A 288,358-nucleotide genomic window follows, 5' to 3' on the forward strand; every position below is an offset into this window, starting at 1 on the left:
TGTTGAATGTGTTTGATGATAGAGTGGCAGATATAGGGTGTTTTGGTCGAGGTCGTGTGCAAAGTGAGAGGGTTAGGGAAAATGATTTGATAAACAGAGCAGAGGTAGTAAAAGCTTTGCGGAAGATGAAAGGTTATTAGGTACAGTAGGGTTGAGGAACAAGTCAATTGGGAGGTAAATTTGAATGGAGAAAAACTGGAGGAAGTGAAGTGTTTTAGATATCTGGGAGTGGATTTGGCAGCGTATGGAACCATGGAAGCGGAAGTGAATCATAGGGTGGGGGAGGGGGCGAAAGTCCTGGGAGCATTGAAGAATGTGTGGAAGTTGAGAACGTTATCTTGGAAAGCAAAAATGGGTATGTTTGAAGGAATAGTGGTTCCAACAATATTATATGGTTGCGAAGCATGGGCTATAGATAGAGTTGTGCGGAGGAGGGTGGATGTGGTGGAAATGAGATGTTTGAGGACAACATGTGGTGTGAGGTGGTTTGATCGAGTAATTGAAAGGGTAAGGGAGATGTGTGGTTATGAAAAGAGTGTGGTTGAGAGAGAAGAGGGTGTTTTGAAATGGTTTGGTCTCATGGAGAGAATGAGTGAGGAAAGATTGACAAAGAGGATATATGTGTCAGAGGTGGAGGGAATGAGGAGAAGTGGGAGACCAAATTGGAGGTGGAAAGATGGAGTGAAAAAGATTTTCAGTGATCGGGGCCTGAACATGCAGGAGGGTGAAAGGCGTGCAAGGAATAGAGTGAATTGGAACGATGTGGTGTCAATGGATTGAACCGGGGCATGTGAAGCGTCTGGGGTAAACCATGGAAAGTTCTGTGAGGCCTGGATGTGGAAAGGGAGCTGTGGTTTCAGTGCATTATACATGACAGCTAGAGACTGAGTGTGAACAAATGTGGCCTTTGTTGTCTTTTCCTAGTGCTACCTTGCGCACATGCTGGGAGGGGGTTGTTATTTCATGTGTAGTGGGGTGGCGATGGGAATGAATAAGGGCAGACAGTATGAATTATGTACGTGTGTATATACGTATATGTCTGTGTGTGTATATATGTATACGTTGAGATGTATAGGTATGTATATGTGCGTGTGTAGACATGTATGTATACACATGTGTATATGGGTGGGTTGGACCATTCTTTCGTCTGTTTCCTTGCGCTACCTCGCTAATGCGGGAGACAGCGACAAAGTATAATAATAAAATAAATGTATAGGTATGTATATGTGCGTGTGTGGACTTGTATGTATATAAATGTGTGTGTGGGTTGGTAGGGCCATTCTTTTGTCTGTGTCCTTGTGCTACCTCGCTAACGTGGGAAACAGCGACAAAGTATAATAAATAAATATAAATATATATATATATATATATATATATATATATATATATTTTTCATTTATTATACTTTGTCGCTGTCTCTCGTGTTAGCGAGGTATCGCAAGGATACAGACAAAAGAATGGCCCAACCCACCCACATACACATGTATATACATACACGGCCACACATGCACATATACATACCTATACATTTCAACATATACATACACAGACATATACATATGTACACATGTACATAATTCATACTTGCTGCCTTTATTCATTCCTGTTGCCTCACTGCCACACATGAAATGACAACCCCCTCCCCCGCATGTGCACAAGGTAGCTCTAGGAAAAGACAACAAAGGCCACATTCGTTCACACTCAGTCTCTAGCTGTCATGTATAATGCACTATTTCAATACACCCTTTTCAGCTTTCTTATTATCATACCCCTTTCTTACCCTATCATTTATTATTCAATCAACCTTCTTCAGACCACATTTTGTTCTCATATGTTTCATTCCCAACGTAACTGCCCATGTCTGTACCTTATTATCTACAACCTACACCTGGGATCCATACAACACTATCAGAACTACTAAACCATCAAACATACCTGTCTTTACAATCATCGACAACAACCTGATTCCACACACCCTCAATATGCCAAGGACCTTTGTTCCTTTACCCACACTATGGTTCACTTCAGATTCCATGCTTCTATTAGCTGTCGTGTCAACTCTGAGGTATCTAAAACATCCTAAGTCATCCATGTTCTCTGCATTCAAACTCACTTTCTCCTGCTAAGCCCAATAACCTTGCTTTTATTCATACTTACTCTCAACCTTCTCCTTTCTCACAATTACCCAAACTCAGACACCAGCTTATGCAATATCTCAGTTGAACTTACCACCAGCACTGTGTCATCAGCATACAATAACTAACTCACTTCCCAGGCCCCCCAACCCCAACAGACTACACACCTGCTCCTCTCCCATACCCTTGCATTCATCTCCCTCACCACCCCACACATGAACAAATTAAACATCCATAGTGACATCACACACCTCTGCTGCAATCCCACATTCATCTGAAACCACTCAACTTCCTCTTTTCTTACTCACACAAATGCCCTACTCTCTTAATAAAACTCTTCCTAACTTCTAGCATCTTTCTTTCCACACCACCTAAACAGCATCTGTATTGACCTTATCATATGCTTTTTCCAGATCCATATATGCTACTTACAAATATTTCTGTTTCTGTATTTCACATACAAATTCTTTAAAGAAAAAACCCGATCCATACATCTACCACTCCTGAAGTCACATTGTTCCTCCCTAGGCTGAAGCTCTATGCTTGCCACCTATCTAATCATCTGTCTAAATCTCTGACATCTGTTCAAGCTGCAATTCCCTCAGAGGGGTGGCCATGGCAACAATCTCTATTACTAAAGAACTCCGATGCTACTTCTTAGCCTTTAGTGCCTCAACCTTAGCAGGCCACTGTTAGAGGCCAAGTCTAGCACAGTGTTTGCAGAGGCTTCTACCTAATGTTCTGAATGACTACTTCTATCTAATGCTCCTACCTATTACTTCTACCCAATGTATCTGCCTAATGATCCTGCCTAAATGTTCCTACTTACTACTTCTATCTACTGCTCCTACCATTTTGCCAAGAGGCAGGGCTAGCGCATGGTGCTCACCATAGAAAAAACTAGTTATGAAGAATGAGTAGCATGTTAAGTTTTGTCATGTTACATATGACAAGGAGAGATTGTATGTTTGTTGACAGAATGCCAGTACCCCACATGCTAGTGAGGCAGAAAGAATAGACAGCTACCTGGGTCACAGGAGTGCAATTTGACAACCACTAAAGTGCTGGCTCACTAAGCAAATGTCACTAACCCTCCTGATAACCAGGTGCATAGTGCTAGTAATATACCTCCCTGGTTGTTGGCTGCCTACCACCCTTTCATAACCACCAGTCTACAACTTGCCAAGTACACTCAACAAACTTATACACATAATTTGAAGGGAGAGCACACATTTTGGGGAGAAGGGCATATCTGCAGTCTATCATTGATGAGTTGGCTTGGGAGGAGCATGTTGTTATTTGCTGACAACATGGTGGCAGATCTGAGTGGGAAATTGTAGAAGCTGGTTTTTCAGTTTGAGAGTGTGTGTGAATGGAGAAAGTTGATAGTGTGAATAAAAGCAAGATTATTAGTTTTAGCAGTGCAGAGACAATTTAGTAGGGGTTTGATCTGAATGGAGAAAACTTATAGGAAGTAAACTGTTTTAGATACTTAGGAGAGGATATGGCAGTGAATAGAACCATGGAAGCTGAAGTGAGTCATAAGGTAAGTGAGGAGGCAAAGAGTCCTGGACACAATGAGGAATGTGAAGAAAGAGGTCTCTATTTGGGAGGTCAAAGATGGGCATGTCTGAAGGTAAAGTAGTACTAACTGTGTGGTACAGATGCTTGGTGTGGGCTCTAAATGAGAATATACGGTAGTGGGTGAATGTGCTGGATATGCAGAGTTTGAGGAAAATATGTGTTGTGAGGAGGCTTGATCAAGTTGTAGGAGAGAGAAGAGGCCAATAAGCAAGAACATCACACACTTTTCATCTACACAGCACATAATGATCTTGTTCTAGTTTGCTTCATTTTGTACTAAATTAACTGGAAATAAGTTTAAAATTCATGATACTGTTTTTGGTGTAGATTAGTGACATAGAAACAGAATGGAACAAAGTAAAGTAATAATTCAGAAAAAGGGTAGAGAAAAAAATAGCAGTTACTTTTTTCTTTATATAAAAAACACATAGGTGAACAGCATTGCTAATCAAGCTTTCATATCCCTGAGAATGAGTGGGATAAGGATATCAGTCATCAAGGTTCCTATGAACCAAAAAAAATATATGTAACTCGGATCAGACCAACCATGCTTTGGACAGAGCTTAACAGATAAATTCAGACACCCCTAATGTGGTTCATAAAGCAACATCTTTTCCCCACATTAAAGATTGCTTGTACAGTAAAGCATTTTACTCCTTGGAGAAGAGCTTAAATTGCAACATAAAGAACCCATATAGTGTTTAATATTATGAATGGACTCAGAGTTAATTTCACCTCAATTCTTACATAAGAATTATATGTAAATCAGATCATTTTCATCTTTTTTACTCATTAAAACTCCAACTGTATGTGTGCCACTTAAGTGCAAAAGAACAAAGAAAAAAAAAGGCAATTTTGTTTCATAATACTGAACAATAACATGAGACAATTTTTGGAATAAGTGAATCTATGAACTATCAACAGTCACATATATTATTACTGAAAATATATAAAGAGTTTCAATACCTTAAACCTGAACTTACTATTTCAGTAAACAATAAAAGGAAATTTTTACCAAGGAAGGCAGGATGGGACTGCCTTGGGGGATGCATAATCAAATCCCCTATACACCATTTTGGATTTTGATGACTTGAGTTCATACTATCAGGCAAGAAATTATAATTCATAATACCAATTTCATTAATCTATTTTTTGTTTTCATCTAACTGCAACATCATATACAGTGCTGGCCAGTGACGTTGGTGCGAGGGGGGCTGCGGCAGAACCATCAAGGATACATGTGAAATAAAACCATGAAAACTGCATTCACTACAAACTAGTACTTTATTGGTTTTCCTTTCCTCTTTATACACTCCTTCAAATGTCCAGAAACTGAATCAGCAAGGTTATGAAGCTATGTAGGGTACATCTTTGCCAAAATTTCATGAATGGCCACTTTCAGCTTGGGTGGAGACAAAGTACCCCTGTTAAAAAATTTCATGTTCAAATCCAGTGAATTTTCTGGAGCAGTCACAAAGAAACTCCACTGCACAGTCCTTAAGCCCATTAATTACGAATTTAGCATTGTGGCAGGAAGCCCCATCCAGCATGAAGGCCTCAGCCTTGCACTTTTTGAACGAATCCAGGAGATGGTCATACTGTAGCTTGAGGTATCTATGTCTGTTTTTAGTTTCACTCCTCAGAGGCAAAACTACAAGGTTCTGTCTCCAACACCATAATAACTGAAACAACCCATAAGTAAAGCAGGGAACTTTACAGTGCTTGCAGTGCACTTGGGGTCAAATGAATCAAAGCCTGGTTGTCTGTACACAAGCCTGTCATGGCCACCTGTTAGAAAAAGGTGGACTCATATGGCCACCTGTTAGAAAAAGGTGGACTCATCAACCTACACAATGCTTGATCTTAGACATATCCCACACAACTTATTTCTTGCAAAATATGACTCTTTTCTTATGGTGCCTACAGGTTATGAGCGGTTTACAACGCAGCCTGCAGCTCTGGTCTGAAGGTCCTTGTGTACTCAGCCCTGCACTGTCCTTACCAACACACCACCTGAGCAGTCTGGGTTTTTTCTTTAAATTTTCGCAATCAAGCATGGATTTGCATCCATTCAATGTTCAATAATGACTGAATAGGTGAAGAGGTTTTTCTTGCATTCCCAAGGCATTTCACATGGGTTGGTATAATAGTGCCACAGTACTGATCTCAAGCTCACACTGGTAATATTAAAAATTTCCTTAAGTGGCTTATTTTTCTTGTATAGTGCAACTATAGAAGCTGTTTTGCCACTTGTAAAGTGAGCACTTCCAACCATAGTAGTGGTAGGAGGGTAAAAAAGAAAATCTAGGACATGTAGGGAGCATGTCAAAACACATCCACCTCCTACAACAGCTAAACTGCTAATGAGGTGGGCTCATGTGATATGCCAGCACATCATTTAATTGCCACTGCTTGCTAAAGGGTGCCAACACAATTTTAGGTGGAATAAAGTGATTTGCATCAACGTAATCAGCATGGACCTACTCTCGGCAACTTCATTGGTAGGCACTGTATATGTGGTCTTTAAGATGAGCATCTATTTATCAGGTTTACAACTACGATAATGTGTAAGTATGAGGTTCCCAAGATGTCATGAAGTAACCTCCAAGGTGAGAAGGATAAGATTGATCAAAACCCTCAAAAAAACATAAGAGGTTAGCTCTTAAGAAGAAGCTAAATACCTCCCTACTATAAAGTATAACACCTGAGATAAAACAATTATCTATAAGGCTATTAACACAAAACACTACCAGACATCATTATCCCAATATTTTCAAATCTAATCCCATTAAACTATCTTTTTTTTAAAACACTGATGCAAAATAATTGTTTGCAAAAAGCTCATTGAATACTCTTCATCTCATATTTGTGAAAATATAAAAGAAGCAGACATTTCCTTTGGAAATTAGTTTTGTTGGATGGCCCAGCCAGAATGATTAATATACACACCATATATTATTCACATGGATAACTGAATGAAACAAAGGTAATGCTGCTCTGAAACATGACGTTTTCTCCTGAGTTTTACTTAATTCACAAAGCTATTGTTTTAACCCATTCACTATATTTGGGATGTATAATTCTTTTTCTGTTCAGCATGGCAGAAGCATTGTTTTCATATGTTTGCCATCTCCCATATTAGCAAGGTAGCGGACAGGAACAGACAAAGGAAGGCTGCACTTACATTCATTCTATAAATGTCATGCAATGCATTGAAACGACAGCCCCCTGTCCACTACCAGGCCCCACAAATCTTTTCATGGTTTCCCCTAGCTGCTTCACATGCTCTAGCTCAATCCACTGACAGCACATTTTTCTGTACATATTGTTCCAATCCACTTTATTCTGAGCATGCCTTTTACCCTCCTACATGTTCAGGCCCCAATCACTCAATTTTTTTTTTCACTCCATATTTCCATCTCCAATTTGGTCTTACCCTTACCCCTTCTCTCCTCCACTTACGACATGCTGTTCACCATTTCCATTCACCTTACTGGATACCCAAAGTACCCCAAGTGTATCAACTGCCACATTACTCATCTTTGTATTTAAAATGCCCATCACTAATACCTGGTCTTTGGCATCAAAATTGCTGACACACTCATGCATCTACTTTTAACACAATTGCCTTTCATCATTTTTCTTCTCATAGCCAAATACATAAGCACTAATAATCACCCTTCTCTTGCACTCCACTTTCATTTTCATCCATGTCAGACTGGAGCTCACTTCCACTTTCAAACAATCCCACAACTCCTGGTTCAGCAATAGTGCTGTTTCTTCCTCAAGTTTTGCCCTCACACCCACCATTGACTTTACTCTTAAAACATTCCCAAACCACTATTCCAATTTACCCTTCTTTCACTCACAGCCAGAACATCTGGGTTTCTTTCCTCAAACACACTACCTGTCTCTCCTTTCTTCTCATCTTGGTTACATCCACACACATTAAGACATCCTAGCCTGAGCCTCGGAGGAGGAGGAGGAGCACTCCTCGCTTGGCTCCTTCTTCTGTTCCATCTTTTAAAATTTGAAATACACGAGAGGAGCATTCCAGTCCCCTGCTTGCACCCCTCTTAGTCATGTTCTATGACATGCAGGGAATATGGAAGTAGAATTTTTTTCCCCAACTCAGGGTAGGTGAGCACAAGTTATTAATTCTTGAGTCAGCCCCATTTGCCTTGAGTCAAAACAGGAGGCCATTAATGCTTGTAGTGGTTCATGCAATGTTTTTCAATTTTTTCCCATTTCCATTTACTAATCAGAATAGGTGATGTCCAGGGAGGCTATCTGAGATCTGTGCCATCATATTATGTACTAATTTTTGAAGGTGTCTCATTCTTACAGATATTACACATAAAAATCCTTAGTAATCATATTTGTTTGTGAAAGAAATACTTATAAAAATACCATACATCTCACTAAGTATATGGAAATACTCTTGTAATATCTCATATGCCCGGCAGCAAAACAGTACAAGTTAAAGGGCATGAAGCAGACATAAATGTTATCTCACCAGGTTGAGTAGTATATCATTTTCTTTAGAAAACTACAGTCTAGCTAATGATAATAATAAACTGGAGAGATTTTTTTTATATATCTGAGAATATCCCACATACTATTCCTGGATATTCTGAATGCTGCAGTGAAAGGGTGAAGCAAGCTATATTGGCCAAAAATTATAATGAAACACATTAACCAGATTTTAAGGTCATTCAAGCAAACCACAAGAAAATATGAAAAAATCATATGGCCAATCACAACTTTTAAAGTTTGGAAGGCCTACAATTATTTTTTTTACAAGCACCTTAAAAAGGGGAAAGAAAAAATGTACATACATCAAGAGTATGTGTGATTAACATATTGCAACTACCTTATTGTAGAGTATACATAGAGAGTTTTACTCTCAAGGAGCCCTCAATCTCATAAAATTTACTAATGTACAACTCTAATTTTCTGTATGCTGTCTGCATTCACAGCCTCTTCATGTTGCTTACTGCAGTCATCTATAAATCTACCACGCACTATAAAAGTATTCTTCATATATTTTGTAGTATGTTTCCAGCTTAATTTTTAGCTATCTCTCACTGATCTTTCTTTGTTGGTTTGAAAGAAATATTCACCTGAATATGGTAATCTGATTCAGGAACTTTAAACTTGTCATCAAGTATCTTCCTTCTTCCTTATCTTTTACACTGTGGATAAATTCACATTCACCAACTTCTCATGTAAGTCAGCTCCCTTTTTTCGGGTACCATCTTGGTTGCCCTCTACTGGATGTTCTCTAGATGAAAGTGTTTCTTCTATTGAAATGAAGACTTGAGATTCATACTCTAAGTCAATTATATGCCGCAAACAGTTTACTAAAGATTTCCTTATCTAGGTACTGAAAAGCAGCTTAGCTATTCACCAAGAGATAATATGCCTCTGACCATTCTCCAATGATTGTGGTCTGGTGATAGGTGGGGTACTGTCAACCACCAGGCCCCTTTCACACACACACACACATGTAAATTGTTTCCCAGAAAGCATATACACAAAAATAGCTTTTTTTTTTTTTTTTTTTTTTTTTTTTTTTTTTACATATATACCTAATTGCATCTCCTACCTGAGGGAGGTAGTGTAAAGACAAACCAACAAAGGGCATCATTTGCACACATTTGCTCTCAAGCTGTTGTGTAATGTACCAAAATCAGAGCCTATCATATGCCACTAACCTCCACAAACTACTCGTTGGTTTCCTAAAAACCACTTCATATGCCTTGGCTTGGCCAGCTGATAGCACATCACTCCCATATACCATGTTAATCCAATTAATCATTTCAGTGCATATCCCCCTCTGAGGTATTCAGATTCCAATACAACATAGCCTCTTTCACTATTTTCATCCATCTTCACAATTTCCCCCTCCCCTTTGCTCCCTTCACTTCTGACATGGATTCTCTTAGTCAGGCCAGTCATTCTTTGCTCATTCTCTCAATACACCTGAATCATCTTGGCACATCCAGCTCAGCTTCTTCAATCAGACTGCACTTAATGCAGCACCTCTCTCTTAAAGTAGCATTCTTCACAGGATCACCCCTCCTCACAGACATACTACAATGAATATTCATTGCTCTTCTTGCTTTCAACTTTACCAATATTTTCAAGTACGCATTATATTATTCACAGTGGAAAGGATGGTGTCACTATTGTTTGTACATTCTTCGGATATTTTAATTATAAACAACCGATTTCCTGGCAGTATAAAAGGAACGCAAGAAACATTTGTACTTGGAGTTTAAGGCAGTAAAATATTTAATCATTTCTTTTTGTTCTTATCTTTGATGGTGTACTTTTCATAGTTCTTCTGAGGATCATATGGTTCCCATCGACTTGCAGGAAAAATGTGCTTGTTGCGTTCATACCAACTGCGCATTACAACTTTACCTGAGGAGTAGCAATCATCTTTCAGTCAATCTAAAAAAAGGATAATTTGCATTGTATGTAAAGCTGAAAAAAAAAGTCTACACAGATGTAAAACTGCAAGTTTCTTGTTTACACATTCATATATATATATATGTCAACATGTAAAAACTACATGATTCAGGTGATTCAAGTAACACTGTAATGACTGTGGACATAATGTAAGAGGAATGTTTAGTTACTTTTTGAAGGGATTATCTTAATCAAGAACAGGAAAACTTTTACTGGATTCATAATGTTCAAGAACAGAAGCTTCATTTCAAATCTCACCTGCATGTGATTCTTCCTTTTCTACTGATGCATCACTAACCAGACGTACATCATCACGAACATCAAAATGAAACAATGGTCCACTCTTTCCTCGAGCCTAGGAAAAACAATTTTCTAATAAAAAATTGTTCTAATCTTAAGAGACTTTTCTGAGGTTAGGTCTATGCAATATGGGTATTTCAAGCTTCCAGATACCAATTCATTCTCAGATGGACTGCATGCCAAGACAAATTCTGTTAAAAAAGTAAAATCATGTTTGCATTGAATTAAGACAAGCAGAATATCAAATATCCATAATCTCTGGTACCAAAGAATGTGCAAATCTTAGACTTTTATGGATTTTAAAATCAAGGGCAACAGTTGTGGTCTGAACATGTCGTGACCTTAACTGTTTAGTATACTTTAATGCTAGTTCTGTTTTACCTTTTTGGAGTATATGCAAATACTAGTATGTAATATGTAAAACCTTTGAGAAACATATCCATATAGGTGCGTTAACATCAAAAGACTTACTCAGGTGACACACCAATGCACCCTTATCTAATTTCTGTAAGATTTCCACTTCTAGACAAAGGTAATCACAATGGTAACACAATAATTTTCCCATCAAGAATGCTACACACACCATCACTTGGACACTTTTTGCATGATATCATATAGATGAGAAAAGCATGGGCTTTCTTGCTAAGTGTTCAGACAACAAAAACAAGTGACAAAACAGCATGAGGTACATCAGTGCATAGTAAACAACGCAGCTAACCCTGAAAACCCACACGCCAAGTTGATGGTAATCTGAATTATGTGGATCAACAATATGGCTGAGATTACAGTTTTTAGAAATATGGATTTTAATATTCTACCAGTACTATTATGAATTTGTACTCAAATTTGAATTCAATCTGAACTGATTCCCTGGGACTCTGCAGACACCAAAGTCCTGATAGAAACTTTAAATCAATGGGCAATGCTATGTATTTCATTGTGAATGTAACTCTTATAGGAGGGAAAGAAAACTACAAAGGAAAGACTGCAAAAAGTCAGGAAGGCTATGAGAAAATGAAGGTTATGATATAAATGTATCAGTAAGTCAAATAAAAGACCTGGAAAGGAGTTTGACAATCTAAAGCAAAATAATATAAAAAATAGGATGTAAATACCAAATTGCATACAGGTACCTTGTTAACAATAAAGTCATAAAAAGTGTAATGATGAGGAATGATGAGATCCTCTTTGATGTACATGAGATGGTCTGCAGACACAGACCGCAGCTCATTGAACTCCTTTCGCAAAATTTCTAGTCCTCTCTGGAGAAATTGATACACACTGTTACCTGCCAGCATGAGATACAATGAATGAGACTTACACTGGATAAACAAAGGTTAATCTGTTTTGCATGTCAATCTATAATAAACAACAAGGGCAGCAGAGCATTATGTCTGGATTCATTACCATCAGTAATCCCAAACCAACATGAATTTTAATAATGCCTTTCACAGTTTATGTTACACTAGCTAACACATACTAACATTAAAGAATTTTCCCTTTTCTTGCTAAGTGAGAAATGAATGTAGCAGAAAGAAAAATTAAGACTACCCCAGCAGGTGAAGCCACCATCATAAGAAAAAAAAGTGAAAGGGAAGCAGGAGCACAGCTGTAGTGGCCAAGATCATTTTCCTTACCAAAATGAATTTTAATACTCTCTTATAAGTATATGTTAGGACTAGCTAACAGGTCTTCATACCATTTTCTTTCTCTCTGCTGTGTGTAAAATTAATGTAAATGATGAAATATGAAAATTACACCAAAGGTGAAGCAACCTTCATTAATATAGCAAAGAAGATAGGAGTAGATATGGATGCCTCAAATGACCTACCTATAAGGCATGAAAGTAATATTCTAAGTATTCAAATAAAAGTATCTAAATAATAATTGATTTCCTTTCTTTTTTAAAAGATGTTTTTCTGTGTGAGCATGTGCGTGTAAACAGTACAAGTGCTATATCTCAGTAACTCTTCTCCTAGCCCCATGGGCTATCAGAAAGGGTGTTTTACAGTAGCCATGAAAGCATTAAACTGCCAAAAAATCCTATAATTGTGGAAAATCCAGGATCTTTGCCAACTTCTAATGAAGACAAGTAGGTTTGCTCAAGAAGAAACACCTGAGCAGCTTATCCCAGGTAGTTCTAGACATTCAACCCTACATGTACCACTAAGGTATCCTTTTCAACCCTCAAAATTCATTTTGAGAAATGTATTTAACCTTAAAATTTCAAAGATATTCATAAAATAATACAAAAATATCGCTTCAGAGGTAGTTTTTTTTTCACCATTTTCACCCTAAAATTGTGCAGATGTCCTATGTGTTTCAGCACAATGCACTAAAAAGTGCAACAGTGAGGCCTAAGTGCCTTATCACTATGCATTTTTTCATTTATTTTACCATCATACTGATTACTACTTGCTATTACTGTTTTATCATATATAATATTTCTTTACTTGTTCTAATCAATTCATGCACAGACAATTATTTTCAAAACAGCAAAGATATAAATGCCTGAAAAATCACCAGCCAGCCATACAAGTCGGATGTAATGCTGTCATGGCTTGGCAGGTACTGGCAACATTGCCTCAAACTGTCAGATAATCTTTTTTTTTTCCAACCTTAGCTTGGTCAAATTTTGATTCTAAAAGAGTTAGTGTCCATAAAATCCTGCTCTACATCAAATAGTTCAGAATAATCATCTGCCTATGCCTTAAAATGCAGCTAAAACGTGACAGAATTTCCTTCCAAGAAAACTCACACAATGGTACTCCTACTGGCATTAGGGAGGATGACTGACCATGAAAAGAAATCATCATGCACTGCCACCTTAGCTACCACCCATGCTTAGTGAATGGCATTGAAACTTGGGCATGTCATGATACATAAATATCCATCTAGAGGCACTGCTCAACTCATATAAATACCTATCAGGAGGCATTAAGGGGTTAAACCACAGCCAAAGTGCAATGGTTCCTGAAAGGCACTCTTGTATGAATTTATATTATCAGCAGCTTTTTTTTTCATGAAAATAAGCAAGAAAAGAGAGCTGGATATAGCTTCTGAATTTTCAGAATCTAAATCTTTCAGGATACTGAAAATATAGACTAACTGATACACTAAGAACTGAGAAAAACATGAGTTCACAGAATGTCATTCATTACACATTGTATTTACTTAAACTGTTTTAAGTTCCAAAACCCAGCACAGTATATTGGGCTCCTGACCACAGGATGAAGATGGTCTTTTAAAACAAGCTATCAGCCATGGGAAATTGAGTAGCTGAAGAAATTTCTGACATCAAAATTCTCTCTCCCATTTTGAAGATACAATAGTCACTGTACTCTGAAAACTAACAGTTTGAACTTCCTCCTGATGATTAACAGATGGAGAAAGGTAGAAATTGATTCTAAAGGCTCTAATTCATGATCAGGGCGTCTGTTACTACCACCCTTTGATCAAGAACTAAAGTGACATATGTTGGAAACAGGGCATTCGTTTTGTTGGTGAAGAGATCCACCTGAGGAAGCACCCCTAATAAATGAAACTAAATGAATGCAACTCTACTGATAAACATGGTAACTATCATGGATACTGACCTTGACGGTATGGGACCAAACAAAGCCAGGAGAAACAGGCTTTTATCACTGCTTAGAGTGATTTTGATTTTTCTGTTTTTGTTTATTCTAATGTGGGACAATATCTATATGAGTCTCGTTGCAGAGGTAAGGCACTCCTACCACACTGCCCAAAGAAACAGGAATTTTTGTTACTCTTCCAAATACTATGCAACCAACGCTTTCCTTTTATTATGTTATGCAGGAATTTTTGTTACTCTTCCAAATACACTAAGTAATAGCTGTTTGGTGAAAGGCAACTCCATCTATGATTTGAAGTGTCAGTCCAAACTAATCAAGAAGATGGGGGACCTATCAAAGGTGTAGGCCTTTAAAGTTTTTTCATGTCTATCAAGAAGTTCTTGGGGTACGGCTAACAACAGATCTCTGTTAAAAAATGGAAAATATTTGGCTAATCCAGAAGGTTACCTATCTGTCTGCATCTTTGCCATGTCATTGTGCTAAGCTACAAAACTAATCTTTCCTGAACATGTCCTTTAGCTGAAGATGGGAAATTGCAGCCTATGAACAGACTACTGAAGCAACTCAGGGTAGTGCAAAGACTTTCCACCTGGAAGATACAGGGATCCTATTCGAGTGTGTCAATCTATTCCTGACCAAATAAAATTCTGACTGGGAATCCAGTGAAACTTTTCCTGGCTGATAATGAAATGTGCTTCTTGAAGACCATTTCAGGTTATTAGATGCTTGAGAAATGTGGTGTCTGAGTAGGTGTGTCTTGGGATCTGAAAGCCTATCAATCTTGTAATACAACATGTGGGACAACTGTATGCACAACCGAAAGGCTTCTCTTGATCTGTTACATTTGGTTTCCTATCCTGAATGATAAAAATTTCTCATTCTAGGATTTAGAAAGTGCCACTAAGCATCCTTTAGGTCCAGGTTGATTGCCCAAGAGCTGACAGACTCTCTAATGTATAGCATGTATCATGAATTTGTGCCTGTTGCTACAGGTATCTAGCAAGTGCACATCCAAAATAAATCTCTCTGTTTAAGTCCATTTTAAATGACTGCAAAGGTGTTGATACAACCAAATCCCTTTGCAAGTTCTACTACAACTTTGTTAAACTTTTTCAGCACATTTCTTCAACCCTTGCTTCTATATTTTTTTAAAGTGCTCCAAAAGACATGAACTTTCTCAACTAGAGTTTTGAATCTTTATTAAGATGTTAATTCATAATATATGGCATTTTCAAAAAGGGTGTCATTCTTGTTCCAAGATATCTCTGGCAATATACGAAAATTGTTAAAAATATAATAAACTCGTACTAAAATCTAATAAGAAAAATCAATACTTTACTTTCACATCTTTTACTTTAGCTCATCCTCTTGCATCAGTGGAAGCACTAGTGGAGCTGAAGCTCATATCCTTATCAAACGAAAATTGTTCTCCACTGACGTCACTACCAGATTCTCCAATATCTCCCCAAGATAATCTGTTTCATAGTCATCATCACTTAAAGTTTGGTAGGATAACAAAGTATTGAAACAGTTCAAGAGGGAGCTTTTTATCTTTCTTTTTTTTTTTTTTTTTTTACACTAGAGGCTCCAGTCATAGACAAAAGTCTGCATCAAGGCTGGGCTTAGAAATATATAGAGGTTAATGAACAGGAAAAACAAGATATGGAAATTACCATAATTATTTTTTTCTATCATACTTATCTGCTGTCTCCTGCATTTGCGAGGTAGCACGGGGAAACAGACGAGGAATGGCTCAACCTACCCACATACACATTTATATACATAAATGCCCACACATGCACATATACATATGTATATATATATATATACATTTCAAAGTGTATACACATATATACACATGTACATATCCATACTTACTGCCCTCATCCATTCCTGTCACCACCCTGCCACACACGAAATAGCATTCCCTCCCCTCCAGTGAGGCAGCGCCAGGAACAAACAAAAAAGGCCACAATTGTTCACACTCAGTCTCTATCTGTCATGTGTAATGAACCGAAACCATAGCTCCCTTTCCACATCCAGGCCCCACAGACCTTTCCATGGTTTACCCCAGACGCTTCACATGCCCTGGTTCAATCCAATGACAACACGTCGATCCTGGTATACCACATCATTCCAATTCACTCTATTCCTTGCACACCTTTCACGCTCCTGTATGTTCAGGCCCTAATCGCTCAAAATCTTTTTCACTCCATCCTTCCATCTCCAATTTGGTCTCCCACTTCTCCTTCTTCCCTCAACCTCAGACACATATATCCTTTGTCAATATTTCCTCAGTCATTCTCTCCATGTGTCCTAACCATTTCAACACACCCTCTTCTGCTCTCTCAACCCCATTCTTTTTATTACCACATATCTCTCTTATCCTTTCATTACTTAATCAATCAAACCACCTCACATCACATATTGTCCTTAAACATCTCATTTCTAACACATCCACCCTCCTCTGCACAACCCTATCTATAGCCCATGCCTCACAACCATATAACATTGTTGGAACCACTATTCCTTCAAACATACCCATTTTTGCTCTCTAAGATAACGTTCTCGCCGTTCACACTTTCTTTAATGCTCCTAATCCATCCACTGCTAAGTCCACTCCCAGAAATCTAAAACACTTCACTTCCTCCAGTTTTTCTCCATTCAAACTTACCTCCCAAATAACTTGTCACTCAACCTACTGAACCTAATAACCTTGCTCTTATTCACATTTGTATATACATTTCACATGAAAATTTATATACAAATTTTGAAGTGAAAAATATTTATCAAAATGTGCTGGGTCACAGTCACTGGGAAAGACATAAGAAGGTAGAGAGTTCCAAAGCTTTGAGGTGTTGTGAACTAAACAGTCATCAAAACAGCCCACCCTAGAGTTGCCAACGCTCACACAATAATTATGTGATGCAGCAACTTGCAAAGTATAGCATGATCTTGCTAACGGTGGGGGCAGAAAAACGGCCAGCTTTCAGAAGTTAAAACTAATGTAATACCTATAGAAGAGGGAAAGTGAGACAACACTGCAGCATAGAACAAGCAAGTCAAGTTTTGAAGTTAGCCTAGGAGACTTTATAAGTTGGTCTACCTTTGACTTAACTCTGTTAAGTAAGGATCAGAGTTAGAGCTACCCCAGATGTGAGAGGAAGGATAAATCCTTTGTTTATGAAGCATCTGTTATGGAGAAAAAAATTTTGACTCTAAACAAGACCCCCAGTTTCTTAAGAGGCAGACTTAGTTCTGTAAAAAGGGGTTTCCAAGATATAGTGGAGGTTACAATTATACTAAATATGTTCAGTGAGTCAAGAGAAGGAATTACAGAAGTGTTAAAGGTCAGAGAAAGTTGTGTCAAATTTTTGATACAGAGATAAGAAGTTTTGGAGACATTAAACTTTATCAGATTTTGTCTACCCCACTAATGTATCCTTTAAAAGTCTGAGTTTAGTGAGGAAGTTGTGTCAAGACAAGATACAGAGTGAGCAAGAGAAGAAGGAGCAGAGTTGAAGAATGTAGAGGAATGGAGTACTGAGTCCTCAGTGTATGAGTAAATGAATAAAAAGGAGAAAAAGTGTAGGAGACAGGAAATAGACAAATAGACTTAAACAACACCACTGATGATGGAGAAAGGGGGAGATGCTGATCCATCAACAGCCACTTAGATAGATCAGCCACAAAGGAAGCTAGATATGAGGGAACAAAGAGAGGGAAGCCAAAAGAGGAGGCTTAGAGATAAGAACCCAATGCCATGTGAATCAAAAGCTTTGGATGTGTCAATGGCAACTAAACAGGATTCCCTAAAATCTTTTAGGGAAAATGACCAGACATTTGTAAGATACAATAGAATATTAACACTGGATCTCACCACAAGGAAGCCACATTGGTGACCAAAGAGAAGACACAAGATTCAAGATATCCAAGGATATGGGAGTTGAGGAGGGATTTAAAGACACTGGATATGGTAGATGATAAAGTGACAGGATGATAATTAGAGGGGTTAGAATGGTCTCTCTTAGGGATGTGATGTACCAACACATGCTTTTAAGAAGGATAAGTTCTGGTGTTTAAACAAAAACAACAGATGAGCAAAAACAGGAGCTAATTCTGAGGCACACTCTTTCACCATACAGGAATGAATGCCATCAATACCATAAGCCTTGCTTGTGTCCAGAGATAGAAGCAATTTTCAGACAGTTCAAAAAGAAATTATGGGAAGGGGCACAGAATTATTAACAGGAATCTCTGGGATTGAAGGGATGCTAGAGTCATCTAAGGTAGAGTTTTAGGAGAAATGGGTACCAAAGAGAGTTGCTTTGTCTATGGGAGAGACAGCTACAACTGTACTCTTCTTAGTCTTCTCATATGACTACGTATGGCATTCATCAACTGGGGATTGTTAGCAATGCTTGTGTTGCCATTAATGTAATGAAAACATAACTAAACTCACAACCAAACTCAGACTCATGAAAGTAAGAGCACGAGCAATGAGTATCATCAGAAACTTTTTCTTTATGAGTCACATACTATAACAAATTCTTCTTTAAAAGGGGTGGTTGAGAAGTCCTTGAGAAGTCCAACTCCAATCTAAGGCCTCTCATCACAAAAATAAACCCACTTGTCAAACTTCCAAAAGTCAAAAGTTCTAGAGCTAACCCTTGACTTGAAAGGAGTTACTTGACTGGAATCTAACTGAAGACTTGCTATATTTGCCTTGAACAGGGTGACTAGAAGAGACTTCTTGTATCTGAGTGAATGTTGCTCTTCCAAACTGAAGAACCAGGATAATGGCGAAAACCTAAGCACCGTTCCTGCTGTGGTTAAAAGAAGCAGTCTCCTTAACTTGCTGCTTCTTATAGGTGTTAAAATTTACATTCATGGTTATTAAGAGTATGTTGTGGTCTAACTAATGTGGTTCTAATGACACTGAGTAAGTGGTTCAGGAAAGAAAGATGCACGGAAAAGTGAGGAATGAAGCAGCTCTAACCGCTCTCACTTGAGAGGACAGCCTGTCATCTAAATTCCTTCCTTGTCCTTTCAGAGCACAACAAAATTTCTCTGTATGAGGAAATAATAATTTAATGGCAAAGTTCATTTACTTTCCTATAAAGTTCAAAACTGAAAATTTTCCTATGACAGGAGAAATATTACACTGTTTTGATAAATCAGCAGAGATGTTAAAATAAGCTTTCCTGAATGCTACAAAAAACAGATGAGACTTTAAACAGCACGAGGAATGCACATCTTCATTCCCCATCCAATCTGGCTGGCCCTCAGGCAGATCAAGGCAGTCAAAAGGGTGACCCTGTCTATTCTTTACTTATCATGTTAAGTAGTAGTGAATCATTTTTGGCTGCAGATTTTAAAATGCCGTAAGTCCTTTACTTACTTCCTAAAGTGAGTGACATTTTATTTGTCAAGTTCAGCCATGTCTATGTCAGTTTTAAGATGGCTTTAACAATTTCAAATTTTACACTCACTGCCGTGGTTAGATATAGGCTTACATACACATATGCTGTCATGTGGATAACAGGGATCAGATCTGCCTATATATCAAATGCAACTAGATACTACATAATTTCATTCAAATAACAATTCTAAACTTTCTCTCGCCTACTAATAGGCATGTGCTAAATTTAGATGGACCAGTTTTAACTCTCATCTCCAATTAGACAGTGTATATTTAAGCCTACTAAAATACTTTATGCCAAGTTCTTTGCGTTTCAAATCATAGGAAGCTAATCAGAATCTACATACAGACTTTCAGCTTTCAAAGATCTGAATGGTCCTGTGCATATTCTACAACCAAGATTATGGACAATGTCAGCTAACTGTAAGGGAGACAAACTGTATGCTGGCAATTATTAAGACTGCACATACATAAATAGATAGGGAAATATTCAGCAAACTGTCCACATCTAATAACAGACCAAAGCTAGACTATGCTCCTCAAATATGGTTGCTGCAATTAAAAAAGAACGAAGAACTAATAGCAGAGGTCAAGAGAAGGGCAACAAAGATGGTGAAAGAATTACGAGAGATGACCTGCAGTGAGAGGTGAGAGATGTATAAATATGTCTACCATGAAGGAGAGAAGAGTTAGGGGTGATTTGATCTCAACATTCAGGAGTATGGGGTGATCAGATCACAAACCACAGGTTTTTAAACCAGTTGTCAATGGTGAACACTTCTTTAAAAGATATACCAATGCAACAACCAGAGACCAAAACAATATTAAGCAAGAAACTTGTTAGATATGATATTAAAAGTATGTTAAAAGTTTGAGCGGTGTATGGTTGGAACAGACTACGAAATGAAACTGTGAATGCAGTTGGAACAGAAATGTTTAAAACATTGTATGACAATAGAGAAAGTTCAAGAGAAGGGGCCCCATGAGTGTAGAACTCCCTCCTAACACCACACAAATAAGTAGTTACACAAACTTATGTGCCCACAGGATACTTTACTTCAGTTGCTTAATCCCTATCAAATTATATCTAAGTGTATAGGATTAATTTCACTTACCTTCATAACACTGGCACAAAGACAATTTTCAAATTACCTTTCTTCATACGTACAGATCGCCTGTGGCCTGATCCATCCCAGTAACTGAAGGTGATCTCAATCTCTTCATTTTTCATGGCTTCTTGTTTAGCTACCCATTCCTACCAAATTCAAAATATATATAAATGTTCACAAAAGAGATTTCATTTGTTACGAAGAGAAAACAGCTCAAAAGAATTCTATTCTATGTTGGGGGCGCCACTCAAGGAAAGTCCACAATGATAGTAGGCCATAAGTATATTACAAAAATACACCATAAGAGAATTATGAAAAGGGTTAATGAAAGGAAGAAATGAAACAAGAGGAAATATATCTAAATTATGGTCTTAAAGGTAGCAGAAAATCTGCCTTTTAAAAGGGAACAAGTTGAAACTGTTAGGAGGATGAAATAAATAAATATCACAAAGGCCGACCCTTAACTCCCAGTGGCCATATTGTAATCATGTGAAGCAGTAGCTTCAGAAATGTTATATGGTCTACTTAATGGCACTGACACAAAAGTTCCCAACTCCTGGGTAGCAACCAGAAGAAGACAAACATTCTTCAGAGCACACACCTGATCCACACATTCTCAACCACTTCTGAATCCACACTGCTCCTCCCCAATCTGATGCTCTGTGCATGCCTTCCCCCTCTCAATCAATACCATCCCATACAATTTTCCAGGTATACTCAACAAAATCATTCCTCTGTAGTTTGAACAGTCACATTTATCCCCTTTGCCTTTATTCAATGACACTATACATGCATTCCTCCAACCCTCAACACTTTACCATGATCCATACGTACATTGAATAACCTTACCAACCAATCAACAACACAATCACCCACTTTCTTAATGAATTCAACTGCAGTATCATCCACTCCTGCTACCTTGTGAGATATTATCTTCCATAAGGGTTTCATCACCTCTTCTCTCTTCACCAAACCCATCTCCATGACTCTCTCTCTTTGCATACCACCCCGACCCCGACCCTACAACTACCACTTTATCATCAAATACATTTGACAATCTTTCAAAATACTCACTCCATCACTACCTGCTATCACTTCCCCTTTTGCCCCCTTCACCGATGTTTCCCTTCGTTCTCTTGTCTTTCACACATTATTTACCTTCTTCCAAAACATCTTATTCTTCCTAATGTTAAATACTCTCTCACCCCAACTCTCATTTGCCCTTTTTTTAACCCCTGCATCTTCCCCATGACCTCCAGTTACTTTCTCTTATACATCTCCCACTCATTTTCACTCCTTCCCTATAAGTTCAGCCCAAACATCTCTCTTTTCCTTTTCACTAGCAACAGTACTTCCTCATCCCACCACTCACTATCCTTTCTAATCTGCCTAACTTGCACCTTTCACATGCCACATGCATCTCTTGCACATGCCACGACTGCTTCCCTAAATATCTCCCATTCCTCACCCACTCCTCTCACTTCATTTACTCTTACCTTTTGCCATTCTACACTCACTTACTCTCACCACTCTCTTCTCCCCAACAGTGTCTCTTTTTTGAATACCTCTGCAAATCTTTACCCTCACCTCCACAAGATTGTGATTAGACATCTCACCAGCTGCCCCTCTCAGCATAATTACATCTAAAAGTCTCTCTTTTCCATGCATATCAATTAATACGTTATATAATAATGTCTGTTGACCATCGCTCCTGCTCATGTATGTATACTTGTGCATAGCTCTTTTTTTAAACCAGGTATTCCCGATCACCAGTCTTTCATCAGCACACGACTCTAAAAGTTCTTCACCATTTCCCTTCATAACACTAAATACCCCATGCGCACCAATTATACCCTCAACTGCCACATTACATACCTTCACCTTTAAATCACTCTTTTTTTAAACCAGGTATTCCCGATCACCAGTCTTTCATCAGCACACGACTCTAAAAGTTCTTCACCATTTCCCTTCATAACACTAAATACCCCATGCGCACCAATTATACCCTCAACTGCCACATTACATACCTTCACCTTTAAATCACTCATCACTAATACCCAGTCTCTTGCACCAAAACTGCTGACACTCACTCAGCTGTTCCTAAAACACTTGCCTCTCATGATCTTTCTTCTCATGGCCAGGTGCATAAGCACCAGCAATCATCCATCCCTCGCCAACCACTTTCAGTTTTACCATATCAATCTAGAATTTGCTTCCTAAAACTCTATCACACATTCCTATAACTCCTGCTTCTGAAGCAGTGCTACTCCTTCCTTAGTCCCTGTCCTCTCACCCACACCTGACTTGAATCCTAAGAAGTTCCCAAACCACTCTTCCACTTTACCCTTGAGCTTTGTTTCACTCTGAGCCAGAACATCCAGGTTTCTTTCCGCAAACATACTACCTATCTCTCCTCTCTTCTCATCTTGGTTACATCCACACACATCAAGACACCCCAATCTGAGCCTTTGAGGAGGATGAGCACTCCCTGCTTGACTCTTTCTTGTGTTTCTTGAAATACAAGAAAGGGAGGGTTTCCAGTCCCTCGCTCCTGCCCTTTTTGTCGCCTTCTATGACACATAGGTAATACAGAGGTAGAATTCTTTCTTCCTTACTTCAATGATAATTTGCATAGTATAGTAAATAATTCATAACTTTATTGTTCAAAGTTTATGAACAGAATTCTACTTTCCTAACCTGTCTTAATTCTTCTCTGAGCCTATTTTCTGCATCTTCTCTTTCCCTGTCAGGTAAAAAGCTTGTGTCAACATCAGGATTTTTTACCATCTTGAGTTCTTTACCAACTTCCTTTTCAAAATCATCAGCTTCAGCTACCTCTTCATCATAATCATCTTCATCTTCCTCCTCCTCATCATCAGGACAAAAGCTAAGCTTAGCAATCTGGTAGTAAAAGAAAATAGGGGATATTTTGAAGGTACTGAAATACTTATGATTCTCCAAGAGTATGAGATATTAAGATATAAAAAATTATGCATAAACCATAGTTCAAGTGCAATAGCACCAAATGTGATAAATGTGGGTTTTGCAAACAAAAATTCTTTTTCTCTGCAGTGGTGTTCCACAAGCATGAGATATTGGCTAAGGTCCTGTCCAGCCTTATGTTTGGTGAAGGTGCAGCTGCCTAATCTCACCCTTTGCGAATACCTCAATTAGCTTCAAAGCCAACCCTTGTCTTCTGTGGGTTTGCCCTTGGCCAACCACCAATCACCATCAGGATGAAATCACTGGTCTGCCTCTCACTAATCACTCAGAGTTCATACATTTTGCAGGTCACAGGCACCTACCCAAAACATTCACAAGAATAGACAAAATATTTTTCAAAAAACAAAAAGGGAAGCCTGGTAAGGGCAACAAAATCAAGAAAAATTGCTTGTGGGATGCAACTGGATACAATGGAGAACAGGACAGGAAATTGTAGGTGCACTGTCAGAGTGTAACAGTGGTGATCAGCAACACTGCAAGCTTCAACGAACCTGTGAATGTTTAAACTTAAGTTTCATATGGTATCAATACTAGCAAACATATTGTCAGATGCAGCAACCATGATCAACATCACTGCAAGCGCTGATGAACTTGTAAATGTTTAGACTTAATTTCACATGGTGTCTATATTAACAAAGTCTTTCTTTTATCTATAAACACTAAAATAACATCTGCAGAGCCATTACTCATACCAAAGGAAGCTATTCTATAGCATTTAACAATGCAAGAATTGACACAGTCAGGAACACATCTCCATAGGCACCATATCATAAATACCCATTTTAAAGGATTTTTCACTTAACAGACATTCCTCAAGAATGCACCTAATCTATGAGAGGTTTCTACAAAAGTGTGGTCAGTATGTTGCATATACAGCAACATGCACCTATAGGAAACAATTACTGGGCAAACAGTTATCCATTTCACTTACAATGTAACATTTATGTACAAAATTAAAGAAATACAACTAACCTTCTCTCTTTGCTCCTTTTTTTTAGCCTGTTTAGCTTCTATTTCTTTTTTAAGTAATTTTTCTTGTTCCTTCTTTTTCCTTGCTAATTCTTTTTCTCTCTCTTTAACAACATCTTCTTGTTTGGCTTTCATTTCATTAAGTGTAACTAAACCAATTGTAGAGCTCTGAAAGGCAAGTACAGGTATATAATCAATGACTAGGTCAAAGCAATCCATGGAACACTTTGTGTTGCCTTCAGTGCAGCACTGTTATTGGGAGTGAGATATGGATGGCTGGAAATAGTTCACAAAACATCAAAAATAGTTGCATGAAGTTCAATGGCTTATGGGATTTTTTCAAGCTTTGAGACTTTTGGATGCTGGAAAATAACAATATAAAGTTTCAAGAGTATCCAATCTAACTTTCCAAATTATAAGTAAGGTAACACTGCAGGTTAAATGTGAACTCTGAAAATGAATGCAAAGACAATAACATCAGTTAAACAATCCCTAAATATCTGACTTGCTATGCAAACTGATAATATGTAATCCCTTTCTTACCATGAAACTCCATTTCATTCTATCCCTTGCATGCTTTGCACCCTCCTGCATGTTCAGGCCCTGAACATACAAAGCATCTTTCACTCCATCCTTCTACTTCCTCCTTGATTTCCCTTTGTCCTTGCTCCCCAATTTCTGTCATGTATGCTAACTTAATTAACTTCTCTTCTCTCATATTCTCCATATGTCCAAACATTTAAACATACCCTCTTCAGCTCTTTCAAACATACTCCTCTATATACTACACCTCTCTCTTACCCTATTATATCTTATTCTACCAAACCCTCAACATTTCAGTTCCAACACACATACCCTCTTCTCTACATTTTTCCTTAAGGCCCATGCCTTGCCTCCATACAACACCAGCAAAATTACTATACACCAGCAAAATTACTATACAAGTACACCAATGAATTTCCGGCAACTGATGGTTTGGCACCTCCTTTCGTCCAGACAAAATTACAAGAGGGACCTTGAAATTAACGTGGCCACTAGACTAGTTTACCGGGTGGCCACAGATGGTGTTGTGTGTAGGGCGTGCTTATTTATATTCTTTATACTGCACTTGTTGGTGGTGATACCACAACTCTGTGAGATTCTTAGCTTATTTTGCTTAAATTCAACCCTTGCTATGGCTTCTAAGACATATGAGAGTGTCAGTCAATGATTTCACAGGATTTCACACATCAAAGGAAGAAGTTCATGAGTTGCTTGAGTGTGCTAAAAGTGTTATAGAACCTGTGGCAAAGGATAAGGCAAGTAATCTTAATGAAGAAAATCTAAGCAAGTGGATGAATGTCGATGACAAAACACCGGTTGTGTATCATCTTACAGACTCTGAAGTTATAGACACTGTTCTGAATGCTGATAAAAACACATGAAGTGATGAAGATGAAACAGATGTAGATGAAAGACTTTCCACTGAAAAGTAAATGGAGTTGATGAGTGAATTAATCAAAGGGCTAGAGCAACATACCTTTGTTACAAAACAAGAACTAATGAATTTTCATGTGATGCATGAAAAATTACACAGGGAAAAATCTAGACACGTGAAGCAACTTCACATGGATGAAATGTTTAAGAAGATAGCAAAGAATAATGTCTCACAGCAGTAAGCCTACTGGTACATCTGTAAATCCTGTGGCTTCAACTTCAAGTACCCCAGATGTCTCACCTGCAACATCAGAAATCCAAGATGAAACGATCAACTACAAAACAGACAGTAATTCTGACTGCCCTCAACTTCCAGATCTTTGTGATTAGCTTTACAGTTCCAGTAAAAGTCTAAAATCTGCCACTATGGGAGCAGCAGTGCTGCAGCATTCTTTGTAAGTAAAGAAACTGATAAATTTGCATTCAATTTTTGTTTAATATTGTTTAATCAATACCTGTAATCTTGTTTCACTAATGTACTATTGTACAAGTACCTGTATTTCATTTATTTATTCAATTTACATTTAATATTTGTATACATATATATACATATATGGAGGCTGATTTAGGTGAGAAACTGCAAAAGCTCGTGACTGAGTTTGGTAAAGTGTGTGAAAGAAAAAGCTGAGAGTAAATGTGAATAAGAGCAAGGTAATTAGGTTCAGCAGGGTTGAGGGACAAGTTACTTGCGAGGTAAGTTTGAATGGAGAAAAACTGGAGGAAGTAGAGTGTTTTAGATATCTAGGAGTGGACTTAGGAGTGGATGGAACCATGGAAGTGGAAGTGAGTCACAGGGTGGGGGAGGGAGCTAAGGTTCAGGGAGTGTTGAAGAATATGTGGAAGGCGAGAAAGTTATCTCGGAGAGTAAAAAAGGATATGTTTGAAGGAATAGTGGTTCCAACAATGTTATATGGTTGCGAGGCATGGGCTATGGATAGAGTTGTGCGCAGGAGGGTGGATGTGTTGGAAATGAGATGTTTGAGGACAATATGTGGTGTGTGGTGGTATGTTCAAGTAAGTAATGAAAGGGTAAGAGAGATGTGTGGTAATAAAAAGAGTATGGCTGAGAGAGCAGAAGAGGGTGTTTTGAAATGGTTTGGTCACATGGAGAGAATGAGTGAGGAAAGATTGACCAAGAGGATATATGTGTCAGGGGTGGAGGGAACGAGAAGTGGGAGACCAAATTGGAGGTGGAAAGATGGAGTGAAAAAGATTTTGAGTGATCGAGGCCTGAACATGCAGGAGGGTGAAAGGCGTGCAAGGAATAGAGTGAATTGGAACGATGTGGTATACTGGGGTCGACATGCTGTCAATGGATTGAACCAGGGCATGTGAAACCTGTGGGGTAAACCATGGAAAGTTCTGTGGAGCCTGGATGTAGAAAGGGAGCTGTGGTTTCAGCGCATTACACATGACAGTTAGAGACAAAGTGAATGAATGTGGCATTTTTTGTCTGTTCCTGGGGATGCATTGCTGGAGGTCAGGGTATGCTATTTCGTGTGTGGCAGGGTGACAACGGGAATGGATGAAAGCAGTAAGTATGGATATATACATGTGTATACATGTATATGTCTGTGTATGTATATGTATGAATATGTTGAAATGTATATGTGCATGTGTGTGCATTTATGTAAATACATGTGTACGTGGGTTAATTGGGCCATTCCTCGTCTATATCCTTGAGCTATATTGCTAACGCGGAAGATGGCAGTTAATAATAATAATATATTTATTTATTTTGCTTTGCCGCTGTCTCCCGTGTTAGTGAGGTAGCGCAAGGAAACAGACGAAAGAAATGGCCCAACCCACCCACATACACATGTATATACATACACGTCCACACACGCAAATACACATACCTATACATCTCAATGTACACATATATATACACACACAGACATATACATATATACACATGTACATAATTCATACTGTGTGCCTTTATCTATTCCCATCGCCACCTCGCCACACATGGAATAACATCCCCCTCCCCCCTCATGTGTTCGGGGTAGCGCTAGGAAAAGACAACAAAGGCCCCATTCGTTCACACTCAGTCTCTAGCTGTCATGTAATAATGCACTGAAACCACAGCTCCCTTTCCACATCCAGGCCCCACACAACTTTCCATGGTATATCCAAGACGCTTCACATGCCCTGGTTCAATCCATTGACAGCACGTCGACCCTGGTATACCACATCATTCCAATTCACTCTATTCCTTGCACGCCTTTCACCCTCCTGCATGTTCAGGCCCTGATCACTCAAAATCTTTTTCACTCCATCTTTCCACCTCCAATTTGGTCTCCCACTTCTCCTCGTTCCCTCCACCCCTGACACATATATCCTCTTGGTCAATCTTTCCTCACTCATTCTCTCCATGTGACCAAACCACTTCAAAACACCCTCTTCTGCTCTCTCAACCATACCCTTTTTATTTCCACACATCTCTCTCACCCTTACATTACTTACTCGATCAAACCACCTCACACCACATATTGTCCTCAAACATCTCATTTCCAGCACATCCACCCTCCTGCGCACAACTCTATCCATAGCCCACACCTTGCAACCATACAACATTGTTGGAACCACTATTCCTTCAAACATACCCATTTTTGCTTTCTGAGATAATGTTCTCGACTTCCAAACATTCTTCAAGGCTCCCAGAATTTTCGCCCCCTCCCCCACCCTGTGATTCACTTCCGCTTCCATGGTTCCATCCAATGCCAGATCCACTCCCAGATATCTAAAACACTTCACTTCCTCCAGTTTCTCTCCATTCAAACTTATCTCCCAATTGACTTGACCCTGGGGATAGGGAAGAAAGAATACTTCCCACGTAATCCCTGCATGTCACAGAAGGTGACTAAAAGGGGAGGAAGCAGGGAGCTGGAAATCCTCCCCTCTCATTTTTTAATTTTCCGAAAGAAGGAACAGAGAAGGGGGCCAAGTGAGGATTTCCTTCAAAGGCTCAGTCCTCTGTTCTTAACGCTACCTTACTAATGTGGTAAATGGTGAATAGTATGAAAAATAATAATAATAATAATAATAATAATAATAATATCATAATACTTAATCGCTGTTTCCTGTGTCAGTGAGGGAGCGCCAGGAAAGAGATGAAGAATGGCCCATCCACTCATATACACACATATATATATACATAAATCCCCATACACGCACATATACATACTTATACATCTCAACATATACATATATACACATGTACATACTCATACTTGCTTGCCTTCATCCAATCCTGTTGCTACCCTGCCACACAGGAAATAGCATCCCCCCTCCCTTCAGCAAGGTAGCATTAGGAAAAGGCAAAAAAGGCCATATTCCTTCACACTCAGTCTCTAGCCGTCATGTGTAATGCACCGAAACAACAGCTCCCTATCCACATCCAGGACCCACAGGCCTTTCCATTGTTTACCCTAAATGCTTCACATGCCCTGGTTCAGTCCATCATTACTATTATCATTATTATTATTTTTTTTTTTTTTTTTTTTTTTTGATCGCCATTTCCCACATCAAAGAGGTAGCGGCAAGAAACAGACAGAGAAAGACCCATTCACTCATATACACACATGTTGGAAAGGATCACAATTTTGTATGTGATCAAGATATTACTATGAGTCCACGGGGAAAATGAAACAAGATAAGTTCCCAAGTGCATTTGGGAACTTATTGTGTTTCATTTTCCCCGTGGACTCATAGGAATATACAAACATATATACATACATCCATATATACATACATATACATACGCATCAGCCATATACATATATATACACATGTAAGTATTCATACACTTGCTTGCCTTCATCCTTTCCTGGCACCACCCTACCCCACAGGAAACAGCCCCCTGCATCAGCAAGGCAGCATTCCTCTTCATCACTTAGGTCATCCAAAAATCTTTGCACTTTATGCAAGGTCATATCTATGCATTATCTTACAGGTTGACTGGCATGCATTTAAAGTGGTATGTGTGTGGTAATGACAGACATGAATTTCTTTTCCCAAACCTGCCTGACAACTGAGGACACAATAGGATTCTAGTTGTAAACTGAGTCAGTTGGATGTCTTAGAAGAGCATGAAAAGTTAAAATCATTATATGTTGATGGCCAATATTCCCACAAGGACCATTACACAACAATGGCTATCATTTAAGGTTTAAAGAAAAACACTAGGCATCTAATTTTGTTGATAAAAATGGAATGTTAACTTTGCATCTACTTTTGTTGATAAAAATGAAATATCAATTAAGATTCCAAAACATGCTGGAATCTCTGGAAAGCACCAGTTCTCAAAAACTTGTTTGGTTTTCTGAAACTAAATGGGGGATCTTGGAATGGCAGAAAATATGGCCACTAAAACCCTTTTCTCTCTAAGGAAAGGAACAAAATGCTATTAGACACAACAAAAATTATGGGAAGAGCTACAGTCACTTCAAACATTTAAATTCTTTATTTGGCTGAAAAGTGAGGGCTTCTAGAGCTACTTTGCCTTTCCTGGGACAAAGTATGGATGCTTACAAAAAGAAAAATAGAGGAAATAGATATATGCTGAATCAATGATCTCCAATGACATAAAAAGCAGCCATAGATACAGCTGACTTAAAATTACTATTAAATGTGATAGCATCCACATAAAAAAAGAAGGAAAATGAATTGCATCAAATATGCACCAGTTGGTTTAATCCCAACCTTATGGTTATAAGCATAGACAATCTGCCTCTTCGAATATTCACTCTTCATATGCTCTTGACTCTTCTGATATTTCTAAGACTACTGAGCTACAAGATACAGTGTCCACAAAGAGTCTTGTCCATCCCCCATATATTTTCAAAGGCAATACATGGATAAAGTTTAATGAAGGTACAAGCATATGATGCTCTTGGGGTGAAATCATCATAAATATGGTTTTTATGACAAGTGTTTCGAATGATTCGAACACAAGCAACCTGCCAGTGTACCTCAGGCTATCTTGAAGGGAACAATGTTCTAGTCTTTACTCTTCCAAGCTACCACATCAATTTGGGAATTTCACTTCTGTGTGCCGTATTTCTTCCACCAGTGCTTCAAGATGGTTGGCTATTATCTTTATAAAGAGGAGAAAGCCTAAGTTGCCGCCCAGAAGCAAGAAAATGTGGGTACATATGTGATTTCTAGGCACAATGAGTGCTCAGAACACATGATCAGGTGGTTGCTTCCTGCAACTTCTCATCAGTGCCTCACCTCATTCAAGAGATCAAGACCCAATGGACCCAAAAGATGGACCTAGAATACATCAGGAATCTTGCCACATCCAGACATCTGCAGATGGCAATTAAAGTCAAAGAAGAAATGACAAAGTAATAAAAATAAGTTTGAAATTGCCTTTGAAAATGTATGGGGAAGTGGAAAAGTTTTTTTGCAGACACTATAGTATGAGAAAGGAACAGCCTTCAACTTCAGAGCAAAATGCTACAGACCAAGGAAAATTTCTATAATCTTTAATAAAGTAAGGTGCTGACCCTTCCAAAAGGAATTCTAAACTCAACATTGTAACAAACAAGAAAAGCTCCCAACCTCAGTAAAAATAAAAAGTAAATCTCAAACTACTAAGAGTTAACCTATGTTTTCTGTCATATAACTCCAAGGACCCCTTCTTCATGGGGATTCTGCAGTTTCAAGGCTGCATTACAATCAGTATTGGGTAAAGAATGGACTCCTTTGGAGTGAAAAATTCTTCCATAAGACTACACTCTATCTACATATCTTTCACGCCCATTCCCTTCAAGAACTTCAATCAAGGGCGTGGCAACAGCAAAAGTCTCCACTTTCCCATGCCTTTAAACGCCCCCCTTGCATATATCATTCCACACAGTTTTCTACCATTTCTCTCCATCCAGTATTCTACTCTACATCCCCATGTCACAGGTAGTATTCCTCTCACACTGAGATTGTCTTCTCATGATACAACCTTGTCAAAGGTGACTTTTCACATGAGGCATAAACAAAAGCAGGAACAGTTTAGCAGTAATGTCAAGCTGTATAGAATGGAAAGTAAAGTTCTGTCTATCTGTCTGTCAGATCTTCAGAATATGCAAAACTTGATTATCGTGCAGATATAATCTAACGTGATTAGTTGCAAGTTCAAACCAATTAATGACAATAGTGGGTTTCTTAGAACTCTCTTTATGCTGCTACTTAGAAATTTGACTTGAAGATAAGGCATGACCATGGCTACCCAACTTGGAAGACAATAATTACTACTCTTTAGCACCCACATATAATTGAAGAACTAGGCAGTAATGGTAAAAATTACCAAGAAGCATTCTGTAAAAACGTTATTCAAACATATACCTCCCATCACTACTCCATCCCTCAATATCTTGTAGAGTTTTGAATCACTCTTGCAATCTGATTACACAGTTACAAGCTAGATTTATAAATATCTTATCATTTGACTGATGACCAATTGTATGAGTGACAGTTCATGACATCAATACTCTCAATACATCACCTAATATCAGATTTAAAAATCTTAATTACAAGAAGTTAATTTACACAAGATTTATTCATATATTTGTTAACTATTATTTCTAGGTTATTTCAGATATTCTGATTGTTATCAGATGTTGAATATTAGTTCTACACACCTTAAGCTGCTGTTCTATTGCATCATAATGAACAGCAAATTTATTTTCAATCTTGTTTATCTTTAATGATTCCTCCAATTTTCTCTTCTTCTGCTCCATTTCCTCTTGCTCCCGTTCTCTCCTCTTCTTAATCTGCATTGCCCTACCAGCTTCACTGGCTGCTCCTTTATACTGTGCCATTTTGCTTTGTCTAAGCCCTCTTCTTAACACTGTAACAAAACTGTGTAGATTAAAAAATGTATTTTCAAAAAAAGAATATTAAATCCATTAAGTATTTTCTTAAATTCCAAAAATATTAAAACTATCAACCTATTCATCAACAACTCCATTCATAGTCCCAAGGAGCAGATCCAATACATCCTTTTAAATCACTCAGACTCTAACTTAACCCACACCCAGTGTGTTAATCATGGACTTCCACTCATGAAAGTGCTTCCTACTTTCTTACTGTGAACATGAAGCTGATTCATTGAATGAGACCTCTGGCTTCATCCAAACCACCTTCATACACAAAATCCTTACTATCTATACAGTTGGTACACCATGCTTATACCTCACAATTTCTCTCTACTTCAAAGCCCTGAATGCTTTATTTGGATTTCAAAGTGTATGAGTAGGGAGCAATGCAGGTAAAATCTCACACTGTTTCAACTCTATACAGTCTGAAGAATACATGAGTATAATTTTCGTTTAAATCTACCAACTAAAACACGTGCATCGTAAATTACTGAGGGATTTTGTTAATTTACTAGTGTATTACATAATTTTCCTTTGATTAAACCCCCATATTCCTTGATATACTACTGTCGCCTTAATTTCTATAATTCAATACAATATAACGCTCTATTTACGTGACAACTGCAAATGTGTTTTCACAAAAAAAAAAAAATCTAAAGCTAACAGCAATGTAGAACTACACTAGACACTAGACGTTTACTGTTTGACCCACTGGTGCCGACCACCTGGCAAAATAACGTTTGAGTCACCGGTACTCACCAGTCAGCAAAATACCATCTGATCAACTGATGTCGATCTCTGGGCATCAATGACAAAGGTCAATTTGCCTAATGGCCAGCAAAACAACTCACGTACAATTTGTGTACTAAACCTTAAATGTAAACCTGTAATGTTCTGATAAATCACATCAAATGAAATCACGCCTGTATATATATCCCAAAGCTATCATTCACAAGAGCTTACATAAATCATAAGTACATAATGTATAATGTTTACCGTGATGATGCTTCTTGTTTACGTACGTGGTCAAGAACACGAGATCAGCTGAGCGTCACCGATAGTTCCTCGTGCGGGGAGCCTCACGTGGCACGAGGGTACCTGGCCTAGGTACAATGGAGAGCATCTACGGCCTCCACCTCATGGAAACACTCCTATGGCATTCTTCATAGAAACACTCCTATGGCTTTCACTAAAGTTAATTGTGTCTAGCTTATCAATTCTTTTCATATTAAAGCACTGCATACTCAGGAACAATAGTCTAATAAATATTGCATTTCAAAATCTTACAGACGCACTTCCCCTAGGAGCATAAATTCCAAAATGTGATGATAGCATTGATATAATTAGTTGGCAAGGGGACGGGGATCTGGAAACCTACCCATCCTTCTATTCTAAATTCTATAAGTTGAAACAGAAGAAACCAGGCGAGGAGTGCTCTTCTAAGGCTTGGGCGTCTAAATGTTTATGGGTGTAACTAAGATGAGAGGCAGAGATGAGTGTAGTTGTCTCAGGATAAAAAAAATCTTTATGACCGGTTTATTGGTCTGTGCCTTACAGAGGGGAATCGACGGTTGGCAAAAGTGGTAATTAGCCTTGACAACTGTGTGATTGGTTGTACTGTCGGTACAATGTAACAAAACATGAATGTCCTTAATCTCAAACAAAATTTCATTACATGGCCCCTCCCAATACCTCAACTAACTAAAGGAATATTCCGTTCCCTACCCTTGAGGCAATCCTTCGGATAGTGGGCTTTTGACAGCAGCCGCCCACGTTGATACTTCCAAAACTGACTCAGGAGCGGAACCATTTTATACCATACATATTAGGACTGCTGGTCTTTGCACATCAAAACGGGACTACAGAGCTAGTCCTGCCATCTTCTTAAAAGCACCATACACCACTCAAACCTTAAAGATTTTCTTCGCATAATTTTCTTGCCATCTCCTGGCTGAACAGTCGTTCTTGAATATAATCATGAAAGAGTCTAACAAACCTATGGTCCCCAGGCCCGTATCATGGGGTGCCAAGAATCTCCGAGTTTACGCCTGACTCTACCGTCATTGAGAGGGAAGGCTCTGACAATATTCGTATTGGCCCCTCCACTTGTCCACTCCGACAGAGATGCGTTTTTCTATTTATGGTCCCTGTAGTAACTTAAGTTGAACACCATCTGCCTGGTATCTCTCCTAATATCTTCTCTCTGAGAACCAAGTGTCTGATGATGTTCCCAGTAGCCCCTTTCTCGTATCCAGCTATAATCTCCACTGGCAATTCCGGCCAAAGGTGTCTTTGTCTATTCCAATAGCAACACACATGTTGCACGCCTCGAAAACCTTCAATCCCCAAATTTTGATGTTGTCTGACTTAAGGTTTGTCACCCAACCACTATGTTTTACCTTTTTTCCCGCCTACTGCTCCCCTAATTCTACAAATTTTAAACCTTCCTCGACTGTCTAAACTTCTGTCGTAGGCTGCGACATTCTTTTACCCGCAAGCCGAAATCTTTTACATTAAGGATTTTTCACCATAGGGAATGGATGAATTCTTCGCATACGGATGGTGAGGGGACTGAAGCTCGCACGTCCTCCGTTTTCAATGATCTAGAACACATTATCGTCCACACAACACATATTTTTGAACGTTGTACCCACTTTCCTAATATTCTGGGTCTGTTTTTCAGCATTAATCCTCCGCGGTGTAGCTACATAATCTCGGCCCCAATTGGATCATCTAACCACACTCCCATGAATGTATCTATTTTACAGGCACCTCCCACTTTAGTAGCCCCTCCTGAAAGTACTGGCACCTTAAAAAAAGCTGACTGGAATAACTTACGAAAAGATTTTTCTGACTTCCCTTGAGTGAATTACTCTCTTAATATGGTGATGCTTGTCTCCGCCAAATGCATAGCAGAGGTTACTGTTGTGGAATGGTGGCATATTACAGTCTTGGAAAGAAGGACCACACAACGTATCTAAGCCAGATTTTTTTGGATAATTACTTATTAAAATTAGAAACTCAGTCTCAAAGTATTCCATCAATAAGTTACTGAGGATAGGACTAAGGGAATGCCCTCGGCAAGACCAAATTTTTTTCTATTTCTATATATCCCCTCTTCCTCCAAGACGACTTCTTCCAGTCCTTCGTTCCTCTGTTACTGTTTTGAGGTCATTCAGGCATATATTTATCACTGCCCGTACATATTATTTCAAGCACGTTATCCGTGAGGTACAGCATTCTTTTATTCAAAGGAGTGCGATAACCACTCCTCATCAACTACTGATAAGTCTTTCTGGTCTTTAGCTAAGGGCATCGTTAACAATTTGTCACTCCACTTTTCCTTCACTTTAACATACTGACGGTACCATAGCTGTCTCTCCCTTAGACGAAGCGCCTGTCTCTTATTACTTATTGTGACTCATCTTACTATCAATCCACTCTCATTACTTGGCTTGAAAGCATTATTCTTTCAATATTTTCCTTGATTTCAAATTTTTCACTGATAAGTACTGATGTTTGTTTCACGCTTTACTCATTTTCGTCGAGAACCTCTCTATGTTGGTACTGCAGTAGCGTTATCTGTCTAATGATTATGTTCAAATGCCTCTTCATTGAATTCTATGAAGTACTCAACTGGCCTGCTGTAAATATTATCTAGGTTTCTTTATCTTGGTCTTTCACTCAGTCAGTTGCTTTACCCACTCTCATATGATCTGCGAAACAGCAGCTGACTACACTTTCTTACCAGATTAAGTTACTTTATTTAATTCCCTTATTTACATCCCAGGTCATGATTACTGAACATTTTTCTCATGCTTTCAGTTGCAACTCCTGGAGCTGAGTTTAATTTGATCAATTGCTTTAGTAATTTATGGGTATTCTAATCGTAATCATTAACGTTTCATCATCTGTTTTTCATACTCTCCTACTAAGAAACCTTTGACATACTTCTGGAGTCATTTCCATGTCATTCTTTGTTAATTTTTCTCTGTTCACTATGAAAACAGGAATTTTTATTTTTGTTCCATACACTACATTACTTTTGTTCTTTTAGTCTCTGTTACCCTGTGTGATTCCATAACTTCTTTGTTTGCATTCCTTATTTTGTCTTCAATTGTTCCAATCTGTCTTTGCTTGTTGAATGTCTAAAATCTTGCCGCAATCCCTTCGTTTTTTCATCCAAAGTTTTCTATCCCATGCTATCTTTCTATTCACGTTATACTTTATTTTACTTCCCAGTAATTTTACGATAATTTCATTTTACGTGCTGGTAGAAGACTGCCATTGTTGCTTTTGCACGGTGGAGTGTGTGGAGTGAAAGGTCACTGTCTGCGAGTGTAAAGATGGTTATATTTGAAGGTATGATATCCCCCAGGGAATTGCATGTAAGACGTGGCCCCTAGATATTAAGAAAAGAAAAAGTACGGAAAAAAAATGGATGCGATGTATATGAAATATTTAAGGACAGTGTGAGGAGGGTTGTTCGAGTAAGAAATGTTATGGTAAAGAGATGTGTGGTAGTAAGATCATAGTTCAGAGCTGATGAGGGTGTGCTGTATTAGCTAAGACATATGGACGCGGGAAACATCAAACAAGAGACCAAATTGGAGGTGGAAGGATGGAGTGAAAAAAGTTTCGAGCGATCGGGGCCTGAACATGCAGGAGGGTGAAAGCGTTTACGAAATAGAGTGAATTAGAACGATGTGGTATACTGGGGTCGACGTGCCGTCAATGGACTGAACCAGGGCATGTGAAATGTCTGGTGTAAACCATGGAAAGGTATGTGGGGCTTGGATGTAGATAGGGAGGTGTGCTTTTGGTGCATTATACATGACAGCAAGAGAATGGGTGTGAACGGATGTGGCCTTTCTTCGTATGTTCATGGAGCTACCATGCTGTAGGGTGTGATGGCACCGGGACTGAATGAAGGCGAGGTAAGTTTGAATGGAGAAAAACTGGAGGAATTGAAGTGTTTTAGATATCTGGGAGTGGATTTGGCAGCGGATGGAACCATAAAATCAGAAGTGAGTCACAGGGTGGGGTAGGGGGCGAAGGTTCTGGGAGCGTTGAAGAATGTGTAGAAGGCGAGAACGTTATCTTGGAAAGCAAAAATGGGTATGTTTGAAGGAATAGTGGTTCCAACAATGTTATATGGATGCGAGGTGTGGCCTATAGATAGAGTTGTGCGGAGGAGGGTGGATGTGCTGGAAATGAGATGTTTGAGAACAATATGTGGTGTGAGGTGGTTTGATCGAGTAAGTAATGAAAGGGTAAGAGAGATGTGTGGTAATAAAATGAGTGTGGTTGAGAGAGCAGAAGAGGGTGTATTCAAATGGTTTGGTCATGGAGATGATGAATGAGGAATGATTGACAAAGAGGATATATGTGTCAGAGGTGGAGGGAACGAGAAGTGGGAGACCAAATTGGAGGTGGAAGGATGGAGTGAAAAAGATTTTGTGCGATCGGAGCCTGAACATGCAGGGGGGTGAAAGGCGTGCGAAGAATAGAGTGACTTGGAACGATAAGGTATACCGAGGTCGACGTGCTGTCAATGGATTGGACCAGGGTATGTGAAGCGTCTGAAGTAAACCATGGAAAGTTTTGTGGGGCCTGGATGTGGAAAGGTAGCTGTGGTTTCGGTGCATTATACATGACAGCTGGAGACTGAGTGTGAACGAATGTGGCCTTTGTTGTTTTTCCCAGTGCTACCTCGCGCATATGCTGGGGGAGGGGGGTTGTCATTTCATGTGTGGCGGGGTGGCGACTGGAATGAATAAGGTCAGCCCAGTAAAAATTATTTTACATGTGTATATATTTAAAAGGGTTTTTTTTTTTTTTTTTTTAAATTTTCCCTTTCCCCCCCCGGGGGGGGGAAAAAAGGGGGGCCCCGGGGGGAAAAAAAACCTCCCCCCCCCTTTTTTTTTTTAAAAAAAAAAAAAAAAAAAAAAATTTTTTTTTTTATAAATTTTTTTTTATAAAAAATTTTTTTTATATTTTTTTTATATATATATATAAATTTTTTTAATTTTTTTTTTTTTTTTTTCCCCCCCCCCAAAAACCCGGGTTGGAAAAACCCCCAAAAAGGGGAAAACCCCCCCCCCTTTTTTTTATTTTCCAAAAAAAAAAAAAAACCCCCGCAAACCCAAAATTTTTTTTTTTTAAAACCCCCAAACCCAAAAAAGGAAAAAAAATAAAAAAAAAAAAAAAAACCCAAAAAAATTGAAAAATTTTTTTTTTAAAAACCAAAAAGGGGGGGGCCCCCCCCCAAACCCCCCCTTTTTTTTTTTTTCCCCCCAAAAAAAAAAAAAGGGGGGGCCCCAAAAAACCCTTTTTCCCTTTCCCAAAAAACCCTTTTTTTAAAAAAAAAAAAAAAAAAAATTTAAAAAAAATTTTTTTTAAAAAAATTTTTTTTTAAAAAAATTTTTTTAAAAATTTTTTGGGGGCCCCCAAAAATTTTTTTTTTTTCCCCCCCCCCCCCCTGCGCAAAACCCCCCCCCAAACCCCCAAAAAAAAATTTTAAAAAAATTTTAAAAAAAAAATTTTTTTTAAAAAAATTTTTAAAAAAATTTTAAAAATTTTTTTTTTTCCCCCCCCCCCTTTTTTTTCCCCCCCTTTTTAAAAAAAAAACCCTTTTTTCCCCCCCCCAAAAACCCCCCCCAAAAAAACCCCAAAAAAAAAACCCAAAAAAAATTTTTTCCTTTCCCTTTTTCCCCCCCCTTTAAAAAAAAAAAGGGGGGGGGGGCCCCCCAAAATTTATTTAAAAAAAAAAAAAATTTTAAAATTTAAAAAAAAAAAAAATAATTTTTTTTTAAAATTTTTTTTTCCCCCCCCCCCCCAAAAAAAACCCCCGGGAAAAACCAAAATGGCCCAAACCCCCCAAAAAAAAAACCCCCCCCACAAAAACCCCCTTTAAAACCCCCAAAAAAAAACCTTTTTCCCCCCCCCCAAAAACAAAAAAATTTTTTTCCCCCCCCCCCCGGTTTACCCCAGACGCTTCACATGCCCTGATTCAATCCATTGACAGCACGTCGACCCCGGTATACCATATCGATCCCATTCACTCCGACACATATATCCTCTTGGTCAATCTTTCCTCACTCATTCTCTTCATGTGCCCAAACCATTTCAAAACACCCTCTTCTGCTCTCTCAACCACGCTCTTTTTATTTCCACACATCTCTCTTACCCTTTCACTACTTACTCGATCAAACCACCTCACACCACACATTGTCCTCAAACATCTCATTTCCAGCACATCCATCCTCCTGCGCACAACTCTATCCATAGCCCAAGCCTCGCAACCATACAACATTGTTGGAACCACTATTCCTTCAAACATACCCATTTTTGCTTTCCGAGATAATGTTCTCGACTTCCAAACATTCTTCAAAGCTCCCAGGATTTTCGCCCCCTCCCCCACCCTATGATTCACTTCCGCTTCCAGATCCACTCCAAGATATCTAAAACACTTTACTTCCTCCAGTTTTTCTCCATTCAAACTTATCTCCCAATTGACTTGACCCTCAACCCAACTGTACCTAATAACCTTGCTCTTATTCACATTTACTCTTAACTTTCTTCTTTCACACACTTTACCAAACTCAGTCACCAGCTTCTGCAGTTTCTCACATGAATGAGCCACCAGCGCTGTATCATCATCGAACAACAACTGACTCACTTCCCAAGCTCTCTCATCCACAACAGACTGCAATACTTGCCCCTCTTTCCAAAACTCTTCCATTCACCTCCCTAACAACCCCATCCATAAACAAATTAAACAACCATGGAGACATCACACACCCCTGTCGCAAACCTACATTCACTGAGAACCAGTCACTTTCCTCTCTTCCTACACGAACACATGCCTTACATCCTCGATGTATATATTTTGCTTTGTCGCTGTCTCCCGCGTTAGCGAGGTCGCGCAAGGAAACAGACGAAAGAATGGCCTTACCCACCCACATACACGTGTATATACATACACGTCTGCACACGCAAATATACATACCTATACATCTCAACGTATACATGAATATACACACACAGACATATACATATATACACATGTACATAATTCATACTTGCTGCCTCTATACATTCCCATCGCCACCCCGCCACACATGAAATAACAACCCCCTTCCCCTTCATGTGCGCGAGGTGGCGCTAGGAAAAGACAACAAAGGCCACATTCGCTCACACTCAGACTCTAGCTGCCATGTAATAATGCACCGAAACCACAGCTCCCTTTCCACATCCAGGCCCCACAGAACTTTCCATGGTTTACCCGAGACGCCTCACATGCCCTGGTTCAATCCATTGACAGCACTTCGTTCCAATTCACTCTATTCCTTGCACACCTTTCAACCTCCTGCATGTTCAGGCCCCGATCACTCAAAATCTTTTTCACTCCATCTTTCCACCTCCAATTTGGTCTCCCACTTCTCCTCGTTCTCTCCACCTGTGACACATATATCCCAGGGGATAGGGGAGAAAGAATACTTCCCACATATTCCTTACGCGTCGTAGAAGGTGACTAAAAGAGGAGGGAGCGGGGGGGGGGCTGGAAATGCTCCCCTCCCGTTTTACTTTTCCCAAAAGTAGAAACCGAGAGGGGGGCCATTTGAGGATATTCCCTCCAAGGCTCAGTCCTCTGTTCTTAACGCTATTTCGCTACTGCGGGAAATGGCGAATATGTATGGGGATATATATATATATATATATATATATATATATATACACGAATAAAGTGCATATGAACGCGCACCTTCATAGAACATACAAACCTCCAACAGCCAGGATCGAACCTAGGCTATGGGACTGTATAATAGGAAACGACTATTCGAAATACTGAGTGCTCGAATACCCTTCGTCTCACAATGGTGAGCAACGGGGTCTATACTTGGTTGTTTCCGAACAGACGCACATAGCTAGCTGATAGCGTTTTACCGTACCTAACTGTACAACGCAGAGGTATATGAATACGAATAAAGTGCATATGAACGCGCACCTTCATAGAACATACAAACCTCCAACAGCCAGGATCGAACCTGGGACCCCTGTGCAAGAGGCAGGCATTCTAACCGCTAGGCTATGGCATGCTATCAGCTGGCTATGTGCGTCTGTTCGGAAACAACCAAGTATAGACCCCGTTGCTCACCATTGTGAGACGAAGGGTATTCGAGTACTCAGTATTTCGAATAGTTGTTTCCTATTATACAGTCTCATAGCCTAGCGGTTAGCATGCCTGACTCTTGCACAGGGGTCCCAGGTTCGGTCCTGGCTGTTGGAGATTTGAATGTTTTATGAAGGTGCGCGTTCATATGCACTTTATTCGTATTCATATACCTCCGCGTTGTACAGTTAGGTTCGGTAAAACGCTATCAGCTGGCTGTGTGCGTCTGTTCGGAAACAGCCAAGTATAGACCCCGTTGCTCACCAATGTGAGACGAAGGATATTCGAGTACTCAGTATTTCGAATAGTTGTATCTTATTATACAGTCCCATATCCTAGCGGTTAGCATGCCTGCCTCTTGCACAGGGGTCCCAGGTTCGATCTTGGCTGTTGGAGGTTTGTATGTTCTATGAAGGTGCGCGTTCATATGCACTTTATTCGTATTCATATACCTCCGCGTTGTACATTTAGGTTCGGTAAAACGCTATCAGCTGGCTATGTGCGTCTGTTCGGAAACAACCAAGTATAGACCCCGTTGCTCACCATTGTGTGACGAAGGGTATTCGAGTACTCAGTATGTTGAATAGTTGTTTCCTAATATACAGTCCCATAGCCTAACGGTTAGCATGCCTGCCTCTCGCACAGGGGTTCCAGGTTCGATCTTGGCTGTTGGAGGTTTGTATGTTCGATATATATATATATATATATATATATATATTATATTCATTATACTTTGTCGCTGTTTTCTGCATTAGCGAGGTAGTGCAATCCACCCTCATACACAAGTATATACATAAACGCCTACACACACACATATACATACCTATACATTTCAACGTATACATACATATACATACACAGACATATACATATACATATCCATACTTGCCTCCATCCACATCTGTCGCCACCACGCCACACATGAAATGGCACCCCCTGCCGCCGCCGCGCGAGGTAGCGTTAGGAAGACAACAAAGGGCACATTCGTTCACACTTGTTTACTGTTTCCCTGAATTAGCAAGAGGGACTAGGAAGAGTTGAGGAAAAGGCCTCATTATCTTCTATTCTCTAGCAGTCATGTGAAATGCATCGAAACCACGGCACCTTTTTCACAACCAGGCCTCACGAACCTTTCTGTGGTTTCCCTTGACTGCTATATATCCCCTGGTTCATTCCATTCACATCATGGCCTACCCTATATACCATGTCACTCCAATTCACTTTCATCTCAGGCTTTTCATCCTTTTGAATAATCAGGCCCTGAACAATCAAAATCTTTGTCACTCCATAGTTCCACATCCACATAATTCTCCCCCTTCTTTTTCCTTCCACTTCTGACACATGTATCCTTTTTGTCAACCCCTCCTCACTAATTCTCTCCATGTCTAAATCATTCAGTACAACCTTCTCAGCTCTCTGGAACTTACTCCTTTTGTTACCACACCTCTCTCTTACCCTGTCATTTCGTACGTGATCCACCCTCCTCACACCACAAGGTCCTTAAACATTCATCTCCAATACTGGATGCAAAGGAAGGTGACTCCAAAAGGCTTGTTTGACAGTTTTTTTGCCAACTAAACCAGATTGACAAACATGTGAGAGGAATCTGCAAGTGTTGATCAGGAAAATGCTGCAGAGTTTCTTTATGACCCTAAAGTCATCACGTGTGTGGTGTTAAAGTCACTTATTTTTTCACTTAAGTTCTCTTGCTTTCACTGTCTGCACAAGTGTTTTAAAATGTAATCAAGTTCAGTCCATCAAACCTATGGCTCCTAGTACATGGGTTTTAAGAATCTCTGCTGGGTATTTGCCTAACTCTACTGCCACTAGGAGGAAGGGTTCAGACAGTAGTATTACTGACCCCTCTCATGGCCTTTCCCTTTCTGATAGACCTGCCTCTTTTTCTATTCACTATACCATCATTCATGGTTTCTCCAGTAACCTCTCATCTGTTGAGCACCATCTGTTTAGTACCTCTCCTAATATATTCTAACTTCTCTTTGAGACTCTGTTATCTAATGATGTCCTCACTAGCCCTTTTTTCATATCCAACAATAATCTCCACTCACGATCCTGGTTCAGAGAGTGTCAGTGCTTATTCCAATATTAATGCATCTGTTGCATGCCTCAAGGACCTTGATTCTCCAAACTATGATGTTATCAGGCTCAAAGTTTGTCTCTCAACCACCACACTTTTCCTTTGTTTTGCCGAATGCTTTCTTAATTCCACAAATTATATATCTTTCTTCGACTGCCCAAAGTCTTGCTGTGTGACTGTGGCATCCTCTCACCTGCAAGCTGAGATCCTCTACTTAAGGGATTTCAGTGTTCACCATAGGGAACTCCCATACCCTCAGACATCATGAATCTTACAGTCTTCCCTCTGATCATCGGTATGGCTTCTGTAAGGTGAGATCCACTGGTGATATTCTTTTCTATCTTAATAATGTTTGGTCATCATCCCTGAAAGATTTTGGGGAATAATATGTAGTTACCCTTGACATATCCAAAGCTTTTGACATGGTGTGCCATCAGGGTCTCATCTATAAGCTCCCATCTTCTGGCTTCCTTCCCTCACATCTAGCTTCCTCTCTGTTTATTCTATCTCCGTGGTTGTTGATGAATCAGCCTCTTTTCTTTCTCCATCAATAGCATGTCCCTCAAGTTTCTGTCCTGTCTCCTACATCTTTTCTCCTTTATATATCAACAATTTCCTTTCATCCACAAATACCAAATACACTCATATACTGAAAACTCCACACCCTTCTATATATCAACAATTTCCTTTCTTCCAAAAATAACCAAATACACTCATATACTGAAAACTCCACATCCTTTGATTGTGCTCCCTTTTCTTTCACTTGATATTTTTCTTTCACTTGACATGCATCTCATCTCGGTAACTTCCTCAGTAAACTCAGACGTGGACAGCTCATCTCAGTTGGGTAGACAAAATCTGGTTAAGTTTAATGCCTCCAAGATCCACCTTCTACCAATTTATCTATTGAAAATTCCTCACAGCTTTCCTCTAGCTTTTGACAGTTCTGTAACTCTACTTCTTGATTCAGTGAACATACTTGGTATTATTGTAGCGTCTACTCCATCTTGGAAACCCTATATTACAGAAATAACTAAGTCTTCTAAGAAACTGGGAGTCCTGTTCAGATGTCAAAATTTCTTTTCTTCCAAACAGTTGCTCCATTCATACAAAAGAGTGATTCGTCTTTGTATGGGGTACTGCTCTCACATCTGGGGCTGTTCTAGCTCTGCATCCTTACTTGGCAGAGTTCAGTCATGTAAACGCTCTCAGGTTAACTTCAAACTTACCCACTTTCCTTATGCCACAATGTCGGCTCACTTTCCCTCTTCTACTGGTGTTGCTTTGTGTTTTGCTTCAGACATTGACGTTTGTGTGTCCCAACCACTAGCTAGACCACACAATACTCAGCAAGCTGTTGCCTCACATGATTACTGAGAGGCCATTGTTAACTCAATGGTGGGCCATTTTGATAACTCATTCTTTCCCCACACCTTGAAGCTTTGGAACTCTTTATCGTATGTTTCCCAATATTTATAATTTGGCACATTTTACAAGACAAATTTTTCACTTTCACCAAAATTTGTGAATACTTTCCCTTGTCTCTTCTCTTTCCCTTTTATAATACTCTCTATATTTCAGTTAGGTCCCAATCCTGATATGGGCTTTTGTCTATAACTGGTGCCTAAAAAAAGGAAAAAACGCATATGAGAAAAGCTGTTTTGGAAGAGTATTCCATCTAGAACGTGTATCTTTTTGTTAGAAAAGGTGCCTCTTGAATTTAAAGCAGCAAAAGACAGGCTGCCTACTCTACTTGTGGTGATGGAACAGATTTTAACACAAAGCCACTGGGTGTTCCCCAATACCTCAACTTATGGTCATTCAGGAGACTAAGCAATTTAAACATATTGCCAAGTACTGACCTACAAACAAAATGGCTCAAATGATTGGACAAATTTTGGGAGACTTAATATTTACCCAATTAATTCATAGTGAAGCAATGCTGTTGGAAGGCTGACCTTGTATCACCTTACCTCACTCTCCTGCCTCAGGAGTCCCTTCTAAGGAATGACAGTGATGTGCAATGGAGTGATAAACCTGGGAGGAGTTTGAGCATCTATTAGTGTTCTTTTTGTAATAGGCTTCTGGCAATGTGGGCTGAAGTACTAGTGGTTCAGGTTTAAGGTTAATGTCATCAGTTTGCATGATGATGACCAGACCATCATCTCCCATAAGTAGAAATAAAAAATATGTGAGAATGTGCAAGATGTTTGGATATGACCCATGGATCATATCCCAACAGTTTGAGGTTGTGCTTTACAAGGGAACAGGGGTATATGGAACCCTATGGGGCATGAAGTTTTTGCATGGCATGGCTCCAATCAGTCGCATCCCAGTCTTCTCAAGTATAAGCTGGAGGCTGCTGCTGCTTGTTCCCTCTTCATGCCTGCAGTGACACCACAGACAGGTGGTGATATCAGCATTCAGGGTAAGAATCACTAATCATTCTTGATAACACTCTTGGACATCCAAAGTAACTTAAAAACATCAACACCAAAGTTATTTTGTTTTTGTCCCCTAATGTATTACCACTGATTCAGCCCCTTGTTCAGGCAATTATGGCAGCATTCAAGGCATACTATCTAAAGAGGTCTTACAGCTTCTGAAAACTGACAATGTAACAACTTGCAAATGGTGGAAGGCCTATAATGTGAGGGATGCAGATGACAATTTTAAGGCTTTATGAGACAAAATGATGTCCTTAATAAATTGTGCTCACAAAAATATATAGAAAGAATGCATAAATGACTTTAAAGGGTTTCCTAAAGCATTTACAGCTATACCAGACGTTGCTGGCTTTGTTAGTAAGATGGGTAGGGAGGGCTTTTCACACTCTAATGAAACATGTGTAATGGAGCTCATTGATTATCATTATGAGTTTAGTATGAATGATCAGAAGGATATTGCTGCTGCTGAAAATGAGGATGAGTAAAAAGTGGCCCTAAAGGTCTAAGACAAATTCATGGAGAAGCTGACTCCTCTCTCTCTTCCCCACAAAAAAAAAAAAGGCTGAGACTCCAACTCATATTATCATGGATATAGACCCATATTGAAATCGTGTCCTTGTCCCCTACAGCAAAGTCTGTTCCCAAAAGGGATGAAAAGTACAGCAGTCAGCCATGTTCCAGCTCTTAGTCTCACTCAATCACCTACAGTTCTACTCTGACAGCCCTTCATCATTCACTTATGAACCTGCTGCCTCTCCTACATGATCCTATTGTACTTCTCCACTGCTGCTGTATGGTGATAAGAGCATCCTGCATGTGCATTTCTCTCTGGATGTCACCTTGCCTGTGTCTCTGCAAGTCATGTGGAATCAAACTAAGGCAGTCTTGCACAACCTTCTCCTCACAGCATCTAGACTATCACCAACATCCCTTACCATAATATCTACCTGTTCTTATTTCTCTGCTTTTGTAGGCAAATACTTAAGTGTTACTTTATTTTATCAAAACGCAAGTCAAAATACAGTATTCAATTCAGTAATTGTTTTACAATATTAGTTTGAATATATGAAAATTGTCTTAAAAGGAGTAAAACTGGTTCTGGTGGGCTAGTGTTTAGGTAGTTGAAATATACTTATCATTTACATGTAAAAATGGATTTGTTTTATGAAATTTTGAATAATGCACAGTTTTTGGAACAACTCTCATGTATGATGCTGATTACATGAAAAACTTGGCCCTGTATATTCCTGCCCTTGGAGTGGCTCTGGTCCCCTTCAGCTTTAATGCACAACAATGATCAATGTCTGGGACTGCCAGACTTCATGGGTGAAGTGGGGATGATCTTCATCTGTACATTCCTCCCAGTATTCTTAACCCTGTGAGAAACAATGTCTGTGGAAAAAACTTTCTCCCTGGACTTAGCTATGCAAGAACCTTGTCTACCAAAACACAATTCAAGGTTAATCGGACAGAGCCAAAGAAGTAAAGGCTTGATTGACTGACATCCAACCCTGGGGTATGAGTCAGTGTTGGCATTATAGGAAAACAATGTTCTGATCCTTACTTCTGTGTGTTTTCCCTCTTCAGGAACCCATACCCTGAAAGCCTCCCAGGGAAGAGAAAAACAAACCAGAACCAGGGAACAAAAGATGCTGGAGGGGGTTGAGAAAAAAAGTGTTATCAACCATTCAGAATGGTCAACCCATAACTCAATAAATATACAAGTCACATATATCAATTCGGCTACATGAAAAATTCAGAATAAACAGAAGGCTGAAGAATAACATCCATGCATGGTTGATCCTAGAATTATGAGGGAAGTCAGTGATGTCATTGCTGAGTTGTTTGTGAGACGTCCAGGCCAAGATGGTTGGAGACAGGTGAAAGGTATTTACCTAACCTGAGGGCAGGATGGTAAGGTGTTTCTGACCTCTGGGGATCCTATAGATTCTCTTAAGGTTTATGGGACAAACTGACCCTTGAGAGAGATTAAAATATCTAAAGTTAAAATACACCTTTTAATAGACAAAGCAAAAACTGCCAATTAATTAGAGCTTACCAGAAAAAGTTTTGATTCTAAGACATTCTGCAAGGAGCCTGGCTAAGTTGTGAGTGGTGGAGTTCCCATGACAAATGAGCAGGACTGGATGCTTGCTTCATCTTGGCTGTTCTACGGACATTCAAAATAACTGTCCAAAGACCATTGGACAGCGTTCTTGTACAGCTCCTTAAGTAGCAGATGATGCCAGTTGTTATGGTCTTGTTATGTGTGAAGCTGTATTCCCTGTCAGAATCATCTACACTAATAATGAAAATTGTTTTCTTTAGGTAATCAGAGACCTTTGATAATCTTTTTGATGTTAATGTTGAATGAGGGGGTGTTTTAACAGCTACAATTTCTATTTCAGCTTTCTCTTGTTCCAACTGCATGAAATCTTGATTAAATCAATCCTCTCCATAAAATTTGAATGACTCCACCACATCCACCTCTTATGTATAGTCAAACCAAACCTGTCTGGCCATCCTCATAATACTGAGCTGAATTGCTGCCACAGTCTCCTGGGATCCTTGGAAAAAGAAAACACATTCAACCGATTTTTTTCCTACAAACCATTAATGATAGATGGACTGCATAACTTCATGCCTTGGTTCACCAATGTTGTCAGTGGCCTTCTTGATATTATAGCCATAAGAGAACTCCTATAATGTTGGCTTAGTTTCATTCCCTTTCCCTGATGAAGTGTGAGAATGTGCAACATGAGTAATGTCTTAAATGTAAACATAACTCCTTGATCAATAAGCTGCAACAAAGAAGTTGTATTGGGTGGAAGAAAAATTGCCTGAACATATTCAGATAGCTTCTCCAATGCTGTAAGTGGCATATTTTGACTGGATTTTTCTGCAAACAACATTATAGTGAAATGAAGTTCAACAGGTCAGTGTTAAGCATAGACTACCTATATGTGGCATATTGCTCTTTATTTTACTGATGAGAATGGAAACCTAAACATATCTATGTAATTAATAAATCTGAATCAGATAATATAATTCTAAAGCAAAATATTCCATAAATTCTAATGTATCAGGAGAAAGTCACACTCAAAGCCTGCTGAAAAAAAATATTTTACAAGTAGTGATTTACAGCCAGCATACACAAATTTAAAGAAAAGTAAATGGGTTCAATAAAAGAAATCTATATGGTTTATAAACTTTATAAATCACTATTAGTGCCACCTTAAATATCTTCCAGTATCAGATTTCAGTAAACAATTTCTTACATCTGAGGCAGAGTGACACAGTGTAGGTTTTCAAGGTAACTATCAACTCTAAAATGCTTTTCATTAAATATTGAAGATAACACCCTTCAGCTAACAATGAAATGATTCCAAATCTAGGTGCACAATCTACTTTCTGCACCCAGACAAAGAAGACTTGAAGGACAAATTCAAATTTCTATCAATTTGGGTAAGCTAGACCCTGAAATGAACAGCTGTGTTACTACAACAAGCTATCATGACTCCATAATAATTGTTTTTCATGGACAAAGAAATCTTTTCCATTAGAAGGAATAGCATGGTAAAAGCTCGAAGGCATATGGATAATAAAGAAGGCGTACCATATGAAAGAGTAATAAGATTTGAATATTCCCAACCTGGATCACCTGACTCTAAGCTTAAGCACTAGCTGACTGCCAGAAAAGTTCTGGCTACGGAAAAGCAAGGTCCACCAGCACACATCACCAGGGTGGTTGGGTGATATGCAAATGTGTCCTTCAAGCCTTCTGTCTCTGAGTGCTGAAATCAATATCCTTATGGGCAGTCCAATGATTACTTACTGTGCATTCTGTAAAACATATGGGCATTAGCTTTTTCTATATCGATGTTTCAATATGCAACATTTTAAGGCCCATCTTGATTCCACTAACCCTTGCTTGCTCAAGACAGTGATCTAATATGACTGTGGACGGTATTATTCAAGAAAATGAAGAGCTCAAGCCAAAAATTCAATGACAACTTTCTAATTAGCTGGGATTCTTGTTTTAGTGTCAAGCTTCAAAGCATATGTCTTTTCAGAAAAGCTCACTTATAGAACAGAAGCTCATAAGATGATCAAACAGATGAAATCAGATAAATAAATGATGCAGTACACAAGTTCATGCTAGTATATTTGAAGGTGCTGACAACCCTAGATAACATTATTACCTTAATTCATCAAAATGGACAATTTAATTTTCATGTATGTTTATATAGTAATAAGTCTGGCAAAGCTCCCTGATTTAATGTCAAAGAAACAATACCTCAGCCATTATTCTAAGATTACTGTACCTGAAACAACTTACATTTAGAACAAAACATTTCAATAACTTTGATGAGCTTTGACAAAATATCACTGATTCAAATAGCTGCATAACAAGGGGCAAGTATATATATATATCCCTGGGGATAGGGTAGAAAGAATACTTCCCACATATTCCCTGCATGTCATAGAAGGCGACTGAAAGGGAAGGGAATGGGGGACTGGAAATCCTCCCCTCTCGTTTTTTAATTTTCTAAAAGAAGGAACAGAGAAGGGGGCCAAGTGGGGATATTCCCTAAAAGGCTCAGTCCTCTGCTCTTAACACTACCTCGTTAACATGGGAAATGGGGAATAGTATGAAAATATAAATTCATTTATATAGTATACTTTGTCGCTGTCTCCCGCGTTAGCGAGGTAGTGCAAGGAAACAGACAAAAGAACGGCCTAACCCACCCACATATACATATATATACATAAACACCCACACATGCACATATACATACCTATACATTTCAACGTATACATACATATACATACACAGACATATACATATATACACATGTACATATTCATACGTGCTGCCTTCATCCATTCCCGATGCCTCCCCGCCACACATGAAATGGCACCCCCCCAAGTGTGTGTGGGGTAGCGCTAGGAAAAGACAACAAAGGCCACATTCATTCACACTCAGTCTCTAGCTGTCATGTGTAATGCACCAAAACCACAGCTCCCTTTCCATATCCAGGCCCCACAAAACTTTCCATGGTTTACCCCAGATGCTTCACACGCCCTGGTTCAATCCACTGACAGCAAGTCAACCCCGGTATACCAAAGCATTCCAATTCACTCTATTCCTTGCACATCTTTCACCCTCTTTTTTCACTCCATCCTTCCACCTCCAATTTGGTCTCCCACTTCTCCTTGTTCCCTCCACCTCTGACATATATCCTCTTTGTCAATCTTTCCTCACTCATTCTCTCCATGTGACCAAACTCATTTCAGTACACCCTTTTCTGCTCTCTCAACCACACTCTTTTTATTACCACACATCTCTCTTACCCTTTCATTACTGGATCAAACCACCTTTCACCACATATTGTCCTCAAACATCTCATTTCCAACACATCCACCCTCCTCCGTACAACCCTATCTATACTACAGCCCACGCCTCGCAACCATATAACATTGTTGGAACCACTATTCTTTCAAACATAACCATTTTTGCTTTCCGAGATAATGTTCTCGCCTTCCACACATTTTTCAATGCTCCCAGAACTTTCGCCCCCTTCCCTCTGCTTCCATGGTTCCATCCGCTGCCAAATCCACTCCCAGATATCTAAAACACTTCACTTCCTCCAGTTTTTCTCCATTCAAACTTACCTCCCAATTGACTTGTCCTTCAACCTACTATCTCTAATAACCTTGCTCTTATTCACATTTACTCTCAGCTTTCTTCTTTCGCACACTTTACCAAACTCAGTCACCAGCTTCTGCAGCTTCTCACCCGAAATCAGCTACCAGCGCTGTATCATCAGCGAACAACAACTGATTCACTTCCCAAGTCCTCTCATCCACAACAGGCTGCATACGTGCCCCTCTCCAAAACTCTTGCATTCACCTCCCTAACAACCCCATCCATAAACAAATTAAACAACCATGGAGACATCACGCACCCCTGCCGCAAACCGACATTCACTGAGAACCAATCACTTTCCTCTCTTCCTACTTGTACACATGCCTTACATCCTCGATAATATCTCTTCACTGCTTCTAGCAACTTGCCTCCCACACCATATACTCTTAATACCTTCCACAGACCATCTCTATCAACTCTTATTGTATGCCTCCTCCAGATCCATAAATGCTACATACAAGTCCATTTGTTTTTCTAAGTTTTTCTCACATACATCCTTCAGAGCAAACACCTGATCCACACATCCTCTACCACTTCTGAAACCACACTGCTCTTCCCCAATCTGATGCTCTGTAAATGCCTTCACCCTCTCAATCAGTTCCCTCCCATATAATTTCCCAGGAATACTCAACAAACTTATACCTCTGTAATTTGAACACACCTTTATTCCCTTTGCCTTTGTACAATGGCACTATACATGCATTCTGCCAATCCTCAGGCACTTCACCATGAGCCATACATACATTGAATATCCTCACCAACCAGTCAACAATGCAGTCACCCCCCTTTTTAATAAATTCCACTGCAATACCATCCAATTCCACTGCCTTGCCAGCTTTCATCTTCTGCAAAGCTTTCACTACCTCTTCTCTGTTTACCAAATCATTCTCCCTGACCCTCTCACTTCGCACACCACCTCGACCAGAACACCCTATATCTGCCACTCAAACACATTCAACAAACCTTCAAAATACTCACTCCATCTCCTTCTCACATCACCACTACTTGTCATTACCTCCCCATTAGCCCCCTTCATCGACATTCCCATTCATTCTCTTGTCTTATGCACTTTATTTACCTCCTTCAAACATCCTTTTATTCTCCCTAAAATTCAATGATACTCTGTGACCCCAACTCTCATTTGCCCTCTTTTTCACCTCTTGCACTTTTCTCTTGACCTCCTGCCTCATTCTTTTATACATCTCCCAGTGTAAATGTGTGTGGATGTGACCAAGATGAGAAAAATGGAGAGATAGGTAGTATGTTTGAGGAAAGGAACTTGGATGTTTTGGCTCTGAGTGAAACGAAGCTCAAGGGTAAAGGGGAAGAGTGGTTTGGAAATGTTTTGGGAGTAAAGTCAGGGATTGGTGAGAGGACAAGAGCAAAGGAAGGAGTAGCACTACTCCTGAAATAGGAGCTGTGGGAGTATGTGACAGAGTGTAAGAAAGTAAACTCTTGATTGATATGGATAAAACTGAAAGTGGATGGAGAGAGATGAGTTATTATTGGGGCCTATGCACCTGGGCATGAGAAGAAAGACCATGAGAGCCAAGTGTTTTGGGAGCAGCTGAATGAGCGTGTTAGCGGTTTTAATGCATGAGACCAGGTTATAGTGATGGGTGATTTGAATGCAAAGGTGAGTAAAGTGGCAGTTGAGGGAATAATTGGAGTACATGGGGTATTCAGTGTTGTAAATGGAAATGCTGAAGAGCTTGTAGATTCGTGTGCTGAAAAAGGACTGGTGATTAAGAATACCTGGTTTAAAAAGAGAGAGATACATGAGTAAACATATGTAAGTAGGAGAGACGGCCAGAGAGCATTGTTGGATTACGTGTTAATTGATAGGCACATGAAAGAGAGACTTCTGGATGTTAATGTGCTGAAAGGTGCATCTGGAGGGATGTCTGATCATTATCTTGTGGAGGCGAAGGTGAAGATCTGTAGAGGTTTTCAGAAAAGAAAAGAGAATGTTGGGGTGAAGAGAGTGTTGAGAGTAAGTGAGCTTGGAAAGGAGACTTGTGTGAGGAAGTACAAGGAGAGACTGAATGCAGAATGGAAAAAGGTGAGAGCAAAGAATGTAAGGGGAGTGGGGGAGACAGCAACAAAGTATATGTTTGAAGGAATAATGGTTCCAACAAAGTTATATGGTTGTGAGGTGTGGGCTATAGATAGAGTTGTGTGGAGGAGGGTGGATGTGCTGGAAATGAGATGTCTGAGAACAATATGTGGTGTGAGGTGGTTTGATCGAATAAGTAATGAAAGGGTAAGAGAGATGTATGGTAATAAAATGGAAGTTTATGTATATATACATATATATATATATATATATATATATATATATATATATATATATATATATATATATATATATATATAAACTTCCATACACGCACATATACATACATATTCATAGCAACATATACATACACATACACTGACATATACATACATATACACATGTGCATATTCATACTTACTTGCCTTTATCCATTCCTGTTGCTACCCTTCCCTACAGGAAGCAGGATCGTTACCCTTCACTTCAGTGAGGTAGAACCAAGCAAACAGACAAAAAGGCCACATTCATTTATTACTATCATTATCATATAACCAGAGAGACCCCTTTTCTAAGGGCTCCAGCTTTACAATTAGTGACAGAGAAAGGATGGACTCTTTCGGACTGATGATAGAATGTAGATGAAGGGGACTTTTCAGTTGTAACATAACAACAAGCAAGAGGATTCCAGTAATGTACATACATAATTTTTATACTGTCAGAGTTGTGGATGAATGGAATAAATCAAGTGATGAAACAATGTATGGTACACAGTAGTTTAGAAATTAAGAGTAAGCTATGTGATGAAACTCTGAATGGAGGCACTATATTAAATTCTAAAAAGTTTTGGAGTGATGATAGAATGTAGATGAAAGGGACTTTTCAGGTGTAACATAACGACAAGCAAGAGGATTCCAACAATGTACATACATACTTTTTATACTGTCAGAGTTGTGGATGAATGGAATAAACTAAGTGATGAAACTGAATTTATGGTACACAGTAGTTTAGAACTTAAAGGAGTAAGCTATACGATGAAACTGTGAATGGAGGCATTATATAAAAGTCTAAAAAGTTTTGATAAAGGAAGTGTTATAACTCCCTCTCTGTACTTGTCAAATAGGTAATTTCTGCCAGAAGCAGTAAAAGGTTTCTGTATAGCTGATAAGGATGTGTGTGAATGCAAGGAGGGTTTTAGGATTAAGAAATGGGTGTGAAGGAAGTGCTTTCTGTTTTCTTAGTTTTACAATATCTTTATACATGGAGCTGGAAGGGTATTTCTGTTTGTCAATACCAATACTGGCTGTTGTCTATTGTATATAGTTTTGAGGCTGAGTAGGCATAAGAATTATAGAATACTGAACATGAATTTGCATTAGTATGTAGAGTGGGCAAAGTGACTGGTGTCAGAGGAAATATGTATGGACTGTGAGAGGCTCAAAAAGCTTTGAGGGATAAGAAGAATAAGATACCAGAAAAGAGTTGAATGATATGCAGATGCTGGTGAGGAACCTGCTGATAAAGAAAATGTGCTTTTATGAGTGGTGAGGTCTAGCAGAGATGTTGGTTCAACCTTTTACTGTACTGAAAAACTGCAAATACAATATTGTACTGAAAAACTATAAATACCATATTGTAATGAAGCTGAGTCTTCCTATTATTTCCTTCTTACTATAGATGTAGCACAGAGGTTTGCAACCTTTATGAACTAGTCAGCCACTTTTAACTGAGTAGCTGCAACTGCCACAAGATATGTAAAATTCTAATTCACATGATTTAAACATGATATGAGCAATCAGAGTTTAGAACTATATTTTACATTTATATATACAGATCAAAAACTGAACCAGCACAATAAAAGGCTGTTTAAAACAGGTAACATAAACCTGTTTTTATTATACCAAATAAGATCTGATAAATAAGAGCCAATACAAAGGTTGATATGTTTGACATAATACTGTACTACAATTCTTTTAAAATCATTTTCCTTTCTTCCAAATATTTCCCTGTTTTGCTTAACTTTGTTTCTTGTTTACCCATAATGCAATTAATCAAATCAAACTTGATCAATTTCTCAAGCCACACATCACATATTTTATACATCATTCTACAGGCTACAGGAAAAAAAATCTGACCATATGCAGCAGCAAAATGGAGGGTTGCTGCCCTCCCATGTAGCATATATAAATGTCTCTTTCTCTCTCACCGAAACTCTATGGAGGTTGAACGCCAGACTGTATAGGTACTCTTAGCTTCCATGCGGATGAAGATATACCTAGCTCTCCCTGTCCATTGGGTAAATAGGGGTTGGGTAGGGTCAGGGTGGGGTTGTACCCCTAGGAACTTATGCCACAGGCACACTTTCCCAATTAAGGTAGACTTAGCTGTGCTAGCCCACAGGGCAGGTAAACAGCTTGTGTAAAGTAAGGAGAAAAGACATAGGAAGAAATGAGGCTAAGTGATATATGGTATAGGGAGAGGAGTGATTACAAAAAGTAAAGGATGAGGTTGTGGATTGGTATAGAGATGCTGAAAGGATGTATGTAAAAACAGTGATTGTGATAGTGAATATAAGTGAGAAGACCAACTTCTGAAGTAAGGATAGAATGTGATGGTTGTGTGAGTACAAATGGTGAAAAATGAAGAACAGTAATGAGATATTACAGTATCATAGTATCATATGTAGATCTCATATAAAAAAAACCTGCTGCTATGCAAGAAAATACATATAGAACATCTACAGATATATGAATGGAGTATAAGAGATGAAGGATATTGTAAACACAAATATAAGCATACACAGTATACTGTCTATCTTAAGGAATATAATACCCTCAGGGGTCAACAAGTTTGCAACATAATCTGGAAAATAATAAATATTACTACAAACTACAGATCTAGTTATTTGAATTAATCTTACTGACTGAAAGAGCTTTAATACCTTATTTGTCTAGTTAAGCTTTGTTGATAATCATATTTCTTCAGGAAAAGTATTACATTGTGTTCTAAATAAAACTATTAATGGGCAATAGGTCATAATTTAAGAAAAATGTGCATCATTTACCATGGTTAATGTGAGGTTGATGATAGTAAATGTATGATAAAAATTTATACAAAGGTGATACAGTAATCATTATAGCAAAAGAGCTTTTCACTCCCAGTCACCATCACTACCTTCCCCCTCATTGTCTGTGGTTTCATGTGCTAGAGGAGGTGGTGGTATAATAGCCGACATTTTCTCCATGGTTGACATACCTCCACTGCTATCTGTTGCTTTCGAATCCACAACATTAGCAACGTCTTTTTGAGTTCCAGAAATTCCCTGTTAAAATAATAATACACTGTTATTTACTTACAGACTTTGACTGTTGATGATTGTCAATTAAGTTTTGAAATATGATGAATAATTTTTCTACATCACCTGCTTGTAAACTATAAGGGAAACTCCAGGAGTTAGAAGCCTCTAACCACCCACCTTCTAGTGAGGTTAACTTCTCTCTCCCTTCAAAAAACACAAAGAGCAGTGACAGCAATAGCTTGTTTTTCGACTATCCCCTCCAATCATCAGCTGCCTACCAGGTGGCTGCCAGACTGCACCAAGCAAACTATCTCATAATTCTTAGAACAAAGGTGTCACACCAACAGTGACCACTGTCAAATAAGAGAATGTTTTTCAAAAAAGGGGGTAAGTTGAGCAGGAAACAAAAGTATGAAACATTCGCTGAAGGAAAACAGCCTTACGTCTTCAAAATAACTTTTCTCTCCAGGGTTTGTTTATACCATGATCTATGATACCATAACAACATCAAGGTGGAGGGTTATAGAAAAGACTTAATAACTCAGAGAAAGATGACAATGAACTTATCCAAAGGATATCCTGTGTCACATTATTAATCTTGTACCTTGCAACTCCTAAAGGACTGACCTTTGGTGTCTAGACAAGAGTATGGTACAGAGAAAACTCCTTCAGGAAAGCTCCCTGTAGAAAAGCTAGTGGAAGTAACTTCCCGATATGGCTCTAACAAAAAGACCAGGTTGGATCAACAAAACCAATCTTTAATCCAAACAAAACAGTCCCTTGGAGAAGGGATTCAAACTGCCTGAGCAAACCAGAAAGTAGAGCAGTCCCCTTGCTAATCTCAGATCTCAAGGCATACTTCCACAACAGTTTTCAGCTTAAAGGTATTCAAAGCATATATACTTGACTTCCAAAACCCCATGTTAGAAAATCTTAACCCAAGACAAATTATTCTTACAAATACAGTTTTTGTGGCTGGATAGGCTGAAAATTCCTTAACTTTTAACAGCATCAAGACCTTTACTATCCTTCTACTTAGACTGAAAAAAAGAGAGAAGAAATTTCAGGTAGGTCCCAAACAAGTTAATTCTAAAACCCTTAACATCAGGAACCAAAGGTACTCATTTCAGATTTACAAGTAAAATGCTGAAGAAAGTTTCAGAAATCCCAGAATATTCTAAATCACTAGGAATAGAAGAAAAGGCTCCAAGACTGACTGATATTATGGTATCTGACTAAATATGTATAAATATGTATGAGCATTACGAGGCAAGGAATTGTCCCATGCTTACTTTTCTGGCTCAGGCTTAAATGAGTGAGTAAATCTATAATTTCAAGTTCTAAACCTTGTTGATTAGATACTGAATGCCCTACCCTCTGTAGGGTAGTCTAGTAACTCTTCTGGAAACAGTTGAGGGGACTGCATAACTGAAGTTCTGGCACCATGAATTTCTTTCTCACTTAGGGTTTAATTAAAAACTCACTAACCCTGAGAAGCCAAACAATTTTTGGGGAGAACTTTCTAAAGATTTACTGAGCAGAATTAGATCCACTTTCAACAGTTCCACACCACAACTAGAGCCACTGTCCCTTGTAGAACAATGGAGAAACACTGGTTGGTAAAAGGGTATCCATTTATAGATGAAGTCTACCTGCTGTCTCACCCTACAACAAATGATCCAGTTGATTACCTATCTCAGTGTTATCATGGACACAAACCTTGACAAGGTGCAGACCCGTACTCTGCAAACTCCTTGAGGGTTGGATAAACTTTGACTATTAGTAATTAGCCTTGGTCCCTATAAAGGAAGGAGGTTTTTCCCCTCAAGATGGACTGAATGGTAAAGGTGACATTAAGTGCCCATCATTCCCGAACTGTTTGTGCAACTGCCAGCTGAAAGGGCTTACAGTAAGGCTTATTTCGAAAAATTCCTCCTATACAGATGGTGGAGGAATCGAAGCCCTCATGTTCCCTATTTGCAATGATTTAGAGTGAATTATCTCCCAACTTACCACTCTTCTAATATTTGGGATTTGTTTTCCACCTCTACTCCATCACACTATAAATACACAATCACACCCCCAAGAGGTTCATCTGATGACACTCTCATAAATGTATCTATTCTAATGGAACCTTCCCCTCCAGCAGCCCCTTCTAAGTGTAAATTCTGGCACCTCAACAAAGCTGACAGGAATAACTTGCATAACTTCTTTTCTGACTTTCTTGGGTCTTGGGTAAATTACTTTCTCTTAGGCAGTGAAGCTTCTGTCTCTGCCAAATGCATAGCAAAGGTTATTCTTGCAGGAATGGAAGCATTTATCCCCTCTTCCTCCAATCCATGGTTAAACCATTCCTGTTCTGAGGCCATTCAGGCAAGGGGTTGGGTATAACTGGCTTGGAAAACTCTCCTCCCTCTGGTTCCCATTCAGCTTTTATCACTGCCTGTAATCACTGCAAGCATGTCACCTGTGAGGGGAAGCATTCCTTTGTTCGAAGGAAGTGCAATAAGCTCTCCTCTTCATCCACTTAGAGGCCTTTCTGGTCTTTAGCAAAGGTCATTTCTAACAACTTCTGTCACTCTACCTTTTCTTCACTTTTCCAATCAGACGTACCGGTACTATAGCTGTCTACCCCATAGAAAAAGCAACTCTCTTTGGTTCCTGTTTCTCCTACAACTCCACCGTAAATGACTAACATTCCTTCACCCCAAGACACCCCTCTTAATAATCCTATGCCTCTTACCGTAATCTCTTCAGACTGTCTGAAAAGCACTTCTTTCTCTGGACACAAGACATGCTTATGGTCCAGATGGCATCCATCCCCATGCATAAAAGAGTGTGCCTCTGGTTTTGCTCCTGTGCTTGCTCATCTGTTCTATTTATTCATATTGATTATACTTTGTCGCTGTCTCCCGCGTTAGCGAGGTAGCGGAAGGAAACAGATGAAAGAATGGCCTAACCCACCCACATACACATGTATATACATCCACGTCCACACACAGCACATATACATATGTATACATCTCAAGGCATACATATATAAACACACACAGACATATACATATATACACATGTACATAATTCATACTGTCTGCTCTTATTCATTACTGTCGCCACCCCGTCACACATGAAATAACAACCCCCTCCCCCCGCATGTGCGCGAGGTAGTGCTAGGAAAAGACAACAAAAGCCACATTTGTTCACACTCAGTCTCTAGCTGTTATGTATAATGCACCAAAACCACAGCTCACTTTCACATCCAGGCCCCACAAAACTTTCCATGGTTTACCCCAGACGCTTCACATGCCCTGGTTCAATCCACTGACAGCACGGCGACCCGGGTATACCACATCATTCCAATTCACTCTATTCCTTGCACGCCTTTCACCCTCCTGCATGTTCAGGCCCCGCTCACTCAAAATCTTTTTCACTCCATCTTTCCACCTCCAATTTGGTCTCCCACTTCTCCTCGTTCCCTCCACCTCTGACGCATATATCCTCTTTGTCAATCTTTCCTCACTCATTCTCTCCAAGTGACCAAACCATTTCAAAACACCCTCTTCTGCTCTCTCAACCACACTCTTTTTATTACCACACATCTCTCTTACCCTTTCATTACTCACTCAATCCAACCACCTCACACCACATACTGTCCTCAAACATCTCATTTCCAGCACATCCACCCTCCTCTGCACAACTCTATCAATAGCCCATGCCTCGTAACCATATAACATTGTTGGAACCACTATTCCTTCAAACATACCCATTTTTGCTTTCCAAGATAACATTCTCGACTCCCACACATTTTTCAACGCTCCCAGAACTTTCGCCCCCTCCCATACACTATGATTCACTTCCATTTCCATGGTTCCATCCACTGCCAAATCCACTCCTAGATATCTAAAACACTTCACTTCCTCCAGTTTTTCTCCATTCAAATTTACCTCTCAATTGACTTGTCCCTCAACCCTACTGTACCTAATAACCTTGCTCTTATTCACATTTACTCTCAGCTTTCTTCTTTCACACACTTTACCAAACTCAGTCACAAACTTCTGCAGTTTCTCACCCGAATCAGCCACCAGTGCTGTATCATCAGCGAACAACAACTGACTCACTTCCCAAGCTCTCTCATCCACAACAGACTGCATACTTGCCCCTCTTTCCAAAACTCTTGCATTCACCTACCTAACAACCCCATCCATAAACAAATTAAACAACCATGGAGACATCATGCATCCCTGCCGCAAACCAACATTCACTGAGAACCAATCACTTTCCTCTCTTCCTCCTGCTCGTACACATGCCTTACATCCTCGATAAAAACTTTTCACTGCTTCTAACAACTTACCTCCCACACCATATATTCTTAATACCTTCCACAGAGTATCTCTATCAACTCTATCATATGCCTTCTCCAGATCCATAAATGCTACATGCAAATCCATTTGCTTTTCTAAGTATTTCTCATGTTCATTCTTCAAAGCAAACACTTGATCCACATATCCTCTACCACTTCAGAAACCACACTGCTCTTCCCCAATCTGATGCTCTGTACATGCCTTCACCCTCTCAATCAATACCCTTCCATATAATTTCCCAGGAATACTCAACAAACTTATACCTCTGTAATTTGAGCACTCATTCTTATCCCCTTTGCCTTCGTACAATGGCACTATGCAAGCATTCCGCCAGTCACCTACATACATTAAATAACCTTACCAACCAGTCAACAATACAGTCACCCCTTTTTTAATAAATTCCACTGCAATACCATCCAAACCTGCTGCCTTGCCGGCTTTCATCTTCTGCAAAGCTTTTACTACCTCTTCTCTGTTTACCAAATCATTCTCCCTCACCCTCTCACTTTGCACACCACCTCGACAAAAGCACCCTATATCTGCCACTCTATCATCAAACACATTCAACAAACCTTCAAAATACTTACTCCAACTCCTTCTCACATCACCACTACTTGTTATCACCTCCCCATTAGCCCCCTTCACTGATGTCCCCATTTGTTCCCTTGTCTGAAGCACTTTATTTACTTCCTTCCAAAACATCTTTTTATTCTCCCTAAAATTTAATGATACTCTCTCACCCCGACTCTTATTTGCCCTCTTTTTCGCCTCTTGCACCTTTCATTTGACCTCCTGCCTCTTTCTTTTATACATCTCCCAGTCATTTGCATTATTTCCCTGCAAAAATCATCCAAATGCCTCTCTCTTCTCTTTCACTAATAATCTTACTTCATTCCACCACTCACTACTCTTTCTAATCTGCCCACCTCCCATGCTTCTCATGCCACAAGCATCTTTTGCACAAGCCATCACTGCTTCCCTAAATACATTCCATTCCTCCCCTACTCCCCTTATGTCCTTTGTTCTCACCTTTTTCCATTCTGTACTCAGTCTCTCCTGGTACTTCCTCACACAAGTCTCCTTCCCAAGCTCACTTACTCTCTTCATCCCAACATTCTCTCTTCTTTTCTGAAAACCTCTACAAATCTTCACCTTCACAAGATAATGATCAGACATCCCTCCACTTGCACCTCTCAGCACATTAACATCCAAAAGTCTCTCTTTTGTGCACCTATCAATTAACACATAATCCAATAACGCTCTCTGGACATCTCTCCTACTTACATATGTATACTTATGAATATCTCTCTTTTTAAACAAGGTATTCTCAGTCACCAACCCTTTTTCAGCACATAAATCTACAAGCTCTTCACCATTTCCATTTACAACATTGAACACCCAATGTACACCAATTATTCCCTCAACTGCCACATTACTCACCTTTGCATTCAAATCACCCATCACTATAACCCGGTCTCGTGCATCAACACTACTAACACACTCACTCAGCTGCTCCTAAAACACTTGCCTCTCATAATCTTTCTTCTCATGCCCAGGTGCATATGCACCTCTCTCTCCATCCACTTTCAGTTTTATCCATATCAATCTAGAGTTTACTTTCTTACACTCTATCACATACTCCCACCACTCCTGTTTCAGGAGTAGTGCTACTCCTTCCCTTGCTCTTGTCCTCTCACTAACCCCTGACTTTACTCCCAAGACATTCCCAAACCACTCTTCCCCTTTACCCTTGAGCTTCGTTTCACTTAAAGCCAAAACATCTAGGTTCCTTTCCTCAAACATATACCTATCTCTCCTTTTTTCTCGTCTTGGTTACATCCACACACATTTAGACACCCCAATCTGAGCCTTCGAGGAGGATGAGCACTCCCCACATGACTCCTTCTTCTGTTTCCCCATTTAGAAAGTTAAAATACAAGGAGGGGAGGGTTTCTAGCCCCCCCGCTCCCGTCGCCTTTAGTGGGAAGTATTCTTTCTCCTTCTTCTTGGAAGCATGCATTAATACATCCCATCCCTAAGAAGGGTGACCGTTCTAACCATTCTAACCATCATCCTATTGCTTTGACATCTACCCTTTCCAAAGTCTTTGAATCCCTCCTCAACTCCCATATCCTTAGACACCTTGAAAATCAGTCTTCTCTCTGATCACCAGTATGGCTTCCATAAGGTGGGATCCACTGGTTATATTCTTTCCTATCTTACTAATGTCTGGTCATTATCCTTGAAAGACTTAGGGGAGTCATGTATAGTTGCTCTTGATATATCTAAGGCTTTTGACAGAGTGTGGCATCGCAGTCTCATCTCTAAGCTCTCCTCTTTTGGCTTCCTCACTTTGCTCCTTTATATTTAGCTTCCTCTCCACCTGATCTATCTCTATGGTTGTTGATGGATCAACCTCCCTTTTTTCTCCACCAGCAGTAGTGTCCCTCAAGATTCTGTCCTATCCCCTAAGAATATTTTTTTTCAACAATTTTCTCTCCACGACTCAACACTGCATTCATCTACATCCTTCAATTCTGCTCCCTCTTCTCTCACTCAATCTGCATCTCATCTTGACAGCTTCCTCAATAAACTCAGATTTGGACAGGATATCTCAGTGAGGTACACAAAATCTTATCATGTTTGATACCTCCAAGACACAATTTCTACCCATCTCTCATTCAAAATTTCCCCACAACTCTCATTTCTCCTTTGATGGTTCTGTTATTCCATCTTTTGACTCAATGAACATACTTGTAATTACTGTAACATCCACTCTCTTGGAAACCCCACATTATAGGAATAATAAGTCTGCCTCTAAGAAACTGGGTCTTCTGTTTAGATGTTGAAAATTCTTATGATCAGTTGCTCCATTAATACAAGGAATTAATTCATCCTTGTATGGAGTAGTGCTCTCACATTTGGGGTGGTTCCAGCTCTGCATCCTAACTTGAGAGAGTTGTTGAAAGTGGTCCAACTTATAAACTGTCCCAGGCTAACTTCTAAACGTGACCCCCTTGCCCTTCGCTGCAATGTTGATGCACTTCCCCTATTCTATAGGTAATACTTTGGTTTTTGCTCCTGCGAGTTGGTTGCTTTTGGGCTCACACCACTAGCTAGACCATGTAATACTTGGCAAGCTGCTGTGTTACATGATTATTGTGAGGCCATCAGCAACTCAATGGTGGGCCATTTGATGCCTGCTTCTTTCCCCTACATGTCGAAGCTTTGAAACTCTCTACCTTCTCATGTCTCCCAATATCTATGACTTGGCACCTTTCAAATGATAGGTTTTTCTTTTCTTCTAAAATTCGTAAATACTTTCCCTTGTCTTTTCTTTTTCCATCTCATAATTTTCTCTATATTTCAATTAAGGCCCGGTCTTGAAGAAGACTTTTGTCCGTGACTGGAGCCTTCAAAAAAGAAAACAAAATAGGAATCTAACAAGGACATGACTGAAGCTATCTCCTGCTCATCCATATGATGAGAAAGAAAGTGTATACAGGTACACCACCGAATTCCCAACAACTGATGGTTTGGCACCTACTTTAGTCCAGATGAAACTGCATGAGGTAACCTGAAATTACTGCGGCTACCAGACTAGTTTACTGGGCGGCCACAGATGGCGTTGTGTGTAGGGTGTGCTTATTTACATTCTTCACACTGCACTCATTGGTGGTGATACTGCAATTCTGTGAGAGTCTTAGCTTATTTAACTTAAATTTAACCCTAGCTATGGCTTCTAAGACATACAAGAGTGTCAGTCGTGGTGACAGTCGTAAACACCAGTCCATATCAATCCAAGATAAATAAGAACTGTTGTAAAAAAAATGGACTGTGGTGTTTTTGTGCATAAGCTGTGTGACATCTACAGTATTGGCTCATCAACTCCATATGACATAAAGAAGCAAAGGGAGAAAATAATGAAATTCTATGCAGACAGCGATTCCAAGAAGCAAATTTATGATTAGAAAAACAATGAAAGATGGTAAGAGTAGTGAGTATGATAAAGTGATGATGGAATGGTTTCGACAGCATTGGAGTGATAGAGTAGACTTGTCAGGTAGCATGATCATGGACCAGGATAAGTTGTTCAATAAAGAACTTAAATTACAACATGATCGTGACTATAGTGAAAGATGGCTTCAGAGATTCAAGAAGTGTCACGGAATTTCCATGAATAAAGTGTGTGGAGAAAATCAGTCTGCAAACCATGAAGGGGCTGCCGAGTGTGTGGATGAATTTGTGAAACTCGTAGCTGACAAGCACCTCAGTCCTGAGCAGGAGTATAATGCAGATGAAACTGCATTATTTCATTTATTTATCTAATCTATTTAATATTTGTTCATTTAAATTCCTAGCAGTCCATGGTATACTTTCGACACATGGGAGATGTATAATTAGTGGGTTACAGGTGTGTTGATGAATTATTATTTTGTGACCACAGCTGGTTTGGCGAAATGGTTAATCCGACAAGGCTATGAAACCAAGAGTGTCAGAATATCGGTGGTGTACATGTATAAAGAACTAATCCTCTAGTTGTTCCAACTGTCTACTTAATATTTCCTACCCATAGCCTTAAACAGTAAGAAGGTGGCAGGTGAAATGTCCATGAGTCAGACTTTCAAAAACCTTAAGAGGAGCAGACCCCCCAACTCAGAGGAAGCTTGTTTTCACTATATTGTGACAATTTAGGAAACACTTTCAAAACAAGCACTCTAATAAGGAACTGTTTTGAATGGAAATCTAGCATATTCTGTTACTGCTTCAACAGGATCAATTAAAGGCAATTATCTTGTGTCCAGTAAGAGCTTAAATGTGAGTACTGTTACTCTTCATACCAGAAAATTAGGTTAACAGCACATACTAGTACTGCCTTGCTGCAGTCGGGAGTAAAGGCATCCCCAACTTCATGGCTCGTCCTTGCACTTCTCAGGGGTCCTTGGACTGAATGGCACTGTATTTACCATAAAAGGTCTAGACAATCTAGTTCTACAGATTTTGGAAAGCCTTACTGGGAAAGGAAGAACACTGAAGTGGACTGAAGGATCAGCAACTAGCCTTCCTGTAGAGACAAGAAACAGCCCGCCTTCTACATTCCTGTCCTAACTTCATTAAAATTAACAGGGATTCTCTACACTAGATAGAAAAGTTCTAAAGAGATATGTACAAGTTTAACTACACAATATTCCTTAGAAATAATGATAAAATATCTGTAGGGATTTCTTGAATGATAAGTAACAAAGAAGAATCTCCATCGACCAACTGGAATTCTCCATTCTACACCCAGTGTATTGGCTTTGGGGCTGGTCAAAGGCATCTAAAAGGTTCAAGGTGAGGATACGTTCTGATGTCCCAGTCTTTTGAAGCCACACATCCTCAACTACACCTGAATTTACATTATTCCTCCCCAGTCTAAAGTTCTGGGCATGCTACCAATCTCTTAATCACCACTATTCCATATAACTTACCAGGTAGACTCAACAAACTAATTTCACTATAATTTGAACACTCATCATTATCTCTTTCATTTTATAAAATATGAGGCAAAGAGAATGAAAAGTATGTCAACCAGTGGGCAATACCATCATCACAGTGTAAAGGTTACTGATTAGCAGATGGGCAGACCTGGACTGAGCTGAAGGCCACAGATATTGTTTAGGAGGCTTAAGAAGGGTGAGAGGCTTTTACCTCACCAGAGAGCAAGGGGGATGGAGGTTTCTATCCTCAGGGATCTTAAAAATTCTTTCAAAACTAATTGGACAAACTAGCCCTGGAGAAAATAAGCTAATTCTAACACAAATCATTATCACATTATAGACATGCCTTAACTTACTTTCCGTCGCTGTGAGAGTCGGTTAAACAAATCAGTCATGAGGTCTCCTGCTGGGGCTCCTGCTGTTGTCACCTGAAATGTATTACATTAAAACTTTAAGAATCTCTAATCAATCTTAAATACAGTAGGAGGAATAGCTATGAAGATCAAAACAATAATTATATTTCATACTTCTGACTTACCTCTTTTTTCTTGGTCTCTCTTTTGCGATCCTTGCTTTTCTTTAGTACTGCTTTTCCAGCACCCCCTGCTGCCTGGATAGCTTTCATTAGCTCACTACGAGCATCTGATATCACAGCAGACGGTACACCCTATAAAACATTAAATTTGTTTCATTACTGGACAAGCAAAAAAATTTTCAACTACTCAAAGAATTACATACCACCACCTGAGGTTTCTGCCATGTATGAAATTAAAGACATTCAAACTCCAATTAACAGAAAGTAATACCGTGGAAAAATGAAGGGAAAATAAAAGGACAGAATATGGGAGCATCTCTTGAAAAAGGAATCTCCATATGTTGCATTTCATAGGTTCTCCTCCAACCTTGCCAACTTTGTTTTTTGCTATATTCTAAATCATATTCAACTCCTCCCCATACATTCATGCAGAAAACTATTAGAAAAGAGCAGAAAAACACAAGAGGAATTGTTTTAGGTCCCAGGGTCTTGTAGGCCTATCAAGAAGTGCTTAATATACTAATCCTCCAAACTCACTCCAACCATCACCTGCACGTCATCTGAGAGTCTAGGGAAAAACTTCTGCAACATCCTTGCCTCCATCACCTCCTGCCACCAGAGATCTCTTGTCCCTGAGTTGTAGTTTATCCCCATAATCACATCAAGCTCATCCAAACTCATATATACTACTATAAGACCACCCCTATTCTAACCAGTTAACATTTCTAACAACCCATAATATTTGTTTAAAGACTGTCAGTTTGAAAACTTTCCTACTTTAGCAGCCCTAGTGCTTTTACTTGATGAGTACATGCCCTATTAGCAGGTTTCATTTCAAGTTTCATTTATTTGATGCTGTACCTCACTTGATTTTCCTCTCATTAGGTATGTTAATGTTCTCTTTTCTTATAAATTTGCTGGTGTGCCCTTGTCTGGTGGTTTTGTAAACTTATGTGGCACATTCATATTTTTCTCCATTGTTCCTATGCCCTTGTGTTCATACTCAGCCTTCTCCTCTTTCCTTAGGACAATTCAATAGCTCTTGCTATGGCCTTCCTTTTTGACAAATAATTTTCTTGTGTCAATACATTTTTACAGACTTGGAGATTGGCAGAAACTGAAACGTTATCATTAAATCATTAACTGCTGATGCGTCATATATGGTCCAGGCTGCCTCCAGTAGTTGAATGCAAGGGTGCCATCTAGGGCATTTAAAACACTTGGGCATAGGAAACAGTGGTGTAAGAGGCAAGAAACAATTAAAGGCCTTTTTTGTCATTTTTCCTGGTGCTACCTCACTGACACGGGGGCAATGCCGTTTTCTGCCCTGGAAATGGATGAAGGCAAGCATGTATGAATTTGTGCATATGTATATATGTATATGTCTGTGTATGTATATGTGTATATGTTGATATGTATGTGTATGGGTATGTGTGTTTATGTATATATACAGGTACACCAAATTTCCAGCAACTGATGGTTCAGCACCTCCTTTAGTCTGGACAAAATTATGTGAGGGAACTTACCATGTTCACCAGACTAGTTTACTGGGTGGCCACAGATGGCATTGTGTGTAGGGCATGCTTATTTACATTCTTTACACTGCACTTGTTGGTGGTGATACTGCAATTCTGTGAGATTCTTAGCTTATTTTGCTTAAATTCAACCCTAGCTATGGCTTCTAAGACATATGAGAGTATCAGTCATGGTGTCAAACATAAGCACCAGTCCATATCGATCCACGATAAAGTAGAACTGCTGAAAAAAATAGACCGTGGTGTTTAGGCGCATAAGCTGTGCGACATTTACAGTATTGGTTCATCAACTGTTTATGATAAGAAGCAAAGGGAGAAAATATTGAAATTCTATGCAGACAGAGATTCCAAGAAGCAAATGACAATTAGAAAAATTATGAAAGATGGTAAGAGTACTAAGCACGATCAAGTGATGATGGAATGGTTTCGACAATGTCAGAGTGATGGAGTGGACTTGTCAGGTAGCATGATAATGGACCAGGCTAAGTTGTTCCATAAAGAACTTAAATCACAACATGGGCATGACTATTGTGAATGTTGGCTTCAAAGATTCAAGAAGCATCATGGAATTTCCATGAATAAAGTGTGCAGAGAAAAGCGGTCTGCAAACCATGAAGGAGCAGCCGAGTATGTGGACAAATTTGTGAAATTCGTAGCTGATGGCACCTCAGTCCTGAGTAGGTGTATGATGCAGACGAAACTGCATTATTCCGTTGATGCACACCTTGGAAAACACTAACAACAGAAGACAAAGAAAATCCCACAGGATTCAAACAATCTAAGGACAGACTTACAATCTTAGGGTGCTCAAACATTTAATATTTGTTTGATTTAAACTTCTGGCAGTCCATGGTATACTTTAGACACATGGGAGATGTATAATTAGTAGGTTACAGGTCTGTTGATGAATTATCATTACATGACCACGTTGGTCTGGCAAAATGGTTAATCCAGTAAGGCTTTGGGACCAAGAGTGCCAGAAAATTAGGTTGTATACCTGTATATGTGTATATGAGTGGTTAAGGAGGTCAAAAGTTTTGGAAAGAGGGGCGAGCATGTAGTCTGCTGAAGAGGGGAGGGCCTAGGGAGTGAGTCAGTTGTTGTTTGCTGATGATACAGCTCTGGTGGCTGATTTGTGGGAGCAACTGCAGAAGTTGGTGACTGAGTTTTGAAAAGTGTGTGAAGGGAGAAAGTTGAGAGTAAATGTGAATAAGAGCAAGGTTATTAGGTTCACTAGGGTTGAGGGACAAGTAAACTGGGATGTAAGTCTGAATGGAGAAAAACTGGAGGAAGTGAAATGTTTTACGTATCTGGGAATGGACTTAGCAGCAAATGGAACTATGGAAGCGGAAGTGAGTCAAAAGGTGGGGGAGGGGGCAAAGGTTTTGGGAGCAATGAAGAATGTGTGGAAGGAGAAAATGTTATCTCGTAGAGCAAAAATGGGTATGTTTGAAGGAATAGTAGTTACAAAATTATATGGTTGCTACAGGTAGGGTTATATGGAGGATAGTGGATGTGTTGGAAATGAAATGTTTGAGGACATTATGTGGTGTTAGGTGGTTTGATCAAGTAAGTAATGAAAGGTTAAGAGAGATATGTGGAAATAAAAAGAGTGTGGTTGAGAAAGCCGATGAGGGTGTGTTGAAATGGTCTGGACAAATGGAGAGAATGAGGGAGGAAAGATTGACTAAGAGAATATATGTGTCAGAGGTGGAGGGAGCGAGAAGTGGGAGACCAAACTGGAGGTGGAAAGATGGAGTGAAAAAGATTTTGAGCAACCAGGGCCTGAACATACATAAGGAAGAGAGGCGTGGAAGGAATAGAGTGAAATGGAATGATGTGGTATACTGGGGTGGACGTGCTGTCAATGGATTGAACAGGCATGTGAAATGTCTAGGGGAAACCATGGAAAGGTCTGTGAGGCCTGGATGTGGATAGGGAGCTATGGTTTCGGTGCATTAAACATGACAGCTAGAAACTCGAGTGTGAACGAATGTGGCTCTTTTTGTCTATCTTCCCGGGGCTACCTTGCTGAAGCAGGGGATAGCGATGCTGTTTCCTGTGGACAGGGTTGCGACAGGAATGGATAAAGGTAAGCAAGTATAAATATGTACATGTGTATATGTACATATGGCTATGTATGAGTATGTATATGTATATATATGTGTATAAGTTGATATGTATATGTGCGTGTATGGGCGATTATGTATATACATGTGTATATGAGTGGATAGGCCATTCCTTGTCTGTTTCCTGGCACTACCTCGCTCATGCAGAAAACAGCAATCAAGCATAATAAATAAACAATAAATATGAGCAAAGGTCGATCTGTGGCAGGGATGTGTGATGTATCTATGGTTGTTTAATTTGTTTATGGATGGGGTGGTCAGAGAAGTAAATGCAACAGTTTTGGAGAGAGAAGCGAGTATGCAGTCTGTTGGGGATGAGAGGGCCTGGGAAGTGAGTCAGTTGTTGTTCGCTGATGATAGCACTGGTGGCTGATTCAAGTGAAAAACTGCAGAAGCTGGTGACTGAGCTTGAAAAAATATGTGAAAGGAGAAAGTTGAGAGTAAACGTGAATAAGAACAAGATTATTATGTTCAGTAGGGTTGAGGGACAAGTTAGTTGGGATGTAAGTTTGAATGGAGAAAGTTTGGAGAAAGTGAAGTGTTTTAGATATCTGGGAGTGGACATGGCAGCGAATGGACTCAGGGAAGTAGAAGCAAGTTACAGGGTGGGGGAGGGAGTTAAGGTTCTGGGAGTGATGAAGATTGTGTGGAAGGAGAGAGCATTATCTCAGAGAGCAAAAATGGGTATGCTTGAAGGAATTGTAGTTCCAACAATATTATGGCTTTTGCAAGGCATGGGCTATAAATAGGGTTGTACAGAGGAGGTTGGATGTGTTGGAAATGAAATGTTTGAGGACAATGTGTGGTGTGAGCTGGTTTGATTGAGTAAGTAATGAAAGGGTAAGAGAGATGTGAGGTAATAAAAAGAGGGTGGTTGAAAGAGCAGAAGAGGGTGTGTTGAAATGATTTGGACATATGGAGAGAATGAGTGAGGAAGGGTTGACAAAGAGGATATATGTATCAGAGTTGGAGGGAACAAGGGGGAGCAGGAGACCAAATTGGAGGTGGAAGGAAGGAGTAAGAAAGATTTTGAGTGATCGTGGCATGAACATACAGGAAGGTGAAAGGCGTACAAGGAACAGAGTGAACTGGAGTGGTGGTAAATTGGGGTCGACGTGCTTTAAATGAACTGAACCAGGGCATGTGAAAAGTCTAGGGTAAACCATGGAAAGGTCTGTGTGGCCTAGATGTGGACAGGAAGCTGTGGTTTCAGTGCATCACACATGACAACTAGAGACTGAGCATGAATGAATGTGGCCTTTTTTTTTCAGTTTTCCTAGCGCTACCTCTCTGAAGCAGGGGGGGCAGCAATGCTGTATCCTGTGGGGCAAGGTGGCACTGGGAATGCATGAAGGCAAGGAAGTAAGAATATGTACATGTGTATTCATGAATAAGTCTGTGTATGTATATGTAGGTGTTTGGGTGTATGGGTGGTAGAGGATGCATGGATTAGGTGTTTGCTTTGAAGAATGTATGTGAGAAATACTCAGAAAGAGATGGATTTGTATGTAGCATTTATGGATCTGAGTAGGCATATGATAGGGTCGATAGAGATGCTTTGTGGAAGGAATCAAGAGTATATGGTGTGGGAAGTAACTTGCTAGAAGCAGTAAAAAGTTTCTACCAAGGATGTAAGGCATGTGTACGAGTAGGAAGAGAGGAAAGTGATTGGTTCCCAGTGAATGTTGGTTAGTGGCAGGGGTGCGTGATGTCTCCATGGTTGTTTAATTTGTTTATGGATGGGGTGGCTAAGGAGGTGAATGCAAGAGTTTTGGAAAGGGGCAAGTATCCAGTCTGTTGTAGATGAGGGCTTGGGAAGTGAGTCAGTTGTTGTTCACTGATGATACAGCACCGGTGGTTGATTTGGGTGAGAAACTGCAAAAGCTGGTGACTGAACTTGGTAAAGTGTGTGAAGGAAGAAAGTAGATAGTAAATATGAATAAGAGCAAGGTTATTAGGTTCAGTAGGGTTGAGGGACAAGTTAACTGGGAGGTAAGCTTGAATGGAGAAAAACTGGAGGAAGTGAAGTGTTTTAGATATCTGGGAGTGGATTTAGCAGCGGATGAAACCATGGAAGCGGAAGTGAGTCACAGGGTGGAGGAGGGGGCAAAGGTTCTCGGAGCGTTAAAGAATGTGTGGAAGATGAGAACATTTCCATTTACAATACTGAACACCCCATGTACACCAATGATACCCTCAACTGCCACGTTATTCACCTTTGTGTTCAACTCACCCATCACTATAACCCGATCTGGTGCATGAAAGCTACTAACACACGTTAAAAACTATGATAATTGTATTGACTGGAGTAATGCCATCTCAGTTATTAACTCTAACTCTATTACCAAGAGAAATATCACTGAATCTTCTATTATTAAATACACAAAGAATTATAATCTTAATATTAGTGATCGTCTATACAAATTAGATAACTTTATTGTTGATAAAATTTGTAAGATGATAAGTTTATGAATGCTCGTATGTTTTGGACAATCACATGTTTGCCAAGTGCGTCCTAGCTTCGTCTCTTCGATGTATATCAACTGACTTATATTTCTCTCTTGTTTCTCCCCTGATGATGTGATTATTACACGAAAGTGAACTTGGGAACTTATCGTGTTTCATTTTCCCCGTGGACTCATAGGAATATATGAGGTGGTTTGATCAAGTAAGTAATGAAAGAGTAAGAGAGATGTGTGGTAATAAAAAGTGTGGTTGAGAGAGCATAAGAGGGTGTTTTGAAATGGTCTGGTCACATGGAGAGAATGAGTGAGGAAAGATTGACAAAGAGGATATATGTGTCAGGTGGAGGGAACGAGGAGAAGTGGAAGACCAAGTTGGAGGTGGAAAGATGGAGTGAAAAAGATTTTGAGTGATCGGGGCCTGAACATGCAGGAGGGTGAAAAGCGTGCAAGGAATGGAGTGAATTGGAACAATGTGGTATACTGGGGTCGATGTGCTGTCAATGGATTGAACCAGGGCATGTGAAGCATCTGGGGTAAACCATGGAAAGTTCTGTGGATATTGGATGTGGAAAGGGAGCTGTGGTTTCGGTGCATTATACATGACAGCTAGAGACTTGAGTGAATGAATGTGGCCTTTGTTGTCTTTTCTTAGCGCTACCTCGTGGTTCCATCCGCTGCCAGATCCACTCCCAGATATCTAAAACACTTTACTTCCTCCAGTTTTTCTCCATTCAAACTTACCTCCCAATTGACTTGACCCTCAACCCTACTGTACCTAATAACCTTGCTCTTATTCACATTTACTCTTCACTTTCTTCTTTCACACACTTTACCAAACTCAGTCACCAGCTTCTGCAGTTTCTCACATGAATGAGCCACCAGCACTGTATCATCAGTGAACAACAACTGACTCACTTCCCAAGCTCTCTCATCCACAACAGACGTATTCCCTGCATGTCGTAGAAGGCAACTAAAAGGGAAGGGAGCGGGGGGGCTGGAAATCTTCCCCTCTCATTTTTTTTTTTTCTCCTAATTTTCCAAAGGAAGGAACAGAGAAGGGGGCCGGGTGAGGATGTTTCCTCAGAGGCCCAGTCCTCTGTTCTTAACGTTACCTCGCTGAGGCGGGAAATGGCGAATAGTATGGAAAAAAAAAAAAGCACACATGAAGGGGGAGGGGGTTGTTATTCCATGCGTGGCAAGGTGGCGATGGGAATGAATAAAGGCAGACAGTATGAATTATGTACATGTGTATATATGTATATGTCTGTGTGTGTATATATATGTATACATTGAGATGTATAGGTATGTATATATGCGAATGTGGACGTGTATGTATATACATGTGTATGAGGGTGGGCTGGGCCATTCTTTCGTCTGTTTCCTTGTGCTACCTTGCTAACGCGGGAGGCAGTGACAAAGCAAAATAAAAATAAAAGAAGAATACTTCCTACGCATTCCTCACGTGTCATAGAAGGCGACTAAAGGGGACAGGAGCAGGGGGGCTAGAAACCCTCCCCTCCTTGCATTTTAACTTTCTAAAAGGGGAAAACAGAAAAAAAAAAAAAAAAAAAATATATATATATATATATATATATATATATATATATATATATATATATATATATGTTTGAGGACAATGTGTATGTTTGAGGACAAAGTGTGGTGTGAGGTGGTTTGATCGAGTAAGTAACGTAAGGGTAAGAGAGATGTGTGGAAATAAAAAGAGCGTGGTTGAGAGAGCAGAAGAGGGTGTTTTGAAATGGTTTGGGCACATGGAGAGAATGAGTGAGGAAAGATTGACCAAGAGGATATATGTGTCGGAGGTGGAGGGAACGAGAAGAGGGAGACCAAATTGGAGGTGGAAAGATGGAGTGAAAAAGATTTTGTGTGATCGGGGCCTGAACATGCAGGAGGGTGAAAGGAGGGCAAGGAATAGAGTAAATTGGAGCGATGTGGTATACAGGGGTTGACGTGCTGTCAGTGGATTGAATCAAGGCATGTGAAGCGTCTGGGGTAAACCATGGAAAGCTGTGTAGGTATGTATATTTGCGTGTGTGGACGTGTGTATGAACATGTGTATGGGGGGGGGGGGGTTGGGCCATTTCTTTCGTCTGTTTCCTTGCGCTACCTCGCAAACGCGGGAGACAGCGACAAAGTATAAAAAAAAAAAAAAAAAAAAAAAAAAAAATATATATATATATATATATATATATATATATATATATTTTTTTTTTTGCTTTGTCGCTGTATCCCGCGTTTGCGAGGTAGCGCAAGGAAACAGATGAAAGAAATGGCCCAACCCACCCCCATACACATGTATATACATACGTCCACACACGCAAATATACATACCTACACAGCTTTCCATGGTTTACCCCAGACGCTTCACATGCCTTGATTCAATCCACTGACAGCACGTCAACCCCGGTACACCACATCGCTCCAATTCACTCTATTCCTTGCCCTCCTTTCACCCTCCTACATGTTCAGGCCCCGATCACACAAAATCTTTTTCACTCCATCTTTCCACCTCCAATTTGGTCTTCCTCTTCTCCCCGTTCCCTCCACCTCCGACACATATATCCTCTTGGTCAATCTGGTATAAGTTTGTTGAGTATTCCTGATAAATTATATGGGAGGGTATTGATTGAGAGGGTGAAGGCATGTACAGAGCATCAGATTGGGGAAGAGCAGTGTGGTTTCAGAAGTGGTAGAGGATGTGTGGCTCAGGTGTTTGCTTTGAAGAATGTATGGGAGAAATACTTAGAAAAGCAAATGGATTTGTATGTAGCATTTATGGATCTGGAGAAGGCATATGATAGAGTTGATAGAGATGCTCTGTGGAAGGTATTAAGAATATATGGTGTGGGAGGCAAGATGTTAGAAGCAGTGAAAAGTTTTTATCGAGGATGTAAGGCATGTGTACGTGTAGGAAAAGAGGAAAGTGATTGGCTCTGAGTGAATGTAGGTTTGCGGCAGGGGTGTGTGATGTCTCCATGGTTGTTTAATTTGTTTATGGATAGGGTTGTTAGGGAGGTGAATGCAAGAGTTTTGGAAAGAGGGGCAAGTATGAAGTCTGTTGTGGATGAGAGAGCTTGGGAAGTGAGTCAGTTGTTGTTCGCTGATGATACAGCGCTGGTGGCTGATTCATGTGAGAAACTGCAGAAGCTGGTGACTGAGTTTGGTAAAGTGTGTGAAAGAAGAAAGTTAAGAGTAAATGTGAATAAGAGCAAGGTTATTAGGTACAGTAGGGTTGAGGGTCAAGTCAATTGGGAGGTAAGTTTGAATGGAGAAAAACTGGAGGAAGTAAAGTGTTTTAGATATCTGGGAGTGGATCTAGCAGTGGATGGAACCATGGAAGCGGAAGTGAATCATAGGGTGGGGGAGGGGGCGAAAATCCTGGGAGCCTTGAAGAATGTGTGGAAGTCGAGAACATTATCTAGGAAAGCAAAAATGGGTATGTTTGAAGGAATAGTGGTTCCAACAATGTTGCATGGTTGCGAGGCGTGGGCTATGGATAGAGTTGTGCGCAGGAGGGTGGATGTGCTGGAAATGAGATGTTTGAGGACAATGTGTGGTGTGAGGTGGTTTGATCGAGTAAGTAATGTAAGGGTAAGAGAGATGTGTGGAAATAAAAAGAGCGTGGTTGAGAGAGCAGAAGAGGGTGTTCTGAAATGGTTTGGGCACATGGAGAGAATGAGTGAGGAAAGATTGACCAAGAGGATATATGTGTTGGAGGTGGAGGGAACAAGGAGAAGTGGGAGACCAAATTGGAGGTGGAAAGATGGAGTGAAAAAGATTTTGTGTGATCGGGGCCTGAACATGCAGGAGGGTGAAAGGAGGGCAAGGAATAGAATTGAATCGATGTGGTATACCTCAAACATACTACCTATCTCTCCTTTTTTCACATCTTGGTTACATCCACACACATTTAGGCACCCCACTCTGAGCCTTCGAGGAGGATGATCACTCCCCGCGTGACTCCTTCTTGGCGGAATGCGTGCATAGTGCCATTGTACAAAGGCAAAGGGGATAAGAGTGAGTGCTTAAATCACAGAGGTATAAGTTTGTTGGGTATTCCTGGTAAATTATATGGGAGGGTATTGATTGAGAGGGTGAAGGCATGTACAGAGCATCAGATTGGGGAAGAGCAGTGTGGTTTCAGAAGTGGTAGAGGATGTGTGGATCAGGTGTTTGCTTTGAAGAATGCATGTGAGAAATACTTAGAAAAGCAAATGGATTTGTATGTAGCATTTATGGATCTGGAGAAGGCATATGATAGAGTTGATAGAGATGCTCTGTGGAAGGTATTAAGAATATATGGTGTGGGAGGCAAGTTGTTAGAAGCAGTGAAAAGTTTTTATCGAGGATGTAAGGCATGTGTATGTGTAGGAAGAGAGGAAAGTGATTGGTTCTCAGTGAATGTAGGTTTGCGGCAGGGGTGTGTGATGTCTCCATGGTTGTTTAATTTGTTTATGGATGGGGTTGTTAGGGAGGTGAATGCAAGAGTTTTGGAAAGAGGGGCAAGTATGAAGTCTGTTGGGGATGAGAGAGCTTGGGAAGTGAGTCAGTTGTTGTTCGCTGATGATACAGCGCTGGTGGCTGATTCATGTGAGAAACTGCAGAAGCTGGTGACTGAGTTTGGTAAAGTGTGTGAAAGAAGAAAGTTAAGAGTAAATGTGAATAAGAGCAAGGTTATTAGGTACAGTAGGGTTGAGGGTCAATTCAATTGGGAGGTGAGTATGAATGGAGAAAAACTGGAGGAAGTGAAGTGTTTTAGATATCTGGGAGTGGATCTGGCGGCAGATGGAACCATGGAAGCGGAAGTGGATCATAGGGTGGGGGAGGGGGCGAAAATTCTGGGAGCCTTGAAGAATGTGTGGAAGTCAATAACATTATCTCGGAAAGCAAAAATGGGTATGTTTGAAGGAATAGTGGTTCCAACAATGTTGTATGGTTGCGAGGCATGGGCTATGGATAGAGTTGTGCGCAGGAGGATGGATGTGCTGGAAATGAGATGTTTGAGGACAATGTGTGGTGTGAGGTGGTTTGATCGAGTAAGTAACGTAAGGGTAAGAGAGAGGTGTGGAAATAAAAAGAGCGTGGTTGAGAGAGCAGAAGAGGGTGTTTTGAAATGGTTTGGGCACATGGAGAGAATGAGTGAGGAAAGATTGACCAAGAGGATATATGTGTCGGAGGTGGAGGGAACGAGGAGAAGTGGGAGACCAAATTGGAGGTGGAAAGATGGAGTGAAAAAGATTTTGTGTGATCGGGGCCTGAACATGCAGGAGGGTGAAAGGAGGGCAAGGAATAGAGTGAATTGGATCGATGTGGTATACCGGGGTTGACGTGCTGTTAGTGGATTGAATCAGGGCATGTGAAGCGTCTAGGGTAAACCATGGAAAGCTGTGTATGTATATTTGCGTGTGTGGACGTATGTATATACATGTGTATGGGGGTGGGTTGGGCCATTTCTTTCGTCTGTTTCCTTGCGCTACCTCGCAAATGCGGGAGACAGCGACAAAGCAAAAAAAAATATATATATATATATATATATATATATATATATATATATATATATATATATATATATATATATATATATATTCTTGTTTTTCTTTCATACTATTCGCCATTTCCCGCATTAGTGAGGTAGCGTTAAGAACAGAGGACTGGGCATTTGAGGGAATATCCTCACCTGGCCCCCCTTCTCTGTTCCTTCTTTTGGAAAATTGAAAAAAAAAACGAGAGGGGAGGATTTCCAGCCACCCGCTCCCTCCCCTTTTAGTCGCCTTCTACGACACGCAGGGAATACGTGGGAAGTATTTTTTTTTTTTTGCTGTCTCCCACGTTTACATATATATATATATATATCTTTCTTTCTTTCATACTATTCGCCATTTCCCGCATTAGCGAGGTAGCGTTGAGAACAGAGGACTGGGCCCTTGAGGGAATATCCTCACCTGGGCCCCTTCTCTGTTCCCTCTTTTGGAAAATTAAAAAAAAAAGTGAGAGGGGAGGATTTCCAGCCCCCCGCTCCCTCCCCTTTTAGTCGCCTTCTACGACACGCAGGGAATACGTGGGAAGTATTCTTTCTCCCCTATCCCCAGGGATAATATATATATATATATATATATATATATATATATATATATATATATATATATATATATATATATTTTTTTTTTTTTTCATACTATTCGCCATTTCCCGCATTAGCGAGGTAGCGCTAAGAACAGAGGACTGGGCCTTTGAGGGAATATATATATATATATATATATATATATATATATATATATATATTGACGTTTGTGTAAATAAATTAAACATTTCCTTTCCATAGCCAGAGGTTGAACCATTATGTGACATTCATTTTTTCATTTCATTTCAAGCTAGAAGTTTCAGTTTTCTAAATTGTTTCTTACATTTTTCACATGTATATATATGTATGTGTGTGTGTGTATATGTGCGTGTGTGTGTGTATGTGTGTGTATGTGTATATATATATGTATATTATCCCTGGGGATAGGGGTGAAAGAATACTTCCCACGCATTTCCTTGCGTGTCGTAGAAAGCGACTAGAGGGGACGGGAGCGGGGGGCCAGAAATCCTCCCCTCCTTGTATTTTCTTAACTTTCTAAAATGGGAAACAGAAGAAGGAGTCACGCGGGGAGTGCTCATCCTCCTCGAAGGCTCAGATTGGGGTGCCTAAATGTGTGTGGATGTAACCAAGATGTGAAAAAAGGAGAGATAGGTAGTATGTTTGAGGAAAGGAACCTGGATGTTTTGGCTCTGAGTGAAACGAAGCTCAAGGGTAAAGGGGAAGAGTGGTTTGGGAATGTCTTGGGAGTAAAGTCAGGGGTTAGTGAGAGGACAAGAGCAAGGGAAGGAGTAGCAGTACTCCTGAAACAGGTACTCCTGAAACAGGAGTTGTGGAAGTATGTGATAGAATGTAAGAATGTAAATTCTCGATTAATATGGGTAAAACTGAAAGTTGATGGAGAGAGATGGGTGATTATTGGTGCATATGCACCTGGGCATGAGAAGAAAGATCATGAGAGGCAAGTGTTTTGGGAGCAGCTGAATGAGTGTGTTAGTGGTTTTGATGCACGAGACCGGGTTATAGTGTTGGGTGATTTGAATGCAAAGGTGAGTAATGTGGCAGTTGAGGGAATAATTGGTATACATGGGGTGTTCAGTGTCGTAAATGGAAATGGTGAAGAGCTTGTAGATTTATGTGCTGAAAAAGGACTGATGATTGGGAATACCTGGTTTAAAAAGCGAGATATACATAAGTATACTTATGTAAGTAGGAGAGATGGCCAGAGAGCGTTATTGGATTATGTGTTAATTGACAGGCGCGCGAAGGAGAGACTTTTGGATGTTAATGTGCTGAGAGGTGCAACTGGAGGGATGTCTGATCATTATCTTGTGGAGGCTAAGGTGAAGATTTGTATGGGTTTTCAGAAAAGAAGAGTGAATGTTGGGGTGAAGAGGGTGGTGAGAGTAAGTGAGCTTGGGAAGGAGACTTGTGTGAGGAAGTACCAGGAGAGACTGAGTACAGAATGGAAAAAGGTGAGAACAATGGAAGTAAGGGGAGTGGGGGAGGAATGGGATGTATTTAGGGAATCAGTGATGGATTGCGCAAAAGATGCTTGTGGCATGAGAAGAGTGGGAGGTGGGTTGATTAGAAAGGGTAGTGAGTGGTGGGATGAAGAAGTAAGAGTATTAGTGAAAGAGAAGAGAGAGGCATTTGGACGATTTTTGCAGGGAAAAAATGAAATTGAGTGGGAGACGTATAAAAGAAAGAGACAGGTCAAGAGAAAGGTGCAAGAGGTGAAAAAAAGGGCAAATGAGAGTTGGGGTGAGAGAGTATCATTAAATTTTAGGGAGAATAAAAAGATGTTCTGGAAGGAGGTAAATAAAGTGCGTAAGACAAGGGAGCAAATGGGAACTTCAGTGAAGGGCGCAAATGGGGAGGTGATAACAAGTAGTGGTGATGTGAGAAGGAGATGGAGTGAGTATTTTGAAGGTTTGTTGAATGTGTTTGATGATAGAGTGGCAGATATAGGGTGTTTTGGTCGAGGTGGTGTGCAAAGTGTGAGGGTTAGGGAAAATGATTTGGTAAACAGAGAAGAGGTAGTAAAAGCTTTGCGGAAGATGAAAGCCGGCAAGGCAGCAGGTTTGGATGGTATTGCAGTGGAATTTATTAAAAAAGGGGGTGACTGTATTGTTGACTGGTTGGTAAGGTTATTTAATGTATGTATGACTCATGGTGAGGTGCCTGAGGATTGGCGGAATGCGTGCATAGTGCCACTGTACAAAGGCAAAGGGGATAAGAGTGAGTGCTCAAATTACAGAGGTATAAATTTGTTGAGTATTCCTGGCAAATTATATGGGAGGGTATTGATTGAGAGGGTGAAGGCATGTACAGAGCATCAGATTGGGGAAGAGCAGTGTGGTTTCAAAAGTGGTAGAGGATGTGTGGATCAGGTGTTTGCTTTGAAGAATGTATGTGAGAAATACTTAGAAAAGCAAATGGATTTGTATGTAGCATTTATGGATCTGGAGAAGGCATATGATAGAGTTGATAGAGATGCTCTGTGGAAGGTATTAAGAATATATGGTGTGGGAGGCAAGTTGTTAGAAGCAGTGAAAAGTTTTTATCGAGGATGTAAGGCATGTGTACGTGTAGGAAGAGAGGAAAGTGATTGGTTCTCAGTGAATGTAGGTTTGCGGCAGGGGTGTGTGATGTCTCCATGGTTGTTTAATTTGTTTATGGATGGGGTTGTTAGGGAGGTGAATGCAAGAGTTTTGGAAAGAGGGGCAAGTATGAAGTCTGTTGGGGATGAGAGAGCTTGGGAAGTGAGTCAGTTGTTGTTCGCTGATGATACAGCGCTGGTGGCTGATTCATGTGAGAAACTGCAGAAGCTGGTGACTGAGTTTGGTAAAGTATGTGAAAGAAGAAAGTTAAGAGTAAATGTGAATAAGAGCAAGGTTATTAGGTACAGTAGGGTTGAGGGTCAATTCAATTGGGAGGTGAGTTTGAATGGAGAAAAACTGGAGGAAGTGAAGTGTTTTAGATATCTGGGAGTGGATCTGGCAGCAGATGGAACCATGGAAGCGGAAGTGGATCACAGGGTGGGGGAGGGGGCGAAAATTCTGGGAGCCTTGAAGAATGTGTGGAAGTCGAGAACATTATCTCGGAAAGCAAAAATGGGTATGTTTGAAGGAATAGTGGTTCCAACAATGTTGTATGGTTGCGAGGCGTGGACTATGGATAGAGTTGTGCGCAGGAGGATGGATGTGCTGGAAATGAGATGTTTGAGGACAATGTGTGGTGTGAGGTGGTTTGATCGAGTAAGTAACGTAAGGGTAAGAGAGATGTGTGGAAATAAAAAGAGCGTGGTTGAGAGAGCAGGAGAGGGTGTTTTGAAATGGTTTGGTCACATGGAGAGAATGAGTGAGGAAAGATTGACCAAGAGGATATATGTGTCGGAGGTGGAGGGAACGAGGAGAAGAGGGAGACCAAACTGGAGGTGGAAAGATGGAGTGAAAAAGATTTTGTGTGATCGGGGCCTGAACATGCAGGAGGGTGAAAGGAGGGCAAGGAATAGAGTGAATTGGAGCAATGTGGTATACTGGGGTTGACGTGCTGTCAGTGGATTGAATCAAGGCATGTGAAGCGTTTGGGGTAAACCATGGAAAGCTGTGTAGGTATGTATATTTGCGTGTGTGGACATATGTATATACATGTGTATGGGGGTGGGTTGGGCCATTTCTTTCGTCTGTTTCCTTGCGCTACCTCGCAAACGCGGGAGACAGCGACAAAGCAAAAAAAAAAAAAATATATATATATATATAGATATATATTTTTCTGTTTTCCCCTTTTAGAAAGTTAAAATGCAAGGAGGGGAGGGTTTCTAGCCCCCCTGCTCCCGTCCCCTATAGTCGCCTTCTACGACACGTGAGGAATGCGTGGGAAGTATTCTTCTTTTATTTTTATTTTGCTTTGTCGCTGTCTCCCGCGTTAGCGAGGTAGCACAAGGAAACAGACGAAAGAATGGCCCAACCCACCCACATACACATGTATATACATACACGTCCACATTCGCATATATACATACCTATACATCTCAATGTATACATATATATACACACACAGACATATACATATATACACATGTACATAATTCATACTGTTTGCGACAAAGCAAGAAAAAAAAATATATATATATTTTTTTTTTCATACTATTCGCTATTTCCCGCGATAGCGAGGTAGCGTTAAGAACAGAGGACTGGGCCTTTGAGGGAATATCCTCACCTGGACCTCTCCTCTGTTCCTTCTTTGGGAAAAAAAAAAAAAAACGAGAGGGGAGGATTTCCAGCCCCCCGCTCCCTTCCCTTTTAGTCGCCTTCTACGACACGCAGGGAATATGTGGGAAGTATTCTTTCTCCCCTATCCCCAGGGAATATATATATATATATATATATATATATATATATATATATATATATATATATATATATATATATTCCTGGTAAATTATATGGGAGGGTATTGATTATATATACATATATATATACATATATTTATATATATATATATGATTATATATATATATATATATATATATATATACATATATATATACCTATATATATATATATATATACATATATATATTCCTGGTAAATTATATATATATATATATATATATATATATATATATATATATATATATATATATATATATATATATTATATATATTAAAAAGCCATGGTGACATCACATAGCACTGCCTCGCACCCATATATATGCTGAAACTTTTGCTCAAATCTCCATCCACTCTTACAGATGCATTTGCTCCTCTACAAAAGGCTTTCATACCATCCAACAGTTGTAACTATAACCATACACCCCTTAACACATCCCATAAAGCATCCTATTCAACTCTGTTATGCACTTTCTCCAGATCCATAAAAGCTGCATACAGATTCTTACTTTTTGCTAGATGCTTTTCCCAGTAATTCTCACCTCAAAAATCTGATCTACACATCTAATGCCTTTCCTATAATCCCTTGCTCCTCACTTTTTGGCATTTAGTCACTTCCATCCCTGAATCAATCAACACTTTTACATTCGCTTCTTCTAGTATACTTAACACACTTACTCCCTTATACCTGCTACATACATTTGCACCTTTCATTTGAATAAAGGAACAATAACAGCTTTCACCCAATCCTCTTCTGCTTCCTTGCTAAATTACATATCACATGCATCCATCTTATCACACTTTCTCCTCCATACTTAACATTTCAGCTGCAGTCCCATCCATACCAAGTGCTTTTCCTACCTTCAACCTCATTATCACCATTTTTTGCCTCCCCTCTTGCTGTAGGCCCCTGCAATTGTATCCTTTTCATTCCATCCTCCATACTCATGCATGTAACATCTGCTGCTTCAAGTTCTCCCACATTCATCAATTCCTCAAAATACTCTTTCCATCTTCCTTTCACTTCCTTGTTTTGATTTAGCAACTCTCTACCTACTTCTCTCATCTATATTTCATTCTTTTTCACCTCCTTCCAGTACACTTTCTTATTTTCCCTATTTCTTATGTTCCCTAAACTTTTTATTCAACTTTCAAACTCTTCACCAACTCTTTCTTTCCTTTCTTTCACCAGCTTCTTAATATTCAATTTACACATCTAATATAATTACAGTAACATTTAAAAGAATACATGACATGTGGTTGAAATCACATCCAGATGAACTAAAGATAGATAACTACTGAATGAAGGTGGCTGCTGAGAAAAAAAACATTATTCATCAAGCAAGACATGTGGTGAGCACTTTATGCTAGCCCTGCCATCATAGCAACATCTCATCACAGGTACTCATAGGTATGTACTCAGTCTCCTTATCTTCCTTTTATCCTCCACTTCCAGGGCAGATATCCTCTTAGCAAGTCTCTCCTCATTCATCTTCTCCATATGTACAAACTGTTTCAGCACACCCAGTTCAGCTTCATCAAACATACTTCTATTACTTCTAAATCCTTCTCTCACAAAGTCGTTATGCATTCGGTTTTCACAGCTCACATCCATACAACACTGTCAGGATGACTATAACATGAAACAATCCCATCTTTGCCCTTTCTTTCCACAAGCTCCTCAATACACCCTCTCCCACCCTATGGTTGACTTTAGTTCCTATGGTTCCATCATGTCCTTTCCTAGGTATCTAAAACATCCCACTTCCTCCAAGTTCTCTCCATTCAAATGCAAACTGCTAAATCTCATTATTGTACTTTTATTCACATTATCTCTCAACTTAATCCTTTCACACACTATCCCAAACTCAGACACCAGGTTCTGTAGTTTGCAGCTCAAGTCTGCCATAAGAGCCACATCATTTGCAAGTAACAACAGACTCCCCTCCCACGCAATCCCACACCCTAACAGACTGCAAACCTGCCCCAATCTACAAAACACACAATCACCTTCACCACACATTTCATAAGCAGATTAAACAACCATGGTGACATCACACACCTCTGATGGAGATCCTCCTTCAACACAAACTCAGCCTATATAAAACTTAAATCAATAGTGAAAGTCAGCTGGATACAAATGCTGTTTAAGAAGAAAGTGGTCTATACATGGGAAGGGGAGCAATTTTGGAAAAAGAAAACTTAAAAAGGATAGCACTTGTATTAAGTCATCATTTTATTGTCAAATCAACTTTTATTTTTCAATTGCTTTGTGTCTTTTATTACAAAGTGTCTAATGAGCCTTCTTTTTTTTATTATACTTAATCACCATCTCTCGCATCAGCGAGGTAGCGCAAGGAAAGAGAAAAAAGAATGGCCCAACCCATCCACATACACATGCATATACATAAATGCCCCCACATGCACATAAACAGACTATACATTTCAACATATACATACATAGATATATACATATATATCTATGTATGTATATGTTGAAATGTATAGTCTGTTTATGTGCGTGTGTGGGCATTTATGTATATGCATGTGTATGTGGATGGGCGCTACCTCGCAAACGCGGGAGACAGCGACAAAGTATAATAAAAAAATAAAAAATAAGATATATACATATATATATATATATACTTTTCTTTTAAACTATTTGCCATTTCCCGCGTTAGCGAGGTAGCGTTAAGAACAGAGGACTGGGCCTTTTTTGAAATATCCTCACCTGGCCCCCTCGGTTCCTTCTTTTGGAAAATTAAAAAAAAAACGAGAGGGGAGGATTTCCAGCCCCCCGCTCCCTCCCCTTTTAGTCGCCTTTTACGACACGCAGGGAATACGTGGGAAGTATTCTTAATCCCCTATCCCCAGGGATAAATATAAATATACACAGGTACATATTCATACTTGCTGCCTTCATCCATTCCGTCACCACCTTGCCACACATGAAATAGCACACACACACACACACACACACACACACCTGTGTGTACGCGAGGTAGCGCTAGGAAAAGACAAAAAAGGCCACATTCATTCACACTCAGTCTCTAGCTGTCATGTGTAATGCACCAAAGCCACAGCTCCAGGCCACACAAAACTTTCCATGGTTTACTCCAGTTGCTTCACATGCTCTGGTTCAATCTACTAACAGTACGTTGACCCTGGTATACCACATCATTCCAATTCACTCTATTCCTTGCCCGCCTTTCACCCTCCTGTATGTTCAGGCCCCAATCCCTCAAAATCTTTTTCACTCCATTCTCCCACCTCCAATTTGGTCTTCTGCTTCTCCTCGTTCCCTCCACCTCTGACACACATATCCTCTTTGTCAATCTTTCCTCACTCATTCACTCATTGTGACCAAACCATTTCAACACACCCTCTTCTGCTCTCTCAACCACACTCTTTTTATTACCACACATCTCTCTTACCCTTTCATAACTTATTCGATCAAACCACCTCACACCACATATTGTCCTCAAACATTTCATTTCCAACACATTCACCCTCCTCCACACAACCCTATCTATAGCTCATGCCTCACAACCATAAAGTATTGTTGGAATCACTATTCCTTCAAACATACCCATTTTTGCTCTCACATAATTATGGGCATTCACTATAACCTAACAAGCTTCTCTAGCCTGAAATGAATAGAAATTCTCTAGAAACTAATGAATGGCAAGCTTACTTGTGGAGTTGACTGATTCCCAGACTCTTCTGATGGTGGCAGTGGTGGTGGTGGAGGTGGTCCTGCTATGGGTGGTGGTGGTGGTGGTGGTGGTGGTGGTGGTGGCCCTGCTGCAGGTGGTGGCGGTGGTGGTGGAGGGGGTGGCGGTGGTGGTGGAGCAGCAGCACTACTGTTAGTTGATGAAGGTAGTGGTGGAGGTGGTGGATTTGAGCTGATCTCTGAAGCTGCTAGAGGTGGAGAAGAGGTAATACTGCTTGCTGATAGAGGTGGTGGTGGGGGTTCAAAAGAGGCAGATGGAACTGCAGAGGCCACATCTGTACTATCTATGTTGAACGTTGGTAGGTCTGGCATCCCAAAGGATGGAGCTATGGCTGGTCCTATATCAGCATCGTACAGCAGGTCATTTGCTACACCTGTAAAATAGATTTCTTTTAGATTATCATCAGAAATAGCCTAAATAACATAGAGTGGCTTCTGATTACTTCAACCGGTGGTAATGGAAATATTTTTATAACTGACATAGTGCTATACAAACATCTAATTCCAACCCAAATGTTGTGTGCAACATGTATATTAAGCATGATACGAGGCTGAATGTACTAACACTAGTAGAATATTAGGGATAACAACAAATGCCTAAAAATAATTTGTTTATGGATGGGGTGGTTAGGAAGGTAAATGCAAAAAGTTATGGAGAGGGGGCAAGTATGCAGTCTGTTGGGGATGAATGGGCCTGGGAAGCGAATCAGTTGTTTTTTTGCTGACGATATAGCAATGGCGGCTGATTCAAGTGACAAGCTGCAGAAGTTAGTGACTGAGTTTGGAAAAGTGTGTGAAAGGAGAAAGTTGAGAGTAAATGTGAATAAGAGCAAGGTTATTAGGTTCAGTAGGGTTGAGGGATATGCTAGTTGGGATGTAAATTTGAATGGAGGAAAACTGGAGGAAGTGAAGTGTTTTAGATATCTGGGAGTGAACTTGGCAGCAATGGGAACCATGGAAGCAGAAGTGAGTCATAGGGTGGGGAAGGGGGGGGAAAGGTTCTGGGAGCAATGAAGAATGCATGAAAACAATAACCCAATATCAAGTCAAGCTGACTGGAAGGTAATAAGAACTTAAATGGAGTTGGACATATCTTGTAAAATTAATCTATTGATCTATATCTCTGATGCCTGTTCTAATTGGAACTCCCTCAATGGGGTGGCCATGGCAATAGAGTCACCATAACAAGTGAACTCCAGTGCTGCTTCTTAGCCTTTAGTACCTCATTCTAAATAGGCCACTGACAGAGGGCAACTCTAGCGCAGTGTCTGCTGAGGCTCCTACCTAATATTCCTACTGACAACTTCTATCTAATGCTCCTACCAGCTACTTCTACCTAAAGCTCTAGCCTAAATGTTCCTACCTACTACTTCTATCTACTGTTCCTACCATTTTGTCAAAAGGCAAGGACAGCACATAGTGCTCATTGCAGGAAAAACTAGTTATGAAGAACGAGCTGTGTGAGTTAAGTGTTGTCAAGTGTTATGTATGACAACAAGAGATTGCACATTGTGGACAGAATGTCTGTAGTCCATGTGTTAGTGAGGCAGAAAGAAAAGACAGCTACCTGGGTCAGAGGAAAGCAACTTGACATCCACTGAAGTGATGGCTCATTAAGCACAGTGAACTTAACCTTTGACCACATATAAATAAGACATGTCATGCGTAGAGTCCTACAATAAACAGAAGATTATCTCAGAGAGGCAAAAAGGACAAATGATAGAGAAACCCTTTTCCACTTGGGCTGAGGTAAGCAGTGGACTGCCAGAGTTTGGTTCTGGGACCATTACTCTTCTTGATCTAGATTAATGACATGTCTAAAGCTAGGGAATACTACCTTAATATATTTGCAGGTGATGTAACGCATTTGAGGTAAGTGAAAAAGCAAGGAGGATGGAATCAACTTACAGCTGGAACCTGAAAAGGCTTAAAAGGTGATCTGAAATGTAGTTGAGGAAATTCAACCCACGCAGATATACAGTAATAAGGATGGAACAAAGCAAAAGACAACCTCAATATGAACATTACTAGCTTGAAAAAAGCTCCAGAATTCTATGTGTAAGAGGGACTTGAGAGTTGACATTACCCATACCTGTTGTAAGAGTCCCATATTAGGAGAAAGTTTAGGAAGATAAAGTGACTGCTGGCAATTATCAGAACAGCTTTCAAGTACATGGACAAGGAAGTATTTAGCAAGCTACTCATCCTACATAAGGCCCAAACTAGAATATTTGTTTTAGGTTTGGTCATTGTACCTATAAATACAAAAAGCTCACTGAAATAGTCCAGAGGAGGGCAACAAAGATGGTATCAGAATGAAGAGGAATAAGTTACAGGGAAAGGCTGGTAGCTGCAAATTTACCCTAGCTCCTCAAGTACTGTTGCAATATGCGAAAAGCCTTGTTCCTCAGATACTAGCAGGGGAGTCAAAAAGTCTTGTTCCCTAGGCACTGGTGGGATAAAGGACCCTTGCCCCTCAGGTCCTGATGGGGGAGGCAAGACACCTTATTCCTCAGGTACTGGTGAGGGAGGTAATCTATTAGATCATCCTCTGTAGCATTTAGAGCACTGCATGGTTTGTGTTCCATCAACAGTCCAGTGATAACTATACTGAAAAAAATAAATAATTCAAGATAATCTACAAGTTTTTTTCATACATATTTGCCATTTCCCATGTTTGCGAGTTAGCGTTAAGAACAGAGGACTGAGCCTAAGAGGGAAAATCCTCACTTGGCCCCTTCTCTGTACCTTCTTTTGGAAAAGTAAAAACTGGAGGGGAGGCTTTCCAGTCCCCTGCTCCCTCCCCTTCTAGTCACCTTTTACGACATGCAGGGAACACGTGGGAAGTATTCTTTCTCCCCTATACCAAGGGATAAATTTACAAGGTACTGATATATTAAATACAGAGGTTGTAAATCCTGTAAGTCGTACGATGGCATTTAAAATTCAAGCTAATACAAGCGCTAAGTCATTCTAGACCTGACCTACATTGCACTAAACACTGGGTGACTCCTGGAACTCATTTTAGAAAAGAAAGTGGATAATACATGCTGCAAAATACAGCATATTAATCAAGAAGGAAATCCATTACAAGTAGCTCTGTTCAAAGAGACCTCTGTATCTTGTAAAGAACTAATTCGGTTTGTAGCATAGCATGTACAGCAGTGGCAACTATGGCATGTGACCAGCTAGGCTCACATTATATCATGACAGCTTGTGTTTTAATGAAAAAAATGCGACTAATTTAGGTTCCCATGCTATATCAAGATTGTTAAGTTGAAACGTGCTATATCCCAACCTACTGTATGAATACTCATGCACCTGGCCACAATAAGAATGAAGAGAGGCAAGTGTTTTCGGTGCTGCTGAGTGAGTGTCAGCATACTTTGATGCAAGAAAACGGGTACCAGTGATGGGTTATCTAAATGCAAAAGGGAGTTAGGTGGCACTTGAGGGTATAATGGGAGCATGGGGTTTTCAGTGAAGTAAACAGAAATGATGAACACCTTGTGGTGTTTTGTGCTGAAAAAGGACCAGTAAATGAAAATACTTGGATTACAAAAAGGGAAATAGATTAGTGTGCATGGGTAAGTAACAAAGATAGTTGGAGGGCATTACATGCTAAGTGATAAGAAGGCTAAAGAAAGACTTGTGAAAGAATAAGAGAGAATTATTACAAAAGTAAGAGAAAGTGGATGACCTTTACAATCATATTCATGAGATATATTGAGAAACAAACAAGAAAAAAGGGATTGTGAGAGTAGATGGACAGCTGGAACACTGCTACAGCTGTTACATTACCATGTTGTTCTAGGATGAGCAAGTGATATCCTCAAGTAAGACTGCAAGAAAGATATGACCAAAAAAGTGAACACTTAAGGGTAACATGAGAGAGATAAGTCAACAATCCTCTCCCTAATGGAAGGATTTTCAGAGGCAACTACAGGAAGCTGATATTCTACCTATGAGGTAAACTTCAATTACCTAATCAAACAACCTTCACAAAATTTAAAACTGGAAACCAGTTTCTATAATTGTAGTGCCATCTAAACTTACCAGGTAATGATGGCAATTCCATGGGGAGGTCCAAATCAGGTAGATCTGACAGGTCTGGAAGATACTGGTATTCATCTTTGGCAACAAGCCCCATATGATCACCCTCCTGAAAAAGAAATTTACATTCGTTCATTAATAAAAACTATTTTTTCTGAATAATAATAAATTACAAAATACTCCTTTAAAGAATGCAAATGTTCTCACTCACTTTGTCCCTATTTCATCATATTTATTTTATATTTATTATACTTTGTCGCTGTCTCCCGCGTTTGCGAGGTAGCGCAAGGAAACAGACGAAAGAAATGGCCCAACCCCCCCCCCATACACATGTATATACATACGTCCACACACGCAAATATACATACCTACACAGCTTTCCATGGTTTACCCCAGACGCTTCACATGCCTTGATTCAATCCACTGACAGCACTTCAACCCCGGTATACCACATCGCTCCAATTCACTCTATTCCTTGCCCTCCTTTCACCCTCCTGCATGTTCAGGCCCCGATCACACAAAATCTTTTTCACTCCATCTTTCCACCTCCAATTTGGTCTCCCTCTTCTCCTTGTTCCCTCCACCTCCGACACATATATCCTCTTGGTCAATCTTTCCTCACTCATCCTCTCCATGTGCCCAAACCACTTCAAAACACCCTCTTCTGCTCTCTCAACCACGCTCTTTTTATTTCCACACATCTCTCTTACCCTTACGTTACTCACTCGATCAAACCACCTCACACCACACATTGTCCTCAAACATCTCATTTCCAGCACATCCATCCTCCTGCGCACAACTCTATCCATAGCCCACGCCTCGCAACCATACAACATTGTTGGAACCACTATTCCTTCAAACATACCCATTTTTGCTTTCCGAGATAATGTTCTCGACTTCCACACATTCTTCAAGGCCCACAGGATTTTCGCCCCCTCCCCCACCCTATGATCCACTTCCGCTTCCATGGTTCCATCCGCTGCCAGATCCACTCCCAGATATCTAAAACACTTCACTTACTCCAGTTTTTCTCCATTCAAACTCACCTCCCAATTGACTTGACCCTCAACCCTACTGTACCTAATAACCTTGCTCTTATTCACATTTACTCTTAACTTTCTTCTTTCACACACTTTTCCAAACTCAGTCACCAGCTTCTGCAGTTTCTCACATGAATCAGCCACCAGCGCTGTATCATCAGCGAACAACAACTGACTCACTTCCCAAGCTCTCTCATCCCCAACAGACTTCATACTTGCCCCTCTTTCCAAAACTCTTGCATTTACCTCCCTAACAACCCCATCCATAAACAAATTAAACAACCATGGAGACATCACACACCCCTGCCGCAAACCTACATTCACTGAGAACCAATCACTTTCCTCTCTTCCTACACGTACACATGCCTTACATCCTCGATAAAAACTTTTCACTGCTTCTAACAACTTTCCTCCCACACCATATATTCTTAATACCTTCCACAGAGCATCTCTATCAACTCTATCATATGCCTTCTCCAGATCCATAAATGCTACATACAAATCCATTTGCTTTTCTAAGTATTTCTCACATACATTCTTCAAAGCAAACACCTGATCCACACATCCTCTACCACTTCTGAAACCACACTGCTCTTCCCCAATCTGATGCTCTGTATATGCCTTCACCCTCTCAATCAATACCCTCCCATATAATTTACCAGGAATACTCAACAAACTTATACCTCTGTAATTTGAGCACTCACTCTTATCCCCTTTGCCTTTGTACAATGGCACTATGCACGCATTCCGCCAATCCTCAGGCACCTCACCATGAGTCATACATACATTAAATAACCTTACCAACCAGTCAACAATACAGTCACCCCCTTTTTTGATAAATTCCACTGCAATACCATCCAAACTATTTCATCATACAAGCCTTTTTTACAGTCCCTCTTACTTTCACCACCTTCTGTGCACCCATGTCATTACCTGTTTTCTAAAATCAGCAACAAACTTTCAACCACACCTCCATCAGACATCCCACAAGCTACCCCTGTAAGCACATTCAAATATAAGAGTTTCTCTGTCGTATGTCTATCAATAGGTACATAATCCAGTAAGGTCCCTTTAAAATCTTTCTTACTCATATATAATTGGCATGTTTCTTTTGTTAAACAAGGTATTCCCAACCACCAGTCCTTTTTCAGCAAACAATTCTATAAGCTTTTCACTGTTTTCATTCATGGGACTGGATACCCCCATACCTTCAATGACACTATCCACTTTCACATCCAATGCATACATCACTAATACCCGATCCCTTACATCAAGATTGCTGACACTCTCACTCAGCTCCTCTCAAAACACTTGCCTCTCTTTATCACTGCTCTTGCTTCTAGGTGCATGACACTAATATAATCACCAAACCCTCACAATGCACTCTCATTTTTACCCAAATTAGTAGGGGGTTCACTTCCTTATGCTCTTACTCACATTCCCACAACTCTTTCTTTAACAGAATAGTTTATCCTTCCTAGACTCTTTACTAAACATTAACCCCTGACTTTAACCTAAAACACTTCTAAACTATCTTTTCCCTTTCCCTTAATGTTACCTCATTCAGAGCCAGAACATCCAGGTTCCTGTCTTCAAACACACTACCTACCTCTCCCTTACTTTTCATCTTTGTTACATCTACACACATTCAGACACCCCATCCTAAGCCTTCAAAGAGGATGAGCACTCCTTATTTGCCTCCTTCCTCTGTTACAACTTTTAGAAACTGATAAACAAAAAAGGGAAGTCTTCTAGCTACCACTCCTGTCCCTTTTAGTTTCCTTTAGTGACACATGGAATAAATGGGAGCATCAGTAAAGGGGTCAAATGGGGAATGGTAGCATGCACATATAAAGTGAAGAGGAGATGGAGTGAATACTGTGAAGGACTATTGAATGTGTTTCATGATATGCTGGTAGATGTTGGGTATGTGGGTCAATGAGGTATGCAATGGGAAAGAGTCTTGCCAAGAGGGTTAATGAGAAGACAGGTGATGGAAGCCTTGTATAACATGTAAGTGTGACAAGGTGGCCAAAGTAGATGGGATTGCGGTTGTACTTCTCAACAGAGGAGGTGACAGTGTTCATGACTGGTTAGTGAAGATTTATAATGTATGAACTGCTCATGGTGAGGTGTCTGAGGATTGGCAGAATGGCTGTATTGTGCCACTGTATAAAGGCAAGGGAGACAACAGTGAATGTTCAAGTTACAGAAGCATAAGTTTGTGTAATGTACTTGGAAAGTTGTGTGGGAGAGAAGTGATTGAGAGGGAGGTGACATGCACAGAGTTTTAGACTGGGGAGCAACAATGTGGCTTCAAGAGTTGTAAAGGATGTGTTGATCAAGTGTATGCTTTGAGGAATGCATGTGAAAAATACTTAAAGAAACAGATTTTGTAGATAACATTTATGGATCTGAAGAAAACATATGACAGATTGATAAAGATGCTCTGTGAAAGATGTTAGAAAAAAGTTTTGAAGGAGAAAAGCAGCCAAGGGCAATGAAGTTTTATTAAGAGAGCAATGCATGTGTGCAAGTAAAAATAAGGGAGGGTGAGTGGTTTGAGTTCAAGATGGGCTTGCTTACAGGGTGTGTGATGTCATTATGCTTAATCAATTTGTTTATGGATGGCTTTGTGATAGAAGGTCTGCAGTCTGTTAGGGGTTTCAGGGCATAGGAGGAGAGTAAGTTATTATTTACTGATGATATGGTGCTGGTGGCAGATTCAAGTGAGAAACTGCAGAAGCTGGTTTCTGAATTTGGAAGTGTGTGAAAGGAGAAAGTTTACAGTGAATGTGAATAAAAATGAAGTTATTACATTTAGCACAGGGTAGACATGTTAGGTGGCTTTGAGTTCAAACAGAGTAAACATGGAAGAAGTGAAGTGCTTTAGATACTTGAGAGTAAACAAGTTAGCAAATGAAACCATGGAAGCTGAAATGAGTCATAGGGTAGGTGAGGGGGCAAAAGTCCTGGGAGTACTGTGAAATGTGTGGAAAGAGAGGTCACTATCTGGGAGGGCAAAGATAAGTACATCTAAAGATATAGTAATCCTGACATGGATGCATAGATACCAGGCATGGGCTCTAGATGAGTATGTACGGGAGGAAGTGAATGTGTTGAGAATGAAATGTTTGATGACACTATGTGGTGGGGTATAATTGAGAGGATGACAAGTGTGTGCTGAAATGGTTTGGACATATAAAGAAAATGAACAAGATGGCAAACACAATATGTGTGTGTGTCATAAGTGAAGGGGACAAGGAGGATGGGTAAAATAAACTGAAGATGGAAGGATGGAGTGATTAAAGGTTTTGAATGCTAAAGGTGAGTATATCATATGAATCATGTCATCACACAAGCCCCCTTTTTCAAGCTCACTAACTTTCAGCAACCTCTTCCTACCCATATCATTTCCTATTTTCCTAAGGCCCCACTGTAACTATCATCCCCACTATACCAAGTAGTAATCAAACATCTCAGCAGATGCCCCTCTAAGCACATCCACACCCAAGATTTTTTCTTTTGCATGCCTATTAGTTAGTTCATATTTCAATGATGCCTGCTTATCATCTATACTACTCATGCATATATATATATATATATATATATATATATATATATATATATATATATATATATATATGTATTTTTTTTTTTTTTTTTTTTTTGCCGCTGTCTCCCGCGTTTGCGAGGTAGCGCAAGGAAACAGACGAAAGAAATGGCCCAACCCACCCCCATACACATGTATATACATACTTCCACACACGCAAATATACATACCTACACAGCTTTCCATGGTTTACCCCAGACGCTTCACATGCCTTGATTCAATCCACTGACAGCACGTCAACCCCGGTATACCACATCGCTCCAATTCACTCTATTCCTTGCCCTCCTTTCACCCTCCTGCATGTTCAGGCCCCGATCACACAAAATCTTTTTCACTCCATCTTTCCACCTCCAATTTGGTCTCCCTCTTCTCCTCGTTCCCTCCACCTCCGACACATATATCCTCTTGGTCAATCTTTCCTCACTCATTCTCTCCATGTGACCAAACCATTTCAAAACACCCTCTTCTGCTCTCTCAACCACGCTCTTTTTATTTCCACACATCTCTCTTACCCTTACGTTACTTACTCGATCAAACCACCTCACACCACACATTGTCCTCAAACATCTCATTTCCAGCACATCCACCCTCCTGCGCACAACTCTATCCATAGCCCACGCCTCGCAACCATACAACATTGTTGGAACCACTATTCCTTCAAACATACCCATTTTTGCTTTCCGAGATAATATTCTCACCTTCCACACATTCTCCAATGCTCCCAGAACCTGAATCAGCCACCATCATCATCAGCGAACAACTGACTCACTTCCCAAGCCCTCTCATCCACAACAGACTGCATACTTGCCCCTCTCTCCAAAACTCTTGTAATCACCTCCCTAACCACCCCATCCATAAACAAATTAAACAACCATGGAGACATCACACACCCCTGCCGCAAACCGTCATTCACTGGGAACCAATCACTTACGTATCATTTACATATTTTTCACATGAGTATTTTGTGTGTATCATATGTATCAAAGTCTTATTTTCATTACAAATAAAATATTGATACTAAAGATTTCATTTCTTTTGTTCTTATAATGCCTACATCTTGCATCATGCCAAGATGAAATAGATGCACTCTCCATAAGGATCTATGGGTGACTGAGATGCATGATATTTCTCCACCCTGGCTAATAGCATCATCTGACTTCCAAAAAGGCAGTCCCTGAATGTGGGCAATTAAGACAAAGTGAAAAAAAAAAATTAATACATCTATTGACATGCACCAAAGTCATGTATGCCTGTCTCTACTGATGCATATCATATCTATTTATAATCTAACCCAGGACCAATGTCCATAAAAGTCATGGTGTTACCTAAGACCTGTTTCTAAAGGCTCCTGCAGCCCAGAGCTGCACTACTTCCAACAGCAGGGAAATAAAGGCTCCTTTAGAGCAAGGAGTTCTTTGGCATGACTGTACTCCCAATGATATAGTTTTGCCCAAGCGAATCTTTACTCAAGGTGTAATCTCAGGCAGGTAGAAGCTGGTAACACCTGCGCATTGCATTCAGGGGGTTAATCATGCTTCCATATTATGCTTTTATGGTTGAAAACAGTTAAACTAATTTTCTGATAGGATTTACATATATCCAGAAAAGCAAACTGCACACACACACACAAGCTTTTGCTTCAAACAAGACAAAGAAAATTTTGAAAATTTGCAACTTTTACCTGGAGAGTGGTTGGGGCATCCTGTAAAGTTGGTCCTGAGTTGGCTGTATCTGATCTACTCCTGGAGCCTTCACCACGTGTGCCAGACACAACACCCAAGGGATCCAACACCATGTACTTTTTGTACCTAGAATTTAAAAAAGAAAATCAGCTACAGAGAAAATGAAACTTCTCACTAAAGTCAAAGACTTCCAAATCAGAAATATAAACATCCATGACTATCAGAAAGTAAGTGACTACAGAAACCCAATGAACAAGTCAGCAAGTTAACAAAATAGTTATCCACACTACAAATAGATAACTGATCATGAGTTCACGTTTTTTCTCTTTTCATCATGGTGAACATAGCATGCACCAAACATGCCTCAGTCAACAGCCATCTCAGGTAAAAGCAAAGAAAGAAAAGAAAAAGAATGGAGAAGTTAAACAGGACTCTGCAGGTGTTTATAGTCCTGACCCTCAACTGCCACATTACCCACTTTTTCATTCAAATCATCTCTCACTTATATCTGATCATTCGCATCAAAACTGCTCAACACAGTCCCTCAGTTGCTCCCAAAACACTCGCCTCTCTTCATCATTCTTATGGTGACCAGTGCATAATCACTATTAAACATTCACCTCCTGTACTCCACATTCATTTTTACTTACATCAGTCCATAGTTTTCTGTCTTATACTCTTTCAAGAACTTCAACAAGTCGATAAGACATTCGCAAACCATTCTTCCTCCTTATCCTTGAGCTTTAACTAACTCAGAGTCAGAGCATCCACATTCCTTCCCCAAACAATACTACCTATATCTTCTTTCTTCTCATCTTGGTTGCATCCACACACTTGATCCTCGGAGAAGGATAAGCACACCTTGCTTGGCTCCTTCTTCTGTTCAACTTTTTGAAATGAAAATACAAGAAGAGAAAGGACTCCAGCCAACCAACTCCCACCCCCCTTAGTCACCTTCTACAACACGCAAGGGACGCATGAAGTATTCTTTATACCCTATCCATTATTCCCCGTATCTATTTTCATATCTGTTCATCAATTCTCATGTTATAGAATAGCACCTGGAACAGACAAAGAAAGCCTGCAATTGCTCACAACCATTCTCTAGCTGTCATAAGTAATGCACTGAAACAACTGCCCCCTATACATAAACAGGACCTACATATCTTTCAGTGGTTTCCCTCAGTTACTTCATATGTCTTGGCTTAGTCTACAGCTACCACATCATCCCCTGTATACCATGGGGCTTCAAGTCACTCTTTCCATTGGAAACCTTTCACTCTTCTACATAACAGGCCTCTAGCACTCAAAATATTTTTCATCCCACCCTTCCATCCCAATTTGGTATCCCTCTTCTCCTTGCACCCTCAGCTTCTGACACATATATCCTCTTTGTCAATCTCTCCTCACTCATTTTCTCTACATGTCCAAGCCATATCAGCACACTTTCTTCAGCTCTTTCAATCACACTCTTCTTATTACTACATCTCTCTCTCTCTTACCCTTTTATTACTTACCTGATCAAACCAACTAATATGTCCTCAAATATTTAATCTCCAACATGTCCAGCCTCCTCTGCACACCTTCATCTATAATCTATGCCTTGCATCCATCACAATTCTCAATGAGATTACTTTACCTTGAAACATATCCATTTTTGCCCTCCCTGGTAGTAACCTCTTTTGCTACACATTTCTCAATTCTCTAAGACCTTCACCCTCTCATTCACTCTATGACTTACTTGTGCTTCCATGGTTCCATTTGCTGCCATGTCTAATCCCAGGTATCTAAAATATTTTCACCAAATTTTCTCAATTTAAACTCAAACCCCAACTAAGTTGTCCCTCAACTCTGATAAATCTAAATACTATGCTTTTATTCACATTTACTCTAAACTTCCTTTCACACACTCTCCCAAATTTAGCCATGAACTCCTGCATTTTCTTGCCTGAATCTGCCAGCAGTGCTGTGTCATCAGTAAACAACCGACTCACTTCCTAGGTACCCCTAACAAACTGCATGCATAATCACCCCTCTCACCAAGACCTTCGTATTTACTTCCCTAACCATTACATCTATAAAGAAATCAAAGAGCCATGGTGATATCACACATTCCTTCACCTGGAACCTCACTCCACACACCCCTTCATCTGGGACCACTCACTCACCTCTCTTCCTACTTGCACACACTCCTGATAAAATTTCTCATTGCTTCTAGTAGCTTCCCTCCCATACCATATATTCTTAAGACCTTCCACAAGGGAACGCTATCAATATTATCATATGCTTTCTCCAGATCCATAAATGCCACATACAAATACTTCTGTTTCTCTAAGTATTTCTCACACATCCTTCACAGAAAACACCTGATCCACATATCCTCTTCTAGTCTTGAAACCACACTGCTCCTCCCCAGTCTGGTATTTTGTACATGCCTTCACCCTCTTAATCACACTTTCCCATACAAAAGACCAGGTACACTCAACATACTCATACCTCTGAAGTTTGAACACTTCCCTTTCCTCCTTGGCTATATACAAAGGCAGTATACATGTATTCCCTCAATCTTAAGGCACCTCACCATAATCCATACATACAATGGAAATTCTAATTAACCAATCAACAACACAGTCACCCCCCTTTCTCAAGAAATTCAATGCAACACCACCCACTCCAGTCACCTTGCCACATCTCATGTTACCCAAAGCTTTCATCACCTCTTCTCTCTTCACCAAGCCCCTTTCTGTGACTCTCTTATACTGCATACCTTCCCAACCCAAACACCCTACATCTACCACCCTATTATCAAACATGTTAAACATTCCTTCTGAAAACTCACTCCACCTCTAGTTTACCTCATCACTACCTATTTTTTCTTTTATGTTAGCTGAGATGGCATGGGTAAGTGAGGCCCTAATGAAGGCCATCTCACTGATGCTATATATACATGTACCCTAGCCTGAGTCACGTACCCATTTCATGGACCAACCAAGGATGGATGAACAGCTAGGTTGACTGCAGACTGACTACCAGAACCAGGATTAGAACCTATGTGCCCGACCCTGGGTGGCCCGTGAATGCGTTGCAGGCAGGAACACTAACCACTACACCACAAGAGTCCATTTGCCTCCTTAACTGATGTTCCCATTTATTTTCTTGTTTTTCTCACCATAAACCTCCTTCCAAAATATCTTATTCTCCTTGAAGTTTACTGATATTCAATCACCCCAACTCTCACTTACCCTCTTTTTCAACCTCTGCACCTTCCTCTTGATCTCCTGCTGCTTTCTCTTGTATATCTCCTAATCATTTTCACTTCTTCCCTATAAATTCTGCCAATACACCTCTCTTTTCTTTTTCACTAGCAGTTTTACTTCATCATCCCACCACACACTACCCTTTCCCACCTGCCCACCTCCCACCTGCTGTGTGCCACTCAATTTTCACACATGCCAGCACTGCTTCCCTAAAAATCTCCCATTCCTCACCTACTTCCCTTTCTTCCATTCACTCTCACCTTCTGCCATCCCACAGCCATTCTCTCCTCATATTTCTTCACACAAATCTCTTTTCTAAGCTCACTTCCACCACCCTCTTCTCACTTATACCATTTCCTCTATTCCAAAAAACCTTTACAAATCTTCGCCCTTGCCTCCACCAGGTAATGACCAGACATCCCACCAGGTGCCCCTCTCAACACATTCACATTCAAGAGTTCTCTTCTGCATCCATGAGGACAATATGTGTCAGACATGATTTGATCAAGTAAGCAGTAAAAGGGTAAGAGAGATGTGTGGAAATATGAACAGTGTAGATGAGAGAGCTTTAGATGGTGTGCTGAAATGATCTGGACATATAAGAAATGAGTGGGAAAGCTCTTGCCAAAATAATTATTGAGGTTTGTGGTTACAAAGAGGCTATATATGTTAGAAGTGTAGGAGAAAAGCAGAAAGGGAAGATCAAACAAGAGATGGAAGGATGGAGTAGAAAATATTTTGAGTGCCTGGGGCCTGAACATATAGGAGGGTAAAATGCATGCACAAGATAGAGTAAATTGGAGCAATGTGCTGTCAATGGCATGAACCAGGGGATATGAATTAACTGGGGAAAACCATGGAAAGGCCTGTGGAGCCTGGTTGTAACAGCTAGAGGGATGGCCGAGTGAACGAGGAGTTTTCTTCATCAGTTCCCAGTGCATATGTGAGAAATGGCAAACAAGTATGAAAAAATGTGGAATTTATGTATTTTCCTATGTACACACAGAACTTTAATTAAAAGAATATATGAAAAGAATAACCTTATTTTCATAGACAGTACTTATCTGATACAGGAAACTGTTTCTTCTACTCAAAAAATGACAATAAATTGGATGTGCAAATCTGGCATCCCACAACAACGAAATTAAGAGAACCAAGTTTTGTACAATGAGTGGCTGAGGGTTACAAAGCTATCAACCATGGGGGAAAGCATAGAGAACAGGAACATAACAGCCTTTAGGTTTCTAAATCAGCTGGATAAGACTGACAGTGAACAGTTCTTCATGAGATGCAGCACCAAAGTAACCAAAGGACATCTTAAAAAGCTGGGTGAAAACTTCTTAGAAAGGGTGTTAAAAAGTACTTGTTTAGTCTTAGGGTGGTTAATGGATGGAATAAATTAATCAATGAGACAATCAATGCTGGCAATTTACAAAGGTTCAAAAGGCTACTTGGTGGTATGGAAAGTTTGGGAAATAGGGACCCACAAGTGTAGAAGTCTCTGCACTGTACAAATACATAATCATATACGAACACTTTTTTGAGTTTATGGGTAACTGAGATGGGTGATAATTTTTCCACCTGTGGCAGTATACTACTAATGACATCTATGGATACAAGATGGAATCAAACATCAGCTGGGAATTCAAATGAAGGCAGAAACAATTAAACCTCACATGAGGTATGGAGGAGTCCTCAGTGATTTCTCACATTCTTCACTGCTCCCAGAACCTTCACCCCCTCCCCCACCCTGTGACTCACTTCTGCTTACATGGTTCCTTCTGCTGCTAAGTCCACTCTCAGATATCTAAAGCACTTCATTTCAGCCAATTTTTCTCCTTTCAAGCTTACATCCCAATTAACTTGTCCCTCTCCCCTACTGAACCTTGCTCTTATTCACATTTACTCTCAACTTTCTCCTTTCACACACTTTTCCAAACTCGGTCACCTACTTCTGCTGTTTCTTACTCGAATCAGCCACTAAAGCTGTATCATCGGCAAACAACAACTGAATCACTTCCCAAGCCCTCTCAACCACAACAGACTGCACACTCACCCCTCTCTCCAAAATTCTTGCATCTACCTCCCCTACCACTCTATCCATAAACAAATTACACAACCATGGGTACATCACACACCCCTGCTGCAAACCAACATTAACTGGGAACCAATCACTCTCCTCTCTTCCTAATTAAAATCTTTTCACTGCTTCTAGCAACTTACCTCCAACACCATATACTCTTAAGACCTTCACAAAGCATCTCTACCAACCCTATCACATGCCTTCTCCAGATCCATAAATGCTACATACAAATCCATCTGTTTTTCTAAGATTATTTTTTTATTATACTTTGTCGCTGTCTCCCGCGTTTGCGAGGTAGCGCAAGGAAACAGACGAAAGAAATGGCCCAACCCCCCCATACACATGTATATACATACGTCCACACACGCAAATATACATACCTACACAGCTTTCCATGGTTTACCCCAGACGCTTCACATGCCTTGATTCAATCCACTGACAGCACGTCAACCCCAGTATACCACATCGCTCCAATTCACTCTATTCCTTGCCCTCCTTTCACCCTCCTGCATGTTCAGGCCCCGATCACACAAAATCTTTTTCACTCCATCTTTCCACCTCCAATTTGGTCTCCCTCTTCTCCTCGTTCCCTCCACCTTCGACACATATATCCTCTTGGTCAATCTTTCCTCACTCATTCTCTCCATGTGCCCAAACCACTTCAAAACACCCTCTTCTGCTCTCTCAACCACGTTCTTTTTATTTCCACACATCTCTCTTACCCTTACGTTACTCACTCGATCAAACCACCTCACACCACACATTGTCCTCAACATCTCATTTCCAGCACATCCATCCTCCTGCACACAACTCTATCCATAGCCCACGCCTCGCAACCATACAACATTGCTGGAACCACTATTCCTTCCAACATACCCATTTTTGCTTTCTGAGATAATGTTCTCGACTTCCACACATTCTTCAAGGCCCCCAGAATTTTCGCCCCCTCCCCCACCCTATGATCCACTTCCGCTTCCATGGTTCCATCCGCTGCCAGATCCACTCCCAGATATCTAAAACACTTCACTTACTCCAGTTTTTCTCCATTCAAACTCACCTCCCAATTGACTTGACCCTCAACCCTACTGTACCTAATAACCTTGCTCTTATTCACATTTACTCTTAACTTTCTTCTTCCACACACTTTACCAAACTCAGTCACCAGCTTCTGCAGTTTCTCACATGAATCAGCCACCAGCGCTGTATCATCAGCGAACAACAACTGACTCACTTCCTAAGCTCTCTCATCCCCAACAGACTTCATACTTGCCCCTCTTTCCAAAACTCTTGCATTTACCTCCCTAACAACCCCATCCATAAACAAATTAAACAACCATGGAGACATCACACACCCCTGCCGCAAACCTACATTCACTGAGAACCAATCACTTTCCTCTCTTCCTACACGTACACATGCCTTACATCCTCGATAAAAACTTTTCACTGCTTCTAACAACTTTCCTCCCACACCATATATTCTTAATACCTTCCACAGAGCATCTCTATCAACTCTATCATATGCCTTCTCCAGATCCATAAATGCTACATACAAATCCATTTGCTTTTCTAAGTATTTCTCACACACATTCTTCAAAGCAAACACCTGATCCACACATCCTCTACCACTTCTGAAACCACACTGCTCTTCCCCAATCTGATGCTCTGTACATGCCTTCACCCTCTCAATCAATACCCTCCCATATAATTTACCAGGAATACTCAACAAACTTATACCTCTGTAATTTGAGCACTCACTCTAAGAATTTCTCATATAAATTCTTCAAAGCAAACACCTGATCCACAAATCCTCTACCACTTCTGAAATCACACTGCTCTTCCCCACTCTGATGCTCTGTACAAGCCTTCACCCTTTCATCCAATACCCTCCCATATAATCTTCCAGGAATACTCAACATAGGCCCTTGTCATTGCTTTGTTATAATTGTAGACTTCATACTTGCTAAACCTTTCACTGCTTCAGGTACTTTTTCTGTGTCCTTTAAAATTGTTGAGACTGTCGAATGGGACAACAGTAGATCACATGCAATCACATTAAATTTTTTTCCTCTTTCATTTTGGGTGATTACCTTCATTTTCAATTCCAAATCGAGCATCTTCCTCAGCTTCTTGACAGATCTATCAACATGTGATGGGGTTTTCCTCTTGCTCATCATCTTCTTAGGGGTTTAATACAAAATTGGGTTAATCCAGCATGAAAATTCATCAGATTCACTTGAATAACACACCCTTAACACACCCAGATGCTTCACATGCCCTGGTTCAATCCACTGACAGCATGTCAAACCCGGTATACCACATCGTTCCAATTCCCTCTATTCCTTGCATGGCTTTCACTCTCCTTTATGTTCAGGCCCCAATCGCTCAAAATCTTTTTCACTCCAACCTTCCACCTCCAATTTGGTCTCTCACTTTTCCTCGTTCCCTCCACCTCGACACATATATCCTCTTTGTCAATCTTTCCTCACTCATTTTCTCCATGTGACCAAGCCATTTCAATACACCCTCTTCTGCTCTCGCAATCACACTCTTTTTATTACCACACATCTCTCTTACCCTTTCCTTACTTACCCGATCAAACCACCTCACACTACACATTGTCCTCAAACGTCTCATTTCCAACACAACCACCCTCCTCCGCACAACCCTATCTATAGCCCACGTCTTGCAGCCATATAACATTGTTGGAACCATTATACCATCAAACATACCCATTTTTGCTCTCCGAGATAATATTCTCGCCTTCCACACATTCTTCAAAGCTCCCAGAACCTTCACCCCCTCCCTCACCCGGTGACTCACTTCCTCTTCCATGGTTCCATCCGCTGCTAAATCCACTCCCAGACACGTAAAACACTTCACTTCCTTCAGTTTTTCTCCATTCAAACTTACCTCCCAATTAACTTGTCCCTCAACCCTACTGAACCTAATAACCTTACTCTTATTCACATTTACCCTCAGCTCTCTTACTTCACACACTTTACCAAACTCAGTCACCAGCTTATGCAGTTTCTCACCCAAATCAGCCACCAGTGCTGTATCATCAGCAAACAACTGACTCACTTCCCAAGCCCTCTCATCCACAACAGACTGCATACTTGCCCCTCTCTCCAAAACTCTTGTATTCACATCCCTAACAACCCCATCCATAAACAAATTAAAAAACCATGGAGACATCACACACCCATGCCGCAAACCGACATTCACTGGGAACCAATCACTTTCCTCTCTTCCTACTCGTATACACGCCTTACACCCTCGATAAAAATTTTTACTGCTTCTAGCAACTTACCTCCCACACCATATACTCTTAATACCTTCCACAGAGCATCTTTACAACTGTATTGAAAGATATATATAACTGAAAGATATATGTAAATCAAAATATTGCACCTTTACTTCCCATGCTTTCCCCGCATGTCAGAGAAGGTGACTAAAGGGGATGGGAGCAGAGGGCTAGAAACCCTCCCCTCCTTGTATTTTAACTTTCTAAAGGGGAAAACAGAAGAAGGAGTCTGCAGGGAGTGCTCATCCTCCTCGAAGGCTCAGACTGGGATGACTGGGGTGTCTAAATGTGTGTGGATGTAACCAAGATGAGAAAAAAGGAGAGATAGGTAGTATATTTGAGGAAAGGAACCTGGATGTTTTGGCTGAGTGAAACGAAGCTCAAGGGTAAAGTGGAAGAGTGATTTGGGAATGTCTTGGGAGTAAAGTCAGGGGTTGGTGAGAAGACAAGAGCAAAGGAAAGAGTAGCACGACTCTGGAAGCAGGAGTTGTGGGACTATGTGATAATGTAAGAATGTAAACTCTAGATAATATGGATAAATCCGAAAGTGGATGGCGAGAGATAGGTGATTACTGGTGCCTATGCACCTGGTCATGAGAAGAAAGATCATGAGAGGCAAGTGTTTTGGGAGCAGTTGAGTGAGTGAGTGTGTTAGCAGCTTTGATGCACGAGACCAGGTTATAGTGATGGGTGAGTTGAATGCAAATGTGGCAGTTGAAGGTATAATTGGTGTACATAGGGTGTTCAGTGTTGTAAATGGAAATGGTGAAGAGCTTGTAGATTTGTGCTGAAAAAGGACTGGTGATTGGGAATACCTGGTATACATAAGTTTGTAAGTGAGAGAGATGGCCAGAGAGCGTTATTGGATTACGTGTTAACTGATAGGCGTGTGAAAGAGAGACTTTTGGATGTTAATGTGCTGAGAAGGGCAACTAGAGGGATGTACGATCATTATCTTGTGGAGGCAAAGGTGAAGATGAAAAGGTGAATATGTAAAGGTTTTCAGAAAAGAAGAATGTTGGGGTGAAGAGAATGGTGAGAGTAAGTGAGCTTGGAAAGGAGACTTGTGTGAGGAAGTAACAGGAGAGATTGAGTGCAAAATGGAAAAAGGTGAGAGCAAATGATGTAAGAGGAGTGGGAGAGGAATGGGATGTACTTAGGGAAGCAGTGATGGCTTCCCCAAAAGATGCTTGTGGCATGAGAAGCGTGGGAGGTGGGCAGATTAGAAAGGGAAGTGAGTTGTGGGATGAAGAAGTAAGATTATTAGTGAAAGAGAAGAGAGAGGCATTTGGACGATTTTTGCAGGGAAATAATGCAAATGAGTGGGAGATGTATAAAAGAAAGAGACAAGAGGTCAAGAGAAAGGTGCAAGAGGTGAAAAAGAGGGCAAATGAGAGTTGGGGTGAGAGAGTATCATTAAATTTTAGGAAAAATAAAAAGATGTCTTGGAAGGAGGTAAATAAAGTACTTAAGTCAATAGAACAAATGGGAACATCAGTGAAGGGGGCAAATGAGGAGGTAATAACAAGTAGTAGTGAAGTGAGAGGGATATGGAGTGAGTATTTTGAAGGTTTGTTGAATGTGTTTTATGAGAGTGGCAGATATAGGGTGTTTTGGTTGAGTTGGTGTGTGAAGTGAGAGAGTCGGGGAGAATGATTTGATAAACAAAGAAGAGGTTGCGAAAGCTTTGCGGAAGATGAAAGCCAGCAAGGTGGCGAGTTTGGATGGTATTGCTGCGGATTTATTAATAAAAGGGGGTGACTGTGTTACTGACTGGTTGGTGAGGATATTCAATGTATGTATGGTTCATGGTGAAGTGCCTGAGGATCGGTGGAATGCATGTATAGTGCCAATGTACAAAGGCAAAGGGGATAAAGGTGAGTGTTCAAGTTACAGAGGTATGAGTTTGTTGAGCATTCCTGGGAAATTATATGGGAGGGTATTGATGGTCAAGACATGTACAGAGCACCAGACTGGGACGGAGCAGTGTGGTTTCAGAAGTGGTAAAGGATGTGTGGATCAAGTGTTTGCTTTGAAGAACGTATGTGAGAAATACTTAGATAATCAGATGGATTTGTATGAAGCATTTATGGATCTGGAGAAGGCATATGATAGAGTTGATAGAGATGCTCTGTGGAAGGTTTTAAGAGTATATGGTGCGGGAGGTAAGTTGCCAGAAACAGTGAAAAGTTTTTATTGGGGATGTAAGGCATGTGTTCGAGTAAGAAGAGAGAAAAGTGATGGTTCCCAAAGAATGTCAGTTTGCAGCAGGGGTGTGTTATGTCTCCATGGTTGTTTGATTTGTTTATGGATGGGGTTGTTAGGGAGGTGAATGCAAGAGTTTTGGAGATAGGGGCAAGTATGCAGTCTGTTGTGGATGAGAGGGCTTGGGAAGTGAGTCAGTTGTTGTATGCTGATGATAATGCACTGGTGTTTGATTCAGAAAACTGCAGAAATTGGTGACTGAGTTTGGTAAAGTTTATGAAAGACGAAAGCTGAGAGTGAATGTGAATAAGAGCAAGGTTATTAGGTTCAGTAGGGATGAGGGACAAGTAAATTGGGAGGTAAGTTTGAATGGAGAAAAACTGGAGGAAGTGAAATGTTTTAGATATCTGGGAGTGGATTTAGCAGCAGATGGAACCATTTAAGTGGAAGTGAGTCACAGGGTGGGGGAGGGGGCAAAGGTTCTGAGAGCGTTGAAGAATGTGTGGAAGGGGAGAACATATCTCGGAGAGCAAAAATGGGTATGTTTGAAGGAATAGTGGTTCCAACGATGTTATACAGTTGTGAGGCATGGGCGATAGATAAGGTTGTGCAGAGGAGGGTGGATGTGTCGGACATGAGATGTTGGAGGACAATATGTGGTGTGAGGTGGTTTGATCGAGTAAGCAATGAAAGGGTAAGAGAGATGAGTGGTAATAAAAAGTGTGTCTAGCTGTCATGTATAATGCACCGAAACCACAGCTCCCTTTCCACATCCACGCCCAAAAAAACTTTCCATGGCTTACCCCAGATGCATCACATGCCCTGGTTCTATCCACTGACAGCACATCGACCCCGGTATACCACATCATTCCAATTCACTCTATTCCTTGCATGCCTTTCACCCTCCTGCATGCTCAGGCCCCGATCACTCAAAATCTTTTTCACTCCATCTTTCCACCTCCAATTTGGTCTCCCACTTCTCCTCGTTCCCTCCACCTCTGACAAACATATCCTCTTTATCAATCCTTCCTCACTCATTCTCTCCATGTGACCAAACCATTTCAAAACACCCTCTTCTGCTCTCTCAACCACACTTTTTATTACCACACATCTCTCTTACCTTTTCATTACTTACTCGATCAAACCACCCCACACCACATTTTGTCCTCAAACATCACATTTCCAGCACATCCACCCTCCTTTGCATAACTCTATCTACAGCCCATGCCTCACAACCATATAACATTGTTGGAACCACTATTCCTTCAAACATACCCATTTTTGCTTTCCAAGATAACGTTCTCAATTTCCACACATTTTTCAATGCTCCCAGAACTTTCACCCCCTCCCCCACCCTATGATCCACTTCCGCTTCCATGGTTCCATCTGCTGCCAAATCCACTCCCAGATATCTAAAACACTTCACTTCCTCCAGTTGTTCTCCATTCAAACTTACCTCCCAACTGACTTGTTCATCAACCCTACTGGACCTAATAACCTTGCTCTTATTCACATTTACTCTCAGCTTTCTTCTTTCGCACACTTTACCAAACTCAGTCACCAGCTTCTACAGTTTCTCACTCGAATCAGCCACCAGCACTGTATCATCAGCGAACAACAACTGACTTACTTCCCAAGCTCTCTCATCCACAACAGACTGCATACTTGCCCCTCTTTAGAAAACTCTTGCATTCACCTCCTTAACAACCCCATCCATAAACAAATTAAACAACCATGGAGACATCAAGCACCCCCGCCGCAAACCAACATTCACTGAGAACCAATCACTTTCCTCTCTTCCTACTCGTACACATGCCTTACATCCTTGATAAAAACTTTTCACTGCTTCTAACAACTTGCCTCCCACACCATATATTCATAATACCTTCCACAGAGCATCTCTATCAACTCTATCATATGCCTTCTCCAGATCTATAAATGCTACATACAAATCCATTTGCTTTTCTAAGTATTTCTCACATACATTCTTCAATGCAAACACCTGATCCACAAATCCTCTACCACTTCTGAAACCACACTGCTCTTCCCCAATTTGATGCTCTGTACATGCCTTCACCCTCTCAATCAATACCCTCCCATATAATTTCCCAGGAATACTCAACAAACTTATACCTCTGTTATTTGAGCACTCAATTTTATCCCCTTTGGCTTTGTACAGTGGCACTATGCAAGCATTCCGCCAATCCTCAGGCACCTCACCATGAGTCATATTTTTTAATTTCTTTTTTATTTTGCTTTGTCGCTGTCTCCCGCGTTTGCGAGGTAGTGCAAGGAAACAGACAAAAGAAATGGCCCAACCCACCTCCATACACATGTATATACATACACGTCCACACACGCAAACATACATACCTATACATCTCAATGTACACATATGTATACACACACAGACATATACATATATACACATGTACATAATTCATACTGTCTGCCTTTACTTATTCCCATCGCCACCTTGCCATACATGGAATAACATCTCCCTCCCCCCTCATGTGTGTGAGGTAGTGCTAGGAAAAGTCAAAACAGTCCCCATTTGTTCAAACTCAGTCTCTAGCTGTCATGTATTAATGCCCGAAACCACAGCTCCCTTTCCACATCCAGGCCCCACACAACTTTCCATGGTTTACCCCAGATGCTTCACATGCCCTGATTCAATCCACTGACAGCACGTCGACCCCGGTATATCACATCGATCCAATTCACTCTATTCCTTGCCTGCCTTTCACCCTCCTGCATGTTCAGCCCCAGATCACTCAAAATCTTTTTCACTCCATCTTTCCACCTCCAATTTGGTCTCCCTCTTCTCCTCGTTCCCTCCACCTCCGACACATATATCCTCTTGATCAATCTTCCCTCACTCATTCTCTCCATGTGCCCAAACCATTTCAAAACACCCTCTTCTGCTCTCTCAACCACGCTCTTTTTATTTCCACACATCTCTCTTACCCTTACAATACTTACTCGATCAAACCACCTCACACCACATATTGTCCTTAAACATCTCATTTCCAGCACATCCACCCTCCTGCGCACAACTCTATCCATAGCCCATGCCTCGCAACCATACAACATTGTTGGAACCACTATTCATTCAAACATACCCATTTTTGCTTTCCGAGATAATGTTCTCGACTTTCACACATTCTTCAAGGCTCCCAGGATTTTCGCTCCCTCCCCCACATACAGGTATGTTTTGGACAATCACATGTTTACCAAATGGCGTCCTAGCTTCGTCTCTTCGATGTATATCAACTGACTGTTATATTTCTCTCTTGTGTCTCCCCTGATGATGTGATTATTACACGAAAGTGCACTTGGGAACTTTTCATGGTTCATTTTCCCTGTGGACTCATAGGAATATACATATATATATATATTTATTTATTATATTATTTTGCTTTGTTGCTGTCTCCCGCGTTAGCGAGGTAGCGCAAGGAAACAGACGAAAGAATGGCCCAACCCACCCACATACACATGTATATACATACACGTCCACACACGCAAATATACATACCTATACATCTCAATGTACACATATATATACACACACAGACATATACATATATACACATGTACATAGTTCATACTGTCTGCCTTTATTTGTTCCCAGTGCCACCCCGCCACACATGGAATAACAACCCCCTCCCCCCTCATGTGTGCAAGGTAGTGCCAGGAAAGGCACCAAAGGCCCCATTCGTTCACACTCAGTCTCTAGCTGTCATGTAATAATGCACCGAAACCACAGCTCCCTTTCCACATCCAGGCCCCACACACTTTCCATGGTTTACCCCAGATGCTTCACATGCCCTGGTTCAATCCATTGACAGCACGTCAACGCCGGTATACCACATCGTTCCAATTCACTCTATTCCTTGCACGCCTTTCACCCTCCTGCATGTTCAGGCCCCGATCACCCAAAATCTTTTTCACTCCATCTTTCCACCTCCAATTTGGTCTCCCACTTCTCCTCGCTCCCTCCACTTCTGACACATATATCCTCTTGGTCAATCTTTCCCCACTCATTCTCTCCATGTGACCAAACCACTTCAAAACACCCTATTCTGCTCTCTCAACCATGCTCTTTTTATTTCCACACAGCTCTCTCACCCTTACATCACTTACTCGATCAAACCACCTCACACCACATATTGTCCTCAAACATCTCATTTCCAGCACATCCACCCTCCTGCGCACAACTCTATCCATAGCCCACGCCTCGCAACCATACAACATTGTTGGAACCACTATTCCTTCAAACATACCCATTTTTGCTTTCCGAGATAATGTTCTCGACTTCCACACATTCTCCAAGGCTCCCAGAATTTTCGCCCCCTCCCCCACCCTATGATCCACTTCTGCTTCCATGGCTCCATCTGCTGCCAGATCCACTCCCAGATATCTAAAACACTTTACTTCCTCCAGTTTTTCTCCATTCAAACTTACCTCCCAGTTGACTTGACCCTCAACCCTACTGTACCTAATAACATTGCTCTTATTCACATTTACTCTTAACTTTCTTCTTTAACACACTTTACCAAACTCAGTCACCAGCTTCTGCAGTTTCTTACATGAATCAACCACCAGTGCTGTATCATCAGCGAATAACAACTGACTCACTTCCCAAGCTCTCTCATCCACAACAGACTGCATACTTGCCCCTCTTTCCAAAACTCTTGCATTCACCTCCCAAACAATCCCATCCATAAACAAATTAAACAACCATAGAGACATCACACACCCTTGCTGCAAACCTACATTCACTGAGAACCAATCACTTTCCTCTCTTCCTACACGTACACATGCCTTACATCCTCGATAAAAACTTTTCACTGCTTCTAACAACTTGCCTCCCACACCATACATTCTTAAAACCTTCCATAGAGCATCTCTATCAACTCTATCATATGCCTTCTCCAGATCCATAAATGCTACATACAAATCCATTTGTTTTTCTAAGTATTTCTCACATACATTCTTCAAAGCAAACACCTGATCCACACATCCTCAAGCACTTCTGAAACCACACTGCTCTTCCCCAATCTGATGCTCTGTACACGCCTTCACCCTCTCAATCAATACCCTCCCATATAATTTACCAGGAATACTCAACAGACTTATACCTCTGTAATTTGAGCACTCACTCTTATCCCCTTTGCCTTTGTACAATGGCACTATGCAAGCATTCCGCTAATCCTCAGGCACCTCACCATGAATCATACATACATTAAATAACCTTACTAATCAATCAACAATACAGTCACCCCCTTTTTTAATAGATTCCACTGCAATACCATCCATACCTGCTGCTTTGCCGGCTTTCATCTTCCGTAAAGCTTTTACTACCTCTTCTCTATTTACCAAATCATTTTCCCTAACCCTCTCGCTTTGCACACCACCTCGACCAAAACACCCTATATCTGCCACTCTATCATCAAACACATTCAACAAACCTTCAAAATACTCACTCCATCTCCTTCTCACATCAACACTACTTTCTTCTCATGCCCAGGTGCATATGCACCAATAATCACCCATCTCTCTCCATCAACTTTCAGTTTTACCCATACCAATCTAGAATTTACTTTCTTACACTCTATCACATACTCCCACAACTCCTGATTCAGGAGTAGTGCTATTCCTTCCCTTGCTCTTGTCCTCTCACTAACCCCTGACTTTACTCCCAAGACATTTCCAAACCACTCTTCCCCTTTACCCTTTAGCTTTGTTTCACTCAGGGCCAAAACATCCAGGTTCCTTTCTTCAAACATACTACCTATCTCTCCTTTTTTCTCATCTTGGTTACATCCACACACATTTAGACACCCCAATCTGAGCCTTCGAGGAGGATGAGCACTCCTCGCATGACTCCTTCTTCTGTTTCCCCTTTTAGAAAGTTAGAATACACATGGTGACTGAGTTTGGTAAAGTGTGTGAAAGAAGAAAGTTAAGAGTAAATGTGAATAAGAGCAAGGTTATTAGGTACAGTAGGGTTGGGGGTCGAGTCAATTGGGAGGTGAGTTTGAATGGAGAAAAACTGGAGGAAGTAAAGTGTTTTAGATATCTGGGAGTGGATCTGGCAGCGGATGGAACCATGAAAGCGGAAGTGGATCATAGGGTGGGGGAGGGGGCGAAAATCCTGGGAGCCTTGAAGAATGTGTGGAAGTCGAGAACATTATCTCGGAAAGCAAAAATGGGTATGTTTGAAGGAATAGTGGTTCCAACAATGCTGTATGGTTGCGAGGCGTGGGCTATGGATAGAGTTGTGCGCAGGAGGATGGATGTGCTGGAAATGAGATGTTTGAGGACAATGTGTGGTGTGAGGTGGTTTGATCGAGTAAGTAACTTAAGGGTAAGAGAGATGTGTGGAAATAAAAAGAGCGTGGTTGAGAGAGCAGAAGAGGGTGTTTTGAAATGGTTTGGGCACATGGAGAGAATGAGTGAGGAAAGATTGACCAAGAGGATATATGTGTCGGAGGTGGAGGGAACGAGAAGTGGGAGACCAAACTGGATGTGGAAAGATGGAGTGAAAAAGATTTTGTGTGATCGGGGCCTGAACATGCAGGAGGGTGAAAGGAGGGCAAGGAATAGAGTGAATTGGATCGATGTGGTATACTGGGGTTGACGTGCTGTCAGTGGATTGAATCAGGGCATGTGAAGCGTCTGGGGTAAACCATGGAAAGCTGTGTAGGTATGTATATTTGCGTGTGTGGACGTATGTATATACATGTGTATGGGGGTGGGTTGGGCCATTTCTTTCGTCTGTTTCCTTGCGCTACCTCGCAAACGCGGGAGACAGCGACAAAGCAAAAAAAAAAAAAAAAAAAAAAAAATATGTATAAAAGAAGAGTGAATGTTGGGGTGAAGAGGGTGGTGAGAGTAAGTGAGCTTGGGAAGGAGACTTGTGTGAGGAAGTACCAGGAGAGACTGAGTACAGAATGGAAAAAGGTGAGAACAATGGAAGTAAGGGGAGTGGGGGAGGAATGGAATGTATTTAGGGAATCAGTGATGGATTGCGCAAAAGATGCTTGTGGCATGAGAAGAGTGGGAGGTGGGTTGATTAGAAAGGGTAGTGAGTGGTGGGATGAAGAAGTAAGAGTATTAGTGAAAGAGAAGAGAGAGGCATTTGGATGATTTTTGCAGGGAAAAAATGTAATTGAGTGGGAGACGTATAAAAGAAAGAGACAGGAGGTCAAGAGAAAGGTGCAAGAGGTGAAAAAAAGGGCAAATGAGAGTTGGGGTGAGAGAGTATCATTAAATTTTAGGGAGAATAAAAAGATGTTCTGGAAGGAGGTAAATAAAGTGCGTAAGACAAGGGAGCAAATGGGAACTTCAGTGAAGGGCGCAAATGGGGAGGTGATAACAAGTAGTGGTGATGTGAGAAGGAGATGGAGTGAGTATTTTAAAGGTTTGTTGAATGTGTTTGATGATTGAGTGGCAGATATAGGGTGTTTTGGTCGAGGTGGTGTGCAAAGTGAGAGGGTTAGGGAAAATGATTTGGTAAACAGAGAAGAGGTAGTAAAAGCTTTGCGGAAGATGAAAGCCGGCAAGGCAGCAGGTTTGGATGGTATTGCAGTGGAATTTATTAAAAAAGGGGGTGACTGTATTATTGACTGGTTGGTAAGGTTATTTAATGTATGTATGACTCATGGTGAGGTGCCTGAGGATTGGCGGAATGCATGCATAATGCCACTGTACAAAGGCAAAGGGGATAAGAGTGAGTGCTCAAATTACAGAGGTATGAGTTTGTTGAGTATTCCTGGTAAATTATATGGGAGGGTATTGATTGAGAGGGTGAAGGCATGTACAGAGCATCAGATTGGGGAAGAGCAGTGTGGTTTCAGAAGTGGTAGAGGATGTGTGGATTAGGTGTTTGCTTTGAAGAATGTATGTGAGAAATACTTAGAAAAGCAAATGGATTTGTATGTAGCATTTATGGATCTGGAGAAGGCATATGATAGAGTTGATAGAGATGCTCTGTGGAAGGTATTAAGAATATATGGTGTGGGAGGCAAGTTGTTAGAAGCAGTGAAAAGTTTTTATCGAGGATGTAAGGCATGTGTACGTGTAGGAAGAGAGGAGAGTGATTGGTTCTCAGTGAATGTAGGTTTGCGGCAGGGGTGTGTGATGTCTCCATGGTTGTTTAATTTGTTCATGGATGGGGTTGTTAGGGAGGTGAATGCAAGAGTTTTGGAAAGAGGGGCAAGTATGAAGTCTGTTGGGGATGAGAGAGCTTGGGAAGTGAGTCAGTTGTTGTTCGCTGATGATACAGCGCTGGTGGCTGATTCATGTGAGAAACTGCAGAAGCTGGTGACTGAGTTTGGTAAAGTGTGTGAAAGAAGAAAGTTAAGAGTAAATGTGAATAAGAGCAATGTTATTAGGTACAGTAGGGTTGAGGGTCAAGTCAATTGGGAGGTGAGTTTGAATGGAGAAAAACTGGAGGAAGTGAAGTGTTTCAGATATCTGGGAGTCGATCTGGCAGCGGATGGAACCATGGAAGCGGAAGTGGATCATAGGGTGGGGGAGGGGGCGAAAATTCTGGGAGCCTTGAAGAATGTGAGGAAGTTGAGAACATTATCTCGGAAAGCAAAAATGGGTATGTTTGAAGGAATGGTGGTTCCAACAACGTTGTATGGTTGCGAGGCGTGGGCTATGGATAGAGTTGTGCGCAGGAGGATGGATGTGCTGGAAATGAGATGTTTGAGGACAATGTGTGGTGTGAGGTGGTTTGATCGAGTAAGTAACGTAAGGGTAAGAGAGATGTGCGGAAATAAAAAGAGCGTGGTTGAGAGAGAAGAGGGTGTTTTGAAATGGTTTGGGCACATGGAGAGAATGAGTGAGGAAAGATTGACCAAGAGGATATATGTGTCGGAGGTGGAGGGAACGAGGAGAAGAGGGAGACCAAATTGGAGGTGGAAAGATGGAGTGAAAAAGATTTTGTGTGATCGGGGCCTGAACATGCAGGAGGGTGAAAGGAGGGTAAGGAATAGAGTGAATTGGAGCGATGTGGTATACCGGGGTTGACGTGCTGTCAGTGGATTGAATCAAGGCATGTGAAGCGTCTGGGGTAAACCATGGAAAGCTGTGTAGGTATGTATATTTGCGTGTGTGGACGTATGTATATACATGTGTATGGGGGTGGGTTGGGCCATTTCTTTCGTCTGTTTCCTTGCACTACCTCGCAAACGCGGGAGACAGCGGAAAAAAAAAAGAAAAAAAAAAGAAAACCACCCACATATTGCACTGTTTTACAATGTCATTGTATAATGAATACTGTGTAATGTAAATGTAATACATTATAGGCCCTGCAAAAATATTTCCCAATAGGTAGTGGCATATTTTCCAACTGTGCAATAACCCCCACCTGTAATGAAGTGTGTGAATTTAGTTAGCAAAGCTGTTTCTGGTACTTACGAATATATCCTGCCATGCTATTTCATGATACCAAATACACTACTCAACCTGGTCATCTGCAGAGGTGGTGCAACATAAACTGTTGCTCCGAGACCTGTTGTCGGTAGCACAAGTTTCCAGGTGTCACCTAATCCATCATGAAGCAGTATTCTGGTGGACAGCAACCCACCCACAGGCAATATCAGAGACACTGTGCCCTTTGTTATGAAGGGCAATAACAGCTCCTTGTGTTCCCTGTGAGGTTTCCATATTGACTGACATGTGTAAGGCACTACTGCCCCATACTGCCTCTGTTTTACACCCAGCATTCTCGTGTGGTTCATAGCACATGGTTCATAGTCCATGACATGTTCACCACAACTGAACCCTCTCTCATTATTTGGCTAAATAAAACATCAAACCGTAAAAATGAAACAAACACACTGAGTTAACCTCATTCTATCTTACCACATAGGTTGTAGATCACCAGTGGTGCCACCTACCTCCTTACACTATGTAGTGGTTGTCATTCAACTGTTAAACTCATTCCCATATGGCAACACTCATTGTATTGGATACCAAGTGGGTGGGTTGTGGGGATACACGTACCAACTCTCCCAACATGTCACAAGTTAATGTATGTTTTTGGTAGTCATCGATCACACCCTGTACTGGTACTTTCTGGAACTAGTGTACATATTCATACATGTTTGCCTTCATCCATTCCCAATGCCACCCTGCCCCACAATAAAAAGCACAAATGCATGAAGGGAAAGAAAAAGGATAACACATATATTCCCTTCTCTTCCCCCATACCTGATCATCGCCCCCTACATCAGCGAGGAGGCACCAGGAAACAAACAAAGAAAGGCCAAATCCCCTTACACTTATTCTCTAGCTGTCATGTGTGATGCACAGAAACCACAGCTCCCCATCCACGTCCAGGCCCCACACACCCCTACATGGATTGGTAAATTGTGAAAATATCAAAAAGCCTTGACATTGGTCCCTTTCCTAAAAAAGAAAAAAAAAATCAGATTTGGGATATCGCACTACAAACATTTCAAAAATCTAGCTTCAACTTTAAATTTCTTAAGCAGCCATGACCATAAAAGTCAACTTACGGATTGTGAGTTGTGTTGTAAAGGAGTAGTGAGGACACTGAGGAGAGGTGAGGTGGTAATCTTCCGAGCCCATCCTCGTGCTTCACATCCTCTAATCCCTGTACCTTGAGTGATGCTCCATGTCTTTCACGCACATGGTAAAACTTTAGCTTCTCCTGAGAATTTATATACACTGTAATGCCTTGGTAAAATGAAGTATATAGAAAGACATCCATCAAACTCATTCACAACACACTGAACAAAATACTCTTCATAATCCTGTGAGAAAAAATATGGACTAACCTTTAATAATAATTATCATTAAATTTTCACAATCTTTACCAATAAAACAGAAACATAACTCATGGTATGTTGTTTCCTAGCAACTGAGTACAGTATCACCATTTCTTAAAAAGGAGCCAAAACTGAGGAGTCAAAGATCTTTGTTTCCAACTTTCTGATTCAAACCAGCTTCAGATTTCAATCTGAAATGATACCTAAATACATGCATTTGATTTCTGCAGTCATTCTATTATCAACTTTGCTCTTCTCTGACACCATCCTCATATCCCAACCATCAAAATTTTTCCCATTACCTCCTCACATCTCTCATACTTCTCACCCTCTGAAAATCCTATCCTATTCATAACCCTCACCCAACTCTCATAATTCAAATCACTCATACCACAGCCTTAATAATCCTTCAACCTTTAACACTCTTCACTACCTTCAAATTCCTCAATTAATTTCTCTTTCCTTAACCTCTTACCATTCATCAATATAAACACATTCCTTATTTTCTTTATGCTTCACATATCTCCTTCCTCCCTCATCTCACACTCAATTTTTCACAATACTTACACCATTCCATCCCTCAATATGAAACCCTTCTAAATCCCTAGCCCCCTCCTACATCCACAAACCTCTTAAGTACAAGGCACCACAAATCAAATAAAACTGCCTTTGCTTTATTTTTGTCACATTAGCTGAGACAGTATGGGCAAGTGAATGCTCTAATACAGCCTCAGTTGTGATAACCTATTTGTACTTTATCTACAATAACCAAGTTCTAAAATTCATGCATGTTGTCTGCATCAACCAAGTCCTCATTTATTCTGTTCCATTAATCCACCACTAAGAAACTATTAAAGTATTTCTTTACATCCTTTTTAATAAGTTTCTCAGTTAATTTCATGTTATGTCCTCCTCTTACTTTAACCCTACATCTTTTTAATACTATTTACAGGCCACATCATTTATCCAATTCACTCTATTCCTTGCACACCTTTCACCCTCCTGTATGTTCAGGCCCCAATTCCTCAAAATCTTTTTCACTCCATCCTTCCACCTCCAATTCGGTCTCCCACTTCTTGTTCCCTCCACCTCCGACACATAAATCCTCTTTGTTAATCTTTCCTCACTCATTCTCTCCATGTTCAATACATCCTCTTCTGCTCTCTCAACCACACTCTCTTTACTACCACACATCTCTCTTACCCTTTCATTACTTACTCGATCAAACCACCTCTAGCCACATATTGTCCTCAAACATCTCATTTCCAACACATCAACCCTCCTCCGCACAACCTTATCTATAGCCCATGCCTCACAACCATACAACATTGTTGGAACCACTGTTCCTTCAAAATACCCATTTTTGCTCTCCGAGATAACGTTCTTGCCTTCCACACATTCTTCAACACTCCCAGAACCTTCGCCCCCTCCCCCACCCTGTGACTCACTTCCGCTTCCATGGTTCCATCCGCTGCCAAATCCACTCCCAGATATCTAAAACACCTCACTTCCTCCAATTTTTCTCCACTCAAACTTACCTCCCAATTGACTTGTCCCTCAACCCTACTGAACCTAATAACCTTACTCTTATTCATATCTACTCTCAGCTTTCTTCTTTCACACACTTCACCAAACTCATTCGCCATCTTCTGCAGTTTCTCATCCGAATCAGCCACCAGCACTGTATCATCAGCGAACAACTGACTCACTTCCCAAGCCCTCTCATTCACAACAGACTGCATATTTGCCCCTCTCTCCAAAACTCTTGCATTCACCTCCCTAACAACCCCATCCATAAACAAATTAAACAACCATGGAGACATCACACACACCTGCCGCAAACTGACATTCACTGGGAACCAATCACTTTCCTCTCTTCCTACTCGCACACATGCCTTACATCCTCAATAAAAACTTTTCACTGCTTCTAGCCCACACCATATACTCTTAATACCTTCCACAGAGCATCTCTATCAACTCTATCATATGCTTTCTCCAGATCCATAAATGCTACATACAAATCCATCTGTTTTTCTAAGTATTTCTCACACGTTCTTCAAAGCAAACACCTGATCCGCACAACCTCTACCACTTCTGAAACCACACTGCTCTTCCCCAATCTGATGCTCTGTACATGCCTTCACCCTCTCAATCAATACCCTCCCATATAATTTCCCAGGAGTACTCAACAAACCTATACCTCTGTAATTTGAACACCTTTATCCCCTTTGCCTTTGTACAATGGCACTACTCTTTTCATACTTGAATGCTGTTTACCATGTTAGTGAGGATGCACCAGGAAAATATGAAGAAAGGCAACAACCGCTCACATCCATTCTCTAGATGTCATGTCAAATGCTTCAAAACCACAACTCAATATCCACAACCAGGCCCCACAGACCTTCCAACATGCCCTAGTTTAGTCCACTGACAGCACATAAACCCCAGTGTGCCACATCGTTCCAATTCACTCTATACCATGCATGCCTTTCGTCCTCCTGCATGTTCAGGTGCTGATTGCTCAAAATCTTGTTCATTCCATCCTTCCATCTCCAATTTGGTTTCCCCATTCTCCTTGTTCCCTCCACTTCTGACACATGTATCCTCTTTATCAACCTTTCCTCATTCAATTTCTCCATATATCCCAACCATTTCAGCACACCCTCTTCTGCTCTCTCAACCACACTCTTCTCATTACCACACATCTCTCTTATCCTTTCATCACTTAATCAATGAAACCAACTCACACCAAAGATTGTCCTGGAACATTTCATTTCTAACACATCCACACTCCTACACACAGCCCCATCCATATATAGCCCACCCTCACATCCATATAATATTGTTGTTACTACTAATCCCTCAACCATACCCAGGAATACTCAACAAACCTATACCTCTGTAATTTGAACACCTTTATCCCCTTTGCCTTTGTACAATGGCACTACTTTTTTCATACTTGAATGCTGTTTACCATGTTAGTGAGGATGCACCAGGAAAATATGAAGAAAGGCAACAACCGCTCACATCCATTCTCTAGATGCCATGTCAAATGCTTCGAAACCACAACTCAATATCCAAAACCAGGCCCCACAGACCTTCCAACATGCCCTAGTTTAGTTCACTGACAGCACATCAACCCCAGTGTGCCACATGTTCCAATTCACTCTATACCATGCATGCCTTTCATCCTCCTGCATGTTCAGGTGCTGATTGCTCAAAATCTTGTTCATTCCATCCTTCCATCTCCAATTTGGTTCCCCATTCTCCTTGTTCCCTCCACTTCTGACACATGTATCCTCTTTATCAACCTTTCCTCATTCAATTTCTCCATATATCCCAACCATTTCAGCACACCCTCTTCTGCTCTCTCAACCACACTCTTCTCATTACCACACATCTCTCTTATCCTTTCATCACTTAATCAATGAAACCAACTCACACCAAAGATTGTCCTGGAACATTTCATTTCTAACACATCCACACTCCTACACACAGCCCCATCCATATATAGCCCACCCTCACATCCATATAATATTGTTGTTACTACTAATCCCTCAACCATACCCAGGAATACTCAACAAACCTATACCTCTGTAATTTGAACACCTTTATCCCCTTTGCCTTTGTACAATGGCACTACTTTTTTCATACTTGAATGCTGTTTACCATGTTAGTGAGGATGCACCAGGAAAATATGAAGAAAGGCAACAACCGCTCACATCCATTCTCTAGATGTCATGTCAAATGCTTCGAAACCACAACTCAATATCCAAAACCAGGCCCCACAGACCTTCCAACATGCCCTAGTTTAGTTCACTGACAGCACATCAACCCCAGTGTGCCACATGTTCCAATTCACTCTATACTGTGCATGCCTTTCATCCTCCTGCATGTTCAGGTGCTGATTGCTCAAAATCTTGTTCATTCCATCCTTCCATCTCCAATTTGGTTTCCCCATTCTCCTTGTTCCCTCCACTTCTGACACATGTATCCTCTTTATCAACCTTTCCTCATTCAATTTCTCCATATATCCCAACCATTTCAGCACACCCTCTTCTGCTCTCTCAACCACACTCTTCTTATTACCACACATCTCTCTTATCCTTTCATCACTTAATCAATGAAACCACCTCACACCAAATATTGTCCTGGAACATTTCATTTCTAACACATCCACACTCCTACACACAGCCCCATCCATATATAGCCCACCCTCACATCAATACAATATTGTTGTTACTACTAATCCCTCAACCATACCCATTTTTGCCCCCCCCCAGATAACATTCCCTCTTTCCACACATTCTTCAGTGCTCCCAGAACCCTCGTCCCCTCCCCCACCCTATGATTCACTTCCACTTCCATGGGTATTTATAGAGGGAATAATATATCCTTGCATTGGCCAGTTAACCAATTCATCAACCAACCCTGATGTGAGGATTAATAACTGGGTGAAAGGAAGGCTGACTGCCCGCCTAGGGTATAAGCCCCTGCAGGCTTGGTCCCAGGTGGGCTCATGCATGCATCATGGTCAGTAATGCTAACCAGTATGTAATAAACCACTTTTAATTATGAATAGATGAAACTATTCTACCTGTCTTTTACCTTTAACTCCCTTCCCATTTGAATGGGGTGGCTCATTTAAATAGAGCCCCTCAACTTACTTAGACATAACCTAAGAATTAAATAAAGTTTACTAAATTTGTTGAGTAATATCTATAGAATGATACGACCCATCTTGTAAACTACGTATTCTTACGTATCATATGAGTGATAATAAAAAAGTTGCTGTTGCATTCTTCAATTGCATAAGTACCTAAAACTGAATGCTGAATTACATGGTACTTGTAAGTCCCATGGCATTTATCATAAATAAAATGGTAAAAAATACTATAATTAAACCACATCACCTACAAACCATACTTTTGTCACTGTCATAAGAGCCTAATAATGGGACCTGAGTCACTTGAGAAAAATCTGAAGGCATTAAAACTTCTTTCTCTAACCTTCAACACTCCATCCTTCATACACAATACTCTTTTGACTCCACATCCACACCCAAAACCCTTCATAGTCTACACTCTCAAGTTTAAAATGATCCAAACACCACATCCACAATACTCCATAACCTCCTCTGACAAAATCCTTATGCCAAACTCTTCTTGCTTCATTCCCTCCACACCTTCCTGTCTCTATACCATCCTCATTCCCATCATTGCACCTTTTATATAGTTTATAAGTCCATATTCTCAACAGAGTACACCCTCATTAAACCATAGTTTCTAAACACTAGTTTCCCAGTAGCAACCCTACATACTCCACTTCCTATATCTTTGTTGGTTCTTTTTCTTTGATGTCTTCCTAAACTGGCTCTCCTAAAGCCCCTCAATCTCCACTATCCTTGCTTCTCCCCATTTCCTTAACTTGGCCACACTTCCCTAGTCTTTCATCATTCCTGGCTTTGCCCTAGATCTTGCCTCTCCCTAACATAATTAGCCCAAATCAAAACAGGAATTGCCCTTCCTTGGCTCTTCTCTCATTCTTGGTTATACCCTAACCCTTAGTTCTTATATTTTTTACATAAAAGACATTCTTTCTTCTGGCTTCTTAATCAAATGGCTTATCCCCTTCCTAGACTATACCTCTAGCACTCCCTCTATCATGGATATCCCCTTAACCATGACTTTTCCACACATCCCAAAGTCTTCCTAATTCTTAGCTCTCTCCAATCTCTGCCTCTTCTCCTGTCCCTACCCTCTTGCCTCACCTCACTTTTCTTCCTAAGCTCTCCTCTCATTCTTGGCTTTGCCCTAACCCTTAACTGTTACTCACATAATCGGATATGTGAAATCTCTGAACGCGTGTAAAATATCTATGTCTATCATACAGGTGTTCCTGCCATTTCATAAGTTGTTCCAGCCATTTCATATGCTGTTATCAAGAGGGTCTGAGTACCTAATATACCCAACTTGTATGGTAATGGGATAATGTTAATGGATAAAGATACTGAATTGAAAATCAATGGATAAAGATACTGTACTGAAAATCAGCGTACTTCAAATCTGTGCAACAAATCTGTAACCAAAAGTTATCAGCAGTTAACCAAGGTTATTCCAGGTGGCACCAATTTCCAAGTTGAACTAACCTATGCAGGTCCTTTTAGATTATGTCCACTATATTGGATATACACAGGTCTCTAGTGAAATTTGAAATGATGGAAATTCTTAATATTCAAGCCATATGTAATAAAATGGGTTTTTGCTTGGATGGATGGTTTGCAGCATTTTGGAATTCAAGTTCACATCACATAAAATAAAGAGAGGAATCGTATCACCAATAAAACTCTGCTGCAGCAGAATCAATGCTGAAAAAATATAAAACCTAACAGTACCCCTGTGAATTAAACAACCAACCTAATAGCTTGTAAGTTATTCTAGACAGGATCACTGTCATTTGAAAAATAAGCACAGGTATGGTGGTAAGATATAGGGCTTACACATAAGGACTGCAAATTATAAAACATGCTGTATAAGTGGCTTTCTGGCATTCAATTCCACATTGCTTTTATCACTGATGTGCTCTGCTGACAGAACAGGATCACACTTTGCAGTGTTAAACATGACAGAAGGATTCACTTGTTTCCAAATATGCTTCCTAATCTAACAATCTATATTTATTTATTATCAATTTTGCTTTGTCGCTGTCGCCCACGTTTGCGAGGTAGCGCAAGGAAACAGACGAAAGAAATGGCCCAACCCACCCCCATACACATGTATATACATACACGTCCACACACGCAAATATACATACCTATACATTTCAACGTATACATATATATACACACACAGACATATACATATATACACATGTACATAATTCATACTGTCTGCCTTTATTCATTCCCATCGCCACCCTGCTACACATGAAATAAAAAAACCCTCCCCCCCTCATGTGTGCGAGGTAGCGCTAGGAAGACAACAAAGGTCACATTTGTTCACACTCAGTCTCTAGCTGTCATGTAATAAAGCACCAAAACCACAGTTTCAGAAAATTATTTCTAATATATCTTATTCAACCATACTGCTTACTCTCTGACATATGGGCATTTTAGTTTAGTCCTGACAATTTCCCTGAGAGTAACAACGACCAAATAAATAAAAGCTGCAATATCAAAAAGTCTGGAATAAAAGTACAGATAGGTCTGCATATTATATGGGAGGGTATTGATTGAGAGGGTGAAGGCATGTACAGAACATCAGATTGGGGAAGAGCAGTGTGGTTTCAGAAGTGGTAGAGGATGTGTGGATCAGGTGTTTGCTTTGAAGAATGTGTGTGAGAAATACTTAGAAAAGCAAATGGATTTGTATGTAGCATTTATGGATCTGGAGAAGGCATATGATAGAGTTGATAGAGATGCTCTGTGGAAGGTATTAAGAATATATGGTGTGGGAGGAAAGTTGTTAGAAGCAGTGAAAAGTTTTTATCGAGGATGTAAGGCATGTGTACGTGTAGGAAGAGAGGAAAGTGATTGGTTCTCAGTGAATGTAGGTTTGCGGCAGGGGTGTGTGATGTCTCCATGGTTGTTTAATTTGTTTATGGATGGGGTTGTTAGGGAGGTAAATGCAAGAGTTTTGGAAAGAGGGGCAAGTATGAAGTCTGTTAGAGATGAGAGAGCTTGGGAAGTGAGTCAGTTGTTGTTCGCTGATGATACAGCGCTGGTGGCTGATTCATGTGAGAAACTGCAGAAGCTGGTGACTGAGTTTGGTAAAGTGTGTGGAAGAAGAAAGTTAAGAGTAAATGTGAATAAGAGCAAGGTTATTAGGTACAGTAGGGTTGAGGGTCAAGTCAATTGGGAGGTGAGTTTGAATGGAGAAAACTGGAGGAAGTGAAGTGTTTTAGATATCTGGGAGTGGATCTGTCAGCGGATGGAACCATGGAAGCGGAAGTGGATCATAGGGTGGGGGAGGGGGCGAAAATTCTGGGGGCCTTGAAGAATGTGTGGAAGTCGAGAACATTATCTCGGAAAGCAAAAATGGGTATGTTTGAAGGAATAGTGGTTCCAACAATGTTGTATGGTTGCGAGGCGTGGGCTATGGATAGAGTTGTGCGCAGGAGGATGGATGTGCTGGAAATGAGATGTTTGAGGACAATGTGTGGTGTGAGGTGGTTTGATCGAGTGAGTAACATAAGGGTAAGAGAGATGTGTGGAAATAAAAAGAGCGTGGTTGAGAGAGCAGAAGAGGGTGTTTTGAAGTGGTTTGGGCACATGGAGAGGATGAGTGAGGAAAGATTGACCAAGAGGATATATGTGTCGGAGGTGGAGGGAACGAGGAGAAGAGGGAGACCAAATTGGAGGTGGAAAGATGGAGTGAAAAAGATTTTGTGTGATCGGGGCCTGAACATGCAGGAGGGTGAAAGGAGGGCAAGGAATAGAGTGAATTGGAGCGATGTGGTATACCGGGGTTGACGTGCTGTCAGTGGATTGAATCAAGGCATGTGAAGCGTCTGGGGTAAACCATGGAAAGCTGTGTAGGTATGTATATTTGCGTGTGTGGACGTGTGTATATACATGTGTATGGGGGGGGTTGGGCCATTTCTTTCGTCTGTTTCCTTGCGCTACCTCGCAAACGCGGGAGACAGCGACAAAGTATATATAAAAAAAAAAAAAGGTCTGCATATGCTTAGCACATATTTTCTCATCCCTAACACTAGACTAGCAAATCCATCATTATGGTACAATGTATCTCTGAAATAGTTGGATAGAATCTTAATGAATAACTCACTTGGAGGGATGCTGGATCAAAAAGAAGATCTTCTTTTAACTTTACAGGAGCAGAGACAAATGGTACAGACATTTCACCTTTATGAAGTGGATGATAAGGCTCATACTTGTCTCCTCCTGGGTACTGAGCACTGGAAAATACCTGAGAAAAGAATTTATCAATTTGCCATACACCACGTGCTCTGAGAACAGTTATTTGTGCATGGGGGGGGTGTCACTCATGAGGCCTTATCTACATAAATTCCTTTTCCATAATTTTTTTAACTCTTTATTATTCTACTTTCACTCTCACTTAACTTGCTACATTTGTGTATTACTCTTTAACTACAAAAATATTTCTTTACATACTTTCACACTTGTTTAGTTTCATTTTGTACCCTGTAGCTGGCTGGTTCCTCCCTAATTTAAAGAATGTTTCAAAATCAACACTGTCAAATCAATTGAGGGACCTGAAAGTTGTAACATGTCTAACCCTTTCCTTCAATCTTAAGCATACAGCTGCTATCTTATCCCTTTAGTACAGCTCCCTTTTGTAAGGTAAATTTTTGTTGCAATCCACTGGAACTCAACAAATCTCACAGAGTCTTTAATTGGAGGAACCAAACTGGTTTGAACATCCAGTATATTCACAATAGATAAATGTTATGGAAAATTGCAATGAATCCTAATTCTGTTCTTTCATTTTAGTCAGGTTCCTAACCTATCTGGAATTAACATGTGAAAAAGAATACAGTATTTCCATACAATTGTTACAAGATTCACATTTGAAAAAAAAAAAAGACTTAGGACTCAAACTTAACTAAACTTATAGTTTTGCAGATTCCCATTCCTTGTGATACCTGGTGGTCAAAGAGATGACTACTACTGCTTCTTATTCCCTTCTTGTTTCTCAAATAAGACTTTTGCCTTATGTCTTCTGGATAAGAGAGTTGGCTGTGATACTTCAGTCACAATAATTGCCTAAAGTAATCCCAAGTTAAGCTCACAAATAGTGTCCTCTACATGACCAGGTTAGGGGAAGGGTTACAGATGAAACACACAGGAGGAGGGGCAGCCCGACCTACAAACTTCATAGCTTCTTTTACTCTTCATATCAGACTCTTATGCTGTCAACGTTAGCAGTAACAATTTCAAACACTAAAAGGCATTTGATCATGTAGAAAAAAAGGCCTAAAATGAGATGTAAAGGGAAAGAAGCTCATTCCTGGAATAAGACTCTCAGCTCTTATTGTATGAAGCAGTGAGTCGGCTGTAGAACTTCAAGGGCACAATAATTGCTCAAATCTGTAATGTGTCAAACAAGTTCTCTCATGTAGCAAGGTTGGGGAGGAAGTTTAGAAAAGAAGTAGAGGGGGAAGAGGCACTGACCACCACATTTCAATATTCTTTTTCTGAAACAGCTGTTATATCTATTTCCTAGGCACACATTCACTACTGCATTATAAATCAGAGCACTATATTATCAACTCTGCAATATACCAAACAGTGATATATCAAAAGCAGACTTACTGGAAGAAAAGTCTGTGATGAAATCCCATCTTTTGTTATATAACATGTGGTGTTTATCCCAATGGGTAGATGGTTGTTGATGGCAGAGGGTGGGGCTTTACAGGGATGGTGTGAGTAAACAATCTAGGCACAACTCTATGGAAGCATTTGTAAGTGCATAGAAAATAATGAAAAATAGTGAACTTACATCTGGTTAAAAGTTCACTGAACAGAATAAAATTGGCAAGATAATCAGCACCTGAGATTTAAATTGTGTATGTATAAAAGAATTTGAAATACCCATAGTGTCAAAGTAAAGTCTCTCCTAAACTACTCTCCTACTGGGAGGAAACAAACTGGAAGACAGAGTGATTATACCTTAGAAAAAAAGTTACATTATCTTACCTGGGTGGCTTTGGTTGCACCTGTCAGTCTGTCTACTTTAGCTTGAGCATTAGATGCCCTCTGTTTCAAACTCTGCAAACGATTTGATGTTTCTGATGAAGAAACGAGTCAGTTAAGAAATACACCACATTTCATCACGCTGCTAAAAAAAGATAATATTATGAAGACCCTGTTCACTTAAATGTGAAACTTTTGCCAAACTTAAAAAAACAATATGTACTTAGCTATCTACCTATACTTACATATGTTTCTGTATGTACATCCTGTTTCTGTATACAACTAGTGCTGATGCACTGTCTATACACAGGGGCTCTACAGAAAAGGAAATAGAGTAAAGCAAATGTCAGAGATCTGATAGTAATTAGCAATGTAAAACTTAGAGAAAATATTTAAAAGATAGTGCTTTTAAGCAAACTAAAGAGTGGAATGATGTGGAGATAATTTGCAAAACAAGAGACAAACAAAGACAAAAATTCTTATTGTATACAAAAGTAATAAAAAGCTTATTCCAGCCTCACACCTCAGTAAAGTTTACTCACAGATCCCCTACCCCTAGCAAATCAAACACTGAAAAAATGCATACACACTCAAATATCCTGACAAGCACTAACCAAACAACCTCCCAACTCAGTCAAACTCAAACCTGCCAAACATAAGACCCATCCGAAACCACACTCCCTAGAAAAACTAGTCAAACTCTTCTGCTTATGCTCTGGACTTCATCCATCACAATAACACTACAAACACAATTTCAAATTATCCAAAGACCTACTCAGCCCATAATGCAACCACAGTACCATAAAGAAGACACTGAGTGTAATAGTACTACTCAATTGCCCTGCACTCTCTAGACATACATAGACACACAACATCAAAACACTCCATGACCTGTGGTCCCAAATGCTTGATGTGGCCAGCTTCCTGAGGGCTGCAAGAGCCACATAAGACAGAAGGGTCTCCTGGATAGGAAGGTAGGGTAAACTTAACACTGCTGTGTTGTATGGTCACCAATAAAATGGAGGAAATTAAAGAAAACAAAGAGAATATAGAAATATTTCACAAGATGAATTGATTGGAGGATATGAATTTCCATGAACGATTAAGAGAACTACAACTTTACAGTGCAAACATGAGGGAGATATATATTTGATAATATATACTATCCCTGGGGATAGGGGAGAAAGAATACTTCTCATGTATTCCCTGCGTGTCGTAGAAGGCGACTAAAAGGGAAGGGAGCGGGGGGCTGGAAATCCTCCCCAATTGTTTTTTTCTTTTCTTTTTTTTAATTTTCCAAAAGAAGGAACAGAGAAGGAGGCCAGGTGAGGACATTCCCTCAAAGGCCCAGTCCTCTGTTCTTAACGCTACCTCGCTATCGTGGGAAATGGTGAATAGTATGAAAAAAAAAATATACTATATATTATACATTGGATGGTATTGCAGTGGAATTTATTAAAAAGGGGGTGACTGTATTGTTGACTGGTTGGTAAGGTTATTTAATGTATGTATGATTCATGGTGAGGTGCCTGAGGATTGGCGGAATGCTTGCATAGTGCCATTGTATAAAGGCAATGGGGATAAGAGTGAGTGCTCAAATTACAGAGGTATAAGTTTGTTGAGTATTCCTGGTAAATTATATGGGAGGGTATTGATTGAGAGGGTGAAGACAAGTACAGAGCATCAGATTGGTGAAGAGCAGTGTGGTTTCAGAAGTGGTAGAGGATGTGTGGATCAGGTGTTTGCTTTGAAGAATTTTTTTTTTTTTTTTCCGGTCTCCCGCGTTTGCGAGGTAGCGCAAGGAAACAGACGAAAGAAATGGCCCAACCCACCCCCATACACATGTATATACATACGTCCACACACGCAAATATACATACCTACACAGCTTTCCATGGTTTACCCCAGACGCTTCACATGCCTTGATTCAATCCACTGACAGCACGTCAACCCCGGTATACCACATCGCTCCAATTCACTATATTCCTTGCCCTCCTTTCACCCTCCTGCATGTTCAGGCCCCGATCACACAAAATCTTTTTCACTCCATCTTTCCACCTCCAATTTGGTCTCCCTCTTCTCCTCGTTCCCTCCTCCTCCGACACATATATTCTCTTGGTCAATCTTTCCTCACTCATTCTCTCCATGTGCCCGAACCATTTCAAAACACCCTCTTCTGCTCTCTCAACCATGCTCTTTTTATTTCCACACATCTCTCTTACCCTTACGTTACTTACTCGATCAAACCACCTCACACCACACATTGTCCTCAAACATCTCATTTCCAGCACATCCATCCTCCTGCGCACAACTCTATCCATAGCCCACGCCTCGCAACCATACAACATTGTTGGAACCACTATTCCTTCAAACATACCCATTTTTGCTTTCCGAGATAATGTTCTCGACTTCCACACATTCTTCAAGGCCCCCAGAATTTTCGCCCCCTCCCCCACCCTATGATCCACTTCCGCTTCCATGGTTCCATCCACTGCCAGATCCACTCCCAGATATCTAAAACACTTCACTTCCTCCAGTTTTCTCCATTCAAACTCACCTCCCAATTGACTTGACCCTCAACCCTACTGTACCTAATAACCTTGCTCTTATTCACATTTACTCTTAACTTTCTTCTTTCACACACTTTACCAAACTCAGTCACCAGCTTCTGCAGTTTCTCACATGAATCAGCCACCAGCGCTGTATCATCAGCGAAAAACAACTGACTCACTTCCCAAGCTCTCTCATCCCCAACAGACTTCATACTTGCCCCTCTTTCCAAAACTCTTGCATTCACCCCCCTAACAACCCCATCCATAAACAAATTAAACAACCATGGAGACATCACACACCCCTGCCGCAAACCTACATTCACTGAGAACCAATCACTTTCCTCTCTTCCTACACGTACACATGCCTTACATCCTCGATAAAAACTTTTCACTGCTTCTAACAACTTGCCTCCCAACTTGAAGAATGTATGTGAGAAATACATAGAAAAGCAGATGGATTTGTATGTAGCATTTATGGATCTGGAGAAGGCATTTGATAGAGTTGATAGAGATGCTCTGTGGAAGGTATTAAGAATATATGGTGTGAGAGGCAAGTTGTTAGAAGCAGTGAAAAGTTTTTTTCGAGGATGTAAGGCATGTGTACGTGTAGGAAGAGAGGAAAGTGATTGGTTCTCAGTGAATGTAGGTTTGCGGCAGGGACGTGTGATGTCTCCATGGTTGTTTAATTTGTTTATGGATGGGGTTGTTAGGGAGGTGAATGCAAGAGTTTTCTAAAGAAGGGCAAGTATGCAGTCTGTTGTGGATAAGAGAGCTTGGGAAGTGAGTCAGTTGTTGTTCGCTGATGATCTAATTCATGTGAGAAACTGCAGAAGCTGGTGACTGAGTTTGGTAATGTGTGTGAAAGAAGAAAGTTAAGAGTAAATGTGAATAAGAGCAAGGTTATTAGGTACAGTAAGATTGAGGGTCAAGTCAATTGGGAGGTAAGTTTGAATGGAGAAAAACTGGAGGAAGTAAAGTGTTTTAGATATCTGGGAGTGCATCTGGCAGCAGATGGAACCATGGGAGAGGAAGTGAATCATAGGGTGGGTGAGGGGGCGAAAATTCTGGGAGCCTTGAAAAATGTTTGGAAGTCGAGAACATTATCTCGGAAAGCAAAAATGGGTATGTTTGAAGGAATAGTGGTTCCAACAATGTTGTATGGTTGCGAGGCGTGGGATATAGATAGAGTTGTGCGCAGGAGGGTGGATATGCTGGAAATGAGATGTTTGAGGACAATGTGTGGTGTGGGGTGGTTTGATCGAGTAAGTAATGTAAGGGTAAGAGAGATGTGTAGAAATAAAAAGAGTGTGGTTGAGAGAGCAGAAGAGGGTGTTTTGAAATGGTTTGGTCACATGGAGAGAATGAGTGAGGAAAGATTGACCAAGAGGATATATGTGTCAGAGGTGGAGGGAATGAGGAGAAGTGGGAGACCAAATTGGAGGTGGAAAGATGGAGTGAAAAAGTTTTTGAGTGATCGGGGCCTGAACATGCAGGAGGGTGAAAGGCGGGCAAGGAATAGAGTGAATTGGATCGATGTGGTATACTGGGGTCGACGTGCTGTCAATGGATTAAATCAGGGCATGTGAAGCGTCTGGGGTAAACCATGAAAAGTTCTGTGGGGCCTGGATGTGGAAAGGGAGCTGTGGTTTCGGGCATTATTACATGACAGCTAGAGACTGAGTGTGAACAAATGGGGCCTTTGTTGTCTTTTCCTAGCACTACCTCGCACAATGAGGGGGGGAGGGGGATGTTATTCCATGTGTGGCGAGGTGGCGATGGGAATAAATAGGGGTAGACAGTATGAATCATTTTTTTTTTTCTTTTTTGCTTTGTCGCTGTCTCCCGCATTTGCGAGGTAGCGCAAGGAAACAGACGAAAGAAAATGGCCCAACCCACCCCCATACACATGCCTTGATTCAATCCACTGACAGCACGTCAACCCCGGTATACCACATCGCTCCAATTCACTCTATTCTTTGCCCTCCTTCACTTCCTCCAATTTTTCTCCATTCAAACTCACCTCCCAATTGAATTGACCCTCAACCCTACTGTACCTAATAACCTTGCTCTTATTCACATTTACTCTTAACTTTCTTCTTTCACACACTTTACCAAACTCAGTCACCAGCTTCTGCAGTTTCTCACATGAATCAGCCACCAGCGCTGTATCATCAGCGAACAACAACTGACTCACTTCCCAAGCTCTCTCATCCCCAACAGACTTCATACTTGCCCCTCTTTCCAAAACTTTTGCATTCACCTCCCTAACAACCCCATCCATAAACAAATTAAACAACCATGGAGACATCACACACCCCTGCCACAAACCTACATTCACTGAGAACCAATCACTTTCCTCTCTTCCTACACGTACACATGCCTTACATCCTCGATAAAACTTTTCACTGCTTCTAACAACTTGCCTCCCACACCATATATTCTTAATACCTTCCACAGAGCATCTCTATGAATTATGTACATGTGTATATATTAGGTACAGTAGGGTTGAGGGTCAAGTCAATTGGGAGGTGAGTTTGAACGGAGAGAAACTGGAGGAAGTGAAGTGTTTTAGATATCTGGGAGTGGATCTGGCAGCAGATGGAACCATGGAAGCGGAAGTGGATCATAGGGTGGGGGAGGGGGCGAAAATTCTGGGGGCCTTGAAGAATGTGTGGAAGTCGAGAACATTATCTCGGAGAGCAAAAATGGGTATGTTTGAAGGAATAGTGGTTCCAACAATGTTGTATGGTTGCGAGGCGTGGGCTATGGATAGAATTGTGCGCAGGAGGATGGATGTGCTGGAAATGAGATGTTTGAGGACAATGTGTGGTGTGAGGTGGTTTGATCGAGTGAGTAACGTAAGGGTAAGAGAGATGTGTGGAATGAATTTGGTGATCGGGCCTGAACATGCAGGAGGGTGAAAGGCGGGCAAGGAATAGAGTGAATTGGATCGATGTGGTATACTGGGGTCGACGTGCTGTCAATGGATTAAATCAGGGCATGTGAAGCGTCTGGGGTAAACCATGAAAAGTTCTGTGGGGCCTGGATGTGGAAAGGGAGCTGTGGTTTCGGGCATTATTACATGACAGCTAGAGACTGAGTGTGAACAAATGGGGCCTTTGTTGTCTTTTCCTAGCACTACCTCGCACAATGAGGGGGGGAGGGGGATGTTATTCCATGTGTGGCGAGGTGGCGATGGGAATAAATAGGGGTAGACAGTATGAATCATTTTTTTTTTTCTTTTTTGCTTTGTCGCTGTCTCCCGCATTTGCGAGGTAGCGCAAGGAAACAGACGAAAGAAAATGGCCCAACCCACCCCCATACACATGCCTTGATTCAATCCACTGACAGCACGTCAACCCCGGTATACCACATCGCTCCAATTCACTCTATTCTTTGCCCTCCTTCACTTCCTCCAATTTTTCTCCATTCAAACTCACCTCCCAATTGAATTGACCCTCAACCCTACTGTACCTAATAACCTTGCTCTTATTCACATTTACTCTTAACTTTCTTCTTTCACACACTTTACCAAACTCAGTCACCAGCTTCTGCAGTTTCTCACATGAATCAGCCACCAGCGCTGTATCATCAGCGAACAACAACTGACTCACTTCCCAAGCTCTCTCATCCCCAACAGACTTCATACTTGCCCCTCTTTCCAAAACTTTTGCATTCACCTCCCTAACAACCCCATCCATAAACAAATTAAACAACCATGGAGACATCACACACCCCTGCCACAAACCTACATTCACTGAGAACCAATCACTTTCCTCTCTTCCTACACGTACACATGCCTTACATCCTCGATAAAAACTTTTCACTGCTTCTAACAACTTGCCTCCCACACCATATATTCTTAATACCTTCCACAGAGCATCTCTATGAATTATGTACATGTGTATATATTAGGTACAGTAGGGTTGAGGGTCAAGTCAATTGGGAGGTGAGTTTGAACGGAGAGAAACTGGAGGAAGTGAAGTGTTTTAGATATCTGGGAGTGGATCTGGCAGCAGATGGAACCATGGAAGCGGAAGTGGATCATAGGGTGGGGGAGGGGGCGAAAATTCTGGGGGCCTTGAAGAATGTGTGGAAGTCGAGAACATTATCTCGGAGAGCAAAAATGGGTATGTTTGAAGGAATAGTGGTTCCAACAATGTTGTATGGTTGCGAGGCGTGGGCTATGGATAGAATTGTGCGCAGGAGGATGGATGTGCTGGAAATGAGATGTTTGAGGACAATGTGTGGTGTGAGGTGGTTTGATCGAGTGAGTAACGTAAGGGTAAGAGAGATGTGTGGAAATAAAAAGAGCGTGGTTGAGAGAGCAGAAGAGGGTGTTTTGAAATGGTTTGGGCACATGGAGAGGATGAGTGAGGAAAGATTGACCAAGAGGATATATGTGTCGGAGGTGGAGGGAGCAAGGAGAAGAGGGAGACCAAATTGGAGGTGGAAAGATGGAGTGAAAAAGATTTTGTGTGATCGGGGCCTGAACATGCAGGAGGGTGAAAGGAGGGCAAGGAATAGAGTGAATTGGAGCGATGTGGTATACCGGGGTTGACGTGCTGTCAGTGGATTGAATCAAGGCATGTGAAGCGTCTGGGGTAAACCATGGAAAGCTGTGTAGGTATGTATATTTGCGTGTGTGGACGTATGTATATACATGTGTATGGGGGGGGTTGGGCCATTTCTTTCGTCTGTTTCCTTGCGCTACCTCGCAAACGCGGGAGACAGCGACAAAGTATAAAAAAAAAAAAAGTATATATGTATATGTCTGTGTGTGTATATATATGTGTACATTGAGATGTATAGCTATGTATATTTGCATGTGTGGACGTGTATGTATATACATGTGTATGGGAGTGGGTTGGGCCATTTCTTTCGTCTGTTTCCTTGTGCTACCTCGCAAACGCGGGAGACAGCGACAAAGCAAAATGAAATAAATAAATGAAAAAAAAAAAAAATATATATATATATATATATATATATATATATATATATATATATATATATAATCCCTGGGGATAGGGGATTAAGAATACTTCCCACGTATTCCCTGCGTGTCGTAGAAGGCGCCTAAGAGGGGAGGGAGCGGGGGGCTGGAAATCCTCCCCTCTCTTTTTTTTTTAATTTTCCAAAAGAAGGAACAGAGGGGGCCAGGTGAGGATATTCCAAAAAAGGCCCAGTCCTCTGTTCTTAACGCTACCTCGCTAACGCGGGAAATGGCGAATAGTTTAAATATATATATATGTATATATATATATATATATATATATATATATATATATATATATATATATATATATATATATATCATAGAACATACAAAGCTCCAACAGCCAGGATCGAACCTGGGACCCCTTGTGGAAGAGGCAGGCATGCTAACCGCTAGGCTAAGGGACTGTATAATAGGAAACAACTATTCGAAATACTAAGTACTCGAATACCCTTCGTCTCACAATGGTGAGCAACGGGGTCTATTGGTTGTTTCTGAACAGAACACATAGCCAGCTGATAGCGTTTTACCGAACCTGACTGTACAACGAGGAGTTATATGAATACGAATAAAGTGTATATGAACGCCCACCTTCATAGAACATACAAAGCTCCAACAGGCAGGATCGAACCTGGGACCCCTTGTGCAAGAGCTTTGTATGTTCTATGAAGGTGCGCGTTCATATACACTTTATTCGTATTCATATAAGATAATGATCAGACATCCCTCCAGTTGCACCTCTCAGCACATTAACATCCAAAAGTCTCTCTTTCATGCGCCTATCAATTAACACGTAATCCAATAATGCTCTCTGGCCATCTCTCCTACTTGCATACGTATACTTATATATATCTGTCTTCTTAAACCAGGTATTCCCAATCATCAGTCCTTTTTCAGCACATGAATCTACAAGCTCTTCACCATTTCCATTTATAACACTGAACACCCCATCTACACCAATTGTTCCCTCAACTGCCACATTACTCACCTTTGCATTCAAATCACCCATCACTATAACCCAGTCTCGTGCATCAAAACTACTAACACACTCACTCAGCTGCTCCCAAAACACTTGCCTCTCATGATCTTTCTTCTAATAAATATAAGGAAGGATCAAATGGAAAATGGTGGGTACCTCAGAACTCATGGCGCTTAGAATGCTAATGAAATGCTAAAGGAAAATAAACACACCTCTTATAATGAATGACAGGAATGAATAAGCATAATGAATGACAGGAATGAATAAGCAAAAAATCCTTTTAAAGGTGTTCTTATAGCATGGTGCTGACAGAGATGCATTTCTGACAGTGTCAATTCCCACATTAATAAGTGCTATACAATGGCCTCCTCTGGTAACAGTAATGGCTCGGCAGATATTTTGGCATTTTACAGATAAAATGAAGACAATATCAATAAACATTAAACCAGATTTAGTCAACATTCACAAGTTTGTCAGAGCTTGCAGTGTTGTTGGTCACCTGTGGCACTCGAACAGCACACCTACACCTTTCTAGTCTGCTTTCCATTGTCTTTGTGGGGTAAAAATTAGTTGCAACTTAGGATGTGGCAGAATGGCTGGTTCTTTTTATCCTCTCAATGTTATCAAGTATTGTTTTAATGGTAGTGGAAGGTATCCTAATGAATGACCCAAACATGCCTGATGTTTGCCTACCTCAATCCTGTGATTCACTTACATTTCTATGTCAATCACTTTCCTAGACACCTTGGGTGTTCAGCAGGAGTGTTCTGGTAGGTTTTACCAGAGTGATAAAACTAAAAGAGAGCACAAAAACACATTACACAACAACAACAATTTATTGTGTAAGCTATACAAGGGCAATGAGCAACTGGGGGTGCAGGATTATGGTGAAGAAGAGGTAAAATAAGGTAGCTTGAGTAATAAAAGACAGGCTTGGCAGGGGTCCTATGATGCTGGTGATGGTAAGCATCAGATGAAGCAGGAGCATGTGGGAGACATGCGTGGTGGCCGAGTCAATGTGGAGCTCCTGTAGGAGGTAGGTGTGCCCATGCAACTCCTGAAGTGTGAAGCGGCTGCCAATTTGTGATGAGGATGCAAGAGGCTCCTGGAGTATGCAGCAGCTTTCAGTAAGTGCTTGGGTTGCTGGAGGCTCCTGAAGAGGCACTAGAGACACAGAAGTATTGCAAATGTGACTGTAGGTTCCTTACTTTTACAGCTGCTGCTGCTTGTGACGGACAAAGGCAATGTCACATATGATTTCTGCCAAGGGTGGAGGTAGGAGATGAGGCACCACAGTGAAACCTACCATGAAGATGAAATGTCAGGAGTCACACTGGGACATATACTAATGGAGACACTATAAAGGCAGCTTGAGTCTAGAGTCACATTGCCAAGACTTCAGCTACTAGAGCGGTACTCTTGTTGTCTAGTGGTGAGTCAACGACCTGACTGACTTGCTGCAGCAATATCTGGGTATTTCATGGGCAGTGAGGTCAGGTCTGTGAGGGGTAGCTATTCCCAAAGGGAATTAGGGATGATGAAGCCAAATGTCACAAGCTTCTGACCTTTCTTCATGCTGGTGGACTTGAGGTTAAGTCTGTAAGAGTGGTGCTTCTTATGGAAAGGGTCAGGTCATCCATAATTACAGCAGCAGCTATTGATCTGCCACAACCAACATCGAGCGTGGGTGTCAGGAATTGATATTTCAGGTGCAGATTTGTAGGATGGGCCACTAAACATTCTTCTGAGGATTATTAGGTTAGGTGAGGTCACTACAGATGATTTATCTACACTCGGACTTGCAGGCTGCTTCATATGTGATGGGTATAAAATGTTCCTTAAATACATGTAGGACAGCTGAACTGAACAGATGCAAATTATGGCAGAATGAAAACAACTGGCTTAGAAAATGCAAACAAAGCTGACAGCAGATATATTCATTGATTTTTTTCATCTTCTAAGTTTGATGGATTTTTGGTTATTAATGACCATTACATATACACTAAATGAGGTATCTCTGTAAACTACCATCATTTTCCTGTAATCATCAATGAAAATAAGTAGAAGGAAGAAAACTTCAAGAGCTAATTATCAAAATCCATAAGAAGTCCCTCAAATATGTTATTCTGCTATTTCTTGTTTTCTGGTTACCCATAATTCCTTTTTTGTGGCAATTCTAAAATTCATGATAATGGATGGTGAAATCTGTAAAAATCATACAACAACACTTCTGCTTTTTTCAAAAAGACAGATTAATCAAAGAATAATTTGTATGCAAATTTAAAAGTTTCTAACTCCTTGCCTTCTAAACGAGAAGTGATGGAACTGAAGACATCATCAACCACCTTGTCTAAGTGCAAGAGAACATCAACACAGTTGTTTACTGTTGATACTCTGCTCTGGTCTGCTGGTACCAAAGGGATCTCATGTTGATGAAGAACCATTTTGATAAGGAAAATGTAGATACCTGGGAAGAATCATTTTGAAATACCCTTAGTTTTTGGATAAATATTCAAACCTATTCATCCACATTCTAACATGACATATCCTTCTAAGATATAAATCTTTACAATGTTTCATCTTTTCATCAATGAAGTAAAGTTGAGTTAGCTAGATAAGTGACTGAAATAGACAACTAGGCATTTCCTTTAAATTGTTACAGAAAAAATCCATGACTGGTCAGTTTCATAAAAATTCATATATACAACACACATTGACTACTTGGTTACAGTTTCATGAATACAGTATGCCTTGCATGACTATCAAATTGGAAGCATTAATCAATGGCTACCTACAAGTAACTCTAAGTTGGGATATTGCTGTGGGGTACAGCTTACACGTAATGCTTACCTTGTATGCTACTTGTTTCACAAAACAGCATGGTAATTATGCTCTCTGCTATCTGTCTACAGACACAATAAACCTAGCATTATACAGAGCACCAAAAACGAAGTTAAATGACTAAAACTATTTCAACAGAAGTTGAAGAAATATAGAAGGGATCAAAGATGGTTTGGAGACTCAACTTCCATTAAGTTGTATGGCAGAAAAGAAGAGATTATACTTGTAGATGCGACTACAAAATAGATCAGCAGATGAAAGAGAACAGATACAAAGACTAATTAATCTATGTGAATCATTTAGTCTTATGCAAGTATACCACCGACAGAGAAAAAGGAAGAATATCATAGATCATAGTTCTACAAATAAGTAATTACACTTGTAACATCAATCCAGCCCTGCTAATGAAGCATTTCTGACCCATTCCAATGATATTCCTTCTCCTTAAAACACACAAACATACTTGTGAGACACTTCTAAGATAACCACAAACCAAACTCACCCTAACCAAGAAAGTCATAAAAAACTAACACAAAATCCTTCCATAAAGAACTGCCCATCTACCTTTCCTTTCACTGATACAAGCAGTGCAATCAGAATGACAGAACTTTCCTGTAACAGGCCCTGGCAACTTATCAAACTTTTACATAAGACATTTTGACCCTGTCACAATCCAAGCAATTACAGACATCATCAACCATTTCTAGCTACACAAAAAAAATCCCTTCCATCTGGAAACTTGCAAACATATACCAGTCTTAAAGCCCTCTAAACTACCCAACTTCTTATCCTCCTACCACCCTATATCATTTCTGTCTTCAATATCTAAACTCTTATGATACACTGATCCACAACAGAATCAAACAATATATCCCGCTGTCACCTGCACAACATGGCTTCAATACTCAATTATTCCATAACCACTCTACACACTGACCTTACACAACACATCCTATATGGTTTCAATAAATTACAACCCATGTCCCACACAATAATAGTGGCAACAGACATCAACAAAGCATTTGACAGCATCCCTTATCACTTCCTCACACAAAAGATACTCGACACCACCCTCTAAACAATTTCACAGCCAGCCACCATGCCAGAGTCACCCACTATGGCTTTACCTCTAAGTCATTTAAACTCTGCAGCGGACTTCCCCGAGTTATAGTTCTTTCTCCAACCCTCTTCGATCTCTTTCTAAATAACTTCTCATCATCTCTGGGAAACCAAGACACAAAAGTCTTTATACATGAGGATGACCTCACAAGCACATCACAACATCCTGACACCACTGTGGCAACAACAAACATACAGTGCAACATTACACAATTGGAACAATGGCTCAGCCAAAACAGAAGATCTACATCTCTGCAGATATTTCCAACGAGTCTTTTAATTTTAGACAAACACAAATCTAGCTCACACTCTCCAGTCACATTGGATGGCAAGAACTCCCAGTGATCAAAACACCAACCATTCCCGGCATCACATGTAACAGTCACTCCCCACATAGATAACAATACACAGTTATACTGAATGCCTTCAGAACACTAACTGACAACTCATTAGTTCCACTTTAAATTATGAATTACCAACCAGGTCCTTCATGCTCTTAAAATCAAATATAACATAGCTGCAAACCACAAAAATATGAGTGTTCACAATAATCAGTGGCAGCTTAGCAACCAAAACTAACTCTTACACATTCATTTTACCCCATCTCTTAACTTTGTTAATATGTACCATGTATGTGTGTGTTTCATACATTCATAGGAATCAATGACATAGTACATATATACAAGGTCAAGAGACAGCAACATAAGTGTAAAAGTCCCTTCCTGTAACACACAAATACTAATTACAAACACCTTTTCAACACATTCAAGGACCCTCTGTGTCCATGATGCAACAACCACAATACAGGCACCACAAATTTACTGCTCGATTGTCCCATACTCTCCCCATAGTAATATATACAAAACATCATAACACTTGATGACCTATGGCCTCCTGAGTGCTATAAAAATTTCATAATGACAGAAGAGACTTCCAGGCAGTGGGAACCTATTTCTGAATGAGTCCTATTTTCACCCAAGGATGCATTTTTCCAGGGGCTCCCACAGTTCCAAGGCTGTGCTAAACTCTGCTACCAGGAAAGGAAAGAGTCTTTAAAGTGAGAATTTCTGTGATAAGACTGCACCCTGTTTCTTCAAATAATCATAATATGACCCTCACCAAAAGTATTGTTTCATTTGCACTGTAACCTTAAGTAGGAAGAATATGCAAAAAAAGAAATTTGAGAGTGAATGTGAATAAGAGCAAAGTCATTAAGTTCAACATGGCTGAGGGAGAGGTTAGTTGGCACATTAGTTTAAATGGTGAAAAATTGATGGAAATGAAGTCTTTTAAATATCTGGGAGCAGACATGGCTGTGAATGGATCCATGGAAGCATAAAAGAGTCATAGGGTGGGGGAGAGTACTGGGAGTGCTGAAGAAATTTTTGGAAAAAGACATTATCTGGGAGGGCAAATATGGTATATTTGGAGGAATAGTAGTCCCAACAATATCATATGGATGTGAAGCATGGGCCATAGATAAGACTGTGCAGAAGTTAGACATGCTGGAAATGAATGCTTGAGAAAAAGATATAGTGTGAAGTGGTTTGATCAAGTAAGAAAGTAAGTCGGACCTTCCTCTTCTTTTATTCACAATACCAACATTCACAATCACTCTAGTAACCTATCCTCCATTGAACACCATCTGTTTAGTGCCTATCCTAACATCTTACTTGTCTCTGAGACACAGTTGTCTAATGATGTTCTTACTAATCCCTTCTTCATATTTAACTAAAATCCCCACTCATGATTCCAGTTCAAAGGTGGAGTTTCTGCTTATTCCAACATCAACACGTGTTGCATACTTCAAAGACCTTGAGTCCCCAAACTTTGATGTAAAGTGGCTCAACAACTGCCTCCCAACTACCACACTTTTCCTTGGTTTCACCTATTGCTCCCTAATTCTCCAAATCTCATATCTTTCTTCAACTATGTACACTCCTGCAAGAGACTAGGGCATCCTCTCACCTGCCAACTGAGATCCTCTACCTAGGGAATTTCAACGTTCACCATAGGGAATGCTTGAATTGCTCCCATGTTGATGGTGCAGGAATTGAAGCCCTAATGCTCTCTATTCTCAATGATTTAGAGCTAATTATCTCCTACTCTACCCATATCCCTGACCACCAGGACCACTCTCCTTATATTTCAGATCTATTGTTCACCTCTAGTCCATCCCACTGTAACTATACAACCTCATCCCTAATTGCTTCATCTGATCACACTCTCATTAATGTATCTATTTCAACAGTAACTCCCCCTCCAGCTGCCCCTTCTATGTGTAAATACCGGCACCTCAACAAAGTTGATAGGAATGATGTATATAATTTCTTTTCTGACTTCCCTTGGATAAATTTCTGTCACTTATGTGGTGATGCATGTCTCTGCCAAGCATATAGCAGAGGTTATTGTTCTGGGAAAGAAAGCATTTATCCCCTCTTTCTGCAAGACAACCTCTTTTTCCAATCCATTGTTCAAATGTTCCTGTTCTAAGGCCATTCAGGCAAAGGATTTCACATATTACACTTAGAAAAATTCTACTTCCTCTGACTCCCATTCAGCTTTTTTCACTGTCTGTAATGATTGCAAGCACATTATCCATCAGGCAAAGTGTTCCTTAATTCAAAGGAAGTGCGATAACCTCTCCTCATCATCTACTAATAGGTCTTTCTGGTCTTTAGCTAAGGTCATCTCAAACAATTTCTGTTGCTCTACCTTTCCTTCACTTTTCCATTCTGATGGTACTATAGCTGTATCTCCTGTAGACAAAGCAACTCTGGTTCCCATTTCTCCTCTAACTCCACTTTGGATGACTCTAACATTCCTTCATCCTCTGATCATCCTCTTATGAATTCTATAACCCTACCCATAATCTCTTTTTGGACAGTCTGAAAAGTGCTTCTCTCTCTTGACAAATGAAAGGCTTATGGTCCTGATGGCAACCATCTCTGTTCTGAAAGAGTGTGCCTCTGAGTTTGCATCTGCGCTTGCTCATCTGTTCTGTTTCTGTGGACTTTTGGCTGAGACTGGAGTCTTCAACATAAAAAAGAGAGATATGTGGTCATAAAACAAATGTGGTTGAGAGAGAAAAAGAGGGCATGCTGAAATGCTCTGGAAATATGCGGAGAATGAGTAATGATAGGTTGACTGAGAGAATATATATGTCAAGAGTAGAAGAGAGAACAAGGAGAATGGGGAGACCAAATTTGAGGTGGAAGGATGGAGTGATCAGGGCCTGAGCATACAGGAAGGTGAAAGGGGTGCACAGAATGGAGTGAATTGGAATGATGTGATATACTGAGGTCGATACACTGTCAATGTACTGAATCAGAGCATGTGAAGCATGAAAGTAAACCATGTTAAGTTTTTTGGGGCCTGTTTGTGGAGAGGGAACTATGGTTCTGGTGCATTACACCTGACAGCTAGAGAATGAACGTGGCTTATCTTCTCTTCATGGCACTACCAACGAGAATGCGACACCAGCGCTTGAAAAGATGTTTCAAAACCAGGCTGTTTTATCATTTTCTGCAACCTTACCACTATGCTAAAACAAAAGGTATTTGATTTCTTCTCAATCAAGTTTCCTTATCATTCACTTATGATTATCTTTCACTTCATTTGAAAAATAAATTTTAAGTTAAACATTTCAATACCTAAGATGTCTCACAATGTTCAGACCAATCTGAAGACAGCAATAAGACAAAATATTCATTTGATGATGACTAAAACCTTTTCCATTCTTGTAGCAGTGTTCTAGCTCATTTGCAAACGAATCTGGCAATTTGGATGGCATAAATTATGACATTCTGTAACATTTTGGTTAATTTTGGTCAAATTGGGCTGATTTCAGTACCTTTCAGAGTTCTGTCACACCCCTTATTAGGAAGTTAGGCAAGGTTGATTGGTTCGACTTCTACCCAAAAATTTCCCTAGTATTTCAAGAAGGCGATGGATAAAACCTTGATGACCCAGTTGAATTATCAAACTGAGACTGATCTTATCACTCATCAAAAATATTTGCTTAAATCACGAGGTACAAATTTTTTCTTCCATAAGTCTATTACTCCAGTTATGGAGTGGACATAAAGAAAAAATTTTTGTATAATACCATATGACCCAAAGATACCAAAATTGTCTGCAAGATAACCCATAATAAGATAAAAGGACAAGGACCCGAAATATTCACTGCACCCTAGAAGATAGTCGACACATTTAATGACTTCTATTCAATACATATACAAAGAGATCAATCCAAACCGATATTCAGCACCTAGTATAACCTAACTCAACCTAGCCTAAGGTTGAGGATGAGGGTAACAATTAGTTTACCATGAACGACGGTTCGGATCCCTCTCTTTACACGTTGTCCTATGAAATGACTGTCCTTTCAGGTGCTGATAATAAGTTTATACTTCTTTTTCTTCAAATCCTAAGACTGTGATCTTCATCCCACATCTATGAATACTAAACACGTACAATCTCACTCAAAATTCTTCCTAATGTCAGGTAAGCGTAGTCCTGTCAACTGTTGGTTGCCTCATCCGCCCACTTGCTACAGATGTTACCAACTATGATACATACGACTCCTAGCACACTGCTACATTGGGTTGGCTATAATTTCCCTTTCCCTAATTGATAACAATAACGAAAAGTAGTCATTTGCCATGAATATATTACATACTGTTCGGTTTTGTATCATTCCTTTTCATTTGTTCAAAAATTCATTAAGAATTATACTCAATTACTGATCCAATGGGTCTTTATCACAAACTTAAATTCATGTTCATATCGTTAAGATTAGATGATGGTTTTGATATTTTTCCCCCTTTTCATTTGGAAGTGATTATTTGTGTGTGATAATGAAAATATCAATGAATTTGGCGCAACCCTTTAAAGTTGTCTTGATATGGCACCAATGCAGAGGGCATAGGGATATACTATATAAATATTTACGTTGTATTCTAACTGTACATCAGAATTTGGATAATCATCAGATATGAAATATTTGTCTATTCCCATCTTTTTAGATATACATGAGTTCAATATGCGAAATTATCCTTCCAGTATATTTGTCTCATCTCATGCAATGTGTTACACATCAACCAACGATAATATTGGCTGTCCCCCTAAAAAAGGGAGAATCTTTCAAGAGTTTGAGTTTATTTGGCAAATAAAGCATATTTGTAAATATGATGCAACCATCAACAACATATCAAAAGATCCGAAATGTACCATGGGAAAAGACCCGACATAATTGAAAAATCAGATCTTTAAATTCGAGGAAATATTAGATCCTGTAATATACTTCGCTATTTTTTCGCATTTAGAGACGAACAGCAAGGTGCCTTACCGCTATTTTTTCCCATATGTGCAATAACTTCATTCTTTTGAAATGTACCAATCCACAAATTGACAACTAGGGTCAAAGATAAGCGAAACTAACTGACTCATACACTCATTAGTTGATTATCAAATTAAATTTTAAGCGGGAGTTTGGAGCTTGGACCCGGGTCATGCTTTCAGCGCGTATTCTGCTCGGGATATTAGAGTGGTTTAACTAAGAGAGGGGCACGGAAACACGTCAAGCAACAATAACAACAACAATGCTTTATTGATTAAGGTACGTAAGGTGACATAGCCTAGGGACAGTTGTGCTACTGAAGGTGCAGGATTATGATAAAGGTAGGTCGAGCAATACGAGACGGGCATGGCAGGGTTCCTGTGATACTGTTGGTGATGCCAGATGAAGTAGGGACATGTGGGAATCAAAGACTAGTCTTTGGTGAGAGAAGTGCTTTGCTGCTGAGTCGATGTGGATTTCCTGAAGGAGGCAGGTGTGGCACGTATCACAGCTTCTAGAGTATGTTTGGGTTTCAGGAAGCTCCCGGAGTGTGCAGCGGCTGCTGGTTTGTGTTTGAGTTGCAGGAGGTCCCTGGAGTTGTGCTAGGTGGGGGTCACCCGCTGTGACACTGCCACCAGTTAAGGGCGATCAAGTATTATATATATATATATATATATATATATATATATATATATATATATATATATATATATATTACATTTTTTTTTATTTTGCTTTGTCACTGTCTCCCGCGTTAGCGAGGTAGCGCAAGGAAACAGACGAAAGAATGGCCCAACCCACCCACATACACATGTATATACATACACGTTCACACACGCAAATATACATACCAATACATCTCAACTTATACATATACATACACACACAGGCACATACATATATACACAGGTACATAATTCATACTATCTGCCTTTATTCATTCCATCGCCACCCCGCCACACATAAAATAACAACCCCCTCCCCCCCATGTGCGCGAGGTAGCGCTAGGAAAAGACAACAAAGGCCACATTCGTTCACACTCAGTCTCTAGCTGTCATGTAATAATGCACCGAAACCACCGCTCCCTTTCCACATCCAGGCCCCATAGAACTTTCCATGGTTTACCCCAGACGCTTCACATGCCCTGGTTCAATCCATTGACAACACGTCGACCCCGGTATACCACATCGTTCCAATTCACTCTATTCCTAGCACGCCTTTCACCCTCCTGCATGTTCAGGCCCCGATCACTCAAAATCTTTTTCACTCCATCTTTCCACCTCCAATTTGGTCTCCCGCTTCTCCTCGTTCCCTCCACCTCTGACACACATATCCTCTTGGTCAATCTTTCCTCACTCATTCTCTCCATGTGACCAAACTATTTCAAAACACCCTCTTCTGCTCTCTCAACAGTACTCTTTTTATTACCACACATCTCTCTTACCCTATTATTACTTACTCGATCAAACCACCTCACACCACATATTGTCCTCAAACATCTCATTTCCAGCACAAGGAGACTTGTGTGAGGAAGTACCAGGAGAGAATGAATACAGAATGAAAAAAGTTGAGAACAAATGACATAAGGGGAGAGGGGGAGGAATGGGATGTATTTTGGGAAGCAGTGATGGCTTGCGCAAAAGATGCTTGTGGCATGAGAAGCGTGGGAAGTGGGCAGATTAGAAAGGGTAGTGCGTGGTGGGATGAAGAAGTAAGATTATTAGTGAAAGAGAAGAGAGAGGCATTTGGACGATTTTTGCAGGGAAATAATGCAAATGACTGGGAGATGTATAAAAGAAAGAGGCAGGAGGTCAAGAGAAAGGTGCAAGAGGTGAAAAAAGAGGGCATATGGGAGTTGGGGTGAGAGAGTATCATTAAATTTTAGGGAAAATAAAAAGATGTTTTGAAAGGAGGTAAATAAAGTGCGCAAGACAAGGGAACAAATGGGAACATCAGTGAAGGGGGCTAATGGGGAGGTGATAACAAGTAGTGGTGATGTGAAAAGGAGATGGAGTGAGTATTTTGAAGGCTTGTTGAATGTGTTTGATGATAGAGTGGTTTATATAGGGTGTTTTGGTCGAGGTGGTGTGCAAAGTGAGAGGGTTAGGGAGAATGATTTGGTAAACAGAGAGGAGGTAGTTTGCGAATGATGAAAGCCGGCAAGGCAGCGAGTTTGGATGGTATTGCAGTGGAATTTATCAAAAAAGGGAGTGACTGTGATGTTGACTGTTTGGTAAGGTTATTTAATGTATGTATGACTCATAGTGAGGTACCTGAGGATTGGCGGAATACTTGCACAGTGCCATTGTACAAAGGCAAAGGGGATAAAGGTGAGTACTCAAATTACAGAGGTATAAGTTTGTTGAGTATCCCTGGGAAATTATATGGGAGGGTATTGATTGAGAGGGTCAGTCATGTACAGAGCATCAGTTTGGGGAAGAGCAGTGTGGCTTCAGAAGTGGTATAGGATGTGTGGATCAGGTGTTTGCTTTGAAGAATGTATGTGAGAAATACTTAGAAAACCAAATTAATTTGTATGTAGCATTAATGGATCTGGAGAAGGCATATGATAAGAGTTGATAGAGATGCTCTGTGGAAAGTATTAAGAATACATGGTGTGGGAGGCAAGTTGTTAGAAGCATTGAAAAGTTTTTATCGGGGATGTAAGGCTTGTGTACAAGTAGGAAGAGAGGAAAGTGATTGGTTCTCAGTGAATGTCGGTTTGCAGATGGGGTTGTTAGGGAGATGAATGCTAGAGTTTTGGAAAGAGGGGCAAGTATGCAGTCTGTTGTGGATGAGAGAGCTTGGGAAGTGAGTCAGTTGTTCGCTGATGATACAGCGCTGGTGGCTGATTCGGGTAAGAGACTGCAAAAGTTGGTGACTGAGTTTGGTAGTGTGTGAAAGAAGAAAGCTGAGAGTAAAGGTGAATAAGAGCAAGGTTATTAGGTACAGTAGGGTTGAGGGACAAGTCAATTGGGAGGTAAGTTTGAATGGAGAAAAACTGGAGGAAGTAAAGTGTTTTAGATATCTGGGAGTGGATTTGGCAGCGGATGGAACCATGGAAGCGGAAGTGAGTCATAGGGTGGGGGAGGGGGCGAAAGTTCTGGGAGCGTTGAAGAGTGTGTGGAAGGCGAGAACATTATCTCGGAAACAAAAATGGGTATGTTTGCAGGAATAGTGGTTCCGACAATGTTATATGGTTGCGAGGCGTGGGCTATAGATAGAGTTGTGCGGAGGAGGGTGGATGTGCTGGAAATGAGATGTTTGAGGACAATATATATATATATATATATATATATATATATATATATATATATATATATATATATATATATATTTTTTTTTTTTTTTTTCTTTTTTTTTTTTCATACTATTCGCCATTTCCCGCGATAGCGAGGCAGCGTTAAGAACAGAGGACTGGGCCTTTGAGGGAATACCCTCACCTGGCCCCCTTCTCTGTTCCTTCTTTTGGTAAATTAAATTGCTACCTTGCTAACGCGGGAAATGGAGAATAGTATGAAAGAAAGATATATATATATATATATATATATATATATATATATATATATATATATATATATATATATATATATATATACGTTGAGATGTATAGGTGTGTATATGTGCGTGTGTGGACGTGTATGTATACATATGTGTATGTGGGTGGGTTGGACCATTCTTTCGTCTGGTTCCTTGTGCTACCTTGCTAACGCGGGAGACAGCGACAAAGTATAAAAAAGATATATATATATATATATATATATATATATATATTGTCTTCATTACACAAAGTACAACCATATCTTGGATACATGAGAGTAGGTAGTTGGTCATCCGCCATAATAAAGCCTTGACAGACCAAAAATTTATCTGGACCTCAACTTTTCCAGTACATTTCTGAAAACACCTTTTTGCTTTCCATATCTATCACTTTGAAAAAGTGATTACACTTCATTACACTATTGTGTAATGAAGACAATTGAGAAACATCATAAGCCAATATTCCTGTTTCATGATAAGAGAAGTGGACCAGGCAGTATGATACAGTGGTTAAATTGATGAAAACTACTATTGACGTTTGTGTAAATAAATTATACATTTCCCATTTCCATAGCCAGAGGTTGAACCATTATGTGACATTCATTTTTCATTTCATTTCAAGCTAGAAGTTTCAGTTTTCTAAATTATTTCTTACATTTTTCATATGTATATATATATATGTGTATGTGTGTATGTGTGTATATGTGCGTATGTATGTGTGTATATATATGTATATATATATATGTATATGTATATATATTATATGTATATATATATATATATATATATATATATATATATCTTTTCTTTCTTTCAAACTGTTCGCCATTTCCCGCATTAGCGAGGTAGCGTTAAGAACAGAGGACTGGGCCTTTGAGGGAATACCCTCACCTGGCCCAATTCTCTGTTCCTTCTTTTGGAAAAAAAAACGAGAGGGGAGGATTTCCAGCCCCCCGCTCCCTCCCCTTTTAGTCGCCTTTTACAACACGCAGGGAATACGTGGGAAGTATTCTTTGTCCCCTATCCCCAGGGAAAATATATATATATATATATATATATATATATATATATATATATATATATATATATATATATATATATATATATATATATATATATTTTTATTTTTTTTTTTTTTTTGCCGCTGTCTCCCGCGTTTGCGAGGTAGCGCAAGGAAACAGACGAAAGAAATGGCCCAACCCACCCCCATACACGTGTATATACATACGTCCACAACCGCAAATATACATACCTACACAGCTTTCCATGGTTTACCCCAGACTCTTTACATGCCCTGATTCAATCCACTGACAGCACGTCAACCCCGGTATACCACATCGATCCAATTCACTCTATTCCTTGCCCTCCTTTCACCCTCCTGCATGTTCAGGCCCCGATCACACAAAATCTTTTTCACTCCATCTTTCCACCTCCAATTTGGTCTCCCACTTCTCCTCGTTCCCTCCACCTCCGACACATATATCCTCTTGGTCAAACTTTCCTCACTCATTCTCTCCATGTGCCCAAACCATTTCAAAACACCCTCTTCTGCTCTCTCAACCACGCTCTTTTTATTTCCACACATCTCTCTTACCCTTACGTTACTTACTCGATCAAACCACCTCACACCACACATTGTCCTCAAACATCTCATTTCCAGCACATCCATCCTCCTGCGCACAACTCTATCCATAGCCCACGCCTCGCAACCATACAACATTGTTGGAACCACTATTCCTTCAAACATACCCATTTTTGCTTTCCGAGATAATGTTCTCGACTTCCACACATTCTTCAAGGCTCCCAGGATTTTCGCCCCCTCCCCCACCCTATGATCCACTTCCGCTTTCATGGTTCCATCCGCTGCCAGATCCACTCCCAGATATCTAAAACACTTTACTTCCTCCAGTTTTTCTCCATTCAAACTTACCTCCCAAATGACTTGACCCTCAACCCTACTGTACCTAATAACCTTGCTCTTATTCACATTTACTCTTAACTTTCTTCTTTCACACACTTCACCAAACTCCGTCACCAGCTTCTGCAGTTTCTCACATGAATCAGCCACCATCGCTGTATCATCAGCGAACAACAACTGACTCACTTCCCAAGCTCTCTTATCCCTAACAGACTTCATACTTGCCCCTCTTTCCAAAACTCTTGCATTTACCTCCCTAACAACCCCATCCATAAACAAATCAAACAACCATGGAGACATCACACACCCCTGCCGCAAACCTACATTCACTGAGAACCAATCACTTTCCTCTCTTCCTACACGTACACATGCCTTACATCCTCGATAAAAACTTTTCACTGCTTTTAACAACTTGCCTCCCACACCATATATTCTTAATACCTTCCACAGAGCATCTCTATCAACTATATATATATATATATATATATATATATATATATATATATATATATATATATATATATATATATATTCTTTCTTTCTTTTAAACTATTTGCCATTTCCCGCGTTAGCGAGGTAGCGTTAAGAACAGAGGACTGGGCCTTTTTTGGAATATCCTCACCTGGCCCCCTCTGTTCCTTCTTTTGGAAAAAAAAAACGAGAGGGGAGGATTTCCAGCCCCCCGCTCCCTCCCCTTTTAGTCGCCTTTTACGACTCGCAGGGAATACGTGGGAAGTATTCTTAATCCCCTATCCCCAGGGATATATATATATATATATATATATATATATATATATATATATATATATATATATATATATATATATATATTTATATATAACATACAAAGCTCCATCAGCCAGAATCGAACCTGGGATCCCTTGTGCAAGAGGCAGGCATGCTAACCGCAAGGTTAAGGGACTGTATAATAGAAAACAACTATTCGAAATACTAATTATCGAATACCCTTCGTCTCACTATGGTGAGCAACGGGGTCTATCGGTTGTTTCCGAACAGAACACATAGCCAGCTGATAGCGTTTTACCGAACCTGACTGTACAACGCGGAGTTACATGAATACGAATAAAGTGTATATGAGCGCGCACCTTCATAGAACATACAAAGCTCCATCAGCCAGGGTCGAACCTGGGACCCCTTGTGCAAGAGGCAGGCATGCTAACCGCTAGGCTAAGGGACTGTATTGTAGGTAACAACTATTCGAAATACTAAGTACTCGAATACCCTTCGTCTCACTATGGTGAGCAACGGGGTCTATCGGTTGTTTCCGAACAGAACACAGAACTTAGTATTTCGAATAGTTGTTCCCTATTATACAGTCCCTTAGCCTAGCGGTTAGCATGCCTGCCTCTTGCACGAGGGGTCCCAGGTTCGATCCTGGCTGATGGAGCTTTGTATGTTCTATGAAGGTGCGCGTTCATATACACTTTATTCATATATATATATATATATATATATATATATATATTATCCCTGGGGATAGGGGTGAAAGAATACTTCTCACGCATTCCTCGCGTGTCGTAGAAGGCGACTAGAGGGGACGGGAGCAGGGGGCCAGAAATCCTCCCCTCCTTGTATTTTAAGTTTCTAAAATGGGAAACAGAAGAAGGAGTCACGCGGGGAGTGCTCATCCTCCTCGAAGGCTCAGACTGGGGTGTCTAAATGTGTGTGGATGTAACCAAGATGTGAAAAAAGGAGAGATAGGTAGTATGTTTGAGGAAAGGAACCTGGATGTTTTGGCTCTGAGTGAAACGAAGCTCAAGGGTAAAGGGGAAGAGTGGTTTGGGAATGTCTTGGGAGTAAAGTCAGGGGTTAGTGAGAGGACAAGAGCAAGGGAAGGAGTAGCAGTACTCCTGAAACAGGACTTGTGGGAGTATGTGATAGAATGTAAGAAAGTAAATTCTCGATTAATATGGGTAAAACTGAAAGTTGATGGAGAGAGATGGGTGATTATTGGTGCATATGCACCTGGGCATGAGAAGAAAGATCATGAGAGGCAAGTATTTTGGGAGCAGCTGAATGAGTGTGTTAGTGGTTTTGATGCACGAGACCGGGTTATAGTGATGGGTGATTTGAATGCAAAGGTGAGTAATGTGGCAGTTCAGGGAATAATTGGTGTACATGGGGTGTTCAGTGTTGTAAATGGAAATGGTGAAGAGCTTGTAGATTTATGTGCTGAAAAAGGACTGATGATTGGGAATACCTGGTTTAAAAAGCGAGATATACATAAGTATACGTATGTAAGTAGGAGAGATGGCCAGAGAGCGTTACTGGATTACGTATTAATTGACAGGCGCGCGAAAGAGAGACTTTTGGATGTTAATGTGCTGAGAGGTGCAACTGGAGGGATGTCTGATCATTATCTTGTGGAGGCTAAGGTGAAGATTTGTATGGGTTTTCAGAAAAGAAGAGTGAATGTTGGGGTGAAGAGGGTGGTGAGAGTAAGTGAGCTTGGGAAGGAGACTTGTGTGAGGAAGTACCAGAAGAGACTGAGTACAGAATGGAAAAAGGTGAGAACAATGGAAGTAAGGGGAGTGGGGGAGGAATGGGATGTATTTAGGGGATCAGTGATGGATTGCGCAAAAGATGCTTGTGGCATGAGAAGATTGGGAGGTGGGTTGATTAGAAAGGGTAGTGAGTGGTGGGATGAAGAAGTAAGATTATTAGTGAAAGAGAAGAGAGAGGCATTTGGACGATTTTTGTAGGGAAAAAATGCAATTGAGTGGGAGATGTATAAAAGAAAGAGACAGGAGGTCAAGAGAAAGGTGCAAGAGGTGAAAAAGAGGGCAAATGAGAGTTGGGGTGAGAGAGTATCATTAAATTTTAGAGAGAATAAAAAGATGTTCTGGAAGGAGGTAAATAAAGTGCGTAAGACAAGGGAGCAAATGGGAACTTCAGTGAAGGGCGCAAATGGGGAGGTGATAACAAGTAGTGGTGATGTGAGAAGGAGATGGAGTATTTTAAAGGTTTGTTTAATGTGTTTGATGATAGAGTGGCAGATATAGGGTGTTTTGGTCGAGGTGGTGTGCAAAGTGAGAGGGTTAGGGAGAATGATTTGGTAAACAGAGAAGAGGTAGTAAAAGCTTTGCGGATGATGAAAGCCGGCAAGGCAGCAGGTTTGGATGGTATTGCAGTGGAATCTATTAAAAAAGGGGGTGACTGTATTGTTGACTGGTTGGTAAGGTTATTTAATGTATGTATGACTCATGGTGAGGTGCCTGAGGATTGGCGGAATGCGTGCATAGTGCCATTGTACAAAGGCAAAGGGGATAAGAGTGAGTGCTCAAATTACAGAGGTATGTTTGTTGAGTATTTCTGGTAAATTATATGGGAGGGTATTGATTGAGAGGGTGAAGGCATGTACAGAGCATCAGATTGGGGAAGAGCAGTGTGGTTTCAGAAGTGGTAGAGGATGTGTGGATGATTTGGTAAACAGAGAAGAGGTGTTTGCTTTGAAGAATGTATGTGAGAAATAGTTAGAAAAGCAAATGGATTTGTATGTAGCATTTATGGATCTGGAGAAGGCATATGATAGAGTTGATAGAGATGCTCTGTGGAAGGTATTAAGAATATATGGTGTGGGAGGCAAGTTGTTAGAAGCAGTGAAAAGTTTTTATCGAGGATGTAAGGCATGTGTACGTGTAGGAAGAGAGGAAAGTGATTGGTTCTCAGTGAATGTAGGTTTGCGGCAGGGGTGTGTGATGTCTCCATGGTTGTTTAATTTGTTTATGGATGGGGTTGTTAGGGAGGTAAATGCAAGAGTTTTGGAAAGAGGGGCAAGTATGAAGTCTGTTGTGGATGAGAGAGCTTGGGAAGTGAGTCAGTTGTTGTTCGCTGATGATACAGCGCTGGTGTCTGATTCATGTGAGAAACTTCAGAAGCTGGTGACTGAGTTTGGTAAAGTGTGTGAAAGAAGAAAGTTAAGAGTAAATGTGAATAAAAGCAAGGTTATTAGGTACAGTAGGGTTGAGGGTCAAGTCATTTGGGAGGTAAGTTTGAATGGAGAAAAACTGGAGGAAGTAAAGTGTTTTAGATATCTGGGAGTGGATCTGGCAGCGGATGGAACCATGGAAGCGGAAGTGAATCATAGGGTGGGGGAGGGGGCGAAAATCCTGGGAGCCTTGAAGAATGTGAGGAAGTCGAGAACATTATCTCGGAAAGCAAAAATGGGTATGTTTGAAGGAATAGTGGTTCCAACAATGTTGTATGGTTGCGAGGCGTGGGCTATGGATAGAGTTGTGCGCAGGAGGATGGATGTGCTGGAAATGAGATGTTTGAGGACAATGTGTGGTGTGAGGTGGTTTGATCGAGTAAGTAATGTAAGGGTAAGAGAGATGTGTGGAAATAAAAAGAGCGTGGTTGAGAGAGCAGAAGAGGGTGTTTTGAAATGGTTTGGGCACATGGAGAGAATGAGTGAGGAAAGATTGACCAAGAGGATATATGTGTCGAAGGTGGAGGGAACGAGGAGAAGTGGGAGACCAAATTGGAGGTGGAAAGATGGAGTGAAAAAGATTTTGAGTGATCGGGGCCTGAACATGCAGGAGGGTGAAAGGAGGGCAAGGAATAGAGTGAATTGGAGCGATGTGGTATACCGGGGTTGACGTGCTGTCAGTGGATTGAATCAAGGCATGTGAAGCGTCTGGGGTAAACCATGGAAAGCTGTGTAGGTATGTATATTTGCGTGTGTGGACGTATGTATATACATGTGTATGGGGGTGGGTTGGGCCATTTCTTTCGTCTGTTTCCTTGCGCTACCTCGCAAACGCGGGAGACAGCGACAAAGCCAAAAAAATAAAATAAATAAATATATGTATATATATATATATATATATATATATATATATATATATATATATATATATATATATTTATATATATATATAGTAGGCTCTTGACAGCAGCCACTCAGGGTAGTACTACCGTCCTGATTGAGTAGCGATAAATTAGTGGCCGGAACCATCTCACACTCTCTATGTTAGGATTGCTAGTCTTACTTTCTGTCTCATTATAACGGGACTACCGGGCTAGTCCTGCCATCCCACAAGTACCATACACCAACACAAACCTCGAATATTTTCGTCACATAAGTACTCTTGCCACCTCATTTACTCAAACGTTTTCAGTTATAATCATGATAGAGTCCAACAATTTGTTTCCCCTAGTTCCTGGCATCACAGGTGCTAAGAATCTCTACTGCTAATGAGAGGGAGGGCTCAGACATAGTAGTACCGGCCCCTCCCACGACTTTTCCCACAGTTAAACCTTCCTCTTTTCCTATTCACTACACCAGCATTCGTGGTCTCTCTAATAGCCTTTTATCTGTTGAACACCATCTGTATAGTACCTTTCCCGATGTCTTACTTCACTTTGAGACACAGTTGTCTAATGATGTTCTCACTAGTCCCTTTTTCCTATCCACCTATAATATCTCCAATCACGATTCCGAGACGAAAGTGGTGTTCGTACTTATCCCATCAACACACCTGTTGCACGCCATAAGGACCTTTTGTCCCCAAACTTCGATAAAATATGGCTCAAAGTATGTCTCCCAGTTACACACTTTTCCTCTGTTTCGCCTTTTGCTCTCTAAATTCTTCAAATCTTATGTCTTTCTTCTACTCTCTAAACTCCTGGCTTGAGACGGTGGCACTCGCCCTCAAGCCAAGATCCTCTACTTTAGTTATTTCAACGTTCACCACAGGGAATGGTTGAATTCCTCTCAAATGGATGGTGGAGGGATTGAAGTCCTCACATTCTCCATTTTCAATTATTTAGATCACATTATCTCCCCTCCTACCTATATTCCTGACCGCTGTGACCACTCTCCAAATATTCTGGATCTGTTTTTCACTAGTTAATCCTGCCGTAGGTACACTATCTCTCCCCCGGTTGGTTTATCTGATCACACTCAGAAATGTATTGTAACGGCACGTTCCCCTCCAGCAGCCCCTTCCTTCTAAGCGTAAATACTGGCACCTCAACAAAGCAGAGTGGGATAACTTACGTGACTTCTTTTCTGAATTTCCTTGGGTAAATTAATGTCTTTATGTGGAGATGTTTCTTTCTCCGCCAAACAACAGAGGTTATTCCTACGGGAATGGAAGCATTCATCCCCTCTTCCAATCCACGGTTCAATCGTTTCTGTTCTGAGGCCATTCAGGCAAGGGATCAGGCATATCGGGCGTGGAAAACTCTCCTTCTCTGACTTCCATTTAGCATTCATTACTGCCAGTATTCATTGCAAGTACGTTATCTGTCAGGCAAAGCATTTTTGTATTCAAAGTGCGATAACCTCAGGCAAGGGCCACCAGGAAGGAGGCGTCCTCGGTGCATAGTTGCCGGGGCCCTGCTGCAGGGGAGCAGGAGGAGGCCCACCCTGAGACGGGGAAATCCACTGGTAATATTCTATCCTGCCTTACAAATGTCTGGTCATCATCCCTGAAAGATTATGGGGAGTCTTGTGTAGTTGCCCTTGACATATCCAAAGCTTATGACAAGATGTGGCATTGGATGTGGCTTAGTGAGATCGCACGGTGGACATTTCCAGTTTAAGGTACCGTCACATTTGACTAAACGCTTTATATGTGTCACATGCTATGCCAGAGCACCAGTCTGCAGTAGAGCACTCTCATGATGCCAGCGCTTTCATTATTCACATTACAACCTAACACCTGGATGTTGATTCATGACAGGTAAGCGGTAGATAGAGCACACAACATTCCTAAGTTCTTTCACCATAGACTGATTAATTGTGATACGGTATTTTGCAAGAGTTCAGCTGGTAATGCTTTGTATTCAGGTCAAAATTCCCATAGGATTTGCTCGACCCTCCCCCATGTCAGTCCAGTTTTCCAATTTTTCCAAAACTAACTAAAATGACGGATATTTCTATATTTCAGAGTAAAATAAAAGTAGCACATTGACGCTTTATGATTTCATGATTCAGAAATCCAGACATGACTTGTTTCAAATAACTTTCAGAATAAGTAAATCTAACTCGACATAGGTTGCAGATGTTCAAGATGATTTAGAAATTTTATTATGTAGTATTTAATTTTAACAGCGAGTTTATCATTACCTGTAGCATGTAACAAATACAACATGAATACTGTTCATGGAGACATCCATGTAGACATAAGTTGTGTCGGTAACGCTTCCATCTCATAGAATGTCCTATGTAGTGATTGATAGGATCAATTACAGAAATGCAGATGTCTCCAGGTAATCATTTCATTTCTTAATATTTTTTGAAGGTTACGAGATACTTCAAATAGACCAAAAAAGATGGAAGGGATTGTCGGTAAGAGAACCAGCATAGGAAGATTACAGCTTAAAACTTCATCCAGGCACAGGTGAAAATATATACCGCACAGATGTCTCAGTTCTTACGGAAATGAATAAATTGAAGCAGCAAATAGGGATAATAAGAGGGACTTAGAAAGTAAAAGAGGGGGCTGGGGAATTTTCTTAGAGAATATTCCCAGTGTATGAACGAAATATTCTGATCCTCATCCCAGACTAGGACGACGAAGAACCTCAGGAAAGCAGGACCATGAAATCAGGGTGTTAGATTGACTATTCAAGGACCTTAGTACATTATGATAGGTAAACACATGTGCGATATACCACAATAAGGTATATAATGATAGGTATACACGTGCGATATACCACAATAAGGTATATAATGATAGGCATACAAGTGCGATATACCACAATAAGGTACATAGTAGCATACACATGTGCGATATACCACAATAAAGTACGTAGTAGCATCCACTAGAATGACCTACTAAAGTTTTACAAACTCATTTCCTGTAGGGTCCTTGGTAGGGTGGCTACACATTTGAAATAAAAAGGATCCTATCCAGTGTACCAAAGTCCAAACTCAAGTGAGCGAGAAAAAAAATGGTCCTAACAGATATAGTTACACAGGAAGATAGTGGAATGTGCGTTTTTTCAACCATATATCAATCTTTATTTACGAAAATCTTTAAAGTGTAATCGATACTTGACTTGGCCATGATAACAGAGAAATGAAGAGAAGATATGTAAAAGAGGTTTCACCAAATACCTCAAAATGAATCCGAATAGGAAGTACTGAGATAATACGAGAGAAAATTGACACAAATAAAACAGAGAGGACCAGCTGACGGTAGGAGTTAAGGTATCGGCTAAATCTTTGAACACAGTAGTTGAAGACATTCTATAGTTCGGCTATCAAGTTCTAATTTTTCTTAAAAATAAACACGGTACGTTTTTGTCTGTGTATATTTTTGTTCTTATATATACTACTACAAAATTTAAAGAATTTTATTCGCGAATTCTCAGATTCTTACATTGAACGGAGCATTTCATGATTGTACCATGTCGGTCCCTATATAAAAAGACGTGCTTCTGCGAGAGTGAAAAAAGTGATAGACTATATATATATATATATATATATATATATATATATATATATATATATATATATATATATATATATATATATGTACACTCTCCTTCCCCTTCGCTGCCAGGGAGCTTCCAATCCGAGGAAAGTGAAAAGATAAATAAAAAATAGAAACGAAGAATTACTTTTGAAGATTAATAATTTTTCGTTTCAAACATCAAATTTAGTCCAGAATTAGTGAATATTTTATTTTCATTACACTTCATTCACTTAATGTTTACTAATATTTCAGAAGAAAAATGGCACATCACTAATCATAAGCATAAGCTTCAAGAAATATATCGGGTGTGATGTCTTTCTTTCCTATTTAGCATTATTTTTTTCCAAATATTAATTGTTTTCATAGACTTTCTTTTAAGAAAAAAAATATGTACATGTTACTCGAACGTATAGATATTATAATCCTCGAAACTATGATCAAGGTGATTTGAGGTAACTATATGATACACCAAATTAATGGCACAAAATAGTAATCTAATAAGCCCCAGAATCAATTTGAAACGACAAATGCACAGCATCAGTATATAGAAAAGCATTGCAGTTCCTTGATCACTGGAAATATGCCCCTTTGCAAATAGAGTATGTTCCATTTTTATGGAACGTATGACGGTATTCATTGACCTCTGTAAGGTTTTTCTACTTATGTGTGTGATAAAGAATTGATGTGTTACCATAGGTCATGGTCCGACCGTGACCTACAAGCCTGGAAACCATCAGATCCGTAGTTATTTTGGGTCATGTGTAGATCCCAGAGCCCTGCCTGCTCATCGGGGTGTACGGTAAATGGAATATGGTCATTGTGCATTATCTTAGGTGAATTCTTATGAATAAGAGACTTATCCCATATTTGAGACTAGTTCTTCAGAATCTTCATAGAATTCAGGACCAGTCTGGTCTGAACCATCATTCTTATATGGAGCACAAGCTTATGTATAGCATGGGTCGAAGATTATAATAAAGATTATAGTAGCAGTCATTCCAGGTTAAAAGACAGTAGTTCTTTTGCTGACTACCTTTATTACAAGATTTATCAGCTTTTGCTATTGAAGAAAAGTTTTTGTAAATATGGAGATGGTAAACAAGTCTTAAAAAGCAAAATGATCAATTTGATTTTTGCAAGTCCACTGGGGTAAAGGGGAGGGCTCATACCTGTTGTCATTATGAAATCTAGGGAAAACGTTGGACCTTAATTGTCAGACATGTCAGCCTTACTTAACCCCATCAGTAGCCTTCATAAGGATGGTTAGTCCCTCTCTTCCTTATATATATGGTCTCCCTAGGACTCACAAAGATAGTTGTCCCCTCAGACCAATTATCTCTTAATTCTTGTGGTTATAGATAATCCAAATGGTTGGCTAAACACCCTAGCCATTTTCATGGAATAATCTCTTCATTGCATATTACAGATAGCTTAGATTTTGTAAACAAGGCTAGGAACATTAATTTGCTTGAACATAAACTCATTAGTTTTGATATGAATTCCCGATTCACCAGTCCCCATTGAAACAACCGTTACATACCTTAGGAAGAAATTACCTGATCTCAGTCTTGCCTTACCCCTGCCCATAAAAACTTTCATTGATTTAATAGAGCTTTGTGTTTCCAATAATATCTTCAAGATGATGGAGGTAATTTTTATAGACAGAAATTTGGTCCAGCCATGGGAAATCCTCTTTAGTCCCATTCCCAGTAACTTATTCATGGAATACTTTGAGACTGAGATTCTAACTTCAGTCAGTAACCATCCAAAAATCTGGCATAGATACATTGATGATATGTGGTCTTTATGGCCATCTTCCCAAGATTGTAATGTATTCTGTAATGAATTAAATAATATTGAACCCACCATCAACTTCAAGATTGAATGGGAATAAGAATGCAAATTGCCATTTCTTGATGTGTTGATAACAAGGGAATCTAATTATTTATCCTTTAAGATCCACAGGAAGCCTACCAATGTTGAGAGCTATATTCATTATTTTTCAGAACATGATCATTCTGTTGAAATGTCTGTAGTTAAGTCTGTGTTTTTAAGAGTATTATGGATTTGTGATCCCACAAGTTTGGTAGGTGAATGTAGTCATATAAGATGTACTTTCAGCCAATTATGTCATCCTAGGTGGTTTGTGAACAAGGCTTACTGGAAAGGATGATAAGTCCAAATGTTTGGTGTCGCCCTATTCTCCTAATTTAGCTGATGTAAGAGAGATACTAAAAGACAGTGCTTTTATTGTTGCCTTCCAATACAACAACACTATTAGTAAGACCTTGAATAAAAGTTGGCCAGATAACCAGATAATTGGGAGTGTTTATGCCGTCAAATGTAAGGTACATAAGGATGTATACATTGTCCTGACAGGCAGAACAGTAACAGAGATGTTATTAGCAGAGTCATCCACAGAGGCATCCACAGTAATGCGATTGCTTAGCAATGGCAAATAAATGATCATCCTGTAGACCTCAACAACCCAGTCACATTATACCCCTCATCTGATTATGCTACCCATTAAATGATTAAATTTCTCTTAATTACTAATACTAAGAACTTTGATTTGTCCTTAGGTAACTTTAAAGCACATCCTATTATCAGCCAAATCATTATCAAAGAATTATCAAGTAGTGATAACATAAGAAAAGTAGTTGAATACACATATTAGTACCCAGCCCAACCTCCCCTGCACATCCCCCCTTAGCTGCAGGAGGTAAATAAAGAGCATAAGGCAAGAGAACAAATGGGAACATCGGTGAAGGGGGTTAATGGGGAGGTAATAACAAGTAGTGGTGATGTGAGGAGATGGAGTGAGTATTTTGAAGGTTTTTTGAATGTGTTAGATGATAGAGTGGCAGTTATAGGGTGTTTTGGTCGAGGTGGTGTGTGAAGTGAGAGGGTCAGGGAGAATGGTTTGGTTAATTGGTAAGTAGAAAAGAGGTAGTGAAAGCTTTGCAGAAGATGAAAGCCGGCAAGGCAGCAGGTTTGAATGGTATTGCAGTGGAATTTATCAAAAAAGGGGACAGCTGTGGTGTTGACTGGTTGGTAGGGATATTCAGTGTATGTATGGCTCATGGTGAAGTGCCTGAGGAATGGCGGAACGCATGCATAGTGCCATTGTACAAAGGCAAAGGGGATAAAGGTGAGTGTTCATATTACAGAGGTATAGTTTTGTTGAGTATTCCTGGGAAATTATATGGTAGGGCATTGATTGAGAGGGTAAAGGCATGTACAGAGCATCAGATTGGGGAAGAGCAGTGTGGTTTCAGAAGTGGTAGAGGAGGTGAGGATCAGGTGTTTGCTTTGAAGAATGTATGTGAGAAATACCTAGAAAAACCGATGGATTTGAATGTAGCATTTATGGATCTGGAGAAGGTATATGATAGAGTTGATAGAGATTTTGTGGAAGGTATTAAGAGTATATGGTATGGGAGGTAAGTTGCTAGAAGCAGTGAAAAGTTTTTACCAAGGATGTAAGGCATGTCTATGAGTAGGAAGAGAGGAAAGTGATTGGTTCTCAGTGAATGTCAGTTTGTGGCAGGGGTGCGTGATGTCTCCATGGTTGTTTAATTTGTTTATGGATGGGGTTGTTAGGGAGGTGAATGCAAGAGTTTTGGAGAGAGGGGCAAGTATGCAGTCTGTCATGGATGAGAGGGCCTGGGAAGTGAGTCACTTGTTGTTCGCTGATGATACAGCACTGGTGGCTGATTCGGGTGAGAAACTGCAGAAGTTGGAGACTGAGTTTGGTAAAGTGTGTGAAAGAAGAAAGCTGATAGTAAATGTGAATAAGAGCAAGGTTATTGGGTTCAGTAGGGTTGAGGGACAAGTCATTTGGGAGGTTAGCTACCTCAGTAACGTGGGAGACAGCGACAAAGTATAATCCATTGACAGCACGTCAACCTTGGTATACCACATCGTCCCGATTCACTCTATTCCTTGCACACCTTTAACCTTCCTGTATGTTCAGGCCCCAATCGCTCAAAATATTTTTCACTCCATCCTTCCACCTCCAATTTGGTCTCCCACTTCTCCTCGTCCCCTCCACCTCTGACACATACAGCCTCTTTGTCAATGTTTCCTTACTCATTCTCTCCATGTGACCAAACCATTTCAATACACCATCTTCTGCTCTCTCCACCACACTCTTTTTATTACCACACTTATTTCTCTTACCCTTTCATTACTTACTCAGTCAAACCACATTGCGCCACATATTGCCCTCAAACATTTCATTTCCAACACATCCACCATCCTCCACACAACCCCATTTATAGCCCATGCCTCGCAACCATATGACATTGTTGGAATTTCTATTCTTTCAAACATGGCCATTTTTGCTCACCAAGATAGCATTCTCGCCTTTCATACATTTTTTGACGCCCCCAGAACCTTTGCCCCCTCCCCCACCCTGTGACTCACTTTTGCTTCCATGGTTCCATCCACTGCTGAATCCACTCTCAGATATCTAAAACACTTCACTTCTTCCAGTTTTTCTTCATTCAAACTCACCTCCCATTTAACTCGTCCCTCAACCCTACTGAACCTAACAACCTTGCTCTTCACATTTGCTCTCAACTTTCTTCTTTCATACTCTTTTCATACAACTTTTGCAGTTTCTCACCCAAATCAGCCACCAGTGCTGTATCATCAGGGAACAACAACTGACTCACTTCTTAAGCCCTCTCATCCAGAACAGACTGCATACTTGCCCCTCCGTCCAAAACTCTTGCATTCACCTCCCTATCAACCCCATCCATAAACAAATTAAACAGCCATGGAGACATCACGCACCCTTGCTGCAAACTGACATTTATTGAGAACCAATCACTTTCCTCTCTTTGTACTCGTACACATCCTTGATAAAAAGGATGTGTGTGTGTGTGAGAGTGAATGGATGGGCCATTCTTTGTCTGTTTCCTATCAGTACCTCGCTGGCATGGGAAACAGCTATTAACTATATAAATAAGATATGATATATGTATATTTACTTACCTATCACACTTAATCACTGTTCCCTGCATCAGAATGGTAGCACCAGGAAACAGACGAAGAATGGCCCATTTCCTCATATACACATTTATATGCATATATGCCCATACACGCAGATATGCATATCAACATATACACATACATACATATACATACACAAACGCAGACATATACATAAATACTCATGTACATATTCATACTTGCTTACCTTCATCCATTGCTTACGCTACCCTGCCCCACAGGAAACAGCATCGCTACCCCAACTTCAGCGAGGTAGCTTCAGGAAAACAGAAAAAAAGGCCACATTTGTTCACACTTAGAGTCTAGCTGTCATATGTAATGCACTGATAGGGCAGAGGGAATACTTTCCATGTATTCCTTGCATGTTGTAGAAGGTAACTAAATGGGGTGGGAGTGGGGGACTGGAAAATGAAAGTGAAGTTTAGTGCACTTTCATGTAATGATCACATCATCAGGGGAGATGCTAGAAAGAGACAGATGTAGAATAGTCTGTTGATATTCAGGGAAGAGATGTAACTAAGACGCCATTGGGTCTGGCAACATGCCTATCATGAAATTTTTATTATGGGAACAAGAAAGGGACTGTTTACAAATTTTGCCTACAATTAAACAGTCCAATTTGTATAGACCTTCATTATTATTAATGTTACAATTCTTTTTGCATTTGATAATAGACGATTCAGTGATATTTCTCGTGGTAAAAGAGTTACAATTAATAACTGAATTGGCATTACTTCAGTCAGTACAGTGGTCATAATTTTTAACATGATTAAGCAAAGCATTTGATCCTTGTCCTGTTCTTATACTATATTTATGTTACTTAAGTCTAACATAAAGATCCTTACCATAGAGCCCAACATAAAACATATTAAATTTTTTACAAGGTATTGTGTAAACACAGCCCACAAAATTTTCTGGTGAGTTTTTGATAAAGATATTTTTTATAGTATTGTTATTGCTGATGGCTGTGTTTACATTAAAGGACTTCAGCAACCTGGGAAGTTATGTAAAATTATCACAAAAAGATTCTTGGTATGAAGGGGAGGTTTGGGTTTAACTCTATAAAATGATTTCTTTGCCAGCTTAAGGGATTTATCAATGAAAGATCTAGGATATTTAACTTGTATCCAATGGAATATATCTTCCCAAACTCATCAGCACTGAATTCTGATCTGCATATATGTAATACCCTAAGGAGCATCAACTGGAATGATGATAATTTAACTGTGTTATGTTGAGCTGAGTAATAATGAATATATGAACACATATTGGTGGGTTTTCTGTATATACTAAACTTCAACATGTTAAAATGTTTCTCTGAATGAAAATGGTAACAGTTATTTCCACTTTTACAGTAAAATTGATAGAAGTGCTAAGTTTCTCCCTTATCTTAACACTTTAGTACCTTCTATCAACTTTATTGTAGAAGTAGAAGATTCTAACCCTTATTTTCCCAGAGAATATCCAAGAGAATCTCTGATAGTTGTGTGATGCTGCCTTGGAGATAATGGATATTTCAGTTTTCAAAACTTGCTTTTTCATTTATTTTTTTCACGTAAGATTTTGTTAAGGATATGCAATGAGCAGGATGAAGTTATCATATTTTTTAACTTTTCCATCAGTATAGTATGCAATGGAAGAGAAACTGGCATGGAAATGGGACCCATCACCAGCACACGACTACCTCAACTTTATTCGTATTGACAGCTTCCAGGAAATATTAGCATTTGGTGGAAGGTAAGTTGTTTATATCTTTGCTTCGTAACAGATATTGGAGAAGCCTAGTATTTCCTGAACTTTTTTTTTTTACTGACCTTCTGTGAAACATCCAAACACCTTTATGTTGCACAAGAATTCTGGGAACGTTGAAGAATGTGTCGAAGCCGAGAACGTTATCTCGGAGAGCAAATATGGGTATATTTGAAGGAATAGTGGTTCCAACACTGTTATATGGTTGCGATGTTATATGGTTGTGAGGCATGGGCTATAGATTGGGTTGTGCAGAGGAGGGTGGATGTGTTGGAAATTAAATGTTTTTGATGGTTTGATTGAATAAGTAGTGGAAGGGTAAGAGAGATGTGTGGTAATAAAAAGAGTGTGGTTGAGAGAGCAGAAAAGGGTGTATTGAAATGGTTTGGTCATATGGAGAGAATGAGTGAGGAAAGATTGACAAAGTAGATATATGTGTCAGAGGTGGAGGGAGAAGCAGGAGACCAAATTGGAGGTGGAAGGATGGAGTGAAAAAGATTTTGAGCGATAGTGGCCTGAACATACAGGAGGGTGAAAGGCATGCAAGGAATAGAGTGGATATGAACAATGTAGTATACTGGGGTCGACGTGCTGTCAGTGGATTGAACCAGGGCATGTGAAGCGTCTGGGGTAAACAATGGAAAGGTCTGTAGGGCATGGATGTGGAAAGGAAGCTGTGGTTTTGGTGCATTACACATGACAGCTAGAGACTGAATGTGAATGAATGTGGCCTTTTTTGCATGTTTCTGGCTCTGCCTCGTTAGAGGGGGTAGGGAATGCTATTTCATGTGTGGCAGGGTGGCGACAGGAATGGATGAAGGCAGCAGGTATGGATATGTACATGTGTATGTATGTACATGTCTTTGTATGTATATGTGTGTATATGTTGAAATGTATATGTATGTATATGTGCATGTGTGGGCATTTATTTATATACATGTGTATGTGGGTGAGTTGGGCCATTCCTCATCTGTTTCCTTGTGCTTCCTCACTGACATGGGAAATGGCAATCAAGTATAATGATATTGATAATATTATTCTCTTTTACTTAACCGCATGTGTTATGTATATGTGTATTTATGTATGTGCATGTATGGGCATTTATGTATTATTATTATTATTTTATCACTATTATACTTGATCGCTGTTTCTTGCATCAACGAGGTAGTGCTAGGAAACCGACGTAGAATGGCCCATCCACTCATATACACATACATAAACAAAAATGCCCATACGTGAACATATACATACATATACACAGACATACATTTATATATTCATTATATTTTGTTGCCATTTCCTGCGTTAGCGAGGTAGCGCAAGGAAACAGATGAAAGAATGGCCCAACTCACCCGCATACACATGTATATACATACACGTCCAGACACGCACATATACATGCCTATACATCTCAACGTGTACATATATATACACACACAGACATATACATATATACACATGTACATAATTCATACTGTCTGCCCTTATTCATTCATGTCGCCACCCCGCCGCACATGAAATGACAACCCACTCCCCCAGCATGTGTGCGAGGTAGCACTAGGAGAAGACAACAAAGGCCACATTCATTCACAGTCAGTCTCTAGCTGTCATGTATAATGCGCCGAAACCACAGCTCCCTTTCCACATCCAGGCCCCACAAAGCATTCCATGGTTTACCCCAGATGCTTTACATGCCCTGGTTCAATCCATTGACAGCACGTCGACCTCGGTATACCACATCGTTCCAATTCACTCTTTTTCTTGCATGCCTTTCACCCTCCTGCATGTTCAGGCCCCGATCACTCAAAATCTTTTTTACTCCATCCTTCCACCTCCAATTTGGTCTCCCACTTCTTGTTCCCTCCACCTCTGACACATATATCCTCTTTGTCAATCTTTCCTCACTCATTCTCTCCATGTGACCAAACCATTTCAAAACACCCTCTTCTGCTCTCTCAACCACACTCTTTTTATTACCACACATCTGTCTTACCCTTTCATTACTTACTTGATCAAACCACCTCACACCACCCACATATTGTCCTCAGACATCTCATTTCCAGCACATCCACCCTTCTCCGCACAACTCTATCTATAGCCCACGCCTCACAACCATATAACAATCTTGGAACCACTATTCCTTCAAACATACCCATTTTTGCTTTCCAAGATAATGTTCTTGACTTCCACACATTTTTCAATGCTCCCAGAACTTTTGCCCCCTCCCCCACCCTATGATTCACTTCCGCTTCCATGGTTCCATCCGCTGCCAAATCCACTCCCAGATATCTAAAACACTTCACTTCCTCCAGTTTTTCTCCATTCAAACTTGCCTCCCAGTTGACTTGTCCCTCAACCCTACTGTACTTAATAACCTTGCTCTTATTCACATTTACTCTCAGCTTTCATCTTTCACACACTTTACCAAACTCAGTCACCAGCTTCTGCAGTTTCTCACGTGAATCATCCACCAGCACTGTATCATCAGCGAACAACAACTGACTCACTTCCCAAGCTCTCTCATCCATGACTGCATACTTGCCCCTCTCTCCAAAACTCTTGCATTTACCTCTAACAACCCTATCCATAAACAAATTAAACAACCATGGAGACATCACACACCCCTGCCGCAAACCAACATTCACTGAGAACCAGTCACTTTCCTTTCTTCCTACTCGTACACATGCCTTACATCCTTGATAAAAACTTTTCACTGCTTCTAACAACTTGCCTTCCACACCATATACTCTTAATACCTTCCATTCCACACCATATACTCTTAATACCTTCCATTCCACACCATATACTCTTAATACCTTCCACAGAGCATCTCTGTCAACTCTATCATATGCCTTCTCCAGATCCATAAATGTTACATACAAATCCATTTGCTTTTCTAAGTATTTATCACATACATTCTTCAAAGAAAACACCTGATCCACACATCCTCTACCACTTCTGCAACCACACTGCTCTTCCCCAATCTGATGCTCTGTACATGCCTTGACCCTCTCAATCTATACCCTCCTATATGATTTCCTAGGAATACTCAACAAACTTATACCTCTGTAATTTGAGCACTCACCTTTATCCCCTTTGCCTTTTTACAATGGCACTATGCAACCATTCCGCCAATCCTCAGGCACCTCACCATGAGTCATACATACATTAAATAAGCTTACCAACCAGTCAACAATACAGTCACCCCCTTTTTTAATAAATTCCACTGCATTCAAACCCGCTGCCTTGCCGGCTTTCGCCTTCCGCAAAGCTTTTACTACCTCTTCTCTGTTTACCAAATAATTTTCCCTAACCCTCTCACTTTGCACACCACCTTGACGAAATCACCCTATATCTGCCACTCTATCATCAAACACATTCAACAAACCTTCAAAATACTCACTCCATCTTCTCACATCACCACTACTTGTTATCACCTCCGCATTAGCCCCCTTCACTGATGTTCCCATTTGTTCCCTTGTGTACGCACTTTATTTACGTCCTTCCAAAACATCTTTTTATTCTCCCTGAAATTTGATGATACTCTCTCACCCCAACTCTCATTTGCCTTCTCTTTCACCTTTCTCTTGACCTCCTGCCTCTTTCTTTTATACATCTCCCACTCATTTGCATTATTTCCCTGCAAAAATCATCCAAATGCCTCTCTCTTCCCTTTCACTAATAATCTTACTTCTTCATCCCACCACTCACTACCCATTCTAATCTGCCCACCTCCCATGCTTCTTATGCCACAATCATGTTTTGCGCAATCCATCACTGCTTCCCTAGATACATCTCATTCCTCCCCCATTCCCCTTACGTCCTTTGTTCTCACCTTTTTCCATTCTGTACTCAGTCTCTCCTGGTACTTCCTCACACAAGTCTCCTTCCCAAGCTCACTTACTTTCACCACTCTCTTCACCACAGCATTCTCTCTTCTTTTCTGAAAACCTCTACAAATCTTCACCTTCGCCTCCACAAAATAATGATCAGACATCCCTCCAGTTGCACCTCTCAGCACATTAACATCCAAAAGTCTCTCTTTCATGTGCCTATCAATTAACTTGTAATCCAATAACACTCTCTGGCCATCTCTCCTTCTTACATACGTATACTTATGTATATCTCTTTTTAAACCAAGTATTCCCAGTCACTAGTCCTTTTTCAGCACATGAAACTACAAGCTCTTCACCATTTCCATTTACAACACTGAACACCCCATGCACACCAATTATTCCCTCAACTGCCACATTACTCACCTTTGCATTCAAATCACCCATCACTATAACCTGGTCTCGTGCATCAAAACTTCTAACACACTCACTCAGCTGCTCCCAAAACACTTGCCTCTCATGGTCTTTCTTCTCATGCCCAGGTGCATATGCAGCAGTAATCACCCATCTCTCTCCGTCCACTTTCAGTTTTACCCATATCAATTTAGAGTTTACTTTCTTACATTCTATCACTTACTCCCACCACTCCTGTTTCAGGAGTAGTGCTACTCCTTCCCTTGCTCTTGTCCTCTCACCAACACCTGACTTTACTCCCAAGACATTCCCAAACCACTCTTCCCCTTTACCCTTTAGCTTCGTTTAACTGAGAGCCAAAACATCCAGGTTCCTTTCCTCAAAGATACTACCTATCTCTCCTTTTTTCTCATCTTGGTTACATCCACACACATTTAAACACCCCAATCTGAGCCTTTGTGGAGGATGAGCACTCCCCGTGTGACTCCTTCTTCTGTTTCCCCTTTTAGAAAGTTAAAATTTAAGGAGGGAAGGGTTTCTAGCCCCCCGCTCCTGTTCCCTTTAGTCGTCTTCTACGACACATTAGGAATGCGTGGGAAGTATTCCTTCTCCCCTATCCCCAGGGATATACATATATACACATATACACAGACATGTACATTTATACACATGTACATATTCATACTTGCTTGCCTTCATCCATTCTAGGCACTCCCCCACCCCATAGGAAACAGCATCGCTACCCCCTGCTTCAGCAAGGGAGCCCCAGGAAAACAGACAAAAAAGGCCACATCTGTTCACGCTCAGTCTTAGACTAGCTGTCATGTATAATGCACCAAAACCACAGCTCCCTATCCACATCCAGGCCCCACAGACCTTTCCCAGACATTTCACATACCCTGGTTCAGTCCATTGACAGCACGTCAACCCCAGTATACTACATCGTTCCAATTCCCTCTATTCCTTGCGCACCTCTCACCTTTCTGTATGCTCAGACCCCAATCACTCAAAATCTTTTTCACTTTCTTCTTCCACCTTCAGTTTGGTTTCCCATTTCTCCTTGTTCCCTCCACCTCTGACACATATATCCTCTTTGTGAATCTTTCCTCACTCATTCTTTCTATATGTCCAAAGCATTTCAACACACCCTCTTCTGCTCTCTCAACCACACTCTTTTTATTATCACACATCTCTCTTACCCTTTTATTACTTAATCAAACCACATATTGTTCTCAGACATTTCATTTCCAACACATCTACCCTCCTCCGTACAGACCCATCTATAGCCCCTGCTTTGCAAGCAACCATATAGTATTATTGAAACCACTATTCCTTCAAACATACCCATTCTTACTCTTGAAGATAATGTTCTCTCCTTCCATACATTCTTCATCACTCTCAGAACCTTCGCCCTCAACCCCACCCTGTGGCTCACTTCCGCTTTTATGGTTCCACTCCCAGATATCTAAAACACTTCACTTCCGCCAATTCTTCTCCATCCAAGCTTACATCCCAATTTACTTGTCCCTCAACCCTACTAAACTAATGACCTTGCTCTTATTCACATTTAATCTCAACTTTCTCCTTTCACATACTTCTCCAAACTCAAGCACCTACTTCTGCTGTTTCTCACTCGAATCAGCCATCAGTGCTGTATCATTGGTGAACAAGAACTGACCCACTTTCCAAGCCCTCTCATTCCCAACAGACTGCATACTTGCCCCTCTCTCCAAAACTCTTGCATTTACCTCCCTAACCACCCCATCCATAAACAAATTAAACAACCATGGGGACATCACACACCCCTGCTACAGACCGACCTTCACTGGGAACCAGTCACACTCCTCTCTTCCTATTCATACACATGCCTTACATCCTTGGTAAAAACTTTTCATTGCTTCTAGCAGCTTACCTCCCACACCTTATACTCTTAAGACCTTCCACAAAGCATCCCTATCATCCCTGTCATATGCCTTCTCCAGATCCATAAGTGCTACATACAAATCCATCTGTTTTTATATTTATTTCTCACATTCTTGAAATAAAAAACTTGATCCACACATCCTCTACCACTTCTGAAACCACACTGCTCCTCCCCAGCCTGATGCTCTGTACATGCCTTTACCCCCTCAATCAATACCCTCTCATACAATTTCCCAGGAATACTCAACAAACTTATTCCTTTGTAATTTGAACACTCACCTTTATCCCTTTTGCCTTTGTATAATGGCACTGTGCATTTATTTTTTTATTATACTTTGTCGCTGTCTCCCGCGTTAGCGAGGTAGCGCAAGGAAACAGACGAAAAAATGGCCCAACCCACCAACATACACATGTATATACATACATGTCCACACATGCACATATACATACCCATACATTTCAACGTATACATATATATACATACACAGACATATACACATGTACATAATTCATACTTGCTGCCTTTATTCATTCCCGTCGCCACCCCGCCACACATGAAATGACAACCCTTTCCCCCCACATGCGCGCAAGGTAGCGCTAGGAAAAGACAACAAAGGCCACATTCGTTCACACTCAGTCTCTAGCTGTCATATATAATGCACCAAAACCACAGCTCCCTTTACACATCCAGTCCCCACAAAACTTTCCATGGTTTACCCCAGACGCTTTACATAAAAAATGAGTCAGCTGCCGCCGAAGCAGCTGTGCCTTGACATATGTGTGTTGTCCTTGATAAAGGGGAGTGCTAACCTTCTCTACTTTCACACACACTATACATGTATTACGCTAATCCTCAGGCACCTCACGAAGGTCCATACTTTCCACAAATTTCCTGTGTGTTGTAGAAGGCAACTAAAAGGGATGGGAGCTGGAACCAAGTTAGGATTTTTCCCTCTTAGGCTCAGTCGTCTGTTCTTGCTGCTACCTCGCTGACATGGGAAATGGCAAATATGTATAAAAAAAAATGCGTGTGTGTGTGTGTGTGTTAGTAATATGACAATCACACTTTTCTGTGATATTGACTTACTTGTTACAGTTACAGTGTAGAAGTCAACTGGCTTATTGAAATTTTACTATGCACTACATGTTTCATGGAGGAAATCCGCTATGTCAGGTGTATGTACCTAATAGAGTTTCGATGCTCAACACAAATACACTGACCTGCAGACCCTATTTGTGCTATGTCTCCTCAGAAATTAAGAGATATAAGTGACATAAGCATTGAAGTGAGTAGTGATGGGGGTGGCAGAGAGTGGTCAGAAGGGGTTGTTTGAGGGTTAGGGGAGGTGGTTGACCTAGGTAGCGAGATGTGTGCTCATCTAAATCCCTTATGCTATTCTGCCCCAGATAGTTTATTCATAATTATTTAGTTGATGATAGGATGTGGTTTAAAGTTACCTGGGATTAGGTTGAATTTATTGATATTAGTAATTAAGACATTAAGTGATCTTATGAGTAGCATAATCCGGTGAAGGTATGTTACTTGATGGTTACGGTCTACGGGATGATTATTTTCTTTGGAATGTTTAGCAGTAGCACTTAATGTGGTCACCTCCATTTACTGTACTGACTGCTGCTGTCAATAACATCTTTCAGCTTCTGTTTTTCTGAAGTGGTTTATGAACAAGGCTTAATGGAAAGCCAGGAAGACATTTATACACATAGTAAGATTAATTTTTTTTTTTTTTTTTTTCCAAAGGGAGGAACAGAGAAGGGGGCCTGGTGAGGATATTCCCTCAAAGGCCCAGTCCTTTGTTCTTAACGCTACCTCGCTAATGCGGGAAATGGCGAATAGTATGAAAGAAAGAAAGAAGTAAGATTAATGTAGAGAAGGGTGATAAATCCAATTGTTTGGTGTTGCATTATTCATCATATGTAGTTAATGTAAGACAGTTACTAGAAAGCGATGTTTTGAATGTCACTTTCCAGTATAACAATATAACAATTGGAAGTGTTTATGCAGTTAAATGTGAGACTTGTAAGGATGTGTACATTGGCTGGACAGGATAAACAGAAGCTTCTTGTACCAGCATGCCACTGTAAACATGAGAGTCAGAGGGGCTAATACTCATTTGGTATTGAACATTTTCATGTACTGGAGCTTGGAAACAAAAAGCAGCAGCTCTAGGACTCCACTTTCCAAAAGTGATCATGAAATACTTTGAGCTTTTAGTTATGAATGAAGTATCAGAGTAACCCAAAAGCCAAGAGTAGATATAAAGATAGAAATTGTTGGGCTGAACAGGTTGTGTAGGAACAAGTGGAACACAGAATTCCTTAATAAGAAGTTCTGTTAAGTTTTTGATGGAGTTTATTGATGAGTAATGGCAGTATGATACAGAGAAGAGGATTTCAGCCAAAGAAAGAGACATTGCATAGCAAGGGCAAAAAGGCCATGGAAAGTAGAGATGTCCTGTATACAACATATGAATGTTAGAGCAGCCAGGCTGCATTTGAAGGGCATGAAATAAAAAGAAATGAGTAAAGTAGAATAAGGGAAGAAATTCTGAAAAAGAAATGAAAACTGCAGACAGCATAGTTAAAAACCTAATTTATTCTGTAATTTCATCCTGAGCAGATGTCAACTACAAGGAAGTGGGCATATGAAAGTGACTGAAACTTGAATGAAACAGTAAAGGGACTATATAAGGAGCTAAATACAGTTTTGAGGGGTATTCTCAGGAGAGGACATGTGTCCACCAACACTTACCTAATGAATTGGATGAAAGGTTGTGGAGTGTATTGAAATCGCTAGACAGTTAAAGTAGATTGGACCATGATGGTATTTTGTACTATGTATTCAAGAAGTGTATAGAAACATTGATGGGCAACTCAAGATGCTCTTTTGGAAATCTGTGAAAGAGGAAATGGTGTGAAGGAGCTATGGAAAACAAATGTAATGCATGTAAAAATGAAAAGAAAACATGGTAGATTACAAGCTATTATCACTGATATTTGTAGTCTGTGAAGTAGTGGAAGAATTAACAGATAGTGAATGAATGAGAACTTACAGATGAGAAGCTACAACATGAGTTCAGAAAAAAGAGAATATGTTTAATGAATCTTCGGGACTGATTTGACTGAGTGCACAATGCTTCTGGAGTGCCAGAAATAGTTTTGCATTGTTCCCCAATGAGGTTAAAAATGCCAAAGAAGAGATGCCATATAGAGAAGATAGAAATGGCAGGGCAGCCAGTCAGCGTTTGAAAGGCATAAATGAACAAGAAATGAAGACAGCATTATGGAAGGAGATACAGGGAAAGAAAATATAACAGTGGACAAGGGAGATGAAAAACTTTGTTTCTTAGATTCATCAGAAGCAAATTGACATTTACAAAATAAGCAGTTAAACTGAAGGACATAAAGGAATGGATATTGCAACTGTAGAGAAAATGAGGAGCTGAATGTTAAGTTCAAGAGGATATTCTCTTTGTGGAACATATAACCACTAAATTTTGATTGATGGGTAAAAGGAAAGACAATGAAAAGTATTGAACTTAAAGGAGGAGAAAAGACTATAGAAAGTTTTGTATTGATATTTTTAGACAAGATACATTTAGTTTCATTAAGGATAGATCAGTGTATATGTTGCCTGGCCCCAATAATATTTTTTTTGTATTCAGTAAAGATCTTACAGACTGACAGCCACACAAGATGCTTTTCATGAAAGATTTGAAAGAGGAAGTGGAGTTTGGGTGTTGAAAGAGAACAGGTTTTGTGCATATTAAAGAAAAAAAAAAGCTAAACCGATGGCCAAGGGATCTGTTAAGTATATGGAAAGAGAAGCAGAAAGTTTATTGATTATACTTACAAAGATTCAGAGATATGAGATTGTGCATTGAAAATCTTCAGGACTTCTATGAGTAAGCAGTAGCTCAAAAAATGTAGGTAGACTCAGTGTTCATGAACCACCAGAAAGTATTTCAACCACCAGAAAGTATTTCACACTGTTCCCCGATTGAAGCTTGTTGAAAATGGAAATTTAAGCCTGTCTAATAAAAAGAATCCAATCAGTTGAAAATTAGCTCTGCAGAAAGGACCAGAATGCACAGTCAAAAAGATGATTTCCTTGGATTGTACATTTATGTACTTGTGAGAATATCAATGAAAGTTGAATTATTTGCTATAATGAAATACCTTGGTGTGGACTGGTTAGAATTCTTTACCTTTGGATACATTACTGTCAGACACATGAGAGGAATTAATCCTTTTCACCTTTATAATGCTTTTCTTTATCCTTGTTTGCTCTTGAGCATAATGAGATTGTTTGATATGTGGTTTGAAACTACACTTTTTTTTTGAGAATATTACTTTTACTTTTTCTTCTCCTTTTTAATATTTTCCAACCACAACTTTCCTCTTTTTATATCCTTTTTTGAAGCTACCATCATTTTGTTCATTTATACATTTGTCTTGGTTTAATGGATGTGACAATTCTTTCACGGATGTGCTATCCAGATTAGGAACCAGAATCCTTGAGCAGTGGTTAAGAACATTTTAACTACATCTGACATATGGAGGAGGTGCATGTTCCACCAAGCTTTTACCTGAATTGAAGTAAGAAAGTAATGTATGTTATGTGTTTGTAGTTTAAGAAATATTGAATTGTGGCATCATAATGTTTTCCAGAAATGACCAGGAGTCAATGGTGGTTGTGAAGGGGAATCAGCCTCTCAAACAAAATATGTACCACTGCTGGACCATCTTCATACAGAATATATGGAATGCTGAAGTAGTGAGTTTGATTACACTGTTTTAAGTATATTTTGAAAGTGATTGGCATCAAAAGAAAGAATAGAATTTCCTGCACGACAAAATTTGAATTTGACAACTTTTAGATTACTCTGCAGAAAGAAGACCTAAGGTTGTATGATGTTTTTCTTCAAATGTAGATGCAGTAGTTGTTGATTGTATTGATAACATGAAGTTAGAGAAAGCTAGAAGTAGTATGGAAGAAGGAACTTCCTATAGTAACACTCAGACAATTAAGTGTTTCTTGCTCATTATAAATGAATATTGTTTATGATAGTGTTAGTAAAGATGGCCACCGTGCTGGAAGAACTTCCTGTAGTCGCAAAGTATTAACCAGAGACACTCAAATGTTCTGTGCTTATTGTATACGATTGTTGATTTTACTAGTTTTGTTAAAGGTGGCTATCATGCTGTGAAGACTTCTTACTGTAAGATTATAAACCAGTGACAGTTAAGTGTTTTGTAGCCACCAATGCAGCATTAAGCTTGTTATTACCATGTAGCATTAAACAAACCAAGTGCACTAACTTGGATGTGATAGTCATTGGATAAGTGGTTACCAAGTCTACCCTATAGAGCTGGGCAGCCTTGTCTATTTCTTGGCCTTTGAAGGTTGTGGCATAGGCTCCACTTCAAGATTAATTCCCACATAGGATGCATGCATATACATGTTCTGCCCCATGCAAATATAGATAGAGTGAAAAATGATAGATAGACAAGTAATTCTTTCACTAAAGACAAAGTGTTCTTGCTCCAGTGCTCTGGTAACTGTACATTATACACAACCATATTTCCATCTATTACCCCACATGATTTTTTTATCCTCTCACATTTCACATTGGGAATAAACTGATATTCCATTTGCATCTCTTCCTTATCTGTGCTACCTCAGTGTTTCTTGTCAATTTTATCTCATGTATTTCTTTTAACATCATCATTCCCTCTAAATTGTGCTGCTCACTTCCTTGAAAACATTTTTCCTTTTTTTCTTCTGGTGCTTTCCTCTTCCATTTTTTTTTCATTTCTTAACTAGGTCAGCCATTTTTGCCTTTTTGGCTATGATTGTTCTACTCACTGGGAGATTTTTTTCTTTACTTCTTTTTCTTTCCCATTTTCTTCTGTTACAGTTTCTTTCTGTTCTTTTATTACATGGTGGTTGTATCAACCGAAGACTTAGCAGGTTTGTATGTTGAATCTGGACACTTGAACTCCTTTGTGATTTATTCAGATGTAAACCATCATTTTGATATTATGGATCATACCATCAACTTCATTAATTCTGGCTTCTGTGATAAAGCTCCCCATGAATTAACCCAAACATTTCATCTCAAAATAGGTAAGATAGTTGGTAGGCAGCCAACAACCAGGGGGGTATATTACCAATACTACTCACCTGGATATTGGGAGGGTTATTGATGGTTGTGTAGTGAGCCAGCCCTTCAGTTGTTGTAAAGTTGCACTCATCTGACCTAGTTAGCTGACTTTTCTTTCTGCCTCACCCACACATGGATTACTGGCATTTTGTCCACAAAACATACAAAATCCCCTTGTCATACATAACACATGACAATGCTGAACTCATACAGCTCATTCTTCATAGCTAGATTTTCTTGCGATGAGCAATATGAACAAGCCTTGCTTTTGGCAAGATGGTAGGAGTAGTAGATAAAGTAGTAGGTATGAACATTTAGGCAGGAGCATTTGGTAGAAGTAGTAGGTAAGAGCATTAGGTAGTAGTAGTCAGTATGAACATTAGGTAGGAGCCTCTGCAAACACTGTACTAGAGTTGCCCTCTGCTAGTGGCCTGTTATGGGTGAGGCACTAAAGGCTAAGAAGTAGTGAATCTATCGCTGTGGTCACCCCCTTAAGTGAGTTCCAGTTGGAACATGTGTCAGAGATATAAATAGATAGATTGATGGAGATTTTTTTGCATTTACCTTTCACATCAGTTTAGAAATACTACTGTCTGTTTAAACATTCCATGCATTGCTTCAGTATCCAGATTTTCCTTCATTATTTTTGCTCGGTAAACTAATACTGCCTTTTAGCATCCTGACAACAAGTATCATTATTCATTCACACTAAAATAACTGCTTTCCCAGCTCCAACTCACAAGACATGCACCCATCAGGAGTCACTCTTCCCAGACAAGTCACACTTTCCCATTTACACTGGACATCACCCATCCTACAACACTGCAAAACAACATTTCATCATATTACAAAGTCCTTCCTCCCCTGATGCAGCTACAACAGTGAAGGCACTGATCATTTACAACACAGTTGCCTTGCACTCTTTATGTAGACACACATGCATCATGGCTGTTGACAATGCCTAATTATTTCTCCTCATAGTCAATTATCCTCCATCCATGCAACTTAAAGCATATTTTCATGAGACTTCTAGGAAGGAAACCGAGTGGTTTTTAGTTAGATTTAGACAACCATGTAGATGATCCTGAAGTATTTGATGATGATGGTCTGTCTTCAGATCCTGTGGAGAGCAATTTTACGGACAATGGTTTTTCCAGCAATAAAAGTTAACCAAGATTAGGTGGAGGGTGTTCTCGTAAAACTGGGGGAAGCACTTGCCTGACTCTGATAACTCTGTCTGACTAGTGTGGCTGGTAATTTTACAGACTTTTATAGTTTTACTGTAATGAAAAAAGTGGTAATGAATTGCATTGATTATGGGAGAAAAAGATTTATGGTACACTATGAAACATCCTAATGGCCTGTAATCAATTTTTTCAACTTGTACTGAAACACCTACAAAACTTCTACACATTATTAGAGTGAAAGTAATGGACAAGATATATTTTGTAAATTTTTTTCATTGTTGTATGAAATTCTTTTGAAACTAAAATTGAATAAATTTGAAAAACTTGAATTTTGGGTGGGGGAAAGGAAGCTTAGTGACACACTTAAGGGGTCATGCCTGTAGTTGTATTCCACACATTGTGTCCAGTTACCATGACTTAAATTTTTGCCAAGTGCTGGTCAGTATATATAGAGTTGTCAAGGGAGCCTGGATGAGATCTTTACCCTCTTTTTATATGATAGATTTTGAAGCTGTGCCTCTTTTACAAGATTTTGCTGATGATAGTCCTTATTAGTCATATTTGTTTGTGAGAAAAAACTTCCAGAAATTCCACATTTCAGTACATATGCTCTAAAATATTCCTGAAGTGTCTCATTGACCTGGCAGTGAAGCAGTATAAGTTTAAAGGTGCATAGAATGTGCATGCATAAGGTGTCTTCAGGTTGAGTTGTGAATCATTTTAGAAAATTATTCTCTTTTTCATCCCACAGTAATCACAAACTTATGGAGGCATTTTTTTTTTTAGATTATCTGAGAATAGTCTTCGCTTAGAGTGTACAGTGAATGTTAGAACTACTGCATGGAAAGGGTTAACAGAGAAAGCAAATGGTACCTACCATTAGTTTAAGGTGGATGGATGAGGTGTCACTGCTGCTAGGAAATGTCTTAATTAGTGTTATTGTCTGAAAAATTGACTAAATTTTAGTTTCACTGTTCCTGTCTGATATCAAGCCTCATTCATATTCATATTTCACAATTAGTTTCCATTTTCTATGGGGCACTGGAGTGAAGATAATTCTAATACCTTCAGCTTCTATCATCCAACAAAATACATTTTTGGCTCTTTTATGTTGATATCATGGATGACCAATACAGAACTTGAAAAAATGGGTGAGTCCACTTGAAGTGAGAGAAAAAGAAATTTAGAAAATTATCTACACTAGATCCTAATGCTTCATGGATTTCAAACTTCCAGATTTCTTTACCTTTATTGGATTATATGTAGGGGAGACTTCTGGATCACTGAATTTGTCATTTTAATTTCTATCTTCACAGATGGTAGGAGTGGCAACAGAAAATGCAGATTTTACAGAAAATTGGAATCACAAGTGTCGTGTAGGTGTGGATGAAAATTCCTGGGCTCTCTCCTGTGGGGGTAAGAATGCATTAAGTGCTGTAGTACGTTTTCAAACATAAAGTGTCTGCATCATTGTTTTTAGTCCTGAGACATGTATGCATAGTCCTTCCCTTTGTAATTTGAACACTCTGTAATTCTCCAAACCCTATCATATGCCTTCTCCAGATCCATAAATGTTACATACAAATATTTCCTAGTATTACCCAAGAGCAGTGCTGGAAATGTTCATAAAGATACTGTATTTTGATGCATCAAGCACCCGAGCAAAGCACTCATTATGTTTATATTCAGAGTTCATAGTTTTTAGAAAAATGTTGCCGCAGCAGGTACACACAACCATGTACTTGGAGGAAAACAGAAATAGGAAAGCATGAAGAGAAGAAAGTAAAATTAAGGGAAAACGAAGAAAAAAAGGCACTTTCATGAATAGTATGGGGTTTGGTAATGTGTCAGACTGGCTAGAGAGATCCAAAGAAAAATGTTAGCTGTGGAAAAAAGAAAGACAAACCCCTTTTGCCATGGTACTGTTTCCATGGGTACCCAAGACCAACCAGTGCACTAATTCAAATCATTTTAGATTTAACAGTTTCTAACTAGATAAGATGGAGATACTTTTCACTGCAAAATATTTCCCTACATTTTTGCTGTTTATATGTGTTACAGAAAAATCTAAAAAGTTTTATGATAGTAGAGATGGTTCAAGAAATTGAAATATCCCTGGGGATAGGGGTTTAAGAATACTTCCCACGTATTCCCTGCGTGTCGTAGAAGGCGACGAAAAGGGGAGGGAGCGGGGGGCTGGAATTCCTCCCCTCTCGTTTTTTTTTTTAAATTTTCCAAAAGAAGGAACAGAGGGGGGCCAGGTGAGGATATTCCAAAAAAGGCCCAGTCCTCTGTTCTTAGCGCTACCTCGCTAATGCGGGAAATGGCGAATAGTTTAAAAAAAAAAAGAAAAAAAAAAAAAATTTCATGTGTGGCACAGTGGTGACAGGAATGGTTGAAGGCAGCAAGTATGAATATGTACATGTTTATATATGTTTATGTCTGTGTATGTATATGTATGTACACATTGAAATTTATATGTATGTATATGTGCGTTTGTGGGCATTTATTTACATACATGTTTATGTGGATGGGTGGGGCCATTCCTCGTCTGCTTTCTTGCACTACCTCACTGACGCGGGAGACAGAGATTAACTATAATAGATATAAATATATACATAAATGTAAATGTGTAGATAAAGGTAATTAGGTTCAGTAGGGTTGAGGGACAAGCTAATTGGGAGGTATGTTTAAGTGGAGAAAAACTGAAGTACTTTAGATATCTGGGAGTGGATTTAGCAGCGGATGGAACCATGGAAGCGGAAGTGAGTCACAGGGTGGTGGAGGGGGCGAAGGTTCTGGGAGTGTTGAAGACTGTGTGGAAGACGAGAATGTTATCACAGAGAGCAAAAATGGGTATGTTTGAAGGAATAGTGGTTCCAACAATGTTACATGGTTGCGAGGCATGGGCTATAGATAGGGTTGCGCGGAGGAGGGTGGATGTGTTGGAAATGAAATGTTTGAGGACAATATGTGGTTTGAGGTTGTTTGATCAAGTAAGTAATGAAAGGGTAAGAGAGATGTGTGGTAATGAAAAGAGTGTGGTTGAGAGAGCCAAAGAGGGTGTATTGAAATGGTTTGGTCACATGGAGAGAATTAGTGAGAAAAGATTGACAAAGAGGATATATGTGTCAGAGGTGGAGGGAACAAGGAGAAGTGGGAGACTGAATTGGAGGTGGAAGGATAGATTGAAAAAGATTTTGAGCAATTGAGGCCTGAACATACAGGAGGGTGAAAGGCATGCAAGGAATAGAGTGAATTGGAGCGATGTGGTATACCGGGGTCGACGTGCTGTCTGTGGATTGAACCAGGGCATATGAAGCGTCTGGGGTAAACCATGGAAAGTTTTGTGGGGCCTGAATGTGGAAAGGGAGCTGTGGTTTCGGTACATTACACATGACAGCTAGAGACTGAGTGTGAATGAATGGGGCCTTTGCTGTCTTTTTCTAGCGCTGTCTCGCACATGTGGGGGGGAGGAGGGTGCTGTTTTTCATGTGTGGTGGGGTGGCGACGGGAGTGGGTAAAGGCAGAAAGTATGAATATGTACATGTGTATATATGTATATGTATGTATACGTTGAAATGTATAGGTCTGCTGTCTGGTGCATGTGTGGGTGTTTATGTATATGCATGTGTATTTGGGTGGGTTGGGCCATTCTTTCGTCTGTTTCCTTGCACTGCCCTGTTAGCGCTGGAGACAGCTACTAAGTATAATAAAATAAATGAATAGATAAAATGAATAAAGTGCATAAGACAAGAGAGCAAATGGGAACATTGGTGAAGGGGACAAATGGGGAACTAATAACAAGTAGTGATGAAGTGAGAAGGAGATGGAGTGAGTATTTTGAAGGTTTGTTGAATGTGTTTGATGATCAAGTGGCAGATATAAATTGTTTTGGTCAAAAGGGTGTGTGAAGTGAGAGGGTCAGGGATAATGGTTTGGTAAACAGAGAAGAGGTAGTGAAAGCTTTGCAGAAGATGAAAGCTGGTAAGGCAGTGGATTTGGATGGTATTGCATTGGAATTTATTAAAGAAGGGGGTGACTGTGTTGTTGGTTGGTTGGAAAGGTTATTCAATGTATGTGTGCATCATGGTGAAGTGCTTGAGGATTGGCAAAATGCATGCATAATGCCATTGTACACAGGCATTGGGGATAAAGATGTGTTCAAATTCCGGAGGCATAAGTTTGTTGAGTATTCCTGGTAAATTATATGGGAGGGTATTGATTGAGAGGGTAAAGGCATGTACAGAGCATCAGATTGGAGAACAGCAGTGTGGTTTCAGAAATGGTAGAGGATGTGTGGGTTAGGTGTTTGCCTTGAAGAATGCATGTGAGAAATTCTTAGAAAAACAGATGGATTTGTATGTAGCATTTATGGATCTGGAGAAGGCATATGATACGGTTGATAGAGATGCTTTAGGGAAGGTTTTAGGAGTATATGGTGTGGGATATAAGTTGCGAGAAGCAGTGAAAAGTTTTTGTGGAGGATTTAAGGCATGTGTACGAGTAGGAAGAGAGGAAAGTGATTGGTTCCCAGAGAATGTCGTTTTGCAGGAGGGGTGCGTGATATATCCGTGGTTGTTTAATTTGTTTATGGATGGGGTCATTAGGGAAGTGATTGGAAGAGTTTTGGAGAGAGGGGCAAGTATGCTGTCTGTTCTGGATGAGAGGGCTTTGGAAGTGAGTCAGCTGTTGTTCGCTGATGATACAGTGCTGGTGGCTGATTCGGGTGAGAAACTGCAAAGGTTGTTGACTGAATTTGGTAAAGTGTGTAAAAGAAGAAAGCTGAGAGTAAATATGAATAAGACCAAGGTCATTAGGTTCAGTAGGGTTGAGGGACAATTTAATTGGGAGGTAAGTTTGAATGGAGAAAAACTGGAGGAAGTGAAGTCTTTTAGATTTCTGGGAGTGGACTTAGCAGTGGATGGAAGCATGGAAGTGGAAGTGAGTCCCAGGGTGGGGGAGGGAGCGAAGGTTCTGGAAGCGCTGAAGAATGTTTGGAAAGCAAGAATGTTATCTCGGAGAGCAAAAATGCGTATATTTGCAGGAATAGTGGTTCCAGCAATGTTGCAAGGCATGGGCTATAGATAGGGTTGTGCGGAGGAGGGTGGATGTGTTGGAAATGAAATGTTTGACCACAGTATGTGGTGTGAGGTGGTTTGATTGAGTAAGTAATGAAAGGGGAAGAGAGATGTGAGGAAATAGAAAGAGTGTGGTTGAGAGAGCAGAAGAGGTTGTGTTGAAATGGCTTGGATACATGGAGAGAATGAATGAGGAAAGATTGTCAAAAAGGACATATGTGTCATAGGTGGAGAGAAGAAGGAGAAGTGGGAGACCAAATTGAAGGTAGAAGGATGGAGTGAAAAAGATTTTGAGTGATAGGACATTAATGTATATACATGTGTATGTGGGTGTGTTGGGCCATTCCTCGTCTGTTTTCTTGCGCTACCTCACTAATGTGGGAGACGGTGGTTAAGTATAATAAAACATTATTTATTTATTTATTTTGCTTTGTCGCTGTCTCCAGCGTTTGCAAGGTAGCGCAAGGAAACAGACGAAAGAAATGGCCCAACCCACCCCCATACACATGTATATACACACACGTCCACACACGCAAATATACATACCTATACATCTCAATCTACGCATATATATACACACACAGACACATACATATATACCCATGCACACAATTCACACTGTCTGCCTTTATTCATTCCCATCGCCACCTCGCCACACATGGAATACCATCCCCCTCCCCCCTCATGTGTGCGGGGTAGCGCTAGGAAAAGACAACAAAGGCCTCATTCGTTCACACTCAGTCTCTAGCTGTCATGCAATAATGCCTGAAACCACAGCTCCCTTTCCATATCCAGGCCCCACACAGCTTCCCATGGTTTACCCCAGACGCTTCACATGCCCTGATTCAATCCACTGACAGCACGTCAACCCCAGTATACCACGTCGTTCCAATTCACTCTATTCCTTGCCCGCCTTTATAAATTTATTATACTTAATCGTCGTCTCCCTCATCAGCGAGATAGCGCAACAAAACAGACAAGGAATGGCCCAACTCACCCACATACATGTGTATATACATAAATGCCCATACATGCACATATACATACATATACATTTCAATGTAAACCTCATATATATACACAGACATATACATATATCCACATGTACATATTCATACTTGCTGCCTTCATCCATTTCTATTGCTGCCCCGCTACACATGAAAATAGCATCCCCCCTCCAGCGAGGTAGCGCCAGTAAAAGACAAAATAAAAAAAAAGGCCACATTCGTTCATACTTTGAAGAAGATGAAAGCTGGCAAGGCAGCGGGTTTGGATGATATTGCAATGGAATGTATTAAAAAAGGGGGTTACTGTGTTGTTGACTCATTGGTAAGGATATTTGATGTATGTATGACTCATGGTGAGGTGCTTGAGGATTAGTACAATGCATGCATAGTGCCATTGTACAAATGCAAAGGGGATAAAGGTGAGTGCTCAAATTACAGAGGTATAAGTTTGTTGAGTAATCCTGGGAAATTATATGGGAGAGTATTGATTGAGAAGGTGAAGGCATATACAGAGCATCAGACTGGGGAAGAGCAGTGTGGTTTCAGAAGTGGTAGAGGATGTGTGGATCAGGTGTTTGTTTTGAAGAATGTATGTGAGAAATACTTAGAAAAGCAAATGGATTTGAATGTAGCATTTATGGATCTGGAGAAGGCATATGATAGAGTTGATAGAGATGCTCTGTGGAAGGTACTAAGAATATATGGTGTGGGCGAGAAGTTGTTAGAAGCAGTGAAAAGTTTTTATCGAGGATGTAAGGCATGTGTATGAGTAGGAAGAAAGGAAAGTGATTGGTTCTTACTGAATGTCAGTTTGCGGCAGGGGTGCATGATGTCTCCATGGTTGTTTAATTTGTTTATGGATGGGGTTGTTAGGGAGGTGAATGCAATAGTTTTGGAGAGAGGGGCAAGTATGCAGTCTCTTGTGGGTGAGAGAGCTTGGGAAGTGAGTCAGTTGTTGTCTGCTGATGATACAGCGCTGTTGGCTGATTCGTGTAAGAAACTGCAGAGGGTGGTGACTGAGTTTCGTAAAGTGTGTGAAAGAAGAAAGCTGAGAGTAAATGTGAATAAGAGCAAGGTTATTAGGTACAGTAGGGTTGATGGACAAGTCAGTTGGGAGGTAAGTTTGGATGGAAAAAACTGGAGAAAGTAAAGTGTTTTAGATATCTGGGAGTGGATTGGGCACCGAATGGAACCATGGAAGCGGAAGTGAATCACAGGGTGGGGGATTGGGCGAAATTTCTGGGAGCGTTGAGAAATGTGTGGAAGGCGATAAGATTATCTCGGAAAGCAAAAATGGGTATGTTTGAAGGAATAGTGGTTCCAACAATGTTATATGGTTGCGAGGCGTAGGCTATAGATGGAGTTGTGCAGAGGAGGGTGGATGTGTTGGAAATGGGATGTTTAAGAACAGTATGTGGGGTGAGGTGGTTTGATCGAGTAAGTAATGAAAAGGTAAAAGAGATGTGTAGTAATAAAAAGAGTGTGGTTGAGAGAGCAGAAGAGGGTGTTTTGAAATGGTTTGGTTACATGGAGAGAATGAGTGAGGAAATATTGACAAAGAGGATATATGTGTCAGAGGTGGAGGGAACAAGAAGTGGGAGGCCAAATTGGAGGTGGAAAGATGGAGTGAAAAAGCCTTTGAGCAATCAGGGCCTGAACATGCAGGAGGGTGAAAGGTGTGCAAGGAATAGAGTGAATTGGAACGATGTGGTACACTGGGGTCAACGTGCTGTCAGTGGGCATGTGAAGCATCTGGGGTAAACCATGGAAAGTTTTGTGGGGCCTGGATGTGGAAAGTGAGCTGTGGTTTCGGTGCATTATACATGACAGCTAGAGACTGAGTGTGAACGAATGTGGCCTTTGTGGTCTTTCCTAGTGCAATCTCGTGCACATGCAGGGGAAGGGGGTTGTCATTTCATGTGTGGTGGGGTGGCAACAGGAATGAATAAAGACAGCAAGTATGAATTATGTACATGTGTATATATGTATATATCTGTGTATGTATATATGTATATGTCAGTGTATGTTTTTTTTTTTTTTTTTTTCATACTATTCGCCATTTCCTGCGATAGCGAGGTAGCGTTAAGAACAGAGGACTGGGTCTTTGAGGGAATATCCTCACCTGGCCCTCTTATATGTCTGTGTATGTATATATGTATACATTGAAATGTATAGATATGTATATGTGCGTGTGTGGAAGTGAATGTATATACATGTGTATGTGGGTGGGTTGGGCCATTCTTTCTTCTGTTTCGTTGCACTACCTCGCTAACGTGGAAGACAGTGACAAAGTATAATGAATAGATATATAAAATCGTTCACACTCAGTCTCTAGCTGTCATGTGCAATGCACCGAAACCATAGCTCCCTTTCCACATCCAGGCCCCACAGACCTTTCCATAGTTTAGTCCATGCTTCACGAGCCCTGGTTCAATCCATTGACAGCATGTCAACCTTGGTATACCACAGCGTTCCAATTCACTTTATTCCTTGCACACTTTTCACCGTCTTGTATGTTCAGGCCCCGATCACTCCATCCTTCCACCTCCAATTTGGTCTCCCGCTTCTCCTTCTTCCCTCCACCTCTGACACATATATTGTCTTTGTCAATCTTTCCTCACTCATTCTCTCTATGTGACCAAACCATTTCAACACACCCTCTTCTGCTCTCTCAACCATGCTCTTTTTATTGCCACACATCTCTCTTACCTTTCCATTACTTAATCAAACCACCTCACACCACATATTGTCCTCAAACATTTCATTTCCAACACATCCACCCTCCACACAGCCCTATCTATAGCCCAAATCTCACAGCCATATAACATTGATGGAACCACTGTTCCTTCAAACATACCCATTTTTGCTCTCCAAGATAATGTCCCTGCCTTCCACACATTCTCCAATGCTCCCAGAACCTTCGCTCCCTCCCCCACCCTGTGACTTACTTCCGCTTCCATGGTTTCATGTGTTGCTAAGTCCACTCCCAGATGTCTAAAACACTTCACGTCCTCCAGTTTTTCTCCATTCAAACTTACCTCCAAATTACCTTGTCCCGTCCCTCAACCCTACTGAACCTAATATCCTTGCTCTTATTCACATTTACTCTCAACTTTCTTCTTTCACATACTTTACCAAACTCAGTCACCAACCTCTGCAGTTTGTCACCTGAATCAGCCACCAGTGCTATATCGCCAGCGAACAGCAACTGACTCACTTCCCATGCCCTCTCATCCACAACAGAAAGCATGCTTGCCCCTCACTCCAAAACTCTTGCACTTACCTCCCTAACAACTCCATCTATAAACAAATTAAACAACCATGGAGACATTATGCTTCCCTGCTGCAAACCGACATTCATTGGGAACCAATCACTGTCTTCTCTACCTGCTCGTACTCATGCCTTACATCCTTGGTAAAAACTTTTCACTGCTTCTAGCAACTTACCTCCCACACCACATACTCTTGAAACCTTCCATAAAGCATCTCTGTCAACCCTATCATATGCACTCTCCAGATCCATAAATGCTACATACAAATCCAACTGTTTTTCTAAGTATTTCTCACGTACATTCTTCAAAGCAAACACCTGATCCAACATCCTCTACCACTTCTGAAATTACACTGCTCTTCCCCAGTCTGATGCTCTATACATGCCTTTACCCTCTCAATCAGTACTATCCCTTATGATTTCTTTCATATAGATAGGCAAAAAGCATAATAAACACATGTGACATCTGGTTGCTTTTCAGGAGAGTTGTTTGGGAGTGACTGATGCTGTTTTTGTTTCTGTTTCTGTTCACTGATTCCAGCAGATGGTAGCATGAACTGGAATGTATATGCCACCACAATATCCAAAGAAAACTGTTGTTTGCTAGAGATGATGGTATTTATTTATTTATTTATTTATTTTGCTTTGTTGCTGTCTCTTGCGTTAGCAAGGTAGCACAAGGAAACAGATGAAAGAATGGCCCAACTCACCCACATGCACATATAGATACATACATGTCCACACATGCAAATATACATACCTATACATCTCATCATATACATATATATATATATATATTTTTTTCTTTTAAACTATTCGCCATTTCCCGCGTTAGCGAGGTAGCGTTAAGAACAGAGGACTGGGCCTTTTTTGGAATATCCTCACCTGGCCCCCTCTGTTCCTTCTTTTGGAAAATTAAAAAAAAAGACGAGAGGGGAGGATTTCCAGCCCCCCGCTCCCTCCCCTTTTAGTCGCCTTCCACGACACGCAGGGAATACGTGGGAAGTATTCTTAATCCCCTATCCCCAGGGATATATATATATATATATATATATATATATATATATATAGTGAAATTGGAAAAAATGTAGCTTAGACATTGAAGCTTATTGATACACTGGTTAAATTGATGTGAACTACTATTGACGTTTCTGTAAATGAATTATACATTTCCCTTTTCCATAGCCAGATGTTGAACCATTATGTGACATTCATTTTTTCATTTCATTTCAAGCTAGAAGTTTCAGTTTTCTAAATTATTTCTTACATTTTTCATATGTATATACATGTATATGTGTGTGTGTGTGTATATGTGTGTATGTATGTGTATGTATGTATGTATGTATATATGTATATATATATATATAGAATCAGTTTTCTAAATTGTTTCTTACATTTTTCATATGTATATATATGTATGTGTGTGTGTGTGTATATGTGCATATGTATGTGTATGTGTGTGTATGTGTATATGTATCCTATCCCTGGGGATAGGGGTGAAAGAATACTTCCCACGTATTCCTCGCGTGTCGTAGAAAGCGACTAGAGGGGACGGGAGCGGGGGGCCAGAAATCCTCCCCTCCTTGTATTAACTTTCTAAAATGGGAAACAGAAGAAGGAGTCACGCGGGGAGTGCTCATCCTCCTCGAAGGCTCAGACTGGGGTGCCTAAATGTGTGTGGATGTAACCAAGATGTGAAAAAAGGAGAGATAGGTAGTATGTTTGAGGAAAGGAACCTGGATGTTTTGGCGCTGAGTGAAACGAAGCTCAAGGGTAAAGGGGAAGAGTGGTTTGGGAATGTCTGGGGAGTAAAGTCAGGGGTTAGTGAGAGGACAAGAGCAAGGGAAGGAGTAGCAATACTCCTGAAACAGGAGTTGTGGGAGTATGTGATAGAGTGTAAGAAAGTAAATTCTCGATTAATATGGGTAAAACTGAAAGTTGAGGGAGAGAGGTGGGTGATTATTGGTGCATATGCACCTGGGCATGAGAAGAAAGATCAAGAGAGGCAAGTGTTTTGGGAGCAGCTGAATGAGCGTGTTAGTGGTTTTGATGCACGAGACCGGGTTATAGTGTTGGGTGATTTGAATGCAAAGGTGAGTAATGTGGCAGTTGAGGGAATAATTGGTATACATGGGGTGTTCAGTGTTGTAAATGGAAATGGTGAAGAGCTTGTAGATTTATGTGCTGAAAAAGGACTGATGATTGGGAATACCTGGTTTAAAAAGCGAGATATACATAAGTATACTTATTTAAGTAGGAGAGATGGCCAGAGAGCGTTATTGGATTACGTGTTAATTGACAGGCGTGCGAAAGAGAGACTTTTGGATGTTAATGTGCTGAGAGGTGCAACTGGAGGGATGTCTGATCATTATCTTGTGGAGGCTAAGGTGAAGATTTGTATGGGTTTTCAGAAAAGAAGAGTGAATGTTGGGGTGAAGAGGGTGGTGAGAGTAAGTGAGCTTGAGAAGGAGACCTGTGTGAGGAAGTACCAGGAGAGACTGAGTACAGAATGGAGAAAGGTGAGAACAATGGAAGCAAGGGGAGTGGGGGAGGAATGGGATGTATTTAGGGAATCAGTGATGGATTGCGCAAAAGATGCTTGTGGCATGAGAAGAGTGGGAGGTGGGTTGATTAGAAAGGGTAGTGAGTGGTGGGATGAAGAAGTAAGAGTATTAGTGAAAGAGAAGAGAGAGGCATTTGGACGATTTTTGCAGGGAAAAAATGCAATTGAGTGGGAGATGTATAAAAGAAAGAGACAGGAGGTCAAGAGAAAGGTGCAAGAGGTGAAAAAAAGGGCAAATGAGAGTTGGGGTGAGAGAGTATCATTAAATTTTAGGGAGAATAAAAAGATGTTCTGGAAGGAGGTAAATAAAGTGCGTAAGACAAGGGAGCAAATGGGAACTTCAGTGAAGGGCGCAAATGGGGAGGTGATAACAAGTAGTGGTGATGTGAGAAGGAGATGGAGTGAGTATTTTGAAGGTTTGTTGAATGTGTTTGATGATAGAGTGGCAGATATAGGGTGTTTTGGTCGAGGTGGTGTGCAAAGTGAGAGGGTTAGGGAAAATGATTTGGTAAACAGAGAAGAGTTAGTGAAAGCTTTGTGGAAGATGAAAGCCGGCAAGGCAGCAGGTTTGGATGGTATTGCAGTGGAATTTATTAAAAAAGGGGGTGACTGTATTGTTGACTGGTTGGTAAGGTTATTTAATGTATGTATGACTCATGGTGAGGTGCCTGAGGATTGGCAGAATGCGTGCATAGTGCCATTGTACAAAGGCAAAGGGGATAAGAGTGAGTGCTCAAATTACAGAGGTATAAGTTTGTTGAGTATTCCTGGTAAATTATATGGGAGGGTATTGATTGAGAGGGTGAAAGCATGTACAGAGCATCAGATTGGGGAAGAGCAGTGTGGTTTCAGAAGTGGTAGAGGATGTGTGGATCAGGTGTTTGCTTTGAAGAATGTATGTGAGAAATACTTAGAAAAGCAAATGGATTTGTATGTAGCATTTATGGATCTGGAGAAGGCATATGATAGAGTTGATAGAGATGCTCTGTGGAAGGTATTAAGAATATATGGTGTGGGAGGAAAGTTGTTAGAAGCAGTGAAAAGTTTTTATCGAGGAGGTAAGGCATGTGTACGTGTAGGAAGAGAGGAAAGTGATTGGTTCTCAGTGAATGTAGGTTTGCGGCAGGGGTGTGTGATGTCTCCATGGTTGTTTAATTTGTTTATGGATGGGGTTGTTAGGGAGGTAAATGCAAGAGTTTTGGAAAGAGGGGCAAGTATGAAGTCTGTTGGGGATGAGAGAGCTTGGGAAGTGAGTCAGTTGTTGTTCGCTGATGATACAGCGCTGGTGGCTGATTCATGTGAGAAACTTCAGAAGCTGGTGACTGAGTTTGGTAAAGTGTGTGGAAGAAGAAAGTTAAGAGTAAATGTGAATAAGAGCAAGGTTATAAGGTACAGTAGGGTTGAGGGTCAAGTCAATTGGGAGGTGAGTTTGAATGGAGAAAAACTGGAGGAAGTGAAGTGTTTTAGATATCTGGGAGTGGATCTGGCAGCGGATGGAACCATGGAAGCGGAAGTGGATCATAGGGTGGGGGAGGGGGCGAAAATTCTGGGGGCCTTGAAGAATGTGTGGAAGTCGAGAACATTATCTCGGAAAGCAAAAATGGGTATGTTTGAAGGAATAGTGGTTCCAACAATGTTGTATGGTTGCGAGGCGTGGGCTATGGATAGAGTTGTGCGCAGGAGGATGGATGTGCTGGAAATGAGATGTTTGAGGAAAATGTGTGGTGTGAGGTGGTTTGATCGAGTGAGTAACGTAAGGGTAAGAGAGATGTGTGGAAATAAAAAGAGCGTGGTTGAGAGAGCAGAAGAGGGTGTTTTGAAGTGGTTTGGGCACATGGAGAGGATGAGTGAGGAAAGATTGACCAAGAGGATATATGTGTCGGAGGTGGAGGGAGCAAGGAGAAGAGGGAGACCAAATTGGAGGTGGAAAGATGGAGTGAAAAAGATTTTGTGTGATCGGGGCCTGAACATGCAGGAGGGTGAAAGGAGGGCAAGGAATAGAGTGGATTGGAGCGATGTGGTATACCGGGGTTGACGTGCTGTCAGTGGATTGAATCAAGGCATGTGAAGCGTCTGGGGTAAACCATGGAAAGCTGTGTAGGTATGTATATTTGCGTGTGTGGACGTATGTATATACATGTGTATGGGGGGGGGTCGGGCCATTTCTTTCGTCCGTTTCCTTGCGCTACCTCGCAAACGCGGGAGACAGCGACAAAGTAAAAAAAAAAAAAAAAAAAATATATATATATATATATATATATATATATATATATATATATATATATATATATATATATATACACACAGACATATACATATATACACATGTACATAATTCATACTGTCTGCCTTTATTCATTCCCATTGCCATCTCGCCACATATGAAATAACAGCCCCCTCCCCCCTCATATGTGAGAGGTAGCGCTAGGAAAAGACAACAAAGGCCACATTCACTCACACTCAGTCTCTAGCTGTCATGTAATAATGCACTGAAACCACAGCTCCCTTTCCACATCCAGGCCCCACAGAACTACCATGGTTTACCCCAGACGCTTCACATACCCTGGTTCAATCCATTGACAGCACGTCGACCCCGGTATACCACATCATTCCAATTCACTCTATTCCTTGCATGCCTTTCACCCTCCTGCATGTTCAGGCCCCAATCACTCAAAATCTTTTTCACTCCATCTTTCCACCTCCAATTTGGTCTCCCGCTTCTCCTCGTTCCCTCCACCTCTGACACATATATCCTCTTGGTCAATCTTTCCTCACTCATTCTCTCCATCTGACCAAACCATTTCAAAACACCCTCTTCTGGTGTCTCAACCACACTCTTTTTATTACCACACATCTCTCTTACCCTATTATTACTTACTCGATCGAACCACCTCACACCACATATTGTCCTCAAACATCTCATTTCTAGCACATCCACCCTCCTCCGCACAACTCTATCCATATCCCATGCCTCGCAACCATATAACATTGTTGGAACCACTATTCCTTCAAACATACCCATTTTTGCTTTCCGAGATAATGTTCTCAACCTCCACACATTCTTCAACGCTCCCAGAATTTGTAAACATGGAATGGTTCTGATGGTAGCAGTTCCAGGAATGAGGCTTAGAGTGGGTGATTTGGACCATTGCACTTGAAAGTTTGTGACTATTCCTATTTGTTATTATTAAACAACATGCAGAATTATTTTGTGTATAGTTCGGATGATGCTGAAGTTGGTCAGTGAAACAAAGTATGCGTGGTTGGAACTGATATATTTGGAGAATGTTCTATGTGCACTGCAAAATCATTGTGTTGGAACAAGGATACATAATATATTCAGACATCTCACTGAAAACTGTCATTCAGTAGATTATATGTACATGAAAATGAAATTTTGGATGAGTCATTGGAGAGTTTTCCTTGGAGATAAGTTGTTAAAAATTTTGTTAATTGCAAGTTTCATAATTTATGGTCTCCAAACACTACAGTTACTGAATTAACATACTCCTCTTTATATATTCTACCGTTTATATACTCTTGAACTTTCAACTTACTCCTATTTCTTTTCCTCCCAAAGAAAGATTTCTTAATCATTCTTTTTTTTGCACATGCCCATCCACTTCTTTGTTCTCTTTGTTAATCATCACCTTTTCACTTTTATTACTTCCCTTTTTCTTTCATGTTGTCACTCTGTCCCCTCATATTTCTTTATCTCCCCCTTTAAAGCACTGCCTTTAACTCATCATCTTCTCAAGTTCTCTATTTCATTCATATACATTTGTGTATTTTTATCAGGTTCCCTGTGCCACAACAATATTGCTGTCATTCACGAAGATTATCGGATATTCCCAAGAGACTTTGTAACAGTTCACCTTGATCTCATCCAAGGAACGCTGATGTATTCTATCAATAACAAACTCATTGGTATGTAGTCCTATATTGTAACAATTTGTTTGATTTTAATGATACTTAGAAAGATCTACAATAAATCACTGTTTATATTTATTTTCATCACCAGATTTACAGATAAGAGCAGGGAATATCTTACCAGTGCTATCTAACCTTAACTTTCATTGACTTAAGAATATGAAATGTGAGGTACAGCATAAAGTTGATTGTTATGTCACCTGTGTAACATGGCAAACATTTTGGCATTGCTTTTTCTGTTATTATTGTCCATTTTTTCATCCATCATCCATTGATGGGAGTTGCGCTTAAACCTGCAAATTGATCATTGTCTTAACTTGAAAGTTTGAATCAAATTCACATGAAACTATTCTGTTGTGTTACAGCATTTAGGAATTTTAATGTAATTATCCCTGGGAATAGGGGAGAAAGAATACTGCCCTCATATCTCTTGCATGTCACTAAAGGCACCTTAGAAGGACAGAAAATAGGAGATGGAAATCCTCTCATGAATCTATTTCCCAAAGAAGAGACAGAGGAAGTAGCCAGATTAAGATATTTTTCCCTTTAATACTCATTCATCTCCTCTGGGTGCTTCCTTGCTCACATATGAAATAGTGAACATTTATGAAAGAAAATTTAACAACTTGAAATCCATATATGTGGTAGATGGTGCATAGCAGTAGGTGACTAAATATCCTCCATCTGGGGAAGTACTGTCTCCTTAATATTGAAAAGGTTTATGATGGCAATGCAGTGAGCTGGCATTGTTCCTTTTGTCACATACCCTCCCTGGCCTAGGTCACATTTTTTTTTTTTTTTGCCTCACACATGGGCTTCTGCCATTCATTCTTCATGCTCGCACCCTTTCCATCTTTGACACAACACTTGGAAAAACTTATTCACACTCTCCTCTCCAATTTTTCTTCCTTTTCTTGTAGAAAATCATGATAGTATAACATGTTCTAATTTCTCTTGTTACAACTTGGAGTGGCTCCACTGGTCAAGGTGGGCTGATTGGTTCCCAGGGCCCCTTTGGCTGTCATCAAACAAATGTGATGTACCCCATTCTTCCTGTCAAAGCTCCCAGACCTGGCTCTTTCTCTCTTCATATCTTTATCATTCACTGTCTCAAATCTAATCTTCCCTCTGTAAAACACCATCTTTCAAATTCAGCCCTTTATCATCATCTCTCTAAAATCCAGATTCAGTTTCTGCCATTGCTTCCACTCCAAGAGTGGCTTTTGTGCCCATTGTAGTACAAAAACTCCCTTTGCTCACCTTTTGGATTTTTAATCTTATAACTTTGATGCCTTGTGGCTCAAAATTTCTTTACCCTCTACAACTATGATGCTATTTTTTGTATGCCACCCAGTTCCTAAGACTGTGTACAATTTGTCTCCTATTTGATATCTTGCTGCAAAGAATTGCTATCTTCACATTCACACTCTGAGATCTTCATTGCAAGGGATTTCAGTATACTATACATCACAATGAGTGGTCAGACCCTATCCAGGATAATCATGGTTGAGCTGACGCCTCTTTTTTTAACCCTCCTTAACGATCTGGAACAGATAATTAGACATCCTATGCAAGCTCTTGACCATCACAACCCTTTTCCAACATTCTTAATCTTAATTATATTTGTGAACACACTTGCTTTAGTTGTAGTATTTCTATCTCCTTAGGCCTCTTTGAGCACAATCTTATTTCTGTTATTTCTAATTGGGTATGCTCTCTCTGTCCCCATAGCTCAAAGCATCAGCTTTAGCACTTTGGGAGAGCTCAGCTGTCATCCCAGTTCAGCTTCTTTACTGAACAGGGGCAGGGATGGTTTTGTTGATTAAGATGCCTTGAGTTGTACTGAACACAAAACTGATGTTTTTATTACTAGGATGGAGTCATACTTTCCATCTTTTACTAGATCTTTCTTACCCCAGCCATGGTTTGATTAAGTCTTCTCTGATGCCTGTCGCATTAGGAACAGAGTGTACTGGACCATGAAACTCTTCCCTTCCTCTGAAACCCTCTCTGCTTTCACTTCTGCTGAGAATAACATCAAAGTTGTTCTTCATAGAGTCAGGAACACCTTAAAAAGAAAATGTGCTGACTCAACTTCTGGCAAATCTTTTTGGTCTTTAGCCAAAAGTATCTCAAATAACTTTTATAATTCAAACATTCTTCCTCTTCTGATGTGATCAATCTACAGCTAACTATCCAACTAATCAAGCTACTATTTGTGGTTCCTTATTTTCCTTACATTCAACTTTGGATTTTTTGCTGCTGTTCCTTTTAGATGAAATTTACCTTAGATGGAAATCTCCACTCCATGGATAAAAGAATTTGATCCCAGGATTTTTCTTTTCTTTTTTCTTTTTCTTTTAAACTATTCGCCATTTCCCACGTTAGCGAGGTAGCATTAAGAACAGAGGACTGGGCCTTTGAGGGAATACCCTCACCTGGCCCAATTCTCTGTTCCTTCTTTTGGAAAAAAAAAAAAAAAAAAAAAAAATGAGAGGGGAGGATTTCCAGCCCCCCGCTCCCTCCCGTTTTAGTCGCCTTCTACGACACGCAGGGAATACGTGGGAAGTATTCTTAATCCCCTGGAAATATTTCCAGGTTGGCTCATTTATTTTCCAACAAAATATTCTTTCTCCAGGCTATTGGGAAACATTTTCACTTGTGTAATAAAACCACAGTTATGCTAGATGGACTTGAATGATATTTAGATTTTTGTTCTGGAAACCTCTGCTACTTTACTGATGAACATATGTCATGTTCTTTTCTCATTAATGTGGTATTCATCACATTTTTAGTTATCAGAAATGATAATTCATATATAACTAATCAGTCAGTCCCATGATAGTGACTGTAAGCAAATTTTTTAGTTGTGTTTTGGTGATGTAAATAGCACATTTTTATTTCTCCACTGCTTATACTGGTCATGCAACCCAAATTTTTATGTTGTAATATAGTGTTAGTTGTCAAAGTGAGTGGTGATGAAAACACCGTGGTGATGAAAACGCCAGCACTCGTTTTTCTAACATCTCATATGCTGGTGATACAACCCAAATTCTTATGGTGTGATATTTTATCACTGTATCTATCTATGATTCCTATTCCCTCCGTGAGCTCCCGTCAAGGGAGCTCAAAAGTCTCCACTCGTCCATATATGCCTCTTTCACGTACACGATTCCATGCATTCTTTCACCATATCTCTCCCTCCAGTATTCTTCTGTTCTATTTCCCCGTGTCACGAATGGTCTTATTCACATGCCAACTCTTTTAATTTTACTATCATACACTCTCATTGTAAGCTTCCTGACTTACATTCTTTCCACATGCCCAAACCATCTCCAGGTATTATGTTTCATCCACTTGATCACTCCACAATTCATTTCCTTTGCATTTCCTACCATACCATGTATTTCATACACCCCATGTTTCTTTTTTCATTCCATCTAGTCATACCACATACCTCATTTTCACAGCCTGGATTCTTGACATCTGTAGCACATTCCATGTCCATGCTTTGGCTGCATAGATCAGACTTAAGAGGATAATGCTGTTCCGTAATCCTTTCTTCACTCCCATACTTATATCTCTCCCCTTCATTATTCTATTAAGGGACCCAGTAAAACTTCAACCCTGTACTGCTGTGTACTTTATCTCTCTTATGTATCACTAAACTTACCCAAGATAGTTCCCAAAGACATATTCTGTCACCTCTTCCGACCTTTCTCCCCCATATTTATGTATAACAGTTTAGTACACCTTTTCTCACTCTAGGGCTTTACAAAATCTATACTTTGATGTTATTGCTTTCAAACACCATGACTTTAATTGCATTTTCCTTTAATTGGTAAGCTTATGTACATCACAAAACACACAACCTTTTGCAATTCTTTGTCACTCTCAGCAAACAACACAGTATCACCCACAAGCATGCTTGTCACAAGTCCCATATCTCTCCACCATGCTCCATCTCTTCACCCCATTTCCCTTGTTTTGCTTTCATTTCTCTTCTCACACCATCAATATATATGTTAAAAAGCCATGGTGACATCACACAGCCCTGCCTTACACCCACATGTAAACTGAAACTTTTGTTCAGCTCTCCATCCGCTCTTAAACATGCATTTGCTCCATGTAGAAGGCTTTCACACCATCCAGCAGTTGTACCCTAACCTCATCCATCCTTAACACATACCATGAAGCATTCTACAAGGTTCATGTCTTATACTTTCTACAGATCCATAAAAGCTGCAAACTGCCTCTTACTTTTGTGAGATACTTTTCTGCAGTCATATTTGCCACAAAAATCTGATCCATATATCCCCTACCTTTCCTAGAACCAATTGCCCTTCACTTATTGTGCATTCAATCAACTCTCATCCATACACTTTTCTAGGTATACTAAACAGACTTATTACCCTACAATTGCTACATACATCCTTTGAACCTTTCCTCTTGAATAAAGAAACAACAATAGCTTTCACCCAATCCTCAAGCACACCCTTCTGCTTCTATGCTAAACTATCAAATGCATCTACTCTCACACTTTCTCTGCCATGCTTCAACATTTCAGCCACACTTAAATGTTTCAGCCATAATCTCATTCACTCCAGGTGGCTTTTCTACCAACCTCATTACTACTCCTTTTACCTCACTTTTAGCTATATGTCCCTGCACTTGTATCCTTTCCTTTCCATTGTCCATAGCCTTGCATGTAACAGTTGCTGCCTCACCTTCTCCCACAATCATTAGTTCTTCAAAGTACTCTTTCCATCTTTTCATAAGGGAGGAGCAGTATAGGATGGAAGAGTCATTGGGTCCCTTTTTGGTTTAACAACTTCCCCTCCTTACTTCTCTCATTTACATTTCCAATCTTATGTCCACCTTTTTCACCTCCCTCCCATACAATTTCTTATTTTCCTTAAACTTTTCACTTGTCTTTCTTCAAAATCTTCATCTAGTCTTTCTTTGCTTTCTTCCATCAGTTGCTTAAACTAATATTACACTTACACGTCCTATATTTTTCCCTTCTTCCTTGCTGAACTTCCATTGGGGATTTTCAAGCAGTCTTCCATATTTCTTTTTCTTCTCTTCCACAACATTTTTAATCTCATCCCTTTACTATGCATTTTCACTTTTATTCTTATATCTCACAACCTTGTATCCAACAGCTAATTGTACAACTTATAACAGTCTTTCTCTAAACATTTTATACAACTCATTTGCACTTCGCCGCATCCCTCCATTCACTACACTTTCATCAAAACTTTCTGTCGCCTTTCTTTCATAGTATTCCTTGCATTCTTTCAGATTTCTCATCTCACTTGCCAACACTTTTACCACTTCATTCTTCCTTTTGCCTTGCCCCCACCACTACCTGATCCTTACCTCCACAAAAACTGCAAAATGGTCCCTTTTTTTTTTAATACGTATTCACCATTTCCTGTATTAGCAAGGTAGCATCAAGAACAGATGGCTGAGCCTCAGAGGGAAAAATTTTCACTTGGGCCCCATCTCTGTTTCTTCTTTTGGAAAAGTAAAGCTGGAGGGGAGGATTTCCAACTCCTTTTAATCACCTTGTACAACATGCAGGGAATACTTGGGAAGTATTCTTTTTTCCCTGTCCCCAGGGATGTTCAGAGATATATTATGTAACATGATATACACTATATGATATTATGTAGAATATATTAATGTTTTGCAAAATAATTTTGTTTTCAGTATAGATAAAAGAAAAGAAAGATTCAAATTTTTTCGGAAACATTTCTAATGTTTTATGTATAAACATATGTAACATTTTTCTTTGATGATTCAGTAATTGTTAGTTAACAAAAGGATATAATGTACTGCATAAAATGAATCAGGCAGTTCAGAAATTAAGTTGAAAGCAGATGTTTTGGCTGTGTTGATGTTTGCCAAATCGAGCAGTGTTTCTCATGTTAGCAGGGTAGCATCAAGAACAAATGAAGAAAAGACCCTATTCATTTACATTCATATTCTCTAGCTGTCTTGTTTAATGCACCAAAACCAGAGGCCTCCTGTTCACAACTAGGCCCCTGCAGACCTTTATGGTGTATCCATGCTGCTTCCTACAACGTGGTTCACTTCACTGACAGCACACCACCCCTTGTGTATCACATTACTCCAATTTACTCTATTCCATTCACACCTTTCATACTTCTGCATGTTCAGGCCCCTTGCACTCAAAATCTTTTTCACTCCATCCTTCCATCTCCAGTTTGGTCTCCCATCTCCATGACCACTCCAATTCTGACATCTATATACCCTCCTTGTCATCCTTTCCTCACTCATTTTCTCCATGTGTCCAAACCATTTCAGCACACCCACTTCCATCCTTTCAACCATATTCTTCTTATTACCACACCTCTTTCTTACCATATTACTTACTCGATCAACTCTCTTCACACCACATGTTGTTCTCAAACATTTTGTTTCCAACACATACCCCTTCCTCTGTTCATTTTCTTCTTCATGTTACTCATGCTTTGCATCCATACACCTTTATTGGAAGTACTTTTCCTTCAGACATACCCATTTTCACCCACCCAGATTGTGACCTCTATTTCCACACATTCCTCAGTTCTCTTAGAACCTAACCCCACCACCACCACCACCACACCCACCCACCCACCCACCCACCCACCCACCCACCCACCCCCCTCCCACCCCGCCCAGTGGCTCACCTCAGCTTCCATGGCTCCATTTCATGCTATGTCCACTGTCAGATATCTAAAAAACCCATTCCCTCCAATATTTTTCCACTTAAACTCACATCTCAGTTTTTTCTCTCTCTCTGCTAAACCCAATAACCTTGCATTTATTCACATTTACTCTTGACTCTCCTTCAACAGACCCTCCCAAATTCAGACACCAACTTGCACTTTCTCAGTCAAAAATACCACCAGTGCTGTGTCCCAATGCTGGTCCTTGACTCAAAATGGATCAACGGTCCCAGTCATGGTCCTTCCCAAAGAAAGGAACAATTAATGACATTTAATACAAGTAATTACAATAGTACTTTAGTACTTCATTTTCTCTTCAAGAAAACCAGCATTTCAAAATGACTGTCATTGAGCCCTGATCTTTACGGCTGAAGGATGTCTTTCCCCAAAGAGAAGAACTGCTCTATGGCAGCACTGAAAGGGATAGTTGTATTAAACTTTATGAACAGGTCCTTCAGTGCTAGGCTGAGGAACGAGTATTTGTTGATGATGAAGGGTTTCACGGGCCTCAGAATCTTCTCCACCATAATCACCATCAGCTTCTTCATGTTGGCTGTAATCTCCTTGATGTCATACATGACGTCTCCAACAGTCTCATCCATCCCAATTTGAACTGAGGGTGTAGTGTAGTTGCCAGGAGGAAGTCCTTGTTCTTAGAAAGGGGACTAAATCTGCTTTTGATGCCATTCCAGACAGCAACTACTAGTGGCTGACACATCTTGTCATTGGTGCTTTCCTTCAGCTCCTTCAAAACTTTTTGAGAGATGGCCAAGATGGGCATAAGTGCCCCCATGTAGGCTTTGTCCTACCTTTGCATGATATCCAGTGCATTATAGACCAGTTGTATCACCTCAAGATACTCAGCTGAAAAACTGAATATTTTAGTCCTGTACTTAATTTTTTCATTTTTATATTGTATTTTTTTACTTTTAAGTTTTAACATTTATTTTTTATTTTTTTATTTACTTTTTTTTTTTTTTTTGCTTTGTTGCTGTCTCCCATATTTGCGAGGTAGCGCAAGGAAACAGATGAAAGAAATGGCCCAACCCACCCCCATACACATGTATATACATACAAGTCCACACACGCAAATATACATACCTACACAGCTTTCCATGGTTTACCCCAGATGCTTCACATGCCCTGATTCAATCCACTGACAGCACTTCAACCCCGGTATACCACATCGATCCAATTCACTCTATTCCTAGCCCTCCTTTCACCCTCCTGCATGTTCAGGCCCCGATCACACAAAATCTTTTTCACTCCATCTTTCCACCTCCAATTTGGTCTCCCACTTCTCCTCGTTCCCTCCACCTCTGACACATATAACCTCTTGGTCAATCTTTCCTCACTCATTCTCTCCATATGCCCAAACCATTTCAAAACACCCTCTTCTGCTCTCTCAACCACGCTCTTTTTATTTCCACACATCTCTCTTACCCTTACGTTACTTACTTGATCAAACCACCTCACACCACACATTGTCCTCAAACATCTCATTTCCAGCACATCCACCCTCCTGCGCACAACTCTATCCATAGCCCATGCCTCGCAACCATACAACATTGTTGGAACCACTATTCCTTCAAACATACCCATTTTTGCTTTCCGAGATAATGTTCTCGACTTCCACACATTCTTCAAGGTTCCCAGGATTTTCGCCCCCTCCCCTACCCTATGATCGACTTCCGCTTCCATGGTTCCATCCGCTGCCAGATCCACTCCCAGATATCTAAAACACTTTACTTCCTCCAGTTTTTCTCCATTCCAACTTACCTCCCAATTGACTTGACCCTCAACCCTACTGTACCTAATAACCTTGCTCTTATTCACATTTACTCTTAACTTTCTTCTTTCACACACTTTACCAAACTCAGTCACCAGCTTCTGCAGTTTCTCACATGAATCAGCCACCAGTGCTGTATCATCAGCGAACAACAACTGACTCACTTCCCAAGCTCTCTCATCCACAACAGACTTCATACTTGCCCCTCTTTCCAAAACTCTTGCATTCACCTCCCTAACAACCCCATCCATAAACAAATTAAACAACCATGGAGACATCACACACCCCTGTCGCAAACCTACATTCACTGAGAACCAATCACTTCCCACTCTTCCTACCCGTACACATGCCTTACATCCTCGATAAAAACTTTTCACTGCTTCTAACAACTTGCCTTCCACACCATATATTCTTAATACCTTCCACAGAGCATCTGTATCAACTCTATCATATGCCTTCTCCAGATCCATAAATGCTACATACGAATCCATTTGCTTTTCTAAGTATTTCTCACATACATTCTTCAAAGCAAACACCTGATCCACACATCCTCTGCCACTTCTGAAACCACACTGCTCTTCCCCAATCTGATGCTCTGTACATGCCTTCACCCTCTCAATCAATACCCTCCCATATTTTTATATCATTATAATTAATTGCTGTTTCCCACATCAGCAAGGTAGCTTCAGGAAACAGATGAAGAATGGCTCATTCACTCATGTACACAGATATATATACATAAATGCCCATGCTCGCACATATACTTATCAGCATTTTTGTTTTTTGTTTTTTTACTTTGTCGCTGTCTCCTGCGTTAAGTGAGGTAGCGCAAGGAAACAAATGAAATAATGGCCCAACCCACCCACATACACATGTATATACATAAACACCCACACACGCACATATACATATCTATACATTTCAGCATATACATACATATACATACACAGACATATACATATATACACATGTACATATTCATACATGCTGCTTTCATCCATTCCCGCCACCACCCTTCCACACATGAAATGACACCCCTCTCCCCCCACATGCATGTGAGGTAGCACTAGGAAAAGACAACAAAGGCCACATTTGTTCACACTCAGTCTCTAACTGTCATGTGTAATGCACCGAAACCACGGCTTCCTTTCCACATCCAGGCCCCACAAAACTTTCCATGGTTTACCCCAGATGCTTCACATGCCCTGGTTCAATCCATTGACAGCACGTCGACCCCGGTATACCACATTGTTCCAATTCACTCTATTCCTTGCAGGCCTTTCACTCTCCTGTATGTTCAGGCCCCGATCGCTCAAAATCTTTTTCACTCCATCCTTCCACCTCCAATTTGGTCTCCCACTTCTCCTTGTTCCCTCCACCTCTGACAATTATATCCTCTTTGTCAATCTTTCCTCACTCATTCTCTCCATGTGACCAAACCATTTTAATACAGCCTCTTCTGCTCTCTCAACCACACTCTTTTTATTACCAGACATCTCTCTTACCCTTTCATTACTTAGTCAAACTCACACCACATATTGTCCTCAAAAATTTCATTTCCAACACATCCACCCTCCTTCGCACAACCCTAACTATAGCCCACGCCTCGCAACCATATAACATTGTTGAAACCACTATTCCTTTAAATGTTCTCGCCTTTCACACATTCTTCAACACTTCCAGAACCTTTGCCCCCTCCCCCACCCTGTGACTCACTTCTGCTTCCATGGTTCCATCCACTGCCAAATCCACTCCCAGATATTTAAAACACTTCACTTCCAAACTTACGTCCCAGTTTCCTTGTCCCTCAACCCTACTGAACCTATTAACCCTGCTCTTATTCACATTTACTCTCGACTTTCTTCTTTCACACACTTTGCCAAACTCAGTCACCAACTTATGCAGTTTCTCACCCAAATCAGCCACCATCGCTGTATCATCAGCGAACAACTGACTCACTTCCTAAGCCCTCTCATCCACAACAGACTGCATACTTGCCCCTCTCTCCAAAACTCTTGCATTCACCTTCCTAATTCACCTTCCTAACAACCCCATCCATAAACAAATTAAACAACCATGGAGACATCACACATACCTACTGGAAACCGACATTCACTGAGAACCAGTCACTCTCCTCTCTTCCTACTTGTCCACACGCCTTACATCCTTGATAAAAACTTTCACTGCTTCTAGCAACTTACCTCCCACACCATATACTCTTAATACCTTCCACGGAGCATCTTTCTCAACTCTTATCATATGCCTTCTCCAGATCCATGAATGCTACATACAAATCCATCAACATATCAATATATACATACATATACATACACATAGACATGGACATATATACAAATGTACATTATTCATACTTGCTTGCCTTCTTTTATATCTTTTGAAAAAGAAAAGTAAAATGAAAAAGAAAAGTAAAAGATTACTCACTAGACAAGAACGAAGGTACCCCAAGAATGTTGCACACCTGGTTTAGTCAGTGAAGCTTTTCCCTGTCTCGGAAGACGTTGACCAGATGAGACTTTCCATCGTAGATGGAGTTCCATCTCATAATGGTGGAGACAGTCAGCAGCATCCCTATCTCGGCCTTGATGGTGTCTGAGGCTTGTGAACTTCTTGCCTGCTTGCTTCACAGCTCCTTAACCAAAAGCAATCTGGTACATCTTCCTGCAGCATGGCGAGTCCTTCAAGGCCTTGTCAGCACTGGAGGTGGCCACTAGGTTCATGATGTGGAAGCATCTGAAAATAAATGTTAAGTTTATTTGATTAGTATGTTTGAGTGAAAATGAAATACTTTACAAGACTTGTAAAAAGTGAAAGAAGTTAAGAATTAATCAATGATCCCCATTTACCCTCCAATACCAATGCCAGATCTTCAACCTGAATGATGTCTGCATCATCGGTCCACCCCACACCTTCTTCCTCTTTCTGGACCTTCTCAGGTGGCTCCTTATCTGTTTTGTCAAAGACACTGCACAATGAAACACAGTTAACATACTTTTTTATTCAATGTTGTAGAAAAAATGAAGAGTGTAAATAATTAGAAAAATAAAAGAATGCAAATAATGAAATTTTCCACAATTACAGCCTATCAGAGAGGTCAGAATAAATGAATATGGTTTACTTATTCCTTCACGTACCTCTCCTCCAGCATCACACCAGACAACTGCCACCAAAAACTGTGCTTTCAACTTCTCACATGAAAGTTGCTGATTACCTTTTGTATTCTATTTTCATATATGTTTGCCATTTCCCACATTAGTGAGGTAGCAACAAAGAGTTGGCCTCCTTTGCTCACATCCACTCTTTAGCGGTCTTGTATAATGCACCAAAACCAGACTACCGTATATAAAACCAGGCCCAACAGGCCTTTCCATGGCTTCCACCAGTCTTTTCATGTCCACTAGTTTAGTGCATTTTATTTGCAGATTGTCCCTTGTAAACCACATCATTCCAATTCTGTCTATCCCTTGCATCTTCCTTCGATGTTCAAGACTTTAATGTTCTAGATCTTTTAATTGTTCATGTAGTTTATGTGTTCCAACCCATTTGATTTACTTATGAAATGTTTCTGTATTCTCTTTCTCTTATTTAATTCACTATGCCTTACTAATAACCATATGACATTACAGTATTCAAGTTTACTGCTTATATGCATATACATTTAAAATTTTCATCTATTTTTGTCAGCCTCTTGTTACAACTGTTCCCAATACCATTCTACTCTTATTTGGCATGAAGCACTTTTTCAACAGTTTCATAAAAGCCAAGTTTTTCATTTACATTATTTCCAAATGTGTGATGTTTGCTTCACTTTATTTATTTCTTTTTGTGTAAGGACTCTGTATGCAGGCAGTGTGTTAGCATTAGCTGTTCCGTGACTGATATGTTCAAATATCTCTTCATTCAATTGCACAACTTTTATCATCTGCCCTATTTGTGGATATTATCCAGGTGTCCTCAGAATTTGTCTTGATCTTACACTCACTAATTTTCTTTACACGCTCTCATGACATCTGCAAAACACCGTATTACACTTTTTCTCATTTCCTTACAGACAATGCTGTGACCAGAACTTTACTTTACAGTATCCCAGACTACATCTTCCTCAGATATGTAACCATTTGCAAATACTTCTAATTTTCTATTGGTTGAAAACTCTTTGATCCGTTATCCTATTTTTCCTTGTATATTTTGACTTGCCACTTTCATTTACTAACACACTATAGTTTACTTCAAATGCTTTTACAGAATCAAGAAAACTAGTGTCCATCCTTTTTCCATCCATCAGCTTTTCATACATGTCATAATGAGCTAGCTGTTTTATATGCTTGCTTTTACTATGGACAAAGCCATGCTGTCCTTCATTTATGAATATATGTGAAATTAGATGTACCATTATATGCTTTGTGTTACTCTCTCAAATACTTTATGTGCAAAATTAGGCTAGCTGGTTTGTATTGTTTTGGAAGTAATTTGGATCCTCCTTTGTTTATTGGTGTTAGAGTTATGATGTCTGAAAGGTATTTTATGCTAGCCTTTCAGAAGAAGCTTTTCCTAGAGGAGTTTTACAGAGGTCAATAGGTCAGTAACATCCCAACACTTTTACCAACACCTGGTACTGAGGGTTCAGCCTTTTGAGCATCGGGCTTACCTTTTGAAGGCAAAGGATTGCTAATGTGTCACAGGTTAACCTTTTGGTGTGTTCATGGTCATTTCTCTTGGTTAAGAATTTTTCTCTAACCCTCCACCTCCCTGTTGTCTTGTTCTTATAACTTGTGAAACAGTCAAACCCTGGGGCAAAGTTTCTTATTGTTTCCCACCCTACCTTCCCCTTTTTGATAGGAAAACTTTGTCTAAACTGACATTAGTCACCATGTTCCAAAGAATTATGAGATGATCAGCATGGTGTAGCCTGGCAGCCAGCAGGACAATGACTTCATCACCAGGTGGTAACTGGTTCTTGGAAGGAAATGTACAAAAAGTGACCTATGGTTACTAATGCTACTTAGGTCAGTATCTATGGGTGAGCATAGACCTTAATGAAAGATAGAGGATTAGAGGATTTTAACCCATGGAGATCATGGAGATTCTCTCTTAGCTTGCATGACACTGTTCGGAAGAGAATTTGAAAATTCTTCGAAACTCATTTTTTTAAAATAATCATTAATTTGCTGATTACATTACATATTGTTTTGTTTCGACAAATTTCCACATATCTTTAGTTTTTTTCCAGTATATACTTGATAACCAAATACTTCATACTTAGGTCATATCTGCTATTGTCTTTTCATTGACTTTTTCAGTTTCTCAGTGCACATTACTGCTATATTTATATTCTCATTTACTCTCCATATTTATCTACAGCTGCATATTCTATAACATCCTTAATTCTGTGTTACTTGTTATTTCATTCCCTTGTGTTAAGCCTTTGTAGAAACAAAGATAAGCTGGTATTTGTTCACTTTCCAGGATTTCAGTACAAGAAACTCCCACGCAATGTCAGTCTTTATCCTGTTGTTGGTGTGGCACGGCGGTGTGAACTGCGGTTGGTGTCTGCATACATTTCTCAGCCCTCACTACAATTAATGTCTTTTGTGTCATATATGATTGCCCGATGTAAATCCCGCTCTCCTTTGTTGGGACAGAGAATGCCAAAGTTACCTGATGATTCATCTCTACTGTGGTGTGGTGCTTTGTCTCTGGATAAGTAAGTATTGGCAGAATTATATGTTGTAGGTAAGTTAGGAAAGCAGGAGTTAATATGAAAATATAAAATTAGATATGAATGGAGAGGTTAACTGGTGAAGAGTGGAAATGAATTTGCAGTGTGAACAGATATGTAGTGTAATTACTCTTAATGCATTATAGGTTGAGAGTTTTACACTCATATTGCCTAATCTCTTAACTTTGTGTGTATATACCATATCTACTCTGTGTGTGTATAGAGATGCACATACATATCCCAGCTTAAGCTGGGTACCTTTTCATCAACCAGCCCTGAGAGGAAGAACACTTTGGTTGGATGTAGGCTGACTGCCATGACAAGGATTCAAGCACACACTGGCCTGACCCTGGGTGGGCCCATACTGATTCATGGTCAATAATGCTAATCACTACATCACGGAGGCCCTTAAGATTAATTCATCTCTGTGCCACATGAAAGTACCAGGGATCAGACCCAAAGCTTACTTGCATAAATATGTGATGAAGTTAATGTTTCAGATGATTTCTGCTGAAAGACATCTGAAAAAATCAAAGCTGTCTGAATGGGAAATCCTCCAGTATCTCCCATGCTGAATCATCACATGAAACAGTTAAACAGCCGCTAGTTTTACTTAAGTCTGTCCTAGAGGTATTTCTTCCAAAGAAGGGAAACAGTCCCCAGAGGCACATTATTTTGCTTATTTAAGGAGCTGTAACCACTTAAGATGGCAAAAGAATATGTGATTGTGAGGAAATGTAGTAACATTCTAAAAATAGGTCTTATCCATTCTCTGATATTTCTCAAGTTCTTATGGCCATACATAGCTTTAAAAATGTATTTACCCTCAGTCTAAATCTCTAGCCATGTCATGTTTACGTACGCTAAGCTTGTTCCCCCACTCACTCTCATACCCATAAAGCAATTAGAAATAAATATGATAAGGAGAACTCTGAAGCATTTCGTGAGCAAAATCGAGGGGTTGGAACATGTGGATTAACATGAAACTATATAGCCTGAAAAGATGATAATCTATGCTTGGCAACAAATTGAAGATATAGAGTGGAGAGTGAGTGGTTCCAAATGAAGGTTGGTCTGTGATGAGAGTATACATATTCTTCATCGAAATTTTATATATTGCAGTATTTTCAGTCTTTCACCACTTGATATATGCAGCACTATTTCCATCATCTTGTTCATCATTTGGTATATATTAAGACATATTCACCATATTGTTTCACCAACAGTAAACTGACCAGGAGTCGTCAAAATATTCTCAGATTTTTGTATCACTTGAAGGGTATCTAAGCATTTCTAATCACTTCATATGATATTTTTTCCTGTTGTACTATTTTGCTTGAGTTTTGATTTGCCCACATAATTGTTTGTATTATCTTTTCCATTTCAATGCATCATCACGTTATGAATAACTAATCAGTCACTGACAGTACTGCAGTGTATGTTTCTTGTGTCCTGCAGCTAGCAAGTTGTGGGTTTAAAATGTATTCATTAATTATAGACCTTAATGACCTCAGAACAGTATTTCAACCCCCAGATTCATTTTCAGCACAAAAGATAGTCATATTACTGAGGTTTTCAAGCAAATGTATTACCTTCCTAAAACTACAAAAATTGCAAATAATTAGTTTAGGATGTTTTTAACCCAAAAACTTTTCCTTTTAAAACTGTAATAGAATGTAATAAAATGCTTCTGTACTTGAAATAATCATGAAAAATATCTTGTAATGCTTCCCATAGCTCGCAGACACCCAGTGAATATGAAACAAATAAGAACATGATCTTTGATTTATTGGTTAATTACAGGCCTTGATGACCCTCAAGTGATATTTCAACCCTAGATTTGTATTCAGAATGAAAATAGTCCTTATACTGAGATATCAAGTAAATCCACTACCCTCTAAAAAAAATTTTTTTGCCCAAAAAAGCTTTTTTTTAAAGCTGTAAGGTAACATAATGAAACACTTTTATATTTCAAATGATTTTGGAAAATATATCGTAATGCTTTCCCCTAGACCAATGGTACTCATTGCGTGGCTCTTGGAAAATAATGATGATGATGATAGTAATAATGATATTTAATGTATGTATGGCTCATGGTAAAATGCCTGAGGATTGGCGGAATGCATGCATAGTGCCATTGTACAAAGGCAAAGGGGATAAGAGTGAGTGCTCAAATTACAAAGGTATAAGTTTGTTGAGTATTCCTGGGAAACTATGTGGAAGGGTATTGATTGAGAGGATGAAGGCATGTACAGAGCATCAGATTGGGGAAGAGCAGTGTGGTTTCAGAAGTGGTAGAGTATGTGTGGATCAGGTGTTTGCTTTGAAGAATGTATGTGAGAAATACTTAGAAAAGCAAATGGATTTGTATGTAGCATTTATGGATCTGGAGAAGGCATATGATAGAGTTGATAGAGATGCTCTGTGGAAGGTACTAAGAATATATGGTGTGGGAGGCAAGTTGTTAGAAGCAGTGAAAAGTTTTTATCGAGGATGTAAGGCCTTTGTACGTGTAGGAAGAGAGGAAAGCGATTGGTTCTCAGTGAATGTAGGTTTGCAGCAGGGGTGTGTGATGTCTCCATGGTTATTTAATTTGTTTATGGATGGGGTTGTTAGGGAGGTGAATGCAAGAGTTTTGGAAAGAGGGGCAAGTATGCAGTCTGTTGGGGATGAGAGAGCTTGAGAAGTGAGTCAGTTGTTGTTCGCTGATGATACAGCGCTGGTGGCTGAGTCATGTGAGAAACTGCAGAAGCTGGTGACTGAGTTTGGTAAAGTGTGTGAAAGAAGAAAGTTAAGAGTAAATGTCAATAAGAGCAAGGTTATTAGGTCCAGTAGGGTTGAGGGTCAAGTCAATTGGGAGGTAAGTTTGAATGGAGAAGAACTGAAGGAAGTAAAGTGTTTTAGATATCTGGGAGTGGATCTGGCAGCGGATGGAACCGTGGAAGCGGAAGTGAATCATAGGGTGGGGGAGGGGGCGAAAATCCTGGGAGCCTTGAAGAATGTGTGGAAGTCGAGAACATTATCTCCGAAAGCAAAAATGGGTATGTTTGAAGGAATAGTGGATCCAACAATGTTGTATGGTTGCGATGCGTGGGCTATGGATAGAGTTGTGCACAGGAGGGTGGATGTGCTGGATATGAGATGTTTGAGGACAATTTGTGGTGTGAGGTGGTTTGATCGTGTAAGTAATGTAAGGGTAAGAGAGATGTGTGGAAATAAAAAGAGCGTGGTTGAGAGAGCAGAAGAGGGTGTTTTGAAATGGTTTGGGCACATGGGGGGAATGAGTGAGGAAAGATTGACCAAGAGGATTTATGTGTCGGAGGTGGAGGGAACGAGGAGAAGTGGGAGGCCAAATTGGAGGTGGAAAGATGGAGTGAAAAAGACTTTGAGTGATCGGGGCCTGAACATTCAGGAGGATGAAAGGCGGGCAAGGAATAGAGTGAATTGGATTGATGTGGTATACCGGGGTCGACGTGCTGTCAATGGATTGAATCAGGGCATGTGAAGCGTCTGGGGTAAACCATGAAAAGTTCTGTGGGGCCTGGATGTGGAAAGGGAGCTGTGGTTTCGGGCATTATTGCATGACAGCTAGAGACTGAGTGTGAACGAATGGGGCCTTTATTGTCCTTTCGTAGCGCTACCTCGCACACATGAGGGGGGAGGGGGATGTTATTCCATGTGTGGCGAGGTGGCGATGGGAATGAATAAAGGCAGACAGTGTGAATTGTGTGCCTGTGTATATATGTATGTGTCTGTGTGTGTATATATACGTGTACATTGAGATGTATGGGTATGTATATTTGCGTGTGGACGTGTATGTATATATATGTGTATGGGGGTGGGTTAGGCCATTTCTTTCGTCTGTTTCCTTGCGCTACCTCGCAAACGCTGGAGACAGCGACAAAGCAAAATAAATAAAAAATATATATGTAATTATACTTTGGCAATGTCTTCTGCGTTAGCGAGGTAGCACGAGGAAACAGACTAAAGAAAGGCTAAAACCACTCACATACCCATGTATATACATACACGTCCACACACGCACATATACATACTTATACATTTCAACGTATACATATATGTATACATACACAGACATATGCATATATACACATGTACATAATTCATACTTGCTTCCTTTACTCATCCCCGTCGCCACCCCGCCACACATGAAATGACAACCCCCTCCCCCCTCACGCGCGTGAGGTAGCACTAGGAAAAGTCTCAAGCTTTCATGTATAATGCACCGAAACCACAGCTCCCTTTCCACATCCAAGCCCCATAAAACTTTCTATGGTTTACCCCAGACGCTTCACATGCCTTGGTTCAATCCACTGACAGCATGTCGACCCCGGTATACCACATCGTTCCAATTCACTCTATTCCTTGCACGCCTTTCACCCTCCTGCATGTTCGGACCCTTATCGCTCAAAATCTTTTTCACTCCATCCTTCCACCTTCATTTGGTCTCCCACTTCTCCTCGTTCCCTCATCCTCTGACACATATATCCTCTTTGTCAGTCTTTCCTCACTCATTCTCTCCATGTGACCAAACCATTTCATAACACCCTCTTCTGCTCTCTCAACCACACTCTTTTTATTACCACACATCTCTCTTACTCTCTCATTACTTACTCTATCAAACCACCTCACACCACATATTGTCCTCAAACATCTCATTTCCAACACATCCACCCTCCTCTGCACAACTCTATCTCGCAACCATATAACATTGTTGGAACCACTATTCCTTCAAGCATATACCCATTATTGCTTTCCGAGAGAATGTTTTCGCCTTCCACACATTTTTCAACACTCCCAGAACTTCTCCCCTCCCCCATCCTGTGACTAACTTCTGCTTCCATGGTTCCATCCGCTGCCAAATCCACTCCCAGATATGTAAAACACTTCACTTCCTCTAGTTTTTCTCCATCCAGTCTTACCTCCCAATTGACTTGTCCCTCAACCCTACTGTACCTAATAACCTTGCTGTTATTCACATTTACTCTCAGCTTTCTTCTTTCACACACTTTGAAAAACTCAGTCACCAGCTTCTGCAGTTTCTCACCCGAATAAGCCACCAGCGCTGTATCATCAGCGAACAAGTGACTCACTTCCCAAGCCCTCTTATCCACAACAGACTGCATACTTGCCCCTCTCTCCAAAGCCCTTGCATTTACCTCCCTAAGAGTCCCATCCATAAACAAATCAAACAACCGTGGAGACATCACGTACCCCTGCTGCAAACTGACATTCACTGAGAATCAATCACTTTCCTCTCTTCCTACTTGTACGCATGCCTTAAATCCTCGATAAAAACTTTTCACCGCTTCTAGCAACTTGCCTCCCACACCATATATTCTTAATACCTTCCACAGAGCATCTCTATCAACTCTATCATATGCCTTCTCCAGATCCATAAATGCTACATACAGATCCATCTGTTTTTCTAAGTATTTCTCAGATACGTACTTTAAAGGAAATACCTGATCCACACGTCCTCTACCACTTCTGAAACCACACTGCTCTTCCCCAATCTGATGCTCTTTACATGCTTTCACCTTCTCAATCAATACCCTCCTTTATAATTGAAGAGGAATACTCAACAAACTTATACGTCTGTAATCTGAGCACTCACATTTATCCCCTTTGCCTTGTGCAATGGCATTATGTATGCATATCCTTACCAACCAGTTAACAACACAGTCACCCCCTTTTTTAATAAATTCCACTGCAATACCATTGAAACCCCCTGCCTTGCCGGCTTTCATCTTCCACAGAGCTTGAGCACTCCTCAACTGGCTTCAGTTTCCTTTGTTAGAATTTGAAATACAAGGGTAGGGTTTCCAGCCCTCAGTTCCCGTCTCCTCTAGTCGCCTTCTACGATATGTAGGGGATACGGAGGTAGAATTCTTTTTCCCCTACCTCAGGGGAGGCTTTCACCACCTCTTCACTCTTCACCACACCAGTCTTCATGACTCATTCACCTCACATACCACCTCATCCCAAACACCCTACATCAGTCACCCTATTATCAGACACATTCAGCAGTCCTTCAGAATATTCGCTTAGTCTCCTCCCTTGATCACTGCCTGTTATTACTTCCCATTTGTTTTCTTGTTTTTTTGCACATTATTAACTACTTACCTTTGCATTTAAATCACCCATCACTCATACCCAGTCCAGTATACCAAAACTGCTGATTCATTCAGCTTCTCCCAAAGCACTTGCCTCATGAACTTTTTATTTTCATCATGGCCAGGTGCATAAGCACCAATAATCACCCATCTCTCACCATTCACTTTCAGTTTTACCCACATCTTATTCTTAAAGTTTACTGATACATGTTCACCAACTCTCATTTGCCTTCTTTGAACCCTTGAACTTACTTCTTGACCTTCTGCTGCTTCCTCTTATACATTCCCAATAATTTTGACTGTTTCCCTGTAAGTACTGTCCAAATACCTCCCTTTTGTTTTCAACTAGCATCTGTACTTCCCCATCCCCTTAGTTGCTTCCCTTTCTAATCTGCCCCCTTTCCACCTTTTGCATGCCACATGCATTTCTTGCACATGCCATTACTGCTACACAAATAACTCCCATTCCTCCCTATTTCTTTTTGTTTATTTACTCTCACCTTTTGCCATTCTACATTCAGTCTATTCACACAAGTCCCTTTTCCAAACTCACTAGCTTTCATCACTTTCTTTTCTCCTATATTGTTTCTTCTTTGTCTAAAACCTCTGCAAATCATCACCCTTATCTCTACAAGATAGTTATCAAACATCCCACCAGCTGCCCCTTTCATCACATTTACATTCAGAAGTCTTTCTTTTACATGCCCATTATGTAATTCAGTGATGCCCATTAACTAATTTTCCTGCTCACATATGTATACTTGTGTATAATCCCTTTGTTTAAACCAGGTATTCCCAGTCACTTGTTCTTTTTCAGTGTACAATTCCACTAGCTGTTCACCATATCCATTCATAACTGCATACTTCATCCCCCCTAGTTGTTCCCTCAAGTGCCACATTACTTACTTTTGCATTCAAATCACTCATCACTAATACCCACTCTCTTACTTTCAAAACTGCTGACTTACTCACTCAGCTGATTCCAAAACACTTGCCTCATGATCTTTCTTCTGATGGCCAGGTGCATTGACTTCAACAGTCACCAAACTCTTACCATCCACTTTCATTTTTACCCACATTAGTCTAGAATTCACTTTGTTACATACACTCTTCCACACACTCCAAAAACTCCTGCTTCAGAAGTAGTGTTACTCCTTCCATATCTCTTGTCCTTTCGCATACCCCTGACTTCACTCCTAAGACATTTTTAAACCATTCTTTCCCTTTACCCTTGTTATTTGTTTCACTGAGAGCTAGACCATTCTGGTTTCTTTCCTCAAACATACTACCCATTTCAACTCTCTTTTCATCTTTATTACATCCACACACATTTAGACACCCCAGCCTTAAAGGAGGATGAGTACACCCTGTTTGGCTCCTTCTTCTGCTTTGTCTTAGAAATTGAAATAGAGTTTCTAGCCCCCAGCTCCTGCCCTCTTTGGTTGCCTTCTATGACATACAAGGAATACAGAGGTAGAATTCTTTCTCCTCTCTCCCAGATATATATAGCTTTCATGTTCTTTCATACCTGATTGTCAATTTCCACACCAGCGAGGTAACACCAGTAGACAAAGAAAGGCCACATCCAATCCCATCTATCCTGTAGCTGTTGTGAGTGATGCACTGAAACACAGCTTCCTGCTACAGCCAGACCCCACAGGCCTTTCCATGGTTTACCCTAAATGCTTCTCGTGTCTTGGCTCAGTCCATCGACAGCATGTCGATCACAGTATACCACTTCATTCCAGTTCTTTTCATTTCGTGCACACCTTTTGCCCTCCCTCATGTTCAGGCCCCAGTTCAAAATCTTTTTCAGTCCATCCTTTCATTTCCACATTGGTCTCCCCGTTCTCTTTGTTCCCTCCACTCCTGACACATATATCCTTTTTTGTCAACCTTCCCTCTCTCATTCTGTCCACATGTTCAATCCATTTCAGCACATCCTGTTGAGCTCTCTCAATCACACTGTTCTTGCAGTCCATCATTTCCTCATTACCCACTCAATCAATTTACCTCGCTCCAGTAAAGCATAGTTATACGATAACATGAGAACAAATAGAGGAAAACTGTGAATATTGATTTCTGTATTAGGAAATAGAAGAAAAAGTAGAATAAACGAGAAAGTGGAAGTTGGAGTGACATTTGGTAAAGAGATAGGTCTTTCTTTCATTCTTGCTCATTGTGTACCCCATTTGCAAGATAGTGCCAGGAATAAACCAAAAAAGGCTTCATTTACTTACATTTATTCTCTGTCATGTGTAATGCACTGACACCATAGCCCCATATCTACAACCAAGCCCCACAGACCTTTCTGTGATTTCTCCTGGTTTAGTCTAGTATGTTGACCCCTCTATACCACATCACTCCAAGTAACTCTATCCCCAGTGTTCCTCTCACTCCTCTGCATGTTTAGACCCTGAGCACTTAAAATCCTTTTCACTCCATCCCTCCAAGTCCAGTTTGATCTACCCCATCTTTTCCCCTTCTTTTTTGACACATATATCCTCTTTGTCAGTCTCTCCTCACTCGTTCTCCTCATATGTCCAAACTGTTTCAGCACATGCTTTTCAGCTCTCGACCATACTCTTGTTATTACTACTCCTATTTCTTAACCTATTCTTACCTACTCAGTCTGTCCTCCTCACATCACAAATTGTGCTCAAACATTTCATTTCCAACACATTCACCCTCTTCCAAACATTCTCATCTGTAGCCCTTGCCTTGTATTCATACAACATGGCTGGGACTACAATACCTTCAGACATAACCTTTTTAGCCTCTTAGATAGTGACTCCTTTTTTCACACATTCTTCAATGCTTTCTTACCCACTCAGTGACACTTATGCTTGTATGGTTCTCTTCACTTTGCATGTTCACTCCCAGATTTCTAAAACATTTCACTTCCTTCAAGTTTTCTCCATTCAACTTCACACCTTAGCTAGCCTGTCTCTCTGCACTGCTAAACTTAATAACCTTGCTTGTATTCACATTTACTCTCATCTTTCTTCTTTCACACTCTCTCTCAAACTCAGACACCAGCTTCTACAATCTCTCAGTGAATATGTCACCAGTGCCATGTCATCAGCAAACAACAACTGAGTGACTTCTTAGGCTTCTTCGCCCCAGCAGACAGCATACCTGTACCTCTCCAAAACTTTTGCCTTTACCTCCCTCACCACCCTATCTATAAAAAAATGAAACAGCCAGAGTGATATTACACACCTTTGCTCAGACCCACCTTCACCTGGAAATAATCTCCCTCCTCTCTACCTACTCATACACATGCCTTATTCTTTTGATGAAAACTTCTCTGTTTCTAATATCTTTTCTTACCCACCACATACTGTAACAACTTCCAGAAGGCATATGATATGTTATTAATCATTTGCTTTACCCAGATCCATAGTTGCCACATAGTGATCTTTGTCTTTCTATTTCGCACATACAGTTTTCAAAGCAAATACCTGATCCACTTAGCCTCTACCCCTTCTGAATCTACGTTGTTCTGACCCAGTCTGATTCTGTGCATGCCATCTCACTCTCAATCACTGCTTTTTCATACAACTTTCCAGGTACACTCCACAAACTCATACCTCTGTAATTTGAACACTTGTTTGTTCCCCTTGCCTTTATACATCGGCACTATTCATGCATTCTGCCAGTGCCCAGGCACCTCACCATTATCCATGCATACATTGAAAATCCTAACCAGTCAGCAACACAGTCATCCCCTTTCGTATGAAATTCAACTGCAGTGAGATCAGCTCCACCCACCATGCCACATTTCATCTTATGCAAGATTTTACAACCTCCTCTTTTCACCAAACCACTTGCTATGACACTCACTTCACATAGTTCCCTCACACAAGCATCCAGCATCTGTCACCTTATCATTAAACTGTCTCAAAGAACCCTTTAAAGTACTCATTTCATCTAAACTTCACCTCATCATTGCTAGTTACTATTTCCCCATTTGCCCCCTTCACCATCATTCCCATGTGTTCTCATTTTTTCTTACACTATTAACCTCCTTCCAAAGGATCTTATTCTCCCCAAAGTTAGCTGATACCTGCTGTTTTTCTTGTACATCTCCCAATTGGGTGTAATCCATCCCTAAGCACCTCTATTTTCTTTTTTTCACATGTGACTTTGCTTCTTCATTGTACCATTACACTTTTTAACCTGTCCACTTTCCAGGTGCCACTCACTTCTTTCTCATCTGCTAACACTGCTTCCGTAAATACTTCCTATTCCTCACCCACTCCCCGACTTTCATTTACTCCTACCATGTGCTATCCTACACTCAATTATTCCATGTATTTCTTCATAGAAGTCTCTTTCCAAACTCATTTACTTTCACTATCCTTTTCTCACCCACATCATATCCTCTTTTCTTAAAATCCTCTTCAAGTCTTTACCCTTGCTTCCACCAGGTAATGATGAGACATCCCACCAGCTGCTTCTTTCAGCACATTTACATCCAAGAGTCTCACTTTTGCATGCTTATCAGTTAGTATGTAATCAAATCATTCCTATGTACCATCTTTACTCCACATCCAAGGATGCTTATGATGTTCCTCTTTTTTAAATTGGTATTCCCAGTCACCAGTCGTTTTTCAGCACAAAACTTCATGTGCTGTTCACCATTTCCATTCACTGTATGAAATACCACATGATGCCATTTATGCCCCAAAGTACCACATTACTCATTTTGGCATTTAAATCAATCAACAGTAATATCTAGTTTCTTTTATCAAAACTGCTGACACACTCACTCAGCTTCTCATGAAAAACTTTCCTCTCTTCATCATCCTTCTCTTAGCCAGGTATATAAAGTTATATTTGACAAAAGGGATGTAGTCCTGGATATCTGTAGAAAGAGTGGATGGAAAGAGGGAGGATAAAAATGCATGTATGAGCAAGGTATATGAAGAATAGAAAGGAGGGAGACCAAGAATGAGGTGAAATGATTGACTGAAGGAGTTCTTAGCTTAGAGGACATCAGTTGGTGGAGTTTTTCACTTATCCAGGGTAGTGATGCATAAAAATGTTTGGATTGTCACTGTGCTAGAGAATGGGCAGAGCTTACTGGACTTGTATAGATAGATAGTTGAAAACAAGAACAGACATTACTTTGATGTTTAACGGAAATGTAAATTTCAGTATCCTTTCCAGGTCACAGCTTCCACATGGGCTTATTAAAGACTGTATGTTGCTCTTCCCTTGGTTCTCTGAAGATCACAGAAGGAAACCACGTACTCGCATCCAAGCACATCAGAGGCAACGAAGAAGTAAGTCCCAGATGCCAAAAGTAATTCGACTTGCAGACCCCTTTGAAACTCTTAGACCTGCAAGTTTTACATCAGAACTAGACAGATCACCCAGACGTGTAGTGAAAAGTCGAAAATGCCATTGTTTCAATAGTGGTGGAGACCGTTTTTGTTCCCATGAAAGAGTGCTAAGATTTTTCCGGAAGCGAGACATTCTGTACATAAGCAGTAGTGATGATGAAATATTTCCTCATGTTGTTAAAAAGAAAAAGAAAAAGATAAGAAGGTGACATATGGACTGTATATTACAATTTGCGTGTTGTTTTTATCATTTCTTAATTTGCTGTTGCTAAGGTTTCAGTATTTCATAAATTGCATTTATGATATACCTTGATTATCATTTGTAATGTTTTGGTTTAAGTAGAATTGTTAAGATTCCAAATATGTTTAAAATTAGATTGTGGAATATGTTGAATATTTGATATCATCCATTTCGTAGTACAGGTACACTACCGAATTTCCGGTAACTGATGGTTCAGCACCTCCTTTAGTCCAGACAAAATTACATGAGGGAACTTGAAATTTCCGCAGCCACCAGACTAGTTTACTGGGCGGGAACAGATGGCATTGTGTGTAGGGCATGCTTATTTACATTCTTTACACTGCACCTGTTGGTGGTGATACCGCAATTCTGTGAGATTCTTAGCTTATTTTGCTTAAATATAACCCTAACTATGGCTTCTAAGACTTACGAGAGTGTTAGTCGTGGTATCAAACATAAACATCTGTCCATATCGATCCAGGATAAAGTAGAACTGTTGAAAAATATGGACCATTGTGTTTCAGTGCGTAGGCTGTGTGACATCTACAGTATTGTTTCATCAACTGTTTATGATATAAAGAAGCAGAGGGAGAAAATATTCAAATTCTATGCAGACAGCGATTCCAAAAAGCAGATGATGATTAGAAAAATTATGAAAGATGGTAAGAGTAAGATGGAAGAGTACTGAGCACGATCAACTGATGATGGAATGGTTTCGACAGCAGTGGAGTGATGGAGTGGACTTGCCAGGTCGCATGACAGTGGACCAGGCTAAGTTGTTCCGTAAGGAACTTAAATTACAACATGAGCGTGACAATAGCGAAGGATGGATTTAAAGATTCATGAATCATCATGGAATTTCCATGAATAAAGTGTGCAGAGAAAAGCGGTCTGCAAACCACAATGGAGCTGCTGAGTATGTGGATGAATTTGCGAAACTCGTAGCTGATGAGCACCTCAATACTGAGCAGCTGTATAATGTATTTCATTTGTTTATTTCATTTACATTTAATATTTGTGTAATTTAAATTTCTAGCAGTCCATGGTATACTTTAGACACATGGGAGATGTATAATTAGTGGGTTAGAGGTGTGTTGATGAATTATTATTATGTGACCACGGTTGGTCCGGCAAAATGATTAATCCGGTAAGGTTTTGGAACCAAGAGTGCCAGAAAATCGGTGGTGTACCTGTACTGTATATACTTCAGTGGTAGTTTTTCACCACAATATTCTGCAGAAATTGCAGTATTGGTATTTTTAGTGACAAGATGTAGTTTCTTCTTTTTGAAGTTTAACATGGTTGTAATGTTGTTTTGAGAAAACTTAACTCTGTGAATTTCATTATTTTGTGATCAAAATGTTAATGATGAAGTAACAGAATTGTTACCTTAACATGACATTTGCAGTGCTCCATGCAAAATGTGGGAAATTTGTTTTTTTTTTTGCTACAAACTCCTCCTGCTGCAATTTCCCTAACTTTGTAATTATTTTCATATGCTCTGGGCCACCTCATACATTTTACTCTATATCTTATTTCTATGCTTTGGGTGCAAAGGTGAGAAAGCTAATACTCATGTCTAAAACCATTGTAGTTTGTGCCTCAAAATCGAAATTGGAGAAACAACCAAACTAATTTTGCTCCAAGTATAACATTCAGGTCATTTGCTCACATTCTAGTGTCAAGTTGATATGTTCTCAGCTGCTGTTATATGGTGCTCATTTGTCTATACATGTCAGAAGGGCTTATGGGAGAGTAACATTTGTAACTGAATTTGGTTATGAAAGACTTAATTGTAGATAGAAAACATGAAAGCGGTTAAGTGATAAAGCTCTCAGTATCTGATCATAAGGTTGACTCCATCATTAGATTCTCTTGGATCAACATTAGTAGCATTCGAAGCAAGATTCCCATTGACTTCATTGAACCAACAACTGTGAAGTTGTTGCAGCTGAAATCAGATTCACAGCAGATGATTGGAGTTTACTGTTCAGCCAGATGAAACTCTTCAAGAAATTACTCGCCAGCAAAGATATTTTGCATTAAAGTTGGGTTTTGCAAGATAACATAGTATTTCTCATTTTTTACCATACAGTATATTTTTACCCAAATGCATGCTTTTATGATAGTCATCAAGCTCATTTTGGCTCACTCCTGCCAGAAGGTAAGTTGGACATAAAATCTGTTGCTAGAGTTTGTCTTCCTTAAAATATATTGGGAAAGTTTTGTTTGGGAAAACTTTACAGTTAGTAGTCTAACTTGGGTGCCAGATATATTCCATTAGTGTTGGTAGTGCTAAACACATGATTCATACAGTGCGTTCAAGTCCTGCATAGATTAGGCACGTCATTTACGAAGGCTGTAAGTTATGTGCACATGTCGTAATTGCTCATACACTGGCACACATTTGTCATGCATGAATGAATATGTAATAAAATATTTACAGCGGAAAAAAATGGCATCATCCATATCTATACTGTACAGTTCCAAAGGAAATATCTTTACAATAAATGCTTCCACCTCATTCTATTTTATACATGTATAGTGTTGATAATTGTTTTATTTTTGTTTGGTAGATTGTAGATTAGATGCTGTTGATGAGTAGACTCATAGCCATGTGTTATAGACCTTTTATTTTAATGTTTGATGACACATGGATTCATAACCATGAGGTACATCTTTGATGACACATGAATTCATAACCATGAGGTACATCTTTGATGACACATGGATTCATAGCCATGAGGTACATCTTTCCAGCTGCAAGTGTTTTAGGGGGACCTACTGAATAGTGAAAGATGTGCCTTTCAGTTTCTGGGTCATTTGATTTGACATTCAAAAGTTTTCTGTTATTTTTTCTTTCTTCTGTAGTATGTCCTTTGAGCATAAGAAATTATCAAACATATTCTCTTGGAAAATCATGGGAAGGACCTTCTATCTTTCAGTGTTTCTATTGGGAACCTTTCCCACCCTTCATTATCTACTCAACCATGAAAATGCCTGTCTTTGGATGGTCAAGGACACCACAGAAATGATGTTATCAACTTTCTTCTCTTGATTACTCAATAACCCAAAATTGTTTAGCATTGTTCGCTGAAGAGACATCTGCAACTAGACTGGCCTTTTGCATCCCACGAATCAATATCCTTTTTCTTTCCTTATGTGAATATATAAAAGTGAATAAGAGCAAAGTTATTAGGTTCAGTAGGGTTGAGGGACAATTTAATTGGGGTGTAAGTCTAAATGGAGAAAAATTGAAGGAAGTGAAGTGTTTTAGATATCTGTAAATGGACTTAGCAGCAGACGGAACCATGTAAGCGGAAGTGAGCCACAGGGTGGGGGAGGGGGTGAAGGTTCTTGGAGTGATGAAGAATGTATGAAGGAGAAAACATTATCTTGGAGAGCAAATATGGGTATGTTTGAAGGAATTGTAGTTCCAACAAGGTTATATGGTTGCAAGGCTTAGGCTATAGATAGATTGTATGGAGGAGCGTGGATGTGTTGGAAATGAGATGTTTGAGGACAATATATGGTGTGAGGTGGTTTGATCGAGTAAGTAATGAAAGGGTAAGAGAGATGTGTGGAAATGAAAAGAGTGTGATTGAGAGAGCAGAAGAGGTGTGTTGAAATGGTTTGGACATATGGAGAGAATGAGTGAGGAAAGATTGACAAAGAGGATTTATGTGTCAGACATGAAGGGAAGAGGGAGAAGCCGGAGACCAAATTGGAGGTGGAAGGCTGGAGCGAAAAGGATTTTGAGCGATTGGGGCTTGAACATACAAGAGGGTGGGAGGCGCGCAAGGAATAGAGTGAACTGGAACGGTGTGGTATACCAGGGTCGATGTGCTGTCAGTGGACTGAACCAGGGCATGTGAAACATCTGGGATAACCATGGAAAGGTCTGTGGGGCCTGGATGTGGATAGGGAGCTGTGGTTTAGTTGTATTACACATGACAGCTAGAGACTGAGTGTGAACAAATGTGACACCTGGAGACTGAGTGTGAACGAATGCGGCCTTTTTTGTCTATTTTCTTGGCACGTTAGAGAGCGAAAATGGGTATATTTGAAGGGATAGTGGTTCCAACAATGTTATATGGATGTGAGGCATGGGCTATAGGTAGGGTTGTGCAGTGGAGGGTGGATGTGTTGGAAATGAGATGTTTGAGGACAGTATGTGGTGTGAGATGGTTTGATCGAGTAAGTAATGAAAGGGTAAGAGAAATGTGTGGTGATAAAGAGTGTGGTTGAGAGAGCAGAAGAGGGTGTGTTGAAATGGTTTGGACACATGGAGAGAACGAGTGAGGAAAGATTGACAAAGAGGATATATGTGTCAGAGGTGGAGGGAAATGGGAGACCAAACTGGAGGTGGAAGGATGGAATGAAAAAGATTTTGAGTGATTGGGGCCTGAACATACAGGAGGGTGAAAGGCGTGCATGGAATAAAGTGAATTGGAATGATGTGGTGTACCGAGGTTGACGTGCTGTCAGTGGATTGAACTAGGGCATGTGAAGCGTCTGGAGTAAACCATGGAAAGGTCTGTGGGGCCTGGATGTGGAAAGGGAGCTGTATTTTTGGTGCATTACACATGACAGATAGAGACTGAGTGTGAATGAATGTGGCCTTCGTTGTTTTTTCCTAGCGCTACCTCACGCGTGCGTAGGGGAAGGGGGGGTGCCATTTCATGTGTGGCGGGGTGGCGACGGTAATGGATGAAGGCAGCATGTATGAATATGTACATGTGTATGTATATGTACATGTCTTTGTATGTATATGTTGAAATGTATAGGTATTTATATGTGCATGTGTGAGTGTTTATATATATACATGTGTATGTGGATGGGTTGGGCCATTCTTTCGTCTGTTTTCTTGAGCTACCTCGCTGACGCGGGAGACAGCGACAAAGTATGATAAATGAATAGGTAAATGTATATACAAATTTGCCATTTCCCATGCTAGCAAGGTAGTGTCAAGAACAGAGGACCGAACCTTTAGAGGGAAAGTCCTCACTTAGCCAGGGTCCTTCTCTGTTCCTTCTTTTGGAAAAGTAAAAACTGGAGGGGAGGATTTCCAGCCATTCATTTCCACCCCTTTTAGTCTCCTACAACATGCAGAGAATATGTTCACACTCATTCTCTAGCTGTCATCTGTAATGCACTGAAACCACTGCTCCCTATCCACATCCAGGCCCCACAGATCTTTCCATGGTTTACTCCAGACATTTCACATGCCCTGGTTCAGTCCATTGACAGCACATCAACCCTGGTATACCATATTGTTCCAATTCACTATATATATATATATATATATATATATATATATATATATATATATATATATATATATATATATATATATATATATTATCCCTGGGGATAGGGGATTAAGAATACTTCCCACGTATTCCCTGCATGTCGTAGAAGGCGACTAAAAGGGGAGGGAGCGGGGGGCTGGAAATCCTCCCCTCTCGTTTTTTTTTTTAATTTTCCAAAAGAAGGAACAGAGGGGGCCAGGTGAGGATATTCCGAAAAAGGCCCAGTCCTCTGTTCTTAACGCTACCTCGCTAATGTGGGAAATGGCGAATAGTTTGAAAAAAAAAAAAATATATATATATATATATATATATATATATATATATATATATATATATATATATATATATATATGTATATATGTATGTGAGTGGATGGCTCTTTCTTTGTCTATTTCCTGGCACTGCCTTGCTAATGCAGGAAGCAGTAATCAAGTATAAATGAATAAATAATAGAATACATATATGTGTGTGGTTGCCCCAACCATTAAGCTGCTCTGCCAGTTTTTTAGAATTTATTATTTTACAGCTTCACAATACAAGACTGGACAGAATTCTGCAGGGTATATCTAGTCATGGTAGATATATAGAAAATCACTTCCATCCCTTTTTAGTCTGCTTCTACTGTGTTGGCATCCTATTTAAGGAAACAGTGAAATATGTTGATGGAATTGATTTTTTTGTAACTATTAATGTTACTATATATTACTGAAAGTAAATGCCTGTGAAAACAAAGTTCTCATGTTGGAAAGAGATGGGAAATCCCAGGCTCTCATAATATTAAGTGGAGGGAATGAAAGTGATGAAAATTTAAGCATTTGGGAGAAATGTTCAGTAAGGATGGCAGAGGTAAGGTAGAAGATGGAAACAGCATCATGCAAAGTGAAAGAGATGGGAAATCCCAGTCTCGTAATCTTAAGTGGAGGGAATGAAGGTGATGGAAATTTATGTAGTTGGGAGAAATGTTCATAAGGATAGCTGAGGTAAGGTAGATTTTTTTTTTACCAAACTATATACATGATTTAGAAATGTACAATATTTGAATGATATTGAAGCTGCATTCTTTTGTTAAAACCCTTGGTAATAAATAGATTTAGATCTTATTTGACTTTCTTTAACTTTTATATGCCTATTTTGAATATCCATCAATTATTATGCATACCACAGCGCATTATGTTTGATCTATCCTGAAGACCTCACACTAAACATAGCTATGTCTGCCTCTGAAGAGTTAGGTCTTATTCATATATTAAGGAGTCTTATCTTCTAAGTAGTTGCTATAGTTATATAAAGATCTGATTTTTCCTTGAGTGGTGTACTGCTTTCACATGATAGGATGCCTCTAGCCCCACATACTTGTATAACTGAGTTGAGTTTAAAATACTCTTAACATCAACACTCCCAGTTTGACCTTACACCTCAATCCACTTTCACTTTACCATACTGTTGGTTTTCCTTCTCTAACAGATATTCTCTGCAAAAATCATCCGAGTACCTCCCTCTTCTCTTTCACTAACAATCTTACTTCATTTGAATATATTTCTTATTTATTATTGTAATTTGTCGCTGTCTCCCGTGTTAGTGAGGTAGCGCAAGAAAACAGACAAAAGAATGGCCCAACCCACCCACATACACATGTATGTACATACACGTCCACACACGCACATATACATACCTATACATCTCAATGTATACATATATATACACACACAGACATATACATATATACACATGTACATAATTCATACTGTCTGCCCTTTATTAATTCTCGTCGCCACCCCGCCACACATGAAATGAAAACCCCCTCCCCCCCACATGTGCACAAGGTAGCGCTAGGAAAAGACAACAAAGGCCACATTCGTTCACACTCAGTCTCTAGCTGTCATGTATAATGCACCAAAACCACAGCTCCCTTTCCACATCCAGGCCCCACAAAACTTTCCATGGTTTACCCCAGATGCTTCACATGCCCTGGTTCAATCCATTGAGAGCACGTCAACCCCGGTATACCACGTCATTCCAATTCACTCTATTCCTTGCATGCCTTTCACCCTTCTGCATGTTCAGGCCCCGATCACTCAAAATCTTTTTCAATCCATCATTCCACCTCCAATTTGGTTTCCCACTTCTTGTTCCCTCCACCTCTGACACATATATCCTCTTTGTCAATCTTTCCTCACTCATTCTCTCAACGTGACCAAACCATTTCAAAACTCCCTCTTCTGCTCTCTCAAGCACACTCTTCTTATTACCACACATCTCTCTTACCCTATTATTACTTACTCGATCAAACCACTTCACACCACATATTGTCCTCAAACATCTCATTTCCAACACATCCACCCTCCTCCGCACAACTCTATTTATAGCCCATGCCTCACAACCATATAGCATTGTTGGAACCACTATTCCTTCAAACATACCCATTTTTGCTTTCCAAGATAACGTTCTCAACTTCCACACATTTTTCAACACTCCCAGAACTTTCGCCCCCTCCCCCACCCTATGACCCACTTCTGCTTCCATAGTTTCATCCGCTGCCAAATCCACTCCCAGATATTTATAAAATTTCACTTCCTCCAGTTTTTCTCCATTCAAACTTACCTCCCAATTGACTTGTCCCTCAACCCTACTGTACCTAATAACCTTGCTCTTATTCACATTTACTCTAAGCTTTCTTCTTTCTCACACTACCAAACTCAGTCACCAGCTTCTGCAGTTTCTCACCCGAATCAGCCGCGAGCACTGTATCATCAGCAAACAACAACTGACTCACTTCCCAAGCTCTCTCATCCACAACAGACGGCATACTTGCCCCTGTGGAAGGTATTAAGAATATATGGTGTGGGAGGTAAGTTGTTAGAAGCAGAGAAAAGTTTTTATCGAGGATGTAAGGCATGTGTACATGTAGGAAGAGAGGAAAGTGATTGGTTCTCAGTGAATGTTGGTTTGTGGCAGGGGTGCATGATGTCTCCATTGTTGTTTAATTTGTTTATGGATGGGGTTGTTAGGGAGGTAAACACAAGAGTTTTGGAAAGAGGGGCAAGTATGCAGACTGTTGTGGATGAGAGAGCTTGGGAAGTGAGTCAGTTGTTGTTCGCTGATGATACAGCACTGGTGGCTGATTCGGGTGAGAAACTGCAGAAGCTGGTGACTGAGTTTGGTAAAGTGTGTGAAAGAAGAAAGCTGAGAGTAAATGTGAATAAGAGCAAGGTTATTAGGTACTCTCCACTAGGGTTGAGGGACAAGTCAATTGGGAGGTAAGATTGAATGGAGAAAAACTGGAGGGAGTGAAGTGTTTTAGATATCTGAGAGTGGATTTGGCAGTAGATGGAACCATGGAAGAGGAAGTGAATCATAGGGTGGGGGAGGGGGCGAAAGTTCTGGGAGCGTTAAAAAATGTGTGGAAGTCGAGAATGCTATCTTGGAAAGCAAAAATGGGTATGTTTGAAGGAATAGTGGTTCCAACAATGATATATGGTTGCGAGGCGTGGGCTATAGATAGAGTTGTGCGGAGGAGGGTGGATGTGCTGGAAATGAGATGTTTAAGGACAATATGTGGTGTGAGGTGGTTTGATCGAGTAAGTAATGAAAAGGTAAGAGAGATGTGTGGTAATAAGAAGACTGTGGTTGATAGAGCAGAAGAGGGTGTTTTGAAATGGTTTTGTCACATGGAGAGAATGAGTGAGGAAAGATTGACAAAGATCATATATGTGTCAGAGGTGGAGGGAACGAGGAGAAGTGGGAGACCAAATTGGAAGTGGAAAGATGGAGTGAAAAAGATTTTGAGTGATCGGGGCCTGAACATGCAGGAGGGTGAAAGGCATGCAAGGAATAGAGTTAATTGGAACAATGTGGTATACCAGGGTCGATGTGCTGTCAATGGATTGAACCAGGGCATGTGAAGCATCTGTGGTAAGCCATGGAAAGTTTTGTGGGGCCTGGATGTGGAAAGGGAGCTGTGGTGTCAGTGCATTATACATGACAGCTAGAGACTGAGTGTGAATGAATGTGGCCTTTGTTGTCTTTTCCTAGCGCAACCTCGCGCACAAGTGGGGGGAGGGTGTTTTCATTTCATGTGTGGCGGGGTGGCGACACATCTCTCTTACCTTTTCATTACTTACTCAATCAAACCACCTCACACCACATATTGTCCTCAAACATCTCATTTCCAACACATCCACCCTCCTCCACATAACTCTATCTATAGCGCACGCCTCGCAACCATATAACATTGTTGGAACCACTATTCCTTCAAACTTACCTATTTTTGTTTTCAGAGATAATTTTCTTGCCTTCCACACATTTTTCAACACTCCCAGAGTTTTCGCCCCCTCCCCCACCCTGTGACTCACTTCCGCTTCCATGGTTCCATCTGCTGCCAAATCCACTCCCAGATATCTAAAACACTTAACTTCCTCCAGTTTTTCTCCATTCAAACTTACCTCCCAATTCACTTGACCCTCAACCCTACTGTACCTAATAACCTTGCTCTTATTCACATTTACTCTCAACTTTCTTCTTTCACACACTTTACCAAACTCAGTCACCAGCTTCTGCAGTCTCTCACGTAAATCAGCCACCAGCGCTGTATCATAGGTGAACAACAACTGACTCACTTCCCAAGCTCTCTCATCCACAACAGACTGCATACTTGCCCCTCTTTCCAAAACCCTTGCATTCACCTCCCTAACAACCCCATCCATAAACAAATTAAACAACCATGGAGACATCACACACCCCTGCCGCAAACCTACATTCACTGAGAACCAATCACTTTCCTCTCTTCCTACACGTACACAGGCCTTACATCCTCGATAAAAACTTTTCACTGCTTCTAACGACTTGCCTCCCACACCATATATTCTCAATACCTTCCACAGAGCACCTCTATCAACTTTTATCATATGCCTTCTCCAGATCCATAAATGCTACATACAAATCCATTTGCTTTTCTAAGTATTTCTCACATGCATTCTTCAAAGCAAACACCTAATCCACACATCCTTTACCACTTCTGAAACCACACTGCTCTTCCCCAATCTGATGCTCTGTACATGCCTTCACACTATCAATCAATACCCTCCCAAATAATTTCCCAGGAATACTCAACAAACTTGTACCTCTGTAATTTGAGCTCTCACCTTTATCCCCTTTGCCTTTGCACAATGGCACTATGCATGCATTCCGCCAATTCTCAGGCACCTCACCAGAGTCATACATACATTACATATCCTTACAAACCAGTTAACAACACAGTCACCCCCTTTTTTGATAAATTCCACTGCAATACCATCCAAAGCCGTTGCCTTGCTGGCTTTCATCTTCCGCAAAGCTTTTACTACCTCTTCTCTGTTTACCAAATCATTCTCCCTAACCCTCCCACTTCGCACACCACCTCGACCAAAACACCCTATATCTGCCACTCTATCATCAAACACATTGAACAAACCTTCCCACATCACCACTATTTGTTATCACCTCCCCATTAGCCCCCTTCACCGATGTTCCCATTTGTTCTCTTGTCTTACACACTTTATTTACATCCTTCCCAAACGTCTTTTTTTCTCCTTAAATTTTAATGATACTCTCTCAGCCCAACTCTCATTTGCCCTCTATTTCACCTCTTGACCTCCTGCCTCTTTCTTTTATACATCTCCCAGTCATTTGCATTATTTACCTGCAAAATTTGTCCAAATGCCTCTCTCTTCTCCTTCACTAATAATCTTACTTCTTCATCCCACCACTCATTACCCTTTCTAATCTGCCCACCTCCCACACTTCTCATGCCACAAGCACTTTTGCGCAAGCCATCACTGCTTCCCTAAATACATCCCATATATATATATATATATATATATATATATATATATATATATATAGGGGATTAAGAATACTTCCCACATATTCCCTGCGTGTCGTAGAAGGCGACTAAAAGGGGAGGGAGCGGGGGGCTGGAAATCCTCCCCTCTCATTTTTTTTTTTAATTTTCCAAAAGAAGGAACAGAGTGGGGCCAGGTGAGGATATTCCAAAAAAGGCCCAGTCCTCTGTTCTTAACGCTACCTCGCTAACGCGGGAAATGGCGAATAGTTTAAAAGAAAAAGAAAAATATATATATATATATATATCGAACCTGGGACCCCTTGTGCAAGAGGCAGGCATGCTAACTGCTAGGCTAAGGGACTGCATTATAGGAAACAACTATTTGAAATACTAAGTACTCGAATACCCTTCGTCTCACAATGGTGAGCAACGGGGTCTATCGGTTGTTTCCGAACAGAACACATAGCCAGCTGATAGCGTTTTACCGAACCTGACTGTACAACGCGGAGGTATATGAATACGAATAAAGTGTATATGAACGCGTTTGTATGTTCTATGAAGGTGCGTGTTCATATACACTTTATTCGTATATATATATATATATATATATATATATATATATATATATATATATATATATATTGAAGAGAAAAGAGAGGCATTTGGATGATTTTTGCAGGGAAATAATGCAAATGACTGGGAGATGTATAAAAGAAAGAGGCAGGAGGTCATGAGAAAGGTGCAAGAGGTGAAAAAGAGGGCAAATGAGAGTTGGGGTGAGAGAGTATCATTAAATTTTAGGGAGAATAAAAAGATGTTTTGGAAGGAGGTAAATAAAGTGCGTAAGATAAGGGAACAAATGGGAACTTCAGTGAACGGGGCTAATGGGGAGGTGATAACAGGTAGTGGTGATGTAAGGAAATGGAGTGAGTATTTTGAAGGTTTGTTGAATGTGTTTGATGATAGAGTGGCAGATATAGGGTGTTTTGGTCAAGGTGGTGTGCAAAGTGAGAGGGTTAGGGAAAATGATTTGGTAAACAGAGAAGAGGTAGTAAAAGCTTTGCGGAAGATGAAAGCCAGCAAGGCAACAGGTTTGGATGGTATTGCAATGGAATTTATTAAAAGAGGGGGTGACTGTATTGTTGACTGGTTGGTAAGGTTATTTAATGTTTGTATGATTCATGGTGAGGTGCCCGAGGATTAGCGGATTGCTTGCATAGTGCCATTGTACAAAGGCAAAGGGGATAAGAGTGAGTGCTCAAATTACAGAGGTATAAGTTTGTTGAGTATTCCCGGTGAATTATATGGGAGGGTATTGATTGATAGAGTGAAGGCATGTACAGAGCATCAGATTGGGGAAGAGCAGTGTGGTTTCAGAAGTGGTAGAGGATGTGTGGATCAGGTGTTTGCTTTGAAGAATTTATGTGAGAAATACTTAGAAAAGCAAATGGATTTGTATGTAGCATTTATGGATGTGGAGAAGGCATATGATAGAACTGATAGAGATGCTCTTTGGAAGGTATTAAGAATATATGGTGTGGGAGGCAAGCTGTTAGAAGCAGTGAAAAGTTTTTATTGAGGATGTAAGGCATGTGTACGTGTAGGAAGAGAGGAAAGTGATTGGTTCTCAGTAAATGTAGGTTTGTGGAAGGGGTATGTGATGTCTCCATGGTTGTTTAATTTGTTTATGGATGGGGTTGTTAGGGAGGTGAATGCAAGGGTTTTGGAAAGAGGGGCAAGTATGAAGTCTGTTGTGGATGAGAGAGCTTGGGAAGTAAGTTGTTGTTCGCTGATGATACAACGCTGGTGGCTGATTTAAGTGAGAAACTGCAGAAGCTGGTGACTGAGTTTGGTAAAGTGTGTGAAAGAAGAAAGTTGAGAGTAAATGTGAAGAAGAGCAAGATTATTAGGTACAGTAGGGTTGAGGGTCAAGTGAATTGGGAGGTAAGTTTGAATGGAGAAAAACTGGAGGAAGTGAAGTGTTTTAGATATCTGGGAGTGGATATGGCAGTGGATGGAACCATGAAAGTGGAAGTGAATCATAGGGTGGGGGAGGGGGCGAAAATTCTGGGAGCCTTGAAGAATGTGTGGAAGTCGAGAACGTTATCTTGGAAAGCAAAAATGGGTATGTTTGAAGGAATAGTGGTTCCAACAATGTTATATGGTTGCGAGGCGTGGGCTATGGATAGAGTTGTGCGCAGGAGGGTGGATGTGCTGGAAATGAGATGTTTGAGGACAATATGTGATGTGATGTGGTTTGATCAAGTAAGTAATAATAGGGTAAGAGAGATGTGTGGTTATAAAGAGTGTGGTTGAGAGAGCAGAAGAGGGTGTTTTGAAATGGATTAGTCACATGGAGAGAGTGAGTGAGGAAAGATTGACCAAGAAGATATATGTGTCAGAGGTGGGGGGAACGAGGAGAAGTGGGAGACCAAATTGGAGGTGGAAATATGGAGTGAAAAAGATTTTGAGTGATCGGGGCCTGAACATGCAGGAGGGTGAAAGGCGTGCAAGGAATAGAGTGAATTGGCACGATGTGGTATAACGGGGGTCGCCGTGCTGTCAATGGATTGAACCAGGGCATGTGAAGCGTCTGGGGTAAACCATGTAAAGTTCTGTGGGGCCTGGATGTGGAAAAGGAGCTGTGGTTTCGGTGCATTATTACGTGACAGCTAGAGACTAAGTGTGAACGAATGGGGCCTTTGTTGTCTTTCTAGCGCTACCTCGTGCACATGAGGGGGAGAGGGGGTTGTTATTTTATGTGTGGCGGGGTGGCGATGGAAATGAATAGAGGCAGACAGAATGAATTATGTACATGTGTATATATATGTATATGTCTGTGTGTGTATATATATGTATACGTTGAGGTGTACAGGGATGTATATTTGCGTGTGTGGACGTGTATGTATATACATGTGTATGTGGGTGGGTTGGGCCATTCTTTCATCTGTTTCCTTGCACTACCTCACTAACGTGGGAGACAGCGACAAAGCAAAATAAATAAATGAATATATATATTGAGGATACATTCTGTGAGTATTAAGATACATTCTGTGAGCATTAATGATCACTAACTATATTTCATGTGCTGTGTCTTGCTTTACTGCAGGTTAGTTTCATTGAATATGCCTAACTCTGTCTCTTCCCACGTATTCCCTGCGTGTCGTAGAAGGTGACTAAAAGGGAAGGGAGCGGGGGCTGGAAATCCTCCCCTCTCATTTCTTTTTTTTTTTTTAGTTTTCCAAAAGAAGAAACAGAGAAGGGGGCCAGATGAGGATATTCCCTCAAAGGCTCAGTCCTCTGTTCTTAACGCTACCCCGCTAATGCGGGAAATGGCGAATAGTATGAAAAAAACGATATATATATATATATTGAAATGTATATTTGTGTATATGAGTGGTTGGGCTGTCCTTCGTCTGTTTTATGGATTTACCTCACTGAAGCAGGAAAAGGCTATCAAGTATAATATATATTTCATACTTGATCTCCATTTTTCATAGCAAGATAGTGCCAGGAACAGACAAAGAAAGGCTGCACTTGCGCACATCTGCTCTCTAGCTGTTGTGTCTAAGGCACCGACACCTTGGGAAAAAGAATACTTCACATGTATCTTCCGTGTGTCTTAGAAGGTGACTAAGGGGCAGAGAACTGAAGATTTCCCCTACTGTACAGGTTGAGTTTCCTTTACCCAAAATACCTTGGACTAAAAGTGTTGCGAATTTTGAATTTTTCGAATTTTGGAATATGCGCATATACTAAATGAAAAATGTAGAAAACAGGACGGTATGGAAACAAATAGGTTAGAGCTGAGACATACCTCGTTTCTACCGTTCAAATGTCTTCCTCAGGAGGTACTGATTCCAGTATTCGGCAGGATGTGTTCCCGGCAAGTGATGGTCACACGATTTGATGCCTTGGTGTGTCGCTCTCTGATTGGATCACTTGTCTGGCTGCCTTCACCCATTAATAGAGACCTCTGCTGCCTGACATGACCAGCAGATGAACCTAGACCTTGTGTTAAGATAATCGGTTCCTCTAGGTAAGCTTTCACACTATCAAATAGTTTGTCACATGCCTGTAGCTGCTTTCATGTATTAATTCATCTTCTGAATATGTGTTAATACTCAAAAGCACTCAGGATCTCGCATTTACTTTTCCATGTGTTTTTTTCTGCATTTATAAAATCACGTCTGTTGTGATTTTGTGCATGTATGTATATGTATATATTCCTGGTGCTAATGCGGGAAACAGCACTGAGTTATGAAGAATATATATACATATCCTCGGTTGTTTGCTTATGGCACTGTTAACAGATTCAGTTGAGAAACTGCAAAAGTTAGTGTCCGATGGGGAGTGTGTGAAAGAAGAACGTTAAGAGTAATCGTGAAGTCATAGTTATTAGGTTTAACAATAAAAAGAGACTAGTTATTTGGGGTGTGATTTTGAATGGAGAGAACTTGGAGGAATGAAGTGGTGGAGATACCTGAGAGTGCCTGCAGCAGCAAGTAGAACCATGGGAGCTGCTATGAGCTGTGAGGGAGTAAAAATCTTGGGTGTATTAAGGAACGAATAGAAAAGAGGTCACTAGTGGTCTTCAATGGCAAAGATGGGTATGTATAATGGTGTAGTACTTACGCCTGTGCTATATGCTTGTGAGGTGTGGGCCTTAGAACAGATTGTAAAAGATAAGGTGAATATGTTGGAAATGAAATTTGCTGACAATGTTAGGAGGATTAATTGAATAAGAAATGATAGGGTAAGAAAGAGGTGTGGTAGGAAGAGGGGTGTGTGTATAAGACAGCTGATGAGGGTGCGCTGAAATTTTGTTGAGGTATGAAGAGGATATGATGATCACACTAGGCTATGATGATAGCTATGAAGGTGAAACTGCAATTTGGTGGGAATTCAGATAATCTTATTTAACATGTACTTTTTGTAGATGCTGCACTACATGTTTAACAGAGACAATCCGCCTCATCAGCTGCAAACCATTCACAAAGTTTTTAAATTCCAACACCACCACACAGACTACAACTTGTTACTGGCATGCTGAAGTATACACTGGCCTGACTGTTAAAGGAAAAGTTGGGGGAGGTGCCTTGTGGTAAAGTGGGGTTGTGTGGGTAAGGTTGGCCTGGGCAACGAGATGTGTGTTCAACTACTTTTCTTCTTTTTGTGTCGTGATAACGCTTTCTTAATGATTTGGTTAATAATAGGATGTGCTTTTAAGTTACATGGGGACAAATTAAAGTTCTTAGCATAAGCATGTAAGACAAATTCATTGATTTTACGGGCAGCATAATCAGATGAGTGGAACAATGTGACTGGGTTGTTATAGTCTACAGGGTGATTGTTTTCTTGCCAATGTTTAGCGATTTCATTTCTTTGGTCACCTCTGTGTCCTGAATGACTCTGCCAATAGCATCTCTCAGTTTCAGTTTTACCTGTCTGGCCAATGTATACATCTTTACATGCCTTACATTTGATGGCGTAAACACTCCCAATTTTTTGATAATTTGGCCTACATTTAATTAAGGTCTTACTGATAGTGTCATTGTACTGAAAGGCAACATTAAAAGCACTTTTTTTATACCTATCTTACATTAGCTGCAGAAGAATAGGGCAACACCAAACATTTAGACCTATCATCTTTTCCACACTTTTGTTGCTAGATGCATAAATTGTCTACCTGGCTTACCAATAATCCTTGTTCACAATCCATTATGTATGTGCAGTCCAGAATTTGTTGATGATGAGTTTGAGAAGATATATTCTATTGGATCCAAGTTAAGGTATCCAAGACCTTTCATAGATAAATCCCTTAAGTTGGCAAAGAAATAATTTTATAGAGTTAATGCAAACCTCCTCTTGATATCAAGAATCTTTTAGTTCTTCCTTTAGTGATAGTTTTACATTACTTCCCAGGTTGTTTAAATTTTTTAATTTGAATGTTGTTCAACAATATCAATACTATAAAAAAAAGATCTTAAAAACTCATTAAAAAATTCTCCTGACTCTGTCTGCAGAATACCATGTAAAAATTTTAATATGTTTTTTGTTGGGCAGACTGGTAAGGATCTTTATATTAGATTTAAGCAACATAAATATAGTATAAGAACAGGACAAGAATCAAACGCTTTGTTCAGTCATGTTAAAAATTATGACCACTGTATCGACTGGAGTAATGCCAATTCAGTTTTTAATTGCAACTCTTTTACCATGAGAAATATGATTGAATCTCCTTTTATTCCATACACAAATATATGTAACATTTGTATTGGTGAAGGTCTGTACAAACTGGATAGCTTTGTCTTAGGCAAAATTTTAGGGAAGCAGTGATGGCTTGCTTTTACAAAAGATGCCTGTGGCATGAGAAAGGTGGGAGGTGAGCAGAATAGAAAGGGTAGTGAATGGTGGGATGAAGAAAGAAGATTTTTAGTGAAAGAGAAGATAGAAGCATTTGGACATTTTTTGCAGGGAAATAGTGCAGATGACTGGGAGATGTATAAAAGAAAGAGGCAGAAGGTCAAGGGAAAGGTGCAAAAGGTGAACAGAGGGCAAATGAGAGTTGGGGTGAGAGAGTATTGCTGAATTTTAGGGAGAATAAAAAGATGTTTTGGAAGGAGATAAATAAAGTGCGTAAGACAAGAGAACAAATGGGAGCATCGGTGAAGGGGGCTAATGGGGAGGTAATAACAAGTAGTGGTGAGGTGAGAAGGAGATGGAGTGAGTATTTTGAAGGTTTGTTAAATGTGTTTGATGATAGAGTGTCAGATATAGGGTGTTTTGGTCAAGGTGGTGTGCGAAGTGAGAGGGTCAGGGAGAATGGTTTGATGAACAAAGAAGAGGTAGTGAGAGCTTTGCGGAAGATGAAAGCCAGCAAGGCAGCGGCTTTGGATGGTATTGCAGTGGAATTTATTAAAAAAGGGGGTGACTGTGTTGTTGTCTGGTTGGTGAGGATATTCAGTGTATGTATGGTTCGTGTTGAAGTGCCTGAGGATTGGTGGAATGCATGCATAATGCCATTGCACAAAGGCAAAGGGGATAAAGATGAGTGTTCAAATAACAGAGGTATAAGTTGGTTAAGTATTCCAGGGAAATTATATAGGAGGGTATTGATTGAGAGGATGAAGGCATGCGCAGAACATCAGTTTGGGGAAGAGCAGTGTGATTTCAGAAGTGGTAGAGGATGTGAAGATCAGGGGTATGCTTTGAAGAATGTATGTGAGAAATACTTAGAAAAACAGATAGAGTTGTATGTAGCACTTATGGATCCAGAGAAGGCATGTGATAAGAGTTGATCGAAAAGTAAACTAACTAAAGTGATTGAAGAAAAGGACTTTGGATATGTCATTAGCAACAATCTGAATTACGCTAAGCAGTGTCAAGCAGCAGGTAAAAAGGCAACCAAATGTTAGCTTTCACAGCCAGAAACATAGATTACAAGACACCAGAAATAATTCTCATACTTTATAATCATCTAGTTAGACCACACTTTGAATATGCAGTCTAGTTTTGGTTCCCAAACTATAAAATACCACACGAGGAAAGATTAGAGCAAGTACAAAGACGCGCGATAAAATTGATTTCTTCCCTTAGAAATCTAGACTTCGCGGAGACTTAATCCAAGTTATCGTAATTCTGAACAAGTTCGATAACGTCCATCACGAACATCTTTTCAAAATACAAGAAAATACGGTTACCAAGACAAATAGAATAAAACTCAAAACTAAAAGATGTAGTACGGACGTGGGAAAAGCTTTTCCTATAGGTGTGTTGAACACCGGAATAAGACACCGTCAGATGTAGCGAATACTTAGACTATAAATACCTTCAAAAGTCGTTTAGATAAACATTTTATAAATTCAGGTATACTGAGAAAAACGTCAGAAATAAACGATAGCGTTAATGGGGACAGTAGAAGGCTAATGTGCAGCAGCAGGGAATAGGTGATAGGTTAAAAAAAAAAAACTACTGTGAGTGGAATTAGTTTCTTGTCAAGTTTTATTTATTTATTTTTTTTTTACCAGACAACCCATTCATGGGCCAATCAGGCCTCCTGTTGTCTGTCTGTCCCATGTAAATCACCAGCATCATAATTTGTCACTATGGGCCTCACCAGAACCTGTTAGCAGTACCAAACCTATGTTACCATTACATGTCACCAACATCAGACCTGTGTTACCACTGCATGTCACCAACACCAGATCTTTGTTACCACTGCATGTCACCAACACCAGAACCCGTGTTACCACTGCATGTCACCAGCACCAGAACCTTTGCTGCCACTGCATGTCACTTACACCAGAACCCCGTGTTACCACTGCATGTCACCAGCACCAGAACCTGTGGTACCACTGCATGTCACTTACACCAGAACCCCTGTTACCATTGCATGTCACCAGCACCAGAACCTGTGCTACCACTGCATGTCACTTACACCAGAACCCGTGTTACCACTGCATGTCACCAGCACCAGAACCCCTGTTACCACTGCATGTCACCAACGTCAGCATCCGTGTTACCACTGCATGTCACCAACGCCAGAACCCTTGTTACCACTGCATGTCACCAACGCCAGAACCCGTGTTACCATTGCATAAGTCATCAGCACGACTGCTTGAGTTACCGCTACATTAGTCATCTCTGTCAAAACCGTTTTACCACCTAGTGTTACCAGCAGTAGAACCCATGTTTTCTTCTTACTAGTCAAACGCACCAGAACATGGGAAATGTCTGTGTTCACCAACAGCAACGGAAGGTGGCGTGCGAAGTGAGAGGGTCAGGGAGAATGGTTTGGTTAATTGGTAAATAGAAAAGAAGTAGTGAAAGCTTTGCGGAATATGAAAGCCGGCAAGGCGGCGGGTTTGGATGGTATTGCAGTGGAATTTATCAAAAAAGGGGTGACTGTATTATTGATTAGTTGGTAAGGATATTTGATGTATATATGGATCATGGTGAAGTGCCTGAGGATTGGCGGGATGCATGCATAGTGCCATTGTACAAAGGCAAAGGGGATAAGAGTGTGTTCAAATTACAGAGGCATAAGATTGAGTATTCCTGGGAAATTATATGCAAGGGTATTGATTGAGAGGGTAAAAGCATGTACAGAACATCAGATTGGGGAAGAGCAGTGGGGTTTCAGAAGTGGTAGAGGATGTGTGGATCAGGTGTTTGCTTTGAAGAATGTATGCGAGAAATACTTAGAGAAACAGATGGATTTGTACGTAGCATTTATGGATCTGGAGAAGGCATATGGTAGGGATGATAGAGATGCTTTGTGGAAGGTTTTAAGAGTTTACGGCGTGGGAGGTAAGTTGCTAGAAGTAGGAAAAGTTTTTACCGAGGATGTAAGGCATGTGTACGCGTGGGAAGAGAGGAAAGTGACTGGTTTCCAGTGAATGTCGGTTTGCTTCAGGGGTGCGTGATGTCTCCATGGTTGTTTAATTAGTTTATGGATGGGGTTGTTAGGGAGGTGAATGCAAGATTTTTGGAAAGAGGAGCAAGCATGAAATCTGTCGTGGATGAGAGGGCTTGGGAAGTGAGTCAGTTGTTGTTCGCTGATGATACATCGCTGATGGCTGATTCGGGTGAGAAATTGCAGAAGCTGGTGACCGAGTTTGGTAGAGTGTGTGAAAGAAGAAAGTTGAAAGTAAATGTGAGTAAGAACAAGGTTATTAGGTTCTGTAGGGTTGAGGAACAAGTCAATTAGGAGGTAAGTTTGAATGGAGAAAGACTGGAGGAAGTGAAGTGTCTTCACTATCTGAGAGTGGACTTGGCAGCGGATGGCCATAACCATGGACGCTGAAGTGAGTCACAGGATGGGGGAGGGGGCAAAGGTTCTGGGAGCGATAAAAAATGTGTGGAAGGCGAGAACATAATCTCGGAAAGCAAAAATGGGTATGTTTGAAGGAATAGTGGTTCCAACAATGTTTTATGGTTGCGAGGCATGGGCTACAGATAGGGTTGTGCGGAGGAGGGCGGTTATGTTGGAAATGAAATGTTTGAGGACAATATGTGGTGTGAGATGGTTAGATCGAGTAAGTAATATAAAGGTAAGAGAGATGTGTGGTTATAAAAAGAGTGTGGTTGAGAGAGCAGAAGTGGGTGCGTTGAAATGGTTTGGACACATGGAGAGAATGAGGAATGATTGAGAGAGAGGATATTTGTGTCAGAGATGGAGGGAAGGAGAAGCGGGAGACCCAACTGGAGGTGGAAGGATGGAGTGAAAAAGATTTTGAGCGATCGGGGCCTGAACATACAGGATGGTAAAAGGCGTGCAAGGAATAGTGAATTGGAACGATGTGGTATACCAGGTTCTACGTGCTGTCAATGCATTGAGCCAAGGCATGTGAAAAGTCTGGGGTAAACCATGGAAAGGACTGTGGGTCTCCCACTTCTCGTTCCCTCCACCTCTGACATATATATCCTCTTGGTCAATCTTTCCTCACTCATTCTCTCCATGTGACCAAACCATTTCAAAACACCCTCTTCTGCTCTCTCAACCACACTCATTTTATTACCACACATCTCTCTTACCCTATTATTACTTACTTGATCAAACCACCTCACACCACATATTGTCCTCAAACATCTCATTTCAAGCACGTCCACCCTCCTCTACACAACTCTATCTGTAGCCCACGCCTCGCAACCATATAACATTGTTGGAAGCACTATTCCTTCAAACATTTTTTGCTTTCCGAGATAATGTTCTCGACTTCCACACCTTCTTCAATATTCCCAGAACTTTCGCCCCTCCTCGACCCTATGATTCACTTCCGCTTCCATGGTTCCATCCACTGCCAAATCCACTCCCAGATATCTAAAACACTTCACTTCCTCCAGTTTTTCTCCATTCAAACTTACCTCTCAATTGACTCGTCCCTCAACCCTACTGTACCTAATAACCTTGCTCTTATTCACATTTCTCTCAGCTTTCTTCTTTCACACACTTTACCAAACTCATTCACCAGCTTCTGCAGTTTCTCACACAAATCAGCCACCAACGCTGTATCATCAGCGAACTTGTAACAGGTGACTCACTTAACAAGCCTTCTCATCCTCAACAGACTGCGTACTTGCCCCTCTTTCCATATATATATGTATATATATATTTTTTTTTTTTTTTTTTTTATACTTTGTCGCTGTCTCCCGCGTCTGCGAGGTAGCGCAAGGAAACAGACGAAAGAAATGGCCCAACCCCCCCCCCCCCATACACATGTACATACACACGTCCACACACGCAAATATACATACCTACACAGCTTTCCATGGTTTACCCCAGACGCTTCACATGCCTTGCTTCAATCCACTGACAGCACGTCAACCCCTGTATACCACATGACTCCAATTCACTCTATTTCTTGCCCTCCTTTCACCCTCCTGCATGTTCAGGCCCCGATCACACAAAATCTTTTTCACTCCATCTTTCCACCTCCAATTTGGTCTCCCTCTTCTCCTCGTTCCCTCCACCTCCGACACATATATCCTCTTGGTCAATCTCTCCTCACTCATTCTCTCCATGTGCCCAAACCATTTCAAAACACCCTCTTCTGCTCTCTCAACCACGCTCTTTTTATTTCCACACATCTCTCTTACCCTTACGTTACTTACTCGCTCAAACCACCTCACACCACACATTGTCCTCAAACATCTCATTTCCAGCACATCCATCCTCCTGCGCACATCTCTATCCATAGCCCACGCCTCGCAACCATACAGCATTGTTGGAACCACTATTCCCTCAAACATACCCATTTTTGCTTTCCGAGATAATGTTCTCGACTTCCACACATTTTTCAAGGCTCCCAAAATTTTCGCCCCCTCCCCCACCCTATGATCCACTTCCGCTTCCATGGTTCCATCCGCTGACAGATCCACTCCCAGATATCTAAAACACTTCACTTCCTCCAGTTTTTCTCCATTCAAACTCACCTCCCAATTGACTTGACCCTCACCCCTACTGTACCTAATAACCTTGCTCTTATTCACATTTACTCTCAACTTTCTTCTTCCACACACTTTACCAAACTCAGTCACCAGCTTCTGCAGTTTCTCACATGAATCAGCCACCAGCGCTGTATCATCAGCGAACAACAATTGACTCACTTCCCAAGCTCTCTCATCCCCAACAGACTTCATACTTGCCCCTCTTTCCAGGACTCTTGCATTTACCTCCTTTACAACCCCATCCATAAACAAATTAAACAACCATGGAGACATCACACACCCCTGCCGCAAACCTACATTCACTGAGAACCAATCACTTTCCTCTCTTCCTACACGTACACATGCCTTACATCCTCGATAAAAACTTTTCACTGCTTCTAACAACTTGCCTCCCACACCATATATTCTTAATACCTTCCACAGAGCATCTCTATCAACTCTATCATATGCCTTCTCCAGATCCATAAATGCTACATACAAATCCATTTGCTTTTCTAAGTATTTCTCACATACATTCTTCAAAGCAAACACCTGATCCACACATCCTCTACCACTTCTGAAACCGCACTGCTCTTCCCCAATCTGATGCTCTGTACATGCCTTCACCCTCTCAATCAATACCCTCCCATATAATTTATATATATATATATATATATATATATATATATATATATATATATATATATATATATTATTATTATCATTATTATTATTATTATTATTTTGCTTTGTCGCTGTCTCCCGCGTTAGCGAGGTAGCGCAAGGAAACAGACGAAAGAATGGCCCAACCCGCCCACATACACATGTATATACATACACGTCCACACACGCAAATATACATACCTATACATTTCAATGTACACATATATATACACACACAGACATATACATATATACACATGTACATAATTCATACTGTCTGCCTTTATTTGTTCCCATCGCCACCTCGCCACACATGGAATAACAACCCCCTCCCCCCTCATGTGTGCGAGGTAGCGCTAGGAAAGACAACAAATGCCCCATTCGTTCACACTCAGTCTCTAGCTGTCATGTAATAATGCACCGGAACCACAGCTCCCTTTCTACATCCAGGCCCCACACACTTTCCATGGTTTACCCCAGACGCTTCACATGCCCTGGTTCAATCCATTGACAGAACGTCGACCCCGGTATACCACATCGTTCCAATTCACTCTATTCCTTGCACGCCTTTCACCCTCCTGCATGTTCAGGCCCCGATCACTCAATATCTTTTTCACTCCATCTTTCCAACTCCAATTTGGTCTCCCACTTCTCGTTCCCTCCATCTCTGACACATATATCCTCTTGGTCAATCTTTCCCCACTCATTCTCTCCATGTGATCAAACCATTTCAAAACACCCTCTTCTGCTCTCTCAACCACACTCTTTTTATTTCCACACATCTCTCTCACCCTTACATTACTTACTCGATCAAACCACCTCACACCACATATTGTCCTCAAACATCTCATTTCCAGCACATCCACCCTCCTGCGCGCAACTCTATCCATAGCCCACGCCTCGCAACTATACAACATTGTTGGAACCACTATTCCTTCAAACATACCCATTTTTGCTTTCCGAGATAATGTTCTAGACTTCCAAACATTCTTCAAGGCTCCCAGGATTTTCGCCCCCTCCCCCACCCTATGATTCACTTCCGCTTCCATGGTTCCATCCGCTGCCAGATCCACTCCTAGATATCTAAAACACTTTACTTCTTCCAGTTTTTCTCCATTCAAACTTACCTCCCAATTGACTTGACCCTCAACCCTACTGTACCTAATAACCTTGCTCTTATTCACATTTACTCTTAACTTTCTTCTTTCACACACTTTACCAAACTCAGTCACCAGCTTCTGCAGTTTCTTACATGAATCAGCCACCAGCGCTGTATCATCAGCGAACAACAACTGACTCACTTCCCAAGCTCTCTCATCCACAACAGACTGCATACTTGCCCCTCTTTCCAAAACTCTTGCATTCACCTCCCTAACAACCCCATCCATAAGCAAATTAAACAACCATGGAGACATCACACACCCCTGCCGCAAACCTACATTCACTGAGAACCAATCACTTTCCTCTCTTCCTACACGTACACAGGCCTTACATCCTCGATAAAAACTTTTCACTGCTTCTAACAACTTGCCTCCCACACCATATATTCTTAAAACCTTCCACAGAGCATCCCTATCAACTCTATCATATGCCTTCTCCAGATCCATAAATGCTACATACAAATCCATTTGTTTTTCTAAGTATTTCTCACATAAATTCTTCAAAGCAAACACCTGATCCACACATCCTCTACCACTTCTGAAACCACACTGCTCTTCCCCAATCTGATGCTCTGTACACGCCTTCACCCTCTCATTCCGTACCCTCCCATATAATTTACCAGGAATACTCAACAAACTTATACCTCTGTAATTTGAGCACTCACTCTTATCCCCTTTGCCTTTGTACAGTGGCACTATGCACGCATTCCGCCAATCCTCACGCACCTCACCATGAATCATACATACATTAAATAACCTTACCAACCAGTCAACAATACAGTCACCCCCTTTTTTAATAAATTCCACTGCAATACCATCCAAACCTGCTGCTTTGCTGGCTTTCATCTTCCGCAAAGCTTTTACTACCTCTTCTCTGTTTACCAAATCCCCTAACCCTCTCACTTTGCACACCACCTTGACCAAAACACCCTATATCTGCCACTCTATCATCAAACACATTCAACAAACCTTCAAAATACTCACTCCATCTCCTTCTCACATCACCACTACTTGTTATCACCTCCCCATTAACCCCCTTCACTGAAGTTCCCATTTGCTCCCTTGTCTTACGCACTTTATTTACCTCCTTCCAAAACATCTTTTTATTCTCCCTAAAATTTAATGATACTCTCTCACCCCAACTCTCATTTGCCCTCTTTTTCACCTCTTGCACCTTTCTCTTGACCTCCTGCCTCTTTCTTTTATACATCTCCCACTCATTTGCATTTTTTCCCTGCAAAAATCGTCCAAATGCCTCTCTCTTCTCTTTCACTAATAATCTTACTTCTTCATCCCACCACTCACTACCTTTTCTAATTAACCCACCTCCCACGCTTCTCAAGCTACAAGCATCTTTTGCGCAAGCCATCACTGCTTCCCTAAATACATCCCATTCCTCCCCCACTCCCCTTACCTCCTTTGTTCTCAACTTTTTCCATTCTGTACTCAGTCTCTCCTGGTACTTCCTCACACAAGTCTCCTTCCCAAGCTCACTTACTCTCACCACTCTCTTCACCCCAACATTCTCTCTTTTCTGAAACCCCCCACAAATCTTCACCTTCGCCTCCACAAGATAATGATCAGACATACCTCCAGTTGCACCTCTCAGCACATTAACATCCAAAAGTCTATATATATATATATATATATATATATATATATATATATATATATATATATATATATATTATTATTATCATTATTATTATTATTATTATTTTGCTTTGTCGCTGTCTCCCGCGTTAGCGAGGTAGCGCAAGGAAACAGACGAAAGAATGGCCCAACCCGCCCACATACACATGTATATACATACACGTCCACACACGCAAATATACATACCTATACATCTCAATGTACACATATATATACACACACAGACATATACATATATACACATGTACATAATTCATACTGTCTGCCTTTATTTGTTCCCATCGCCACCTCGCCACACATGGAATAACAACCCCCTCCCCCCTCATGTGTGCGAGGTAGCGCTAGGAAAGACAACAAATGCCCCATTCGTTCACACTCAGTCTCTAGCTGTCATGTAATAATGCACCGGAACCACAGCTCCCTTTCTACATCCAGGCCCCACACACTTTCCATGGTTTACCCCAGACGCTTCACATGCCCTGGTTCAATCCATTGACAGAACGTCGACCCCGGTATACCACATCGTTCCAATTCACTCTATTCCTTGCACGCCTTTCACCCTCCTGCATGTTCAGGCCCCGATCACTCAATATCTTTTTCACTCCATCTTTCCAACTCCAATTTGGTCTCCCACTTCTCGTTCCCTCCATCTCTGACACATATATCCTCTTGGTCAATCTTTCCCCACTCATTCTCTCCATGTGATCAAACCATTTCAAAACACCCTCTTCTGCTCTCTCAACCACACTCTTTTTATTTCCACACATCTCTCTCACCCTTACATTACTTACTCGATCAAACCACCTCACACCACATATTGTCCTCAAACATCTCATTTCCAGCACATCCACCCTCCTGCGCGCAACTCTATCCATAGCCCACGCCTCGCAACTATACAACATTGTTGGAACCACTATTCCTTCAAACATACCCATTTTTGCTTTCCGAGATAATGTTCTAGACTTCCAAACATTCTTCAAGGCTCCCAGGATTTTCGCCCCCTCCCCCACCCTATGATTCACTTCCGCTTCCATGGTTCCATCCGCTGCCAGATCCACTCCTAGATATCTAAAACACTTTACTTCTTCCAGTTTTTCTCCATTCAAACTTACCTCCCAATTGACTTGACCCTCAACCCTACTGTACCTAATAACCTTGCTCTTATTCACATTTACTCTTAACTTTCTTCTTTCACACACTTTACCAAACTCAGTCACCAGCTTCTGCAGTTTCTTACATGAATCAGCCACCAGCGCTGTATCATCAGCGAACAACAACTGACTCACTTCCCAAGCTCTCTCATCCACAACAGACTGCATACTTGCCCCTCTTTCCAAAACTCTTGCATTCACCTCCCTAACAACCCCATCCATAAGCAAATTAAACAACCATGGAGACATCACACACCCCTGCCGCAAACCTACATTCACTGAGAACCAATCACTTTCCTCTCTTCCTACACGTACACAGGCCTTACATCCTCGATAAAAACTTTTCACTGCTTCTAACAACTTGCCTCCCACACCATATATTCTTAAAACCTTCCACAGAGCATCCCTATCAACTCTATCATATGCCTTCTCCAGATCCATAAATGCTACATACAAATCCATTTGTTTTTCTAAGTATTTCTCACATAAATTCTTCAAAGCAAACACCTGATCCACACATCCTCTACCACTTCTGAAACCACACTGCTCTTCCCCAATCTGATGCTCTGTACACGCCTTCACCCTCTCATTCCGTACCCTCCCATATAATTTACCAGGAATACTCAACAAACTTATACCTCTGTAATTTGAGCACTCACTCTTATCCCCTTTGCCTTTGTACAGTGGCACTATGCACGCATTCCGCCAATCCTCACGCACCTCACCATGAATCATACATACATTAAATAACCTTACCAACCAGTCAACAATACAGTCACCCCCTTTTTTAATAAATTCCACTGCAATACCATCCAAACCTGCTGCTTTGCTGGCTTTCATCTTCCGCAAAGCTTTTACTACCTCTTCTCTGTTTACCAAATCCCCTAACCCTCTCACTTTGCACACCACCTTGACCAAAACACCCTATATCTGCCACTCTATCATCAAACACATTCAACAAACCTTCAAAATACTCACTCCATCTCCTTCTCACATCACCACTACTTGTTATCACCTCCCCATTAACCCCCTTCACTGAAGTTCCCATTTGCTCCCTTGTCTTACGCACTTTATTTACCTCCTTCCAAAACATCTTTTTATTCTCCCTAAAATTTAATGATACTCTCTCACCCCAACTCTCATTTGCCCTCTTTTTCACCTCTTGCACCTTTCTCTTGACCTCCTGCCTCTTTCTTTTATACATCTCCCACTCATTTGCATTTTTTCCCTGCAAAAATCGTCCAAATGCCTCTCTCTTCTCTTTCACTAATAATCTTACTTCTTCATCCCACCACTCACTACCTTTTCTAATCAACCCACCTCCCACGCTTCTCAAGCTACAAGCATCTTTTGCGCAAGCCATCACTGCTTCCCTAAATACATCCCATTCCTCCCCCACTCCCCTTACCTCCTTTGTTCTCAACTTTTTCCATTCTGTACTCAGTCTCTCCTGGTACTTCCTCACACAAGTCTCCTTCCCAAGCTCACTTACTCTCACCACTCTCTTCACCCCAACATTCTCTCTTTTCTGAAACCCCCCACAAATCTTCACCTTCGCCTCCACAAGATAATGATCAGACATACCTCCAGTTGCACCTCTCAGCACATTAACATCCAAAAGTCTATATATATATATATATATATATATATATATATATATATATATATATATATATATATATATATATATATATATATATATATATATATTTATTTTTTATTTATTTTGCTTTGTCGCTGTCTCCCGCGTTAGCGAGGTAGCGCAAGGAAACAGACGAAAGAATGGCCCAACCCGCCCACATACACATGTATATACATACACGTCCACACATGTAAATATACATACCTATACATCTCAATGTACACATATATATACACACACAGACATATACATATATACACATGTACATAATTCATACTGTCTGCCATTATTTGTTCCCATCGCTACCTCGCCACACATGGAATAACAACCCCCTCCCCCCTCATGTATGCGAGGTAGCGCTAGGAAAAGACAACAAAGGCCCCATTCGTTCACACTCAGTCTCTAGCTGTCATGTAATAATGCACCGGAACCACAGCTCCTTTTCCACATCCAGGCCCCACACACTTTCCATGGTTTACCCCAGACGCTTCACATGCCCTGGTTCAATCCATTGACAGCACGTCGACCCCGGTATACCATATCGTTCCAATTCACTCTATTCCTTGCACGCCTTTCACCCTCCTGCATGTTCAGGCCCCGATCACTCAAAATCTTTTTCACTCCATTTTTCCACCTCCAATTTGGTCTCCCACTTCTCTTCGTTCCCTCCACCTCTGACACGTATATCCTCTTGGTCAATCTTTCCTCACTCATTCTCTCCATGTGACCAAACCATTTCAAAACAACCTCTTCTGCTCTCTCAACCACACTCTTTTTATTTCCACACATCTCTCTTACCCTTACATTACTCACTCGATCAAACCACCTCACACCACATATTGTCCTCAAACATCTCATTTCCAGCACATCCACCCTCCTGCGCACAACTCTATCCATAGCCCACGCCTCGCAACCATACAACATTGTTGGAACCACTATTCCTTCAAACATACCCATTTTTGCTTTCCGAGATAATGTTCTCGACTTCCAAACATTCTTCAAGGCTCCCAAAATTTTCGCCCCCTCCCCCACCCTATGATTCACTTCCGCTTCCATGGTTCCATCCGCTGCCAGATCCACTCCCAGATATCTAAAACACTTTACTTCTTCCAGTTTTTCTCCATTCAAACTTACCTCCCAATTGACTTGACCCTCAACCCTACTGTACCTAATAACCTTGCTCTTATTCACATTCACTCTTAACTTTCTTCTCTTACACACTTTCACTGCTTCTAACAACTTGCCTCCCACACCATATATTCTTAGTACCTTCCACAGAGCACCTCTATCAACTCTATCATATGCCTTCTCCAGATCCATAAATGCTACATACAAATCCATTTGTTTTTCTAAGTATTTCTCACATAAATTCTTCAAAGCAAACACCTGATCCACACATCCTCTACCACCTCTGAAACCACACTGCTCTTCCCCAATCTGATGCTCTGTACATGCCTTCACCCTCTCAATCAATACCCTCCCATATAATTTACCAGGAATACTCAACAAACTTATACCTCTGTAATTAGAGCACTCACTCTTATCCCCTTTGCCTTTGTACAATGGCACTATGCAAGCATTCCGCCAATCCTCACGCACCTCACCATGAATCATACATACATTAGATAACCTTACCAACCAGTCAACAATACAGTCACCCCCTTTTTTAATAAATTCCACTGCAATACCATCCAAACCTGCTGCCTTGCCGGCTTTCATCTTCCGTAAAGCTTTTACTACCTCTTCTCTATTCACCAAATCATTTTCCTTAACCCTCTCACTTTGCACACCACCTCGACCAAGACACCCTATATCTGCCATTCTATCATCAAACACATTCAACAAACCTTCAAAATACTCACTCCATCTCCTTCTCACATCACCACTACTTGTTGTCACCTCCCCATTAACCCCCTTCACTGAAGTTCCCATTTGCTCCCTTGTCATACGCACTTTATTTACCTCCTTCCAGAACATCTTTTTATTCTCCCTGAAATTTAATGATACTCTCTCACCCCAACTCTCATTTGCCCTCTTTTTCACCTCTTACACCTTTCTCTTGACCTCCTGCCTCTTTCTTTTATACCTCTCCCACTCATTTGCATTTTTTCCCTGCAATTATCGTCCAAATGCCTCTCTTCTCTTTCACTAATAATCTTACTTCTTCATCCCACCACTCACTACCCCTTCTAATCAACCCACCTCCCACGCTTCTCATGCCACAAGCATCTTTTGCGCAATCCATCACTGCTTCCCTAGATACATCCCATTCCTCCCCCACTCCCCTTACCTCCTTTGTTCTCACCTTTTTCCATTCTGTACTCAGTCTCTCCTGGTACTTCTTCACACAATTCTCCTACCCAAGCTCACTTACTCTCACCACTCTCTTCACCCCAACATTCTCTCTTTTTTTCTGAAAACCCCCACAAATCTTCACCTTCGCCTCCACAAGATAATGATCAGACATCCCTCCAGTTGCACCTCTCAGCACATTAACATCCAAAAGTCTCTCATTCGTGCGTCTATCAATTAACACGTAATCCAATAACGCTCTCTGGCCATCTATCCTACTTACATACGTATACTTATGTATATCTCGCTTTTTAAACCAGGTATTCCCAATCACCAGTCCTTTTTCAGCACATAAATCTACAAGCTCTTCACCATTTCCATTTACAACACTGAAAACTCCATGTATACAAATTATTCCCTGAACTGCCACATTACTCACCTTTGCATTCAAATCGCCCATTACTATAACCCGGTCTTGTGCATAAAAACCACTAACACACTCATTCAGCTGCTCCCAAAACACTTGCCTCTCATGAACTTTCTTCTCATGCCCAGGTGCATATGTACCAATAATCACCCATCTCTCTCTCTCTCTCTCTCTCTCTCTCTCTCTCTCTCTCTCTCTCTCTCTCTCTCTCTCTCTCTCTCTCTCTATATATATATATATATATATATATATATATATATATATATATATATATATATCTGGGGATGGGGGAGAAAGAATACTTCCCACGCATTCCCCGCGTGTCGTAGAAGGCGACTAAAGGGGACGGGAGCGGGTGATTTGAAACCCTCCCCTCCTTGTATTCTAACCTTCTAAAAGGGGAAACAGAAGGAGTCACGCGGCGAGTGTTCATCCTCCTCGAAGGCTCAGATTGGGATGTCTAAATGTGTGTGGATGTAACCAAGATGAGAAAAAAGGAGAGATAGGTAGTATGTTTGAGGAAAGGAACCTGGATGTTTTGGGTCTGAGTGAAATGAAGCTCAAGGATAAAGGGGAAGAGTTGTTTGGAAATGTTTTGGGAGTAAAGCCAGGGGTTGGTGAGAGGACAAGAGCAAAGGAAGGAGTAGCACTACTCCTGAAACAGGAGTTGTTGGAGTATGTGATAGAGTGTAAGAAAATAAACTCTAGATTGATATGGGTAAAACTGAAACTGGATGGAGAGAGATGGGTGATTATTGTGGCCTATGCACCTGGGCATGAGAAGAAAGATCATGAGAGGCAAGTGTTTTGGGAGCAGCTGTGTAAGTGTGTTAGTAGTTTTGATGCATGAGACAGGGTTATAGTGATGTGTAATTTGAATGCAAAGGTGAGTAATGTGGTAGTTGGGGGAATGATTGGTATACATGGGGTGTTCACTGTTGTAAATGGAAATGGTGAAGAGCTTGTAGATTTATGTGCTGAAAAAGGACTGGTGATTGGGAATACCTGGTTTAAAAAAAGAGATATACATAAGTATACGTATGTAAATAGGAGAGATGGCCAGAGAGCGTCATTGGATTACGTGTTAATTGATAGGCGCGTGAAAGAGAGACTTTTGGATGTTAATGTGCTGAGAGATGCAACTGGAGGGATGTCTGATCATTATCTTGTGGAGGCGAAGGTGAAGATTTGTAGAGGTTTTCAGAAAAGAAGAGAGAATGTTGGGGTGAAGAGAGTGGTGAGAGTAAGTGAGTTTGGGAAGGATACTTGTGTGAAGAATTACCACGAGAGACTGAGTGCAGAATGGAAAAAGGTGAGAGCAAAGGGCATAAGGGGGGTGGGGGAGGAATGGGATGTATATAGGGAGGCAGTGATGGCTTGCGCAAAAGATGCTTGTGGCATGAGAAGCGTGGGAGGTGGGCAGATTAGAAAGGGTAGTGAGTAGTGGGATGAAGAAGTAAGATTATTGGTGAAAGGGAAGAGAGAGGCATTTGGACGAGTTTTACATGGAAATGGTGCAAATGACTGGGAGATGTATAAAAGATAGAGGCAGGAAGTTAAGAGAAAGGTGCAAGAGGTGAAAAAGAGGGCAAATGAGAGACAAGAGAACAAATGGAAACTTCGGTGAAGGGGGCTATTTGGGAGGTAATAACAAGTGGTGATGTATGAAGATGGAGTGAGTATTTTGAAGGTTTGTTGAATGTGTTAGATCATAGAGTGGCAGATATAGGGTGTTTTGGTCGAGGTGGTGTGCGAAGTGAGAGGGTTAGGGAGAATGATTTGGTAAACAGAGAGGAGGTAGTGAAAGCCTTGCAGAAGATGAAAACTGGCAAGGCGGCGGGTTTGGATGGTATTGCAGTAGAATATATTAAAAAAAGGGGGTGACTGTGTTGTTGACTGGTTGGTGAGGATATTCACTGTATGTATGGCTCATGGTGAAGTGCCTGAGGATTGGCGGAATGCTTGCATAGTGCCATTGTACAAAGGCAAATGGGATAAAGGTGAGTGTTCAAATTACAGAGTATTCCTGGGAGATTATATGGGAGGGTATTGAGTGAGAGGGTGAAGGCGTGTACAGAACATCAGATTGGAGAAGAGCAGTGTGGTTTCAGAAGTGGTAGAGGATGTGTGGATCAGGTGTTTACTTTGGAGAATGTATGTGACAAATACTTAGAAAAACGGATGGATTTGTATGTAGCATTTGTGGATCTGGAGAATTCATATGATAGAGTTGATAGAGATGCTCTGTGGAAGGTATTTGGAGTATATGGTGTGGGAGGCAAGTTGCTGGAAGCAGTGATAAGTTTTTATCGAGGATGTGAGGCATGTGTACGAGTCGGAAGAGAGGAAAGTGACTGGTTCTCAGTAAATGCCGGTTTGCGGCAGGGGTGCGTGATGTCTCCATGGTTGTTTAATTTGTTTATGGATGGGGTTGTTAGGGAGGTGAATGCAAGAATTTTGGAGAGAGGGGCAAGTATGCAGTGTTTTGTGGATGAGAGAGTTTGGGAAGTGAGTCAGTTGTTGTTCGCTGATGATACAGCACTGGTGGCTGATTCGGGTGAGAAACTGCAAAAGCTGGTGACTGAGTTTGGAAAAGTGTGTAAAAGAAGAAAACTGAGAGTAAATGTGACTAAGAACTAGATTATTAGGTACAGTAGGGTTTAGGAACAAGTCAATTGGGAGGTAAGTTTGAATGGAGAAAGATTGGAGGAAGTGAAGTGTTTTAGATATCTGGAAGCGGTTAGTGAGTCACAGGGTGGGGGAGGGGGCGAAAGTTCTGGAAGCGTTGAAAAATGTGTGGAAGGCGAGAACATTATCTCGGAAAGCAAAAATGGGTATGTTTGAAGGAATAGTGGTTCCGAGAATGTTATATGGTTGCGAGGCGTGTGCTATAGATAGGGTTGTGCGGAGGAGGGTGGATGTGTTGAAAATGAGATGTTTGAGGACAATATGTGGTGTGAGGTGGTTTGATCGAGTAAGTAATGAAAGGGTAAGAGAGATGTGTGGTAATAAAAAGAGTGTGGTTGAGAGAGCAGAAGAGGGTGTATTGAAATGGTTTGGTCACATGGAGGGAATGAGTGAGGAAAGATTGACAAAGAGGACGTATGTGTTAGAGGTAGAGGGAACGAGGAGAAGTGGGAGACCAAATTGAGGTGGAAGGATGGAGTGAAAAAGATTTTGAGTGATCGGGGCCTGAACGTGCAGGAGGGTGAAAGGCCTGCAAGGAATAGAGTGAATTGTGGTATACCGGGGTCGACGTGCTGTCAGTGGATTGAACCAGGGCATGTTAAGTGTCTTGGGTAAACAATGGAAAATTTTGTGGGGCCTGGATGTGGAATGGGAGCTGTGGTTTCGGTGCATTATACATGACAGCTAGAGACTGAGTGTGAACGAATGTGGCCTTTGTTGTCTTTACCTCGCGCGACCTCGCGCGTATCCGGGGAGAGGGGGTTGTCTTTTCATGTGTGGCGGGGTGGCGACGGTTATGAATAAAGGCAGCAAGTATGGATTATGTACATGTGTATAGATGTATATGTCTGTGTATGTATATATATGTATACGTTGAAATGTAAAGGTATGTATAAGTACGTGGGTGGACATGTGTGTATATACATGTGTATTTGGGTGGGTTGGGCCATTCTTTCGTCTGTTTCCTTGCGCTACCTCACTAACGCGGGAGACAGCGACAAAGTATAATAACTAAATAGATATTTTTTATTACAAATAAATAAATTGATATTATTTTTATTATACTTTGTCGTTGTCTCCCGCGTTAGCGAGGTAGCGCAAGGAAACACAAAATGATCTCGTCACCACCTCGCCACACATGAAATGACAACCCCCTCCCCCCGCGAGGTAGCGCTAGGAAAAGACAACAAAGTCCATATTCGTTCACACTCAAGTCTCTAGCTGTCATTTATAATGCAGCGACACCACAGCTCCCTTTCCACATCCAGGTCCCATATATATATATATATATATATATATATATATATATATATATATATATATATATATATATATATATATATATATGTGTGTGTGTGTGTGTGTGTGTGTGTGTGTGTGTGTGTGTATTGGAAAGGATCACAATTTTGCGCGTGATCAAGATCCCTGCATGAATATTTATAACGAACATCATTCGATCATAATGGGAAGCTTTACTGTGATATCTAAGGGGTGGAGGTGGGGGATCCATTTCCAGTAGCTCTGAGTGCAGACTGTAACTAAATTTGTATGATAGCGCCTTCATGCTCACGGCGAGAACATACTGGATTTAATTTTTCGCCACAAAGGAAGATCTCGTTAATAATGTTGAAGGTGGGAAAAAATAATGCTACGACTGATCACCAACTTTTATCACTGCATATAATGTTGGTCAATATGAGTCGCGAAAGAGCACCAGATTTTAGACTTGCAAATCTTAATTTCATTGCCCTTGACAGACGACTTTGTGACCTTATCGTGAATGAAACAAGCACGTGTACCTTGGAAAAGTTTAAATAAAACTTTCAAAACAGTGGAAGGAACGTAAGTGATAATGCGTAGTAGACATTGTTTCCAAAATGAAGACAGAATGGTGAAACGATGAAACAGACGGTGCCTGTTATCTAAGAAAGTAGCACTTAGGAAACTCAAGGAGACCTGCGACCATCATGATGAAATTAGTTACCTACAGAGGGAAATTGCGACTTACCCGGTATGAAGTGCGTATTGCTGAAAATAGCAAAAGAAACCCGAAAAAGTTTTAAAGTTATGTCAGAAGCTTATATTACAGAAGGCAATGACTTGTTTCAAGGCAACGAAGCCTTAGAAAAGTTCTTTTTTTTTTCGTCTGTACTTACAAAGAAGACACATGTCCCGAATCCAGATCCATTGCTAATAAGGAAAAACAATCTGTAACATACAGATGTAAAGGTTAAAGATATACTATCAGCAATGAACGGAAAGTTAAACTTTTTTTTTTCCAAGGACACTAAAAGAAGTGAAAATGAGATGTTCAATAAGTCTTTTGCTACAGGAAAAGTTCTAGAGGAAAGGATGTTTGCCAGTGTAACACGGATATTGAAAAAAAAAAAATAAGTGTCCGGAAATCATAGTCAAATTTACTTAACGTTTGTAATAGGAAAACTTATGGAAACCATCATTTGGGACAAACTGTTAACCATCTAGAAGACGAAAAGTAAACTAAAGATTCTCATCATGTCTTCCACGAAATGGCTCAAGTGTGACAAAATCTGATATAGACAGTATGAAAAGAGAATTATTCCTAGACATAGAAACAAGTCATATGAAATCCAGCCAAACGACTTAAACTTATTCAGCTTAGAAAAGGGAAGGTTAAAAGATTTAATACGGGTATTGAAAATTATCAAAGGCTTTGATAATAACAATCTAAACAGATACTGAAAACTTGATTATACTTGCAGTAATGGATATAAAGTCGTAGACTAACGTCTTACCTCCAGTGAGACAAAGTGTTTTTTCTTCAACAGGATTGTTAACATATGGAGTGATTTACCAATTAGAGTGATGAAAGCAGCATCATAGACACATTTAAGAATAGACTTGATAAACAGTTCGCTTTAGGGCCATGACTCACGTTACGCCTACTTAGTTACATGAAAAATCTGCAAGTTTTTCTCTGAAACATTTTTACTCTTACCACACTAATATGTTAGTTTCTGACATTTATATCACAAACAACCTCGAAAGGATCCAATGGTCTGTTGCTGTTTGAATTTCTCTGCAATCCTTTGTATTACAATGTTTGTATCACCAACACATCGCTTGTCACCGGCAGCATAACATGTCACCATAAGCATAAATTGCTACTTGTTGCATTAATCGTCACCAGCAGATGAACTTGTCAGTGGCAACATAACTTGATATCAGGATCTTTTTTCTCTTTTTAACCAGCTGCATAACTCGTAACCAGCAACACTGATTTTCGTTTGCAGCATCACTTGTCACCAGCAGCATTATCTGTCCCTTTGCAGAATCACTTATAAGCAGCATGAATTATCACAGAAGTATAACTTTTCACTTGTAATACAGCTTGTCACTAGCAGTATAACTTATCACTTATCGTATTGCCACCGGTATGAAAGATTGTCACAGGAGCATAACTTGTCACTTGCAGTATTGTCACCAACAGCATAACTTGTCACTTGCAGTGTTGTCACCAACAGCATAACTTGTCACTTGCAGTATTGTCACCAACAGCATAACTTGTCTCCGGCATTATGATACGTCACTTACATCATAGATTCTAACCAGGAACATAACTTGTCACAATCACCATAGCTTGTGACTAGAAATAAAATTCGTCATATCCGCCGTCAATTGTCACACGCAACAGAACTTTTCAATAGCAGCATATCTCGAATTAGTATCACTAACGCATGTCACCAGTTCCATATCTTGTCATTGGATCCATAAATTATTTCACCAGTGATGTGACTAGTGACAGCATAATGTGTCATCTTCGTGAATCATATCACCAATAGTAAGACTCGTGTCCATAACCTGTCATCAACAGGATAACGTGAACATTATCACAGTGTTACCAACATGTTATTCCGTGTCACCAGGCATATATGTCACCAGCTTCATTATGTCAGTATTTGTGTCACTAAATCGGCATGGAAATGTTCAAATTATCAACGCTTTTGGCGGTAAAGCAAAGAAAGAAATGAAAATCAATATGGAAAGTCGCAGGGAATGAAATCTGGAAAGCAAAAAGTACTGAGCTGTAGATATACCTCACAGTGAACTCGGACCAATGCTCGGTTTTAACTCCAATTATTAACGTGTAAGCTCATATCACACCTGCTTTCTTTCGTGTTTGATAAAGTCCCATTATCTAGAGTTGTTATTCTTTGTTCGTTATGCTGCTTAAGATAATAATTTTGAGGTTTTATTTACTGGAATGTGTGTCACGTACTTAAATAGATATCAAACACTAAATAGTTTAAGCGCTGTTATGTAAATGACAAGGGATTAATTTCACATGATTACATTTGAATTAATTTAAGAATGTTTAGTGATATGACTGGAAATACCTAAAACGCACTTCTGGATGTAATGAAAATATTCAAGTTACACAAATTTCTAAGGACGAATATCGAGCCATAGAATAGAAACATGATTAAAAATGTTTAAAACACTATCATAAACAGGTATTTCATATCATAACCTAAGTATGTCTTGTACAAATCGTCTCACATATGTGCAGGTAAAAAAAAGAGGAAATACATGAACATCATCGGTGCCTGGGTTTGTGCATGATTTTGTAAAGGTCATTTACCCTGGGATAAGCTACAGGAGGCATGACTGGCGCACGGATCCTGCTGCCTCTCGCCAGGGACTTTGGCCTCAGTTCAGTTACCCCACCCTGGAAGCGTTTTCTATGATACTGCTTTAATTTTGGACATGCAAATTAAGAAAATACAAGTATAGTACTTACAAAATGTACTAACAGTTCTATGTAAACTAAAATTGTGGATGACCCCCAAGGATTATTTGGAGACGGAGAAGAGAGAAAAAAAAAATGTCATAAGTGTCAGTGATCCCCAACAGATGTCGCCACCTCATTAGTAAACATGGCGCAGTGAAAGGTGGTGGCTACTGTGATTTGTGTGGGATATCCCGATATTTTACGACGCTAGAGTTGATATATAGGAGTGCACTGCATATATAAAGGAACTGGCGAAAGGTGAGTTTTTATTTTTCTTAATGACGGTTAGTCAGCAAATAGTTTCGACATCCTAATATGGTAGTAGGAAGTAAAGAACTGGTCCTTTTTTCTCCAAGATCTGGCCAGTCCCAAATAATCGGCCTGCCATATAGTGTAAAATTTTTATTGATATTCTTTATCCTCCAGTTGCGAGTATTGGATGTGTTTACATTAGAATGAATTGCCTTAATGGCTTGAGAAATGTGTGTAATGAGAGGTAGAACATTTATTTGTATGGCCAACATCTTATCTGACAGCTTATTTTTTATAGTCATGGCAGTTTGTTTTGTGTATACCGGTGCATTGAAATGAGTTAAGAGTTGATATATAGAATGGTTGTTTTGTCCTCCGGAAGTTAACATGAAACTGTTCAGAAGTGGTAGGTGTGGTCACCATCCCATATTACCCATTAGTAATTTTAGTGTATGTTTTGTCATCTCACAGTTGTTCTGGTGACAGCTGTTCACTTTCCTCGTGCCATTTCATTTAGGGATTTATTATCTTGTCGAAGAAGTCAGCAAGATTCCCACAAAATTGAAGTAAGAAGCAATTCTGAGAAAGATAATGTTCATTAGGGTGGGTTGAATTCTTGAATATTTCCATCAAAATATGGAGTTCGCCAATTTTGACGTAACGGAACTTCACATACCTTAACCAAATCTAATTTAGCTTATGTGAACCTACGTTAACCCAAATTATCCTTATATATTTTGAACTAATCAAACCATTTTTTTTTTTCACTTCAGTGATGTAGCCTTACTAATTAGAATCACATGGAATTTCTTGTGTAATGTTAGCATTTATTGTGAAGAATGAATTATGTCAAGGGTAGTGGGATTGGGATTGTTTTTCTGTACACTACAGCGATAAATACTGGGTAGTCAGTTGTGGGAATAACGCTGATGATGAGGAAAAATGTGGGTTTGATTACTGAGCAGGTGAAATGCTTGTAAAAATCATTAGAATATTAGTAAACTCTCCGTATATCCCCAGCGACCCTAGTCTATTGTATATTTTTTGTATTATTAAAAAGATTTATAATTTTTGACCCCCTGCTTACTTCCGATTACTTCCATTGGCAGGAAGCGAATGCACTCAGTTTGCAAGCCTCCTAGTTCCTTATTATAGAATGGGACAGAACAGTTTTTTTGAATAACTTTGATTATAGATTTAATTTGGTAAAGTTAAGAGCTTTCTTAGGCTTTGTTTATTTCAGGATGTTTTTCACGTACTTTCATAGTAATCAACTGCAGAAATTGACTTAGAGCATTTGTTATTGTTGGAAAGAGTGACAAGTGTGTCTTAAATTGCCAGACTCAGGGAAGGTGAAGACTGGAATGTGTTAGAGTATAGTAGTCACAGTGGTGTTTTATGGAAGTAAGGCTTGGGCTTTAGATGAGAATGTACAGAAGAGAGTGGCTGTGCTGGAATATTTAAGGACAATATGCTGTATGAGGAAGGTTGATTAAGAAATGATAGGGTAAGATAGTGATTTGGTGATATGAAGACTGTGGGTGAGGGAGCTGAAGAGGGCAAACTTTAATGGTTTGGATATAGTGAGAGAATTAGTTAGGAGAGGTTGAGAAAGAGGATACATGTGTCAGAAGTGCTGGGAACAAAGTGAAGGGGGACACTGAATTGGAAATGGAAAGGTGGAGTGAATAAGGAATTTGAGTGCTTGGGGCTTGAACGTTCAAGATAAAGTAAGGGATCCATGTGATACAATGAATTGGAGCTATGTGGTACATAATTATGTAGTCATTGTACTAAACTGGAACACATGGAGCAGCCGGGGAAACCATGGAAAAGTCCCATATGGGGCTTGATTGTGGATAGGGGCCTGTGGTTCCAGTACATTACAATGACAACTAAAGAATGGATGTAAGAATATAAGGCTATTTCTTCATTTATTCCTAGCGGCCTACCTTGCTGATGCAGGAAACAGCAGAAAAGTGTAAAGATAGAAGAAATATATCAGTCATGCTCCCCTGGTCTTGAGTAATTCTCCCCAGTAATTCCTACCACTCAGTAAAGAATTCTGTTAGATTGCATAATACCAGTACAGTACACCAGTACCCCTAAGTGCTGATAGTGCTTTATCCAACACAACCTTTCCTATCGTAACCTGCATTATTTGACTTTTTATTTTCTCTTTTATATTATTCGATTTTGTTTTGATTTTTAAGGCAAAGGAAACCAATCTAATCCAGATAGTTTATTTTGTATAGAAAAATAGACATTTTCACAATTCAGACCAGAGATTTTTGAAAATCTTGATGGTTGCAGCTTCTTCTCTTCCATATAATGGTTGGTTGATTTAAAAATAAAGTGGCTAAGGAAAGGAAATGATTGCAGTACCATTGTAATTCCTTGGATTCATTAACAAAGAGTTTGAGGATGTTGATTGTAAGGTGATTCAGTAATGTTTTTCTTTTTTCTTTGATATTTGTCCACCAGTTCCTGCTTTAGCAAGTTAGTGTCAAGAACAGATTATGAGAGGAATCATTCACTCATATCCATTCTCTAGCTGTCATGTGCAGTGCATCAAAATAACTCCCTGTCCACACCCACAACCAGGCCCCCTCAGACCGTTCCTTGGTTTCCCCTGGCTGCTTCACATGCCCCAGTTTAGTTCATTGACAGCACTTTGCCCCCTGTATACCACATCATTCCAATTCACTTGATCCTGTACACAATTTTCACTATCCTGGATGTTCAGGCTTCAACTACTAAAAATTATTTTCACTTCAACCTCCCATCTTCGGTTTGGTCGTCCCCTTCTCCATTTAGTATTATTTATCATAAAATTGAAGGTACACATGTGATGGCTGAACATGTTTAGGATTTTTATGTTTTGACATAGTTGGTATTTTTGTTTTGACAGAGTTGGGATTTTTTATGTACTACATTAATGGAATTACATTAGGTTTTCATTATGACAACAGTTCTGGTTGAATCTTGATTGGCAGGTAAAAAATATCAACAAGGGTCATAGCAATAGCTTTATGTAGTATATAATGAAAAAATTACAGTAATTGGTTAGAAAATTCATTATATGCTTGCAGTTTGAAATGGCTGATGCATAGTCAGTTATCCTGGTTAAAGTGTTAGATGAAATGGGCTCTCAGGGACAAAGTGGGAATTGATGTGCTTATATTATAGACTGATTGCAGTTAGACTTGACTTACATTATGTTTATATTGCTCAGTGTTAGTTTGATGTTATGACAGGTTTCACAAAACCCAGTCAATGCTAAGGTTTACATTATTATGAAATGATATTGTGTAGAACTAGTAACCAAATCTTGGTTTGTGTAGGCTGATACTTCATTCAGTCATTTTGTGGGAAGAATTCGTCCCTGTTTTCCCCATTATGACCTGATCTAACTTAAAACAAAACCTACTGTAAGATTTGAAATGTATCTTAAAACCTAACCTAAACCAGAAAGCTAACCTTAATACACATTGCAAATTCTCATGTGAAATCAACTTTGCCTTTTTTTGTGCCTCCTGAAATTGGAAAGCAGTTACAAGTTTTAGTGACACTTCCAATAATATATTCATTTTTAGAATAAATTTACTTGAAAAGTACACAATTCAGAAAATTAGCATTTATTGAGAATCACCTAACTTGTTACCGTTATGATTCTTTGTTATGAATATTACATACTTTTATTATTCTATCTATCTCTGTATCTTTGATGCCTGTTCCTTTTTAGAACTCCCTCATGGGGGTGGCCACAGCAGTAGTCTCCATAACTAGTGAACTCTGGTGCCACTTCTTAGCCTTTATGCCTCACCCTTATCAGGCAGTGTGCACTGGCAGAGGGCAAGTCTAGAGCAGTGTTTGCAGAAGCTCCTACCTAATGTTCCAACTGACAACTGTTTAATACTCCCGTCTAATATTCCTACCTACTACTTGTATTTAATGCTCCTTCCTATATGTTTCTACTTTCTACTATCTATTGTTCGTACTGTTTTATTATTATAAGCGGGTATAGACTAAAAAAAGATGGCAATTACTATTTTATCTGCATGGATACAAATTTTGGTAATGCTTGTATGGATGTCAGATATGTATGGTACATATAAGACAACATTACTGCTCTGTGTTCACCTAACACGTGTACTTTGTAAGCGACATGCACGTAATTTTTTATTAGCAGCAGATCTAGGGGAGGATGAAGTATTATGTCAACCGTATTCGTTCGCTTACGGGCTTATTAGTGCTGTGCAAAGCGTGCAGGGTCAAGAAAGAACCAAACCTTTAAGCAGATGAACAGAAGTCAGTGCCTACTGCGCTTGCTTGCATGGTATTGAAAAATTGTTTCCTTGATGCCATTGTTCAAGAGTAGGTTTAGATCGTCAGCTCAAGAACATTGGCGTCCTCTTCATTTTCAGCCAGCTGGATTGTAGGATTTTACATTAAAAAAATCACTAAAATGTTTTTGTTAATTCCCTTCCGCATGGATCGCTGTGGATTGTCTTATAATTTGTTGTCGTGTCCGCATGTGCTTTATTATGTGGGTGTGATCGCGCCCGCAGGTTACGTGCACTTGTATGCGCTAGGTCGTGGTTCAGGCCTGGGTATATATATGTGTGTGTGTGTGTGCAAAGATTCGCCCTTAATGTAAGCTCGTTCTGTTTTTTTCGGTGTCCTGTTCAAGATTTAAGCAGTTAAAGTAAGGACAGAATTAAAGATTAGTGACTTCATCAGACTGAGATCAGGTTTTTATTTTCAAAGGTTGTGTAAGTATTGTTGTTTGGTTTGGTGCCTTTAAAGTTGCTTATTTGACAGTGGTGAAGTGTATGGCATTCGGGGAATATTCGTAAACATTGCTGGGACAAACTTTAACAGGGTCATTCTGCATCATTTTTATTATTTACTCAGTTGATTTCATGTGTTCTTTACAACGTAAAATTTATCGTGCAATTATAGGTGCGTAGGTTCGAATCCTGGTTGAGCCAGTTGGTCCAGTTAACTCACTGTTCAAGGTCGGTTGATATAATGGGTATCTGGCTTATGTATGCTAGGATATATATATATATATATATATATATATATATATATATATATATATATATATAGAGAGAGAGAGAGAGAGAGAGAGAGAGAGAGAGAGAGAGTCAGAGTCAGAGAGAGAGAGAGAGAGAGCGTTAAAGAGATGACCTTGATTAGGGCATTCAGTTGCCCGTGCCGTCTCAACAGAAAAAGAAAATTTGTCATGTTTATGGAAAATCCAGTTAGAGCTAAGTTTTGACTGTATCATACATTTTAAGCAAATCACATATGCCTATGAATGAAATTAATAAATTTTTTTTTAGTGGAAAGCAACATTATCTGCCAACTTTTTACGATGGCCCATGCATCATTTTCTTTCAACTCCGCCAGAACATTGTGTTGAAAGCTGTAACTTGTAAATGCAGATGTATCTGTTAAACGTTGTTTTATTATAATTATGACGAACTGAACGACAGGATTCATTTAGTGAAGCACTGTGAGCGTTGCTTTATCAGTTTTGATTACTTTGGATGTCTATGTTGTTGCTTTGAAGACAAAAGAAAGTAAGCGAGACGGAGATTAAAGCTAGAAAATTATTGGTGTAAAAACCGTTATATACTTAATATTCTGTGCTGTTTCCGAGCATCCTGCGTGTGTGGATGTATTCGTTTATAACATCTGCTTGTGACAGCTGCGAATTAGACACGTTAAATACTGACATCCAAGATTTCTTCATTGTTTGAATCTCTTATGATTTGCAAATGTTGAAAGCCATTAAATTCTGCACACACACACACACACACGACACACATATATATATATATATATATATATATATATATATATATATATATATATATATATATATATATATATATATATATATATATATATATATTATGAGTAGAGACGTGGTACTTATTACAAGGTTAAATGACAGAGCAGCACGAGTGTGAAGCTGTCCCGTTGTTACGCAAATGATAATCACATTAAACAAAGCCATTGAAGCAGTATGAATCGATAACCTCGTTATATAACCATGTCTTAAAACAGGGCCACAGAGTACGTATCCGTCATGATCTTAATTTGATATTGGTACGTTTAGCGTACCCCTGACGTCGTCAAAGTAGGGATTGAGGGTGCCAAATAGTAAAACTTCATACGTTTGTCAGAATGGTGGTCAAGTGAGCTGACATAACTTGTATGGTGCTCTGCACCCTTGTCATCTCACCACTCGAGTGTGACCTTTAGCCTGCCAAATACAACCAACAACATTGTTATTCCAAAGCTTTTGAGGATGAGAAAGCAGAACGGAGAAATGCACCTTATTCGCAAGGAGCAGTACTATAATCTGATCCATTTGAACTTGGATGCTGGTATAGACCCACTTAATCAAAAGTAATTACCTTGTTGGCTGGTGTCTGTCTCTCGTATTTGTTTGATCCTCATTATAGTTTGTAGTTTATGATTTCAGGGAAATAAGGAAAAAGAAAACATTCTCGTCAGTGATCCCTATATTACTTGAATTGCCCTTTGTCTCTATTATATATGTTTCAGACATCGTTGGCCTAGAGATAGGAAAGGCAGAAAATATTTTCAGACTGAGAGCAAGCGTTTCGTATAGGCTCGTTCACATGTTTTTCCACCCTTCTCCCACAGGCGTAGATGAATTGCAATTTCAGTTTCATTTCATAATGTCTTATGTTTGCTATTTATTATGACGTTATATGAGTTTTTCAAAGCAGGTTTATGTGATGAAGTGTCAGCGTTAAAGATGGGTTGATGCGCGATACGAAAAGTGAGAGCGAGATCTAAAAATTCCTTTAGAGCAGAACCCCAAACGTGACGTCACAGCAAACAGGATGTAGTGGCGGAACCTGGGTGTGCTGGGCGGGGATTTGGCCAACCATTTGTTTACATCTGCGCAACCCCCACCACCACCACCATAGTCCGTATTTATCTCTTACGACTCATCTGACGGTGCATAATTGGTTCTTAGTCTTGAGAGCAGTTTGTCGAGAGCAGACTGTTGTAATTATGAATGAACTTAAATGCACCAGTGCCTCTTGCCTTTGGTTATCCAATCAATGATTGCCGGCCTTGTAAGCTGTATTTTCATTGGCTGTAAGGGCTCATTGATGTTTTTCACCTGTGGGATTAGCTCACCTCGTGTTAGATAACTGGATGACATCCTCTATGAAACCCTAAAACAGTTACCATATATTCTTGATCTTTATAGGAAAATACTTTTAGTAAATTGTTTATGTTAATTTGTGATGTAATTGTTCAGTTTCCCTGCGTATCTTTCATAGTTTTAGAGCAACGCTTACTATGGAAATGATTTTATGTATGAATTTCCCAAGTCACACAATAGCAGCATCTTGCAAGGTGACTATTGTTGGTGCAATTTCCTCAGGATGCCTAGGGGGAGGGGGTGGGAGATGGGGAAAGGAGGGTTGCTTGTTGCATTGTCTAAGCTACACCACATAGTCCCGAGCGCTGCCCTAGACCACTACACCTTGTCACAGCTCACCTCGACTGCCAACTTACTTTTTTCGTCCCCGGCACTATTAGCACGGTCATGAAACAGCACTTGGAGACATTATTATATTCATATACATATGAATCTTGGTTTGTAACGTGATTACAGCGGTAGTTGAGTGTTACAGATGTTTGACTCTGTATTAACATGAGGATTAGGTCTGAAATGACCATCATTACCAGAGAAATGACGACGCGATATCTAAGTAGTGTCAAGGAAGCAGTAGATGTGACCACCAACAACACTAGTGCTACTTGGTTTTACCATCACTGGGATGCCTTTAGGGATGGCAAGATGTCAGGATCTTCGAGGGATTGTTGCTTTGCCTCCAGTACCCACCCTGGTCGTGGAGAAACATACGTCAGCCTTCGGACCTTGATCCTCCACATGAAGCAGGTGAGGCGTCCAACTTTTGTAGATGCAAAAGACAAGGGCTTCGGAGACAAATAAACAGAGTGTAAAACAAGCAGTTCTCAGACTATTTCAGGGAAGCTCGGCGAAGTATCCTTTCGATAAGTATGCAGAATGTATAAGTACATTTTGTATGTTCATGTTATCAGGGTTTTTTGTCAGGTTGTGTGTTAGACTGAGAGGAGGTATATTATGCGAATCATAGTTCCAACAAATATTCATGCATATTTCTGTATAGTTCCAATTTTGGAATGCTTTTCAATCATGGCTTGTGGTCGTATGTGCTGCAATTTATGGGGTATAGGAAAGGCTGAGATATGGTTTTACAAATTATCGGGGGATGTTTCCTACAGATTAGCCAGCAAACTTATTTAAAACATAAAAACTCTGCAGAGGGTCTGTGTGGACTCGATCTGGATGTTTAAACGCCAATAAGTTGCATTATTATGCATTGTGTAAGAAGACATTAACATTGCGGATATTGTTTTAGTACCGTTACCTTTACCTACATTGCATCCGCATACCATCCCTTTTTGTTAGAGTAGTTAATTGTGATGGGTTCTTAAAATTTCCCAAAATATCTGAGGATGTATTAAACGAAAGTACTCACCGTTTTTTTCTTTTTTCTTTCCAGTGGTGATTGTTGCATATATCTCTTCACGGTGAAGGATATATATATATATATATATATATATATATATATATATATATATATATATATATATATATATATATATATATCTTTCATACTATTCGCCATTTCCCGCATTAGCGAGGTAGCGTTAAGAACAGAGGACTGGGCCTTAGAGGGAATATCCTCACCTGGCCCCCTTCTCTGTTCCTTCTTTTGGAAAATTAAAAAAAAACAAAAAACGAGAGGGGAGGATTTCCAGCCACCCGGTCCCTCCCCTTTTAGTCGCCTTCTACGACACGCAGGGAATACGTGGGAAGTATTCTTTCTCCCCTATCCCCAGGGATAATATATATATATATATATATATATATATATATATATATATATATATATATATATATATATATATATATAATTATGTATGTGTGTGTGTGTGTGTGTGTTCGTATGAGTCCACGGGGAAAATGAGACACGATAAGTTCCCAAGTGCACTTTCGTGTAATAATCACATCAGGGGAGACACAAGAGAGAAATAAAAGTCAGTTGATATACATCCAATATGTGTTTGTGTGTGTGTGTGTGTGTGTGTGTAAAAAGGGGGGGCAACACGAGGGTAAACCTCGCCCAGTAACACACAATTAGTAATCACGCAAGAAGTGCATCAACTTACAGGGGGACATGAACAGACATTCATCCCGAACATATGTAAGATAATGAAGATAGGAGAAAGATAAAACTTCAGTATTATTATTATGTGGCAGGAATTAAGCTTCATGATTTTCCCGGCGAAGGTGACGTGGGCGCTGGTATCCTCTCCTAAGCTGTCGCCAGAATCTCACTTCAGGAGAACAGCTAAGGAGATAAACTGTCGACCAGGTAATACTAGAATAGCTTTCAATTAGATATTTCAGGAGAAATATTTAACAAGCTTTTGATATCCTACAAAAGGACAAAACTAGAATATACTTATAAAGTTTGGCCTCCACACCTAAAGCACTGAGAGCAAATAGCAAAAGTCCAGAGGAAGGCAACAAAGATAGTACCAGAACTAAGAGAGCTGAATTACAGGGAATGGCTAGAGGCCTTAAATTTGAGCATCTTGTAAGAGGAGGATCAGGGGTTAACTGATCATAACCTTAAAGTTTTAAAACCAAATTGATGACATAAGTGACCAGTTCTTCGAAAGATGTAGAGACAGCAAACAGAGGACTTGTAAGAAACTTGTTAGATGTAAAAAAGTATTTTTACAGCACAAGAGTGGTGGTAGAATGGAATATGCTGAAAGAGGGCAGCATGGATAAGTTTATAAGGTTGTAAAAATGTCCAAGAGATGGGACCCCATGATTGTAAAACTCTCTCCTTATACAGTACAAATAGTTATTTATGCACACACACTGAGGAATAAAAGATTCTTTTTGTCAAAGGGAACAGAGGCTCCGTATTAGTTTATCATTGGAGTCTTCTCAAGATTGCTTGGAGTCACTAGTGGCAACTGCTGGGCTTTTCTGGCACCATCTACTGTATGTAAATGACTTGCCCAAAGAATTGGAATATTTGCTGATGATGCTAGAGGCCGTGAGGGGAGTCAGAGGTGAACCTGGACAAACTCCAAAGGTTGAATTGTGAATATAAAAAAGCAGGAAATAAACTGTAGCAATCTGTTTGTGAGAGGCTTGGGAATAGATATATCCTCCAGCTTATTGACAGAGACCACATTAGGAATGTAGTCAAGGAGACAAACTTTCTGTAGTTTAAGAGTAACATTCAAATATATGGATAAAGAAATATTTTACAAGCTGTTCATATTCTACTTGGACCAAATCTAGAATATGCTTCTCAAGTTTGGTCACTGCACTTAAAGAAAACCAAAGAACTTATAGAGAAGGTCCAAAGGAGGGTAATGAGGTTGGTAAGCAGTCACAATTATCAGAAGTCAAAAATTTTTCCACCATGGAAGAAAGAAGAGCAAGGAGTGACTTATCACAATCTTTAGTTTGTAAACCTCTTTGATGATGTCATCAGTGAACATTTTTGAAAGGAAGAATGGATAGAATAACCAGAGGCCATCACATGAGAGTAGCAAAGAAACTTGTTAGAAAGAGTATAGAAGTATCTTTGTAATATAAGAATTGAGGATGAATGGAATGATCTAAATGAAGTTGTCAGTGTGGTAGCATATATATATATATATATATATATATATATATATATATATCCTGGGGACAGGGGAGAAAGAATACTTCCCATGTATTTCCTGCGTGTCGTAGAAGGCTACTTAAAGGGGAGGGAGCGGGGGCTGGAAATCCTCCCCTCCCATTTTTAATTTTCCAAAAGAAGGAACAGAGAAGGGGACCACACTGACAACTTCGTCGTTTAGATCATATGTGTGTGGGTGACTGTAACCAAGATGAGAAGAGAGGAGATATAGTTAGTATATTTGAGGAAAGAAATGTGATGTCCTTGCTCTGATGAAAACAAAGCCCAGGGCTTAAGGAGGAGAATGATTTGGATATGTCATAGGAGTAAAGTCAGGGATTGTTGAAAGGGCAAGAGCTAAGGAATGTATAACACAGTTGCTGAAGCAGGAGTTGTGGAAGTGTGTGATGTAGTATAAGGAAGTGAGCTTTAGACTGATGTGTGTAAAAATGAAAATGTATGGTGAGAGAAGTGTGATTATTAGTGCTTATGCACCTAACCATGAGAAGAAAGATCATGAGAGGCAAATGCTTTGGGAGTAGCTGATTGTGTGTGGTGGCAGTTTTGTTGCAATAGACCAGGCAGTAGTGGTGAAAGATTAATATGCATTGGTGATTAATGTTATCAGTTGAGGGTATAGTTAAGGGGCATGGAGTTTTCTGTATTCTGAATGCAAATTGTGAATGGCTTGTGGAGATGCTTGCAGAAAGAGGATTGGTGATTGGGAATACCTGGTTTAGAAAAGAGAACGTAAACAAGTATGTATATGTGAGTAGGGAATATGGTCAACGAGCATTGTTGGAATGCATTCTAATCGATTAGCATGCAAAAGAGATACTTTTAGATATAAATATGCTAGAGGGGTAGCTATTGGGATGCCTGATTATTACCTTGTGTAGGCTAAGGGGAAAATTTGTAGAGCTTTTTGGAAAAGAGGAAACATTATGAATTAGAAAAGAGTAATGAGAGTAAGTGAGCATGGGAAAGACATCTGTATGGAGAAATACCAGGAGAGATTGAGTGGAGATTGGCAAAAGGTGAGAGTAAATGAAGCAAGGAGAATGGGTAAGGAATTTTAGGTATTTAGGGAAGCATTGCTGGCATGTACAAATGATGCCTGTGATATGTGAAATGTGGGAAGTGGGTACCTTAGAGAGGGTAGTGAGTGGTGAGGTGACAAAGTGAAATTGTTCATGTGAGAGAAAAGAATGTTTTATGGGAGATACTTACAAGGAAGGAGTGCAAATGGAGTGGTGAGGTGACAAAGTAAAATTGTTCATGAGAGAGAAAAGAATGTTTTATGGGAGATACAAGGAAGGAGTGCAAATGATTTATAAGAGAAAGCGGCAGGAGGTAAAGAGGAAGATGCAGGGTTTAAAAAAGAAGACAAATGAGACTTTGGGTGTGTAAGTATCAATAAACTTCAGGGAGAACAAGATGTTTTGGAAGTAGATTAAAATTGTTTGAAAAACAAGAGAACAAATGGGAACATTGGTGAAGGGGGCAAATGGGGAGTGGTAACAGGTAGTGATGAATTGGGGAGATGGATTGAGTATTTTGAAAGTCTGTTGAATGTGTTTGATGATAAGGTGGCAGATGTAGGATATTTGAGTTGTGATGGTAAGTGAAGTAAGAGACTCATGGAGAGTGGCTTGGTGAAGATAGAAGTGGTGGTGAAAGCTTTGCATAAGATGAAATTTGGCAAGGCAGCTGGAGTGTATGGCATTACAGTTGAATTTCTCATGAAATAGGATGACTGTGTTTGTGAAAATTGGTTAGTTAAGGTTTTCACTATGTCTGAGGATTGGCAGAATGGACATATAGTGCCTTTGTATAAAGGCAAAGAGTACAAAGGTGAGTGTTTAAACTACAGAGGTTAAAGTTTGTTTTATGTACCTGGTAAGTTGTATTGGAGGGTAGCAATTGATAGGATGAAAGCATGCACAGAGCATCAGACTGAGAGGGAACAGTGGTGTTTCAGAAGTGGTAGAGGATGTGTGGATCAGATGTTTGAAGAATGCATGTGAGATATAGTTAGAGGGGGAAAAGAAGGATTTGTATCTAGCATTTATGGATCTGGAGAATACACATAACGGATTGATAAAGATGATCTACGGAAGGTGTTACGAATCTATGCTTTGGGAAGAAAGTCATCGGAATCAGTGAGGAGTTTACATCAAGAGAGTATGGTGTATGTCCGGGTGGTTAGAGTGGAGGGTGAGTGGTTCTAAGTGAAGGTGGATCTTTGGCAATGGTGTGTGATTTCACCACGGCTGTTTAATGTGTTTGTGGATAGGGTGATGAGAGAAGTAAATGCAAGGGTCTTGGAGAAAAGAATAGGTGTTTAGTCCCTTGGAGGTGAGTTGGGCCTGGGAAGTGTTAGTTGTTGTTTGCTGATGACATACTGCTGGGGGCACATTTGATTGAGAAACTGAAGTTGGTGACTGAGTGGAAAAGAGTGTGAAAGGAGGAAGTTGAGAACAAATGTCAATAAATACCAGATTATTAGGTTTAACAGTGCAGAGAGACAGGTTAGTTTGGGTGTGAGTTTGAATGGAGAAGAATTGGAGGAAGGGAGTGTTTTAGATACCTGGAAGTGGGTATGGCAGCAAATGGAACCATGGAAGTGAGTCATTAAGATGGGTGATGGGGTGAAGATTCTGGGAGCACTGAAGAATGAGTGGAAAGAGAGATCCGCATCTGGGAGGGTGAAAATGGTTATGCTTGATGGTGTAGTAGTCCTAGCGATGTTGAGTGGGTGTTAGGCATGGGCTGTGGATGAGAATGCATGGAAGAGGGTTTATATGTTGTAACCAAAATGTTTGAGGACAGTATGTGATGTGAGAAGGGTTCATTGGGTAATTCATATGGAAGGTAGAGGTATGATAGTAAGAAGAGTATGGTTGAGAGAGCTGAAATGGATGTACTGAAATGGTTTAGACATGAAAAAACTGAATCAGGGAGGGTTGAATAAGTATTAGAAGTGGAGGGGTCAAGAAGAAAGGGGGAGGGGGACCACATTGGATATGGAAGGAAGGAGTGAAGATTATTTGAGTACTTGAGGCCTGAACATTCAGGAGGATGAAAGGTTTGTGTGGGATAGAGTAAATTGGAGCAGTGTGGCATACAGGGGGCAACAGGCTGTTAGTGGACTGAACCAAGGTATGTGAAGTAGGAGAAGGAAACCACAGAAAATTTTGTGGGATCTGGTTCTAGCTAAGGGGCTGTGGTTTCAGTGCAATACACCAGATGGTAGAGAATGGATGTGAATGAGTGAGACACTTTCTTTTGTTCCTGGCCCTGATTTGCTGATGTGGTAAATGGTGAACAGGAAATAAATAGATGAAAAGATGATATATGTATATATTGTATAAGAGGTTACAATGGTGCCCGTGATCTAGTATTTGCTTATAACCACGGGGAAAATGAAACATAAGGAAATGGAAAATACAGAGTGTCAGACGCTTTTGTATGATTATTTCATTAGGACTGAGTACAGATAAAAAGATCCAGAAGATGATAAACCAGCTGTCATTGGGCTTGGTCGGCAAATGATTTAAGAAACAGTTGAAAGGATTAAGGCACAGGTCACCTTCGATGACCTCACCTTTCTCAGATTAACCTGTGTTCTAGGAAACATTTAAAAATTTTCACCTATAAAGTTATGTGATTTATATAAACCAACATTATGATTCTTATTGATATCTGTACTATGTTTGATAAAGAGATGATTCAACAATATTTCCATCCATTACTTAATTATTGTATGTGATAACCTTAAGACTGTTTCAGTCAATTTGACAATCAAAGTCCTTGGGGGTCATTGGATTCTTGGCCATACCTAACACTTTTTTATTTTGTTTAACCCTGATATTAAGAACCCTACCAGTTAGACATTGTAAAACATAGCACTCTTTATACGGAACATTTTGTATACAGCCCTTCTGAGAAATTACAGAATTTCTGGTAAGACTTTCCCTAGCTGTATATTGTTGCTGAAGATTGCATTAATATTAAATGATTTTAACAAAACAAGAGCATTAAGCAAGTTCTCGCAATAGTGTAATGCTAAGAAGTTTTTGATCACAAATGGTTCTGTAGGATGAACATTATGAAAAGACTTTCTTGCAAAATTGCAAGCTGAGAGAAAGAAATGTTTGTGATACTGTGATTTATAACCAATGTTGTAGATACTGCAGAGTTCATCAATGGATTCTGAACAACATATGCAAAATTCTCCAAGAAGCATTGTTGGAAACAAAATTTTTCACTTTATGAGTAGAGTAACAGTGAAGCTATGAATGGACACTAGTGGATTTTTATGTGCTAAATTTTAGCTTTTTTTTATCCTTATGAATATTAGTTTGAGAATGCTAATGTATTGTTTTTGTTGGTTTTAATAGCGAACTTTTTGAGTCTACCAAACAATTCAGATTATTAAGAAATAGATTTTTATCACTATCAGTAGGCCACAGGCAAAGATAACCATCAACATACCTGGACCATTTGATGTCATAAAGAATCTTGCTTTCAAAAATTTTTATACATAAACTTCTTATAGGTTGAGAGAGTATTTCCCATACTCATGCCTAACTGCTGTGTGAAGAAAGTATCATTGAGCTGAAATTTACGATCTTTAACACATAATTTAATTATCTTAGATATGGCACTTGTAGGCAATGGTAGAGCATGTATGTCAGGTTCTTCCACCAAAAGCTCCAATAGATTATGAACAGGGACTTTGGTGAATAATGACACATCAAAACTAATAAGCTTAATTTATAATCAAACTGGACACTACTTAGTTTTTCTACTAGAACAATATGTTTTTTGATACAAGAACAATGGATTAAGAGTACTCAGCCATTTTCACAGTCTGTATATTACAGATCCCAATGTACATGAAGGTGATTATTTAAAGTGTATGATTTATTAGAGAATAGAAGTACATATTCTCTTAGAAGTGATTCCACAGAAACAGTAAACAGCAAGTGTAATAAGAAAATGAAATAGTTGCTTAAAGACAGTGATGAGTTAAGAAATTTTCTTGAAGTCCTTCCTTACCCTACTTGTATGGTTTAGTTAAAACTCATAAATCAAGAAACCCTGTTAAATATGTAGTCTTTTCATTTTTTTTTATCATACTTTGTTGCTGTCTCCTGTGTTAGTGAGGTAGCACAAGGAAGCAGATGAAAGAATGGCCCACCCCACCCACATACAAATGTATATACATACATGTCCACACACGCACATATACATACCTATACATCTCAACGTATACATATATATACACACACAGACATATACATATATACACATGTACATAATTCATACTGTCTGCCCTTATTCATTCCCGTCGCCACCCCGCCACACATGAAATGACAACCCCCACCCCCCACATGTGCGCGAGGTAGCGCTAGGAAAAGACAACAAAGGCCATATTTGTTCACACTCAGTCTCTAGCTGTCATGTATAATGCTCCGAAACCACAGCTCCCTGTCTACATTCAGTATCCACAAAACTTTCCATGGTTTACGTAACTCAGACGCTTCACGTGCCCTGGTTCAATCCCTTGGCAGCACGTCGACCCCGGTATACCATATTGTTCCAATTCACTCTATTCCTTGCACGCCTTTCACCCTCTTGCATGTTCAGGCCCCGATCACTCAGAATCTTTCTTACTCCATCTTTCATCTCTAATTTGGTCTTCCACTTCTCTTGTTCCCTCCACCTCTGACACATATATCCTCTTTGTCAATCTTTCCTCACTCATTCTCTCCATGTGACCAAACCATTTCAAAACACCCTCTTCCGCTCTCTCACCCACATTCTCCTATTATTATCACACATCTTTTTTGCCCTTTCATTACTTACTCGATCAAACCACCTCACACTACATTTTGTCCTCAGACATCTCATTTCCAGCACATCCACCCTTCTCCGCACAACTCTATCTATAGCCCACACCTCGCAACCATGTAACATTGTTGGAACTATTATTCCTTCAAACATACCTATTTTTGCTTTCCAAGATAACGTTCTTGACATTCCTCAATGCTCTCAGAACTTTCGCCCCCTCCCCCACCCTGTGATTCACTTCTGCTTCCATGGTTCCATCCGCTGCCAAATCCACTCCCAGATATCTAAAACATTTCACTTCCTCCAGTTTTTCTCCAAATTTACCTCCCAGTTGACTTGTCCCTCAACCCTACTGTACCTAATAACCTTGCTCTTGTTCACATTTACTCTCAGCTTTCTTCTTTCACACACTTTACCAAACTCAGTCACCAACTTCTGCAGTTTCTCACCGGAATCAGCCACCAGTGCTGTATCATCAGCGAACAACAACTGACTCACTTCCCAAGCTCTCTCATCCACAACAGACTGCATACTTGCCCCTCTTTCCAAAACTCTTGCATTCACCTCCCTAACAACCCCATCCATAAACAAATCAAACAACCATGGAGACATCACGTACCCCTGCCGCAAACCAGCATTCACTGAGAACCACTTTCCTCTCTTCCTACACGTACACATGCCTTACATCCTCGATAAAAACTTTTAACTGCTTCTAACAACTTGCCTCCCACACCATATATTCTTAATACCTTCCACAGAGCATCTCTATCAACACTATCATATGCCTTCTCCAGATCCATAAATGCTACATACAAATCCATTTGCTTTTCTAAGTATTTCTCACATACATTCTTCAAAGCAAACACCTGATCCACACATCCTCTAGCATGATTATGAATTTATGCATATCAGTTTAGATGTGCTATTATTCACCGTAGTTCTGTTGATGATATATTGGAGTTTTTGGTGGAAGAACTTGACAAACAAATTCTACCACTGCTTACAAGTACTGTTTTAATGTTGATTTAACTATGTGTTAAAGATTGTAAGTTTCATTTCAATGATAGTTTCTTTACATAGCTGTTTGGTATGAGTATGGGAAATTCTCCCCCAGTCCTCACTGGCCTATTGATAAAGATAATTTATTTCCTAACAATTTGAATTGTGTGGTAAACTCAACAAAGTTCTCTTGAAATTGAACAGACAATACATTGGCATTCTTAGACTGTAGTATTCGCAGAGGTGAAAATAACCTAAGATTTAGCATATGTCGTAAATCCACATGCTGTTCATATCTTCATTATTACCCTACTCATCACAATAAAGGAAAATGTTCTGTATTTTCATTAATGTTTCCCAGAGCATTTCACATATGTCATCCAGAATTCATTGATGATGAACTCTGCAGTATGATGACATTGGTTATTGTTTACAATATCCCAAATGTTTCCTTGAATCAGCTTGTAATTTTGCTTGAAAGTCTTTTCAAAATGTTCATCTTAAAGAATGATTTGTGAATAAAAGTTGGTTTTACCCAATAGTGTGAACTTCCTTTATGTTCCTATTTTGGTAAAATCTTTTGAAATTAATGTAGTCATCAGCAGTGATAATACAGTTAGGGAAAACCTTATTAGAAATTCTGTAACTTCTCAGAAGTGCTGTGTACACAATATCCCTTTTAAAGAGTGTGATCAGTTTTGCATTGGTCAAACTGTTAAGGTTCTTGATATCAAGGTTAAACAAAGAAAAAGTGTTAGGTATGGCCAAGAATGCAGTCCACCACGAAGACTTTGGTCACCAAATTGATTGGTGCAGTATTAAGGTTATTATATACAATAACTTAGAAATGGAGAGAAATATTGTTGAATCGTCTGTTATCAAACATAGAAGAGATGTTAATATGAATCAAAATGCTGGTTTGTATGAATCAGATAACTTTATGAGAGAAAATATTATAGATATGTTTCTCAGAACTTAGGGTAACCTGAGAGAGGTAAGGTCATCGAAGGTACTTTGTTCCTTAATCCCTTCGCCTGTTTCGTAATGCGTTTGCCTGCCACGCCCATTAGCAGTTGATGTATTGTATATTGGTTCTCTTTATTTTTATTTAGTCCAGACCACGTAATTATGTGCAAGTGCTTAACGCTTTGTATTTCTGTTTTCTTGTGGTTTTACTAAGAACACTTGTTACTTGTGTAGTTTTTGTGGGAAGAGTACTTCCCACGTATTCCCTGTGTGTTGTAGAAGGCAACTAAAAGGGGAGGGAGCGGAAGGCTGGAAATCCTCCCTTCCTGTTTTTACTTTTCCAAAAGAAGGAACAGAGAAGGGGGCCAAGTGAGGATATTCCAGCTAAGGCTCTATTTTGCCAATGTGGGAAATGGTAAATATGTATGAAAAAAAAAAGGGGAAGAGCAGTGTGGTTTCAGAAGTGGTAGAGGATGTGTGGATCAGGTGTTTGCTTTGAAGAATGTATGTGAGAAATACTTAGAAAAGCAAATGGATTTGTATGTAGCATTTATGGATCTGGAGAAGGCATACAATAGAGCTGATAGAGATGCTCTGTGGAAGGTATTAAGAATATATGGTGTGGGGGGCAGGTTGTTAGAAGCAGTGAAAAGTTTTTATCGAGGATGTAAGGCTTATGTACATGTAGGAAGAGAGGAAAGTGACTGGTTCGAAGTGAATGTTGGTTTACAGCAGGGGTGTGTGATGTCTCCATGGTTGTTTAATTTGTTTATGGATGGGGTTGTTAGGGAGGTGAATGCAAGAGTTTTGGAAAGAGGGGCAAGTATGCAGTCTGTTGTGGATGAGAGAGCTTGGGAAGTGAGTCAGTTGTTGTTCGCTGATGATACAGTGCTGGTGGCTGATTCGTGTGAGAAACTGCAGAAACTGGTGACTGAATTTGGTAAAGTGTGCGAAAGAAGAAAGCTGAGAGTAAATGTGAACAAGAGCAAGGTTATTAGGTACAGTAGGGTTGAGGGACAAGTCAATTGGGAGGTAAGTTTGAATGGAGAAAAACTGGAGGAAGTGAAGTGTTTTAGATATCTGGGAGTGGATTTGGCAGCGGATGGAACCATGGAAGCAGAAGTGAATCACAGGGTGGGGGAGGGGGCGAAAGTTCTGGGAGCGTTGAAAAATGTGTGGAAGTCGAGAACATTATGTCTGAAAGCAAAAATGGGTATGTTTGAAGGAATAGTGGTTCCAACAATGTTATATGGTTGCGAGATGTGGGCTATAGATAGAGTTGTGTGGAGGAGGGTGGATGTGCTGGAAATGAGATGTTTGAGGACAATATGTGGTGTGAGGTGGTTTGATCGAGTAAGTAACGTAAGGGTAAGAGTGATGTGTGGTAATAAAAAGAGTGTGGTTGAGAGAGCAGAAGAGGGTGTTTTGAAATGGTTTGGTCACATGGAGAGAATGAGTGAGGAAAGATTGACCAAGAGGATATATGTATCAGAGGTGGAGGGAACGAGGAGAAGTGGGAGACCAAAGTGGAGGTGGAAAGATGGAGTGAAAAAAATTTTGATTGATCGGGGCCTGAACATGCAGGAGGGTGAAAGGCTTGCAAGGAATAGAGTGAATTGGAACGATGTGGTATACTGGGGTCGACGTGCTGTCAATGGATTGAACCAGGGCATGTGAAGCATCCTGGGTAAACCATACATACACATGTACATATTAATATTTGCTTGCCTTCATCCATTCCTTTTGCTGCCCTACTGGAAAACAGCACCCGTGTCCTCTGCTTCAGTGAGGTAGTGCCAGGAAAACAGACAAAAAAGGCTGCATTTGTTCACACTCAGTCTTTTGCTGACATGTGTAATGCACCGAAACCACAGCTCCCTATCCACAGACCTTTCCATGGTTTACCCCAGATGCTTCACATGCCTTGGTTCAGTCCATTGACAGGACGTTGACCCCAGTATACCACATCATTCCATTTCACTCTATTCCTTGCATGCCTCTCACCCTCCTGTATGATCAGGTCCCGATCGCTCAAAATATTTATTATTCCATCATTTCACCTCCAATTTGGTCTTCTGTTTCTCCTGATTCCCTCCACATCTGACACATATATCCTCTTTGTCAATCTTTCCCTGCTCATTCTCTCCATATATCCAAAGCACTTCAACACACCTTCTTTTACTCTCTCAACCACGCTCTTTTTATTTCCACACATCTCTCTTACTCTTACATTACTTACTTGATCAAACCACCTCACACCACATATTGTCCTCAAACATTTCATTTTCAATACATCCGCCCTCCTCAGTACAATCTTATCTATAGCCCATGCCTCGCAGCCATATAACATTGTTGGAAATACTATTCCTTCAAACATTTCCCTTTTTGCTCTTTGAGATAACATTCTCTTCTTCCACACATTCTTCATCGCTCCCAGAACCTTTGGCCCCTCCCCCACCCAGTAACTCACTTAGGCTTCCATGGGTCCATCCACTGCGAAGTCCACTCCCAGATATCTGAAGCACTTCACTTCATCCAATTTTCCCCCATTCAAATTTAACATCCCAGTTTACTTGTCTCAACCCTACTGAGCTTAATCACCTTGCTCTTATTCACATTTACTCTCAACTTTCTCCTTTCTCACACTTTTCCAAACTCGGTCACCTACTAGAGCTGTATCATCGGCAAACAACAAGTGACTCACTTCTCAGGCCCTCTCATCCCTAACAGCCTACATACTCTCCCCTATCTCCAAAACTCTTGCATTTACCTCCCTAACCACCCCATCCATAAATGAATTAAACAACCATGGGTACATCAGACACCCCTGTCACGGACTGACATTCTCTGGAAAGTAATCACTCTCCTCTCTTCCTACTCGTACACGTCTTACATCTTAGGTAAGGTTTACCCCAGACGCTTCACATGCCCTGATTTAATCCACCGGCAGCACGTCAACCCCGGTATACCACATCGCTCCAATTCACTCTATTCCTTGCCCTCCTTTCACCCTCCTGCATGTTCAGGCCCCGATCACACAAAATCTTTTTCACTCCATCTTTCCACCTCCTATTTGGTCTCCCACTTCTCCTCGTTCCCTCCACCTCCGACACATATATCCTCTTGGTCAATCTTTCCTCACTCATTCTCTCCATGTGCCCAAACCATTTCAAAACACCCTCTTCTGCTCTCTCAACCACGCTCTTTTTATTTCCACACATTTCTCTTACCCTTACGTTACTTACTCGATCAAACCACCTCACACCACACATTGTCCTCAAACATCTCATTTCCAGCACATCCATCCTCCTGCGCACCACTCTATCCATAGCCCACGCCTCGCAACCATACAACATTGTTGGAACCACTATTCCTTCAAACATACCCATTTTTGCTTTCCGAGATAATGTTCTCGACTTCCACACATTCTTCAAGGCTCCCAGAATTTTCGCCCCCTCCCCCACCCTATGATCCACTTCCCAGATATCTAAAACACTTCACTTCCTCCAGTTTTTCTCCATTCAAACTCACCTCCCAATTGACTTGACCCTCAACCCTACTGTACCTAATAACCTTGCTCTTATTCACATTTACTCTTAACTTTCTTCTTTCACACACTTTACCAAACTCAGTCACCAGCTTCTGCAGTTTCTCACATGAATCAGCCACCAGCGCTGTATCATCAGCGAACAACAACTGACTCACTTCCCAAGCTCTCTCATCCCCAACAGACTTCATACTTGCCCCTCTTTCCAAAACTCTTGCATTCACCTCCCTAACAACCCCATCCATAAACAAATTAAACAACCATGGAGACATCACACACCCCTGCCGCAAACCTACATTCACTGAGAACCAATCACTTTCCTCTCTTCCTACACGTACACATGCCTTACATCCTCGATAAAAACTTTTCACTGCTTCTAACAACTTTCCTCCCACACCATATATTCTTAATACCTTCCACAGAGCATCTCTATCAACTCTATCATATGCCTTCTCCAGATCCATAAATGCTACATACAAATCCATTTGCTTTTCTAAGTATTTCTCACATACATTCTTCAAAGCAAACACCTGATCCACACATCCTCTAAGGTTCTTGATATCAAGGTTAAACAAAGAAAAAGTGTTAGGTATGGCCAAGAATGCAGTCCACCACGAAGACTTTGGTCACCAAATTGATTGGTGCAGTATTAAGGTTATTATATACAATAACTTAGAAATGGAGAGAAATATTGTTGAATCGTCTGTTATCAAACATAGAAGAGATGTTAATATGAATCAAAATGCTGGTTTGTATGAATCAGATAACTTTATGAGAGAAAATATTATAGATATGTTTCTCAGAACTTAGGGTAACCTGAGAGAGGTAAGGTCATCGAAGGTACTTTGTTCCTTAATCCCTTCGCCTGTTTCGTAATGCGTTTGCCTGCCACGCCCATTAGCAGTTGAAGTATTGTATATTGGTTCTCTTTATTTTTATTTAGTCCAGACCACGTAATTATGTGCAAGTGCTTAACGCTTTGTATTTCTGTTTTCTTGTGGTTTTACTAAGAACACTTGTTACTTGTGTAGTTTTTGTGGGAAGAGTACTTCCCACGTATTCCCTGTGTGTTGTAGAAGGCAACTAAAAGGGGAGGGAGCGGAAGGCTGGAAATCCTCCCTTCCTGTTTTTACTTTTCCAAAAGAAGGAACAGAGAAGGGGGCCAAGTGAGGATATTCCAGCTAAGGCTCTATTTTGCCAATGTGGGAAATGGTAAATATGTATGAAAAAAAAAAGGGGAAGAGCAGTGTGGTTTCAGAAGTGGTAGAGGATGTGTGGATCAGGTGTTTGCTTTGAAGAATGTATGTGAGAAATACTTAGAAAAGCAAATGGATT

General features: G+C 40.3%; 4 protein-coding genes and 1 non-coding gene across 16 annotated transcripts in view; 2 read left to right on the forward strand and 3 right to left on the reverse strand.

The window, feature by feature from the left end:
* Window positions 1–4,118: 4,118 nt before the first annotated feature.
* Window positions 4,119–34,126, reverse strand: LOC139754616 (protein FAM50A). Of its 3 annotated transcripts, none has more exons than XM_071672070.1 (8): window positions 33,975–34,126; window positions 32,716–32,924; window positions 24,599–24,763; window positions 23,321–23,524; window positions 20,667–20,769; window positions 11,630–11,784; window positions 10,455–10,551; window positions 4,119–10,148 (listed from the first exon to the last, which is right to left on the reverse strand). In XM_071672070.1, exons 2-8 carry the CDS (start codon window positions 32,893–32,895, stop codon window positions 10,021–10,023), a joined length of 1,032 nt encoding a protein of 343 aa, XP_071528171.1. In that variant the 5' UTR covers window positions 32,896–32,924; window positions 33,975–34,126; the 3' UTR covers window positions 4,119–10,020. The 3 variants fall into 3 exon arrangements, with proteins under 3 accessions (XP_071528171.1, XP_071528170.1, XP_071528172.1); XM_071672069.1 differs by having other exon boundaries at window positions 33,949–34,072; XM_071672071.1 differs by lacking the exon at window positions 4,119–10,148 and having other exon boundaries at window positions 10,551–10,687; window positions 33,949–34,072.
* Window positions 34,127–49,868: 15,742 nt separating this feature from the next.
* LOC139754617 (WASH complex subunit 1-like) lies at window positions 49,869–148,233 on the reverse strand. 5 transcript variants are annotated; one of them, XM_071672073.1, is made up of 11 exons: window positions 148,152–148,233; window positions 142,018–142,182; window positions 131,192–131,283; window positions 129,300–129,440; window positions 120,241–120,395; window positions 98,856–98,982; window positions 92,525–92,630; window positions 88,430–88,842; window positions 68,113–68,241; window positions 67,931–68,002; window positions 49,869–57,757 (listed from the first exon to the last, which is right to left on the reverse strand). In XM_071672073.1, exons 2-11 carry the CDS (start codon window positions 142,157–142,159, stop codon window positions 57,587–57,589), a joined length of 1,548 nt encoding a protein of 515 aa, XP_071528174.1. In that variant the 5' UTR covers window positions 142,160–142,182; window positions 148,152–148,233; the 3' UTR covers window positions 49,869–57,586. The 5 variants fall into 5 exon arrangements, with proteins under 5 accessions (XP_071528174.1, XP_071528175.1, XP_071528176.1 ...); XM_071672074.1 differs by having other exon boundaries at window positions 148,005–148,224; XM_071672075.1 differs by having other exon boundaries at window positions 148,160–148,222.
* A 12,603-nt stretch (window positions 148,234–160,836) lies between these two features.
* Window positions 160,837–231,490, forward strand: LOC139754618 (SPRY domain-containing SOCS box protein 3-like). 5 transcript variants are annotated; one of them, XM_071672082.1, is made up of 7 exons: window positions 160,837–161,184; window positions 169,566–169,680; window positions 180,552–180,657; window positions 184,551–184,650; window positions 198,955–199,083; window positions 213,097–213,334; window positions 224,650–231,490. In XM_071672082.1, the coding sequence occupies exons 2-7, from the start codon at window positions 169,577–169,579 to the stop codon at window positions 225,044–225,046; spliced, it is 1,074 nt and encodes a 357-aa protein (XP_071528183.1). In that variant the 5' UTR covers window positions 160,837–161,184; window positions 169,566–169,576; the 3' UTR covers window positions 225,047–231,490. The 5 variants fall into 5 exon arrangements, with proteins under 5 accessions (XP_071528183.1, XP_071528182.1, XP_071528179.1 ...); XM_071672081.1 differs by lacking the exon at window positions 160,837–161,184 and adding an exon at window positions 163,092–163,376; XM_071672078.1 differs by lacking the exon at window positions 160,837–161,184 and adding an exon at window positions 163,491–163,723 and having other exon boundaries at window positions 169,571–169,680.
* LOC139754841 (U6atac minor spliceosomal RNA) lies at window positions 176,594–176,693 on the reverse strand. The gene has a single exon (XR_011713962.1). It is a non-coding gene; the product is annotated as a U6atac minor spliceosomal RNA (small nuclear RNA).
* Window positions 231,491–264,695: 33,205 nt separating the features above from the next.
* The window catches only part of LOC139754619 (uncharacterized), a 441,804-nt gene continuing 418,141 nt past the window's right edge, over window positions 264,696–288,358 (forward strand). The window contains exon 1 of one of the 2 annotated variants that reach the window (XM_071672088.1): window positions 264,696–264,847. Coding sequence is in view for 1 of the 2 variants with exons in the window: in XM_071672083.1 (XP_071528184.1) it covers window positions 272,559–272,807 (249 nt within the window). In the remaining variant the exon portion in view is untranslated. Of the gene's footprint in view, window positions 264,848–272,543; window positions 272,808–288,358 lie in introns of those variants that run through there. The other variant, XM_071672083.1, reaches the window with a different exon arrangement.

The sequence above is a fragment of the Panulirus ornatus genome, chromosome 17 (genome assembly GCF_036320965.1).
Source record: "Panulirus ornatus isolate Po-2019 chromosome 17, ASM3632096v1, whole genome shotgun sequence".
NCBI classification, from domain to species: Eukaryota; Metazoa; Arthropoda; class Malacostraca; order Decapoda; family Palinuridae; genus Panulirus; species Panulirus ornatus.

Coding starts and splice junctions, on each gene's coding strand:
- LOC139754616 (XM_071672070.1), bottom strand. CDS start 32,895: ATGGCACAGTATAAAGGAGCAGCCAGTGAAGCTGGTAGGGCAATGCAG. Junction 24,764..32,715: donor CAATAGAACAGCAGCTTAAG/GTGTGTAGAACT, acceptor CTTGCCTTTCAG/AGCTCTACAATTGGTTTAGT. Junction 23,525..24,598: donor AAAAGGAGCAAAGAGAGAAG/GTTAGTTGTATT, acceptor TTTTACTACCAG/ATTGCTAAGCTTAGCTTTTG.
- LOC139754617 (XM_071672073.1), bottom strand. CDS start 142,159: ATGGTTCTTCATCAACATGAGATCCCTTTGGTACCAGCAGACCAGAGC. Junction 98,983..120,240: donor TACAACACAACTCACAATCC/GTAAGTTGACTT, acceptor TTTAAATTCTAG/GTACAAAAAGTACATGGTGT. Junction 68,003..68,112: donor GAGAGACCAAGAAAAAAGAG/GTAAGTCAGAAG, acceptor AATACATTTCAG/GTGACAACAGCAGGAGCCCC.
- LOC139754618 (XM_071672078.1), top strand. CDS start 163,682: ATGTGTAGATCCCAGAGCCCTGCCTGCTCATCGGGGTGTACG. Junction 163,724..169,570: donor CCTGCTCATCGGGGTGTACG/GTAAATGGAATA, acceptor CCATCAGTATAG/TATGCAATGGAAGAGAAACT. Junction 213,335..224,649: donor GGTGCTTTGTCTCTGGATAA/GTAAGTATTGGC, acceptor TGTAAATTTCAG/TATCCTTTCCAGGTCACAGC.